This window comes from Pongo abelii, chromosome 14, assembly GCF_028885655.2.
Source record: "Pongo abelii isolate AG06213 chromosome 14, NHGRI_mPonAbe1-v2.0_pri, whole genome shotgun sequence".
Taxonomy (NCBI): domain Eukaryota; kingdom Metazoa; phylum Chordata; class Mammalia; order Primates; family Hominidae; genus Pongo; species Pongo abelii.
Genome location: NC_071999.2, coordinates 69657848 through 69946205, shown reverse-complemented (window position 1 = coordinate 69946205; position 288358 = coordinate 69657848). Strand labels below are relative to the sequence as shown.

The window sequence follows — 288358 nt, the reverse complement described above, 5'->3', positions numbered from 1 at the left end:
GTGAACCAAAGTTTAACACCTCTCACAAGATCTGATAGAATATTTTCTAGGACTAGGAAGTATAATAGCCACATTATTTTGTTTTGTTTTTGTTTTTGAGACAGGGTCGCTCTGTCACCCAGACTGGAGTGCAGTAGCATGATCATGGTTCTGTGCAGCCTCAACCTCCTGGGCTCAGGCAATCCTCCCACCTCAGCCTCCCAAGTAGCTGGGACTATAGGAGCATGCTACCACACCCAGCTAATTTTTGTGTTGTGTTGTGTGTGTGTGTGTGTGTGTGTGTGTGTGTGTGTGTGGAGAAAGGGTTTCATCATGTTGCCCAGGCTGGCCTTAAACTCCTGAGCTCAAGCAATCCACCCACCTTGGCCTCCCAAAGTGCTGAGATTACAGGTGTGAGCTACCTTGCCCAGCTAGTGGCTACATGTTTTTAGTAGCAAATAAAATATTATCCCCTTTGTTCTCTGATCACACATGCTATACACATATTCCTTAAGATGCTCAAATACTCTCAACTGAGTCATACAGTCTGTATGATTTCGTGGCTAATGAATCACATAGTACAGAGATTAACCAACTACAGCCTGTGGGCCAAACCTCACTGGTGACTGTTCTTATCAATGACTTTTTTTTTGTTTTTGAAACACAGTCACACCCATTTGCTTACATATTGTCTATGGCTGCTTTAGCTCTACAAGCAGCAGATTTGAATAGTTGTGACAAAAAACATCTGGCCTGAAAAATTTACCATGTGGCCCTTTATATAAAAAAATTCTCAATCCCTAAAATAGAATATTTTCTGCCAGTAAAATAGTATTTCTGAACGTTACATCATATCAGTAAGGTATAGTTCTCTAAATCATATACATATGTGTGGACAAGTTTGAGATCACTGGGCCAGAAATCAGAAGAATTTAGTTTTCTCACATTCTTTCTTCTATTAGGAAAACACGTATACACGGGAGATTAACAACTTGTCATGTTATTTTATCCAAACTTTCTTAAAGCCCTAGCAATAGCTGTACATATAAAAAACTTCATGGAAATTTAACATATAAAAATAGAGGTGCTCCTATTGAAGTGGAGGTAGGACCCTCAACCTGGACCAATTGGCTACTCCATTCCTCCTGTGTAAGGCTTGAGTGGTCATATAGAATATCCATACAGCTACCTATTTATTCTACTCTACTTACATGTTCCACAGGCATCTCACATTCTACAAGTGACTTATATCCCCAAGGATGTCTTCTGTTTATCTACACCTTGGTTCTGTGGGTAGCGTGGCAATCCACCACAACATTGCTTAAATCATAATATTGGTTGTCATTTTTGACTTTTGCCCACCTTATATTCTATAGAAAATTTGTTATAGAAATGCCCCATCAATTACAAATTCTTACAATTTTTCCAATATGGTCATGTTATCTACCTCTTGTGACATGGCTCTGAGTAGGGTTTCATCATCTCAAATCTGGGTACCAGCAAAGCCTATTAAATTATCTTGCTGCCTCCAGTTTTGCCTCAATGTATCTTTTCACTGATGCAAAATTTCATTTTTTTTTTAATGAAAATGATTACTCCATAAGTCTGTGTAATTTAGTTTGGTATTTTGCCTTTAAGGTAAAATTCAAACTCCTTAGCATGATATACAGGGCCTTTCAGTATCTTGCCTTTGCATTTTTCTCTAGCTGCATTTCTTGTCACTTCCTTTTTCCCAGACTTTGTCTTATTTTATACACACTGAACTATAGAATCATATGTGGAAAAATACCTAGAAAACGTAACCACAAAATCTGCGATAACTGAATCCAATATGCTAATTTTATAATTTCAGTTCTTTTTACAACTTTCACCTGGGAGTTCTCGTATATAGAGAGAACTATATATATGTTACATATATATAACTTAATAAATATACTTTTTTTATAACCTGAATGACCTCTTGAATTATATAAAAAATTATAAGGGTGATAGGGTTTCTTACTTTTGCCATCAGGCAACTAATTATATTAGGAAAGAAGGACAAGAAAGAGATTATCTATCTATCTATCTATTTATCTATCTATCTATCTACTTGTTGATAATCACTGTAACCTTAGCTGACAAATTGCTGAGGGGAAACGGATTTAGAGTGAAAAGGAGATGATGCTTTTGGGATCTCCTGGTAGAACTGATCCAGAGTATTCTAGAATGTTAGAATTCTAAAGCATCTCAATAATTAGCCCAATTTCATTTTTAGAAGACTGGAAAAGAAATGCTAAAATGTTAAGGGATTTGACTAAAGTCTCAACAAGTACCTATCACATCACTCATATCTTAAGCTCTGAGTATTTTTGTTAAAAGTCAAGATCTGGATACATGGGAACTTTGGTAGAGGTCGAAATGAAAAAGAAGTGTCTGAGAGTCTTCTAAGAATTTGAAGCTGTGAAAAATTGATGAGAGTCTCCAATGAAGAAATAGAAAACTAAGGGTTTTAAAAATTGTATTATGTTTGTTTGAATTCCTTGTGGTCAAAGTTTATTTCTGATTATTTCATTTTATTGACTGCCTGACATACTGACTGAAGGAAAGAACAGGAACACTCAAAAAGAAAAAAATCAAATAAAGGCAAGTGCAGGGTTACAGATGTGAAGTAAAGAGAGTGTGACGAGGGAAGGTTGGTCAGCAATGTCAATGTTGCAGAGGATGAAGTAGAAAGAAAGAAATGTTCTGAAATGTTTTGATTTGCAAATTAATCATGAACTTGCCAGTCAGAAAAAAACCCTACCAATGAAGGGGAAAACTAATTGCAATATCATCTGGTCACATCCAAGATCTCTTAGAAAGTCCTTCTGTTTGAAGACAATGAAAAAATGTTAGCCTCTAGGAGAAAGAACAGGCCACTCATAAATTGACTGAATTGAACATGAGGACATTAGTCTTGCCTAAACTTTTATTTTTATGATGATAATCTCTTGTATTGTTCATTAAATATATTTATGTATTTTACTCATAACATAATATGAATTTAAGGATAGGGAGCATCTATTCTAAAAATAATTGCATTCCAAGAAGTTTCAGCTCTGGGTGAATATATTTAGAAATAATTAGCCCCTCAAGAAGATTGAATATGTTCTAAAACCATACCTAGAACAAATTAACTCAAATTAATAAATGTTATTGACCTAAAGATTAAATAATATAATATAAGCCCCCCACCCCCTAAAACTGCTACTGTATTTCCAGGTAAAAACCTTTTCAGAAATTACCCAAATCAATGAGTTACAAGCATCCATTTTAATTTTTTCGTAAATGTAGAGAAAAATTTTTTAAATATACTTTTAAAAGCTTTAATAAATTGCAAACTATACTGCATCCAAATCTGGATTATGAGAATTATAAAGGTAAGTATTTAAACATAACTCAGTGTAAAAATCCTGAGTAGTTAAAAGCTAAATGAAGTTAACATCATAAAATAAAGAATAATTAAATGACTATAGTGATCTTAAGAATAAGAAACTTATAAAACAATGGTTGCTAACAATAATCAGGCAATTGTCATTATCTGGGTTTCACCAGGCAACTGTAGCATTGTGCTGATGGCTCACAGGGCTCCTTCTCAGAAAAGGAACAGTATATTCCTTTTGTAATCAAATGTCACTTAAATCGAAGTTAAACATTAAACCTGAGGCACATAGAAGACACATATTATTACTGTATAATTATAAGATGTTCATCTAACAGTGGAATTAAGAGTTATAAAACATTTTCTGAAAAGGGAAACACTATGCAATATTTATTATTGTAAATTATCATAATATACTAACAAATATTATTTTTGAATGGTAAGTAACAATAAAATAAATCTCCCTACATGGTGTTTTCTCAATAAAGCTGTAATTCCACTACTAAATACAAAATATGCACTGTAGAATATGTTGGAAATAAATTAATGATATTTGTATTGCTGTGTACATGATTACATCCATTTCAAATCCCTGTGTATCACTTTTTACTATGCCGCGGAGATGAACACCAAATTATTTGGCTGAACAAAAAGGGGCAAGCATGAAGCAACAGCTTAACTGTAAAGCAGTTTGACAGCAAAATGCAGTTAGACAATTTGTTATAGTCAGATCATTAGGTTAATATGAAGTTGTGTGAGGAGGATGGATGAGGGGAGGTTTATATGTCTAGAAATATTAAAAAGCAATTTGCACCAGGAACACATCCTCACCCTGGACTGCCTTTGAACATGTTTACAATCCAGTAAGAAAATCTGATGTACATTTTATTTCAGAATTGAGTAAAACAGGTGTTAGTGCAAACAGGAGTGGAAAGACTGAAGGGATGTGAAGCTGCTTGCTAAACTTCAATAGCATATATCAGTCTGTTAAATATTCATGTGAACTCACGTAATATTTTCCTATTTTTTTCAAGCAAAATATCTCACTAGCTTTTGAATTCCTCCAAAAGAATATGTTCAATTTTCCTCCAGCATATTTCTATGGCTCTTCTATTTTCTTCCCACATTTTAAGGAAATGCTTAGAAATCAATAAAAAGTAAATATGACTCTTCTATTTCTTTATATTTCTGACAAAGATTAGATTTATCGATACCAAAATTATAACCCAGAATGAATACACAATAGATGGATTTGCCTCTAGAAAGTACTATGTAGATATGCAGTATCCTAAACAAATAAACAAAACAAAACAAAAATGTTAATATAGCTAAATAAAGCATGTCTTCGAGCTTACTTTCAGAAATCCCATTAACTGATTCTATGTTCACACCTCCCTGTGGTTCTTGCATCTTTCTTATATGTCCATTTTTCTTTTTCTCTCTAGGCTACTCATATTTGTTCGTTCCATTATTGGTTTGTTTTCTGCCTTGACCTTGTATGGAGTGGTAGGTCCAGTCTAACTCTGTCTTTTTTAATCCACATTTCTTGAAAGGAAATACACACATGCTCTCTCTCCCTTACTTCCCAGTAACTTACAGGACAACTCAAATTGGTTTTCATTAATATGTTTGCCAATAGCATCATTAAGTTACAAACAATGTGCTAGTTGTTAGTTGTTTTTTTTTTTTTTTCTTGTGTCTTCTGCTGCATTGGTGGATGTTCACTTCGTTTAATCTCTGCTCCCATATCTAATGTGATACTATGCTATCCTCCCTTTCCTTAGACTGCTTTGATTAATGTACCATTTAATCTTCAGGGGATTTTTTTTTTCCCTCCGATCCACTAAATAGTATTTTGGCTCAGAGTTTTATTCTTAGCCCATTCTTCTTCTTATATGTTTCCCTCAGACAATCACCAGCTATAATCTACTGATGCCTCAATTAAAGGAGTTAAGGTCATGACATCTCAAAATATGCCTACTCATTATATTCATTTGAGAAACACCAGATGCAGATAGGACAATCTATCTTGTCCTCTTCTATTCATAGTAAGCCACAACAATTTCTTTGATTGGCGGAGTGTGGTGGCTCACAACTATAATCCCAGTGAGGCAGGAGAATCACTTGAGGTCAGGAGTTCCGAACCAGCCTGGGCAATACAGTGAGACCCTGTCTCAAAAATAAAAATAAGTACCCCCTCCAAAAATTTCTTTGAGATAGACACTCTTTCTGTACCAGGATGAGAAAATAACACTTATCACCAAAGGCTGGGAATTGATGCCACAAAGAATCTCTACAAATAAACTTACTAAACAAATTGTTATCTTTCACTAGCTTTACATGCCCCCCTCCCATATATCCTCCAGTGACTTTCTCGCAATTTACTGCCCCTAGCCCCAAACCCCTTTGTCTTACCCTTTCTTTGCAAATTTATCATTTCTTTGCTTAAAGGTACAAAAGCTTTGTGCTTTGGCTATTTATTCAAGTCTTTACTCTCTTATGAAGATCACTGTGTACATGTAAAAACTGATAAAACTTGTATGTTTTCCTCCTGTTAATCTGACTTCTGTCCATTTGATTCTAAGAATTAACCAAAGATCCCAGCTAAGAATTACAAAGAATAGGTATGATTTTTAGCCTTCACAATACAATTCAGTGTTCCAGCTTATAACGGTTTTCTGACCAAGAAACACATTATTTTATTAGTTTCTGAATATCTCTACCTGGATTTTTCATGGGCCCCATACTAACAACATTAAAACATTGAATTTTTATTTTGCCTTTTAAAGTTCTTGCTCTGCAATTTGATTATAGACATCTATAAATTTAGTTATCCAAGATAAAAAACTGACACTCATCTTAGACTCCTCCTATTACTATATTCATGGCATTCAATAATCTGAAAAACCTCCCACATTCATAAAACCTTTATATCTTTGTCTCTGTCCTAGGCCAAGACATTTGCTTTTCTTAATTATATGACTACAAAAATGTCTTAATTTTTTCATCTGCGGTATTATTTTCATCACATAGGTTTTCTTCATAGCTAGAGTTAACCACCTTAAAAACAAATTGGATTCTGTCATATCCCAGATAAAATTCTGCAATTATTCTTTATCTTAGCTAGTGTAAATTCTCAGTTCCTTAAACTGACAGAAATGTTTCTTCAAGTTTTGCATTCTGACACCTGCTCACATTGTCATTCTTATCTCAACATTCATGATCTTGAAGCCTAATCAACTCCCAAGAAACTCTCTATCCTATTTATTCTAATCTATGTGTCTTTAAGATGGTTCCCTATCCAACATCTCGCAACTATATATGACTAACACCTGCTCTTCATTAAGTCTCAAAAGGCACATTTTCTCAGAAGTCTTTCTTGAGTTTTTCACAATACCCTGTGTATAATAGTTCATTGTCATATTATCTTAGGACAGCAGAGGCATTAAGAGTGAATGGCTTTTTGGTCAATCTCTGGCTCTTGATGGAGAGTTGAAATGACTGGAACTCTAGGTACAGGGAATATCAGCAGCTTCTGACATACTATATAGTTTTGAAAGCGGCAGAGATAATACTAGGTAGCTAAGTCAGTGTCACTGGAGATGACCACTGTATTGATGGTCCTCAGTCCAGATTAGCTTCCGTCCTTCTGCTTTATAGCATGACTGTTAGGTGCTAGCTTGGGCTAACACTAACCAAACTAAAGAAAAATATTAGCAATATTTTAATGTATGAAATATTAATGAATGAAAACATTCACTTTTGACTACTAATATATGTAGTAAAAATTAACCTAGTATCTAATGCAGATGCTGACTCAGACTGTTGCTGAGGAAATTTTCAATGTCTTATTGCAACCAATAGATTTTTTCCTAAAACAGATTCTAATTAACAGACTTTTGTATGCAAAAAGTTTGAGACAAATAAAATGGTTTTAAATGTCTTGAGAGAACTATTGTTAATTTATGTGATAGAAAGTCCACCATAATAAAAAATATTAGCTAATAAAACTTACTTTTAAAAATCTAACTTTAATAGAAATGCCAAAAAATGTGTAAAAAGAATATGCATCCTACAGAAAGTGTTGTGTTTTTTTCATGTAAAATATTTGAGTAATTAGTGGATGACCATAATAGAGTAAGAGAATCCTTTGTGACTATAGCAGCTAATATGGAAAAGCTGGAACTAGAGTCATTGTATTTGGCATCAAATTTTTTTCTAGTCCAAACTGATGAAAATTCCTTTATCACACAGTGTGTTTCTTACTGAAAGATGCATCCAGTCTTTCAATCCACAATATTTGCTGATTTCCACTAGACAGAATATCACAGGAGTATATGTAGTGGCTATGTATTCAAATATCAAACAAATGTTCTCCCCTTTAATATCTGAATTTTAAGATTTTAAATTATTTGTAAATATTACAGTGTTTTATTGTTTTCTGTTTCTTTTACTTTTATTTTGCAATGTGCAAAGTTTAATCTCAAGAGAAGATGGCTTCTTATATCCTTATACAACCAAAATGTAACAAAAAGAACAAAGGAGAACCAAAGACACTGATATCTTTTTACTGTGTTTTCTTTGTGTGTTTTCATAAACTCTATTTTTTGACATCTATTACCATTTATGCTTAGTCTATTAAACATAGATTCAATTACACATCAAGTTCAAGTTTCTTTGAATTTTACTGCTAAAAAGCGCCAACAAGAAACTTTTTAAATCTTACTACCATGTATTTGAAAAGATTAATTTAATGCTAAGACAAAATTATATGAAGTACAATGTAAAGATGATATCTTACACTCTTGGAACAAATTAATTTCAGTTTCATAGTCAAAGACTAATGAAAATTTAGGCAGTACATTTTATTGACACTATGTTTTCAAGATTCAAACACTCAGACAGCATTATTTGTATAAATCACTTCTTATTTGAGGAGTGGAATACTATTTAAGTATAAAAACCTCTTCTAACTTATGTTGCTTTAGATGCAAGAGGTTGATTAAGATTATTAGCATATTTTTAAAATTTCATAACAAGTTTCCACTGTTATAGTTTTCTAGTCAATAGAACATGATATGTCAGTTACAATCACACATCCCTTAATGAGGGGATTACATCCGGAGAAATGCATCCTTAGGTGATTTCATTGTTGTACAAACATTGTAGAGCATACTTACACAAACTTAGATGACATAGCCTACACACCTAGATTGTATAGTATAGCTTATTGCTCCTAAGCTATAACCCTATATACAATGTTACTATATTGAATACTGTAGACAATTTTACCACAGTGTTATTTGTCTGTCTAAACATATATAAACTTAGAAAAGGGATAGTTGAAAATATGATATAAAAGATGAAAATGGTACAGCATAAGGTATCATAGATACTGTTTGGTGCTTATAGGGCAATTACCATGAATGGAACTTCCAGGGCTGGAAGTTGCTCTGTGTGACTCAGTGAGCAGTGAGTGAACATGTTACCAAAACGCCAGCGGTTCCATCTAGGCCCTACTGCTTGCTGCACAGAAAATCAATCACTAAAACGGTGGGTGTTGCCAGGGAATAAGGCTTTATTTGGGTGCTGCAGCCAATGAGATGGGAGAGCACTGTCAAATTCATCTCCTCAGTTGACTAAAATTATAAGTTTATATTACACGGAAGAAATGTAACCATGTGTAGGAAAATAGGAGTTAGGGTCACTGAAGAGGAGTTGGTCAAAATGAACTAGGTGGTCAGTTAGGCAATCATGATGGGTGAGGGGTCTCATTGTCCAGATGCAATGATTTGGTAAGTTTCAGTTCCTTGATACTATCTGGGAAGACTTATTGTTGGTTTCCTATAAGACAAATATAGCTTTTTTCAAGTTTTAGACTGAGGGGGTCAATTTCTATGTTTTTTCAAAAGAAACCATAAACATCAGTTCCATGGGAGAGTTGGGTAGTTTCAAACGTGAAGACCTAGGACATTACTGTACATTACTCCATGCTTTATAAACACTGTACACAGACTACAGTAAATTTATTTTTTTTTAAATTTCTTTCTTCAATAATAAAACAACTTATGGTAACTTTATATAATTTGTAATTAAAAAATTTGATTCTTGTAATAACATCTTAAAATACACATACAATGTAGCTGTACAAAAATATTTTTCTTTATATTCTTATTCCATAAGCAGTTTTATTTTTCAAATTATTATTATTTTTTCACTTTTTACCCTTTGTTATACACTAAGACACAAACACAAACATTAGCCTAGGCCTACACAGGTCAGGATCATCAATATTACTGTCTTCCATCTTTATCTTATTCCACTGGATGGTCTTCAGGGGCATTAAAATATACAGAGCTGGCATCTCCTGTGATAACAATGCTTTCCTCGGAATACCTCCTAGATGTCCTGCCTGAAGCTGTTCGACAGTTAACTTTTCTTTTAATAGGTAGACTTCTCTATTTTTAATAGGGAGTACACACAATGATGATAAAAAAAGTAAAGGATAATAAATACAAACTAGTAGCAGTTGTTTATCTTCATGATCAAGTATTATGCAGTATATATAATTGTATGTGCTATACTTTTATGTGACTGGCTGTATAGTCACACAGGTTTGTTTACACCAGCATTACTACAAACTCAAGTAAGTGCATTGCTCTATGGTTTTATTATGGCTACAGTGTAACTCAGCAACAGGAATTTTTCAGCTCCATTATAATCTTATTGGACCACCATCGTATGTTTAGTCCATCGCTGACAGAGCATCATTATGCAGTGCATGACTGCACTTCTACCTAGGATCCTAAAGGGAGTCTATCCATCTGAAAAACACTAAATGATATTGATAAATTCAATCTTTTTGGAAGAATTATTTAAACTTGAATTTGACCAATGCGTCTGTTCTCATACTATAATTTCAGTTTGTATAAAAAGCTTCTGCTTCCCGATCAGTGACCTACTTTCTTCCGCCCTCCCCTCAACAGATGAAAATATCTTTTAGAAAGTTTTTTTCAGATTCTACTTCTATTTTTCCAAAAGAGTCGTGTCATTAATTTTGTACTCAAAACTCCAAGTCACGAACTCTCAAGATGAAATGCAGCAGTTGTCAGTATTAGTTCAGGTTGGTAATTTTAACTTAATACTTTCTACCCCTTTGCTTCACTTTAATTTATTGTTTAATTTATTGAAACATCTATAAGCTTCTCTTTTTTCAGTCAGCTTTGCTTCGGTATAAGTGGTTCGAAGTTACAGTTTATAAATTGCAAGGTAATCTGTAATTTTTTAGAAAAGTAAATTCTCTCTGTATCTGTTCCATTCCTTCTCTCTGCGCTTCTATTACTTATCACTTTTGCTACCCTGGTTATTTATTCAAGTGCACACAAGCCTCCACCATTATCCTCTTTCTACTTTTCATTTGTAGCATCAACTAAAATTGTATAGATAAATCGGAATTGCAGGCATCTAATGATGTATTATATTTTATTTATATGATGTCTACTGTAGTATACAGCAGGTAAGGATACAGCACCATCTGAATATATGAAGTTTTTTTTGTATCGTGCCTTTTTTCTATTGCATTCTTACACCTAGTATTTTTCTATTTGCTGATAAACTCTTTATGTACTTCTAAGACTATATAATCTTTGAAATGGTTGGATCTATGCTTCAAACTTAACAAATATTAGAATATTTCTGGTCTGGCTTGTAGAAGAATAAGTAAAATATATTTGTTGATGTTTAGTCAGACAAATGCAGGTTTTCAAAAAGCAGTCAGACTCAGGATCTTGGGAGTAATTCAGCCCAATAACTGAAGATCTACATTTCCCTGTTTTCACCTATTTCTGCTCATTTTCTATTAGCCTACTGAGTATATGAGTTTATTAGTATGACTGAGCCAGCACACTTATGATTTGACCTCTACTTCTAACCTTATATTCAGCTTCCAACATAGAGTTTACTCCTTGAGGGGTAGCATTGACATTAAACATTTTGAGAATTATATCACTGACACTAACACCTACATCATTATAACTCCAAAGCTGCAATTGAAAGGTCACTGTATCACAGTAATAAGGTGGAAAGGGAAAAGATGATATCAATTTATATTGTTTAAAATTGGTTTGTTGTTGGTATAACTAAACTTTTATGATGATAGTGAATGTTAAACTACATAAATGCTTAAACAATTAAAATGTAAAACATTTAACATTTAAGAAGACAGCAGGAACCAAGTGGAAATATACACAGATAGATGGATACATATATAAACCAAGAACAAATTTATACATATTAATAAGAAGAAACTAACAATACATAACCCCATTAAGTTAGCCAAGATTAATAGCTAATGCAGAGGCTCATTCATATCTGGCTATCAACACTGCTGGAATGATATTTCGATCTAGTTCATCTTGCAACTCCTGTATAATCCACCTGATCATTTTCCATCATACTGAAAAATCTCTCCTTGTCAAAACATCCATGTAAACACAGTAGCTGTACAAAAATAAAATATTTTAGATATTTTGTCACAACATTTGTAACAATCTTTATCCTAGAACCACATGTATGTTTCTTCTCTAAACAGGTTCCTTTTCTTCAGTGGTTACTGGTTAATTCAATTTACTGATGTAGAACAGTGTTTCTCAAATTTCTCTTGCATGAGTTTGTATTGGGGTTATTGTGTTTAAATTTCTAATGACTTCCCAGGTGAGGAAGAGGTTGCTTGTCTGGGGCCATAGTGATGAATATATTGGTAATGTAATTGTTGAGACAAGATTTAGCACTCATAAAAAGCTATAATATATAAAGTATAAATAAACTTATAAATATGATATCTAATTTAATCCTTATAATGTAAAAAAGTGGTGGTATCCATTACTACCCACATTTGAAGAAAAGAAAACGTTCCCGTGACTTTACTTAACAATACCAGTTTATGCAAATCACAATCTGTGATGTTTCAAACCTATTAAATTTTATGTAAGCTTCAAGGGCCTAATTTGGAGATGCAAAACTGGACATGGTTTCTTATTCTTTGCATTCCTTTCATAAGAAACCTATTTTATCTTAGAGTCATACATATACCTCTGAATAAGTGGGGAAATTCTCTTATATAAGGGCTTTTGGAGAAGATTGATATTTTAAGATATCTTGCTATATTCATTCATAAGAAAAAGTGTGAAAGTATTTCAAATGTGAAATCAATTACTAAAACTGGCTCAGTTGATGTGGAGAACATTTAGAACAATAAACTACTACTGAGAGTTTTAAAAAATCACCATATTCTAACCTTCCTAACTATATATAAGAAAACCTGTTCCAGATTGCATTATATTTTGATCATCCTCCTTTTGGAATTTGAGGCTCACTTAATACCAGCATATTTTTGTATTCATTCTATAAACACTATTATTATCATATTACTATCAATGGAAGGCCATTGTCACTCCTGTCTCCTTTTTATTTCCTTCATCCCCAAATTGTTCTGTGGATTTTGTTGTTAACATTATAATTGCAGTGTTTCCTTCTACACCAAATGGTAACACAGCATATTCTAGAGAACCCATGATGTCTTAAACAATTCTGCCTACCACTTAAGGCTTTGTAATATCCTGACAGGATATTTTAATATCTGATCCTTGCCTCCACTGAAAGAAATCTTCAATTCCTAGGTGATATAGTTTGTATAATTTCCGCACGTAAATCTCATGTTGAATTGTAATCCCCAGTACTAGACGTAGGGCCTGATGGGAGTGATTGGATAATGGGGGTGTATCCCTCATGACTTGGTGCTGTCTTCTTGACAGTGAGTGAGGTCTGAGAGATCTGGTCGTTTAAAATGTGTGGCACCTTCTCCATTTCTCTCTCTTGCTCCGGCTCTGGCCATGAAATGTGACTGCCCCTGGTTCACCTTCTGCCATAATTAAAAGCTACATCAGGCCTCTGGAGAAGCAGATGCCGGCGCTATGATTCCTGTACAGCCTGCAGAACTGTGAGCCACCTAAGACCGTTTTATTATAAGTGACCCAGTTTCAGGTATTTCTTTATAGTAATGCAAGAATGGCCTAATACACTGGATATCTCTTCCACTCAAATTCTGTCAAATATGTTTACTCCTTCTTCCTTGTTCTGCATCTAGGTGGTTTGACATTCGCCTGATTCCCCTCTTAAATGTTTAAATTATTGATCCTCCACACCGGTATAGAAAAATTCCGGCCTCTTGTAATTGCTCCAATCTACTAACCTTTCAGCAACACTCCCCAGAACTAATTGAAGTCCTCGGCACCCAGCCTATTCTTTTTGTTGATGTTAGTGTTTATGTGAATGACCAGTGCTACACTAGAACCTCAGAATTTTAAATTTTCTCCAACTCCCTATGTCTTTCTCTGTGCTTCTTTCTATAGCCAAGACGTCATCTTGGATATTGTCACTATTTGCAACTGCTCTGTTTTAAATAAAACTTAAATGTACCTCTAACATTCCTTTTTGTAATCATAGACTTCTATTTTCCTAGATGACTTCACCTCATTTCCACTGCATCTGTTTGACACTGTTATTTTATCTTTCCACTTATTGAGTTTATAAACTCCATATAATAATAATTATTATTATTCAGCAGGGACCCAGTGACGGGTCCTTTCAAAAGCTCTGTTCTCCTTTGGGAGGTCGAGGCAGTGGATCACGAGGTCAGGAGATCGAGACCATCCTGGCTAACACGGTAAAATCTCGTATCTACTAAAAAATACAAAAAATTAGCCGGGCATGGTGGCAGGCACCTGTAGTCCCAGCTACTCGGGAGGCTGAGGCAGGAGAATGGCGTGAAGCCGGGAGGCGGAGCTTGCAGTGAGCCGAGATGGTGCCACTGCACTCCAGCCTGGGCGACAGAGCAAGACTCCGTCTCAAAAAAAAAAAAAAAAAAAAAAAAGCTCTGTTCTCATCACTCTGAACCCAACCCTACATGCGTTCACCTGATGACTTTTTGGAAAGGCTCCAATAAAAGTTTAGGTCCCAAAGTCACAATATTCCTAAAACCCTGGGATATGTTAGATTATTATTATTATTAAGAAAGGTCAAATGTATTTCCAAAATTAAAGTAAGATGTTTATTTTTTCTTTTGCTTCTAACCAAGAAACCGTGAAGAATACAAATATCTGTAATGGTTGTTCACAATTGACTGTTTTTATTTTAACATTTTAAAGTGAAATCTATGTCTTGATTTGTCATGTATGTGTTTATATGCAACTGAAAAAAATATTAACAGGTTAAATAAAACTAAAGAAAATGATATTATGATTCTTCAAGCAAACATCTCTATGAGCTGCTGTGGTAACATGGTAGAAGGAGGTTGTTCTCTGATTGGAACTCTTGGGAAAGTCTTCACAGGATAGCTGCAATTTTTATTGGAACTTGAATATTGAATAAAAGAAAATCATTAAAATTCATGCAAAAGAAAACTGTAAACTAAATCAGAGGATGAGAGAAAACAAGAGAATTTGTGGAACGGTGAATACTGCCAAGTAGGTCCTCTGCAAAATAATAGCCACAGGTGCATATTATATTTAGCAGGTGGCCTCTGCCTTTCCCAATGAAAGTGGCTACCTATAGATAGGGCCCTTACTTTTCTGTTTATCAAAATCCTCTCCTCTTTTACCTTAGCCTCTTTTTAAAAAAATAATCCACAAATAAAAATTACATACATTCAATGTGTACAACATGATTTTATTTATTTATTTATTTATTTATTTATTTTTATGAAGTATTTATTGATGATTCTTGGGTGTTTCTCGGAGAGGGGGATATGGCAGGGTCATAGGATGATAGTGGAGAGAAGGTCAGGAGATAAACACATGAACAAAGGTCTCTGGTTTTCCTAGGCAGATTCACTGCGGCCTTCTGCAGTGTTTGTGTCCCTGGGTACTCGAGATTAGGGAGTGGTGATGACTCTTAAATGCTGCCTTCAAGCATCTCCCAGACAGGGCGGCCGGGCAGAGGCGCTCCTCACATCCCAGACGGGGCGGCCGGGCAGAGGCGCTCCTCACTTCCCAGACGGGGCAGCCGGGCAGAGGCGCTCCTCACTTCCTCCCAGACGGGGTGGCAGCCAGGCAGAGGCGCTCCTCACCTCCCAGACAGGGCGGCCGGGCAGAGGCGCTCCTCACTTCCCAGAGGGGGTGGCCGGGCAGAGGCACTCCTCACTTCCCAGATGGGGCGGCCGGGTAGAGGCGCTCTTCACTTCCCAGACAGGACGGCCGGGCAGAGGCGCTCCTCACCTCCCAGACGGGGCGGCCGGGCAGAGGCGCCTCTCACTTCCTCCCAGACGGGGTGGCGGCCAGGCAGAGGCGCTCCTCACCTCCCAGACGGGGCAGCCAGGCAGAGGCGCTCCTCACCTCCCAGATGGGGCGGCCGGGCAGAGGTGCTCCTCACTTCCTCCCAGACGTTGGGCGGCCGGGCAGAGGCGCTCCTCACCTCCCAGACTGGGCGGCCGGGCAGAGGCGCTCCTCACTTCCCAGACGGGGCGGCCAGGTAGAGGCGCTCCTCACTTCCCAGACGGGGTGGCCGGGCAGAGGTGCTCCTCACTTCCTCCCAGACGGGGTGGCGGCCGGGCAGAGGTGCTCCTCACCCCCCAGACGGGGCGACCAGGCAGAGGCGCTCCTCACTTCCCAGACGATGGGCAGCCGGGCAGAGACGCTCCTCACTTCCTATGTGGGATGGAGGCCGGGCAGAGGGGCTCCTCACATCCCAGACGATGGGCGGCCAGGCAGAGACACTCCTCGCTTCCTAGACAGGGTGGCAGCGGGGCAGAGGCTGTAATCTTAGCACTTTAGGAGGCCAAGGCAGGCGGCTGGTAGGTGGAGGTTGTAGCGAGCGGAGATCACGCCACTGCACTCCAGCCCGAGCAACATTGAGCATTGAGTGAGCGAGACTCCGTCTGCAATCCCAGCACCTCGGGAGGTGGAGGCGAGCAGGTCACTGGAGGCCAGGAGCTGGAGACCAGCCCGGTCAACACGCGAAACACCGTCTCCACCAAAAATACAAAAACCAGTCAGGCGTGGCTGCGCGTGCCTGCAATCCCAGGCACTCGGCAGGCCGAGGCAGGAGAATCACAGGAGCCCCAGGCAGGGAGGTTGCAGCGAGCTGAGATCACGGCGGTACAGTCCAGCTTCGGCAACAGAGGGAGACCGAAAAAAGGAGGAGAGGGAGACCGAAGAGAGGGAGGGGGAGGGGGAGGGTGAGGGTGAGAGGGAGAGGGAGAGGGAGAGGGAGAGCAAAATGATGATTTTATATACGTATACATTGTCTAGTGATTACCACGGTCATGTTAACATATAATTACTACAGTCATATTAATTAACATCACCACCCAGAATTACCATTTGTGTGTGTTTAGTGGGTGAAGGCACCTAAAATCTGCTCTTTTATCAAATTTCAAGTAAACAATATAGCATTATCTATAGATGCTGGGCCCTTGTAAGGCTTGAGTACGAAAGCTCTGAAGTTGTTTGCAGGTAAACAAGTGAGAGGAGGTTGTAGCTGGGAGAAGGCCCCAAACAAATGTTGGAGTTTAATTGGACAAGCCTTAAACATGCCTTTAAATTTTATCCTGCAAAATACGAAAGTGGCTTTTAGGAGGAAACACTATACCTAGTATAACAGATACTTTCTGACCAATACCCAGAAAGACTGTAACCTTTTTGATCTGTGTGTTACATTTATAATAATGAAGTCTAAAATAGCATTGGCCATTCAGGCTGCCATGTCACAGACTTAGCTGAAACAGAACATACAGAAAATAAAGATTCCTCTGTATTTCTTACTTTAAAATCTGATTGATTTTCTAGTTATATACTTGTACGGTTTTATTTGTTTTTGTGTTACATAGAAATTGAATTTTATCCTTATATTTCATCTTTTAATTTTCAGTTTAACCAAGACTAATAAACTAATTCAGTTTTTTTAATTCAATATTTTTCATAGAAATCTACTAAGACAATTGTAGACATTGGTCTTTTGGTATTACAATTTTCTCACCCTCCCAAATTTGTGACATTTGTCTCCTCCTCTGATTGAGGTGGTAGTAGACATTTCCCTTCTTACTAATCTTAGTACTTACAACTTCCAAACTCTACATACCTTAGTCCTAGAAATATTAATTCATGGTATAAAAAGCTAACTCAAAACCTTCTAATTACTTTTTCAGTCTGTAATGTCTTACAGTTCTTTTAAAATATTTTCACAACGTGGCCTTAAAATACCTTCTAGCTTAGACATAACATTTCAGCTTGAAACCACACTGCTTTCCAACCCCTGAATACATATTTCCCCCATCTCTGGGTTTTTGATCCTTCTCTTACCTCTATTTTGAATCATGGTTATGCTCTCCCTATTTGAGTCTTAGTCTGTAACCCATCACTCCATAAAGTTTCTATTTAACTACCAGAAGTAATAGAGATTGCGCCCTACCTTGAAAAAATATATATTGTATATTTGGGAAATTATATACATAATACATATTATATATAATTTTATACAAAGATTGTACTAATTATCTTGAAATATTCAGTTAGGGAGATATGATTATCTATATATAAAATAAAATTTTAAAATGGCTTTAATTTAGAAAAATAAATTTCTTGAAAAAACAAACTTTTTAATGACCAAAATGTGATGATCATGACACTTATGAAGCAGCAAGGAATTTTCTAATAATGCATTTCAGGAGTCTGACCTGGTCTTTGTTCTACTGAGTAATTTAATAATATGAATCAAATCAGAGAGAACACAAAATTTACAAATGACTCAATTCTGAGGAGGATATAAAATATATTGTATAATATTTGCAGGGAAGGAAAAATTGAGAAATATGAGAAAAGAGTATTAAAAACTGTAAAATAAAATCTCATTGGTGAACCATATTATACTTACTGGACACCCTACCATCTTTCCAACATGTTAAATTTGCTTCCTTTTCATAGCCTTGACCCTTGTTTCCTTGTTCGAAATACTACATCCCAATCACGATATGGTTAATTATCATCCTCTTGAGGTCAGTGCCTAAATACCTCATTAAGAGAGTGCAGGCCTTCTAGGAGAACCTGCTCCACACTAGCATTCACATTTACCACCTCCACACTTTTCTAGGTCCCCTTCTCTTTCTCTATTTTTTTTTCTGTAGCACTTTTTAATTTTCTACAGTACACAGTTTATTCATTTGTTTACTGTATTGTCTCCGCAACATCTCTCCCCTCAACCCATAGAGACACATACACACTAAATGTATGCTTGGTAAAAACATAACTTCTGATATTTTCCCTTACTTGAAATAGTCTGTCAGTTCCTCAAGATATTAAACATGGTGTTACCTCAAGACCAATAAATTCCAAACCTAGGTGTATGTAGAGAGAGGTTAACATGGAAGACACGGAGACATTAAAACTGAATACCTGCAACTAGTGTGAAAACTAATTTTTAAATGTTGAAGGATGGAATCCATAAAACTAATATTTTTAGACCTAGAGACAGGAAAAAAGAGATTATTTCTTTTTTTGTGATTTGAACTTATAAAGAATACCAAATAATTTATTATTATTATTTATTGATAAAAACTAAAATGTAATATTAAACAAAATGATTTAGACATTTTGCTATCATTTTTTAACCTTGTAAAATAATTTATGTAGTGCCAAGTTTATTCCTTATTTGTTAATGTGTTCTCTGGACTCATTTTAATATATTGCTTTGTATTTACATTTTTACAATTTATCACCTGATTTTGCTTTATAAGTTAGTACAAATATTTTAAATTTAATTTTCCATGAGATATTACAGTTGCTCTTAGGGCATTATTCTCAAAGACTTAGATGATTCTTTTATGAAAGAATAAACATTAATATAGTTTGTGTTATTAAACTATTGCCAAGATTTTGCAATAACACATTAAAAAATAGTCTGTTCTTCATGGTGTTTTCTGTTGTGTTATTGACTGCATGACTTGTTGAATCAATGTTGCAGAAATTGGTCATTTATATTGCAAACATCAGAATCAATTGAAAACCAGCTGGCTCTATGACTGCTGGTATTGTGAGAGAACACATATTAAAGTGACTTGCTTGTATAACCCCGAAAGAAATTCTAAACTGATTTACATACTTCATACCTTCTTTGTATTTATTATATTGTATGTATTTATTTTGTTTTTGGTGTAAGTTTATTTTAAAGTTTGGGCTTGTATTTTGGGTGCTGTGTGGCAGGGCTACCCTTGAGGTGTTATTCAGTTTGAAAAATAATTGAGTGGTTAGCAGTATCATTGCTTCCTTAAAATAAACTGACATTTTCAGTGTAAACTTTATAAAGCTGATCAAATTACTTCTGGGATATGTTGCTAAAAACACACTTTACTAGAACTCAATATATTTCAGTGACCTTATAGGGAATAAATAAGGTTAATTTAACAATGTAATCCATTTTATCTATCTGCATTAAAAAACACCTGAAAATTTTGTGGCTTAAACCAATAAACTCTGGTCAGGAATTGAGGCAGGACTTGAGTGGGCAATATTATCCATGTGGTGGTGCCCATGGTCACTAAAGCTACTCAGTTGCTTCCTGGGCTGAGCTGGAGATATGAGAACATCTTAACTCACATGCCAACGCCTCAGCAGGAATATCTTGATAGCTAGCTCGGGTAGAATCTTCTTTTTGAATTTTCCTCGTGGTTCATTTAGTAAGTATGTTACTTGCATGATGACTCAGGACCCCACAAACAAATGTTCCAAAATATAGGACACAAGACCAGCCAATTTTGAAAATTATAGACCTAGAGAACTGGTATAACATTATCGCCAAACAGGCTCTAGACTGGCGGGTAACTAGTTAGCCCATTTTTAATGTGAAGAGTAATAGAACTCAGCTTTTGATTGGACAAGTATCAAAGAATATGTATCCATTTTTACCATGAAAGTGAACTAAATTTTAAGACCCTGGACAAATGTTCCTCATGTTCCCTTTAATATATAATCAGGCTATTAAGAAATACCTGTTTTTCTCTTTGTATGACTTTTAAAAATCCATCCTTTTTTTTGTCTCAGCAAAAGTTGAAGTAAAATTTTATTTCAAATCCAATAGCATGCAAACTCAGCTATTTAGGACTTCAATTTTAGAAAAAGTCAAGTTTGTCTAGACCCTGGTCAGGTTTCTAAATGAACTGTTTCATTGTTTCTGGATTAGCAGAGACCTAGGTTCACTGTTTCAATTTAGTTGAGCTGCCCAGCTTTTATAACAAATTCTTGATAATTCATGGGGCTTTGTGATTCTATTTGAGTTCATCTCCATGTTTCTTTGTAAAATATGACAATACTTGTCAAAACCTTGTGAACCCAATAGAGTTGGCTGAAGCTCACCAGTTTTACATTTATTTGGAAGCTTGCTTGGGCTTGACTGGACATGAAATGTCAAGCTAAATGTTCTTAGTTTAAAATGGTAAAAGTGAAAGCAAATATATTAATGCAAATTCATGTAAATCAGACACTGTAAGTTAGTATTAACTTCAATAGCAGTTAAAATCCAGACCATCAGGAAGTGAGGAACGAGATCTAGAATAATTTGTAAAGTTGATGAAATTTGTCCTCAAAGTCCTGCTAACTGTTTCTAAATTATTTACTTTTATTTTAGCCTGTATCTCATTTATAAAATAGTCATGCTTTCCCTTCCTGTGGCCCTACATGGTCTCTTACATTGACAACCTTCTCCACAAATACCCTGTGCACTGGGTATCTTCTACACCTTTTTTCTATGTTAAAGCTTAAGTGATATTTTTATTTATATATATGTATAAGTATATATAGGTATAAGTGTATATATGTGTGTATTTTACATATACATGCTATATATTATATAATATATATTATACTTACTTATATACATATATGTATTTTACATATATATATTTGTGTGTGTGTGTGTGTGTGTGTGTGTGTGTGTGTGTCTGTATATCCCACCTTGAAATGAACTGATCATGAAGACCATGAAGGGCCATATCACTAATATGGTCTCAAACCTTAGTATAGAATTGACATTATGATTGTCAGCAAATAGGTTTATTTTCTTTTTATAAACTAATATAATATGTTAGTATATTAGGCACTACGTTTTGAGTATTACATCTCACATAATGCACACTCAGTTCTATCATTGTAATAATACATTACAAAAAGACAACTGTATGGTCAATGCATAACATATTTTAAAGTAATTCTTTAAAATCATATTAAATCTAATTGTTGAATCATTTAAATTTCATCAGAGAAACAATTAAAGCTATTGGCAAAGAAAGTAAACATGCATGTTAAAATATTAAAAGCAGCAAAAAAAGTTAAAATGATGAGAAGTTAAAATGCAAACCCCATTTTATTATTATTTTTTATTTATTTTATTTTAAGTTCTGGGATACATGTGTAGAACGTGCAGGTTTGTTACATAGCTATACATGTGCCATGGTGGTTTGCTGCACCTATCAACCCTTCATCTATGTTTTAAGCCCTGCATGCATTAAGTATTTGTCCTAATGCTCTCTGTCCCTTTGCCTCCCACCCTCCAACAGGCCCTGGTGTGTGATGTTCCCCTCCCCGTGTCCATGTGTTCTCATTGGTCAACTCCCACTTATGAGTGAGAACATGCAGTGTTTGGCTTTCTGTTCCTGTGTTAGTTTGCTGAGAATGATGGCTTCCAGCTTCATCCATGTCCCTGCAAATGACGTGAACTCATTCTTTTTTATGGCTGCATAGTATTCCATGGTATATATGTGCAAACCTCATTTAACTGTACCCAGGAATAAGACCTCCCTATTCTTTTAAAGTCCCACAAATATAAAGATTAAATATCGACGAGAAGCAGAAGTTTAGAAATATTTAACTCTCTGCTTCTCAAAACCAGCGATAATTAAAAACAAAACAACAAGCAAAAAACCCTGAGTCAATTATACATGTCTGCCTATTTATTATTGGTTATTAGCATATTTTCTGTGTTACAAATCATTCTAAAATATAGGTACTTATATACAGCAACAATATGTAAGTCAGAGATTAGGAAAGATTTAACTCCAGTATTGCTTCCAAGTATCTCAGTATTGCAGTTAGACCGTGGGTAGTGTTGGAATAATAGGGGTCTGGAGCAGCTTGGGTGAGTAACTAGGCATCTCTTTCTCTTTCAGTAGTCTCAGGAGCTCTCCACGTGTTGTGTCTGCATGGGCCAGTGTAAACTGTTTCACAGAATGCAGGCTTCAGAACAGCTGGCAACTTTTCTCAGTGCTCCAAGAGCAGGTGCTGTAGTAACCATTGAGAAAGTGCATCACTTTAATGGCCTCACCTCACAAGTCATGCAGCATCACTTCTGCTACATTCAGTTAGATGCCAGTGAATCATAGATGCGTCCAGATTCAAGAGGAGGGAGCAAAAATCCCTCTCCCACTACACAAACACACACGCACAATGGGACCAATGCCAAAGCCAATTTTAAAAGGAGTAGGTGGAATGAAAGACTTGTTTTACAAAGTCTTGAAATAGGTATGATGAAGAAGGAAGTGAAATATTGATCTTCAAAAATATCGATGAGAAGCAGGAGTCTAGAAATATTTAACTCTCTGCTGCACAGAACCAGTGATAATTAAAAACAAAACAAGCAAAAAACCCTGAGTCTATTATATACTTCTGCCTATTTATTATAAACTATTCCCCTTATTGTTAATAATGACTGCACTCTAAATCATGCCATAAGTGTTTTTTTCCCAGTGGACTCTTTGTTATTCTTCTAGGCACATTCTATAAAGTGTCTCACTGTGTATTCAGCAGGTTGTCATTCTTTGTGAAACTGTGAACCTGACCTTAGAGATAGATAAATTCAGGGAAAAATCAGTAAGATCTTTGGTCTTCCTCTAGACTCCATGTCAAAGTAATGTCTCAGTAGCTCTTTCATCTTTATTAGAGTATTGCACTCTAGTATTATTATTATCATTCTTAGTGTCGTTCTTGTTATTATTATTTTACCTATATTCCACCCTGGGCTGTCAAACTTTAAAGTACAAGAATTCTACATTTGTATTCATTGTATTTGGTCAACTATTACATAAGTGAAACATACGACATTTTTCTTGTTAAGAAAGACTGTTAGCATTTTTTTCAATACCTTTCACAAAGCCACTTAAGCATGCAATATAGGGAATTTCATTTGGTCAGTAATTTCCATTTGAGCAGGTACAAGATAGAGCTGTCATGAGTTTACACCTTTTATATTATACGGCTACTATAAAGGAATAGCTGAAGTAACTGTAGATAATAGCCTAGCCAGCAAGTTTTCCAGAATTGGAGTTTAAAAAAAAAAAGGACTTTTGCCACTCTTTTATGTTCTGTATACTACCTTAATTTAATTGCTCTTTGTGAGTTCTGACTTCAATCTCTGGAATTTTGCTTTTAATTTTGTCTTGTCTTTCTCAATTTAGTCATGACTTTTTGAAAACCATAACCCCGAGATAATTCTTTTCTTTCATTTTATAGCTATGCTAAAGGATATGGCATGCCTAGATATCATCAAAGAGTGATATTTATCTTTGACTAAATAACTCAAAAAATAACAAAAGGAGGAAATATTTTATCTATGAACAAAAAATATTTAACCAAGCGGTCATTCTAAATAAATGCCGACAAATCACCAGTCTTATTAAACTATTCTCAATTGTGTGACGTATGAGTAAAGTAGAGCACAGAATTTATAATCATCTACAATATATTTGAAAGATACAATCTTTTACTTCTTCAAAGAGGTTGCAAGGAAGTCGTGTGAGTACTGAAAATAAATTGTAAACCAGGAACTGTTTAGCAAATCACATAGCTTCCAATTATTTAAACTAAAGTAGAGAAGACCAGAGTGAGAATCAATAAACTATCACTCAGCATTTTAAAAATGTTTATCAATCAGTTCTCTGAATATATGAATATATATTCAGACTGAATGTCTGAATGACTGAATATATGTTAATATTACATTGGGGGAAGAAAGTAAAATATGACATTCTAAAACCACAATGAAATCTTTAGGCAGGTCACACTGATATTCCTGTCATATTGCTGATTCTCTTAGTGTGATTGATTAGTCTAATTTTCTGAATACATCAAAACGAGACAGATAAAATTAAACAAAATAGCATTGATGACACAAAATTGTCAAAAACTGGTATTCAGACTCACCCCACTGTGACACTGAGAACCACACCTTATGTAATCAAGAGAAAAAGACAATCAGGCACTTACGTTGTTCATTCAAAAAGCCTGCTTCTCTTGCTTCCAATTATCCCATTCTAAGTTTCCATACATAATGATTCCAAGCCAAACTCAACTTATCATGCTGATACAACATCTTTATTAAACACAGAACATAAGGATATAACATTAATACATCTTGGCACAATAAATCACTTCGCATTCCTGCTTGCCCAGGCACTGATATCTTGAGCCATCTTTCTTTACACCATGAAGTCTAGCAGAATTCCCCATTTATACCCTAGTACAAGTTACACTATTATTTTATTTTGGCACCTTCACTGATTCCAGAAGTATGCTTAAAGACATAAAAATTGAATTGTGGACTTGCTTATCATCTGCATCAAATGTATAGTTAAAAGTGACTGATAATTAAAACATTAATTGCTCATATGAAAGCCACCAATCTAAAGGTTCAATAAGGAATGTAACAAAGTCAATTTAAGAGCCTAACTCTTAAACTAGATGAATACACTACCGCATTTTAAAATCTCATCAAACTTTTTTATCCTATAAGATCACATTAAACTGTGTGCATGCATATGTGTGTGTGTATTGATGAAGAAAGGAGCATCTAGTAATTTTCTTCCCATGAGATAAGTAATTATTGGGCAAAATGCATATGACTCGGCTGGTGATGTGTATACAATATTTACTAACCTCATTCCACTAGATTACACATAATTCCTTGTCTACTTCTTAGTAAAAAAAAAAAAAATAGTAAGAATCAGATGACGTTTACCTACAATCATTATCAACATATAGTAGGTTATCATTTCTGCATTAGCTACATAATAATTGAAAAAAATATTTTTACAGATGGTCTCTGAGAAGTAGAAGGATTTAGATGTAAATACAGTTTACTAGGGATAAGGGAGGAGAATGGGAGGGAGTGCTCAGAGAGAGACAGAGAAAAGAACAGTCTGAAAAAGAATAATCCTATCTGCTATACTGCCTCTCAAATTCAAACTTTCTCAAAAACTTTGCCTCAAAAGGGACATTTTGTTTCTGATTACTGCCTGCCAGCAAAGGCTGTGTGCTCCTGAGCAAGGCTGAGGAATTTCTTTCACTATTAATCTTTCATCCTAGAACAGACAACCATCTGTTTTAGAAAGTTTAGCAGGAAGCGCTTACTCCAGTTATGAAAAACAAAAGAAAATAAAACTTGCCTTTAAAAAATTTTTGTCTGCGTTTGGTCTATAATTCCATTACCTTTTTATACCTAACAGCACAGGAGAGAACAAAGTTATAGAGGCACCGTCAGGGCTGGGTTCAGGGCTCTGGCACTTTGAATTTATTCACAATATCAAAGTATCTAGAATAACTCCTGTTCAGTTATCGCATGTGTGTGTGTTTGTGTGTATGTCTCTGTTTCAACCACCCTCTGTTGCTCAGGCTTTTTGTACTAAAAAAATCATCATCTATCAGTCTTTCCTCTAGTCTGAGTTATATGATGCAGAAGAATATTCACTCTGCTCCTATCATCCTCAGGAAAAACATTCAGATGGGATTGCCTTCCCCAATGACCCATAAAACATTGCTTCCATTATTATCTCTGTGTGGGCATTTGAATGTGAGGTATGCCATTTTCTTTCTGTTTTATTCATAGGCACATTTCAAAATGCCAATCAAAATCACTGGAGAAACTGCTCCTGTTTGGGGTGAAAATGATGGTCCTTGACAGTATTTCAAATTTTTGGTCATGTTCCTCAGTGATACATTTTTATTTCTCCTTAGTCAGAATAACAATTTGTAAAACCAGTGTTTTTAGCAAATTAATTCAGGCTTTGTTCTGAAATATGTTAGAATTTACATTTTAAGAACGACATTAAGTAATGTTTCATGTGTGATACAGCCCTATCACCATATTTAAAACAGCTTTGTAACATTTTAAATGGTTAAAATTTTTTTGCTGTTTTTTCTATATTATAAATTGTTTTAAATAAGATCTTAGTATATCAGTCATTAACAAAGAATATATTTTTCCATTTTCTTTCAAAACAGTTTTCAATTATTTGAGCTGCAGGAATGGAATTAGAATTACATGTGTTTCTGAAATCCAGTCTTTCAAAGGAAAAAACAAAGAATATGGGGTTTGAATGCCTAACTTTAGTGGAACTAAACCCTTTCAATTATTTGATTTGTGCCCATGGACCAGTCTTTTCATTCTCACCACTGTTGTTTTCTCCTGGATAAAAGAGAGCTAATACCACACCTATTACTAAAATGCCCAACCTTGCCTGCATGTAGTTCCCAGTCAACTCGCTCTTTCTTCCCTTCTGCTTCCCTGCGCACACCTCAGTGTAATGGTGCCAATCTAGTGGAATTATATTCACACGAGTGTTTTATACACATTTTAATTTGTGTTAGGCACTACACAAATTACAGAAACTTAATTCAATCAAAACTTTTGCATTAAGTAACTTACTGAACTCACTAGAGATGCAGAATTAATTTTCAGTTTACAGGGGTAGGATTTAAAATTATTCCATTAATATTATTAAATAAAAAAATAAACAACTTTTCCTTTCTACTACAGAAGAGGTTTTGGCTTTTAACCTTCAACTTTTGTTATAATAGTTGAATAGTTTTAATGCTTGTACTTATTCTGTTTAAATTTTGATGTTTAATCTTATGTGACCAAATTGAAAATGTCATTTGGGAAATACTAAAATATATAATCACTTTAAAGTCATATTATACTTTGAGAATGGTCTAATTCATCTAACTCATTTTGCAGGTAGGGAAACTAAGATGTAGAATTATCAAGGAAGTACATGGAGTCCTTCAGAATAAAACCATCAGAGGAAATTTTTAAAAAATTACTTTTTAGCTAATGAGTTGACCTAGGTCCAGAGCCCAGCCTATTGATTATGAGTGTTTTTTTTTCAGCCAATACTTCACAGCTCACACACACAAGGTCATAACATAGTTTGAGGGTAAAAATCAAATCAAAACAAAACAAGATGCTCATGTATTTAATCAACCTAAATTAATAACTTCACAAATCATATGTTATGTATGTTTCTACTCTGGTTGTGTAATATGACCACTAAAATAAAGGATTACAGTGACATTTAAAAGTCAAGCGGGACTGAATTTTATATCTACCTTATATCTACCTTATAATTCTACATCTAGCATCTTGTTAAGTAGAGATTAAGTATTGTTAGACACATAGCAAGACAAACACACATTTTATGTACATACTAATAAATAGGAATTTTGTGGGTAGGACAGTAATGCAATATTTTATGAAAGTTTACCTATGAGAGCTAAAGGATGAAGACTGCAGCTAGAGTTAATATCTCTGAAACAGAAGAAATTTATAACAGAAGAGATTTCCCGAGAAATCTCTTGGAAACAGCACATTTTCAGGTAATTTTATCAGGAGCGGTACTTATGTGGTTTTTGCCATTACTTTTAATGGCACAACTGTAATTATGTTTGCACCAATCTAATATTGAAATGGTATTATTGACAACAGTTATAGTGACTTATTTTTCATACAAGTGAATAATCGCCAAAGGAGCTTTTCTGGAAATGCTTCCCGTTGCCCATTTGAACTATAATCCAAGACTAAAACAGGCTCCTCTATGAGAAACACAAGACCACTACACCAAAACATCTGTTGACTGGCCCACGTATCATTACTTCTTCCTCTCCTGCTCAGAATTCACTGTCTTTGAAAATGGCATAATAAAATCATTACACCTGTGAATTATCACAGAGGACACATGAAAAAAAATATGGGGAAACTGGAAGGATAAGATTAAACTTTTAAAACAGCGTTGGAAATAAGAGTCTTTCAAGCAAAAAGCACTGTGAGAAATTTGGGGGAAGCATGGAACTGTAAGATTAACTGGGAAATGAGAAGTAAAGCAGTATTCTTTAATTATGGGACATGAGAAAGCTAGAAATTAAATAATTGGTCCAGTGTTTCCCATATAGTATATCAGATAAGACTGAAACCCGTTTTCCTAATATCTTGTCTATACTGTTTGAGCTATTTCATACTCCAAGATGCTCTATTGAAAAATTGCATCAATCATTCGTGTACACTTTTAGGAAAATGTCTTAGGCATGGTTGCATTGCCTATTTAATTAGAATTATTTTTAAAAATGTTCAAAGTAAAATATCTTCTTTGGTCTCTATAACAAAGATTGTGTTACTGTTCTTTGTTTATTTTTTATTGTGGCTAAAAAAACATAAGATCTGTTTTTTGTTTGGCTAACTATATGTGTGTTGTTGTGTAGCAGATTTCTAGAAACTTTTTATCTTATATAACCAAAACTCTATACTCATTGAACAGAAACTATTTCCCCTTCCTCTAACTCCTGACAACCAAAATTCTACTTTCTGCTCCTATGAATTTGACTATTTTAGATAACTCATCTAAATGGAATCATGCAATACTTGTCCTTCTATTACTGCCTTATTTTACTTGGCATAGTATCCTCAAGATTCACCCATGTCATAATATATGTTAGAATTTCCTTCTCTTTTAAAGCTCAATAATATCCCATTGTATGTCTATACCACATTTTCTACATCCATTTATCCATATATGAACATTTACGTTTTTTTCTGCTTTGTGGCTATTGTGACTAGTTCTGCAATGAATATGGGAGTGCAAATATTCCTGTGAGATAATTTTTTTCAATTCTTTTGGTTAAAAATCTAGAAGCAGGATTGCTAGATTATATAATACTTCTATTTTTAATTTTTGAGAAAGTGAATACTGTTTTCCATAGCAGCTAGCTGTGCTATTTTATGCTGTCACCAACAGGGCACAAGGTTTCTAATTTCTCCACATCCTAGCCAATATTTTTTCTCTGCCTTCTTGATAATGGTCATCCTAACAGTTATGAGCATGAGCTGATATTGTGGTTTTGATTTGCATTTACCTAATGATTTAATGATGTTTAGTATATTTTCATATACATGGTGGCCATTTGTGTGTCTACCATGGAGAAATGTCCATTCAAGTCATTTGCCCATTATTAAATTGTTTTTTAATTGCAATTGAGTTGTGGAAGTTCTTAATAAGTTTGGGATATTAAACATTTATCAGATTTACAGTTAGCAAATATTTTTACTATTCCATAAGCTGTTTTTTACTCCATTGATTGTTTCCTTTGTTTTGCAGAAGCTATGTAGTTTGATGTAGAACCACTTGTGTATTTTGCTTTTGTTACCCATGTTTTGGATGCCATATCTATTGGGGGAATTCGCCCCCAATATTTCAACGTAGGTTCTTTCTATTTTCCATAAGTGTCCGCCAGCTGAGAAATAGAGACAGTATAAAGAGAAGAATTTTACAGCTGGGCCACCAGGGCTGATATCACATATCAGTAGGATTGTGATGCCCGCTTGAGTCTCAGACCAGCAAGTTTTTATTAAGGGTTTCAAAAGGGGAGGGGGTGTAAGAACAGAGACTAGGTACAAAGATCACATGCTTCAAAGAGCAAAAAGCAGAACCACTGTTAAGGCTCTAACAACGATCACATGCTTCTGAAGGAACAGGGCGAAGGGCAAAAGCAGAACCACTGATAAGGGTCCAACAAAGATCACAGGGCAAAGGGCAAAAGCAGAACCACAGATAAGGGTCTATGTTCAGCCATGCACATATTGTCTTGATAAATGTCTTAAACAACAGAAAACAGGGTTCAAGAGCTGAGAACCTGTCTGACCACAAATTTACCAGGGTTGAGTTTTCCCAACCCTAGTAAGCCTGAGGGTTCTGCAGGAGACCAGGGCTTATCTCAGTCATTATCTCAACTGCACAAGACAGACATTCCCAGAGTGGCTGTTTATAGAACTCTCCCTAGGAATGCATTCTTTTCCCAGGGTATTAATATTAATATTCCTTGCTAGGAAAATAATTTAGTGATTTTTTCCTACTTGCATGTCCATTTATAGGCTCTTTGCAAGAAGAAAAATATGGCTCTTTTTGCCTGACCCTGCAGGCAGTCAGACCTTATGGTTGTCTTCCCTTGTCCCATAAAAATCGCTGTTATTCTGTTCTTTTTCAAGGTGCACTGATTTCATATTGTTCAGACACACATGTTTTACAATCAATTTGTACAGTTAACACAATTATCACAGTGGCCCTGAGGTGACGTACATCCTCAGCTTATGAAGATAACAGGATTAAGAGATTAAAGTAAAGGCCCGGTGGAGTGGCTCACGCCTGTAATCACAGCACTTTGGGAGGCTGAGGCAGGCAGATCATGAGGTCAGGAGATCGAGACCATCCTGGCTAACATGGTGAAACCCTGTCTCTACTAAAAATACAAAAAATTAGCCAGGTGGGGTGGCGGGCGCCTGTAGTCCCAGGTACTTGGGAGGCTGAGGCAGGAGAATGATGTGAACCTGGGAGGCGGAGCTTGCAGTGAGCCGAGATAGCGCCACTGCAGTCTGGCCTGGGCGAAAAAGCTAGACTCCATCTCAACAACAACAACAACAAAAAACCAAACAAAAAAGAGATTAAAGACAGGCATAAGAAATTATAAAAATGTTATTTGAGAACTGATAAATGTCCATATTAAGATGAAATCACAATTTATGTTCCTCAGCTGTGGCTCCAGCCAGTTCCTCCATTCGGGGTGCCTGACTTCCCATAACACACATCCAGGAAAACTTTGCCAAAACTAAGACCAAGAGACTTTCCTCTTTTGTTTCCCTCTAGGAGTTTTAGGGCTTCAGGTTGTATGTTTAAGACTGCAATTCATTTTGAGTTTTGGGGTATGGTGTAAGATCAGTGCCCAATTTCATTCTCTTGCATGTAAATCTCTAACAATGTTTTGCATAGTAAGTGAGCACAGTAGTTGCAACATGGTTTGAAGCCATTATATTTAAGTAAAGTACACATTATTTTTATAAGGGCTTTCTCCCAGTGCATTGCCCAAACAAAATATATAGAACCATATTCAAAGAGAACTTAAAATGGCTGTACCACACTCTATGAGAGGTCACATTCTTTTCCTAATATAGGTGCTTTTATAACGAAAAACTATGTAGAAATGAGAATGGGGAATTCAAAATGTAACTGAAGCAAGTGTGAAACAAAGTTTGAACACTGTTTGGCAGTACATTAGTTGTAGAGAAAGTGTAGCATAGCTGCCAGAAGTATAGTATTAATAGAATTATAGTATTTAGAGTGGGATATTGATAGCTCATTTGGACTTTAATTTTCAGGCACTATATGTTAAAAGAGACGTAGACAAATTAAAATCTGGTCAGTAGACAATGAGAATAAGAAAAAAATCATATCATAATAGAAAATGCTCTAGAAATTGACTTCTTTTAACTCTGGGGAAGAGAAAAATCAGGAAAATGTAGTGAGACACAACTACTTGAAATGCTATTATAAGGAAAAAGAATAAGACTTCCTCTTTTAGAGGCTGAATCAGAAGAAGTTAGTAAAAAGTGCATTAAAAACTGTGAATTGATGCATTACAGGATACATTTTTATGAGTATAGATTATTAGAATGTTTACAAAAGGATAATCATATATTTCTACTTGATAGTGTGTTGTTCAGATGATCACTTCTATGCTTAGTCATCAGATTTGTTCCTTGTTATTTGTGTTAGGTTATACATTAATTGCCAATTAATTACTACCCAGTCAATCATATTGACAATGTAGCAACCTGAATTGAACATTTAGCAAAAGGAAATATCTTGACAGATACTTTGTGTTCTAGTTATTTATATTATTTAGTAATGGGTTGTGTCAATCATTTCTGTATATTATAATACATTTCTATACACTACTTGAATATAAAATGTCCCAATAATACCAGTATTATTTCTACTCCTAGTAGAATTCCAGTACAAATCAAATAGCACTAGAAGTAGATCCTAAAATCTGTCTCAAAGATGCTGTATGCTGAAAAAATGCACAAATCAATGGAGCCTCAATAGTTTAATGTGCAATGTCATGGTTTCTAGTTTGTGTTGATGCAGTTACTTTTTGTTTTATCACAACTCTTACAATGAACGGTGCTTCTATAATTTAGGTAATTCCAACCCCAGCATAATTTGTCTTAATAAAATGGAGTAGAGAATTGAGACAACAGCAAATATAAGGTCTCAGTTTTTTGTGTAATTTCTTCACCATTTTCTGTGCTAGGGACCTCATTTTATGAGAGACAGTTTGATGGTGGAGTGTCTTTTCTTTCAAAATTACTTTTATTTTATTCTTAGTGTTTCCTACATTTTAATCACTCCTAAATTTGTTCATGACCATAAAAAGAGAGCACGAAGATGCTAAGTATACAAAATGACATTGGGGGAATAATGTTGATAATTCCACTCTTATTTCCATTTCTATTACATGAAATGCCTGAGTGTCCTTCCAACAAATCCTTTTTTTTTCCCTCTTAAGTAGGTTTGAATTTGTGTTTCTCTCACTTGCAACTCGGAGTACAGATAACACAATTATAAGAATAAAGGTCACAGGGATTATAAAAGAGGGGAGTGATAAGGCTCTGGAGTGTAGCAGCAGAAATAACATTCTCTTCAAAAGAAATACTTTGTTGGAACAATTGATAAAAACTAACATACTTAGGAGAACCAAATTCTCATTAATATGTGAGTGTCACATTGGGGAGAATTATAGGATAAAACACAGTCCAGATAGCAGATTCACATAACACATTTAACTTCATTAAAATTCTATGGAGTTTGCATTGTTGTTGTCTTGCCTACATGATGCCAAATGATGACTTTGGCTGAATTTTAAATCTTTGAATATATTATTTTGTTCCTGGGTAGACATAAACTTCAGAAGATGCTTTAGTAAAGACATTCTTTAAAGTGCTAAATTTAAAATTTACTAAAAATTTCCTATTGGCATGACAGTGTTATATTAACTCAGGGTACTAGTTTAGAGCTCAGCTTGTTTTGGATCTCTTCCCAATAACAATGTTACCAGCGAACAAGATCATTCAACAGTCAACAACTTTCGTTCAACCCAGAAGTCTGCAAAATTTTTCTGTAAAGGACACATAAATATTTTAGGCTTTGCAAGACATAGGGTCCCTGTCACAATACTAGATTCTGTTGTCATAGTGGGAAAGAAATCATAGACAACACTTAAACAAATGAGCTTGGCAGTGCTCCAATAAAACTTTATTTATAGAGACTGAAATTTCAGTTTTCTATAATTTTTATGTTTTCAAACATTATACTTTTTTGGTTTAAAAATAAAAGTAAACATATACAAAAGCGTTCTTAGTTTAGAATGTGACAAAATAATAAAATGGACTGGGTGTGGCTTGCAGATCATAGTTAGCCAGTCAGTAATAGACAGTTCTAAAAAACCAAAAACTGATTAGCTATTTGTAATCCATTTTTTAGATACGGTTTTAGTCCCAAGATATCTTAACTTGAATAAAATTGCTTCATAGTTATATAATGTATTTAGGTATATTTGTTTCTTCTTTTACCAAGTATTTAGCATACAACACATAGATGTAAAAAAGGGAACATAAGTTAGTTTGAAAAATATCTATTCTGAATTTGCTAACTCTATTTAAATATTTTTCTGCAGTAGTTGTTTTCCTAACTCTAATAAGGACAGCATTCAAACATCTCTGTTATGGGCTTAATCACCTGACAACATATGCTTTTCTGGCCTAAAGCAAAAGTTCCAAGAATTTTTCTAAGTTAATTTATTTGGTTCTAGTACACTTTTATTTTTAAGCTTTTGTTTCTTTTGCCTTTTATCCCAGTGTTGTTAACATGTCTAGCTGCAATGCAGGTACTTAGAGCACCATCTAGAGATGGAAAGTTAAAATTAACATTAAAAAAAAGAAGACCTAGAAGCAGTGTAACTGGAAGATGACTTTGCAATTTACAATTAGTGTGCAAATTATATTTTCAAATGATTGGTTCTAAGAAAGTCATACATTCCTAATTGAAAGCAAATACTTGTTTAATGTTGATGCTCTGCATGCCTTTTCCAAAAATACGTTGATTGAATAGCTTCAAACTATAATTTGCATTCCATGCAAATAATTAAGATAATGAATAGATTACTGTGTATTTAATCATATTCATATAAACCTGTTATGTTGAGTAGATATATTTTAAAAAATCTCCTAAATGCCACACATATAAACATAAAAATACAGAGCAATGAAAACTGACTTGAAGCATCCCTTCCCTTAAGCTCAAATTAATTTATTTATTATCATATATATAAACATAAATACATATATATATTTTGCTGACTATATGGAATTATACTCTAGGTTTATGAATATAAGCAGTACTTATATTTTTAGATTGCAGAATATAATAAAAGATTTGCAAATACATAAGGAGTTTAGTTGAATTTCCCTATTATATAAACATCTTGATCCACAATGAATCAATAATATATCTACTGTTCTATTAATTTACTTGATAGCAAACAGATTGGGCTTATTTTCTCAATTAAAGAGCTAAATGAAAAAAGGAATACTATTATTTTAAAATAATATCTATATTGTAACAGATTATATTGGTCCAAGCAAAATAATACCTCTCTAATTTTGACATTTCAATTCCCTTGTTTCCTGGAAAATCAGTTTTGTTCCAAGAAATTGCCAAGATATTGGTAGTACTTGTTGGGAACATAAATGACAGTCTAAACTGACTCCCTTTTGCCACCAGTTTATAGCGTGTCTATTTTGTCTCAGTTGTACATAAAATTTTATGTATCATCAATTCCCCTATCGGTTTACCCAAAAATTTACAAAGTAAAAAATAAATTTACAATTAATAAATATGGGAAGTAAATTATTGAAATTATATGATAACAGACATGCATCCCAGGTGCATCTGGCTTCAAAGTAAGTTTTCTTTCCATTTTTCAGTTCTGCAAGGTCCTGGAACAAGGTCAGAGTCCTATTGAATGTGTAAAATAAACTGACGCTAAGAAATTCATCATACAAATTGGAAGTCAGATTACCAGAGATCTAAGCCCAGGATACTCTTGCCATTGGCAAGAAAAATTTACAGAAGTAGCTAAAGCTTTCTAAAGCATTATATACTCATTTATAACATGGGGATAGTAATCCAATTTTTAACAGTTATAAGAGAAGTAAATGTAAACTATTTGATAAACACGTGGTGGAAATAGATTGATATTAATTTAATCAATTGATGTGGGAAAATAAGCAGAGCAGGGGTCTCTTAATTATCCGAGTGCTGTAAACCAGAACTTGGATTGGTAAACATACTTTGGTTGCATGGTAGTTGATTAAAAGGAGGGAAAAAGCAATTCAAAGAAGGAAGAGACTGTCGAGATCATCCCACATTACCTATTCTTGTTGTTGATCAGAAATCTGAGATCCAGAGTGGAGGCACGACTTTTCTAAATCTCAGTAAGTGCCGGGGGGAAGATGCATCTCTCTTATTTAATACCCTACCAAGTTTTCTTCAACTCCATCACGTTCTTTTTAACTTAGACATTTAGTGTAAATAGACCAAAATTTATGCCTTTTTAAGTCTGAGTACATTCTTTTTCCTCAGATAAAAATGCACTGGAAGTAAGTGTGCTATCACTTTAAGACTTTTCAAAGGTAGCCCGGAATTTTAGACAAGTTCCTGTTCTGCCTTCCTATCATAATCACTAAATACTTAGTATTCAGATAACAACTGCCTGAGGGTCTTCAGTTTCCAGCAGTAGATTTTACCTTCCTGGTGTGCAGATGCTTTTCCAAACATATAGATCACATGAATAGTAGAGTGTGCCCCTTCTCTACCCAAAAGCAAATGCAAATTCTATATAATTTCATTTTTGCATTTGGATATTTTTATCTTTAAAGATTTATATTTTATAGCATCATATATAAAATTAATTTATGAAAGTTTATTACAATCACACAATAAATGACACGTGAGAAAACGGAATAAAGAATCTAGATATCAGAATTGAAAATGTTAGCTTTGTTTTCTGACAAGTCTATTGCTGTCTAAATGATTGAACAGAAGTGTGATCTTAGGGTAGAGGAAGGGGAGAATCAGAAAGATGCTGATTTAAATGCCTGATTCCTCATTTGGGGAATTTACGTTTTTGAGTCAGTTGCTTAATATATCTGAACCTCAGATTCTACACTTATACATTTAATACAATATCTGACCTACTTAAATCTCATGTTAAATTAGAGACTCAAATTAAATATTGGGTAAAAAGATACCTAATATTTTTGAGACCTAAAACTGTATATTTATTACTTAAATCATTCCACTTCTGTATACTTTAGTTTTTCAGCAACTAATTTAAGAATAGCACATTCTGTTTATAGAAAAGAGAAAGAATAATGAGGTACTCTGTGTGAGAGAGACAGTCAACGGAGATCCAGGATTTCACCTTGAATCACTCTCAGAGTACAACAGAACTGAGGCTGCAGTAGCAGTAAAAGATCATCTGGGTGGGGGGTGGTGGGGAGGTCTGGTGTGCAAATCTTTAGAGACTGTTTTAAATGAGAACTTTGGGCAATTAAACAGTTTCAGACAAGGTCAAATTTTTCTTTGTTAATTGCGAAATTAAAAGACCTCAAGCAGAATTTCCCTTAGAGGTTGTAATAATGAATAAGGTTAACACTCTAGTTGTTTATCATTTTGGTTTAACTATCATTATAGAATATAGAAAAGAGGAAAACTGACAAGAAAGAAAGATTCTCCTCTACTCTTTCTATGTCCCCAATGTGAATAAGGAGAAAGAGACAATTTACCCATCTGCCCTTGCAAAATAGAAGCAGTTAAAGACATCTTAACTTAGCAGTTACCAGAATAGTTTTACAAAATTTTCTCTCTTAATAATTTGCAATTAATAGAACACTCTGAGAGTTAAATTATAAAACCAGTGTGAAATGAATCAAAGAAAAGATATTAAGGCCACCAAAAATTGCCTCTTAAGCCTTTAAAATTAGAATTGGACCGTAACTTGATGGTGATATTTAAATATCTAAAAAGAATACTATGTTGGAAATGTATAAAATAGAGAATAATCACAAATTCTTATATTACCTACTGAAAAATTGTCTAGGAAAAAATGGGTTCTGATCCACAGGTTAGACTCTTCTGGTTCCAAATGTATCTCTACTATGGAGAAATTAATATCAAGATATCTTAGGCAGCTGAAAATAAAATTGTCATATCATACTTCCTTTTAAGAAAGGCAATGTAACATGTTGCATATTAGTAGCGATTCCCAAACCAGATTACTGGAATTCAAATTCTGGCTCCTCCAATTATCTAGCTATTTTACTTGAAATTAACCTCTCTGACTTTTAGTTTCTTCATCTGTGAAATGAGGTTACCAAGAATATCTTCCTCATGAGATTACTGGGAGAGTTAAATTAGATAATGCAGGTGAAGCACTTAAAGCAATCCTTTACATGTAAATGTATGTACATAGTAGGTGTAATTTGACTTGCCTGTAGAATTTCTGTAGGGAAAGATGAGCTTAGTCATAGAAAATCCCTCTCGTCCTGATGTCAGCCATATTTCTCACACTAAAGGAAATATTTCCACCTTCTGTGTGCTTACCTAACCTGAATCCATCTCTCACAGACAGATTCACACTCCAGGGCCAATTGCTGGCAAAGCAGATTTCTTAGCCTTTAAACTAAGGGCTAGTTTTAGACTGTGTTGAATTGAACAAGGTAACAGTATTCTGGGAGATCAGCCAGGATTCTCTGTGAAATTCCTCTTCATTTCAAATGTAAGCTTTCTTTGAACTACATTAGGCCACCTGAGTCTCCTTTTACAAATACCTAGTCAGGGAGAAATAGGAAATAGATTCTTAAGCCAGTTTACTTTCTGTTGACATGGATAATGTCCAGTAAAACCTGCTTCACAATCAGAAGTAAACATGATAAGTACTCAATTCCAAAAGACATCTGACAACATCAGAATTTTTCCCTTGTAGTGCTTGGTTTCTACCTTTGTTTTATTTCTGTTGCCAGATTACATATTACTTTTAATTTCTTTTTACAGTGACTTTGATTCACATTGAAATAAGTGAATCAGCAAAAAGGAATTCCTTTTATTTTTAAGTATTAGAAATCTCATTATTGGAAATCAAAATATGTAGATAGATAGATTTAAACATTCTCAACAGGCATCATTTTATTAATTTTTTTCACCCACTGTCAAATTGGATTTCTTTTGCTATATTTGATAATCATAATAATCATAATACTTGTCACTAATTTGTTTATCTGTGTATTTATCTACCATCTATTTATCATCTCTCTTCCTCCCTGCATCTCATTATCTAACTGGTATCAAAATAGCTGATATAATTACAACAAAAGCAAGAAAAAAAAGTATATACAGATTCATTATAGCTTAATAAAAGTACCACTAGGCTTTTTGAAACACTAAAAGTAGCTACCTTCCTGGTTTTCATGAGGACAGGAATTTTGGAATCTGGGAAAACACTGTGTTAAATTTATGATATGCATTTTTTCTCCACTGTTCAGCATTATTCTTTGCTTCTGTTTGCCTTAAGATAGAGGAGATATTTTTATGTTTGTTAATATTGATATTATTATTTCACTAATAGTTACCAAAAACAGCAAAATACTCTGTAAAAAATAATTTTGTATGAGAGTTTCTTCAAAGAATGGCAGAAAGTATTATATCAGCCATCCACAATATTTACAGACTGAAGCCATATTACTTTTATTCAAATGTTAGAAAATACATGAATGAATCAGTATATAAATAATCCAAAACAAACTATATTTTCAAGACATCTTATTTTGGTGAGTGAATATATCAAGTTTTTATTTATTCATTTTTTTATCCAACAGATTCCCCTGGATATAGTGAATGAATATCAATTATGTTCCACAATGTGCATGCACACTGAAGAATAAGCCATGGCCACCACCCTAAAGAGGCTCATATTCTAATAGGAGAAAGAATGAGGTAATGAATAGCTCAATGGCAAGTGCATTACACAGGTTTATAAAAGTAATACAGTGTTGTCTCAGTGTAGTAAAGCATCAGATACTCTGAAGTTAGGGTCAAAACTAATAATAGAGAATTGAAAGTGGATTGAGCTGAGACATAATTTTTTTTTTTCTGTTTTAAAAACTCTTCAACCAAAATATGTCCATATGTCCTCTCTTAATATTCTGTCCAAATACTGATTTTTTTCCCTCTCCTTATGGCTTGCTTTTGGTCTATTTACTCCCTACATTTACCTTTTTTTTGTACTGTTTTTTCCCAAGAATGTCTGTCTTCATGGCTGTAGCAATTCCAGGATTTTTATCTGCGCAAGACCACATCCAAAAGAAAAGTGTTCTCTGACTCTCTTTGAAGAGTGAGGTGACTTCTTTTCCAAAAATATCCATCAAAGTTCTCCTCACTTCTGTTTTTAAGATTTGGATCATTTTTATGAACCAATCTGTTTTACAAGCACAATGCCACGCAACAATCTGCCAGACCTGTGTACAGGGTGAGTGAAATTAACTTTATTGGGTTCAGATAACCACGGCTCCTTTCAGCAGCTGAGAATGGGAACATATTTCAAAGAGACTTGGAGTATTGGAAGCAATGTCAGAAAGACAGTCATAAAAATCTATCACACAGGACAGGTAGGTAGATTTGGTATAATCTGTTGCTTAATGGTAATTGGTAAGGCCCATGGTGACTTCAGGGAGCACAATTTCTGTAAAATAGTATGTTTTTAGACGTGCAGAAAGAAAGGAATGTGAGAAATTAGAAATAATTATTTCACAAAGCTAGGCTGTAAAAAGGGAAGAAAAAGCAGTAAACATACATAAACATCAAAAAATGCTAAATAAAAAAGATGACAAAGAAAATGTCTTTATTAAGTGAAAAAAGAAATAAATAATTTTCTATGTCTGACATTATATATGATCAACAGGACAAAAGTATAATATTGAAATAAAATTGCAACAAATGAATTAGCGTATTTTATTCTGCTATAAGTTTAAAATGTAATTTGATAAACATTATTTTAATTATATATTAGAAATATCTACAATCTGTCATTCTGACTTAAGCTATCTTGATTCAATAACTGAAAAACTTCAAGTTAGTTTTGCACTCTTCTCACGACCTTTACATTGTACAAAATTATTCCTTTGACCAGCATTTAAAAAGGATGAAAATGTATCAAGATAAAGTGAATATTAAGGAGATTATTTCATTATGTAATGAACAAGCTACACTATGCCAACCATTGTAAAGAATAGTGATGGACAAGCTAGATAAGGCCCCTCCTCACATGAAACTCATTTCATTTAATGATGATTTGCCTCTGAGAATGTTCACTGATATGGAGATAAATTTTAGGCTATCTCAAGATTCAAATGAGTGCTAAATGGATTGGTCTTTAAAATGTAAAAGCTTGCATAGGCCTCAGAAAAGATCTTAGGCACTTACAAGTTATTAATAGAATACATTTTAAATGAACAATTATCAAAAAAAAGTATGAATTTTAAATGTATGAATATTATATGTAGATATGTATATGTGTGTGTGTGCGTTTATATTTTTAAAAATGGCAAAAGTATATTTTATGTTTTAGGAAGGAGACTTACTTAATATTCTGAGAAAGAATTGAGGTTAACCCAACACAGCATTTAAAATTTCTAATTGTGAAAACACCTTTCAGACACCGAAAATTTTTTTAATTGTATCAGTCAAACGTATGAAACAAACATGATTGAGTGTAATTATGAGGTGTAAAATGTATATTCTCTAATAATCAGCCTCATGATTTTTTAGAACCAAATGTAACAAAGAAGATAAATAAAACTTGCTCTTTGACCTCCCTAAGGATCAGAGAAGTGGTATGTAGGAATGATATCAGTATGCAAGCAGAACAGGCTTCATTAGTTTGCCATCTGTCATTGTAGATAGATGCTAAAATGTTGCCATTGTGAGGTTCATTGAGTGGTAAAATTATAATTAAAAATCATACATAGATTTAAAGTCAAAACCCCCAGAAACAAACCAGCTGCCAAGTGTTGACAGAGATACTATGTCCCTTTGAAAAGATGAGATGAAGGAAATATTTACATGAGGGTGTATATGTGTACATACATACATATATATGTGTGATGAAGAAATTATATACACACACAATCACAACTCTATGTTTCCTTATAAATCAAGATCAGCACGGCTGGTCTTTGGGATTAATTAAAAACAGATAAGAGAACAATATCTAATATTTTTCACAAGACCTAGGAAATTAAACATATATTAAAGAAAGCAAATGATTGTAGACAATTTTCTTATGATAGCTGTATTTAGTGCTCAACAGACATTTTAAAAAATAAAAGACATGGGGCAATATAACACATCAAATCATACCAATAGAAGCTAATTTTTCAAAAGTGTAATTAACCAAGAATTTATTTAGAAGAATTTAGAATATTTTAGAATAATTTAGAACTGTTATTTCACTAACAATATGTGCATATGAGTGTGGATTTTATAGGGTTTAAAAGGAATTATTAAAAATATAATAGAAACTGTGAAGAGCTTGGATATTGGGATCTTGGATAAATCAAAAATTTGCTTTTTTAATATGCATCTCTTCAAACAGGATTTGGCTTCCAGTGGGCTGTATATATAAAGCCCATTTAATTATTATACTTATTCTTCATAAGTATAAAAAGGCTTGGTATAGCCAGTAGGAAAAAGTTATATGTCTATACACTAACAATGAATAATGCATAAATGTATTTAAGAAAGTATTTTTATTTACAATAACGTGAAAAATAATAAAACATACATAGATTTAACAAAATGAGCACAGTAATTATACATTGAAAACTACAAAACATTACTGAGAACAATTTAAAGACCTAAATTGAAAGACACTTCATATTCCTAGATCAGAAGATTGTTAAGAAATCAATACTTCCCACATTGATATAAAGATTCAATAAAATATCTGTAAAAATCCCAGCTAGAGTGTTCTCAGAAAATGAAAAGCTGATCCCAAAATTTATATGGAAATGCAAAGGGCTTAAGATTATCAAATCAGGCCAGGCGCCGTGGCTCACGCCTGTAATCCCAGCACTTTGGGAGGTCGAGGCGGGCAGATCACGAGGTCAGGAGATCGAGACCATCCTGGCTAACACGGTGAAACCCCGTCTCTATTAAAAATACAAAAAATTATCCAGGCGTGGTGGTGGCAGGTGCCTGTAGTCCCAGCCACTCGGGAAGCTGAGACAGGAGAATGGCGTGAACCCGGGAGGCAGAGCTTGCAGTGAGTCGATATCGCGCCACTGCTCTCCAGCCTGGGCGACAGAACAAGACTCCGTCTCACAAAAAAAAAAAAAAAAAAAAAAAAAGGTTATCAAATCAATCCTAAAAAGGAAGGACGAAGTTGGAAAGGTCACAGTTCCTGATATCAAAACCAACTACAAATCTATAGAAATACAGACTATAATAAGGATGAACATGTACACAAATGGAACAGAAATGGGAATCCAGTAATTATCCTTCTCATTTATGGTCAATTGAGTTTGATGAGAGTGCCAAGACCATTCAATAGAATAATCACCTTTACAACAATTGATACCGGGAAAATGGGACATCTACATGTAAAAGAATTGAAAGGAGAGTTCCCTGACCTCCCTTGCAGGACATGTGACAGGAGTGGAGCTCATTTGCTCAGCCTCCGCCACCGCTCAAACCCCTCACAGGAAGGGGAGCAGACAGATGGACAGGTGCAGGAGTGGGGACGAGTACTTCTGGGCTCTGGCCCCACGTTGACGTCTAGGGAGGGGTGTGTGCCTGCGACTCTTGAAGCCCCAGCAGGCTTGCTACAGTGCTCTTTAAGCTCTGCCATCCACAAGCAGCTTAAGTGTTAACCAGCTCAGTGCTCTCTTGGTACCCGGGTTCCTGTCTGGTGTCCAGGAAGAATCAGGTCACATACGGACTTGAAGGATGGTGAATGTGGGATTTTATTGGGTGATGGAGGTGGCTCTCAATGGGATGGAGAGGATGCAGTGGGAAGATGATCTTCACCTGGAGTTCAGTTGTCCCGTGGCTGATCTCCTCTCTGACCCTCCCTAGCCGAACTCCTCTCAATATTCAGAGGTTCCTTTTCTTCTGGCCTTCTCTGCCACACCACTCTTCTGCTCCTCTGCCCTTCTGTCAGTCTGCTCCTCCACTTGTCTCTGCTCATGGCGCCTGGGGTTTGGGGTTTATATGTGTATAGGATGGAGGGTGGGGGGCGCAAAATGCTACTTTTGGGGGCAAAAATAGGAATGCCTATTTTCATTTAGGGCCGCAGGTTTCCAGGCTTGGTGGTGGGGCCTTTTCCAGGTAACTGCCCTCTTCCACCCGGTATTTCCCTGTCTTTTGTCCATATCAGAATGCAACTGGAAACTTTGTAACATACATATTTGTATAAATTTATACATGAAATTCATAGCAGTATTATTCACAATGGCCAAAAAGTGAAAACAACCCAAAAGTACATAAAGTAATGAATGAATAAACAAAATGTTGTATTTCTATATAATGAAATATTATTCACCAGTAAAAATAAATTAGGTATTGATACATGCTACAACATGTAAGAACCTGGAAAACACCTCAAAGAGGGAAAGCAATCAGTAACAAAAGAGCAAGTATTGAATGATTTCATTTATATGAAATGTCTAGAAATCTACAGAAACAGTAGGTACATTAGTGGTTGTCAAGATTTGAAAGAGAGGAGTTAGGATGGGAAGTGACAGCTGATGGGTATAAGGTTTCTTTTTCAGATAATAAAAATATTTTAAAATTTATCGTGGGGAAGATTTTGCAGCTTTATGAATATATGAAAAACCACTGACTTTATAATTAATGTAACGTTTAAAAACATTGTATTGTATAGTTTAAGTAATATGCTATGGGAATTGCAAGTAATTGTATGATATGCAAATTTTATCTCAACAAACCTATTTTAAAAACCTATTTGAGAATTTTTACCTTAAAAACTTATTTAAATTAAGTGTTTTGTGAAGACTTTGTTTTCTGAATTAAAGTTCAATGCAATTATAAAGTTAAAAATATTTTACAGCTCAAATTTGTTTAAAAATCAAAGATTTGATTTAAAAATTTTAACCTTGTAATTAAATTATTTGAATATATATTTTGTCATTAAGTGTTGAATATATAGTCATTGGTTTGTTACAATACATTGAAAATGACAACTGTTTATTTTTTATTTACATACATTTAGTTGAATAGATGTCATATGTAATTGTGATTCTAAAATAATGATTGTATACTAAAACATTTGTGTTTTAATGAGTATATGAAAGAGATAAACAAGCAATTTATTATCCCAAATTTGTTAATCATGAGAAAATTTTGTAAATACACTAAGTTTATGTAATACTAAAAAATGCCAATTAAACTCTGCTTGTCATTGATCAGATCAAGCTAATTTTAGAATATAAAAATACGAAAGTGTTATAAAATTTAATTAATATTTTAAAATTTGTCTCCAATTTAATATTATTTAGCCATTAATTTATGAATTTGCACCTTTCTTACACATATCTATTCTTTAAAGATTTGAAGTCAGCAAGATATTTTTGAAATAATTTTTTAAGAAAGCTGAGGTAACAAATGCCTTGCAAAAGAAAAGAAAATAGATTATGGGATGATAAATCTTTAGTATAGTATAGGATGGGCCACCAGGTCCATCCATGTTGCTGCAAAAGACGTGATCTCATTCTTTATAGGGCTGCATAGTATTCCATGATGTATATATACTACATTTTCTTTATTCAGTCTACTATTGATTGACATTCAGGCTGTTTTCATTATCCTAAGCAAACTAAAGGAGGAACAGAAAACTACATACCACATGCTCTCACTTGAAAGTGGAAACTAAACATTGAGTACACATGGACACAAAGAAGTGAATAACAGACACTGGTGCCTACTTGAGGGTGGAGGGTGGGAGGAGGGTGAGGGCCAAAAAACTACCTATTGGGTACCATGCTTATTACCCGGGTGGTGAAATAATTTGTACATCAGACCTCCACAGCACTCAATTTGCCTATATAGCCAATCTGCATGTGTACCCCTGAACCTAAAATAAAGTTAAAAAATAAAAAGAATAGGATGGGAACGTAGAATAAAATAGAATAGAATGTGAGGCATCTCATTTGAATTGCTTTTAAACCTCTTTAAAAGTTTAAAAATTTTTAAGGCTATAACTGGTTTTTCAATCAGAACATCTGAATTCAGACCCTATATTCTTAATCCCCTTACCTTGGCAAGCTCTTCTTTTGATATGTGAGAAAGAATACCAACTCAACTCTTCTTACATAGAAAGAAGGCATTCTTACATTTTCTAAGTTTATAGATGGAAATATCCTAAAATTATACCCTCTTTAAATTCTCTTTTATCAGCAGTCGTCAAAGTCTCACCAGCCTCCTTCATCATGTACCTCCATCATGAAAAAAGCCCACTGGGAACACTGTATATAGATTTATAGAGGTTCATAAATATTCTAAAGGAAGTAATTCAATGCTTCCTTGCATTATTGTTCAGGTCAGATTCCTTTTGTCAATAGAACTTTCTATGGTCTGGGTGATCACGGAAGAATAATTTCTCATAATGAAAGATCGATGAGAGATAGAGAGTTCACCAAAGAAGGAAATGTGTCTCAAATATTCCTCAGGCTCAGAAAGTTAATTAAAATCAATGACAAAAAGCCCCGAGACTTATCCAAATTCTCCCAATGCAGACAATCCTCTTCCTCCAATCATCTTCACAGTGCCCAATCATTCTAATTTTCTTTCCAAGTCAGAAACTTTATTGAGACAATGTACCTAATCTTACATTGCTTTAATAGTATTTTAGAGGAGACTGTGCAAACACTTTACAGAACCATGAAGGCCAGAACAGTTCTTTAACCTAATATTTATTAGTTGATAATTCTGTAAATATTTACTAAGGATTCATTTGTAGATAAGGCTAAGCATAGTGAATCTGGAACATGCTAGGTACAGGTACACTGCCTAAGTGAATGAAACATAGATTCCTTTTCTTTTCTTTTCCTTCCTTTGAGATGGAGTTTGGCTCTTGTTGCCCAGGCTGGAGCACAATGGCATGATCTCAGCTCACCGCAATGTCCATCTCCTGGGTTCAAGTGATTCTACTGCCTCAGCATTCTGAGTAGCTGGGATTACAGGCATGCATCACCACACCTGGTTAATTTTATATTTTTAGTAGAGACGGGGTTTCTCCATGTTGATCTGGCTGGTCTTGAACTCCCCATCTCAGGTGATCTGCCCGCCTCGGCCTCCCAAAATGCTGGGATTACCGGCGTGAGCCAATGTGCCCAGCCAAAACATAGAGTCTTATAAAAAGGGCCAAAGAACCAAATAAACACAAAAACAAATATGGTCCTACACATATGCAATGATCAGGAGTTATAATAACCTATAATTGTGGGGTCACTCATTCAAAAAGTTGAAGTAAAACTAATTTCCTTGAGGAAATGATACTTGAATTAACTTCAGAACTGCGAGTAAGAGTTAAGTGAATAGAGGAAGAAAGAACATTCCCAGGAGGGAGAACAGCATGTAGAAACACCTTTTGACTGGAGGTAATGGACATCAAAAATATAGTGATGGCCAGTATGGAATGAGAGAAGGGAGAGGAAATGTTGTAAAGCTGAACAGGGGTATAGTGACCCATTATTAAAGGGCTTAAGGAAAAATTGGAGGTTAAATTGTCTATTTTTCCATGGCGTAAATCTGGAAAACACACATACCATTTTTGAGAAATCTTTGTAGAGTTGATAATGAGAGTTTGTATGAAATAGCTTATGGAAAGACTAAGGTGTGAGCACGAGAACATCCTCCAAGAACTCCAATATTTGAGAGACTTATAAAGTAGTATGATATTTTATAGAAAATGAAGAAGAATCAATTAGTCATGCAGAAGTAAAATAAATCAATACTGTGTCATACACGTCAAGAAAAGACCATGCTTCAAAAAGGAGAGAGAGGTAAACAGTATTTAATGCTGCTACAAACCTTAAAAGTAGGGCTGAATTCCATCCCCTGGATGTAGGACCATGGAGGTCATCTGTCACTAGAGCAGGATCAAGCCTGTATTTGGACTGAACAGGGCTGAAGAGTGAGTAGGAGAAAGAAATATAAACACTTTGAATATTTAAGAAAAAACTCTATTGATAGTACACGTCTAGGTTTGGAAATAAAGTATATTCTTCTACAATGTATGTTTCTTTAATGTACGTTAACTCACTGTTGACAAAAAATGAAATATTAGATGTTTCATTTATAATTTATATTCATTCATATGTAATTTTTATAGCTCTTTAGTATTTTGCAGTGTTCAGGGGTAGCTTTTTCCCGCAATTAAAACAAAAACCTTACACATACATATAGGCCTTTAAAAAAAGATGAAAATCCTGCAAAACTGTGTTTTTTTAATGTAATTTGGTGACTTACAAGATCAGTTTCAGTTTCTGCTATATTAAATTATCTGTTGTATCTAAGAGTGATTTGTTTTCCTGTACATATATCTAGAGTTACGTTTAAAAATAGATTTTTAATTTTATTGAAACTGTTTTTTATAGGAAACAAATGCATGCTTAAAGAAGCAAGAGATCTAGGATTCAAGATTGCAACAATCCACTGATTAGAATGTTAGGTACAAATACCAGTGGAGATTTTAACTGTGCTGTTATTGGAATTGGTGTTATTTTGGTTACTAAGTCTAAATGTGTTGAATTGTTCAACACTAATCCCATTTTTCCTATCTGCTGTATTATTTTTGGCATGTGATTTCACATAATATATTCCAGGAATGCATATATGATCATGTAACAATAACTGTATAAAGATGATCTGACAGCATAATAGCTAAAAATTATTTAGTATTTATTATATACCCATCATTGTTCTAAGCAGTTTACATGTAATAGCTTATTTACCCTTCGTGGCAATCATCTTAGGTACTGTCATTACTGCCCTTTTATAGGTGAGAAAAGTGAGGCACAAAGATGTTATGTGTTTCCTTTTTTAACATTTACATAAACTTGCAGATCTTTAAAGCCCAAGACTCATTGTAAGTTCCATGTGTGTGTTTTTGTTCAACCGGCTTCTCTGCATGTAGTATCCACTGCCCTCCACGGCCTAATATCCACTTATCTTTTGAAGTTCAGCATGAATAACTGGAAGCCTTCTAAGGCAATTCCATTCCTGCACCCCAAGACTGGTTAAGATGTCACTAAATATCAATTTAAACACAACTAAACAGCATTCTCTATGTTTAGCAGAACATAGGAAGGTACATATAAGTAAAAATATAATTTTGGATAATAAAAACCATCATGAGACTATCACATTGCTTTTTTATTTTTAAAAATATTGTCTAAAAATGTGTTATTTATCTGAAATTTTTAGCCCTTTGATAACCCTAAGATAGCATTGACAGAAACTGCATTTCCTTTTTCAAGGGTGAAACCAGCTAAATGAGATCTGAGAAAACAATGTTACAACACTGAAAAAACTAATAGAAGGCTGGAACAGTAAGCAATGTGGTGTATTTCTAAACTAAATACAATTTGGGAAATTGAAATAGTGAAATTAAAACCTACTGAGGCATAAAAAAGGAATTTCCACAGTCTATCGGTCACAAAAACATTCTAATATTATACATTTCCATTATGCCATGATCAAAGTAAAGACAAACCAACCAAAGTTTTCAAGAAAGGATAAAATTTTTCTTTGTCCTAAAGAAATAATGTAAACCTCCAATTAAAAGGTAAATTAAAGGGTAACTAATATGTCTAAAATAAATTTGAACTACAAAGCTATTTCTTTTATTCTTAGAAATTATTTATACCCCTAAAACTCCTGAAATAAATTTAGAAAGAAGTTACTTCTATCACATTTTTAAAGAGAGATGCGGGGTTGAAAATGTTTTGTGCAATGAAAATAATATCAGTCTTGCCATTTTAGAAACTTGGTTTTTGTTTTTATTCCATGCCTTAATCACTCCCTGACTTTAGGTAGAACACTTGAAAGCTTTTGATCTAAATTGTCCCCTATTGTTAACAGAGAAGGATACATGCCCTGAAATTTTCCTACAGTGAGGATTAAGCGAGTGTCACTTTGCAGGTGAAAAAGCACTCCACTGAGGTCAGGCATTGCTGTTAGAAACCTTCAATTTCTCCCAGGTCTCTTTTGCCCATCATGCACACATCATTTTACAACTTCACACTCAGGGATTTGCGTTCTGATTATATTTTTATTGTGAAAGCAATCTCTTATCTCAAATCAAGCAATCTCATCTCAAATCAACCTTTTTTCCTGTGGTAATTTACTAGGTTAAAAAAAAAATTAAATTTAAATTTAAAAATTGGTGAGTTTTTCTTGTATAATGCAAGAAAGACAGATTCAAATGAATTGTAGCAATTCACCAACATTATTATTCACAATTAGGAAACAAAGACTGTTAAAAAGCACTATAAATAAATGTTTAAAACTGTCTAATTTGACAAGCATTTCTATGGATTTAAATTTAAAAAAATTATTCCTTGGATTAAAAGCCTCCTGGTGGATTTTAACTTGTAGAAACGCAGATTCGACTTGTAAAAACAATTTTTTCTTTGTTGATCAACTCTAGTTAGCTTTTGTTATTTTAATATACTTTTGCCTGTTTGTGATGAAACAGTTTGTGTATTTTTATAAAAGAATAATCATATTTATAGCATCAACATTTTTCCCTGAAAACATTTGTTTACATTCAAACTAAAAGGGAGTTTCTTTCTGAATTTATGTTTGAGAAGTTCTTGAAGGTATTTGCATCATAGAGCTTTGGACTGAAATTTAAACCTGAGGTCAGAAGCGATGTTGACATAATTAAAAATTAAAATACTCAAAGCACACAGCATGGCACAACTACAGTAATGAAGAACACCATGTAACCAAAATGTTATATTAATGACAGTTAACCTTAGTGAAATTAACCTTTTATTCTGTGCATTTTAATGTTTGCTTCCATTTTCCCTGTACTTTGACACTGACTAAAATCCACATATTAATGCATTATAATTTATGTCTTGGACCTCCTAGAGAAGGAGAGAATGTTATCTTCAGAATACATTTTTTTCCAGTGGCAATTAAACATTAACTAATTAATTCAATGTCAATTAAACATTAACTAATTACAATTGCCCTATTGAGATATCATAACTCTTTTAATAAAAAATCTTTACTTTGAAATACATAACTTTTGTAAAACTTAGAAGTGGATGTACTTTTTGAGAGTTCTAAATCATGTTTCCTGATTTACCAGAATTATTGAAGTTTTAATTACATGAAACCCCAAACTTTAGGCATCCAGACTAATCAAGTATAAGAAAAATTATGGAAATGAGATAAATATATGACACCTTGTACTCTACATACTGTTCTCAGTGACAGAATGGCACAACATATGGAAATCTAAGTATAAAGCAGTATGAGTATAAATTTGAAATTAAATAAACAAGTAGTTCTGGGCAAGCAACTGATCTTGAGAAATCTGACTACAGATGTCATTATAGAAACAAATGCAGCCCAGAGCTGTAGAAATTCAAAGCAGGCAGCTCCAATCCGATGACTATGTGAATATATGTATAAACGTATGTAATATACGTTTGTTTTCAAACAAGCATAGCAAAACCTGTCCATAAGAATTTTTGTTGCAGGTCACATTGGTTGACCTGAATCTCTGCATTATTAATGAAATTTCAGCAATTTTTGTTAAGTAGTAGTTGTATAGATTGAATTTGTTCTGTTTTTCTCTTCTTCCCCCACCCTCATTACCCGCTAACTGCTCTGCCTATGTTAGCAGCCCATACTGTTTTTAGGCAAATGTGAGAAAAATCTGTAAGTAGTTCACAACCTCACCCCCATACCAACCCTGCTCAAAAAGTAAATTTCTACTGGAAGCAGGAGATAATGAAAGGACACATGGAGAACTTGGCTTAGCAGGTGACCATTTATGGAGAGATTAAACTTTTATTGGAAGAAAGCAGTTTTAAAGTTTATGATTGTATTTTTAGCAGAAAGAAGAAAATCAAAATAAATTTAGAAAACCTATATTTAAAAACTCAGTAAATACTAATTCTTCAGAATAAGTGAAGCAAATTTACATGTAAAAGCTGAGTAAGACATGATACTAGAATAATAAAATATGAGGCTTGAGCAGTAAATTGAGTTTCTATTTTAAAGAACTCTGAACGTTATAAAGAAACATTCACATCTAATTTCGTACACAAGTCTGAGCCACTGAAGTTACTGAATTTACTTTGTCCAGCACATTAATCAGGCAACATTACCTAGTTTGGATTAAAGAAGAAAGGGGTACAAGTAGAATAGTCACTGAAGATATTATTAATATAGGAGAAGAATACATTGAGAATTTTTATTTTTGTTAAGACACATTCAACAATAGCGGAACTGACAGTTCTCAACAGAAGACATGGAAGAACAGTGTAAAAAGACCCTGAATATCTTTTCAAAAAAACAGGGCATGATTCAGGTCTCATCTATAGAGAAAAGCTAAGTTCTCTAAAATGGACACCTGAGCAATTCTGCATTAAGTCAAGTAGCTCAGAGCAACAACATCAGACCTGAGTATCTGAGCATCATGGGTACTGCGATTAATGTCATTAGTTCTATTAGGCTCTGGGCTCTTGCTTTTGTTTCACTGCTGAAATGGGGCTTGACTCCTGCTGCCTGTCTCTTGATGCCTATTGTCTCTAAGACCTTGTCCTGGTTTGGATCTTTGAGTTCTCCCTGCCCTGAGGCTGCCTGCTGGAATGCACTGCTTGCTGGAAACCATCTGGACTGCCAGATACATCCTGCCACTGCACTGTCTGAGCACTGCATGCTGTACAACTGGCTGGGCTTTCTTATATTTCTTGTAACTAATTTGTCTCAGTGTACAGAGGTGTTAAATATTCACTTCCTGCATATTTCCAGGCTGCCTTTTCATCCAACCTACCATGTTCTACATTGCTGTTTTCAAAGCTCCTTGGAAATCCCTGAGATGTAAGAAGTAAAGGGAAATAGGATAATAGAAGCAAAAGGGTAAAAATGACTCCAAGACTCCATTTTATTCACTGGATGAAATAAACAGAAAAAGAAAGTCAGAAGGAAGAGCTGGTTTTAGAAAGTTTTGTGAGAAGGGGATTTATTATTTTAAAAAAAATTTAGTAAATGTTAAAATACTATGACTTAGTTGTGTAGAAATTTTCACACTGTTTTCACTAAATTGATTATTATTAAAAGGATATCTTTTCATTCCCACTTCTTTCCAATGCTATGATTTTAATAAAATGGCTATTTTCTGAACCAGATGCCCACATAGCATTTTGTATTTGAGTATATTCTCACAATTTTTCTACCCACTACTATAATAATTATGTGAAACAAGTAAGACTCTGTCCCAATTTTATCAGCATTATATAATAAATTTTAAAATATTAAATAATTAAAAATAATTGATGATTTTTTAAAACCCAAATCTTTCTGATGTACTATTAATTTATAAATCAATCAACATTTCCTCTGTGTATATATAAGTGATTATTTCAATGAATTACTTTTAAAATATCACAGTTAAAGGTAGTTCAATTTACTGGGCTTTACTGAAATTCTATCCTTATAATGCAGCTATCTTAATCGATCCATTTTAAAACCTTTTCATACAACAGTAATTCAACTTTTAATGAATTAGATTTAAATGACTGGAGAAATACGCAAATTCTAGATAGATAGCATATATAACATTTTCTAAGAAGATGTTAAAATATCTTTCTATTATAATCATAGGTCTTCAAAGAATATAGGCTGTAATCATGTCAATGAGTATTCACAGCTGACCACAATAAAATATCTTAAGTTCTGATACTTACCTCGGACAAATATTTATTAAACTTACCCAAAGCTTTAATAAATATAAAACAATGACTGGATTAATTTTATTGTATATATTTTCACTTCAATTCCAACTTTGTGTACTTACATTCCATGTTTAAGCAGCCTCAAATCTAGATAACTTTATTTTCTCCTAAAATGTAATGCCTGATGAAAGAGCAATTTTGGACATAATTTCCTTAGGCAGCATAAACTACACAAAAAATGATCATAATGGTTATATATGCTCTCTATGAATTGTTATTTTTGCAAATTTCAGACAAGCCTTTTGAAAATATTCTTTTAAACATGTTACACCCACAATGATTGAAATTTGACTTTGTTTAAGTCCTCTATCTGAGCATAAGGTGCACCCAAACAGAAGAATCCTTCATGTCTCCTCTTAATGCAGATAATCGCTAATCAATGTTAATGGTAATTTCAAGAACAATCGAAAACGGTACTATGAAATGTAAGTTATGTGTTCACATACACAGAGACATATTCTAGTACACATTTGCAATTGCTTCTTCAAAGTATGGAGCAATAATTAAAATGACAGAAGACTTGTGTCCTGTAATGATAATCTTATAATATTTTTAACTAGTACTCAACCTCTCTGAAATTGCTTTTGTTCTAATTAATAGAATTACTTTCATCTATTCAATATTTAGCATCTTCTGTGCAATAGATACAGTTTACTTGCTTAGGTTTCAAAGATTGTTCTATGATAAATACTCTAATAATTGAAAGAGCATTATGGTGTATTGTGAAAATGAACACTAACAACTATGATTTTTCACAGGGAGAGGTATACTCTATATGAAGTTCTGAGATAATTTTCGCAGACGAGGGAAACACTTGAATATAAAATATTTATTGGATAGACTATTACATGGAAAGAGCAATTTATTTTTTTTAAATAATAATTACATTGGAGTCTTGAAGGACAAGAGAAATTTTGCCTGTCAGAGAGAAGGGAAAGTACTTATTGGTAGGAAAGTCCTTTGAGAACTAAAGCCTAGAGATATAAAGCTAATACTTCTTTTGAATTTCAGTCACAATTAATACATTTTCACCTCTGCATGAAAATCAGTAGATGTTTCTTTCAAGATAGTTTCTCTAATAAAAATGTACCCAACTAAAAAAAGCTACCACAAGGTATTAAAATACCTTATCTAAGATAGTCTTCTATTCTTGAGAAAGAACTCTTGTGGAATTCTGTTACCCAAACACCTGTCAACTGATCAAATGAAGATGAGATATCACCTAGACTGGGTTACTTGGTTCATGGTGGTTTTTAAGCAGAACTTCTCACTTTACTGATTAATCAACATCAAAAATTTAGAAACTCCATAAGAATTTCCATGGGGGTAAGTTAAACTAGAACAATACCAGAAATCAGAAAATAATTATTGCTTGACATAGAGATACGTAACTCTACTTGGAAAGTTTTGGTGTGTGTAAGTGTATGTGTCTGTTTGGGGCAGGGGGTTGGTTCTGTACTGGCTATATCAGAAACAAAAGCTAAAAATACCTTACATACTGTAATAAAAATAATATGATGATTTATTAAAGTGATGAACTTTTATGAAGTAAAATGTAAAATATCATGTGTCCTGACTTCAGGAATCAGTTTAGGCAAACCTCCATTTTGTTTTGATCTTTATAATTTATTGCTAAGATCCCAATGTCTTTCAACTGATTTTGACAAAAAGCAATACAATGCCGTCACCTGTGTGATCCAGTAATTAGGATACTGACAAAATTTGGTAATTCCACAGATCTACTCATTGTTTAGGTTATACAGTGCTTCTATAGAATTTAATTTTATACTCGATCTTGAATACAGTCTTTTTGGAAAAACAAAGTCAATAAATAAAATTCACAAATTGCTGAGCTAGAGTAACAAGACAAATGTGCATGCGAATGTATGTGTGCCTCTGTATGTGTATGTAAAAAAAAACTGCTCTCATAAATTTAATGTCTTTACATTAACAAACTTTCTTCTTTGTATTTTTATTCCCATTTTGTAAGTTTATTTATTCATTTGTTTACTTATGTTTTGAGCATCATCTCTTCTAAACATCATCAGGTTTTCATGCGATGTCTAGAAATACTAACATTCTGAGGCTGAATTCAAGGCCAATAATAGACAACAAGACAGATGAAAAAAATACCTGGATTAAATCAGTGTGGTAATGAAACAATCAACTCTGTATCTTGTGACACTTCAGAACTTCCTGTTATAAAGTTAATGGGTTTTGTTATTGTTTAAGCCATGTTAAATTCAGATTTCTGTTATTTGTACTCAAAGTATCTTCATTAATACATTGGATTTGGCTCTAAACATACTTGCATTGTGATCTTGGGTCCTCCACTTACTAACTGTATGACTTGACTTGCAAATAACGCAATTTCTTTAAGGCTTACTTTGTACAAAGAATTATTTTGGCAACTAAATGACATAATATGTATGAGCATGCATTGACATTGCAAAGTCGTACACTTGAGGACTAATGATAATAAACTGCAATGAATAACATGAGTCACTATATTTTATCTTACAGTCATTTGCATTTGTCAACAATCTGCCTCTATTCAGTATTTTCAATTTTATCTTTTAATATTTATTGAAAAATAATAGTGATTCATGAATAAATCCAAGCTAGTCAATGCCTGTAAGTAAACCATGATTAGATTTATTTGAAGTATGTTCTTTTCTTTGCATGGAATAATCTCAAATCATGCTATATCTATTTAAGTCATAACTGACTCAATTACAATACTATTAAGATACCCTCAGCCTTCATGTTACACCCACAGTGATTTCTCTCTCAACTGAACAAATCTTAGGAAAAACACATTTGGTCCTAATTACTTATTTTCCTGTAACATTGTATGGATATTTGTTAAATTATTGTATACAATAGCTTAAGTCATTTTAATAAATTGTCATCTGTTAATCTGTTGCTTTTTGTATCGATACTCTACAATTTTAAACTATTGAATGTCTTAATGTCATTTGAATATTTACATTACGTGTGCACTTTACATTTATGTCCACTTATTCGAATCTAAATCATTTTTGGAAACTTTTTCAATATTGTTACCTTAAGAATATCTATCAATAATTCAAATTTTTACACTCTTCTACATAATAATCTACTTTACGGATTTTTGGTTTAGTTTCTATCCTCACCTAATTGTTGCATTTTGAAATGCTAGTATTTCCAACCATATTTTGAGTTCTATGAATAGAATTATTATGTGTTATATATTTTGCATTTTCTACACTATACTCTGCAATTGGTACAAAGATTATTTTCCTTAAAAATGCCCATGAAATGATAAAATTGAGAAATTCAAAACTTTCTAAAATATTTAGATTGCTACACTGAGATTGGAAGTGAATACACACGTCCTGTAAATATATAAATTGATAAAAATGGCATGTTAGACTATGAATGTTTTTATTAGTAAAACAAATACTATAATATATGCCTTTTTAAAGTTTAAAACAATAAAATGTATTATTACAAATTTACATTTATTTATTTTTATTTATTTTTAATTTTATTGAAATTTTAAATTCAGGGGTACATGTACAGGTTTGTTATGTAGTTAAACTTGTGTTAATTTTAGCCTCCCCTTCATTGTTGCAATGTAAATTTTATTTATTATCCATATTATACCAGCTAAGAAACATATTTTTCTTTGATTATGATTCTTCAGTCAAGTTCAAGAAATGTCTTTTGAATTTTATGATTCTGAGTTGATGACTTTTACAATCTGCATACCCCCAAGGTTCCAAACAGAATAATTTAGATGCTATGTGCAACTCAGTGAAAAAGGTATTTCTCAGATCCTCTCGCAAAGTATAGGTATTTAAATATTTCATGTCAAACAAAAGAAGACATGTATTTTATTTGAGTTCGATTTTCCATCTTACCTCTTCTCAGATATGAGTGTACTGCTGTCGAAAGGCTCAGGAGCACTTTAATTCAGGTTTTCTTATTCACGAAGGATGAGAATAAAGTATCTACTTTAGTCCATTATTGCTGTAACTTAGTTTTAAAAATCCTGTTTATCTCTTAAACATGGAAGTGACATGAAACTTGTTTTAACTGTTTCTGAAATGAAAAGCAGAACAAAACAAAACAAAAAAACAAAAATCTGTATACACAGACATGCCTGCTATATACAAATAGGGCAAATTAAGAAGAGCAAGGCAATGTATGTTTTCAAGTGATGTCAATTCTGAAAACAAAATGTAGAAAAAATAAAATGTTACAGGGAATCAAATAACTATTACTCAATTGCATTTAAGGAAGGGAGTTGAAAGATTGCCAAAGTAGATGAGTTAAGTGGGCTTTCTGGATGGTATGGCTGTGTCAGAGTGCCCATATTTCTATAATATTTCACTGATATATCACATGATTAATGTGTGCTATTGGTTTTTAGTAATTCACTTCCCCAAGTAATCTGTTTGTTAAAATTATTTGACTTAGGAGAGAAAAATATAACATGCTGTCATTAATATAATGTCATTTTCTAGATCAAAAGTAATAAAGTCATTGTTGACAATCAAATATGAGGCACACAATATTTTAATGGAATGAAATACACTAATAATATTAGTTCATTATTATTAATGTTACTGTTTGTTTTAAATAGACAAAAACACAAACAACATAACAAGAACAAAATGTTGTGAGATAAATGAGGAGAAATCCAATAATTACCCATTAAACTAGTTGAGACACCTCTGAGTAGGAGATATTTGAGCTGCATATTGAGGGACAAACATAAGAAAACAATTGGGAGGGAAAATATCTTTAAGTTGTCTAAGAGTACATGACATTTAAGAAATCAGGTGCAAATCAGTGTGACTGGAGCATAGACTTTCAAGAGAAATAGGTTCAATGTAATTTATGAGGAAGTCCTGTATGACACATTTATTTGAGGGTTTAAAAGGATTTTACATTTTGTTTTTATTGATAAAGTAGACCACCCTCACGGTAACAACTCTCAACAAACTAGAAAAATATAAAGACTCATTTTTCAGAGCATTATTTCTGGCAGCCTTAAGAAAAATAGAAATTGGAGGAAGTAGGATTCTTAGTTATGGGGAAATGTCAAATGCTCCATAAGTACTCAGGGAAAGCTGTAAGTACACTAACATGATACTTTTTTAAAAATTTAGGCCAGCCATGGTTGCTCATGCCTATAATCCTAGCACTTGGGTAGGCTGAGGCGGGAGGATCACTTGAGCCCAGGAGTTGAAGACCAGCCTTGGCAACATGGTGAGACCCTGTCTCTAAAACAAATACAAACATTAGCCAGGCATGGTGGTGCACACCTGTGGTCCCAGCTACTCAGGAAGCTGAGGTGGGAGGGTCACTTGATCCCAAGAAGTTGAGGCTGCAGTGAGCTAAGATCGCACCACTGCACTCAGCCTGGTTGCAGGAGTGAGACCCTGTCTCAAAAACAAACAAACAAAAGCCAATAAAATAAAAAAATAAAAAATGTAAAGTAACTTAGAGTATAAAAATATTAACATACACACAGGTATAACTAAAAATCTCATGACAAAATTTTTAACCTTACTATATTTGATAAGCTCTGATGAATTTTTCTATTTTGTTTTATTTTTATTAATAGACAAGGTTATTATGACACAACTAATTGATTTCACAGCCAGCTCATGGGCTATAACCCACACTTAAAAAATAGGGATGCTATAGTTTGAATACGTCCCTCAAAGTTCATGTGTTGGCAATGTAATCCCCAAATACATATGTTGATGATATTTGAAGGTGGGGCCTTTGGGAGGTAAGTAGGATTAGATGTGGTCATCAGGGTGGGGTCCTTAGCTTGGAACTGGTGACTTTATTATAAGAACTCCAGCCCGGGCAACAGAGTGAGACCCTGTCTCAATTGAGGTAGCAGGCTTGTTCTGTCTGGCCATGTGATGGGACTCCCACTATGTCACCATGTTGTGATATAGCAAGAAGGCCTTCACCAGATGCTGGTGCTGTGATCTTGGACTTTCCAGCCTCCAGAACTAGTTGGAAAATAAGTTTTTATTTATATACATTTTAAAGCATCATACATTATATATGTATATTAAGATGTTTACATCTTTTTTATGAAGAATTGAATGACAGATGCATAGTTCTGTCAACCCACTGCTACAGCATAAAAGTTAAATTATAGAAGGCTAAAGTTACTCAAAAGGAATTCATTTTTGTTTTGGAATGGATAATCTATAAAGTTAGAAAAAACGTCTTAAAAGTTTTTATAGTCAGATGTCTGTCACAGGACAGAATAGGACACTACAGGCCCCTACTGGCCTAGATCTGGCATTGCTTGTGTCACTTTGCAGGCAGTCTCTAGTCTTAAATAATTATCTACTCTTTATAAATTACCCAGTCTGTGGTATTCGGTTATAGCAACAGAAAATGGACTAATACAACAGGGAAACTAATAATGAAGTTCTGTATTGAAATATGGAGGTAAGAAAAACTTTGAAAGTACAGTTGGTTTAAGAATAATAGCTAACATTCATTAAGTACTCAGTTGTCAAGCTCATTTTATAAAGTATCTTACTCAATCATATAAAATTCCCAGGAGGCAGTTGCTATTTTTATGCAATTTTACCTATGAGAAACACGCACACAGAAAGAGAAATAAGTAACTTAACAGAAATCACAGGTTGAAATGTTGGAGCAGAAATTCAAACTTAGATTGCCTAATTATGTGTTTTACAATTAAATTATACTACTGCAATAAGGTGATTAAACAGTCATGGGAGACAGGAGAAGAGTAGAAGTATTCAGAGATACATAAATTTTCTGAACATAAGATTACAAAATTGTTATCTTGAAAACATATAAATATAATATTGCATATAGTCAAAGCCAATATTAAATGGGCAGTTGTAAAAATAAAAAATTTGTATAACTTTAGACAATGTGTAAACCTAAATTTTTAATAAGGCTGTTAAATATATTTATTTAACAAAATTATGAGTTTTGACATGGCATAAAATAGGACTTTGACAATGTCTCTATCTACATAGCTATCTTTCTATCATCTGTCCATGTATCTTTCTATGTATCTACGTGTCTGTCTATCTATCTATCTATCTATCTATCTATCTATCTATCTATCTGTCTATCCTGTTTTTTAAAGAAGCATAAACACACTGAAAACATGAAGGGATAAAATATCTAGGTAAATGAAACATTTAAAATCAGTACTGCTTGGTAAGTTTTCAAAGAAGAGAATGAATTAAATGAATTTGTCGTAAGTTCTTTCAACTTTCAGTAAGCAATTCTAGGAAGAAACAAAAAATGCTGCTACGTAAAATGTATATGCATTATTAGGCAAAAGAGTCAACATAGATTTCCTGGGAAGAAGGCCTTTAAAATATTTTTATTTCTTTTTATAATGAAATAAGTTTATTTCAAGACTCCCCCTAACAAAAACAAAAACAAAAACAAATGATTTTTTTTTAGTAGAATACTTTTAAGAAGGCATTGACTTTAGCATAACAAAGTGCAATAATATTTCTTGGGTGACATGTTAGTTTATTAAATTACAACTTGAGTAATTTAGACCCAACATTCATTATGGATCCTAATTAATTACATAACCAACCATAATAAAAACATGAAAGAATGTCATTTATAATGGTGAATGATAATATCAGTACCTTGCCCATGTTTAGGTTGCATTTAACCCATACCAGGCATTTTTAATATTTCTTACACTGATAATGTAAAAATTGTAACATCCTTCAAGGTCCAATGTGAATTGTATGTCCATGAAATTTCTTAGTATTATTCATGTATTACATTTTCACTTTGTGAAGGAATTTAGAGGAAAGGGCAAAAAGCCACAATAATAAGAAATTTTGTAAAACTAAAGTGAACCATGTTATTTTTGTGTACTCCATGATACATAAAACAAAGATTATCATAGAGTAAGTACTGATTGCATTTTAAAAACTACTTATTTTCATAGTAAATCGTACAATTCCTTGTAATCCTTGCTCACTAGACAAAATTCTTCAGTGTGGCCAGGCATTACCATCCAGGCTACGTTGCCTTTACCATTCGAATGAAAATGGCCAGAATCATGAAGACTGTTTTCGAGGCTACGGATAAAATTTACTTTGTTTTAACAGTGATGCTTCAGATTACTAATGACTATTTCAGCAGTTAAATTCATGCACGCATTGGCCCTCTTTGGTGAGCAGAACCATTTGTCACCTCTTCTTTTTAACTACTGACTCTACCTAGACTTCCCTGCCAGCACCTCTTTGAACTTGTGATAAAGAAAGTTTGACATTAAATACTATTGTTCAACTACAGAGCATCTTTTCAGTTAAATATAACAACAACAATGCATTTATGTATGTGTCATATCGACTATAAATTGACGGCTTGTTAATTATCTTTTTTTTCCTAGACACTATAAAAAAGTTACCGGGATAATATAATTTTGTCCTTGCCACAACCCAAGGCAGGATTGTATTATGATTACTTTACCTAATTAAATGATGAGCAAACCAAAATTTAGAAAGGTTGAGTAACTTGTTCATGGTATTCTTACCACTAAGTGACAGAACAGAGATTCAAACCAGGGATTGTGTTTCCAGGACTCAAGCTGCTACAGACAGAATTGAAAAGTAGAATATTAAACGAACAACCCATATGCATATATAGCTAATTTAAAGTTATAAAAATAAAAATAAATATTTTGAAAAGGAAAATTATGCTTTTCATCTTATTTCTTTATTACTTGGCTCATTGCTCTCTTCTAATATACTGTTCTCTAAATCCATTGACTAGGGGTCAACATCTAAGTCTCTTCTGGAGTCAGAAAAGAACAGGCAATAAAGTTCTATAAAGTCAATCACTGTTAGAATGATATCTACAGCTAATAGATTCAATATTTGGTTGAAAATATCTTGGTGGTTAAAACATCGTAAGATATAAATAGTAATAAAAATGTTTTGGAGATAAAATACTTCTTTGGTGTGTGAAATTAAATACAAATACTGCATAAATTCAAGCCAAATAGCTTAATTCAATTTCCCATGTAAAGCACATTTATGGTATTAAGTATGGAGCAAAGAAAGGGAGGTCAGTGTCCATAAATGGTATTTTTTCCGAAATAATGTAGTCTCTGCTCCCATAACAAAGAATATCTCTTCAGTGACAGGGCCAACTATTATTTTTATTTATTTATTTATTTATTTAGAGACAGAGTCTTGCTCTACCGCAAGGCTGGAGTGCAGTGGTGTGATCTCAACTCATTGCAACTTTTGCCTCCCAGTTCAAGTAATTCCCCTACCTCAGCCTCCTGTATAGCGGGGACTACAGGCACGCGCCACCATGCCTGGCTACTTTTTTAGTAGAGACGGGGTCTCACCACGTTGGCCAGGATGGTCTCGACCTCCTGACCTCGTGATCTGCCCGCCTCAGCCTCGCAAAGTGCTGGGATTACAGGCATGAGCCACCTTGCCTGGCCCAGGGTCAACTATTACTAACTACAATGAGCAATGTTTCTTCTTGTACCAGGTACAGATCAACAGCTCTGATTCTCTATCTTACAGCTAATGCCTGTAATCCCAGCACTTTGGGAGGCCAAGGGTGGCAGATAGCTTGAGCTCAGTTGTTCCAGAGAAGCCTGGGCAACATGGTGAAACCCTGCCTCTACTAAAAATAAAGAAAATTAGCCGGACATGGTGGCCTGTGCCTGTAGTCCCAGATACTCGGGAGGCAGAGGTGGGAGGGTGACTTGAGCCAAGGAGGCAGAGGTTGCAGTAAGCTGAGATGGTGCCACTGCACTTCAGCCTGGGCAACAGAGCCAGACCCGATCTCAAAAAGAGAAAAACAATAGGAAAGAAAAGAAAAGAAAAGAAGGAAGGAAAGGAGGTAATTTGTGTAAATGCTCAGGTAAAATTTTGCTAGACAGCTTATTTCAACTATAGCTGACTTGAATTCCAGTGAGCCCCAGGTCCTTAAATGCACCAAATTGCTTCGGAAAATTAAGGTCTCCATGACTGTCAACATCTTCCATGACAGGCAGGTTTAGTTTCAAGGAGACTGTCTTTACTCAAATTGTCCTTAATAGTATTGCTTTTACTAATTCCTATAGGTTTTAAAGAAAAGAATTACTTCTGATATCAGTTAAACACTTTGAGTTTTCCAAAGAGTAAATCTCAAGATAATCAATTCAAATACTCAGAGCCCTTGTTATGCTTACCGGGGGAACCCTTAGGAAGAGTCAGAAAATTGTGTAATTGCTTATGTATAGCCCAAAGCTTTCCTCCTGAATGATTCTATATTGTCGTAATGTTTTCATTTATTATACTTGCTTAAAATAAACATATATATGGAATTATATAAACATGTTATATTTGGTATTGTATGAAAAAGCTTATTCTTTCAATTTTAACTTAATAATAACATTAAAATAGAGGATTTGTGACATCTATTATCAAACATATTTTATTAAAATTTATTCCAGTACAGCATTGTATGGTGGATATCAAGAGGAGAATCCAATTAAAATGCATAGGTGTTTTTATTAATAGAATGTATTAGGCTTTCAAAAAAATAGCACCTAGTAAGGCCCTCCAGGATTAGTTTCAGGCCCATAGCTATTTAACATATTTATTAACAATCTGGATAGAGCGCTGAAGAGCAGATGATTCAAAATTGAGAGGAAGAGCAAATACTACACTAGAAGATTTAAGATTCAATGAAATATAAAGAGATTAAAAGAATGGGCAAAGGGGTGCTTAAGTCAGCTTTAGTACATGCATTAGTAAAGAAAGAAGTAAACATTTTAAATCAGAACTTTAAGCAGATTCCTCTTTTGCAATGGAGAGATTTGCAGCAATGGGTTCTAGCCAAGCAGCATTCAGTATGTATATAATTAAATTATCCAATTATGCACATTATTATTTAAGATGTATGCCTATGTTGTGCCAAAAGGAGACTCTACCTATTCAGATGCAAAACAATGAATGAATCACCACCACAGAAGAACTATGGACAAAAGGTTAATTTTATCATAAAATGATAAAAAATTCAACAGTTGGATATAGAACAGGAGACATGAACTTAAATCATAATGCAGGATTAAACCAGAGCAGAGGCATGGTTCTCCTGTTTTCAATAAAGAACATACTGACAATGTGGAAAACATACAGAGAACACCCAGAGAGAAGAAGAGTCATAAAGTAAATCATAGTGTGAAAAATTTAAAGAGTAAAATGTGAGCGATGTGAACAGAGATTATGATGAATTGAAAAAATGAGTAGTTATTAAGAAATCCTTTGATTATTATACAGAATTTCCTGAAATAATTTAATTAAAACAAAGAAAATACAGATAGAATTGTTGAGGCATTTTAAATTCAACAAAATCCTTCGTTGTTCATAACGATAGAGACTCACTACTCTGGGTTTCAAGACATGTTTTTGTGCAGTTTAGACAGTTTATTTTCCTATTATTTTTCAGACATTTTTCTTGTGTTTTGTTAACTAATACTTTAGTTGTCCAGTAAACTCATTGTAGGATTTTAGTTTTGAAATATCCTTTTAAGGATCTTCTCCAATGTATTTTATTTGTTTTTTTTTAATAACTGCACATTTGATTTCATTTAAAGGATCTGAGAAAAAGAGCAGGAAAAATAGGACTAGAAAAACTAGGACAATTCATTATAAGGTTATAGCAGCACTAGCCTATATTATATTCACACATAAGATATTATAAACAATGAAAATGTAGATGTAACTTTCAGAAGAAAAGCATGTTGATATCTAATAGATGTCTAATGGAAGTATTTAAAATTAGCTAGATGTTAGAAATTGCATAAGCATGCATTGAGAATATTCAGGACTAATTAGGCATAGAGAATATTAGGGAGTGATTAGGAAGTTAATGTGATGTATCAATTATTTTAAAATGAAGAGGGATATAACTGCATTGAATATAAATTGTGATTTCTAGACAATATAAAAAATTGGTACCTGTAGACCTAGTAAGGTGCTGTTTCATTTTAAAAATCAGATTACTTTTCCAACCATAAATTCCATGTTCTATATTAGTTATCTAAAGAAAGTTTAAGGGAATATAATACTAAATGTTTGCTGATTTTAAAGTAACACCTATTTTTAAAGGGACTGGTTAGCCCAGAATATGCATAACATTTAATAATAGTGTTTAAATAAATTTAAAGAAACTAATTTGTACACTAATGGGACACACTGACAGGCAGGAAATGATAGACGTAAAGATGAAATGTTGTTAAAAACTGGGAAAAAATGGAGAAAGTCTCAGGAATTACTGAGGAGATTCTGTTTTACGTTGGTAATTTGTTAAAGCCTCCAGTTTAACTGTTTTAGTGGTTTGGAATGATGCTTCCTTGGAAAGGCTTTGATAAACCTCAGAGGAAGACCAGTGATGCTTGGTGAGGTATCTGTGATTTGTAAAGGAGAAGTGAAGGCAAGTAATTTCAATTAAATATTAATTGAATGAGGTTAAAAACATCAGAAGTATGTTTAAGAAGTTACTCTGGACTTACCAGTGTATTAATACTGGTATTCATCCAGAATATCAGTAAAGACAGTATGATTTCTGTCACATCACATCCATTCTCCATGAAATTATCTCATGTAACAATTACAGTTCTTATTACTTACCATGAACGCTGTAATTTTTACCTATCTTGTCCAGAGTTTTCTAAAGGTTTTTTGTCCCCTTTCAGAATGACAATTCCCTTTCGTTGAAGCCTAATCCTTTATAACTTTCTGTTAGAATGTAGTCTTTTCTTATAATTATTTTTTTCCTTCTTTTCTGGTTGCTAGTTAGCATTAATACATCAATGCATAATTAGGTTAAAAATACTCTTTAAATGTATTCTGCTAAAGATATTACCACCTATTAAATTTGTGACAAATCTCATTATTAAGCATGCAAGCCCAGCCTCCTCCTTGGTATCTAATAGAAATATGAGATTATGATTCTTAAAATATCATTTAAATGAAACAAACATTTTCTATTCTCATTAAAATCTAAATTTTTCCCCTAGGAGTTTAATTTAGTGACATTTTCTGATCTCATATTACCTTTGGTTGCTATTCAAAAAATATAACTTGGCTTTAATGTTGTTTTTATTACTTAAATTAAGGACAAACATTACTAAGCACAGTGTTTTGCATTCTAAGTGAAAGTTGCTTTTAAAATAGATACGTGTATTTTATACATGCCTTTAATTTTTATGGAGACTTTTTGAAAATTCAGACTTTATACAATTATGTTGGATGACAGTAGTAGTGGATTTCTCAAAATTATAACTGATGTAAGTCCAACTATATCAGTTAGTGTCAATAATAAACTACTATTAAATAGTTTTTGTGTATTTAAGTTTATGTCATTATGCATTTAAAAAAATTAGAATGGTAAGACCTATACATGCAAAATGCAATGGGATTTTTAAAAATATAAGCAGAAACTCTAATAATAAAAAATGTCTTGAACAAAATAAAAGGCAACATGAACTGTGCTTTAGACACACATTTTCTGTGTCTGTGTACATGTGTGTAAAAAACTGAACTTATGCTCATATGAAGTGCATAAAATTATGTGTGATTTTTTTCCTCTTGGGCAATGTGGTGATTGGTAAATGTCTGAATTGCTTTATATGCTTGTTACAACTTTTAAAATACAGTACTTGAGAGTTCTGATCCAAAGATAAAAAAGGGCTTTATTTAGCTTCGTTTTACTAACTTATAGAAAAATATAAAGGAAAAAGTACAATCGGACTTCTATTGTTACCTCTTTTTTTTCCACGAACACGTAAGCTGAGCTGACTAGCACATAGGTGCTGGACATGGAATAATAAAAATATGAACTCATCAACCATTTTAATGGCTTTTGTTTATGCATCACTTGTTAAAAGTTTAACACCTATACTACATGAATTTTCTATAACAATTTTTTCAGATATTAAATTTTTAGAATTGATTTTACTTAGTTATGATTAATAAAAATTAAACATAGAATGAACTATGAAATTATATTAGAATTTATAAAATAACCCTAGGTTTTCTTGACCATAACTACCAAATTGTCATCAGCACACTACATCTAGTATTATAGAAGGTGCACATGATGTGTTTCTCAAAAAAAAAAATTACTAAATAATACTCAACAAATATGTGTAAAGAACGAAAAAGGGGTTTTTTTCTAATAGTGAAAAAAATGCTTCAATGAGTATCTATTCATCCTCTTCTATTTTTGATTCTTGCAAAACTTTAATATGGTAGGACGATATTTGAAGATGTTTGAAATGCAAAATTTACTCAATGAGACTTACTCTCCAAGGTCATATGCCTTGCAGCTTTGCAAGATGCTGTTTTTGGCACATAGGAACCAGGGCTCTGGTACCAGTGCCTCATTAGTTTCCTCTACAAAGGGATGAATTCCCTTTCAGAAGAATTAAATGAAAAGTCAGATAAAACTAGGGCAGAAATTGCTGCCATGGATACAAAGCTGGACCCAGTACTATAGTTGCGTGTCTGAACAAGTTGTTGCACAAAACTGCAGGAAGAGCAAAGGAAACAAATAGAAGTGCTGCTGCCAAAAGAAAAGCATTCCAAGGACACAGTGGCAAGCATGACCCTGGTTTAATTTAGCTCTCTCCCAGTCAAAGTCACCCTCACAACATTAGCATGAAGAGACTGGTAATGAAGGAGACTGTTGGGGGTGGGGAGTACATCAAAATCATTCTTGAGACAATCGATAGTAATTTTTACAATATTTAAATGAGGACTAAAATCAATACACCCTAGAAAGATGTTCAGGTTGCCATATAGCTAAAAGAATGGGAATGACAAAACTGATAAAAATTAAATACAAACTGTCAGATTTAAAAGATGAAGATAAAATAGCAGAAGTTTGGCCAGCAAAAGAAGAGATAAATTTCAGTACTATATTGTCTTCCTTTAATGTAACACCTTCCACAAAACAGAAAAAAAAACTTATGCTTACACAAAACAAAATAAAACAAACTAAACTTATTGGATTAAGTAAAAAGTAAAATTATTTTATAATAAAGGGTATAAAACACATTTTATACCCTTTATAGCTATTTAAAATATTCTGAATAAGTTTTTAAAATTATGAGACTGTCATGTGATGAAGTAAAATAAATTGAATAAAAATACTAAAATAAAACTTTTTCTGAAGGGAGAGAAGAAATGGAAGTTGCATATTGTTTAAGTTTCAATTGTGTTATTCACTGAAGTACGTAATGCATGCATTTGGTATGACTATGGTGAGATCATCATTTGTAACTTCTAGAATGTCATATATATTCTCTATCTATCTATCTGCACTATATGTATATACTAAGTGATTCAGAAAATATGGCTGAGAGAACATTAGGAAATCACAGATAGAAATAGTAAAGGTGGTTTTAGTGGGATACAATGCTTTCAGCCATAGGGCAGTAGGGAATTCTAGAGAAAATCTCACAAATTTTAAATAATTATAAGGTGTTCTTGAGAGACCTGTGTACAAGATAAGACAATTGAGCTGTGTCGATGAATAAATGTGTGTTTACCAGATGGCCAGGGGTGGAGTAGCATTCTAGTTGATGTGTCCTAGCAAAGTCTTTGAGGTATGAAACAGCGATAGTGAGTTCAGGGAACTGCAAGTGGTCTTTTACATCCAGGGCATAAATTGAGGCAGCTTTAGTAACACCATGGAGGAGGGTTTTAATTCACCTGTAACTGCAATCACCTCTACCTTCTGAGACATACCAAATAAACCTACATTTTAAAGAAAAGTATTTACTATGCCAAAGCCTAAGTCCTTTAGCACCGCTTTTCAGTCAATGTGCCATTTTCAATGTTCTACCGAATAAAAATTCTAGATCTGTGCAGTTTAATAGGGTAGCTACTAGCTACATGTGGCTCTTTAAATGTAAATTAAATTAAATTAAGGATTAATTTTCTCAGTTTCCCTAGCCACATTCCAAGTGCTTAATGGTTAAATAGCAACATACAAGTGGAAAGTGCAGACATAGAACATTTTCATCACCTCAGAACTTTCTATTGGACAGTGCTGAGTTGGAGTGCCACCCTTGAAGAGAACAGAGAGAGAAAGGAATGGAGTGAGAAGAAAAACTGGAAATCCATTAATGACTGAGAAAATGAAGGACTTTTCTTGACAGATTACAAGACAGTAATACAAGACAGTAAAATAAATTAAACTTGGTAAGCATAGTGAAAGGATTCGTATATCGGAAAACTTAAAAAGTGCTGTAATTTATTGAACTTCTATATGTATCAGCTTTATGCTAGGATTTTAATCCATTTTCCCACCTCCATACTCTGTGATGCCATTTTCCCACCTTCATACTCTGTGATGCAGGCATTCAAAACTACTGTCAGATCTATGATAGGGACATATGGTCTCACACCTCTGACACAAACTTTCTTCATCTGTCTTCAATCCCAGTATCCAGTTACTCTTCTGTCATCACCAAAGACTTTAGTTCTGTTGGAAAGTTTCTTTCTCTTTTTTTTTTTTCTTTTTTTTGAGACGGAGTCTCGCTGTGTCACCCAGGCTGGAGTGCAGTGGCGCGATCTCAGCTCACTGCAAGCTCCGTCCCCCGGGTTCATGCCATTCTCCTGCCTCAGCCTCCCGAGTAGCTGGGACTACAGGCGCCCACCACCACGCCCGGCTAATTTTTTTTTTGTATTTTTAGTAGAGATGGGGTTTCACTGTGTTAGCTAGGGTGGTCTCGATCTCCTGACCTCATGATCCTCCAGCCTTGGCCTCCCAAAGTGCTGAGATTACAGGCATGAGCCACTGCACCCGGCCGGAAAATTTCTCTTACCTGCCACCAAACTTACCTTAGGTGTCTATCTTTGTTCTTTTCTTAGATATTTTTCTTAAGTGTCCCTCACATATGATAATATTTATTATTTCCCTTCTTTTATTTCCTCTCAGGCTATATGATACATAACAGTATGAGCCATGTTTAGACTATTCACCATTTTATTCATACCACATTCTGCAATGATCTATACAAAATAAATACATGTTTTTCAACCTTAATTACATGTAGTCTTAGTAATGGTTTTAAGGTAGCTGTTACTGTGTCTCATACTAGCAATCCAAATCTTAAATAGGCTAAGTAATTTACTCAGGTTCAGTCAACTAATAGACCAAACAGGGAAATTTGAAACTAGATAGATCTTTTTAAATTCTATTTGTCTGTGAAGACTGGATAGTAGGGGTGATCGTAGGCTTTTGGAAGCTATTTAGAAACTATGGTAATGGAATGTGTAATGATTAGAGTTTAACTAAGGCAGAGATATGATAAATAGAGAAAATAAAGGGTCGTATGAGATATTACAAAGAACATTTGCACAGAATTTTTTCACCATTGAGATGAGTAGATGGCAGTGCAAAATCTCAACTCAATGGTTACTCCTAGATTGCTGGTTTGGGTAACTCAGGAAGTAAAGCTGTAATTCATAAATACAATGATTATAGGACAAACAAAAGGTGTGGAGAACAAATTATTGGTGTGTTGTCTTTGAGCTGTGTTCAGTACATTCAGATGGACAAACTTAGTAATGAGAGAGCAGGAGAGACAAAGAAAGAGACAGAGAGAACGAGGGAGAAAGAGACAAAGAGAGCAGAGTTCAGCATTTTTTGAGTCAGAAAATAATTTTAAAATCATTGGCTTATAAATGCAAGTGACCAAAATCAGTTAATGATAGCTCCTAGAGTGAACATTTACAGTAGGAAGAAAAGTCACTGAGAACAAAGCAAGACAGCATTGAATATGAGGCATACCATTTAAGTCTAAAACAAAACAAAATCTGAGAATCACATGCTTTGAATGTTAGAGAGGAAACAGATGAAAATAAAGAATTCAAGGAAGAGAGACTGTTAACTCTTAAAAATGATGGAAAAGTTTCCAGTAAGATAATATCTTAAAAATCAATTGAATTTAATTATGGAATAATTACCAAGGACATTTCCAGAACATCATCAGGGATGTGATAGTGCTACTGTAATGAATTGGCAATTATGATTATGTAGTGTTAAGTTTTGTACATTTTGTAGCCTCAAAATTGGGTTTTACTGCCCAGTAAGGAGATACACACAGATATACACACACGAGTGATAAAAAAGGTGAGAAAAGTGTTTGAATAGGCTTAATCATAATTTTTCTGTCTTTGTAACTTTCTTTTTTTTGTATTTTCAGATTTATTTGAAAATGTTTAAACTGTAATTCTTTTACATTTTATATTTCATGTATGCCATTTTAGCAAATTTTCTTTGTGTTAAATGTTCTGAGTAACAATATTTACGTATTCAAGAACTGAAGAAATCTGAAATATAAAATAAAAGAGAAACTAGTTTTTTAAAAAATGTAATTTCAGCAAAATAAATACTTTATTGTTGATGTTGTTATTAATTTTCTCAAGAGAATAAAGAGCAATGAGTATAATGATAATATGTGAAAATATGCACACAGATTTTGCCTATTTCCCTTCTGCTTGACTTTGTATACCTCTTTTGGACTTACTGTCATTCATGACTAGAGAACAGTCCTTCTTTGCTCATTGTCTTCAGTTGCCATTATCTGCATTTCTCAAAACAAAACAAAACAAAACAAACAAACAGAAAAACCCACACACACACTTTTTCTTGGAAGCCCTCTAACAGCACAGTACATAAAACTTCTTCATAGCTGCAATTTCCTCAAGCTTCCTCTATTTGTCTGGTTTTGAAGATTCTCCAAAGAAGAGAAAATATATTGATATAGACAGATATAAGGAGATATATGTATGTATAGACATAGACAGATGTAAAAGTAGACACAGACATGGACATAGGAGAGGACATATCCTGCTTGGGAGAGCTTGCTCCGCAGAGTTCAAGAAAGCCTCCCCCCTCTCTCTCTTAAGCCTCTTATTATTCCAAAATTAATTCAAGAATCCATGTATTAGGCAAGACTATGAGACTCTTTTATGTGAAACAGATCACTTTAGAATTTAGATCTGTCTGAGAAAAAAAGCTTTAAAAATTCTATCATGAAAACTTATTTAATTATTATATATTACTATATTTGATCTGATAAAAATAAATCAAGATGATTTAACAGAAGTACTTTGTTTTTATGAAGAGAATCTGTATAAAATATACTAAATTAATATCACAATGATCTTATTATTAATTTGATAATGCAAGTTCTCTATGATGTGATGCCGGAAAGCTTTGGCCCTTGGAAACCTGACAAAGACCAAAAGTCTTAAGAACAGCAACCTGTCACTTACAATTTGATATTATATGGGGAAATATCTCAAGCTCTTGCTGATAAAAAGTAAACTGCCCAGCAATATTGATTTTTCAAATAACTAAACTAGAGAGATAGGATGACATTGTCATCAGCTTTACATAGAGGTGGTTGAAGGTGAGAGATGTGTGGAAAAAAATATTCCCTATTCTATCGTTTTTGTGCACAAAGAAATACTACAGTGAAATTGATGATATAGTTTTTTTATTTTTTACTTCTGAACAAAGAAAGAATACATTAATTAACTTTTTAAATTATTTATATTTTAGAGTCTAAAAACTGTTTACTGTTCATAGGACTTAGCTTTTAACTTGTTGTTCTGAAAAAAAAATTCCCTTTGTGTTCTCTTCACTTATAATTCTACATTTTTAGTCTTACCCATCTCTTTTATTCTTATGACTTTAACTATGATCCACATGCTTTACGGCTTTATACTCAAAAGCCCAGACACCTCCTTTGAGCTCAAGGTCTAAACTGAGTATTCTCACTTGATATTTTTCTAGCATTACTTACTATTCAATATTAAACCAGATAAAGACATCTAGCATGAGATATTAGAGAAATATGAAGAATGGAAGCTGGAGTTATAGATAGAAGAGAAGAATTGCTTTCCTCATGATGGTGGGTCAATTACGTGAGATGTTTTTGAGAGATTTAGAATAGCAGTTTTGGGTGTCTTCCTTTACATTTGGAAATACAGAAATCTTGGCTACAGCCAACAAGTTTGTGTAGGTAGAAAGTTTAGGGCTTTAAATGATATTACAATGGATACTTTCAACAACATGTAAGCGATGTACTATTATTTCTGTTTTGCAGTCGAGAATACTGAAACAAAGGGTAACTTGCCTATCCTCAGCAACTAATGTTTAGATAAAGGACTTTCAGTGAAAGTCTATTAAACATAAAAGTCCAGTTTCATAACCATGAGACAATATATACTTCTATACAACAATAATTTGTTCTATTATTCATGCATTTTATTTGGACTCTCAGTTTTAATTGCTGTCTAAATGACTTAGAAAATATTCCAGATACCTTTGAGACTGTGCACATTCTGCTTCTTCTGAAGGAGGCATCTGCCTATGCTATCACTGAAAATTCAACTCAAGAATCATCTCTCTTGAAATGACTTAGTGTAACTGTTACTTTCATCCTCCTCTGTAATTAAACTGTTCTTTTTCCGTCCTTGCATAGGCTGATACATATCTCTCTCTAGAATTATAGCCATCAACATGCAATGTGTTATTCATTTGCCTACCTTCCCTTCCAGTCTATATCTTCCTGTAGTCAGAAACTATGTTTTATTTGCATTATATTTTCACTATATTTTGAGATACACAAAGTCCTCATCAATAAATTAATGTGTCAATGAAGCCCTGAAATTTTTCAGTATTTTTGAGTGTTAATTCAATGCATTGTATTCCTTCTGTATATTTATTCACTTATCTTGATTTCAAGAAGAAACTATTACAAAAAGTTACTATAATTAATTTTTCTCCCATATTTAACAGTATTGGGAGAGGAGAATGCTTAGAACACAAAATCGAACATAAATTTATGTGGCATTATATTGGCTTTATTCTTGTGTCACATTTCAGGTAAAACTCTGAGACCGTAATGACATTTGAGGTCTTACTTCCTTATTTTATGTTTACAAATAGGAGAGAAAGAATATAAGGTTGTTTTTACCTATTTACTAGAAGGTAAGTTTCTGTCTTTTTCTTTTTTTTTTTTTGTTTTCTTTTTCTGCTCTCTTTTTTATTATTTGGTATTATTTAAATAGACCAATATTGCAAGTAGAGAAGAAAATGTTGAATAAAAGTACAATTATGTTTATACTTTTAGGTTGTCTAGTAAACACATAAGTTATCCATTAAAATTATATTGCTTATATAGTTTATACAGATTCATTAGAATAATATTTTAATAATTGTTATTTTATCCCCCTCACTGTGCTCCCCTCCCTGGAGTTTTATTTGTTTTTAGGATTATTTAAAAAATTAATATGAAACAAACAAAAAAGAAAACACACTTAATAACTGGTGGAATTAGTTTAAGTTTGTTTCTTTTTTTTTTTTTTTACAGAATTTACTTTATTACAGAATTTATTGTGACATTGGAGAGGTAATGCTGTGATATAGCTTCATATCTGCCCAGAGTTCCTCTCATTGTCAAAAGTAGCTGTAAAATTTGGCAAAATATAATGTATTTAGTTTTTAAATGTATCAACATTTTTAATCTTGAATTCTCTATTAAGGATGACAACTAATTCTGAAAATTTATCATGTGGAATTTATGTGTCACATAAAAGATTTATTTAACGGTTTTGAGTCAGGAGGTCTAGTTTTGGTCACAATTCTAATGCCAACACACTTGTGATTTTAGGCTATATCAACTAATTTTTACAATTCCATTTCCTTTCTTATTCATTTTTAAATGACAAAATTTTTGCTAGACTATCTTGTAATCTTTTGCAGTAATCAAATGGCACGGCTCTACATATTAGAGGGAAAATTGCCTTAGATGTGGCCAGTATAGTTTTTCACAGGTATTATGATATTAAGCAATTCCATTTGGTTTATACTTATTATGTTGTATTATTTTCTTGCCTATATGCATATTTAAGGTTAATTAATTTGGGCTTGGGCAAGTAAAATCAGGTTTAGTTAATGACTTCTATTTTTATTTTTCCTTCTTTGTCAAGTGTTATGCACATGATGAATGACCTCTTTTTCACTGAAGTTGCATCCACAGTGAACTGCATCCACAGTGAACTGCATCCACCATGCAGCTGGAATATTTTGATTCGTATACCTTTTATACTAAAATTTGAATGACTTAACTGCATAGTTCTGTAGACCTACTGCTAAGGCGTAAAGGTTAAATTATAAAATGTAAGGCCAGAGTTACTCAGAAAGAACGCATCTTTGTTTCGGAATGGATAATCAATAAAGTTAACAAAAATATCTTAAGTCTTAATTATAGTCTGACCTCTGTCATTTGACAGAATAGAACACTATTATGCCCCTACTGGCCTAGACTGTGTCACTTTTCAGGTAGTCTCTAGTCCTATTCATTAGACCTCATAAGGCAAAATGAGAAAGTAATGAAAGAAGATGCAAATAACAACTATAAAATTCAAAGGCAGACATGGGAAAAGAGATGAAATCAAAATCCTACTAGAGTAAGGGTACCTGCCTACAATAGAAGCTGTGTGCATCTGTGTGCACTAATGTGCGTGCATAGTTTTGAGGCTCTAGCTGAAGGCATGTCTATATCCCAAGAGCATATTGTTCTTACATGCAACGTATGGTACCTGACACAAACTCTCTCTAAAATATGATTATGCAAGAGAAAGAAAAATGTGTACCTTTAATGCATAATTAGACTTCCTCAAAATGATGTATAACAGAATTTACGAACGAATAAAATTGACGACTCATGAAATAAATATATATACACATATATTATTTATTGTTTTCAGTAATAGGTACTGCGGTACTTCCAATACTTAGAAATTTTAATTGAAATGTTTTTGGTCATGTGCGCTGCCAAGTGTTACATGTGCTGCTAATTATGACACAATAATTTTCCTTTAAAACAAATATAGCTACAAGAGGCTAAAAATTTAGTGAGTGACTAATAAAAGCTCAATTTGATGAACATACATGTGTTGAATATCCATAATATATGACATTCTGATCCCTTCTGTGTGCAAGATTTCCTTTACTCTTGCTTCACCTAGAGTTATCTTTCTTCTTTCAAGTGTAAAAGGAATAACGATGTAACATTTCAGTTTAGTTATTATTTCTGTGTAGAAAAAGATAAAAACATAACAGCAACATTAACCATAATTATACCTAAAATGTACATTTATTGCAAAAAGAATATGAGAAATTTTTTCAAAAATTATCCTAATACCATAGACAACTAGTATTACGAATTGTTATAGCTCTTTACCACTTAAATTTAGGTATATCATCATCAAATACACATGTATACACTTTGTATAAAGGTGTGATTATGCAATAGCATTTAGAGCTTGGCTTTTTTTTACCCAGTAGCAGTTTGTAAACTTTTCGCAATGTCAAATATCTGCTTTCATACAATAATGTTATGTTTACCATAATTTTATTCTATAAATTTAATCTGTCTCACTCCATGTGTGCTACTATGACAAAATATCTGAGACTGGGTAATTTATAAAGAACAAAAGTTTATTTCCTACATTTCTGTAGGTGAGAAAATCCAAAATTAAGGCACTGGTATTGGTGCTTGGTGAAGGCTGCTCTCTGCTTCCAAGATGGTGCCTTATTGCTCTGTCTTCAAGTGGTGAAAAGGAAGGCAAGAGAGAGTACTTTCTTCAACCTCGAGCTATTTTATAGGGATGCTAAGCCCAGTAATGAGGGTAGACTTAACCACTTCCCAAAAAGCCACACATTTTAACACACACTGCTGCATTGAGGATTAAGTTTGAACATGAATTTTGGAGGTCACAGCACCATCTTTTTGGATCTATGTAAGTATCTACCATCTTTGCAGTTAAGTTTTGGCAAATATTGTTAATAACTTACTTCAAATCAATTCTTAACAGTGAATCTTTTGGTAGATAGTGCTAAACTATTCTCTGTTATGACTTCAATAGCATTCTAAAAGAAAATTTGTTGAATTTTACACAAAACCAGTTTCTATGTTGTAGTTCTTAGAATCAGAATCACTACACTGTGATATGATTCCCTTTCATTGTGATTTCTGTTGACTTTCTGCTAAAACCAGAACTCTTTTTGAGCTCATCATGAAACTTGGTAAAAATAATTTCTGAATTTGACTTTGCCTCAAACTCTGAATACCCAAAATGTTGACATCTTATGCTCTCCTCTGACTATATTTTAGATGCTTTCTTGTAACACTGAGGCCATAACTCACTGCTAATTTATCCTTATGGGCCCCAACCTATTCTCTGGAAGTGACCAGATGATGAGGATTGAGTTGTACCGAGCTGCTTGTGTTTCTTACTCTGGGAGGCTTAGATCACTACCTGTGGAAGCACCCAGCAAATTGAGTGCCTCCAGATGAGGCTCCACATGAGGCTGCATTCATTTATAACTATGGGAATGATGGCCTCTGTTTACAGAAAGAACTCCCAGATTGCAAGAAAAAGTGGGATGAGCTGAGTCATTTATTTTTATTACGAAACTTAAGCAAACTGCAAGTGGAATACCAACAGAATATATGCTGTAATAGTAAAGAGAAACAATGCAAGTCTGTGTATTATAAAATAAAGACAGTTAAATTCACACACACACACACATGCACATACCCAAACACACATGAAGTGTTGGTGAAATATGATTTACACAACTGACCAAAAACAAAAATAAAAAATGCTAAATACTTATAAGGGAGATACACTCACTCTCCCGTGAGATTTGTTTGCTGCTCACCCAACACAACTTGAAGAGAAGAACTTTACATAGGCTTGTTTGGAGAATAAGAGATTGGACTGGAGAGAAGCCAATAATTTGCATGATCAAAGTGAGCATTGTTGTGTAGTCTGTGTTCAGAAAAAAAATAGATTGTCAATATGAATAATCTGTACAATAAATCTTAATTTTTCCTTAAATATCAGTAATAGGAATATGAGACAAGTGTCTGCAGGACTAATTGAGAAAAAAAAACTTAATGACAAAAAGCCTTATTACTTATTTTAAAGGTATGTTGTAAAAGTTTACAAATTAAAAGAAAAAAATGTATTTTTTTAGTATGTCTGTGTATTTGATTTCTAAGTAAACTTTTAAGTTCATTAAACTTTTTTATGGTTAATAATCTCAGAAAGGTATGTTGCTTATTCAAGCCAACTTCTATTTCTGACAATAAAAGATTATAATGAATAATGAATAATTTGAAGATATTTGTTTAGTAGGTAATGATTTTTCTAAAATTACTAACATATATTAAAAGGATAAATATATTTACTTTTATAAAGAAAATAGTTATAAATAATTTCAAATGCAAAATATTACCAAATTTAATATAGTAGATATGTATATCTATATCTAGATATGCATACATATTCATAACCACAATTTAAATGCTTGATAAATAAATAAGAATCACACACACACACAGACACACACATAAAAAAACAGTTTATACTGTTCTTCCCAGGAAAGGTTTTATGGAACTGTCTTTAAATAGTCCAGAATTACATAAACCTTAGCACTTTCTCAGTATTTAAATTAGATTACACATTTATTGTACACTAAATACATGATATTGTAATAAACTTAAATGAATGAGTGAGTTAATTTAGTTGCCATATAATTATCTCAACAAGAAAAAAGCAAATATGTTTTATTACCCTAATTAATACATTAAACTTGTAAAGAATTTGAACATTTAACTGGTATTTAGCAAAATAACTATAGTGAGTTGATTGTATATCAATTAATTGCCCAAAATTAGCATGTTAATTAGCATGTATTCTACTATAATGGTAATTATCTAGGAGATTGTTAATTGAAAGACTTTAAGCTTTTGTTCTCAAAGAATGGAATTATATTGATATTCTTACTTTTTTGGAAAATCTGTATAGTAATAAATTGTATATACGTTATATAATAAAACTCAGGAACTTGTAAATAAATTAGTATTTAATTCACTGAATGCATTAAATCTACTTGAATGTATGTCATACGGTAAAAAATAAATTAGATCTCCATTTATTTTTTCTAAGGCAGGACACTTAGCTCAGCTTTTTCTAATGTTTCTAATGTTTACAACACTTTGAAAACTGTAGTGATGCACTAGAGTTGAAGAAGGACATCCAGCATCCAGCTTGGATAACTTGTCATATATGCTTATCAGTTATTTCAATTTAATCTTAGAATTTAAATTATCACACAAATTATTATCATATGTAATTACATTATTAACTAATCGCTGCGGATATAAATACTTTAACAAATATATGAGAGATGGATGGAGTCCTTTTCTTGGGCAAAATGGTTCTAAAATCTATGTAGAATAAGAAGCAAAACAAAGCAGAACAAAACAATCATGCTCACATATCATCTAGTTATCACAATAACAATAAAAGTCAGGCCGACAGTTTTGAACCATTCAAGGAGACCCATGTAGTACCTTGACTATGCGTTGTTTTTTTTTTTTTTTTTTTTTTGAGACGGAGCCTTCCTCTGTCGCCCAGGCTGGAGTGCAGTGACTCGATTCCGGCTCACTGCCAGCTCCGCCTCCCGGCTTCACGCCATTCTCCTGCCTCAGCCTCCGGAGTAGCTGGGACTACAGGCGCCCGCCACCAAGCCCGGCTAATTTTTTGTATTTTTAGTAGAGACGGGGTTTCACCGTGTTAGCCAGGATGGTCTGGGTCTCCTGACCTTGTGATCCGCCCGCCTCGGCCTCCCAAAGTGCTGGGATTACAGGCGTGAGCCACTGCCCCCGGCGACTATGTGGTTTTATAACAACCATATGTTACAGTCTTTTTGTTGTTCTGGAAGAGAATAGAAAATAAGTTGGAATTTATAATCATTATAATTATATCGTCAACATACTTAGAGAGGAAAGGAAGACAGTATTTATATATATTGAGGTATATTTACACATTTTACTTTAGCTTCATATTAGTTCTAGGAGCCATTGAGCTCCTAGATCCATATCTAGGATCTGGTGAATTTACTCCCTTTTCTGAGGGCAGAAATACTGTATCTCAGACGGGTTAAATGACTTTCCCAAGGCCACATATCTATTATACTTATTCACTGCATGGCTACATTTCTGTCAACAGTGGACCCTATATACAGGAGAGTGCTATCATGAAATTGTAATGAAAATTTTCTATTGCATAGTGATGTTGTAGCCATCGTAATGCCGGGCAATGCTTGACTCACGGGTTCGTGGTACTGCTGTTGTAAACGACCCTACTGCATTGCTAGCTTTATAAAAGTATAGCACATACACTCATTTATAGTGCAGAATACTTGATAATGATAATAAATGACTGTGTTGCTGGTTTATGTGTTTACTATAGCTTTTATCATTATCTTAGATTGTATTCTTTCTACTTATTTTTTAAAAAGTTAACTGTAAAACAGTCTTAGGTAGGTCCTCCAGAAGATATTCCAGAAAATGGCATTGTTATCATAGGAGATGACAGATCTATGCGTGTTATTGCCCATGAAGACCTTCCAGTTGGACAAGATATGGAGGTGGAAGACTCATGTTGATAATCTTGACCCTGCAGGCCTAGGCTAATGAGTGTTTGTGTCTTCATGTGTAAAAAAAAAAAAAGAAAAAGAAAAAATTCAAAAATTTGAAAAATTGAAGAAACTTGTAGAATAAGGATTTAAAGAAATATTTTTGTGCAGCTGTACAATGTGTTTGTGTTGTAAGCCAAGCGTTATTACAAAAAAGTCAAAAGGTTTAAAAAATAAAATGTTTAAATTTAAAAAGTTAGCATAAGCAGGATTAACTTATCATTGAAAGAAAATATTTTTTATAAAGTCAGCATAGCCTAAGTGTACAGTGCTTATAAAAGTCTACAGTGGTGTACAGTAATTTCTGGTGCCCTCACATTCACTAACCACTCACTTACTGACTCACCCAGAGCAGCTTCCAATCCTACAAGCTCCACTCATGTTAAGTGTTCCATACAGTTTGCATCTTTTATACCATATTTTTACTGTACCTTTTTTATGTTTAGATATGTTTAGACACACTTGTCATTGTGTTACAATTGCCTATGGTATTCAGTAACATATTGTACAGGTTTGTAGCCTAGGAGCATTAGGCTATGCAATATAGGCCAGGTGTGTAGTAGGCTATGCCATCTAGGTTTGTGTAAGTGTACTCTATGATATTTACATAATAATAAAATCACTAGACAATGCATTTCTCAGAATGTATCCCTGTCTTTAAGCAACTCATTACCCTAATTGGAAGAGCCAGTGTTTGAAGTTAGGTCTGCCTTGTCCCAAAGCTTATTGCTTTTCCCACTGAAAGTTATTGTCTCCTTTTATTTACCAAAATTCTTTGAATAATATTTCAGTAGAAATATTACCTCTCACAATCAGTACCTCTTACAGTTTCTGATGTAGTTTTTCTCTCAGAGCAAAATAATAACAGCAGTAGCAAAAAAAAAAAGGCATATATAGAGGATTATTAATAGTCAAGTGATGCAGAGTTTTTGTTGTTGTTGTTTTTGAGATAGAGTTTCACTCTGTCACCCAAGCTGGAGTGCAGTGGGACGATCACGGCTCACTGCAGCTTTGACCTCTCAAGCTCAAGCAACCCACTCACCTCAGCCTCTCTAGTAGCTGAGACCACAGGTGCGTGCCACCATGCCAGACTAAGTTTTCGTATTTGAGACAGGGTTTTACCATGTTGCCCAGGCTGGTCTCAAACTCCTGGTTTCCAGGGATCATCCCACCTCAGCCTCCCAGAGTGCTGGGATTACCCTGGTGCAGAGTTTTACTCTTTGTGTAGTGCCTTAGTACAAGAAACTCCTATCAGACAAAAGAGTCTAATGACTGATTTCTAAATAGACATATACATTCTAACGACTGTAGATAAAATTAAATGTAATAATAATAAAAATAACAGAATGGTGTTTAGAATTTCTACTAAGTAGTTTGAGATAGAAAAAGGACACATTATACTTTTACCTACCTTTCTGAGCTACTCCCTTTCATGACCTATTTCTAGCCAATCGAGGAACCTGGGATTTACAAAGCATTTGCCCAAAAAACTAGCTGAACTAGTGCCAACTTATCTAATTTCCTTTAAACTTTATCCAATATGTGCTGAATTGGCACATTACAAGAGTTTGAGTAAGGAAAAAGCCCCATTCTTAAATGCTAACCAATTAACATATTCTTAACTTGCTACTAGCAGTTTCTTATCTCTGAAAGGTTAGCAATAGTTAAGGAAAATAAATTATTTTTTATAATAACACCATTGATGTATTTTGCACCTATCAGAGCCATAACTATACTAATAAAAATAATTATTGTTTTGGAAACTTAAATCACATTGCTCACCACATATCTTCACACCTAAGTGAAATTTCTCATCATGGTCTTAACCCAAGGTAAAGATTTGAGCAGTTCTTTTATTGTCTACAGGGTTTAGCCATATGCCAGTTTAGGCTGATTCGATGAGGCTTAAACACCTAATCCGAGTATAGACACATTGGCTGTCAGAGAATGATACTGCCTAACTAGGAAAGAGGAGATGGGCTGAACAAAGTTGCTTTTGGAAGATTATAAGTATCTAGCAAAAGAAATTATAACTCATACAGTGGTATCTTCCAAAAACCAGAATAAAAATAGGATTTTTAACATTGTTTGTTTTTGTACAACTCTTTAAAATATTTCTCAGGATCTCTTTAAAATTTTGTAGCTATTGAAAATCACTTTAATGAATTGTTGGTAATGGCTACTACAGAATTCCTTCAGCAGAGCTTCTAACATTTTTCTAGTGTATTACTCAGGCTAGAAAGCTAAAACTACATATCCCAGGCACTCTGACAGATAAAGACTTTGGAGGAAACTAAATTTGGTCAACTATAAATGGAAGACAAAGTCAAAGAAATACCATCTTTCCAAAATTTTGTTTCTTATTTCTGGCAAGCATATTCCTAAAGACGTGGAGTTTTCATGCAGAGGAATTAAGTGTTGAACTACTTCCTTTGTGAGTGCTTATGGTCAGTTGCTATGACAGCAGCTGCCAGACTAAAAATCTGGATCTCAAGAAGCAGCTTCAGAATAGTGACAATAATATATATTTTTTTAGCTTGGAACACGGCAACGAGAATATTTTTTAAATTAATATTTAAATTTACCTACAGTGTGATTCACTCTTTTTGATATCCAGTGCCATCATGAGTTTTTACAAAAAGCAAAGAGTTATATAACATCGCTATAATCAATATAGATAATGGTTCCATGTATTTGTTTTCTATTGCTGCTGTAACAAATTACCACAAAGTTAGTGACTTAAAACAACACCCCTCATGTTTTTTTAAAAAAATTTCACAGTTCTACAGGTCATAAATCTAGTGGTCCAGCTGTGTGTTCTGCATAGAGTCTCATAAGGCCAAAATAATGGTTGAGAGAGTGATCCAGACTCTGACCTGGAAGCGCCAGAGGAAGAATTGACCTCCCAACTTCTTTAGGTATTGACAGAATTCAATACCTGTGGTTGTAGGTCTGAGATTTCCATGGTGGCTTTCAACCAGGGATTGTTCTTAGCTTTTAAAGGCTACTTACATTCCATGGCTTGTGGGATCCTTCATGCTAAAGCCAGTGTTAGCATGTTGAACCCTAATCATTTTTTAACCTTTCTGACTCTTCATCTGCTTTTAAAAGTTTATGTGATTATTTGGGCCCACTAAAATAATCTATTATAAACTCCCTATATAAGCAACCTTAACTACATCAATAAAGTCCCTCATGTCATGTAATATAACATATTCACAAGGTCATTAATAAGTGGCAAATGTAATTGAGGCTAAACTTCTACTTAACACATGCCATCACCCACAGATTTATCTCCTCATTTTTCTATTATTTTCTCTGTAATTTCATCGGCTGGGTTTTCTAGCAAAATGTTGAATATTAGTAAGGATAGCAGATATTTCATCTTGTTCTGATAATCACTAATATCCTTTTGAATTTGGTCAAATGTATAAACTTTCACTGAAGAAAATAATATTAATAAATAAATATTTTTATTCACTTCACAGAGATCAGGATTCATAATGGTATGAATAATTAAAATCATAGGAGACATTTATTATTGTTGTTCTTATTGCTATTATTTGGCCACATGGCATCCTACCTGTGACAGGAATAATAATAGTGATAATGATGATGATATGACAATAATAATAATACACATTTATTGGGCCTGTAAAAGAGATATTTAAAGATCCCAGCACAGTGTCTTGCATATAGTAAGTACTTATATAATCATGAAGATAATTGAAAGATACTCATGCCTCATAGACATTTAGTTTCATAATATTAATTATGTGTATTCCTTGAAAAATTAAGCAATTATTTTTGGGATGATCAGTTAACTTAGACACTCTGCCTATTACATTACCATCCAGTTTTTTCAAGTAATAAGCTTTTAATTTTTCTGTGAGAGTCTTCTATATAATTTGAGGTTTTAAATACACCCTAATCACATTACATTCAATGTCAAAAATATTTACGAGTTGGTAAAAATACATTTAGAAATATTCTCATTAAATACCTCATCTAGATCAGAAATGACCTTTATTGATTAGCAGGTAATTGACTTTTGCCTTTCTATCCAATCAACAATACTGATGACCTTTGGAGAATAAGGAATAAACTGTCAAGCATATTCTTGATGTCCCTTAAACAATGTTTTTTTCAAATAATCTGTTTTAGTGAAAAGGCAATGCCTCAGTAAAACTCTATAATTAACAGAAGAATTGATTTACTATTTATTTTCTTAGTCCTTGAATAATGTCCTTTTTATGTACTTGTAGGCAGGCATGTCACATTTTTATCCCTTTCTAAAGCCTAGGAAATTAACAGTTTGGTGTGCCACATGACCTGAAATTAATTTGTGTATCATCAAACAATTATTACCTAGTGACTTCCAGTACAGTGAGTAATTGTTTATTTTACTGCCTATCCAGTAATTACAGTGTTAGCGAGCCTTTAAAAAGATGTTTCATTTTTTTTTTCCATTCTTTATCCTTTAAGAAAAAATGATTTTAAAAGAAATTATTTACTGGATCTATGTTGTCAAAATACTTAGATAGTTTTTCCGGTCACAGATCATTGACCCAATATTCTGGAATCATTATGCTCATTGGACTCTATTAGATGCCAGACATATGTGGTAATAGCTCAATTCAGTCCTCAAAGTGAAGACACAAATTTTCAGTCTGTCTGTAAAGATAAAGTACATAATGGGTTGAATCAAACACATCAAGTGATCATAGCCAAAATCATGTGCAGTCCTTCAAACTTGAGATAAAATTTTGAGTCACCTTCTACTTCATTTACACCTTCCCCTTCTTAGGTCTAATACCACATAGTTTCAAACGTACCAACTGAAATAGACATTCAGCATTTATTTTATATATAAAGGAGAGTATTTAGCTCCTAAACAGAGTATTTAGCTCCTTTTACTCATGACTGTTGCCTGAGTTAGGGCTACATCCACAGTATCTTGCAAACACACAATGAATATGGAAAACATATGGTGAGTTAGGTGTATGTATCGATTCTAAGTGTGCCAAGAGAACTTTATAAAGATCTTATAGTAGATATAAACCCAAGTTTCTCCAAGCTCGGATAGCCTGAAGATATTTGGATGGATAAAAGAGGTTCACATTAAGTCACAATAGTATCTTTTCTTGTTCTGCTTTTGCTTCCGAATTATGAGACCTCTTTTTCCATTGAAACACGGTTTGAATATTACAGATACTACCCAAGGACATATTGGTGATTATTCTTCCTAATTAATGCTCTCTATCCTATACTAACCAACTTTCATGGAAATCTTTTCTCTTGGAAATTTATCGCCAGGAATTTCAGATTGTTGATATAATAGCTCTAGTTCCTGCTGCTGTATCATGTTTCACCATAATGTCCTTGGACTTCCCACACTGCAATATATTTGTTAATCTTCCGAGGGCAAGAATCATATCTCCATATATATTAAACTATTATATCCCCAATGCTAAGTACAATACTTAAATAGTATTTTTAATGAAATTGTATTGAATTGAGATTGTATGCTTTATTTTTGATCAAGAAATACAAATCGTAATTATGTTATAACGCATAATGGTTAAATATATGTAGACATTGTGGAATGGCTAAATGAAGCCCTTTGATATATGCATTATCTCACATATGTATCCTTTTTTGTGGTAAGAATATTTACAATCTATTCTCTTAGTAGTTTTCAAGTGAACTGTATACTCTTATTAACTATGGTCAGCATGATGTAAAATAGTTCTCTTGTAAATCAACATTGTCTATCTTCTGTTCTTGTCAATACTAGGGTGGATTATAGATCTTATTCCTCTGCTTGTGCTGTATTCAGGCACCTGGATTTCAACCATCCTCTTAGATTCTATGTTAATAACAAATATCCTGTGTTAATAACAAATATCCAGGAGCAATACTTCTTTATTTATTTAATTTTTTTCAGTCTCTCTTTTTAAGGCCTCTGGCATAAATATCACTGTTCCTTGTTTTATCTGAAACATTTATTCCATGAGGACAAGAGGGAGGGACTATTTATAAATACAATAATGAAAGTTAGGTTACAAACGTTGCTTCCAGAGAGGGAACACTATTTCCTTCACAGGGGTAAAGATAGACTTTGAAGCAACCCAAATATATAAAGGGAAACCTGTCTCTGCTTAAAATTTCATGAAGATTCTTGGGCTCTAGAACATCAAAGGTAATTGAAGTGAAGAGGACCATTGCATTTCACTTTTGGATTCCTTAAATATATTAAAAGTATTTCTCTATGATCTAATTATTAAACATTGTTTCTATTCTATAAAATATCAAAAAAATACTTTCGTAGTGACTTGGAAAATGGTGAGTTATACTGCTTGACAGATTAGAATTAGCTTTAGGATGTTACTTAGCATCTATGCCTAATTTTCTTACACGTCAGTGGAGATACTTGTGAATGTAGCAGACAAACTGAAAAGCATAAGATCTTTATATTGCTCTTAAGAAGTTATAAAAGGTATACATACCATGTGATGTTTATATAAGCATTGGGAAACTAAGAACAGAAGATTTTTTCCAATTTTCTTATCTGACTTCTAATGAAAAATCATTTTGTTTCTGTTTTTAAAAATTCTAGCAAATGCTGTTTCTTTGTTACATGTTTAGTTTTTATTATTTGCTTTTGTAACCATTATTTGACAATTTTCAGAATGATTCATTGGTGTTCCAACTACCAGTTGGAGCAATCATCATTATAACCCATGAGGTTTTTTGTTGTTGTTGTAGCTGAATATGATAGACAGATCAATCTTTTTATATTTTAAAGTACTTTAAACAATTACAGTCTTAACAATTTTTAATGTCCAGAATATCTTATCTTTTATCTAATAGAAGCCACTGAAATTTGGCTCCTAGGTACCATGGATGCAATCCCATTAGTCTTGTTCAGCTTTCATTTTGCAAATGTTCTGATCCAAACCTAGAATCAGGTATTGTTTCTAGTGGAAAATGGTACTCAGAAATACCTGAGGCCCTCAGCTTTCTTGTTTCTTTTGGGTTGAAATAGCTTGTAAGATTTTTCAGTAGGCAGATTTAGGAAATCTCTGTAATGGTGACGTCCCTTTCTTCACTATGTTGATCCAGTTTATGGACATGTCCTTGCTTGAAGCTGAAGATGGAGGCTGTGGAGTAGAGTCATGAGTCAGCAAAGAAGTTGATAATGAAAGCAAGCCTTACATGCTTTGATAGATTCAAGAGTTCTGTCATGCTCCATCTCATCAAAATCGCAGAGGGAGCAACATAGTTGACACTGAAGCAGCTGGATATAACTGTATTATTTATAAGACCATATTGATGAATGAGACAATACTAATAAACACACTTTATGTAGATGAGATAGGATTGTTTTAGCAGCACTGTCCATATGGTGCATTTATATTAAAGGAGAAGAAATGCTGGGTCTCAAATACTCAAAGGACAGGCTGACATTAATGTTCAAGGTTAATTTTAAGACATTACGTTAAAATTACTAATGCAATATTATAAAAGTGTCTAGGCTGTCAAAGAAATGACTAAACGAAAATTGCCAATTATTTTGAGGTTAAGTTCCAAAACCTGGGTGAGGAAAGAGGTTTTTCTTGTCTACGTAAAATAATGTTTATTTCCTTCATAGTTTGGTGTTATACAACAAAAAAGATAAAAGAAAAAGGCCTTACTCAACATTGATAATTCTCTTAAACACATGGCCAGTTTCATTCAGTATAGCTGTATTAAAAAATATTTTCTTACTCTGAATATGGTATTATAATCCGTGGACCAGAGAGGTAAGGTACATTTGCTTATTACTAATATGCTATCTTCCATTATGTGTGTGCCAACAAAAATGCCATTGAAGGTCTTTGGAAAAGATCTGACTTGTAAGCAAATCTCTAGGGTTTATTAGGAAGGCTCAGCAAAAGTTTTCTCCATAGATAATAAATGCTCTGTAGAGGAAATGATTCCTGTGCCCTATCTCCATTTCCAAGACCCTAAAAAGATGGCAAACACAGGGATAAAATGTTGTTTTAGGTTTAAAGAAGTTGATTAAAAAAAAAGATGTAAACAGGTTCAGAAAAGCTCATCTCTAAGAAAGCAACAACTACTGAATTTGTCTCATCAGAATGCGAGATGACAAAGAAGCCAGAAAGGAGCAGACGGTCAAACTACCTAAAATTTATAAGAGTGCCTGAATTGTATTATGCATTATTACATTTTACTTGAGAGGTAACAGATATCTTTCATTAACAGAGTAATATTTACTACAGGAAATTTTCTTTTTTTAAGTTGTAATTCTTTCTGCCCTTAAAAAAATAAATTTATTGATGACCATTATAGACATGCTGTATTACAAATGTAATATTATGAGACTGAGTACAAACAGTACATGTAATTGCATATACCACAACTGTTTGATAACACTCATTTATTTATTGGCTAGAGATATCTCATTTTATATGCAAAATTGATTAATTACATTTATATGTGTGTATGCATGTGCGTGTAAAGATAGATGATAGATAGATAGATAGATAGATAGATAGATAGATAGATAGATAGATAGATGCTGTTGTATTTTAGTCATGTTCTAGGGATTTTCTTCGTGGGAAAAGAATTAGATATATTTTTTCTTCATTTTACAATAGTTGAAAAAGGTTTCTGGTCATTATGTGAATACAAATTCCTGTGTTTTTGTTGTTGTTGTTTTCAGGAATTAATTGCTGTTTAAGTGAAAGGTCTCTAGTATAATTTGAAGTTATGTGAAATATTTTCCTGTGTAGTTATGTCACGAAGTAGCTATATAATTAAATTTATTTCACTTAGTGTTTCTTTAATGTTTAGGATTTTAGAAACTCTCAGGCCAGGCTCAGTGGCTTATGCCTTTAATCTCAGCATTTTGGGAGGCCAAGGTGGGAGGACTGCTTGAGGATTGTTGGACTTCAAGACCAGTCTGGGCAAAAAAGCAAGATCCTGTCTCTACAAAAAATGAAAAGAATTAGCTGGGTGTGTTCACATGTGCCTGTAGTCCTAGCTACACAGGAGGCTGAGATGGAAGAAATACTCCAGCTTATGAATTCCTGGCTTCAGTGAGCTATGATTACCACAGCACTTCAGCATGGGTAACAACATGAGACTCTGTTCTCCCAGCAAAAAAACAAAAACAAAAACAAAAAAACATATATATATATGTGTGTGTTTGTGTGTGTGTATATAACTTTTGCTTTTTACTCAAATTAAAACCGTTAAAGCATATTCACAGAAATTGAATATATTAACACTTTGCCTACGTGATAAAAATTCCTCTAATTCTCCCTCCACCTTATTTTCTCTTTTATGCTATAGATTATAATTTTAAATTAATTTTTGCTTTACCTTTCCACAGTTTCCTTTTGAGACCATATCTAAACAAATATGTTTGATTATACCTCTCTTTAGAACATATGATGTAGTATGCTATAAACACCCCTTGGCAATATTATTTTTTTTGCTAACTTATTTTTTTGCTAACTTATGTTGTGAAAATCCTACCTAACAGAATAGAAGGTTATCCTCATTCTTTTTTTCTTAAATATTTGCTTTGTAAATGTATCATAATATATTTATTAAGTTCTCTACTTTTGCATATTTGCAATATTGCTATGTGAGCAATTAGGCCATTAATTACAATCTCATTTTATATTTTTGGTAGTGTATCTTTGGGGTAGATTCCTGGAAGTGAGATTTCAGTTCAAGCACAGATAAAATTTCTCTAGTTACTGCAGAATTTCCTTCATCTGAGTGTGCACTGCTAACTTTCAACCATTGATGATAACATCTATCACCTATTAGAAATTCTATGATGAGCACAATTTGGCTTCTGTGATTTTATTCATGGCAACATTAATGTAAAGATCACCTTTTGAGCAAGAAATTAGGACTCTTTTCTTGTTTCCTCAAGTTCCATTGTCTGCCATATCCGTGATCAACCAGCTCTAACACATCTTAGATTAAACTTACCTTCAAAAGATTGACCTTTAAGTTTCTTAACTTCCTTTAACTTCTTTGACTTTCTTCTTCCAATTCTCTCACATTCCCCATCCAAATGATTTTGTTTCATTTTCTTAAATATTAATTTTTTCTGTTACTTCGAACTCCAAAATCCTTTAACCTCCATCAAAATATTCCTCAAATCACCTGACTGAATTCTCTGTATTTTACACAATTCCTAGGTTATCCTGATATAAGTCACTATAGATTTGCGTTATACTATCCCAACTGGATCTTATAAAAGTACTCAGCATTACTTCATTTTTATAAATTTGCAACATTGTGTAAAAAGTGCATGCCTTGGAGTTGGACAGCTGCCTGGGCTTGAATTCTGGTCCCATCTACTGACTGATTGTCTTCTAGTACTATACTTAGATGTTCTAAGCCTGATTTCTTCTTCTGCTTGTTGCTCAACGTCTGTCATTTTAATTTTTAACTCTCTCTAATATTATTTTCTTCTGCTGCCTTGATTGTTTACATGACAATTAATTTAAAAAGCAAAGAGGATAAAAACAGTTATTCGAGTGATGATTCAGTTAGTACTACTTTCTAATCCCATAATTATTAGTCAGAATGTTCTCATATCATTCAAAAAAGAGAATTTTTTCTCTTTATATCCTCTATGTTACACTTTAACTTTGTAATGATATTTGCTTCTAGAATTGTCTATTTATCCAGGCTTCCATACTCTCCGTTCTAGTTCTGCATTCCTAAGTTTTGATGAGTATTTACACTTAACCATACAATTTCAATTTAAGTGTCCTATTCTTAAACTTGAATAACTATATTTTCCTATAAATTATTTTTTCCCTCACATCCCTGTTTTTATATGGTATCACTATTCTGCCTGCCATCTTAGATTTACTTTTTTTCTTTATATCCCATACATTTATTGTGTTCTTCAGCTCCTTTATTCCACACAAATTTTACATCCATTTATTAATCAATTCATTATTAAATAAATATGCATTGTGAAAATATTATATTCCTATCATTTATATTAAAAATGCTTTAGGTATTAGAGGACCAGTGACGCAGATCCTCCATCATAGAGCTTAAAACACAATGCAGAAAACAAATAAGCATTGAAATGAATACAGTAAGTTCTACAGTAAAGGACACACAGGATTTAGAGAGAACAAGCAAATACTGCCAGCATAGGCTGTGAGGGAAAGGCCTTGTGAGAAAAAAGAAACTAACTTATAAATTGAGAAGTGAAAGTTTAGTGGGACTTAACCAAGTGAAAAGGAGAGGAAAAAAGTGTCTTAAGGAGAGAAAACTTCGCTTATAAATGTGCAGAATCTAAAAGGAACATGGTAATGTTGAGAGAAAATAGAACAATTTTTAATGATTGGGACATGATAGGAAAAGGGAAATGGTAAAATTTAAAGCTAGATAGGGGTTGGAGAGGGATAGAAGGGATAGAAAAACCAGATAAAGGGGGACATTATGACTAGGGTAAGATTTTTTTTTAAGTTTATATTATGGTAGATGCTGGGAGATGATTTGATCAGCTCTTTATATTTAAATGTATCTTAGTCTCAGTAAAATGCAGACTATAAATTAGGCAGATCAGTTAGGATACTCTTGGAACCATATCTTAAAGAGTTAGAGAAGCCAATGACTAAATTTTGGGGTTTGTAGGATAGGAGATAAGAAAGAAACAACTTGCTGAAAAGCTGACACTGAAATTGCGCCCCAAAGAGTAAGAAACCAGTAACTAGCAGAAACTCTTGAGTGTGCAAGACAGCAGACAATAAACAAGTTGCAGAAATGTTAAAACTTCCTCTACTTGGCCGGGTGTGGTGGCTCACGCCTGTAATTCCAGCACTTTGGGAGGCCGAGGTGGGCAGATCACGAGGTCATGAGATCGAGACCATCTTGGCCAACATGGTGAAACCCCATCTCTACTAAAAAAAATACAAAAATTAGCTGGGCATGGTGGCGTGTGCCTGTAGTCCCAGCTATTCAGGAGGCTGAAGCAGGAGAATCGCTTGAACCTGGGAGGTGGAGGTTGCAGTGAGCAGAGATGGCGCCACTGCACTCCAGCCTAGGCGACAGAGCGACACTCTGTCTCAAAAAAAAAAAAAAAACTTCCTCTATTTGTGAGATCAAAAGAAAATTGGTTGGAACAAAGATGGCCAACAAGAGTTTGCACAGAATGAGCTTGCTGATGTCACAGCCTGATTTCCACTGCATGTTTCATATTAATTCTCCTCAAATTTGGACAAGCAACCCATGAGGTGGTATGAAGAAACAACTGCACATGTCCAAGGACTGTCCAGGCCTCTCCTTTCCTTCTCCTAATCACCCAATCATCTCAGAGCCCACCAGCTGAAAGTTTTATAAGAAAAATACTGCCATGAAGCCAGCCCAAGGAGACAGATTTGAGTTTGACTCCTTCTCCTTGTGAATCGACTTTCAACATAAAGTGTTTCTTTTCTCAAAAAAACCTGGTGGCATAGTGTTTGTTTTTGGGCACTGAGTTTTGCATTGGGCACTGAGTCCCTTTTGTTTAATAACACTCTTAACAGTCACAAAGTGATAAATGCTACATGAAATTTATCTGAAGTAAGGTAGTAACACTTGAGATGTAAACATAAACAAACAAAAAATATAACAATAAAAAGATTCCCTTGAATTAAACTGTGAGCATAGGTTGTCAAGTGATGTGATGGGGGCCAAATTCAAAGTTTTGTAGGAACACAGGGCCACTCGTTAGTATGTGTATTGTCTATTGTTGCTTTCACACTATAATGGCAGAGTAAAATTGTTGGAACACAGATTATAAATCTTAAAATATTTAGTATATATCACTAAGGAAAATGTTTACCAACTTTCTTAATCCATTTTCTGTTACTTGTAACAGAAAACCTAAAATTGTATAATTTGTAAAGAAAAAGAATTTACTTTTTACAGTTCTGGAGGTTGAATAGTCCAAGGTTGAAGGGCCACATCTGCTGACAGATTTCTTGTGGGTGGGGTCTCTCTTCAGAGTCTAAAGATGGCATAGAATAGCACATGGAAAGGGGCTGAGTGTGATAGCTCAGGTTTCCTTTTCTATTTTTTTTTCTTTTTCTTAATTTTTTTTTTTTTTTTTTTTTGAGACAGGGCCTTGTTCTGTCTCCCAGCCTGGAGTGCAGTGGGATGATCACAGCTCACTGCAGGCTCTTCCCATTTTGAATAAAGCCACCAGTCAAAGAGCCATGATATCCCATTAGTGCATTAACCCATTATTCCATCAATCCATGATTGGATTAATGTATTCATGAGGCCAGAGCCTTCATGACACAATCACCTCTTAAAGGTCTCAACTCTCAATACTGCTACATTGGGGACTAAGTTCCAACAGGAGTTTTGGGGGGTGCCAATCATTCAAACCATAACATTCAGCCCGTGGTCCTTGAAAACTTATGTCCTTCTCATATACAAATGTATTTATTTATTTTTATTTATATTCCCATAGCCCCAAAGTTTTAATTCATTCCAGCTTCAACTCAAAGGTCTAAACTCCACAGTCTTATATGTGAAATCAAAACAAATTATCTACTTTCAAGACACAGTGGCAGGATAAACATAGAGTAGATATTCCCATTCAAAAAGGGAGAAATGGGCCTAAAGAAAGAGGTTCAAGGCCCCAAGAAAGTCCAAAACCTGAAGGCAGACACTAAATCTTAAAGCTGGAGGGTGATCTTTCTTGATTCCATATCCAGCACCCTCCACACACTGGTGAAGCATTTGGGCCCCAAAGGCCTGAGGCTGCCCCACCCCCACAGTTTTCCTGAACTTCGCTCATGTCTCAGCTTTCCCAAATTAGCATCGTACCTTTGTAACGCTACAGTTCTGAGTTCTTCGTGGTGGTCCAGGTTCTGCAGCTCCACTCAGCATTGCCCTGGCAGGGGCTCTCTGCGGTGGTGGCTCCACCCCTACAACGAGTCTGCCTGGGCCCACAACCTGTTCAATACATCCTTTGAAAGGCAGAAGCTGCCATCCCTCCATAGCTCTGGCGTTCTGTGGGGCTGCAGAATTAACACCACGTAGACACCTTCAAGATTTGTGGCTGGTACCTCTTGGAGAGGCAGGTCGAGTGGCACCTCGGGCCTGCCTCTTGAACCACAGCTGAGCTGGCAGAGGGGTGCTGCACTGGAGTGCAGGGGGCAGAGGCCCAAGGGGGCCCTGGGTAGCAAGATCATTTTGTGTTCAACTTTAGGTACTAATAATATAAAGTTGTAAAAATCTAAATAATGTACATTATTTTAGACTCACAAATTCAAGTAAATGGATAAATAACAGTAAAATGAATTTTATGTGAACAAACAAAGGAGTTTTACAAAGTTTGAGTCACTATTTCTGGAGCTTTGATGAGAGTTTTCTGTTTTCGTTTTACTCAGTAATTATTCCTTACAACATTCTACAACGTGGCAAACTAAGATTGTTATTCTATAAACAATGCAGTAGATTATTACTCAGGCCATTTGATTTCTACTTTGTAAAATAGGGAGAGAAATGTGTATATGTTTGGAATATGTTATCAGTAGTTCCATTTTAACTTTAAATAATAGTTCTGCATTTCTTTATTCTTGCCAATATAACATCCTTCATGTGATGTATAATGACAAAATACATTTATCATCTATTTTTATTTGTAAATATTTCAGAACACACTTGTTAGGTAATCTGCTTGCAATTTCCATGTACAAAATGCTGCTCATATACCTGGTGGGTAAAACATTGACTATGATACTTCATTTATTTCTAGGGGATCTTAAATTAGCAAGAAAAAAATTTAATATAGATCAATAGTTGAAGTGATTAAATAGATATTGAAGTGTCATGAAAAAAGAGTAAAAATTAAAGTAACTATGGATGGAGATTAATGTTTAGATAAGTGAACTCTGATCATTTTCCAAGATTAAAAATTTCATCAAAAGAGAATTCAAACATTTTCCTTTCCTTCTCCCTCAATGGAACTGAATGTTTTTGCTCTCAGTCTAAGTCACAAATACTATTATTCTACCTTAAACTCTAATCTGTTTTGAAGTGGTGCTTTCTCATTCGCCTCTTGTAGTGCACAGCTTACAAATTCACCAACTGACTTGAAGGTAAGAAAGGCAACGTCATCCTCATTTCCCTCCATCTGTTGTTTCTCAGGAAACTTGTCTCAAATCCTGAATGCCTTTATAACCTGCAACTTCAATTTTTTTTTTTTACCTCTTTATCTCTGTAATATTGCTGCAAGCTTTATTGACTTCTCCTCTCTTTTCTGCCACCCTCTATCTTCTCAGTCACCCCTGAGATTCACCACGTGCCAAAGTAGGCAAAGGCACAGAGAAGAAAAACATGACACAAAATGCTGGGCTCACCAGGATGGAGTTGTCTGCTCCCTGGAATCTTGGCTCCTCAGGCTCTGGCTGCCTTAGCAGCACTTGGAAGCCTCCAAATGATTTCTATTTTTTGGATTTGTATCCAGGTTTTCTGGGGAAACTTTATCTGCAATAAGCTCGTAGATACATAAAAAGGTATAATTCTTGCTTGAAATTTAAAATCAACTCTTTATAGTGTACAGATTTTGGTCACAAGCCAGAGCATTCATCCAACACATGCATGCATGTTGCTGCTCACTCCAGCATTTTTGGATATATTTTGAAGGTAGAGTCAATGGGATTTGCCCAAGGAAAGGTTGCAGAGGGTGCAAGAGAAGAGCCAAGGATGATAAAGCTTTTTCACTCAGCACCTACAAAGTTGGCATTGCATTTCCTTAAAGGGGCAAGTCTAAAGGAAGAGCTCTTGATAGGAGGAAATTATGCAGGTGAATGTGTGAGTCTGAGATTAAGAAGACAGATCTGGGTATAGGTAGAATCTAGGAATAAACTAATTTAATTTCAATTGATGAGATATATAAATGAATCTCCTTATTGATTTTAATATCATTATACCCCAGGTACATGTAATCAAAATAGCCAGAATTGTGAGACTCCTTTCTCTGAAGCCCTCATAAATAATGGCTGTTTTTTTTTAATTTTGCAAACTGTATAACTTTAAGACTAAAGATAGAGTAGGGTATTCCTTAATTCTCATTGTTGCTTTTAATCAGTTTTTCTTCCTTTAAAATATGTAACACAGCCTTAGGAAGAGAGTTGTCATACAATAAACTTTAGATGAGATCACTAGAAAATGAGAAGAACAAAATATCTTTACAGAAAATTTGTATTGCTATTGCATTTTTGATTTTTTGCCCGAGGGGTTCTTTTTTGTATCACTGTACTCTGCTGATTTTCAGTAAGAATCCAAGTCATCAGATTAACACTGGACATACAACACAAGCAGCCATCTATCCAGTGACCCCTAGTGTTACTTTCCTTCACTTCGCAATGATTTTTAAAAATCCTGACTCAATGTTATTCTCTGAAATCCTATTCTATCTTAATATTTGGTGATAGAATATTTGGTATGTTAAATACATGTAGACTATCCTTCCCACACGCTCGTCTCTTGAGGTTCATGAAATATTGTCTTCCATGACTCTTATCCTTCACCATATCATAGTTATTAATCCTAGGTCTTGTAATTTCTGGTGGCTTCAATGCTTCCGTAGTTTCCTTTTTTTTTTTTTTTTTTGTGATATGGAGTCTCGCTGTGTCGCCCAGGCTGGAGTGCAGTGGCATGATCTCGGCTCATTGCAAGCTCCGCCCCCCGGGTTCACGCCATTCTCCTGCCTCAGCCTCCCGAGTAGCTGGGACTACAGGCGCCCGCCACCATGCCTGGCTAATTTTTTTGTATTTTTAGTAGAGACAGGGTTTCACCGTGTTAGCCAGGATGCATAATTTCATTTTTAAGCTTCCCACTATCTGACCAAAATCGGTTACCTCTTATCTTTTCAACTCATCACCTCTGTTACCTCTAATCCAAAAGTCTTTCATTCTATAATCCAATGTTTCCAACAACTTTTCAGTTTCTTTCACCCCAAAGTGTCATTTATTTTTTCCATATGTGCAGAAAAGTGTTAACAATAGCAAGTCTGAGACTACTTATCCTCAAAATGATCTGCTCTTAAGGTTGGCCTCTGACTGGTATCTGGGAACTGATTTTGAGTCAGTTTCTACTACCATAATTGATAAAAGTGGGTTATGGTGCCTAAATTGTTTGTAGAAACAATGTAGTTTGTGCTGAATGCCTGCATACCTTCTGAGAGTCTGTCATTTTTCTATACACCAAACAGAGAGTACTCACATGTCCAATCTACAAGAGAAACCCTGGGCACTGGGTCTGTAATGAGCTTCCCTGGTAGAGAACATTTCATAGATGTTGTCACAACTTCTTTCTGATAGGATTATTTATGTCCTGTTTGACTCTATTGGAAGAGGGCCTTTAAAAACTGGTGCCTGGTTTAACCAGGACATTGCCCCATGCAAATCTCCCTGTAGATTTTGCTTTGCATACTTTCACTGTAATAAATCATAGCCATGAGTATGACTATATGCTGGTACTGGGAGTCCTCCTAGTGAATCATGGAAACTGATGGCAGTCTTGGAGATCAACATAGCATTCTCAACTTAAACTTTATTATCAATCATCACAATCATTCTCTTGCATTTTCTCTCACTTTCCTTTGCCCAGCTCTCTCTTCTTTTTAACTTATTGTCAGCATCTAATTCTGGCTAAGTCAACTCTCCATTTGTTTTGTGGTAGCTCCCACGTGAATAAATGGTGGGCGGGGGCGAGGGGAAGCACAAACCATAATAACTGACTTTGCTTTTATTTCATGATCATACCACAAAAATAGGCTGCTATTTATATCTAGCAAGATGTCACTACATTTCTCAAGCACAGTGGTTACCTATTTTCCTAGCTAAGCATTTCACAGTGTATACTCCCTCAATATTTTACTACTTCCTTACCCTAATTCTCAGATTTTTAATTTGTCTGAGAAACTGAAACATACAGCAGTGAATCACCTATACACTGTACACCTGCCTAAGAACATACGCTTTCCTGCTTGTTACTATATATGAGCTTCTATCCAAGGCACTCCTATGTTTTTGCTTGTGAACTAGGTTACATCTCCTCTTACCTTCAAATGTATGGATCCCGTGATTTCATAGTTTCTATTCCGTATCATCAACAATCCAACCCCCCAATATTCCCCCTCTGCATAAAAAATGCTCTTCTTTGTTAATTGTTGTTATTTAAAATCTTTCTTAACTGAAGTTCCTAATTTCAAAAAAAATGCCCTAATATTTGCTGTTATTTTGATGTTTCTTCCTGCTCAATCTGCATGAAGTCTCTTATCACTTTATTTTCCTTTCTATCTAAATCTGCACTAATCAGGAATTTCTCCTCAAACTCCAGTTAAATTCTTCTTGTCAAGGTCATGAATGACCACCATATTGCTTAATCCAATAGCTAATTCTTAATTTTCGTCTTAAATGAGCTTTCAGCAGGTTTTCAGATTGTTGTCCACTTCCTCCTTCACACATGTTCTTTACTTAGCTTCCAGGATACCATGTCCACCTGGTTTTTCTCCAACTTCAGTGGCCACTTCTAAGTTCTGCTATATATTTCTCACTCTTTATCTTGATCACTTTATATTATAGTGATCCATGGATCAATGTTGAGGGTCCATGTTTTTCTCTATTGAGCTAGATATTTCCTGTGCACTTATCCACATCCAATATTCATCCCCCAGCACTCTGCTCTGTATCCCATAAAGCCAATATCTATGAGTGGATTTGGTTCCTTTGCCATTTAGTTTCCAGCTGGATTTGGCTAATGGCAGGTGAGCTTGAATCTAATGAGGTTGGCGTATTTACTCACCTAGTGTTCTCCCTCCAGATTTTCTGAGTTAGCGGCCTCCATCCATCAAAGGCCAACACTCCTCTAGGGAAGCTAATATCAAACACCTACTCTTCAGACTCTTGTAATTACTCTATTCCCTTGTTATTTGTGGTCTATCTGCCAATAAACCTCCCCAATCTTTCTAGCTTCAATATACTGTGACATCTTTGCTATTTCTTTATACTTTGCCCACATTTTTTAAGATATCATTTTATTTCATTTTCCAATTTTCTCCTTGAAGTGTGCCAAATTTTGCTTGTTGAGATCCTAGCTGGCTCATAGTAGCTGCACACACAAAAGAAATTATAGAATGAAAGGATGAATCAACAATTGAATGAGTAAACAAAATATCTCCAATGCACCAAGGAGAGAAATACAAAGTGGCCTCAAGAATAACAGATCCAGAAATCGGAATACGATTAGAATGTCACCCAAAGTTATCAGTCCTAATGTGTTACAAGCTTCTCCATTGCTTCAGACCAACTTCATGGCAGAATGTATCTGCTGAAATATATATATTTTGTGAACTTTCAGCAACTAAATTGTGACATTTTCAGTCCGGAATCAAAATTTCTGTAACTTTTTATTCCTGGGAAATTAAGGGAGGTAAGAGACATGCACATGTTTTCAGCGTCTACACAGGGTAGCTGCAGTCTGAAAGTTAAAGTAATGCCTAAAATATTGAGTTATTAAGCTGCAGAATAGTATAGGGCAAAAAATTGATTTGGCAGTCAAATATATGAATTTTTCCAACAATACAAAAGGGTATTGCATGTTATGTTAAGGGAAAATACAAACATTTTCTCAAGTTTTTGATATTTGTACGTTTATCAAAAGGAAAAGAAACTAACCTTAATTTAATGCCTATTAACAGGTCAACAACAGTATTTTTCAAATAATCCCTTCAAGTTTTAGTATTTCTGTCTGCCAAAGTTAAGTTTATTCATGCACTGAGAAACTGAGAATACATGGCATACTGAATATTTGTGGAAAATAAATCTACCTGTATGATTTATCATAATAGAACACTATATTTGTAGGAATATATTTTAAAATTAGAAAATTTAGCCAAATTATTTATTATAGAATAAAATGGACTTTTAATGTATTAAATACACAGGTCTTTTAAAAAATTATCTTCATAGTTTTATATCTAGTAAACACAATTTGCCACACAGCAATAAATAGAATAATTAGTATTAAATTTAAGTTATACGTGAATTGAAATAAAATCAGTGAAATTTGAGTATTCTAAAAAAGAAAATTAAATTTTAAAAGTGTAATTAAATACTTAAAATCATTCTCAAAGATTATATCTCTATTGCGTTTATTTTTTAAATAAATATAGAATAATAATTCATAAATAAAGAAAAATTTTTTATGTGATAAAATTAGTGTATATGTTTCCATGTAGATGAGTAAGATAATACTAAAATATACAACTCTGATGTCATAATTACAGAAAAAATTAATATCTGTATTGGAATTATGATTTGATAGTGTAATTCTACAAAGTAACAGGTAACATACATATCAAATCATAACTTTCACATTTAACAAATAATTTAAACATTATTTGAATAGGGGTGCATGCTTTAAGATATCAGAGGAAGTAAAATTCAGTGAAATAAATTCCAACCCATTGTACAATTATAATACACTTGCTATTCTGTAACTGTATAATTAAAGAAACACAAAAAGAACAACTTTACCAGTTTCCAGAATCAATAACTCCAATGTTTGTATAGCCTTACCAAAATGACACTATATACTCAGCAAATGACTGAGCAACAATCTAGTTGATAGAACAGATAGCTAATTCACAAAATGCAGACTCTAAAGTAGAAAGCTGATATTTATTGAGTACTGACAGTGCTACACTTTATTAATTACGTTTAAGGATAGGAAGTGCAGGTGAGTAGGAACTGAATATGAAAGAGAGAGAGAAAAAGAGATATTTGTGACTTTAGGAGTTTTTCAATGATTGTATATAATCAAATAATATTTGTAGAAAGACAGCATGAGATGTTTCTAAAGTGTATTCAAATAGTGCTGGGATAACTGGTAAGCCACTTGCAGAAGAATGAAACTAGATCCTCATCTCTCACCTTATACAAAAATCAACTCAAGATAGATCGAAGACTTAAATCTAAGACCTGAAACCATAAAAATTCCAGAAGATAACATTGGAAAAACTATCCTAGACATTGGCTTAAGCAAAGACTTCAAGACTAAGAACCCAAAAGCAAGTGCAAGAAAAACAAAAATAAATAACTGGGACCTAATTGAACTAAAAAGCTTCTGCACAGCAAAAGAAATTATCAGCAGAGTAAACAGACAACACACAGAGTGGGAGAAAATATTTGCAAACTATGTATCTGGCAAAAGACTAATATCTAGAAGATACAAGGAACTCAAATATATCAGCAAGAAAAAAACAAATAATCCCATCAAAACGTGTGCTAAGGACATGAATAGACAATTATCTAAAGAAGATATACAAATGGCCAACAAACATGAAAAAATGCTCAGCATCACTAATTAGTGAAATACAAATCAAAACCACTAATCAGGGGAATTCAAAAATCCCACTAATCAGGGAAATGCAAATCAAAACCACAATGCAATACGACACGCAAAAATGGCCATGATTTAAAAATCAAAACTAATAGACGTTGGCATGCATGTGGTGAAAAGGAAACACTTTAATACTGCTGGTGGAAATGTAAACTAGTGCAACCACTATGAAAAGCAGTATGGAGATTCCTAAAAATCTAAAACTAGATCTACTGTTTGATTCAGCAATCCCACTACTGGGTATCTACCAAGAGAAAAATAAGCCATTCTATGACTAAGACATTTGCACAAGCGTGATTATAGCAGCACAATACACAATTGCAAAAAAGTGGATCCAGCCCAAATGCCCATCAATCAATGAGTAAACAAATAAAATGTTTATATATATATATAATATATATATATATACACACATACACTTAGAATAAGGTAATATTGTTGGTATTAGAATACCATTATTCTAAGTATATATATATATACTACACTAAGTACTATATATACTACAGTAAGTATATATACTGTATACATAGATAGATAGATAGATAGATAGATAGGTAGATAGATGGATAGATAGATAGATATGTGATGGAATACTACTCAGTCATGGAAAGAAATGAAATAATGGCATTTGCAACCTGGATGGAGTTGGAGACCATTATTACCATTATTCTAAGTGAAGTAAATAGGGAATGAAAAACCCAATATCGTATGTTCTCACTTATAAGTGACAGCTACTCTATGAGGATACAAAGGCATAACAATTACACAATAGACTTTAGGAAATTGGCAGGCAGGGTGGGAGAAGGGTGATGGATAAAAGACTATACATTGGGTACCGTGTACACTACTGGGGTGAGGGGTGCACCAAAATCTCAGAAATCACCATTAAAAATATTATCCATGTGACTAAACACCACCTGTTCCCCAAAAACTATTGAAATAAAAAAAATAAAAGAAGGAAAGATCATTTACTAATATATGACTTAAAAAAGAAAAACTTGAAGAAAACTATACCAAAACACAGTAAAATATAATTGTTAAAATCATGGTAAAAATAAAATAGTAACAGTAGCAAGAAAGATAAAAAAACACATTAGAGGAATAATATAAGAATGACAACGGACACCCTATTGAAACATACACATACACACACACACACATACACACACACGCACACACACCAAAAGACAATGGAGAAAAATCTTTAGTACATTAAAAGAAAAAATAAAGCCCATAGACTTAAAATGCTATACTCAGAGAAAATATCTTTCAGAAACAAATATGAAAGTAATATATTAGGAGAAATACGAATGCTGAATTAATTTAGCAGCAGCAGACTTGCACTATAAGAATAAGAATGTTAAACAAATTCTTAGAAGTAATAGACAAATTAAACCAAATAGAAACCTGGATCTACAGAAAGAAATAAAGAAAAATAAAAGTGGAATTCTGTGAATTAATACAAAGTTCTATTTGAGGGCTCCTTAAAAGATAATTGACTGCAGACAGTAAAAAAAAAAAGACCTATTGTTAGGCTAATAACATACATAGAGATAAAATATCTGACAACAGTGGCACAAAATTCAAGAGAGGATGAAAAAATTATGTTGTAAGTTTTTAATAATACATGTGGAGTAGTATAATGTTTATGAAAGTTGGAATGTATCAATTTAAAAGTGTAGTCTATGAAATTTAAGGATCCACTGAAAAGGTTAAACAGTGATTTTGCTAAATGGTGAATAAAGGAGATAAAAATAGCATCATGAAAAAATATACAACTAATTCAAAAGAGGTTGTTAAATAGGAAAAAGAAAAAAATGAGATAAATAAACAAAAAAATAACAAGATGTTAGGTTGAAACCCAACCATATCAATACTTACATCAAATATATATGCTATTAACTTCCAAATTAAAAGGCAAAGACTGTCATATTCAACAAAAATATGATTCAACTGTATATTATTTACAAAAAATATCATTTGAAATGCAAAGATACTTACAAGTTAAAATGTTAAAGATGGAAAGAGATGCGTCATGCTCTTACCAAAATTAAATTCCAGTAGTGGTATTTTTTTCAAAAGAAATTTGAATTGACTCAAACAATGAAGAGTTGAAACTTTAAGTAAAAATGCTAGTGAGATATGCAAATGTGAAATTCTTAGAAATATATTTAACAAATATATTGGGATATATTTGACAAAAGGCATGCAAGACCTGTGCACTAATTACTATACAACATTGCTGAGATAAACAAGACCTAAATAAATAGATATACCATATTTGTGGGTCAGAAAGCTCGATATAATGACTTTTTCAATTCCTTCCATATTGACCCACAGATTCAACTCAGTCCCAGTGAATATGTGAGCAAGCTTATCTTTAAATATTGAAAAGTTGATTTGAAAATGTATATGATAAATGCCACATAGCTAGAATAATTCAAATAATGTTGAAAAGATTAGTTAAAACCTATAACACCTTACCTCAAAACTTCTTATAAATAAAGTCTATGTGCCATTATATTAAAAGTGCACATGTATATCAGTGGAACACAATGGTTCCGCACATATATGACCAACCAACTTTTGGAAAGCATGCTGGGTAATTCAATTTGGAAATCTTTTTTTTTTTTCAACAAATGGTGCTGGAACAATTGGAGAGACATATACATTAAAAAAACTCTTGGCTCTTGCCTTATGTAAAAAAACTCTTGGCTCTTGCCTTATACCATATTCAAAAACCAATTATTACAAATGTATCATAGATATAAAGACAAGAATTAAAATCTTAAATATCTAGGGAAAAATTTAGGGGAAACTTATAATGACCTTAAATTTGGTCAAAATTTTAAAAATATGATTTCAAAAATATGAACAACTTAAAAAATCAATAAACTTGATTTCCTACGAAAATGAGAAGGCAAGGGACAGACTGTTCTGTTTGCAAAACATAATTTTAACAAAAACGTTATATTTAGAACATATAAGGAATTCTTATACTCAGTAAACAGGAAAAAAGCAGCTAAATATTGTAAATGGGTAAAAGATTTGAGTCATGAAAAATACATCAATTATACATAATTACATATAAAGATACTCAACATCATTAATCAAAAAAAGAATTATAAATGAAAATCACAATGAGTTACCACCGGACACATATTGGAATGAAGTGTAGGCAAGGCTGAGGAATACTAGAATTTTCCTATACTGTTGCTGGGATACAAATTGATACAACCACCTTGGAAAACATTCTCTGACTTTCCGTGTCTACGTATTTATCCAAGATAATGAAAGCATATGCCAGCACAAAGATGTGCACAAAAATGTTCATAACAGATTTGCATGTATTACACAAAACCTAAATATAACCCAAATGTCCATAAGTAGGCAAATGGATAAACAAAGTTTGGAATACTAATATACGAAGATGTTATTCAGCAACTAAATAAATTAAATATTCAATCTATGCAACAATATGAATGTATCTCAAAATAATTAAGCTGAGTTAAAAGGAGATAGAAAGAAGTAGTATATATTTTATTATTCCATTCATATAGATTTCTAGAAAATACAAATTTATTTTTAACAAAAGAAAATATATCAGTTGTTGCCTAGGTACGGGGGAGTACTTGAGAAGAAATGGTTTGGAAAAATCATAAAGAGGCATGATAAAAGTTTTGGATTTTGTGTATATGTTCATTGTCTGTATTTTGATGATGTTTCCATATGTGACTATGTCAAAATTTATCATTTTGTTTACTTTAAATATGTACAATTGAGTAGCGTGTTAAATATTCTGTAATAAATTTTTTTCAAAATGTCAGTGGCTTATATTTTACATATTCTCACCAGAAACAATAAGTATGTGAGGAAACACATATGTTACATAGCTTGATTTAGCTTAATTTAGCTGTTCCACAAGGTACTCATATGTCAAAACATCGCATGGTATATCATAAATATACATAAATTTTACATGTCTATTAAAAAATAAACTTGGTATAGCCTAAAAATTTCAGTGATTTAATTGAGGCTAGATTGTTAAATCTGGAGAAATGTTCTCAAAGAATATTGTCACTAGTATTATTTTCATTTATAAATGTGAGATTATATATTTATACACACACATATCACTAATTTTAGATATGCAAATGTGATCGTTAAAAATTATAATTAAAATTATTTATTTAGAATACAACTAATTTTAATTTCTCTGACAACTCTTCTGCAACCTGAGAAATGCCCTATGACAACAATGACCCTTTTATCCGTGGCCATAACTGAGGGAAGAAGGCACCTGATCCAAACCAGACCAATGAGCACCTGTCTTAAGAATTTGTATTAGAGTCTGAGACATATCTATGGTTCTTTCTTAATGACTTCTTTGTGGGGCTCCCATGTTGAGCTGTGCATGTGGAGAACTGAAGAAAGCTAACCTGCAGAGAAAGAGACAAATTGAGCTATGTTAAGATAAGAGCTCTGACAGAATGCTATTCAACCCTAGAAAAAGAATCTGAGGTCACATCTACCTTGAGACACAAAAGCTTTCCAGGTCCTAGTCTAGTCTCAGGAATTTGGACCATATGTGAATGAATTATAATTCATATTTTTACTTAAATAATATATTTCACTTTCCCCCCACCTTCCCTCTTCCCTTCCTTCCTCTGATTCTCCCTGTATTTTTCCGCTAAATAAGGTTGAATAAAATTCCTGTTATTCAGAAAAAAAAGATTCCAAGGAAAGAATATTATTTTCATAAAGCTCATTTAAAAGTCAATTTCCTTAATATATATGATAACTTATAATCAATTACATTTGTGTGTATATATACATGAAATACATATATTTCAGAAAATATATCTATATATTTTATGAAATGAATAATTTCAAGTTCTAGCCATTCTCTTTCTCAGATGCCAAATACTGACATAAGAAATCCCACTTGGATTCAGACTAGCTTATAAGACAATTGCTAAAATGACCAGTAAAATTGACTTGGTTAATAGAGTTTTAAAAAATATATATCATACAAATTACTGTATCTTTCCTTTTCTCACTAGTCTGTGATGGAAGATAAGCAATGATTTGCTTTGAGAAAATGGAAGAGATCACTATGCAACCTATACCTGTAACAAAATTGCACATGTACCTCATAAATTTATACAAATAATAATTTTAAAAAACTGAAGAGATGATTTACATTCATTGAAGGCCAATGTGGTTGTGGTCCTCAACATGCAAAGACCAGGTTTCAGTCAATAGCACCACGTGCCAAACTTTAAGGAAGCTAAAAAAGCCAATGTCCAACACTTTTCTGTGTAGAGAACTTATCTAGTCTTTCCTTTTCTTAGAAGGTGCTGATACTATCATTTTTAATAGGCATTTGATTAAAACATATTGGATGCCACTTTATACATATCAATATATGGCTTTTTCTAAGTCTTTTTTGTTTCTTCTCAAACAGGATGTGCAAAACTATAACCTACTGCCCAATTTCAGCTTTCTGTTTTATGGATCTGTCCTTGAGGCTGCATGACAGTTTTGCTGAAATTGAGCCAATGCATCTCAGATGATCACACACAGGGTGGTCTGTCTGCTGCTTTCACTTTCAAAACATCCGTGACTATGTGAAATTGTTTTGTGTTGTGCTAGGACCATCTTCTGCCCAAATGCCTGTGGCTTCCCTATTTCATCTCCTCCTTCAACAGCTGTTTGGGATTCTCTCCTACAGTTATTGCCACCTTTACTTATGAAAAAAGTTCCCACCGTTTGCAGATTCTTTCTCTAATCCTACTGGCTAAGTGACTCAGCTGGAGAGTACAAGCCTTATCTTTTTTCATCTTGGCACTCTGGGAGTCTTGTAGAAGTGCAGCATTTTGTACAAAAAGAGGTACACAACAGTGTTTGGTGCATATAAATGAATTTTACATTTTGGATATGAAGAAGAGAGAGCAAAGTCTTTTCTTCCAAATGTGTTTTCTATGCCTAGAATATCCTGGTGAGGAACAAAGGTGATTCAGGATTCTTTGAGAGTTAAGAAGTGAAATCATTATACATACATTTTATGGTCACTGGATTAATCTCTAAACAAGTTGGTAGACTGTAAACACAAACTGGAGTATATTAGAAAAAACATTTTTGGAGACACTGTAGTAAATTTAACAAAGATTTGAGTTAGAAGACCCATATATTAAACTAGACCCTGACAATAAGCTGTGCTGGAGCTTGTCTTGATGTATGCTGTGGTCATAATATAAAAACTTAGAATCCTGGCACACAAACTCCCCCTCAAATTTCCTGGTCCCACTCCTTCTTTAATAATAGTTCCTCTTATTTTTTTTTCCCATAAAAGCCACTTCTACAGCCTCTCTTAAGCTTCATAGAAAAATCACGCTTCCTGGTTTCAACTTCCTTATAATCCACTTAGACAGGTTTGGATATATTTACCTCTCAAGAAAAAAAAAAACGAGTGTTCATTTCAGGTGCACTCTGAAATTTTTTTGGCTTCTGTTACTTTAGATTTTAACCGTAAAGATTTGTTCTTCATAAACCCTCTCTCACTTCTGTTCCCAGTGCCACTCCCGACTCTGTTCCAAAAAAAGAAAAACTCTTTTACTCTGGGAACTGCTGTTTGTATATGAGCAATAAAAAACTTCAACATGATGTTTTTGGTGCTTACAAATGAAACTTTGCCTCTCAAGCTTTTGGTTTTCTTAGGAGCAGGGCTCAAACAGGCAAGCTTCCTTACCATAGATTACTCTGTTACCGTATACTATGTTGAAGAATGGGAAGATTTTTACAAAGGGATTTCTTCCAGTCCTCAAATGATAGATATTTCCCTAATGATCCCACTTGTCTCTAGGCCTGAAGACTGAATCATGTGTTTATATGGTAAAAGGTAGGAAGTCCGTTTTGATAGTATCCAACAAAGAAAGCATTTAAAGACAGATGTACTCTAGAGTGCAGGTTTCCCCACAGAGTAACTCTGTGATCTTGAAGAGCTTACTCAACCTCCCTAATTTTCTCAAAAAATAATAGTGCTTATTTTATTACAAAAATTAAATGGGACCATGAGTAAATATACTTTGAAGCTCCTGGCATTTAATAAATACTCAAAAATTACCTACGTATATCCTTAGTTTATTAGGTACTATAGTTAATATCTAAAGTAAGGTAATAAGCTATGTGGCCCTCTAGACAATATTTGAGAAATTTTCTTGATCCAGAACAATCACATCTCTTGGTAGGTCTTCATGAGCTCACTCATTTTGAAATGTGCTCACATATTATTCACAAGGATGATTTACTTACTATTTTTAGTGAGAAAAGACAGTACATACATCTGGGACAGAAAGATAAAGAGAAGTATGGAGTAGAAAAGTAAATAGCAATTTACTTGATTTCTGGAGGCAGATTTCTGCATCAGTAGAATGAGCTAGGCACTTTGCTGGCACTAGAAAGACAGAAAAAAAGTCCAGAACAGATATTTTTCTATTTATCCTGGAATAGTCAAATATGCATACAAATCTGCACTAAATTATTAGAATGAATTACGATAATGTTATGACATAGAGAAGAATATCAAATGTACAGGAGGAATAAGAGAAAAGCAGTTTTCAAAATGTTGAATGTGCTTCAAACAGGCAGGTCATAGATTCCTTGAGGAAACAAAGTTATTGCTGGATCTGAAAAATAAGTTAGTATTAGCCAAGAAGGAAAGTGAGACAGTATGCAAGAAAGATAAAGCAACATGTAGGAAGATTTGTGGTTAGATGGAGCAAGATATGTTTTACAAATTCAAAACCAGTCATATCTCTGGGGCAGAGAAAAGGGAGAATATTAGGCTGAAGGTCAAAACCTTATACAACAAAAAGATGCTTCCCCACCCATTATCTTGCTTGCCCCCCCACTGCTCTGGGCTGTCATTTTCCACATTTTCGAGATCCATGCAGATTCTTTTCTCTAATGATTTTTAAAAAATAATTTACGTGAGTATCTCAACTCTGTTAGTCTCCCTCCTACGGCGTCTCTAGGGTTACAATTGAGAGAGAGAGTCAGCAGCCCACATTAGTTTGTCATCTTATTAAGAACCAGAAGTCAATTTTGATATACTGTAGAAATCTAATTCTTCAAACTGACAAAATTGATATTTAAATCAGGCTATTGTAACAATCCCCAAGCAGATTGCATTGCAGGTGTCTAAAAATCTTATAAATAACCTTTTCTAACAAGCAGTATGCTGTATATCATCCAAAATGGGAAAGTACGAGTACGTGCTTTAAAAAGTGCACAATTTAAACTTTTACTCTCGTAAATTATGCACAAATATCAGCCTTAGATTCAGATATTGGCAGGGTCTTGAGTTAGTATTAGGCCTCAAGATACCAGAACTGTACTGATACTTTGATTCATGCAATATTATTACTGAAACGAATAATCAAGCAAATAAAATTGGAACAAAAATTAGCAAAGAACCAAAAGCAACAAATGTGGCAGCAAAGCTTATTCTCTAAGGCCAGCTTTTAAGGAGATGTATATAAGATAGCACTTACGATGCATAGCCAAGGACAAATTAAAAAACAGCATGAACTTTAATATAAGAAAAACAATAACTAGAAAATTTAGCACCGTTGCTGGATCAGGTGATATCTCATATAAAGATAATACAGAAAGAGCAAAAGTAGTCATTTTCAAACTTGCTTTTATTAATATACTTTCCGTTACAGATACTGTTTTCAAACTGGAAAGACTAGAATAAACATGGCAAAGGAATTAAAATACCCAAGTGTGTGAGAGACAGTTACCTTAAATTAAGTCATTTCTCTGGACCTAGATGAATCCCAATTCAAACATAAAGAAGCAACAACAAACAACTACACCCCTTGTATGATTGACTAAACCCCATCTGTAGCCCTGGCCGATCAGAAAGAGTTTTCACGATGGAATTGACTGATCACATGGAGAACACATGGTTGCTCGTAAGTGAGGAGACCAGAACCATAAGCAGTGAGGTGGTGGTGGGGAAATAATAATCCTGCCAGTAGTAGAAACAGTCCTGCCAAATAGTAGTAAAGGGTTTTAGTTTTAAGGCAGTGGTTAACTCGGTAAACATTTGTTGAATGTCAGTCACAACCTCACTTATTTTCAGGGCTGCAAATAAATGGATTGCTGTAAATAAAGCCAATGAAGTTGCCCCTGTGTACCAGACTGAGGATTAATACTATATCCCTGTAGTCAAATATTTCACAATTTCTGAAAGCAGGCAAAAAAAAAAAAGCAAATAATACTTATAATACAAGGATACAAATAATATTTGAATGACATCTATACAGAATGTATCAGGCACATGGTTTAAACTGTGCCCATAGTGCAAAGATATGAAAATATTTTCAGCTAAGAAGTATTTAGAAAGATAACCATTGTGGAAGTTTTGCCTAAATGTCACTTTCACATCATCTTGTAAGAGAAGATCTTATTCAAGCTAGCTTCAACGCAGGCTTTACAGGAATTTAGCAGAACTGCCAGTTCAATTGTTTTTTTTTAAATATATGTAGTCAATTCTTAATTATTCCTGATCGATTTACTAGATTGCAGATTAACAGTGATTAAGGAGCAGTCTCACTCTGTACACAACTATTCTCTATTCTCCTCATTCTGTAGGTTTCCCTTGTATGTTGATAACTCACAAATCAATATCTCTAAGCACAGATTTTCCTAAATTCTGGGTTCATGTAGACAACTGTAGCCCACCATTTCCGCTTGGATGACACAAAGGTCCCCCAAACCCGAGATTTTTCAAACTAAAGATATCCTCTTTAAAAGATGGTATATTCCTTTTAAGTGCTTGTGTCTTTATCCACCACAGCTGAAAACTTAAATATTAGTTTGAGATCACTCTTTTATTAACTACAGATGATCAATCGTGAATGCTCTACAAATTTTATGAAATATATACTATTGTTATAGGCACAGAAGATATTTTAAAATTCATTTATTTGTAAATATTACAATATACCCTTACCAGACATCACTTTTGCATAACGTAAACATTTTCTGTAAATATTTTACTAGAGAAGAAATTACTCTTTTTTATACAAGTAAATACATCATTATAATACATGGGGCCTGCAATCAAGTAAAAGTTTGAAAGCATCTGCTATATCTGTGCATACAACAGGAGCTAATACTCACATGAAAAAACGAATTTGTAGAATGTTACATCACGACACCAGTAAAACAAGTGAAGCGACTCATTGCACTCAATTGTGCAAAAATATTATAAAATAAAAATTTATATAATAAAGTTATACTTAAATGATCATTATTATCAGCTTTATATAATGGGGGCTCTCTATAAGTATCTTTTACAAACAGGTTTCTTTCTTTTAAAAGGTAAAAAATTTCTTCTGGATTGCTTAAATAAGTTTTAAACAAACATACCAATGTAAATATGGCATTCTAAATTTTATTGAGGAAATACTGTCTTATCCTGTGCATGAATGAAACTTGAGGACCTTATGCAGAGTGAAATAAGCCTGTTATGGAAAGATAAATACTGTATGATTCCACTTATATGAGAAAATATTAGAAACAGAAAGTAGAATGGTGATTTCCCGAGGTGAGAAGTTGATGGGGGCAGGAAGTGAACTGTTCAATGAATATAGAGTTTCAGTATTGCTAAATGAAAAAGATGTAGAGATATGTTACACAATGATGTGCATATAATTAACACTACTGTACCACATATTTAAAAAAGATTAAGATGGTAAATTTTATGTGATATATTTTTACCACAATAAAAAAGAAATACCTAGGAAAAAATAAAAAAAGAAATGGTATTTCGGAAAATTTTGATATGCCATTTATATGCTCATTAAAGTTATTGAAGGTAAATAGCAAGGTTAAGAAGTATATATTTATAGTTTGGATTTAAATGTGCCCTAGGATTCTAAAAAGTACAAAAATATCTTTGCCATCAGAAGATACAAGTTAGTTTAGAATCCACAGTTACAATTATTAGTTATTTTGCCACATATTCAAAGAAATTATGAAGCCTTCTGCCTGCTGTTTTCTATCCTCTAACCCACTTATCTAAAAACTGCCTTAAATTCAGTGTTGTCTTTTTTTTTCTGGTTAACAACTTCGTGGGTTTTATTAAAATTTTTAACTGCAGATTTTAAAACCTGAATTTATTTACCTATTATACAGTTAGACCATGATTTATTATTTCTGTAACAGTCTCTCTTATCTTATAATTTGTAATCAAACTTTAACGTGTTGTTTTTTCTATGTTTTATGAAGGATTTAATTTCCTATTTTGCAGATTTTGGAGAAACACATTATTTCTTTTAAAAATAAGCAAAATGTTGCCAAAATAAAGGGCTTTCTTTCAGTTTGTGGAAAACCTCTTAATTGCTTTGAAATCATGTGATTACTATAAGGTTATGTTTAATACCAATATTGTTTTACAATATTAGCTTACTTTATTGTTTCAAATAGTCTTACTTTTTTTGTTGTTTTTCTTTGTCCATATGTAATAGACTTAGAAATTTATTTCAGAAGATAGCCTAATTTAATTCGTGGCTCCTCAAGTCTAAAAACCCTTTTATGAAAGATTACCATCTGCATATCATTGAATAACATACGTATGATTCCTGAGATATATTCTTTTTAATGTAATAATCTTGCCAAAATTATGTTTTCAGTAATATATACTTTCTTAATGTTTCTGCACTCCCAACATGATTGTTCTATTTTTTTCAAATTAGTCTCAAATGATGCAAATGCTGGATCAAAATCAATCTTAGTGCGATCAAAATGCCAAAGTTCAGTATTCCTCCACCCATAATGAAATCTCTCCTTACTTGATACGTGAGTCCAAAGATGTACTTACTATACTGATTATTTAATTGGTGAAGGGAACTATAAAAACCTTCCAAAATACACTGGTCCATAACATTATCCACCATATTTTCTAAAAAGATTCTTTTTTTTTTAGTTTTGTGAAAACTACTCTATAAAATTTATGTAGTGATGATAAAGTGACTATCCTATACCAGTAAGATAGACACATCAGGATCAAATTCAGATGACAGAAAATAAGAGAGAGAGAGACAAAGAGAGAGAAAGGTAAAGAGATTCAGAATTATATTGAAAAACAGGTGAAAAAAAGAAGAAATATGCATGAAATTAAATATTACTGAAATATATTAATATGTCTGGTTATTGGTAAACTTGTTACAGGTATACTGGTCTTTTATTTGGGGTAACTTTAAAGAAAATTAGTGTGTCAGTTAAATGCATTAAATTTGTTTATAAGTAAAGTAATGATATTGCTTTAAATTTGATGATTTATGTTCATTTAACTAACGATTGAATTAAAATTATAAAGAAATATATATAGTACAAAATATTAAAATGCATTGTATAACCAAGAATATAGGAGTTGATCAGAGACTTTCCAGAAAATTTAACGTCTAAATAAAGTTATCTCAATCCTTTTCTTCCCATGTCTTTTCTAATAGTTCTGTGGAAATTTACCCGCCCACTTCCCACTAAGCTTCATCTCACTACACCAGTTAATTATGCAGAGAAAACAAAAGCAAGCAATACTATTGCTTATCAAGTAAGAGCTCTGTATCCCATCAAATCAGAAGAGGAGAACAAAAAGGAATCCTTTAACTCCATTTCTTGGGACATACAGCGCCTATTGACGAATATTGCCCACGCATGTGATTTTTTTCAGAACAGTTTGCCTACTTCAAGACACTTGCTATTGATATATCTGCACTTGGTATTGATATATTGTAAATGATTATGGCTGACAATTTATACATAACTATACTTACTCATGTTTAACAAAAGAGAAAGAAACATTCAAGCTAATAAAAATGATAATTCTCAAATGTTTCCCGTGCAATAGTATGTCACTGCAACATGGACTGAAACAATGAAGTATGTGCTGAATGGCAGTTCAGAATAACATGCAAACCTCCTTAACTCCAACTCAGTATCTTTTCTCCTTGATACTCTAGAAGATAGTTACCTGGGCAAGAAGATTAATATAAGAAGTGTGTTTTACTAACCAAAATCTTTGAATAAATCTTGGGTGCAGGCACTGTATTAGGCACTGGGAATGTGAGAGCTATTAAAACATCAGTACCACTGTTCTTATAGGCTCTAGTAGTGCAACATCAAACAGCAAATATTACATTAAATATTGTTACATCTGGGATAAATATCTGTTATAAATAAGCAATGCAATAAGATCTCATAACAAAAAGATCTAATATGTTAGGGCTTAAATAAAAGTTTTTTGAGAAAGTTACTTTATATCTAAAATTTGAAGTGCCAGGATCAATAAATAGTTATCAATTACTATATTTGTGAAATTTACTCAAGTAAAATTGAGGCATCAAATTCTTCTTCTGTGGATCTTTTGCTGGTTAAAAATAGCACAGTCCAATTAACTTCCTGGTTCTTTCTTTATCATCTGTGAAAATGTAAATCACACCTGTCACTATCACTCCTTATTTTCCAGCAATAGTATAAACATTTCTCAGAAAAGATGTGAAAAAGGAATTTAAAAATCTTAAAACTGGACAAAATTAATGTGGTTATATTTCATGTCACTACTTTATGCCCAATTATAAAAGTCTATGACCTCTACATGTAATTGATGTAGATGACATAAAGAAGAATTTAATAGGCTTTATGACCTTACTACAGCTTTTCAGTCCTGTCAGTTTATAAATCTATTATTTTATCTAACCATTTTTGAGCTGGACTGCAGTAGACTCAGTTAGTTTAATTCAACCCTCTCAACAATCAATAATGATTTTGAAGCTCAGGACTATGGCTTACTCATTATCAACTGAAGCCAAACAGTCACTTAAAATAACTTAAAATTAAATAAAATGAGATTTGATCAGGTTTATAAAAAAATGAAAAAAATTTGATTGCATATTTTCTTTTTTTAATTCAGCTGCTATAGCTGAGGATTTACAAAATTCTTAGATCTTGAATTTGATTGCTGTTTTTACTTATTGTTGTTTTGTGTAGAATATGAGAAAAGTAACATGGAGTGTGAAAATTATATGAAAAGTAAGCTTTAAATGGCATCCCCTCCCTATAAACCCAATGAAACTAATTTCATGGCAATATCAAAAAAATAGCAGGTATTTTTTTTTTCTTATTACAATTGATATTCAGAATGTAAATTTTGTATTTTTGAAAGTGGTGATTTTTTTGCACAGGGTTGATTTGGATTTCCTGGAGTTCTCCTTGAAGAAAACAAATGTGTTCAGACTGACTGAACTACAAATAAGCAGTAGCATGAAAGAATAAACAAAAAGAATTTATTTGAAAGAATAAACAAAAAGAATTTATTTGAAAGAATAAACAAAAAGAAATGAGGAAATTTAGGAAGGCTCAAAATTATTACATCGGTTTTAGGGATAAAACTGATAACAAAGTTCAGGTTAAAAAAGATGATGAATTTAATTTTCCACTGAAATATATATATTCTTATTGGCAGACTCATTATTACATTATTTTAAAATATTCACAAATATGTGTTCAGACCATTTCTCCTAATCTTTACAAACACACACTGAGCATGTTAAACTATGTTTTAAAGTAATAGCTATCACAAATCTTTTCCTCTTATATTGCAATATTTTGAAGCACTTGTGTGACCTATTATTTAGTTGTGCAAAGTTTAATTATATAGAAAAATATAATTTTGATTGCAGTTAGTGGAATTAATGTGCAAAGTTACAATTGTGGTCTGTTCTCAAAATTTCCTGTTCATTGAAAATGTGATTTTCTCCTCAATTCTCTCCCTATGATTCATCCATAACCTTTATACAGGTTTTTCTCATTCTTTGAAAGAAAGGAGAGAGATGGATTTACCTTGTGAGCTGTGCCACACTAAAGCCCAGTCTGACCATAAGACCAGGGAAAATGTAATATACTTTATCCTCTTCCTCTTCCCAAGGAGCATAAACTGAGAGTAAAACTGAAGAAATAGGTTAACTAAATTATAGTTACCTAAGGGAGTGAACCTGAGGCCACAGTTATTCCTCCAAAATTCGTGTATCCCATTTGCTTATATAAAGAATTCAAGGAACTAGGTTAATCATGAACTAATAATGAGTATTCTGGGAAGTTTGGTAGCCATTAGTTAATCATCTATTTGCTTATTTCTGTTACCCAGTGACATTTCTATATGAATAGACTGAGACCACTTCTGCTACCTTCTCAATTTGCCTTTAAAAATCTACTTAATTTGAAAGTGTGTTTCTCGGGTTGCAATCCTCAAATTTGGACCACGTAAATTCTCCATTTACATTATTTTGCCTCAGTTTCTTCTTTTAGGTTAAAAAAATTACACTACTATTTATACTTTTTTTCTATTGCAAACTACCTTTTTTAAATTTTAAGGTAATACAAATAATTCAGAACTCTAATGATTTAATGAGATACGTATTATCAATGAGACCCAAGGGAATATTAAAGGAAAATCACTGAATAAAATATAAACCAAGTAACAAATTATGATGGAAAATTTCTACCAGAAGTTGGAAAGGAAAATCTGGAAATAAACAGAATCAATCATGAGTAATTACCTAGTAACCTAATTGGTTAATAGACGAACTCAGTCTGGGAATCTAGAAAAGAAATAAATTCAAAACTTTCTAGACACAGACCAAAAAGCCACCAGCTTAAAACTGACAAGTTTCTATGGGAGAAATTCTTGTGACTAAAAATGAAGTGGAATATGTAGAAAGCTTCCAGAAAGAAAGGGGTCTACGGCAAAGTTTCTTTGGCTCTAGGTTATAGACAAGCCGCTAGAGAACAAATTAAGTGGTGAAACTGCTATGCGTATCAGTCACTTTCTGGCTGGTTCCCTGAGATTTCTTCCATGGCATAAATTAGATCTTATAAAATCGCTGGAATGTCTAGCTGAGTGTATGATGTTTGGGAAGTGTCACTCTAGAAAGCAATAAATAAATAGAAGTCAGTTCCCAAAGTACTAATCTCAATAAAGTCCTCTTTAATCTTTGCAGTGCTATCAGTAAAAGTGACTAGTGCAAAATATCTGAGATTTTAGTTAAGTGTTGCTACGGGCATTTTAGCAAAGAAGTTTATAAAAGTTTAAGAGGAAGGTAAGACCAAATAAAATATTTGTATTCTTGTATGCTACTCTTTTTACTTAATTTACTTCCATATGTTCTCTGTGTGTGTACCTTTCAGAGGCCTCTGTGTTATAAGGCCAAATACAAACTTTAAAAGAGAGGCTCAATCTCCCTGTTGAAAATAAGACAAGAGACTTCCTAAGCCTCTTTTCTTAGCACATTTATATTAGAGTTTTTAAGATTATAAAGCCTAGTCTGTATCTTTTAAATTAATATAAATCAATGTAAATCAGAGTTGTCCAACCTGAGGCCCACGGGCCACATGAGGCCCAGCACAGTTTTGAATGCAGACCAACACAAATTCATAAACTTTCTTAAAACAGTATGAGATTTTTTTACATTTTGGTTTTTAGTTCACCAGCTATAGTTTGTGCATTTTATGTGTGGCCCAAGACAATTTTTCTTCCAATGTGGCCCAGGGAAGCCAAAAGATTGGACATCCTTGGATGCTAAAACTTTTTCTGGGAAATCTCTTGCCAGCTTTAGAATTCAGGTATATCTTTCTCAAGAACCTGAGAACTATCTCTTTGAAATGTAATCATTATGAAAGATTAAAAGTCACTGTCTCCCAGTTTCTGTGGGAAAGTAAGAACCTAACTTGGAGGGGAACGGTCCCTCCAAGTTGAAAAGCTACCTACTGTCATAAAGATATGAGAAAATGATCCTTCAGGTAAAGCCAGTTAGCAAACATATATGGCCACTCCAATTACCAGGTGAATCTAGAATGGACTATGTGTGACAAATGGTATTTTGAAGACTTATTTGAGGACTGGTTATTCTTTACCTTGAAAATATGTTATGTAATTGCTTATATCTACTTGGATATATACAAATGATATAGTTTGGATGCCCGTTCCACATCTCATGTTAAAATATCATCCCCAGTGTTGGAGGTGGGTGCTGGTGAAAACTGTTTGGTTTATGAGGGCAGATCCCTCATGGCTTGGTGCTGTCCTCGTGATCCTGAATAAGTTCTTATGAGATCTGGTTGTTTAAAAGTGTGTGGCCCCTCTCCCCCACTGTCTTTCTTGCTGTGGCTCTTTCCATGTAACACATTTGCTCCCTCTTTGCCTTCTGCAATGATTGAAAGCTTCCTTAGGTCTCACCAGAAGTCGAGGAGATTCCTGACTCCATGCTTCCTGTACAGCCTGCAGAACCATGAACCAATTAATTATCTTTTAAAAATACATTTTTAAGTCTCAGGTATTCATTAAGAGCAATGGAAGAATGGCCTAACACAAAAAAGGTGAAATTTATTTTGATATTTGCAATCTCTTAGTAGAGTGTCTATGATGTGCACACATCTTGGTTCAATACTTATCCAATAAGAAAACTGTTTTATTTCTCTTTTTTCTTTCTGAAGAGATTTTCTGGGTTGGCAGGAGATTTTGTTTTTAATTATATTTCCCTAACAGTGTAAGTATCTGGTTGTGGTCATTTTAAAAACCATAATAAGACCTTTCTTTTTCATTTTTCAAACACTTTTTACTTTCTTCAGTTATTTAAAAATTAATTTCCTCATGACTTCATTATAAATCATAAAGATGAAAATATTACTTAAGTCAGTTTCTGGCTGCTTTTCTATCTGCAAGCAATGTTAGAGAAAAATTCTCTATAACGAACATGGCATGAGCATAGGAAGGCAAATCTTTTCCACTCTTAATTTTTTTTTTACAAATTACATTTCCTCAATTTATGATATATCATATCAATTTATGGTGTCAATCTACTTGGAAATGTAGAATTAGGTAAGTGCCCTGATATGTACTTGTATGGTGGGCACACTAGATTTCAGTTTCTGTGCATCTGGAGTAATTAAATGGAATGCTAAAAAAGATAAATATAAGAGAGTTAAGCCACTGATATCCTTGAAGACACTCTGTAGCTGGTTCTATGTGCAATATAAGAATTATCTGGGGAGATGGTTTTTGAGTATTCACACCTCAAAAGGGAGATAAAGTCAGGGAGAGTTCTCCCCTCCCTAGACACAGAAAGAGAGACAAGACAAACCATATTAGCTTCTCTAATGTTAGTGTCATAAATTAACACAAGTCAATACAGTACATTATCTTCAAAACGTTGAATGTGTGCCATATTTAAAGGTTGAATATTCGGGAAACAACTGCTGTTACTGAGAAGAGTGTAAAAAGTACACAACCATGGTAGGAAGAAAAAAAAAGAAGGAAGGATCCATGTGATTGGCAAAGCAAACAAATTTAAAAAACACACTTAAATGTGATGTGGAATCAAGAGCAAGATAACTGAAAATTGATCAACACTAAATAAGGTGTTTCCCTAGTAAACCTTTTTTCTGTTGTTGTTGTTTGCATCTCTGCTGACTGCCATGCCATTGTGCATGGCTTGATTGAATTTACAGTCTAGTACAACAGGAACGGTTGTTATACGGTAGCATAAAATTTTAAAAGGATGAAACTATGCAATAATACTTTGTAAACAGTATTTGTTAGAAAATGATTATTGATATCTAAGCTCTTTTGAAATACATATTAGTTAATTAAAAATAAAAACAATTTTGAGTAATATATGAATATATCTAAGCATTAGTTAACTTACCTTAGTTATGTATTTCTTTTATTTTCTGGAATGGGTTATATTTTATTTGAATACAAAATTAATTTTTATAGTTTCTCTGTTAAAATTAATACACATTCAACTTAGAAATATTGAAAAATAGAGAAATATATACATGAGAAAACAAAAATTGTCATCCTCCTATCAAGAAATAATGTCTCTGAAGGTTTCTACATATGTCCATAAAATATTTTCATGCTACAAATATTCTTAAAATACAAGTTGTCTTGTATTGTTTCTTCCTTTGATAATATTTTGGGAATCAACAAATACTCTCCAACAATTTACCTGTATGAATAACATTCATACATGTAGATTAAATACTCTATACATTTTTATGAATGATTGCCCAATTTATACTTTGGTGGATGGGGAAATAGGTAGATTGGTAGGTAAGTAGGTAGATAGAAAGATAGATGAATGAATAGATAGATGGATAGATAGAGATAGAATATGTCTGTAATAAGGTAAATAGGATAATATGAAAACTTACTCGCCCCACCATTATCATTTACTAACTTTTCTACTCCTGAGAATAATATTTTGAGGGAGAAAACAACCATAAGAACAGTACAATTTTATCTAATGCTCTGTGCGAAGCTGGGAATGTGATCATGAATTATAAGGATAACATCATGCATGATTGAACATGATGGGAAAGAGAAGAAAAAAGATAAACTACTGGACCACAACTGTAATGGAGTGTGACAAAGTCCTGTGGAAGTTAAAGGTGAGAAAATCTTGAAAGAATTGGAGCACTTGAGAATAACAGAGGAGGTTATAAATTTTTAAGTGACTTTGTGTTACATCATTAAATATGTCAATATTCAACAGATGCCCAGATGTCAGCACAATCAGACAAGAAACAGGAAAATAAACAAAATATAAACACCTCCAAAACAACACAGTAATTATCTACCAATAGATTTCCATCAAAAAGAAATGTTTGAACTCCCAGAAAAAATTCAGAATAATGATATTGAAGAGCGTTAGTGAAATATAAGAAAACTCAGGTAAGCAGCAGAAAAATCAGAAAAACAATTTTAGATGTAAATGAGAAATTTACCAAAGATATAGATATCATGAAAAACACGTAAACAGCAATTCTGAAATTGTAGAACTTATTAAATACAATTTAAAAATACATTAGAAAGCTTCATTAGTAGATTAGATCAAACAAAAGTAAGGATTTTAAAACCTGAATACAGGTCCTGTGAAATAATCCAGTCAGACAAAAATAAGGAAAAAGAAATTAAAAAGAATGAACAGAGCCTATGGGACATACGGGACACCATAAAGCAAGCAAATAAAAGTTAGTGTCCCAGAAGGCAAAAAGAAAGCAAAAGGAATAGAAAATCTGTTAAAAAATGCCTTAATCAGGGAATTCCAAACAGATAAAATTCAAAAAGGCTTCTTTATGGCACATTATATTTAAACTATCAAATCAAAGACAAAAAGATAATATGTTTATTGCAGCACAGTTCACAATGGCAAAGACTTGGAACCAAACGAATGCCCATCAATGATAGACTGGATAAAGAAAATGTGGCACATATACACCATGGAATGCTATGCAGTCATAAAAAATGATGAGTTCATGTCCTTTGCAGGGACATGGATGAAGCTGGAAACCATCATTCTCAGCAAACTATCACAAAGACAAAAAACCAAACACCGTATGTTCTCATTCATAAGTGGGAATTGAACAATGAGAACACATGGACACAGGAAGAAAAACATCACACACCAAGGCCTGTCAGGGGGTAGGGGGCTAGGGGAGGAATAATATCAGGAGAAATACCTAATGTAGATGACGGGTTGATGGGTGCAGCAAACCACTGTGGCACACGTATACTTATATAACAAATCTGCACGTCCTGCACATGTACCCCAGAACTTAAAGTATAATAATAATAATAGTAATAATAAAAAGACAGAAAGATAATTCTAAAAACAGCAAGAGAGAAACATCTAGACATTTATAAGGGAATACCCATTAGAACATCAGTGCATTTCTCAGCAGACCACTTACCAGAGGAGAATGAAATGATATATTCAGAGTGCTAATAAATAAATAAATAAATAAATAAATAAGTACTACCAATCAAGGCATGCTATATCCAGCAAAGTCACTTTTCATAAATAAAGGAGAAATAAAGACTTTCCCAGACAAGCAAAGCCTGAGGGAATTAATCACAACTAGGCTGGTCCTATAAGAAGCAATAAAGGAAGTCCTACACCTAAAAGTGAAAAAACAATATCTAACATAATGAAAACCCAAAAAAGTATAAAACGCACTGTTAGAGCAAACACACAAATGAGAAAGAGAAATAATTCAAATTTTACCACTATAGAAAATCACCAAAATACAATGATAAATAAAGAAGAATGAAAGAAACAAAAAAGATGTAAAACAACCAGAAGTCAATTAAAATCAACAGAATAAGCCCTCACATATCAATGAAGACTTTTAATGTAAACTGATTAAACTGCCTCTTATAAGGTATAGATTAGCTGAATGGTTTTAAAAACAAACAAACATGATACAACTATATGCTACTTTCAGGAAACTCATCTCACTGCTAGGGATACATATCAACTCAAAGTAAAAAGATATTCCATGCAAACAGAAACACAAAACAGGCAGTAGTAGCTACACTAATATCAAATAAAACAAACTTCAAGTAAAAAACAGACAAAAGAGGCAAAGAAAGTAATTATATAATAATAAAAAGATCAATTCAGCAACAGGATATAACAGTTGTAAACATATCTGTACCAAATACTGGAAAACCCAGGTATAGAAAGCAAATATTTTTGGATATGAAAGGAGAGATTGGCTCCAACACAATAATAGTTGGAGACTTCAGTATTCTACTGTCAGCAGTAGACAGCTTAATGAAACAGAAAGTTAACAAAGAAATATTGAATACAAACTGGACTTAGAATGGATGTAACAGACTTTATCAGAACATTTTATCCACAAATACAGAACAGATATTCTTTTCATAAGCACATAAAGGATTCTCCAGGATAGACCACATTAGGTCACAAAAGGAGTCTCAACAAATTCTAAAAACCAAAATTATATCAAGTATCTTTAGTCTAAAACAGAATAATACTGGAAATCAATAACAAGAGGAATTTTGCAAACTCTAAAAATACATGAAAATTAAAAAAATTATATATTCTCCTGTATGACCACTGGGTCCAAGAAGGAATTAAGTAAGAAATTAAAAAATTACCTGAAACAAATGAAAATGGAAACACAACATACCAAAACTTATGGAGAACTGCAAAAACAGTGCTATGAGTGAAAGTTATAGCAACAAACACCTACAAAAATTACAATAATTTTAAATAAACAATCTAAAGATGCACCTCAAGGAACTAGAAAAGCAAGAACAAACTAAATCACAAATTTGCAGAAAATATATTTATAAAGATACAAAGAATATATAATATATAAAAGAATATATATTTTCTATATATAATATGTTGTGCTATTAATGTATATTTTCTAGATATATATAATATGTTGTGCTATATATATATGATATATATATATATAAGCTGGGCAGGACACGGTGGCTCACACCTGTAATCCCAGCACTTTGGGAGGCCGAGGCGGGCAGGTCACGAGGTCAGGGGATTGAGACCATCCTGGCTAACACAATGAAACGAAACCCCATCTCTACTAAAAAAAAAAAAAAATACAGAAAATTAGCCAGGCGTGGTGGTGGGTGCCTGCAGTCCCAGCTACTCGGGAGGCTGAGGCAGGAGAATGGCGTGAACCTGGGAGGCAGAGCTTGCAGTGAGCCAATATTGCACCACTGCACTCCAGTCTGGGCGACAGAGCAAGACTCTGTCTCAAGAAAAATAAAAATAAAATAAAATAAAAAAGCCATTACATTAAAGTTTGCTAATACATATATGTATATACAATAACAGATGTTATTATATATTATATAATAAAATAACAGATGTTATTATATATTATATATATAAAATAACAGATGTTGGTGAGTATGAAGACAAAATAGAACTTTTATACACTGTTGGTGTGGAATGTAAAATAATATAGTTACTATGAAAAACAGTATGAAACGTTTTCAAAAAACTAAAAATAGAACTGCCTTAGAGTCCAGCAATCTCCCTACTGGGTATTTATCCAAAGGAAAAGAAATCAGTATATCAAAAACATAACTGAGATAACTGCACACCCATGTTTATTGCAGCAGTATTCACAATAGCAAAGATATGGAAATAATTAAAATGTCTATAGAGAAAGGAATGGACAAAGAAAATGTGATATAGATATACAATGGAATATATTAAACCATAGAAAAGAAGGAAATCATATTACCATTGAAAAGAATGAAATCATGCAACAACAGGGATAGAACTGGAGGTCATTATGTTAAGTGAAATAAGCAACGCAGAGAAAGACAAATATTACATGTTGTCACTTATATATAGGAACTAAAAACGTTGATCTCATGGAGGTAGAGAGTAGAATGAAAGATACCAAACGCTAGTAGTGTGGTTGTGGCAGGGGGGTAGGGATGGGGCAGGCAAGGAAGGGGAGAATAAAGAGAAGTTGTTTAATGGTTAAAACATACAGTTAGATAGAGGGAATGAGTTCTAATGTTTGGTAGCAGAGTAGGGTAGCTATAGTTAACAACAATGTATTATATATTTCAAAATAGTTAGAAGAGAGGCCTTGAAATGGTCTCAATGCATAGAAATAATAAATAGTTGAAGTGATGGATACCTTAAGTATTTTGACTTGATCAATACACATTCTATGCATGTAACAAAATATCACCAACACATAAATGTGTACAAATATTATGTCTCTATAGAAATGGGAGAAGAAATAAATAAATATAAAAGAAACCAATAAGTTAATTACTTACTAAAATAGTCAAATGGTTGCTTATTTAACTAGAATATTTGCAGACATTTTTGTTATGATTAGCTAGAGAAAACAAGATGATCAAAGTCGTAAGTCACCCATCTTTTGATGAGTTCACCTCAGATGGACTTACCCAGTGAATTATTTTATTGATTTTCCTCAATATGCAAGTTTTCACCTGCTGCTCTAGATTTAGCCTTGGAAGCATCAGAGACTTCAAAAGCAGTTGCTGGGTGAATCACAACAATGAAGTCACAAAGAATGGAAAGATAAATATTCTTTTTTTGGTGATACCCTATCTCTACAAAAAATTTAAGAAGTACTTGGTTGTGGTGGCATGTGCCTGTAGTCCTAGCTACTCGGCAAGCTGAGTTGGGAGGATCTCCCAAGCCCAGGGAGGTTGAGGCTGCAGTGAGCCATCATCATCGTACCACTACACTCCAGTCTGGGTGACAGAGTGAGATCTTCTCTATATATAAATATATAAATATAAATATATATATATAATTTAACTATAGATTACACTGAACCATCCTGGGTTTCCAGAACTAAGTACAAACTATTTAGCTGGGAATAACGAGCCTACAATCTCTCTGGCCAATTTCAGAATCATTAATTCCAAGAGTTTATTTGAGTCTTTTACATAAGTGAACATCACAACAGTGGATAGAAAAATTTCTATTTTTTATTTTTATTGATTGGCTGCTTCTAAAGTTAAAATGGACACATCTGTCAATTTTTATGAAGGGCAGTTTCTCTACAGCTCCTGTAAACTTCGTCAGAATACAATGAGGGAAAATGTAGAGAAATTGATAGAAAAAAAATGGAAGAAATGGTAGCTTGTTAGTCAGCCTAACAATTATAGGCTATCCTATTTGTGTTTGCTGATTTGAATTAAAATCGATACAGAATACGATAAAGTAAAAGCCTACCAATAATGCAATAAAAAACTCTGCATCAATGACAATGAATTTTTAGAGTAGTTTAAAATGAAACTTTTCATTGAATCATGTCAGCAGTTTAAATTATCATCTGTACAGTAAATACTATGATTCTCCACCCAGGTGTCTTTAGGGCCAATGTACTTACATGTGGTTTTTCAATAAGAATTGCTCCATCATCAGGCACCGCAGTGCCTGGCTGATGTAGGGATACAAAGCCCTGGCACTGCTGTTCCTATTGGAACAACTCTGAACGATTAATGCAAATCCCAGAGGACAGGCTGAAGCCTCCATTGCAACCACATTGTAGAGCATTCCAATCCAATTCTGCCTTCCTGTGACGTTCAGATTTGTATGTCAACTCAGCTAAACTATGATTCTCAGCAATTCAATCAAACACTAATGTTGGCTTTTCTGGGAAGGTATTTCGTGGATATGATTAAAGCCCATTATCAGTTGGATTTAAGTAGGAGATAATTTTAGATAATCTGCTTGGGTCTGATTCAATGAGTTGAAAGGTGTTCAGAACAAACTGAAGCTTCCTGCTGAAGAAATTCTGCCTGTCGACAACAGTTTCAGCCCCTCCCCAGAGTTCCAGGCTGCCTTTCCTTACAGCTGCGTTAGGCACTTCAAATTTGACTAGCCAGTCCCAATTGTTTAAGTTGATTCCTTGAAATAAATCTCTTAATGTATGCCTCTTACATGTTATTTTCTCTGGTTAAACCATGATGGTTACATTCCCTCATTTTCTTATGGGCATATCTCTCTAGAGCACCCTGGACACATTGTTTGCATACAACTCCAGGGAACACGATCTGAAATGGTGCTTTAATCATTCAATTTTCTTCATCAAATCTGTCCAACTCAATTAAATTATTACTTGAATCAGCAAATTATATCCATAAGTTCTACTGAGTAGCTGATTTTAGAACAACCTCTGAGTAAAATTGTAGTTCTTTTAGGCACACCTATTATTATTATTTTTTAATGTGACTTTTCACTCTTTCTGAGTTTCCTAACCAGGTACTTACTTGATTTTATTGCTTTCACAACTCATAGTCAAATTCTTTCTTCATTCTAATTATATTGCCTTTTATGACACACACTTTCCCCAGAAGTTACAATACTTTTGAGTGATCAGCTCCAGTGAAATCCTCAAAGCTCCTTAAAACTATTTCTACAATCCAAGTTAGCACTCTTTCAAAATTCTTCACAGTGACTATTTAAAAATGTTTCAATTATCCTCCAACATTCCATTTCCTTAACTCTGAGAAGGACTTTTTCTTTGCCATCTTTTAAACAGAAATAGAAACCTTCAAACTGGAACTCACTCATATTTATATCAGCACACCTCTAGAAATCCTGCAATAATTTCTTCTTTCCATCATAATAAGAAAACAAAGAATGTTTCTCTCCAAGTGTCTAGAAAATTCTTATCCTTTGTACTGTGGGTCTTGTTGCTTTTTTTGCTTGGGGACCTTGTTTCATTCATTATTCCTTTGCTCTGTAGTATAAATCCCTATAGCTTAAAAACAAACAATCCTCTCTGCATTTCACAGTCATTTCTATTATACTGCCCACACGTTTCTTAAAAGAGTTCTCTACATTAGCTGCTCCTCTCTTGCTTAATACATTTTGGATTGCACCCCAGTCCTAGACTGAATGGCTTAATTTTTAAAGAAGACTAATAACCGTATCAGTGTCAAATAAAATAAACTCTTTTTAGATTCAATGCATAATATGCTTAAGCACACTTGTCATAAAATAATGTATTCTGTAGATTTCTTTTCTTCTTATTTATGAGTTACTTTTGCCTTCTTAAGTGCCTCCTATCCAGAATTCTTCTCTCCCATATTCATTCAAAAACATTTTGTTAATTTTTTTATTTTCAGTTGCTTTATTTTCTTTATCTACACACTTACCCTAGGTGATCTTAATAATATTCTTCCAAGTGCTATATGGTTATTGTTTGAAAGGTCCAGTCAAAATATCTCCCTACATTTGAGGTAAATATAGACCATTACTTACTGGATGTATTAACAAAGTAAATGTCTACCTTTTCCCTAGAAAATATGTTTTCTGGTTGTGTCTTCTTTTTCTCAATATATGCAAAATTCTATCCAGTTCAGTTGTCCTGGGTGAATGCCTGGGTTTCCCTCCTAACATGTTCCATGGTCTTACCACCCCTTATACATACAATAAATCAAAATGTCACCAATAAGAAAAATCATTTATGGAGTCTGACATGTTGCAAGTAGAAATTTTTTAAATTTTCTCTAACTGGCCTCATCTTGTTCTGTGGCAATCACTGGAAAAACTTGGCAATTGGGATATCTCCATATTTTCTGGCTTTAAAATTTTTAATTTCGGTTTTAGTGTTAGTTCTTCTCTCTCCGCTGGTCTTTCCTAACCCTTTTTTAGGATGGTATTTGGAAGCAAAATTAAGGTCCTTGGGGAAGAACCTTATACCTAAATGCTGTCCTCTGAACATTTGAGGGTCCATGGGGTGGCATATTGAGCCAGTCTTGTCTATGGATATCCTGCCTTGGTGTATACTAAGGATGTGTGGTTGATTGATCTGGTCACTGCTGGTATCTGCTGTTGAAACCAAGACATCTGAGAGGGCATCTTTTTATGAGATTTGTTCCCTTTGTAGCCTCCTTCTTCTGAACAAAGTTCTATTCTAATTTATTAGTTATTTCAGAACCTATGAATTTATTCTTCCAGCCTCTTCACACAATTAAAGAGCCAAAAAATTGCTGTGTTTTATGTGACTCCATTAGACTATCTTGGTTTCTCCCATAGCCATCCTTAAATTAGTGCAATGGTTGTCAAACTTAGGTGGTTTGCTTACCAGGGAATATGAAACATGTCAGGAGGCATTCATAATTCTCATGGTTAGAGTGGGATGCTACTGGTGTCTAGTTAGTAGAAGCTAATGATACTGTTAAAACATAAAACACTACAATATAAATAACAGCACCCCAGAAAAAACAACTATGTGGACAAAAATGTTAATACCGAGGTAACAAGATTCTACTTCAGTGTCTTTGTGTCATGCAGGACTTGGCATTATATCAAATGCAGAGCTTCTTTGAGAGACTTCTAGACTACTCAAGCTGCCCTAGAGTAAGTGGGGAGCAAGCCCCCATATTTTCTGATTCATCTAAACTTATTTAAGTTTTTTTTTTTTATTTTCAGTTTCTAGTTTCTCTACCTCTCCACTCCAGTGGAAATTAAGAAGTTCCCTCCATCATTCTGCATTCTTTTTGTAAAAAAAGACAATCCTTCAAGACAATTGTTTAGCTATTAATTTTAATAATTGAGCTTGAGCCTCTAAATTAAGCAACTGTTTGTTTGATCTAGGTGTTCCTCCTTACTCCTCAATCTGACTACCCACAAAGCAGTGATTTTCCCTATTCCTAATGTAATTCTCCAAATGCTAGCAAGACTTCAAGGACTTTTACTTCAGTAACATTGTACTATTCACCTTTGTAGCTCTGACCTTTACCTGGCTTTTGTGAGACTCACTGGTTTCAGGTGAGATTCAGCACATTCCCAGCTGTGGTGGCTATGGTGAGAGAGTTGTTTTGCTTGAGAAAAGTAGAGGGAAAAGTAAAGAGGTCTTTGGCTGGCAGCTTAGGTACTAGTTAGGCCACAGGGGGGCTGGAGCACCAAGAGGGATCTTAGAGTCCCTTATACTAGGCCTTGACTCCTGGATGGAATTTCTGGACCTACTGTGGGTCAGAAGGGAGCCCATTACCCAGAAGAGTGAGTCCCAGGCCTAGCAGCATTCACCACGAGCTTACTAAAGAGACCTTGGGCCTTAACGGAATGTTGACTGTAGTCCTACAGTACTCCCTATGGACCTGTGGTAGTTATGGCCACAAAGTGAGGCTCCTCTGCCTTTGGAAAGCAGGGGAAGAGTAGGAACTACTCTGTCTCTTGGTTTGAGTGACTGTGCAACTACAGTGCAATAGAACAACAGGTAGATTTCTAAGGTTTTTGACTGCAGTCTCTGGCTCCCAGACAGTATTTCTGAATCTGTCCAGGACCTGGGAGAACTCATCACCCTGAAGGGAAGGACACCAGCCTGTCTGGCTTTGCCACTTGCTGATTTTAGAGCCCTAGGGCCTTGAGCAAACATAGGAGGTAGCCAGATAGTAGTTACAGCAGGCCTTGTTTGAGACCCAGTGCTGTGCTGCCTTCAAGTCTGACACAAGCAGTCCCAGTAGTGGTGGTCAAAGAGGTGTTTGTGTTCCCCAACACCAGCTCCAGCAACTGAGAGAGAGAGAGAGACAGAGACAGAGACAGAGGGACTGATTGTTTGAGAAAAGGCAAGGGAAGAGAAGAAAAGTCTCTTGCCTAGTAATTCAGATAATTCTTCTTGATCTTACTCAATACCACCAAGGTGGTACCTCTATGAGTCTGCAAGAACCACAGTGTTACTGGGCTTAGGGTGCCCCCTAATGCAGACACAGATTAGATCACTACACCCAAGTCCTTCTGAATACCTGGAAAGTCTTCCCAAGAAGGACAGGTACAAATAAGCCCAGACCACAAAAACTAAAACGAATACTTAACTCTTCAATGGCTAGTCACTGACAAACATCCAAAAACATCAAGACTATCCAGGAAAACCTCACCAAAGGAACTAAATAAGTCACCAGAGACCAATCTTAGAGAAAAAGACATATGTGACTGTTCAGATAGTGAATTCAAAATAGCAATTTTGAGGAAACTGAAAGAAATGCAAGACAACACAAAGAAGGAATTCAGAATACTATACGACAAATTTAACAAAGGATTGAAATTATTAAAAAGAGTCAGGCAAAAATTCTGAAGCTGAGAAATGCAATGGACATACTGAGGAATGCATCATAGTCCTAATAGCAGAAATGATCAAGCAGAAGAAATAATTAGTTAGCTTGAAGACAGGCTACTTGGAAATACTGTCAGGAGACAGAAGAAAACAGAACAAAAAAGAATAAAGTACATTTAGAAAATGGCTTCAAAAGAACAAATCTAAGAGTTATTGACCTCAAAGTGGAGGTAGAGAGAGAGTTGTGTGTAGAAACTGCTGGGTGAAGTCATTGCAAAATGGTCGACTTGCAGGTCGGTAAGAAGAATTGACCAATGACACTATAGATCTCAAAAAGGAATGTTTTTTATTAGAAAGAAAGAACATTGCAAAAGAGTGCAGCGGGGTGTCTCAGCAAGAGAAGACTGAGTGAACCATGGTGGCTTTTCCTTACGAGCATTTATGGACCTTAAAGCAGGAGCTCAAGTGTAGTTTGTATGATAAATGTTGACATTTCTAGACATTTTGTTGCCTTAATGTCAGCAAGGGTTGCACAATGAGTGTATTAGTCAAAGTTGTCTAGGGAGACAGAGCTAATAGGATACACACACACACACACACACACACTGGAGTTTATTAAGTAGTATTAACTCACGCAGTCACAAGGTCCCACAATACGCTGCCTGCTAGCTGAGGAGCAAGGAAGCCAGTCTGAGACAAAGGCTGAAAAACTTGAGTTTGATGTTCAAGGGCAGGAAGCATTCAGCATGGGAAAAGATATAGGCTAGGAGCCTAAGCCAGTCTAGCCTTTTCACGTTTTTCTGCCTGCCTTATATCCTGACTGCACTGGCAGCTATTTATATGGTGCCCACCCAGATTAAGGGTGGGTTTGCCTTTCCCAGCCCACTGATTCAAATGTTAATCTTCTTTGGCAACACTTTCACAGACACACCCAGGATCAATACTTTGCATCCTTCAATCCAATCAACTTGACACTCAGTATTAACCATCACAAGTTTACTCCTTGTCAGCTTGAACACATACATATTTCCTAAGATCATACATAAACTTCAGATAAAGACAATAATAAAATCGTAATTATTCCTAACATAATATAACTATCCTTCATACAACAAGAAACACACCAATCTCCAACCCAAATGCTATTACATAAAGTTAAAAATACTAAAATGCTGATATGAAGTCAACAAATCTTCTGTCATATGATAAAGGAAAAAGGACATAAAACGAAGTTTTTTTAGTTCAAGTGTATGCATACACAACATGTTTTTCACAAAAGAAGAAAATTCTCATGACAACTACAGTCCTTGTTTCTGCAACTGGTCACATGGTTATAGCTGGTACTGATGACTACCTTCTTCTACTACCCATTCTGTATTCCCTTTGTCTTCAGCAAGCACCTCAGCAGGTCACTTTTTTTTATGTTTTTTGTTTGTTTGTTTATTTGTTTTTTCTGGTGGAGTGACCCAAACCTTCATTCCTGAAGGAGCATTTGTAGTTCTGCCTGGATTGGGCTATTGTAGTTTTCCATTGACTTTAATTACAGGGCATGGTAATACCAAGAGGTGCCCTAATGGATCTCCTGTATGCCATGCATACTCTCATACTGTTCCTTATCTCCATTGTAGACTAGTAGCTTGATTTCATATTGATAATCTAAGTCAATCACCCCAGCCAACACTGTAACTCCATTCTTAGCCTGTTGACTTAAGTGTAGGAGGATCCCAAAGTGTCCAGGTGGCAATCTCAACTTCCAGTTTAATGCAATCATTGTTGTGTCTCCTGGTGACAGCATTCCTCCCTCTGGAATGAAGATGACTAGGCCAGCAAAGCGTAATGACATGGGAACAGCAAGCAAACATTTTGCTAGTGGATCACTAGCAGTGATGGTGAGTGGTGCCACTTCCACTTCCACACCTTAATTCATGGACTACTGAATCCTGGCTATGGGAGAAACAGTACCATATATTATATGCAGATTTAGAGCATACAGGACCTTCTGGAGAACTTTGCTCCAGCCCTGCAAAGTATTGTCATCTAGTTGGCATTGTAACTGTGACTTCAAAAGGCCATTCCAGGTTGGGCATTGTAGCTCATGCCTGTGATTCCAGCACTTTGGGAGGCCAAGGTGGGAAGACTACTTGAAGCCAGGAGTTTGAGACTAGCCTGGCCAACATGGTGAAACTCCCTCTCAAAAAAGCAAAAATTAGCCAGGTGTGGTGGCATGTGCCTGTAAGTCCAGCTACTCAGGGGGCTGAGGCAGGAGAATTGACTGAATCCAGGAGGCAGAGGTTGCAGGGAGGTGAGATCATGCCACTGCACTCCAGCCTGGGTGACAGAGTGAGCAGAGTGAGATCACGTCTCCAAATCCCTCCCCCAACCAAAAAAATGCCATTCTACTGTTCTATCAATCCAGCTGCTTCAGGACGAAGGGAAGCATGGTGAAACCACTGAATTCCATGAGCATGAGCCCACAGCCACACTTCTTTAGCCATTAAGTGAGTGCCTTCATCAGAGGAAATACTGTGTGGAATATCACAACAGAGGATAAGGCATTCCATGAGTCCATGAATGGTAGTCTTGGCAGAAGCATTTCATGCAGGATAGGCAAGCCCATATCTGGAATAAGTGTATATTCCAGTGAGGACAAACCTCTGTCCTTTCCATGATGGAAGAGGTCCAATATAATCAACCTGCCACCAGGTAGCTGGCTGACCACCCTGAGGAATGGTGCCATATCAAGGGCTCTGTGTTGGTCTCTGCTGATAGCAAATTGGGCTTTCATCAGTGGCTGTAGCCAGGTAATATTTGAGGAGTGAAAGTCCATGTTGCTGATCCCATTCATAACCTCCATCCCTGCCACCATAGCCACTTTGTTTATGGGCTTATTGGGCAATGGCAGGGGTGGCTGGGGAAAAAGGCTGAGTGGTACCCACAGAACGGGTCATCCTATCCGCTTCAATATTAAAATCTTCCTCTGCTGAGGTCACCCATTGGTGAGCACTCACATGGGATACAAATATCTTCACAGTTTTTGAACACTCAGAGAGGTGCCTCCACATATCTCTTCCCTAAATTTCTTTGCCACAAATTTTCCAATCGTGCTTCTTCTAAATCCCTGATCATCCAGCCAAATCATTGGCTTCGGCTCATGAATCAGTGTATAATCACACATCTGACCATTTCTCCTTCCATGCAAAGTGCACAGCCAGGTGCACTGCTCAAAGTTCTGCCTACTGGGAAGATTTCCCTTCACGACTGTCCTTCAGGGATGTCCTAGAAAGGGGCTGCAGTGCTGCAGCTGTCCACTTTCAGGTAGTGCCTGCATATCATGTAGAACCTTCTGTGAACCAGGCTCTAGTCTTCTCTTCCTCTTTCAACTAATTGTAGGGAACTCTCTATGTGGCCATCAGTGCAGGCTGGGGAAGAGAAAGCAAGGTGGCAGGACCTGTTCTTCAGGACCTGTTCGAGCCTGATCAGGTATATACCACTTCCATTTGATGATGGAATGCTGCTGTGCACAACCCACTTTATGGCTAGATTGTCAGAAAGCACGCAGTTCATTATAGGCCGTTCAGGTCATATGGTGACTTGACGACCCATAGTCAAATGTTCAGTTTCCACTGAAGCCCAGTAACAGACCAAGAGCTGTCTCTCAAAAGGAGAGTAGTTATCTGCAGAAGATGGCAGAAGATGGACAGCAATTATCTGCAAAAGAGGCCTTGCTCCAAAATCCTTGAGGCCTTCGCTGTGATTCACCTCTGGGAGCCTGCCAGAGGCTCCAAACAGCATCCTTATCTACCATTGACACCTCAAGCACCATCGGATCTGTTGGTCATATGGCTCAAGTGGTGGAGCAGCTCGCACAGCAGCCTGGACCTGTTGCAAAGCCTTCTCCTGTTCCGGACCTCACTCAAAACTGGCAGCCTTATGGGTCACTCAATAAATAGGCTGGAGTAACACACCCAGATGAGGAAGGGTTTGCCTCTAAAATCCAAATAGTCCCACTAGGCATTATGCCTCTTTTTTGGTTGTAGGAGAGGCCAAATATAGCAACTTATCTTTCACCTTAGAAGGAATATCTCCACAGGCCCCACACCACTGGACCCCTAAAAATTTCACTGAGGTAGAAGGTCCCTGAGTTTTAGTCAGATTTATTTCCCATCCTTTGGCATCCAATTGTCTCACCAATAAATCCAGTTTGTTTGCTACTTCTTGCTCACTGGATCCAATCAGCATAATGTCATAAATAAAATGGACCAGTGTGATATCTTTTGGAAGTGAAAAGTGATCAAGGTCTCTCCAAATAAGATTTATGACACAAAGCTGGAGAGTTGATATACCCCTTAAGTAGCACAGTAAAGACATATTGCTAGCCTTGCCAGCTGAAGGCAAATTGCTTCTGGTGGGCCTTATGGACAGGAATGGAGAAAAAAACATTTTCCAAGTCAATGGCTGCATACAAGTGCCAGGATATGTGTTAATTTGCTCAAGCAATGAAACCATATCTGGCACAGCAGCCACAACTGGAGTCATCACTTGGTTATGGTTACGATAATCCACTGTCATTCTCCAAGATGCATCTGTCTTCTGCAAAGGGCAAATGGAAGAGTTGAATGGGGGATGTGGTGGGAATTGCCACCCCTGCATCTTTTAAGTCATTAATGGTGGCACTAATCTGTGCAATGCCTCCAGTGATGCAATATTGTTTTTTCTAGGTAGAGTCAGCTCTAATGGCTTCCATTTGTCCTTTCCCACCAAAACGGCCCTTATCTTACCAGTCAGGGAGCCAGTGTGAGTGTTCTGCCAGCTGTTAAGTATGTCTATGCCAATTATGCATTCTGACAATGGGAAAATGACAACAGAATGAGTCCGGGGACCCATTGGACCCACTCTAAGTCAGACCTGAGCTACAACTCCATTAATTACCTGACCTCCATAAGCCCCTACTTTAACTGGAGAACCACAATGATGTTTTGGGCCCCCTGGAATCAATGTCAGCTCAGAGCAAGTGTGCATGAGTCTACAAAATGTCCAATAATTTTCCTTTCTGCAATGCACAATTATCCTGGTAAAAGGCCGGAGGTCTCCTTCGGGGAAAGATGGGAGAAAGATTAACAGCATAAATTGTCAGTAGTGTAGTGGGGTCCTTCCTCAAGGGGACCCAGCCTTCCCTTCATTCAAGGGTTCTGGGTCTGTAAACTGGCTCAAGTCTGGAAATTGATTGAGAGGCTGTGATTCTTTGTTTTTATAATTCAAATTAGTCTTTTGTCCATCCGACCTGCAAGTTTTCTGCTTATATAAATTAAGTAGAAATGCAGTGGGCTTCCTATCAGTTTCACTGCTAGAACACTGTGATTAGTTAGCCAGTGCCAGATCTCTACATGAGTCAGACTATTCTGATTGCTGCTTTTCCTCTGCTGTCCATTATGGTAGCTACTATGCCCACCTTACCTTTGATGGTTGAGTGCTGCCACTTGTCCCCTGCCACTTTGGTATCCAATTATTCCCATTGTATTTAAATTTTGTACTTGAGTGACTGCAGTTCTCACTGTTAGATCTGACATACAGAGAAGATAAATTCCAGGGCTCTTTAAAAATGCAGGTGCTGCCCTCACAAATCTACTTTGCAAGGCGTTGTTCAAGGGTATATCTTCTGGACCCTCCCAGCTGGGATGAGTAGGTCTAAAGTGACTAATCCACTACACCATCCCAATCTCCCTAAGCCTTTGGATCACTTCCCCTACATTAAACCAAGAGAGATCAGGCATTTCAAGCTCACTCACAGTGGGCCACCTTTTAATCTATATTTCAGCCAAGCAAGCAAATAAACTATTAGAACCTTTTATAACTCCACAAGCTGCAACATTAAATACAGAGTCCCTACTTAGTGGGCCCAAATCAATAAATTCAACCTGATCCAACTCTATGTTCCTTCCACCATTATCCCACACTCATAATATCCATTCTCATGTCTGTTCTCCAGATTTCTGCTCATATAAATTATAAAACTCAAGCAGTTCTTTGCAAGTGCAGTGCACCTCCTCATGGGTCACCCTCTGAACCTCACCTCTAGGGGCCCACTGGGACTTTAGTTATGGGTCTAGAAGCAGACAAGGATGTTGGGCGTGGCTCCCGAGGAGAATCGACACTGTCTTGCCTGGCAACTGCCTCAGGGAATCAACAGGCCATCACTGTTGCCTCAGGCAGCACAGAGTTTATCTCCTCAGACAAAGGTGGAAAGGCTGATGGCAGAGTGGGTTGGGGAAGGGATGTTGCCCTTGCTGGGAATGGGGAAGCTGTTTTTTTCTGGCAAGAAACGTTCATCAGAGTTCACAAGCTCAGTGTCCCCAGCTTCATCAGGGTCCTCCCACACATCCCCATTCCTAGTTGCAGGATCCCATTCTTTTCCAGTAAATGACCTCACTTTAACTGTAGACACCTGGCAAGGGTATACATGCACCTTTCATTTTGGGTCAGCCACTTTCATGAAAAAGAGCTTGTGTGTGAATTTCCACAATTTCAGCTATTTCTCTAAAGGAGATAAGACTCTCACTCAGGGCAATCTTAGCAGATTTGAGGATCAATATCTGCTTCTGAAGCTGGGAGTTAGAATCCCTGAGTTCATCATTTACTTTCATCACTTTGTCCAGTGAACTTAGTAGCAACCAACCAGCTTCCTTATGTTCCTTGTTTCTCCACATATGGTCAAAGGTATGTATAGAGTCACTAAACTTCTTGCCTCTCATGAGTGGTGAATCAGCAGTGTCAAATGCATTTATTTTGCCTAACTCTCTAAACAGTTTATGCCAAGGACTCTCAATGCTCTCCATACTATTAGAAATAGATTCCTTAGCATTTTGGGGGTCTAATCATATTAAGCAGCCAACTCCAGAAACCCTGAAAGCAATGAAAGAACTCCATCCTTAATATTCTGTTCCTCTTGAACCACTTCTGATACCAAAATCTGTATTAGCCAGGGTTCTCTAGAGAGAAAGAACTAATAGGATATATAAAAAGGGGATTTTATTAAGTAGTATTAACTCACATAATCGCATGATCACAAGGTCCACAATAGGCTGTCTGCAAGCTGAGGAGCAAGGGAGTCAGTCCAAGTGCCAAGGCTGAAGAACTTGGAGTCTGATGTTCCAAAGGCAGGAAGCATCCAGCACAGGAGAAAGATGTAGGCTGGGAGGCTAGGGCAGTCTAGCCCTTTCATGTTTTTCTGCCTGCTTTATGTCCTGACTGTGTTGGCAGATGATTATATGGTGCCCATCCAGATTAAGGGTGGGTCTGCTTTTCCCAGCCCACTGACTCAAATGTTAATCTCCTTCAGCAACACCCTCACAGATACACCCAGGATCAGTACTTTGCTTCCTTCAATGGAATCGAGTTGCACTCAGTATTAACCATCACAATGATTTTCAGCATGCATGCATTCCGGAGATACATAGAAATTCTAGTTACTTAAAAATTTTGTTGAAAAGAGGCCTGGAACCAGGTGACAACTTTAGATAATGGAAAATCTAATTTCTTCTCAATTCCTCAAATAAAGATTTTTTTGTCTCCAGACAGCCTGCTTGAAGGTCACCAGGTGGTCTTTGCTCTCTTCATTATACTTCTGAATTTCTCAGATAAGGAGTTTTTTCCTTTCTGGGGCCTGACAGTCACCAGGTGATCTTTGCTGTCTTCAGAAAGCTTATTCAAAGGGATGCTAACAGAATTTCCCAAATTCAGAAAAAAATAAATCAATATCCAGATAAAAGAAGTTGATAGATCACCAAGTAGAGTGAACCCAAAGAAGACCACCTTAAGACATTTAATAATCAAACTCTGAAAGGTCAAGGATAAAGGGTCCTAAAAGCAGCAAGAGTAAAGAAACAAATAATGTACAAAGGAGCTCCAATCCTTCTGGCAGCAGACTTCTCAGTGGAAACGTTACAAGCCAGGAGACAGTGGTATGACATATTTAAAGTGCTAAAGGAAAAAAAAACAAAACAAAAGAAAACAAAACCAAATCCTTTTATCCTAGAATAGTATATGCAATGAAAATACCCTTCAAATATGAAGGAGAAATAAAGACTTTCACAGACAAACAAAAACTGAGGGATTTCATCAACACCAGATATGTCCTACAAAAAATGCTAATGGGGGTTCTTTAATCTGAAAGAAAAGGACGTTAGTGAGTAATAAGTCATCTGAAGGTACAAAGCTCACTGGTAATAGGAAGTACACAGAAAAACTGAATAATGTAAGATTGTAATTGTGGTGTGTAAACTACTCTTATCTTAACTAGAAAGACTAAAAGATGAACCAATAAAAAAATAACTACAACAACTTTTCAGAGGCAGTACAATAAGATATAAATAAAACAGCTAAACTTTAAAAATCAAGAGGATGAAGTTAAGGGGTAGAGTTTCTTTTTTTATTTTTTTTTTTGCTTGTTTGTTTGTTTATGCAAACAGTGTTAAGTTGTTATCAGCTTAAATGAATTGATTATAAGATTGTATTTGCAAACCTTATGGTAACGTCAAATCCAAAAATATACGATGACTACACAAAAAATACAAGCAAGAAATTAAATTATACCACCAGAGATAATCACCTTTACTAAAAGGAAGAGAAGAAGGATGGAAAGAAGGAAGAGAAGATCGCAAAACAACCAGAAAACCAATAATAAATGGCAGGAGTAAGTCTTTACTTATCAATGATAACATTGAATGTAAATAGACTAATCTCTCTAATAAGAAATGATTTTACGCAGTAAGTGATTAATTGCATGTAAAATACTTACAAGTTTGACTCACAGTAATTAGGACACAAATCATAGTCCAAGTATAAATTTTAGCTCTGTTTACTAGTATATCTTTGTCTCACTCATTTCATCATACTCTCTCTTTTTTGTCTTTTTTCTGTGTCTTTCCTTCTTCCTTTCTCTCTTTCTCATGCTTTTACTCCTATTTCTTATGTCCTCCCCTTTATTCTCTCTCCTGGTTGTCCCTCAAATGATTTTACTTCTCACACTTGTAATTTAAGAGCCTAGAAAGTTGTATTGTTAACAAGCATTTTCAGTTGGACCCATAGCCAGACAGAGGAGAAACTATCGGATTTTAACAGGTTATCTCATTTTGTTCTTTATTTATAGGATGACATAATCTGTCTTACATTATCTCTATTTCTCTTCTTTTATTATACATCAAACTTGCTATCCTGCCATGTGGATTTTGTTCTGCTATTTCCTCTCTAGAGTTTCTCTTTATTAACAAATTCTGATACAATACAAATATCTTAATGCTGTAACAGAGGCTTCCTTCTTTGTTATCCTATTCCGGTCATTATCTTATCTCATCCAGGTGCCAAAGAAGAATAATTATAAGGCAGGCAGTGGGCTTCAAAACCTGCATTATTAACAAACTTGAGCCTGATAATGTCTTAAATATACATGGATAATAAAACTAAAATGTGAGTGTTGATACTCTCCTTAGTTTCATCACAAGAAAACACTCTGGAGCTACTCTTGTTCAAAGGAGATACACGTTTCCCCAAAGAGTCTCTCTCATCAACATGGGTCTTCTTCCAGGTATTAGGGTATTGTTATAATGTTATCTTACAGACTATCACTTTGGGCAATATTTACTGTCTATTGCTTGAGCCTCTCCCAGTATTTTGTGGCTGAGAAATGGTTATTCCCAAGCATGTTTTTCCCACTAGGACCCAAAATGTATCTATTATTACAAATATTGTTACAAACTTCAGATCCCCTTTAGGTAGACAGACACAGAATACACAATCTAAATTAATTGTTCAGGAATATAATTAATGAATAGCTTCAAAGTTTCAGGGATAATCTAGTTCTCTTATAGTCAAAAGAGATAAATTTATCAGTAAATTGATTTCTGGAATTAGAGAATGTTAATGATTACTTAAAATTATTGGAATAAAGACTACTTGATTTTTATTTCAGTAAAATAATTTTTATTTTTTAGGCAAAATATTTTGAGAAACTAGGCTGTGGGGTACTGGGACATCTCAAGTGACCATGGATGTTGAGTGATTTGGACCTCCAGCAGACAATGCAGTCTCTATGGGTAGCTGTCTTAAGCACTCTTTCCTGTTCCACAGCTGAGCAGAATTCAAATGATCATCAGCCATCTCCAAATACTAAGTTTTTATGGTAATTAGAGCCAAATGTTTTGTGAATAACAACAGAAGCTTCTAGAAGCAGATTGAAAAGTATTGATTTAGTCTAAATTCTGTATTTTAAATAACAAGCCATTGGGACATATACATGATTAAGTGACTCATTTAAGATTAAAAAATAACAGCAGGACTCTTTCAACCATATTATTCAGCTCATCCTTTGACAGTCTCTGCATGATTACCCTGCCATGAGAATTATGAGATATAAGATATTTAGCATGTACAGATAAAAAAAGTCAGGTCTGCATGATATGCTTCTTATGTTGGAAATATTTTTATGATTTTAGGTGGCTAATAAATACCACTGAGCTATGATGCTGAGATAAATATTATTTTCTGCCATTGTGGTGATTTCATAAAAGTGCATGAAGAACCTGCTCTCTGTGGTACATTCTCCTTTAGCTTTTTCAGAAATGCTTGAACCCCCAGTGAAAAAGTGATTAACCTAGAATAATCCTATTTTCTAGTTAGATATTAATTAAGTGGAAACTTTATATTGTAAGAGAGGAAGATAAATCTTTTTTAACTAGTAAGACTGAATTGAAAACAAGTTGTTTTCACTAAAATAAGTTATTTTTCTTTGAAGAGTTAAATTATTTCTAACAATATTTTGCTATATGTTGTTATGATTGTTACATACATAGAAAATGCTTTACTTTTTGTGTAAATTGAAGAAATAATAAACAAGATATAAATTAAAAGAATGGCAACAATAGCAGAAGCTTAGCATTAGCTGCAAGCTATTTCCCACTGTAAGATATAATAGTTACAGCATTTTCAAAACAAACTCTTATGTTTACTGTGCTGTGCTTGGCTTCTCACCCTTTGTAATTTACTTTTAGATATTCAGCCTTGATATATTTATCTGTAGTCACTAAGTATCTCACGATTCTCACTTCATATCATAAATTTCTCAAGTACATTTGAGGGTTCAAAAGAAAATGACAAGTCAGGAAAAAGGATCTAGCCAAGTATATATATATATATATATATATATATATATATATATATATATATATATATATATCTCTCAAAACCCCACATAATACAATTTTTCTCATTCTATCTTGTTTTCTTTTAACAACCTTGCCAGTAACCTTTAAAAAACTGTTACAAAGTGATAAATATGTGGCATTTTACTATAGCATCAGTGAGTATGTCATGCATAACCTATCCATAGAATGTTCCATGAGTGCTTTTTAATGACTCCAAAGAAGAAGTTGGTGGGTATACAACAAACTGAAAGAAAAGCCTCTGGCAAAATGTTGATGTTTTGATCACAGCTCATGTGAAAAATAAGCACTACTAGTGGTTTATGACAGTCCCACAAGAAAACCTTACATAGAATATGAAATATAAATGTAAAAATGACAGAAACCTAACTTAAAGGACATTCAACATGAGTACCATATTTTCAAAGTTTGTTTGCCCATACCTTTCCTGTCATATTTAACTGAAATAATATTTGATCAGCAGATAAGGAAAATACATAAATATAGATTTTGGTAGCTGACTTTAACACAATTAATGAGCACACTAACATTAAAGCAAGACAATCTACATTGGCTATCCAATCAGAATCAGAACATTAATCATTTTCCATTAAATTTTACTGCCTTTGCTTCACATTGCTTTCTTTTTCTTCTTCTTTTTTTTTGGTAAATTTATTTGTTTCCCTCCTCACTCTTCATTCTTCTCTATGAAAGCCACAAGTAGTAGCATTGTTATGAATTCATATTCAATAAATTGCTTATCAATATCTCTTTCAAATAATAATATTCAGTATTTTTGGTACCATGAATGTGTAACTGATATACCCTTAATTTAATTCCATTCTAATAACTGATTAAAACTATAATTGCTTTCCTTAAAATGTAAAAAGTAGCTTTTAATTAGGCTATTTGTTTAATGTTCTGTTTCTTCACATTAGTTTTTACACATAGTTCTGCAATGTACTCCTTAAATTTGCTTAAAACTTGTTATATTTAGTATTATCAAACAAATTTCTTGTTTTGCATTTATTTCCATTGCACTTTTTTGTGTGCATTTGTGTGTATAACTCACCATAAATGGGAATGTATATTTTTTGTAGTGATAAATCATAGGGATGTGTATGTGCAACTAATTTAATGGATAATGTATGCCAACCATTTTAACAAAATATATTAATCTTCTCCAAAACTCTGAACACTTTTATAAGGATGGCATACTTTTCCCTAGATGATTTCATGTAAGGTTTAGTTTCATGTATTCATGAAAATTGCTTTGGTGCTTTCTCTTTGTGACATACAATATAATAGCACCATAAAGATACAGACATGCCAGTCCGAGGTGACAGAGCTAAAATTATATATAAGAAATTGCCCAAATACAGATCACTTGTTTGTTCTATAGTTTAGTAGTTTCATTTTTTATTGACAAAGGGGAACATAAAACTAGGAAGGTTGTTTTATGTTGGTGTCTTTTGTAGGTTATCCTTACAAATTCCAGATCCTTCTTCTCTTTACTTTAAACTGTCAGACATCCCACTGAGCCTTCCTGTGGATGCCTCATTGAAAGTTTCTCCATGTGTTTCTGAGTGATGTGAAATCCATGAGGTGAAAAAACATAAATTACTTCTTTTTACTGGAGGACTTTCATAACTCCAAGGTTCAGAGGTAAATGTGTTTTCCAATATATACATTTTTTTAAATAAAATGAGAGATGATAGCAGAATGCATTACTTCAATTAAATTTAATTTGACTCAGTTAGAATTAACTCATCACCTTATATGTACAAAGTACCATTTTGAAGGAGTTTTCCTAGTCAAAAAAAAACTATTATCTTTTTATATCTACCAAAAATGAGGCAGTCGCAGTTCATAACAGATGTTGAACAAAACTGAAATAAGAACAATGGAATTAAAGCTTATGAAAGTAATGAAAGGTTTCCCAATCCATAATTGTGGATTGGGAAAGTGAAGTAATAAAATAGAAGTAAAAGGAGCATAGAAATAGGATATTTGATAAGTTTTATAACAGTATCAAGCAAAAATTGAAAATCACAAATAACAGGATAATCAATATTTAAATGCATGTCATTACTAAAATATATCATAAATGACTATTGATTATATTTATATCCAATCACATCAGCAAATACACATTGAGAAAATTAACACCAATCTGAAAGCAGAAATTTGAACTTTTGTCTTAACATTGAATCCTTTAACTGAAAGCCTCATCAATTCAACTTTACAAGATTGCTTTGTAAGACATATTAAAAAGTGTATTAGTGTTAATTTTATGTCTATTAAACTGTTTCTCATTAAAATTTTTAAGTCTTAAATGGAAAAAAATTACAGCTTGTGATGCTTCACATGTATTTTTCTCTTTAAGCGTGAAAAAGAAATTTATTTTTGGTTTTGTTGTTGATGTTACTCTTTGGATTAATAACAGAAAAAAATAACAATTTAGAGCCTAACTTTTTAAATTTTATTTCTGAGAGGCACTGAGAAATAGGAAAGGGTGCTAGCTTTGACATGATGCAGATAGACGTTATATTCCAGGTTTAGCCAACTGAACAAGTTTGAGACCTGGGTCAAGTTATGTACCTTCTCTTTACTTTGTAGGATTACTTTGCTATAAAGCATTTAATGATCTTTTTGGGTGTTCAAGGGAACAATAACAATACTGCTCTCTTACAATCCATAATGGGACCAGTAGTGGCAGAAGATTTAGAGAGATGAAGAACAAAACATATTAATCAATATAACAAAATGATAGTATTGATAATGGCTAACACTTAGATATCATATGTATTTTGTTTGTCACTCTTCTAATTGCTTTGCCTATAGAAACTAATTTAATAAGCACCCAAATCTATTAATGTTAATCATGCCAAATTTGCTTGTAAAACAAAGATGTGATCTACTGCTGAATATTACTCAGCAATACCGTATGCTTTTAAAACTGCCCACCTCCCCACTCCACCCACACTCTCTTCATATTGAAATTATTTATTTCATCACAAGCCATACTGGACAATGGTAGAACTCTCATATTGATAAAGCACTCATTCATAGTTGGTGAGAAAAGTAGGCCAATCCTTAAGAAATGTTTCTCCATAAAAAAATGGACTCTCTATTCTCTCTCTTATCTCTCAGGTAAATGGTACTTTCTCACATGGAAATTTGTAATGTATGGAGGGAAACCGGGAGGCTGAATTATTCCTCACATATAATTCTTTCTTCCTTGGGAATATGAGTAATGGAGCATAAATATTCCCTCCAAAGAATTGGTATTCAATAAATTGAATTTAATAATTTGGACAAGTCCACAAATATTTTGGGCACTTTAATTTGTAGATATATAATATTTCTGGCTTACTTTTTGTTTTATTTTATTTTATTGTTTCCAACTTTTTATTTTAGGTTCAAGTGGTACATGTGCAGATTTGTTATATGAGTAAATTCTGTGTCATCAGAGTTTGGCATACAGAATTTTGTTACCCAGGCAATCAGCATAATACCCACCTGACAGGTAGTTTTCAATCCCCATCCACCTTCTACCCTTCAACCTCAATAGACCTCAGTGTTTGTTGTTTCCTTCTTTGTGGCCATGTGTACTCAATGCTTAGCTCCCACTTACAAGTGAGGACATGCGGTATTTGATTTTCTGTTTCTGTGTTAATTCTCTTAGGATACTTTCCCTTGAATATCATTATAAGATAGTTCTTTAAATATCTGAAAATATCAAACATGCGTATTTTTTAACATGTGTTATGGAATGATTCTGATAACTACGATTAAGAGTTTACTGGGGATATTATAGAAACTTCGTTTGTCTTACAGATATTTAAAATGATCAGTGGAGACAAAATGTACATTAAAAATGAAAGGAATGCAAATAAACTACAATTTTCCTTTCGTGAGTTTTGTTTTGTTTTTTTTTTTTTGTTTGACGGAGTCTCGCTGTGTCACCCAGGCTGGAGTGCAGTGGTGCGATCTCGGCTCACTGCAAGCTCCGCCTCCCGGGTTCACGCCATTCTCCTCCCTCAGGCTCCTGAGTAGCTGGGACCACAGCTGCTTGCTACCACACCCAGCTAATTTTTTTTGTATTTTTAGTAGAGACGAGGTTTCACCGTGTTAGCCAGGATGGTCTCGATCTCCTGACCTCGTGATCTGCCCGCCTTGGCCTCCCAAAGTGCTGGGATTACAGGCATGAGCCACCGCGTCCGGCCTTCTTGAGGTATTTTTTACAAGTCAAATATAGTTAAGAATGACTATCAGCTTGGTGTTTATATACCTAATTTATACTATTCTTATAAAAGTCAAACTTTACCTAAATTTTATGGTAAGTACTCAATAACTCTAACATACTTACTCTACTTAGAGGCTAAAACTACTCTCATCACTGTGGTGGTCAGAAAATATTTAAATATGGAATCAAATGTCACTTTATCTTTCTGTGCTAGGACTTCATGAAGAAAAGACACAAATATTTAGCTAATTTCAAACTATAGGATTTTAAAATATAGGAATTAATTTTTGATTATTATAATTGTTTATAATAATGCTAGTAATAGCCATGGTGAACTGTTAGATCAGAAATGTGATTGTACAGTTTTGAAACCAGAAACAATTATTTATTTGCATATAAATTTGCACAACTTAAATGTTTGTTTGTTTTTTATCATACACATTTACATTTTCACTGAGTTAACTAACGTCATTTGAATTTCATATTATCCAATGTCTCCTTTGAATGACTTCATTGGCCAGTATGATTTTTAAGACTTTTATTATATTTTAGTTTTAACATTGTTTTTAGTCTATTAAAATGATGCGTTTAAAAAGAATAGCGTTATCAACTGATCCTCAGATAATCAGAAAAAGTAGCAAAAGATGGGATTTCCAGAATTGTTCTATTATTCTCCTTTTATTATGATCTAAACAGATGCTTATTTCCTCAGAAAATAAAGCACTTTCTGGAAGATAGTCATACTAAAGTGTACCTAACTCATATCACATTCCATTGCTGCAAAATATTGTTTCCAAGAAGAAATCATCTGGATATAGTCTCCCCTTAGTTGTACTGCATGATAAATATTTACGCTATGGATAATATCTGAACTTTCATTTTATACAAATATCTATCTTGTTAAGTATAGCAGAATGTTTTATCTGTGTGGCTTAATTTTACAGAGGAAGAATAATCAACATACAGGTAAGTTTAAATGAAGTTAACACCATTATAATTAATATACTGCTCTTCATACAACACTTAGACTTTAAAATATCCTAATATGAATTCTGAAAGCTTGCAATAAAAATAAAAATACCACTTGCTAGATTTGGATAAAAAGTTAGGTTGCATTTTAATTCCCCAAATTTTATTTAATTTATTGCTTAAATTATTTTAATCATATAGCTGTAATACTGATTGTCTTTAAATCTTTGCCAGTGAAACTGTGGTCAAGAAAGCAATGCTTGCTTCTTTTTGGAGCTTGCCAGAATTGAAAAATTTCAGGCTCTACTTCAGAACTATTAAACAAGAAATTGAATTTTAACAACATCTGTCCTTGTTTCATATGTACATTAAAGATTTGGAAGCACTGCAATAAAGAATGTTGGAAAAATTTTACTTCATTTTCTTATCTGAGAACTCAGCATATAAAACTAAATAAGCTCTACTGCTGGCAGAGTAAAATAAACATATACAGAGAGAGGCATGTTGGGGAATGTAAAAGATGTACTACTATAAAATTTACTCAAATTATATTTTCATTTATGCATATGTCTATGAGGTTTGGTAGGTGGTTCTGGTGTAATAACTGTAAAAGAGATAGAAGCTGTCTTTGCTATCAAAGAGTTTGTCCATGAGCAGGAAAAATACAGTGTGCTCTAAGGTTACTCAAAAGATCACAGACCTTAGACCCTGAGGTTCATGGAAGAATTTCTAAATGCAGAGCTCAAAGAGTTGCTAATGTATTGTATATGTCAGTTTTAGGAAAAATAGAATCAAATATTATTTCTAGGATTTTGTCTTCAGCAAATTATGAGTGGTACCATTTATGAAGATGGATAAGTTTGGTAAAAATGAGTAAGGGAGACAAATCTACATATGAAACTGAATACTTCAAGTAAGCAGTTAGGTACATGAGTATGGAGAATAGAAATTCAGCGTTACAACTTTTGAGTCATCAACCCATAGATGGCATTTAAAACCCTGAGACAATGAGTCCATCTGGTGTTACTGTGCAGAGGGTAAAATAGGGACTTTGAACTAATCTCTGGCCTACCACCACTTAAAAAGAGACCAAAAAAAAAAAAGTACATCTAATAAGAAAAATTAGGAAATTACCCAGTAAAATCATAGGCAAATAAGGAAATTGTTGTTACAAAAGCCAAGAAAAAAGTTATTTTTTTCAAGAAAGGGAGATCAGGCATACCTCTTGAATATGAGTGAAAAACAAATAAGAATATAATAGTGATTATTAGCTTCATCTGCCTAAACTTCTTAACAAGAACAGTTTTAGGTGTGTCGGAGTTGAATATGGAAGTGTAATGCATTGAGAAGGCTACAGCAGGTGAGAAAACGAGTACAGAGTGTGTGAAAACTCCTTCACATTATGTTGCAAAGGGAATGGAAGAATTGGGTAGAAGTCAAAGAGATTGTTTTGATTGAAACAATGATCCATAAAGGAAAAAAAAAAGATATGACATAATCAGAAAACTGATCATCATCAGTACTTTCTAGAATTTGAATAAAGAAAGAAGTGTCAGATTGAGGTAATTAAAGAATTAAGCAAGGGCCAAGAATTATGAAGGGAAGTTTAGGTATGACATGTAGTATGGAGTTTATCAATGAAGAGTCATTGATAGACCTTAAGCATTGGTATTTCACAATCAGAATTTAATTTAGGAATGTTATTAACACTGCAATTGAAGAATAGATTAGAGAAGCACAAGAGAGAAAAAAGATAGACTGGGTAAGAGGACAATGTGGTTATCTAGGTGAGAGAAACAGTCTTTGACTAGGGTTGTGGTAGTAGAGTTTGAAAAAGATGGAGGGATTAGAGAACAATTTAGGAAGCGGAATGAAAGTAACATGTGGGTAGACTGCAGTAGGTGAAGGAAGAGAAGAATAAGGTGATGCTTAAATTTGTGACTTGACCAGTTAGGCTAAGCATTGTAACATTTGTTGGGATGGGGGACGTTTTAGCAACAATAGGGAATTTCCTATGTTTTAGGCACTATATTTCTTACTGGACTATTAGAATCCAATTAGTAGTATCCATTAGGCACTTAGGTACATAGTTTGGTGCTCCCATCAGTGATCTGGCATGGAGAAATAAATATAGAAAAAAATAGTATTGGTCAGGAGTGGATAAGATATCCAGGAAGGGAATATAAAATTAGAAATGAGCATAGAAGAGAATCCTGAGAACTTATCAATATTTAAAGAGAAGAGAATACAAAAAAAACAGAGTTTACACAGGTAGATATGTATAGAAATTATCATATCACCAATAGTTTTATAGAAGCAGAAAAGATAATACCTTTTGAATTAATAGACTAATTATAAAAATGATTATTTTTCTACTCTCATGCCACTAGGAAAAACAAAGTTTACTAATAAGATTTTAATATTTTTTACTTACAAAATTTGAAAAGATAACTTCAAGTTTTCTACTTAATAGATATTAGTCAAATATAAATGACTCTTGCTCACACCTTCCTTTTGGTCATGGATATATATTTTTTTCAAAGTTGCACACTTCAAAAGTTTTTCTTCTAAATGTGTAGATAGTTATTATTTGGCAGTCTCACAGCACTCAATTTGCTTCTAATGTGTTAATTCTGTAATTGGCTCAAATTACATATTAAAACTTTATTTTTAATTAACAAATAATTTTGTATAACTATAGGGTACAATGTGAAGTTTTGATGTGTGTTTACAATGTGAAATGATTAAATCAAGCTAATTAACAAATTCATCACTCCACATGAGTACCTATTTTTTTGTACTGAAATTATTTAAAATCTTATTTTTAGCAATTTTTACATGTACAATGCATTACTGTTTATTTTAGTTACTATTCTACTACAATAGATTTCATTGCTAAAGCTTAATCCTCCTAGTTAACAGAAACTTTGTACTCTTTGATCAATATCCACCTTTTTTCCATCTCCCACCTCTTCCAGACTCTTGTAAACCCTATTGTCTTCTCTTCTTTTATGAGTTCAAGTCTTTTAGAATCTACACATTAGTGAAATCATGTCATATTTGGTTTTTAATTCCTGACATTATAATTGGCATACTGTCCTCTAGGTCCATTCATGTTGTTGCAAAAGCTTCTCCTCTTTTTAAGAATGAATAGTATTTTTTGAATATGTAAGTTAAGCAGATCTGTCTTGACGATTCTGCTATGGGAATGGATTTTTGCATATGTGTCACTATGAAATGAGCCATAAAGTTCACAGAGCGCATTGGGAATATATAGGAATTAAATAGAAGGGAAGTATTTTTCAAAGCCCTTGATTACTAAATTTTTATATAAATATCACACACACATTTATATATCTACAAATGTGCATATGCAATTTCACATACTTTCTAGAACCAATATGAAAAACAAAACAAAAAAAGAACAAATTGCTGTGTATTTGTTCAAAGGTAACATCAGGTGATTACGCTGGTTGATTTTCAGGTGTTTTTAAACAGTTTTACTAAGTTAGCTAAATCAACCTATTGTAACATTTTTGTAAAGGGTATTTCAAGGCACATTCTTCTATTTCAATTATAAGAACTATCCTGACGGTGTTCTTATAAACCATATGGTCCTTCTAGACCATAAAGAAAATGGTCAAGTCTAGCTATAAAGCACTCATCAGAGCGATTATTGTGTTAATCTGTCATTTACCCTTAAATAAGCTATCACTGTGAATTTTAGTTATAGCAAATGGTCAGAGGTCATATGATGTGGTCTGATAGCCCATCAAAGACATTTAAAGATATTCCAAAATATTTTAATGCCCAAAGACTATGAGTGCATGTTAAAATAATGAAAAAGAGAATTTTAAAGCAGAACTTTGAGCAGCAGTTAGAATTTGCCTGCATTTACAACATGTGATGGAAATACAGTCTACACAAATTTGGTAATATAGTAATATAGATTGGAGCTTATCCTATGCTATGAGTATATTTTAATTATAAATTTTACAACTATAATTAAGATGTTTAAATGCAATCTTAACATGATTTAAGCTTGGCATTATTTCTCTCACTAATCTTGCAGAGTTTTATAAAAATGTGATCAACCATCACAACACCTTATATTAATATAGTATTATTTCATTTTTTAAAATGAGGACACTGCACCACACACTAGTTAATTAACTTGAGAAAATGAAGAATTAATGAGAGCAGTGACTCCTGCTTTAGTGAAGGTTAGCAAGGCAAACTGACAACATATCCACTTGTGTAATTTACACAGTCCATTTATTTAGCCTAGTTGGTGTTCTACAAGGGTTATGATTAGTACACTTTAGAGAAGTAACCTAGTTCCTCCTAGTTCTAAGGTCGAAAGGTGACCTATCATTAAAAATGGCTCTCCACAGCGTTCAACAATTTATTGCCCAAAATCATTTTCTCCTGCTTCCTGGTAGCATTTATTGAGAAACAAGAAAAATGAGTTGGCAGAGAAAGGCAAACTCCAGTATGCTCTATGGATAATTACTTTTATTAATTTCAATTAGTCATGTGAAGTATAGGGCCATCAGTCTTGGGCTCAAAATAAATATACTTTGTGGCATGTGTAAATCAGTTATCAAATGTATTTTTGGCAACTAATGCCAGATTCATCTCTGCATTACCTCATCTCCACAGGTAGAGACTTTTGTCACTCCTGGAGGATTAGTTTCCTCTCAGCTATAGGGCAGGGCTTCTTTCTAAATTTGGTCCAATAACTTGCATCATAATTATATGGGTTGTTAATCGACATGCACATACAGATACACACCAGACATGTTTAACAATAATATTTTATGATAATCCCAGAAATCTACATTTTGGATCAACACCTTAGGTGACGTTTTATTTCTTTTTGAGACGGAGTCTTGCTTTGTCACCCAGGCTAGAGTTCAGTGGCGCAATCTCGGCTCACTGCAACTTCTACCTCCTGGGTTCAAGCAATTTTCCCGTCTCAGCCTCCGGAGTACCTGGGATTACAGGTGCGTGCCACTGCACTCAGCTAAATTTTTTATTTTTAGTAGAGACAGTGTTTCACCATGTTTGCCAGGCTGATCTCGAACTCCTGACCTCAGGTGATCCACCTGCCTTGGCCTCCCAAAGTGATGGGATTACAGGCGTGAGCCACTGCTCCCAACCAGATTTTTAAGAGCATTATAAACATTCACTTAAGAGTGGTCATAACCTGAGACCAGATATACATGAAATTCCTATAATTCACATTTATGGAATATTCAAGGAAAAAAATGAAATGATTTAATAATTAATTTCATCCTGCTTGATCTTAAATATCTGTTTTACAGTTTTCAATTTTGACTTCCAAATTTGGCTTCTTCCTGGAATTTCTAACGTGGAATCGTATGTATTCCTAAAATCTCTTTTAAATGCAAAGTTCTTGCATTCTATATATAGTGGTCTCTGTTCATAATCTAATTTTAATTCCAGAACTCCTACCCAGTGGCTGTTAGCTTCTGCTTGCTGACAAATAATTTATCTTATGGAAATAATGTCTCTGGATTCTCTCACTCTGTCTCACCCATGTTTTCAGAAATCCTAGCATTTGGCTACTTGCCCTTAATGACAAGCACACACTCCTGCCCCTTGGATACTGTGATAGACTGTAGCATGTTTGTTCATGGGAGCAGAAGTTCAGCTCTCTCAAGACTTGTGCTAATGGGACAATTTATAGGATAGAATCTTATTCACCGTACTAGTAAGTTCAATGCACAGACCTTTGATGTGCTTTGAAGGTTTATAAAGTGAAACTTATTAAACATCACCTCTATGCTGAGACTATAGACATGAAGTGATAAAAATCCCCATTTCAGCTCATGAAACTTAGTAGTCTAATTTAGCCGAAAGAAAGAAAATTCAAAACAAAATATCTATAAAACACATAAAAAAGTATCCAAAAACTTAACATCTATTGACTATTGTACTATAGGCAAGTGTGAGATACTTTACTTAAAATAGATACATTTAAGAAAGCCTGCAGGTTTAAATTCTTCACAAAATAGTGGGGTGGATACATGCATAAGATATAATAGTTATAGTATAGAATTGTGTTGCCCAATATGGCAGCTACTACCCATGGGGCTATTTTTTTTAATGAAATTTTTTATTCGGAGATAGATTCACATTTATTTGGAGATAGAGTCACATGCTGTCATAAGAAATAATACAGATGGATCTCTCATGTACTTTTTTTTTTTTTTTTTTTTTGACAGAGTTGCGTTCTGTCGCTCAGGCTGGAGTGCGGTGGCAGGATCTAGGCTCACTGCAAGCTCCGCCTCCTGGGTTCATGCCATTCTCCTGCCTCAGCCTCCCGAGTAGCTGGGACTACAGGCGTATGCCACCATGCCGGTCTTACTTTTTGTGTTTTTAGTAGAGACGGGGTTTCACGATGTTGGTCAGGCTGGTCTCAATCTCCTGACCTCAAGTAATCCACCCACCTCGGCCTCCTGAAGTGTTGGGATTGCAGGCGTGAGCCACCGTGCCCGACTCATGTACTCTGCACTGTTCCTCCCAATGGTGGCACCTTACAAAGCAATATTACAATATATATCTGAGATACATATACAGATATGATACAAAATATTTCTGTCACTAAAAGGATCTCATATGTTGCGCTCTTAAAGCCATAACCATTTCCTTCCTTCTCTGCCAGCTCTTTAACCACTCATCAGTTTTCTGTTTCTATAGTTGTGTCATTTCAAAAGTAATATAGCATGCAATCATTTGTGATTAGATTTTTTACTAAGCATAATTCTCTGTAGATTCATCCAGTATGCTGCACCTATCAACAGTTTATTCCTTTATATTGCTCAGTAGTATTTCATGGTATAAATATAACAGAGTATGTTTAACATTTTCTAGTTGAAGGTTACCTGGATTCCAGTTTTTGGTGTAACAAATTAAGCAGCTACAAACATTTTTGTATTTGTTTTTGTATGAACCAGACAAAGATCTTCATTTCTTTAGAAAATCCACCAAACCATTTTTCAGAAGTGTATTAGAGATCCAGTTTCTCACCAATATTTGATACTGTCAATATATATTTTTAAAATTTAATTCAATGTAACTACGTTGATAAATGGGGATCTCATTGTGGTTTAATTTGCATTCCCCTGCTGGCTGATGATGTTGAAGTTTTCATGTCTTTATTTGCTATCTGTATATTCTCTTCAGTGCAATGTCTGTTTATATCTTTTGCTCATTTTTTCAAATGGAGTGACTTTTTTAAACATGAGTTTTGAGAGTTCTTTATATATTCTATCCTTTTATCAGACATGTCCTTTGCAAATTCCTTCCAATCTGTATCTAGTCTTTTCATCTTCTTAACAGAGTTGTTCACAGATAAATTATTTTTTGTCAAATTTGATGGCAACCAAATTATTATTTTAATTTTATAGATAGTGTTTTTGGTATCAAGTCTAAGAACTCTTTATCCAGCCATAGACCCCTCCGATATTATTTTCTATATGATTTTACTAAAATTTTTGTTAGTTTTCTTGTTTGTTTAAGGTATGAGGCTTAGGCCAAGGTTCAATTTTTCTTTTTGCAGGAGGATGTCCAATATCTCCAGCACCATATATAGAAAAGTTTACACTTCTCTCATTGAATTGCTTGTTCAACCTCATCAAAAATAATTTGTGTGTGTTTGTGTGTATTTCATCCCTCTGGTAGTACCAGAATTCGTGATTGTTACAGTTAGATATTAAAACTTAAAACTGGGTTGATTTATATTTTCTACTTTATTCTTATTTAAAATTGTTTTACCTATTCCAGCTTTCTTGTCTTTTGATATAAATATTAGAATGATCTAATTTAAATTTACAAAAACATGTGCTAGATATTTTTATAGAAATTGTAAAAATACTGTATTTAAATTTGGGGAAAATTAACAACTTCAATTTTCTGAACATATGTCTTTCCATTTATTAAGGTCTTTTTGAAAAGTGCTTTGACAGCATTTTTTACTTTTAAGCATATAACAGCTGTCCATGTTTTGTTAGATTTACACCTAGTATATTTTTTATTTTTCTGGCCATTGTCAATAGTATTGCATATTTGTTTAAAAATTTAGTGTCTAGATATTCATAGTGGTATATAAAAATACGATTGATTTTTTAAATGTTTATCTTGTTTTGTATCACATTTCTGAATTCAATTAGTTCTAGGAGTTTTGTTGAAAAGTCTTTGTGGTTTTTTAATGTAGGCAATAATGTCTTTTAATCTTTTAATCTTGATCTTTTAAATTTATTGAGGTTTGTTTCATAACCCAGTGTATGATCTATTTAGGCACAAGTTACGTGACATTTGAAAATAATCTGTATTTTGCAGTTGTTGGGTGGAATGCTCTAAAAATATAAATTGCATTCTATTGGTTGATGTTGTTGAGTTCTTCTGTATCTTTGCTGATGTTCTCTCCAGTTGTTTTATCAAATCTCAAGGCAGGTATGTTGAAATTTTTAATGGTAGTTGTGAATTTGTCTATTTCTCTTTTTTGTTTTTATTTTTCAGTTGATTTTTCCTACTTTCAAGTTTGTTACTTGATTTTTATAGAGTTCTTTTTTTTATTTATTATGATTTTGAACGTATCACATTCTTTAGTGGTTGCTCTAGTTATTATGTGATATATATATAACTTGTCACAGTTTTCTGGTGTTTTTATTCTATCAGTTTGATTGTATCATAGAAACATCACCTACTTTTATGACTCTTTGCCTTCTCCCCACTTTATAATATAATTTCTTTAAATACTGGGAAAGATATGGACGTCTAAGTATGTGAATGTCAAAGATTTCCAGTTACAACCGAAAAAGGACTTCACTAAGACAGGATAAGCAAATTGTCAGTAACCAAAGACAAAGATAGAATTTTGAAAGTAGAAAAAGAGATGTGTCAGATACAAGGGAATCTGGAAGATTTCTCAGCAGAAACTTTTCAGGTCAGGAGATTAGGATGATATATTCAATGTATTGTTAAAAAAAAAAAAAAGAAAGAAAGAACAGAAAGGAAAAGAAGAGAAAAGAAAAGAAACTTCTAACTAATAATATTTTACCCAGAAAATCTGCCTTTCAGAACTGAAGGATAAATAAAGATCTTCCCAGACTACTGAAAACTGAGGGCACTCATCACCACTAGAGCTTCCTTACAAGAAATGCTAAAAGTTCTTCTACCTGAAAAAAAAGTAAAGAATACTTATTAGTAACATGAAGACATATGAAAATAAATAACTCATTGGTAAAAGGAAGTAGACAGTCAAATTTAAAATAGTCTAATATAATAATGATGTTTAAATTATTTTAAATATAGTATGAAGATCGAAAGAAAACTATTTAACTATAGCTACAATAATTTATTAATTAATACACAATTTCAAAAGTAAACTGTGATATCAAAAACCTTAAATGTTTGTGACAGTGTTAGTGAAAGTGTATGTTTTGCTTTCAATTGAAATTAAGTTGTTGTTAGCTTAAAGTAGACTGTTATAACTATGACATATTTTAAGTAAGCCCCATGGTAACCACAAGACAAAAAATATACACTAAATACACAAAGAAAGAGAGAAAATAATTAATATTATTATATAAAATCATCAAATTACAAAGTAAGGCGGAAATAGAGAAAGAAAAGAATAAAGTAACCACAGAGCAGCCTGGAAATTATTAACATAATGGCAATATTATGTCCTTATGAATAAATACTTTAAATGTAAATGGAGTAAACTTCCTAATAAAAAACATAGAGTGACTGAATGGATTTGAAAAAGACCCAACTCCATGTTACCTACAAGAGATTCTCTTTAACTTTGAGGACACATGTAGATTGAAAGTGAAAGGATGGAAAAAGGTATTTCATGCAAATGGAAATGAAAAGAGAGCAGAAGCAAATATATTTATATCAGATAAAATAGACTAAGTAAAAAACTGTAACAAGATACAAGGAGAGTCATTATAGAATAATGAAGGATTTAATTTGTCAAAACAATGTAACAATTGTAAATATGTATGTAATGCAAATATTAACATATCTAAAAGTAGAAATAGATAGAAATACAATAATAGTAGGATACTTCAATATAGCACTTTAAATAATAGGGAGATCATCAAGTCAGAAAATTAATAAAGAAACATTGAATTGAACTACACTTTTGATCAAGTGGACCTAATAGAGATATACAGAATATTACTTCCAACATCAGTAGAAGTCATTCCTCTCTAGCTCACAGACACCATTCTGGAGAATAGACCATTTTCTGGATCACAAAACAAGTCTTAAATGACGAGATAATGGGTGCAGCACACCAACATGGCACATGTATACATATGTAACAAACCTGCACGTTGTGCACATGTACCCTAAAACTTAAAGTATAATAAAAAATAAAAAATTAAAAATTAAGACTGAATCATATCAAGTATCTTTTATGATTAAAATGGCATGAAACTAGAAATAGATAAACTAAATTAAGGAAAACTTACAAACAGATGAAAATTAACACACACCTAAGCAACTAATAGTTCAAAGAGGAAGTAAGATAAAAAAATTAAAACAAAAATAAAACACAATATACCTAAACTTAAGGGATGCATCTAAAAAAATTCTAAGAAAGAAATTTATAGTGAAAACACCTGCATGAAGAAAAATGCAATATCTCAAATAAATAACATAAGAAAATAGAAAAAGAAAGATAAACTAAGCTCAAAATTTGTGGAAGAAAAGAAATAACAAAGATCACAGCAAAAATAAATGAAATAAAGGCCTGAAAAATAATAGAAAAGACAAATAAAACTATGTTGTTTTTTTCAAATAAATAAACAAAATTGACAAGCCTTTACCTAGGTAGGAAGAAAAAGAGATAAATAAATAAAATCAGAAAGAGGAGGAAGTACAATTGATACCACAGAAATGCAAAAGATAAGAGACTACTATGAACGATTAAATACCAGATAATTGGATAAACTAGAATAGATGAGAGTAAATTCCTAGACACATACATCCTAATAAGACTGAATACAAAATTAAAAAGTTGAATACACCAATAATGTGTAAGGAGATTGAATCCCTAATAAAAAGTGTCTTATCAAAGCCCAGAACCTGAAGACTTCATGAGTGCTTTTTAGCCAATATTTAACAAATAATTAATATTAATGCTAGTAAAAATCTTCCAAAATATTGAGGAGGAAGGAATACTCAAGTATTCATTTTACAAAGTCAGCATTACTCAGATACAAAATCCAGACAAGAACACTACAAAAAAAATTATAGGCAAATATCTCTGATAAATACAGATGCAAAATTCTCAACAAAATGCTAGTGCAGTAAACTAAATAGCAATTTAATATACCATACACTATGCTCAAGTGGGGTTTATGCATGGGATGCAAAAATGTTTCAATATTGAAAATTAAAAATGTGATGTCACATTAATAAAATGAATAAAAAGATGAACATCTCAATAGATGTAGAGAACATATTGGCAACATGTAACATCATTTTATGATAATAACTCTAAACAATTTAAGTATAAAGGAATGTTTGTCTACAAAATAAAGTTCACTTATAACAAGCCCACAGCTAACATACTCCATAGCGAAGAGGTAAAAGCTTTTCTAGGATCTGTATCAGCAACATGATTTCTAATTTCACCACTTGTATTCAACATAGTACTAGATAGAAGTCATAGCCAGAGCAATTGGGTAAGAAAAAAATATATTTTAAAAAAAGCATCTAAATGGGAAAGAAAGAAGTTAAATCATTTCTGTTTGCAGATGACATGATTTCATACATAAGAAAGTTTATAGGCTTCACTAAAAATCTTTTAGATTTCAGTAAAGTGCAGGCTACACTTTACACAAAATCATTGTGTTTCTGTACACCAACATAGAACTAGTCAGAAATAGAATTAAGAAAATAGTATGATTAACAATAGCATCACAAAGCAAAAAATACTTGCTTGTGGTTGAGGAGTAACAAGGAGGGACATGGGGATTACAATGGGGCCTAAAGGAATTTTTGGGAATAATGAATATGTTCATTATCTTCATTGTGCTGATGGTATCATGGAGGTAAACTTATGCTAATACTTACATTATACTATTTAAATATTTGTGTTTTGCTGTTCAGTTACATCCATAAATCTATGAGGAAAAATCTTAGCACAGTGCTGGTATGTGATAACTATATATTACCATCATTATAACAATTATGTATACGTATTTACTAGCTAGAATACATATTTTTATTATAGACATTTGTAACATATATGTCTGTATACATCTTTCAATTTTTTAAAAACCAGTAATTCTGTTTTCTGTTTCCACATTTTAAACACATTTTTGGTACTTTGACTCTAGTCCTGTAAGTTGAAATGAACTGCTTTTCTGACAGCTAGGCTAGTTGGAAGGTTGATAATTTCTTCTCTCTGCAAACAATAGTGCAACATCAACATTAGCTAGCAGAACCAGAACGTTTTTAAGTAATACCATCACCTGCAAAGAAAATAATTCTGCATTATGCAATTTATTCTGTTTCATAGCTTTGGAATTGATCAGGTGACTAATATAGAATATGAATATGAATTAATTCAAATTTCAACACCAATAAGATGTTCTCTGCTTTCTAGTCACCATGATGACCTTTCTTCATTCTCCTCTATTACCTGTCATTCTCATTATATAACACTCATTGAAATGTGTTCAGTTATGAACTTAATCCATAGGTGTCCAGTATAATTTTCTTATTTTCTCTTTACCTGACTATACTTTTATTCTCACACTTACTAAAGAAGATGGAAGTGAAAACATATAAAATTATAAATAATAGTCATCACATGTTTTATTGATTATATAACATTAAAATGTAAATATATCAGGCAAAAAACATTATGTATAAGGTTAAAAGTGAATAGTGTATTAATTGCCTGGTATTTTTTTACTGAAGTGATTGATGGTTGCAGGGCATATGATTTCTCCATAAAAAGTTTTTAATAGGACTCATTGATTTTTGTCCTGTGATTTCAGCTTTCCTAGACTTCGACATGGACATATTATATAATTAAATTACTAACTTCAATGTGCATAGAGGCTTACTTTCCTCTTTTAACTCAAATGTATTGAATAAAACACACAGGGTAAAATTAGCACAACTTTCATATGATCATACAGAAAAAAAAGCTTTTAATAATTCCAGAACAGAGGAATATTATTTTCATGTATGAAATTGATGTTTGACACCAGCAACACAAAGTAATAATACAGAAAACATTGACTACTTTTTATAATAAACTATTATGTTTGTTTAGTTTTAATCTGCATATTTCCAAGGTATCAAAATATTTTACTAATGGAAAATAAATATGGGCACTCAGATATTCATTAAAAATCTACAAAACTGGCAAGACTCATTCAGGAATTGAATTTGTGTCAATGAACAATATGTCTTTGGTTGTGTTTGTAAATTAAAAATAAAATTGTAAGCCCCCAACCATCTGAACAAACACCTCCTCTTGGCCAAAGGCATTCCAAAGTTAACCTGAATAACTAGTGGAGGCCATGATGGCAAGAAGGGGTCAGATATGCCTCATTTTACCCTCCTCCTTTTTGGAATTCAGGAAAAGTCGACCAGCATTAACATCAGCACACACCTTAAGTCTCAAAAGAAACATTTACAAACGATTCTCTCTGAAGCCTGCTACCTAAGGGCTTCATCTGCATGATAAAACTTGGTCCCCACAATCCCTTATCATCACCCAGACATTCCTTTCTATTAATTACAGTTCTTTAGAAAATAACTTACCTATGTCAACCAATTGCCAGTCAGAAAATCTTTAAATCTACTACGAGCTGAAAGCCCTGCTTTGAGTTGTCTCACCATTCCAGATCAAATCTTACATGTATTCATTGATGTATTATGTCTCCCTAAAATCTATGCAAGCGAGCTGTACTCTAACCTCCTTGGAAACATGTCATCAATACCTCTTGAGGCTGTGTCACGGGCTCATCCCTAACCTTGACAAAATTAACTTTTTAAACTGTTTGAGACCTGTCTCAGGTGCTTTTGAGTTCACAGGTTTAAGCTCTCAAAATGAATTAGATTTTATGTGAACTTAAAAATTGCTTTTCCAGTTTTAACGTAGTGATATTCCCTTTTGTGTTATCAAGATGGCATGAATTGAATGGTATTTAAGTCTATGTAGGACTGTTGTTTCTCACCTATAGATATGTAATCCATTCATCTATATCAGCATATGAGTGCTATTGACTTCAGCAATAATTATTATATACAGTAACTTTGAATTAATCATTTAAATATACATAAGATTTCTAACTGAGCAATGCTGGTAATAGTAGATTATGGTAATGCAACCAACAAGAAAAATAAAAGACTTAAAAAATAACGGTAACTGTTTAAAAATACCTTTGTTACGCTTATCACTATTGACCAATGCATTTATCTAGGAAGCACATTTATTTAGCAATTAAAGACTACATTCCTGAGTGCCTCTATTAATCTGCAAAAACAAAATAATATGAATGTGCATAGAAGAAATTGTTAGGGTTCATCCTGTATGTTAAGTCACCAGTATTTTTCTTGGCCACAGGAAATTAATCATTAATTATGCAGTACATTAAGGAAAGAGATGGGTCTTTGTTGTACTCAAACTTTATTAAAGTGATGTTGAACATACATTAAATAGTGGAAATACTGGCATTTTTCTAAGTTGGCCCACAGCATACACGTTTACTTGTTTCAAAAAAAGTAATATTTATGGTTTCTTATACCAAAATATACAGCCTGCACCACAATATTGAGTTTCTAAGGGCACATGAAACTTTAGATTTTTATCCACAGAAGTTGGGTATAAGACATCATACTCTTTATTAAGGCATTACAAATCACATATTGATGACAGAAACCCCATTACTTTTTACAGTAAATTAAAGTGTTTTGAAACCAAAAGACATAAACTTATAAAAGATTTACTGAGTGTGCAATAGACAATTTAATTCAGTCGAAAATGTTTTAATGGGTACTGCTTGTTTGCTTTCCTCCCTTTTCCTTCCAGAGGCAATCATTTCACAAAGATAATCTCAAGGTTTAAAGGCATTTTGCTTTCTAGCTGTATTGAATACATTTTAAAATTTGGTTTATATGCATATATATGTAAAAAGATTATGATAGATAGCAACACTTGCTTGCTTATTATTCACATATCATCATTACACAACTGGGAAGATAGTCTTATTCAAAAAATTTAGAATGCATCTGCCAGCAAAGGAATAAGCTTGTTATCTGATTTTTGCTTTGCGTGTCATCACTTTTGCTTAAAGACCATAATTGTGCCAGGATACTAATTTTATTAATTTGTTTCAACACTGTCAATTTCAGGTGTGAATAACCAGTTTTATCAAAGCCGTTTACTTTATTTCAATCAGAGACAATGAGTAAAAATTATACTCACGTATAATACAAAATTGCTTCACCTAATGAATAGAAAAAGAAAACATAAAATTATTATTTTGCAAAATGTCTTTCTTTTTAGTCAACTTTAGGACATTATCCACTGAGAAGTTATTTTAAAAATCTGTGAAAATTTAGTGACATTTCATTGAAAGTAGATTTTGAATCATTAAGCTTACTTTAGAAATAGTCATCAAAACTTGTCATATAAATAATTATAAGGTATAAAACATATATTTAGAGAGTACAGAATCTAAATGAATCATTTTAAGGGAAGAACATCTTTTAGTTGATTTTATAAACTCATTACGACTAGGGAATCTCCAGGGTATCAGAACACTGAGTGATAGAAATGTAATATTCACTACATTGCCGAAGACTTTTCCTAATTTTTGGTCAAGTAAATTAAAAGTCATAATTCAGTACAAACTAAAATTACTTACTTAAACCAAATTATAAAGGTATGGATGTAAAGTTTCCTCATTAACTATATATATATATTTATGTATTTGCTATATTGATCAAATATTAGAGAGGGCTTTACTCTTCTGTATTAAATTACTACATATTTGAATAATGACCATAATTTTCAAAATATATTTATAAAAATGTTTGAATTATGTAAGTTTAGGTTTGTAAATTATGTTGGTTTAATAAACACACACACGCAATCAAAAAATATTTCAAAAAATGTAAAAATCCCACTCAAAACTTTTTCAATCAGGTCATCAAAAAGATATGTTTAAAAACTGAAACCAGGTCTGACCTCTGGGGAATATCACTTGTTCAAGCTAATTCCAGATCTGTCATCACCATCTGTTTAACATTATCCTCCAATCAGTTGGGGGTTACTAGAATATCAGTTTTCCTAATATTCATATTTTTTAAGTTCTTGAGGATTTTCTTTTTTTTTTCTTTTTATTATTATTATTATTATTATTATTATTATTATTATTATTATACGTTAGGCTCTATGGTACATGTGCACAACGTGCAGGTAACTTACATATGTATACATGTGCCATGCTGGTGCGCTGCACCCACCAACTCGTCATCTAGCATTAGGTATATCTCCCAATGCTATCCCTCCCCCCTCCCCCCACCCCACAACAGTCCCCGAAGTGTGATGTTCCCCTTCCTGTGACCATGTGTTCTCATTGTTCAATTCCCACCTATGAGTGAGAATATGCGGTGTTTGGTTTTTTGTTCTTGCGATAGTTCACTGAGAATGATGATTTCCAATTTCATCCATGTCCCTACAAAGGACATGAACTCATCATTTTTTATGGCTGCATAGTATTCCATGGTGTATATGTGCCACATTTTCTTAATCCAGTCTATCATTGTTGGACATTTGGGTTGGTTCCAAGTCTTTGCTATTGTGAGTAGTGCCGCAATAAACATACGTGTGCATGTGTCTTTATAGCAGCATGATTTATAGTCCTTTGGGTATATACCCAGTAATGGGATGGCTGGGTCGAATGGAATTTCTAGTTCTAGATCCCTGAGGAATCGCCACACTGACTTCCACAAGGGTTGAACTAGTTTACAGTCCCACCAACAGTGTAAAAGTGTTGCTATTTCTCCACATCCTCTCCAGCACCTATTGTTTCCTGACTTTTTAATGATTGCCATTCTAACTGGTGTGAGATGGTATCTCATTGTGGTTTTGATTTGCATTTCTCTGATGGCCAGTGATGGTGAGCATTTTTTCATGTGTTTTTTGGCTGCATAAATGTCTTCTTTTGAGAAGTGTCTGTTCATGTCCTTTGCCCACTTTTTGATGGGGTTGTTTGTTTTTTTCTTGTAAATTTGTTGGAGTTCATTGTAGATTCTGGATATTAGCCCTTTGTCAGATGAGTAGGTTGCAAAAATTTTCTCCCATTTTGTAGGTTGCCTGTTCACTCTGATGGTAGTTTCCTTTGCTGTGCAGAAGCTCTTTAGTTTAATTAGATCCCATTTGTCAATTTTGGCTTTTGTTGCCATTGCTTTTGGTGTTTTAGACATGAAGTCCTTGCCCATGCCTATGTCCTGAATGGTAATGCCTAGGTTTTCTTCTAGGGTTTTTATGGTTTTAGGTCTAACATTTAAGTCTTTAATCCATCTTGAATTGATTTTTGTATAAGGTGTAAGGAAGGGATCCAGTTTCAGCTTTCTACATATGGCTAGCCAGTTTTCCCAGCACCATTTATTAAGTAGGGAATCCTTTCCCCATTTCTTGTTTTTGTCAGGTTTGTCAAAGATCAGATACTTGTAGATATGTGGCATTATTTCTGACGGCTCTGTTCTGTTCCATTGATCTATATCTCTGTTTTGGTACCAGTAACATGCTGTTTTGGTTACTGTAGCCTTGTAGTATAGTTTGAAGTCAGGTAGTGTGATGCCTCCAGCTTTGTTCTTTTGGCTTAGGATTGACTTGGCGATGCGGGCTCTTTTTTGGTTCCATATGAACTTTAAAGTAGTTTTTTCCAATTCTGTGAAGAAAGTCATTGGTAACTTGATGGGGATGGCATTGAATCTGTAAATTACCTTGGGAAGGATGGCCATTTTCATGATATTGATTCTTCCTACCCATGAGCATGGAATGTTCTTCCATTTGTTTGTATCCTCTTTTATTTCCTTGAGCAGTGGTTTGTAGTTCTCCTTGAAGAGGTCCTTCACATCCCTTGTAAGTTGGATTCCTAGGTATTTTATTCTCTTTGAAGCAATTGTGAATGGGAGTTCACTCATGATTTGGCTCTCTGTCTGTTATTGATGTATAAGAATGCTTGTGATTTTTGTACATTGATTTTATATCCTGAGACTTTGCTGAAGTTGCTTATCAGCTTAAGGAGATTTTGGGCTGAGACAATGGGGTTTTCTAGATATACTATCATGTCATCTGCAAACAGGGACAATTTGACTTCCTCTTTTCCTACTTGAATACCCTTGATTTCCTTCTCCTGCCTAATTGCCCTGGCCAGAACTTCCAACACTATGTTGAATAGAAGTGGTGAGAGAGGGCATCCCTGTCTTGTGCCAGTTTTCAAAGGGAGTGCTTCCAGTTTTTGCCCATTCAGTATGATATTGGCTGTGGGTTTGTCATAAATAGCTCTTATTATTTTGAGATACGTCCCATCAATACCTAATTTATTGAGGGTTTTTAGCATGAAGGGTTGTTGAATTTTGTCAAAGGCCTTTTCTGCATCTATTGAGATAATCATGTGGTTTTTGTCTTTGGTTCTGTTTATATGCTGGATTACATTTATTGATTTGCGTATATTGAACCAACCTTGCATCCCAGGGATGAAGCCCACTTGATCATGGTGGATAAGCTTTTTAATGTGCTGCTGGATTCTGTTTGCCAGTATTTTATTGAGGATTTTTGCAGCAATGTTCATCAAGGATATTGGTCTAAAATTCTCTTTTTTTGTTGTGTCTCTGCCAGGCTTTGGTATCAGGATGATGCTGGCCTCATAAAATGAGTTAGGGAGGATTCCCTCTTTTTCTATTGATTGGAATAGTTTCAGAAGGAATGGTACCAGCTCCTCCTTGTACCTCTGGTAGAATTCAGCTGTGAACCCATCTGGTCCTGGACTTTTTTTGGTTGGTAAGCTATTGATTATTGCCACAATTTCAGCTCCTGTTATTGGTCCATTCAGAGATTCAACTTCTTCCTGGTTTAGTCTTGGGAGGGTGTATGTGTTGAGGAATTTATCCATTTCTTCTAGATTTTCTAGTTTATTTGCGTAGAGATGTTTGTAGTATTCTCTGATGGTAGTTTGTATTTCTGTGGGATCGGTGGTGATATCCCCTTTATCATTTTTTATTGCATCTATTTGATTCTTCTCTCTTTTTTTCTTTATTAATCTTGCTAGCAGTCTATCAATTTTGTTGATCCTTTCAAAAAACCAGCTCCTGGATTCATTTATTTTTTGAAGGGTTTTTTGTGTCTCTATTTCCTTCAATTCTACTCTGATTTTAGTTATTTCTTGCCTTCTGCTAGCTTTTGAATGTGTTTGCTCTTGCTTTTCTAGTTCTTTTAATTGTGATGTTAGGGTGTCAATTTTGGATCTTTCCTGCTTTCTCTTGTGGGCATTTAGTGCTATAAATTTCCCTCTACACACTGCTTTGAATGCATCCCAGAGATTCTAGTATGTTGTGTCTTTGTTGTCACTGGTTTCAAAGAACATCTTTATTTCTGCCTTCATTTTGTTATGTACCCAGTAGTCATTCAGGAGCAGGTTGTTCAGTTTCCATGTAGATGAGCGGTTTTGAGTGAGATTCTTAATCCTGAGTTCTAGCTTGATTGCACTGTGATCTGAGAGATAGTTTGTTATAATTTCTGTTCTTTTACATTTATTGAGGAGAGCTTTACTTCCAAGTATATGGTCAATTTTGGAATAGGTGTGGTGTGGTGCTGAAAAAAATGTATATTCTGTTGATTTGGGGTGGAGAGTTCTGTAGATGTCTATTAGGTCCGCTTGGTGCAGAGCTGAGTTCAATTCCTGGGTATCCTTTTTGACTTTCTGTCTCGTTGATCTGTCTAATGTTGACAGTGGGGTGTTAAAGTCTCCCATTATTAATGTGTGGGAGTCTAAGTCTCTTTGTAGGTCACTCAGGACTTGCTTTATGAATCTGGGTGCTCCTGTATTGGGTGCATATATATTTAGGATAGTTAGCTCTTCTTGTTGAATTAATCCCTTTACCATTATGTAATGGCCTTCTTTGTCTCTTTTGATCTTTGTTGGTTTAAAGTCTGTTTTATCAGAGACTAGGATTGCAACCCCTGCCTTTTTTTGTTTTCCATTTGCTTGGTAGATCTTCCTCCATCCTTTTATTTTGAGCCTATGTGTGTCTCTGCACGTGAGATGGGTTTCCTAAATACAGCACACTGATGGGTCTTGAGTCTTTGTCCAATTTGCCAGTCTGTGTCTTTTAATTGGAGCATTTAGTCCATTTACATTTAAAGTTAATATTGTTGTGTGTGAATTAGAGCCTGTCATTATGATGTTAGCTGGTTATTTTGCTCGTTAGTTGATGCAGTCTCTTCCTAGTCTCGATGGTCTTTACATTTCGGTATGATTTTGCAGTGGCTGGTACCGGTTGTGCCTTTCCATGTTTAGCGCTTCCTTCAGGAGCTCTTTTAGGGCAGGCCCGGTGGTGACAAAATCTCTGAGCATTTGCTTCTCTGTAAAGTATTTTATTTCTCCTTCACTTATGAAGCTTAGTTTGGCAGGATATGAAATTCTGGGTTGAAAATTCTTTTCTTTAAGAATGTTGAATATTGGCCCCCACTCTCTTCTGGCTTGTAGGGTTTCTGCCGAGAGATCCGCTGTTAGTCTGATGGGCTTCCCTTTGATGGTAACCCGACCTTTCTCTCTGGCTGCCCTTAACATTTTTTCCTTCATTTCAACTTTGGTGAATCTGACAATTATGTGTCTTGGAGTTGCTCTTCTCGAGGAGTATCTTTGTGGCGTTCTCTGTATTTCCTGAATCTGAATGTTGGCCTGCCTTGCTAGATTGGGGAAGTTCTCCTGGATAATATCCTGCAGAGTGTTTTCCAACTTGTTTCCATTCTCCCCGTCACTTTCAGGTACACCAATCAGATGTAGATTTGGTCTTTTCACATAGTCCCACATTTCTTGGAGGCTTTGCTCGTTTCTTTTTATTCTTTTTTCTCTAAACTTCCCTTCTCGCTTCATTTCATTCATTTCGTCTTCCAGGGCTGATACCCTTTCTTCCATTTGATCGCATCGGCTCCTGAGGCTTCTGCATTCTTCACGTAGTTCTCGAGCCTTGGTTTTCAGCTCCATCAGCTCCTTTAAGCACTTCTCTGTATTGGTTATTCTAGTTATACATTCTTCTAAATTTTTTTCAAAGTTTTCAACTTCTTTGCCTTTGGTTTGAATATCCTCCCGTAGCTCGGAGTAATTTGATCGTCTGAGTTCTTGAGGATTTTCTAGTGATGTATTCAAAGCCCTTCTTGAAGTACATATAAGTTTAAATGATTGCTACTTATAATTTCATCTGTGAATTAAAATTTTAGACTGATTCTTTTTCATAAAGCATCTTGATTATAACACAGAATCTCTTGCTATTTAATTTAATTACAAATGAATACAATGAAATAATATATATATATTGCTTCTTAAAATCTGTTAGTTGCACATTTAATTTTCTAGTTTATTGTAGTGTTCCTATTGTTATTAAAAGTATAGAATAGACAACATGGCATTTATAAATATCTTCAATATTTTAAGTTGTACATTATAAAGCTCTGGTAATATAAAAATGCATTTAAAACATTTTATGTTTTGGGGGCTTTAGTTTTCCAAATTTTTGTAATAAATACTGCTTGTTCTTAAAGTTCTAACTTAGATTTACTTCCCCTGTTCAGCGAACTATATATCTTTTAGGTTTCCTGACACAACCTGTGCACAATTTGGTATATTTTATTAGTTCGTGTTAAATATTTTGTGATCTTCATACAAATGAAATACTTCTTATGTGTTATTTTGTGATCTTTATTTAAATGAAATACTTCTAATAAAGAAATGAATACAGAAAAATATTTTTAATATTTCATTGTCAGTATTTTATAACATAGAATGATGAAATGTTTTATTTTGATGAAATTTATACTTTTTAAAAATAGAAAGTTAAGATTTTTAATTGTAGCATTTTTAAACACTTGAGTTTGCTCAATGAAAAATTATTGTTTCCTAATTGAGCATGCAAAAGTTATAACTCATAAGCTTAAAAAAGGTAAAAAATATAAGAGGTGTAAGTACTCATTACATCTTTTTTTGTTTCTTACTTAAATACTTTTGTACTAAAAAGTCTTCAGTTAATCATTCTATAAATATTATGTAGGATATTAGTGAGAAAGTACTAATTTAGTGAGAGAGTGAATATTGTTGTGGATAATTTTGGATAATTATTTATCTCTAATGACTGGTCATTAATCATATATTTATGACTTATTCTGCTTCATACATAAATTATCAATATATTTCTGACTATATCTGATTTTCTATAGTTTTGATGACATAAACTTGACTCATAAAAATTACCATGAAAGCATAGATTGTGAATGATCATTGGGGAGGTCCACGGTCCTTGGAGGAAAGGAAATATCAGAAAAATATTGTCCACTCACTCTGTGCTGTGCTTCTGAAATTAATGTCAATGTGTCTGGCATAGATACTCCAACCCTAGTACTTTTGAGACTCTAGATCATATAAAAATATTAAAAGCTTTTTTTCCTGTTAATTGAATTTAAATGTCAAAGATTAGATGTGTTGATGATGCAAATTAGAAGCAATAAATTTTCTGTTATTCTTTCTCTGAGAAAATATATTTGAGAAATAACCAAAAAGGTCTACAAATAATAAGAATGTAAAAATATAGACACTGTAAAAACAAGCCAGCAAAACAGGTTACCTTTACTCTTTTTCTGAGAAATTATTATATAGTAAAACACTATTCTAAGTGATAATTGATAGAATCCTGGCCATCCTAGAAAGTATGTATTATTATACCAAGTATTCTGATGAAATACTTAGACACAAAGAAATTAATTAAACTCAGAAATGAATAACCTCTGAGTTACATCTTCTAAGTCAGAGAACAGTAATTAACATCCAAACAATCAGCATATGAAAGCTGTTCTTTTAATTTAACTGCTATTTTAGATTTTATTTATGAGGCAACATAGCAAATGCAAGCAACTCTGTAACATTGTCAGTAAAACTTGTAACTGAATCTCATATAATATTACATTGTTTTCAATTACGTATTTCTTTTCAGTATATTATGTCATTGGGCAACTTTATTAAGTAGGTGCTAATGTTTTCTTCTTTTCCTATTTAAGCAAACTGAGGCACATCAGATTAAATCATTTTGCAAATGTCATGCCATTAGGAGCACAGTATGTGGAAACATTTCTTTCCTTCGTTAGGAATGTTGTCCAAGAATCAATATGTCAGTTAAGCAAGGGCTGGTTATCTTTAAATAAGACTTGTAGTAGACATCCTTCATTTAAATTATGTGTAATGTCCTCCTCTCTTCTCAGAAAAAGCTGTTCATTCTAAAAAAGTCCCTTGCCTGATTGCATTATGTAGTGACAAATGGGAAATTCAGATTCTTATTTTCCCTTGTTTTGTAGTCAGACAGATTAGTCTAGTGGTTGACATTTGTTCCTAAATAAGTTAATGGTTATAGTCCTTTCTCCTAGATACAGTTGACTGGTCCAACAATGGGCATTTGACCCAAACTAAGATAGTCAAATTTCCTCCACATTTTTCCCCAAAAATTAAAACTAGGAAAGAAAACACCAGAAATTTTTAGATGTAAAATTTAGAAATACTGACAACCAAACCACTTTTCACTTATAGAAAAGATGACCTTCACTAGGAGAGGCTGGAACACATATCCCGAGTGAAGCAGAAACAAGAAACACAAAGTCATGATGTTAGTTTTATATTTGGTCCCAATCATTTCTGAGGCTCAGATACATTATAGATATTCCTGTTACAGGATTCTTCCAGTGCTGCTTCAGCAGCTGAAAACCTCTGCAGCCACCACCACCTCCACCTGGGCTCATACCCACTAGGATCTCAAAGATCGTGACACTACATTCAGCCCACAGCTGGACCCAGTGTGCTGTGAGTGGCTTCTGCATTGTGCACCAGCATCTGGATGAAGGGAACAAGATGACACCCCAAAACTCAGAGATTCTAGTAATTGCAGAGCCCCATGGTGTGTTACACCTCCTGCTTAGGAAGTCCTGAGGTCTGAGCCCCCAAGAGATGTCACAGCTCTTCATTCCAATAGCTTGTACCTTGTTGAGCAGAAGCACGTTACAACTCTCTTTCTCCCATAGTCCAGTGAATCGGAGCTGGACTATGTTACAGCCCTTTTCACCCCTGCCGTTTGGCGGGTTCCTGGTTCTTGTCCCACAACCAAGAGGAATAAGGTGTGTGGACACCAGAGAGTGAGTAAGACAGAGGAGAATTTTATTGAACAACAGAAGGAAAGCTCTCATCTGTGAGAGGGGATGTGAGAGTGGATAGTTGACTGCGTGGCTGAGTCCAGTGTTTTTATGGGCTTACAATGGGGGAATGTAAGCTGATTAGTCCATAGGTGGTCTTTGGAAAAAGCACCATTCGATTGTTTAAAAGAAATCATCCAGAAGGAGCCAATTGAGAGAGAGTGGATAAGACGTGGGTACAATTTGACAATATCTAGTATGTTTACAGCATAATGATTCTACTCTAGAGAAACTCTTACAATCACATTTGGCCACTGTGTTAGTTAGAGTTCTCCAGGGCAACAGATCTAACAGACGCAGAAAGAGAGAGAGAGAGAGAGGAAAGAGAGAGATTAAGGAATTGGCATATGTGATTGTGGGGGGTGGCAAGTATAAAATGCATACAGCAAGCCAGCAGGCTAGAAATTCTGTAAGAATTGATGCTGCAATCTTGACTCCAAAGTCTGCAGGGCAGGCCAGTCTGATGCTGGAAACTCAGGTAGGTTTTTAACGGACAGTTTTCAGGCCTAATTGCTTCTTCAGGAAACTTTTCGTTGCTCTTAGGACTTTCAGTTGATTGGATAAAACTCATAAACATTATGGAAGGTAATCTGCAATACTTAACGTTAACTATATATATTAGTCGTATTTGTGAGTGCCCTCACAACAACGTCTAGACTAGTGTTTGATCAAACAACTAGGTAGCATAGCCTAGGGAAGTTGACACATCAAAATTAATTATCACACTCATATTTTAAAAACGGTACATATTTCATCAAAAATTACCTCATTGAGTTGTTTTTTGGGTTTTTATGGCTTGCCAAGGCATCACATATAGTAAGCCTGCGAGAGTATCTTTATTAGTAAAACTTAAATTATGTTACAATTTCATACACTGAATAAAATTCAAAACTGTATATATTTTATTTCCTATGAGAAATTTAGAGGTAGTTTAACATATATTTATATTGCTTGAGAGGTTAATATCTATGATTATCAATTTATTAATGTGCCATTTTTAAAATCTACAATCTACCTCTCATTATTGTCAATTGGTTTCCCATTACATGGCCTGAAAACACCCAAGATAGTCCTAAGAAGTAGAAGATACTCTTGATGAGAACTGACAAATGCTGATTGCAGTGCGATAATATTAATGTTCTGGCCAAATTCGCAAAGGCTAATTCTTTGAACCAGCAGACCAATGCACACTAAATGCCAATTAAGTTTTTCTTCTAAATTTATCTTGCATGTCTCATCCCTAGCGTAGCAGACTATTTCAAATACAAGGTCAAAATAGCCCTAGTACTTACATTGATCTAAAATGTGTTGTTACTTAATTACTAAAAGGAATCTGGGGGGAATATAGCAGAGCCACTCTTGAAAATAGGAAGAAACATGCATATATGGACAGAATTATTATAGACTAAATAATAATTGATAAATATCTACTCTCTTGAGTTACAGATAAGTCCTTGTTTCATTTGAACACAAGATCACTAGTTACAATTCCACTTTGACACTTTGAAAAACAAAACTAATAACATTGTGATATTGTTAACGATAACCCTTCTATTATGTATTCATCTATAAATAGTTGACACAAAAACTGAGAAAAATAATTTTTAAAAAGTAATTTAAACATTCTAAATAATTTGCAACCTTTATCAGTATTCATCCCCTGTGAAAGTTAGCCCTGGTATAAAAGAATTTGATTGCATAGCGGTGGAGATAGTTTTTACAATTGTTATGACTCACTGTTTTCTAGTAAATGCAGAAATAGCTCTGAGGTTAATCTTCCACATCAAAATAAAATGAGCAGCCACCTGCTCTAATGGCTTCTCACTGCCACGAATGGGCTGACAGGCCAGAAGAGCAGCTGGAGGAGGAAAGGCCTTGTGATGCCAGTGGTTTGTTTACCTAACACTACTTCAACTCATTTTTCAAGTGGCATTTATGGGTATCTTCTGGATATGTATTTCCATTCAGAATATGCACAAAAAGTGTTACATCCATTTCTGACATTCAGAAATTTAGCAAGTTATTGATTTTCTTATATTTCAGTGAATATATATTTTTATTTAAAAATTAGAATAACATCAGGCATATAATTTTCTACCTGCCTCATTTCATTAAAAATATTATGACTTTTATGATATTAAAATATTTTAAAAACCCACATTACTGAACTTATAATATTTCTGCCTTTGCCAATATGATTATTTAAGCAATGTGTATTTAGATTGCCTCAGTTTCTAGATGTTGTTGTGTTTTAATGAACCCATTTAGATATACATATTAGTACATATTTCTGACTATTATATAGGAAGTTAACCTATAAGCAAGTTTCTTTGGATGAAAATTTTTGAAAAATTCATAGGCTTGAAATGTACTTGCCAATTTGTCTTTCAGAAATTTTTAATCAATTTATACTCCCACCAGCACTGAATGAAACCATCCTCTAAATGTGTCATTCTGGATGCTATATTAGCTACTGATTTCTATCTTTTCCAAGTTAATAAGTAGAAAATTATACTACTTTCTTGTTATCATTTTTCTGTTTTTATTTTTTGTGTGGTTACAATTTTATTACCATTTAAAATGTATTTTATCATTTTATCATTTATCTTTTTTATCATTTGATCATTTATCATTTTATCATTTATTTTTATCATTTTATCATTTTATCATTTATCATTTATCTTATTCCTCTGCCAATTTTTGTAGGATGCCTTATAGTACCAATACATTATTATATAGATTATACATATACAAATAGAAAACATCAATATCATTTATCATAAATGTTCTAAATATAAGGATTTAATATATTGTAAACACTACATATGCTATATTTTACGTCAAGCTATTTTTATATATGATTATTTAAACCACTGATTCCCTTTATGTTGGTCTTTGCCTTTATTTTATTTACAGATAACTCCAGAAAAGCTATTTATATGCATGTAATTCTTTATGTTTTAATATTTCAATGCATACATATTTTAATTTTTACCATTAGGCTCATAGCATACAATTTTATATCCAACTAATTGCATTTAATAAAAGATTGTTACTCATTTATGACATTAAATACTTGGGAATTGCATGTTGTCTCTCTATTTCTGTCTGCCTCTCACTCTCTCTTTCTCTTTTTTCTAACACACTTCACCCTCCCTTTAATTTTTTTTTTTTGTTTTTGAGTTTGGTGTTGTGTATGTGTGTGTGTGTGTGTGTGTGTATGTATGCATGTATGTGTTTGTAAACCAAATATCTTTTAAGGATGCATCATTATTTATTTTATCTGGAACATATTTGCATTCTCAAACACTCAATGTGTGTTTCACATTATAACTATGTGCTACCAGAATGTGATCTCAAACATTGTGTTTATTTTAATGATGTTTTCTCAAATTAATTTTAAAATAGTGATTTAATTATTTCCAATTTTTATTCTCAGGACACTTAGGATTCTTGAGGTGGAAGTTAATTAATCCATATACTTTTAATATCATGTCTTCCTTTTCATAGATTTGATTCTTTATTCTTCATTTGAAGGAACTTACTCAAGTTTATCAATCACATTGTCATCAGTGATTCTCCCCCCATAGTATGCCTTATTTAATGTTTGTTAAAAGTTTTCCATTGCTTTTTAGTTTCATTGTATTTACGTATTTTGCACATTTTACATTCACCTTGTCTTCTTCCTTTCATCTGTATATGCAGCTTTATTTTTCTTTTCAATTTCTATTTTATAGAAGCTGTACATTCCTGTATATTATTGCATATCAGTAGAGATAGTTTTTACAATTGTCATGTCAATCAATATGACATAACTATTTATTTATATAGTTTTTCAGTTTGCTTTTCTTCTGAGTATCAATATGTTTTCTTTGTTCTTCATTTTTATATGCAGATGCATTTAAGTCAATCTCAAATAAAAATTTTCAGATTCTATATTTGTCAATAGCCTCAGTAAATCTCTAAATACTGCTTGAAATTCCTTTGAAAACATATTATTTAGGGAAGATGCAATGTCTGAGGCTAGATTGCTTGTGTCCATATCTGGATTTCATCACTTATTGCTAGTGCTTTGGAAAAAAGGACCTTAAAAAATTCAAATTCTTGGCCTAAAGTCTTAATATGAATCATCCTGTCCTCACTTACTGGGCTGATTTTCCTACCAAAATTTATAATTTTAGTTTTTGAGGTTTTATTGACTTTTGTCTTCTTTGGAATTTTCTAGAAATTTTGGCCAGTTATGCCTAGACACATTTAAAAAATAGATACACTGAGTTTCACTTTAGATCAAATTATTATAGAAAATCAAAATGTCAAACACAAAACCAAAACCACAGAATGCTCTGCTTATGTGTGTGTGTGGTGAGGTGGGGGCAAAGGGGGAGAGACATAGGCACTAATATCGAAAATCTAAATTATACTAGAAAGCTATTGTAACCAAAATAGCATGGTACTGGCATAAAATAGGATAAGTATCACTCACCCACAGCAAACAAAGGTATTACAAGGTGTAGAGAAAAAGCATCTCCGGTTTTGGTGGACTTTTTGTTTTTCAATGACAGTTTAGCCATTTTCCAGCTTTTTAGTATTCAACGAACTCTAAAACTTGTCAGTAGTCTGGAAAATCAAAATATGAATATTTTATAAGAATTAGATAATATATAGTATACATATGTTATATATATGTTATGGGTGTGTGTGTATATATACATATATAACATCTGACATGTCATCTGACCCATAGAAGGTGATTAAATGATAGGTGCCATTGCTGCTACTTCTTGGTATTCAGGATATTCTAGGACATAGTCTAAAACTTTTCTCTGATGTTGTTTCCAGTTATTTTATGATCTCTTGACGAGTGTGGCTTACCTGGCTACATTGTCAGTTATATTTCATGAATTTAATCATTAAAATCTCTGTTTCATGACACAATAAGCAGTACACCTAATTAAAAAGTTTGTTTATAATGTAGTGGAAATTTATTTATTTCAATAATGACTATAGTAATTCAAGTGAAAAGCAATCTAAAGGGAACTTTATGAAAAGTGGAAAGTATATTATTAATAACAAAATTTTTGAAATTAATGTATGTGAATAAAGTTTGTACTACGTAATTCTCAGTTTCTAAATGTGTATTTTAAATGTTATTAAAAAATCAGAAGTTATGAGAATGTACTTTCCATTTAGACACTTTTTATTATTTTATTGTTTAATATATGATGATATAATAATATTACTCTATTAAAATGTTATTTATAATACAATATAATAGTAATGTCAATTTAAAAACTTTATTATTGACTTTTAAAAGCTTTTCTGCTATGGGAATCAGATTAATTGGTTGTTTTTATAAATTGTTTCTTTTATTACATGTATTAACACACTGAGCAAATGTTCTTAGTCCAACATTGACCAGCCATCAAAACAAATATAATTCAGATAACTGTGCTACATTTACATATTTGTAATTATTTATTTCTGCTTTGAGTAACTATCTATGACGTTGGAGCATATAGACATTTGCCGTAGAACAGACAGAATTTCATGCTGTATGTACAGGCCAAACTTGTTTATGCCTTAAATGTCTTATAATATTTCAATAATGTCAGTTTTTTAGTAAAAGTGCTTTCATGTGTTTAAAGCCACACTTAATGTATTATGAAAATCGTGACATGAAAAACTGAATGATTGATATTTAAAATACAACCATGGAAGTCTTTTCAACAATAACATGTTGAATCAGTCTACATTCTGTTTTTAATAATAATAACAACTCCTATGAAGCCCAGCAAGTATGTGCATGTGTACATATCTATTTGTATACTGACACACACTTGTAAGATGTACATGTGTACATTAATTAGGGTCTAGGCACATTTATTGAGATTTACATTATAGGGAGGTCAGTTGTCATCTAGAAAGTCAGTATCTAAAATATAAAGCCTGTATAATAAATCTTATGGCATAAAACTGCTATATTCAAAGTATGAAAAAAGTGTTGCAGAAAATGGAGGTAGCAATTAATTCTGTCCCAAGGGAGGCCATAACTTCAAACACGTTGGTCTTGACAGAAAAATGGCAATCTGCCAGAGTTAGAAGTCGTAATGTGTGAAGGGCATTTTAGGGAGCGTGCATCTGCATGGCCAAAGGTAGGGCAGCAATGAAAGGAAATGTGTTTTGGAAATGGTGTATAATTTGCTGTGCCTGGGGAATAGTCTTAATTGTGGGTCAGAGGAAGGGCAGTAGTACTCTAGAAATGTAGATTGAGATACATTATGAAGGCTTTTAAATACCAAGCTGAGAACTGCAAATGTTATTCTCCACACCAAGGGGAGTTCTCAGTCATGGTGATCCCATGATTGTGTTGGACAAAGTAAATTTTAGCTGGCATAAAAAGGATGCATTTAAAGGCAAGTAGCCAGTGAGAAAATTTAGAAAGTTATTGCATGATTTTGAACTCAAAAATAAGCAAGGGCCTTTAAAAGAAATCTAGGTAATTACCATAGGAATAGAGGGGATGATGTGAAAGCTATTTTATAAACTATATTAGGAAGCTTGTGGAAAAAAAACATACTCTGAAGGTCTAGATGATTATTATTTTCTCTCCTAGATACATATTTTCACTAAGGCCAAAGGTGTTTAAATTGTACTGTTTGGGACACTAGTGGTCCTGAGGAACTTCTGACATCAAACACATATGTATATATATACATGCATACATATTTACATATATGCACACACAAATATTTGCTTTAGATACTTACATATTTACATAGTATGCTTCAAAGTATAAACTTTGTTTAAAAATCCTGATATAGCCAAGTAGGCAATGTTTTTTACAGCTGTAGCTTATTGAGTTGCAAGATTCTTCATAAGGAGTAATTATTCTATTCTTCATAATAATTTAAATTTTGTGTTTTCTCTTTCTATAGGCACATATCACTATTCTATACATCATTCTGTGGCAAATTGCTATATTGTTAGTGAGAGAATAAAATACTTTCGATGGTCGAATACAAAATTAGGTCCCAGAGTGCTTTTTTAAAACGGTAGAATTTGATCCGACTTTTAAAGAGTGATATATAATCAAGGAGCTGAGAGGGCTCAAGGGTCTATCAGGCTAGGACAATAATAGCTATACTATTGTTAACTGTATAAATCATTGTTAATATATGTAAATTTGACTCAAATATGGCAGAATTATATACTTAATATTGTACTTTTTGTCTGCATTTATTATATCTTCAAGTAGTACTATTAATAGAAATTTTAATGACAAAACTAAAAAGCAAAGAAGTAATAATACATTAATCCAAAATGAACCAAGCTATATTCAGCTGTTTAACAAAGCATCATTAAATAAACTAAAACAACACAACCTATTTCCAGATTCCTTTTCCAATATTTGTCTTCGGTATTTATATTCGCATACCAATAACTTGGATTTTTTGCCATTCTATAATGTTCTTCATCATGACTCTGATATACTTCTGTTATTGACTTAAATTAATATACATGCTTGTTAAAATCCCACTTGTCCTGCAAGACCTGGCTCAGATTCTGTATTCTAAACATAGCCTTCTGAAATACCAACCAATAGGAAGCAATCTTTCCCTGTTCTGAACAACAGGAACATGTTGCAATTTTTATTATGCTTTCCAAATCTAATTTTTAACCCACACAGGCAAAGGATCTTGGTCTGTTTAACATATTGTATATTCTCAATACATCCACAGAGTGCAAGATACACATGGCCATCAGATTGGTAAACCCTGCATATATAAATTTGTGTACACATACACATAATATCTACATCACACTTGAATATAAAATCAATGCCTTCAATATACTACTTAAGAACAAATTATATAAGATTATAAACTATATGATAAAACTAAAATCATCATCTAAAATATTTTCATTGGAAAGAAAAAATAAGCTTTTAGAGGAATTGGTTTTCTTATTTTTATTTTGTGAATAACCACTTGCTACTGTTAGTGACATTGCAAATTGGCACATCGATATTAATATTATTAATGCAATTAATTGTTAGTCTTACCCATATAATTTACTAGAGAACATAATCTTAGAATCAGAGTTGAAATTATATTTGAGTATTATATTATTGATTGTTATTTTGTTTCTATATGCTGTGAGAATGAGGCTTCATAATTTGGAGATTTGTGGAACTTCAAATTACATACATTCTTTTATTCACCCTACAGGAATTTTGACAACCCTTTACTTACAGAAAATATTTTACCCACTCCACTCCATTCCAAAATATTTTGTTCTAGTTTAAACTCATATCTTACTTTGAAATGATACATAATAGGTCCTCAAACAATGCATAATAATAATATTGCATTATACCAAAAATCTGTCTGCATCATTGTGAATTTCCTAAATATATCATCTTTTCTAATTTGTAATAAACAGGACATGTTTTATGACGGCCTCTTTGTTCTGAATTACCTGTATGGAAAGGTGCTATAAGTAGAAAGTAAGAAATAAGTGATTGTGTTGGAGTAAATGCACCTTTTAATATAATTCACATGAAAAGAATCTTAATAGCAAATGAAGTTACAATGATTACATAACGTCTTCTCAAAATGCCTTCCCTCTTGTATTTCTGGTAATGGTCTAAGACCTTTACAGTAACAAGAAAGAAAAGGTGAATAAACAAAGATAAAAATACCTTCTAGCAATAAAGAATATTGCTATCCTCCATAAGAACCGGATGAGTAGAAATCACCTTATAACTTTTTTCACATTACAAGGAATAATTCTGGATTGAGGCTAAAAATGATAATATAAAAACTATCCAGAAAAAATAGATGTTGTAAGGATTTTATAGCTAAAGGTACAACATAAATCTTGGAGGATCCATTGTGATCCAAAGCGTTACCGCCAGATAGTATTATTAGTGCAGGTCTTAAAATAAAATTGAACTCATGCAAAATACTTTGAAATGACTTTGGAAAAGGCAAGTATCCTAACATGCAGTGGAATAAGCATTCAAATATAGTAGGACTCTATTATTTGCTTTGAATTATTTGTAACACACTTGAAAATAATTAGCAGACTAAATATATTTTAAATGATTGACTATATTATCCAAGTGATGCATTAGCAGTCACTAATCAAAGTTTAAGGTCACAGGAAAAAAACAGTAAGTAAACTACAAGCTCTTTCACTACATGTTACTTACATCTACTGCATAGTAGATGGTCAATAATTATTTAGTGAATTCCATCAGATTGGCAAACCATGCACATAGAAATTTATGTACAGATATATACAATATCATATCACACTTACATATCACATTAATGTCTTCAATATGCTATTTAAGTACATATGTACAAGATTGTACATTATTTGATACAACTAAAGCCCTCATCCAAAATCTTTTCGTTGAAAATAAAAAAATAATATTTAAGAAGAATTGGTTTCATTATTTTTATTTTGTGAATAACCACTCAATACTGCTAATAACATTGCAAATTGAAGTTAAGCTTGTTAGATTTTTATAAGTAGGTTTATGCTTTATTTCTCCTTGAATAGCTAGTATTTATCTTATAATTAATATCCCCGAAGGGAAACTCTTGATTCTCACATTCCCATTCCCTTTTCCTATTTCAGTAAATGGCATAATTATCTCATCTATAATCTCAAGCCAATAAACAAAACAACAAAAAAAACACGCAAAACAAAGTCACTTTTCATTACTTCCTTTATCTAGCTCAATCAATTCTATCAGTTCTATCTTAAAAACCCGACAATAATAATCAATATTGTTAAAATGGCCACACTGACCACAGAAATCTACAGACTTAATACTATTCCTATCAAACTACCAATGTCATTTTTCACGGAATTTGAAAAAAACTCTTCTGAAATTCATGTGTAACCAAAAAAGAGCCTGAATAGCTAAAGCAATCTTAAGCAAAAACAACAAAAACAATAACAAAACCCCACAATCCTGAGCAGAAGCATTACATTACTTGATATCAAATTGTAGTATGAGATATAGTAACAAAACCAGAATGGTACTTGTACAAAACTGAAACATATGTAAACCTAGGGATTATTAGAAAACAAAACACACACAAATACATAGATGGTGGAAAACAATAAAGCACCCAGAAGTAAAGCCAAACAACTACACCCGTCTGATCTTTGACAAAGTTGACCAAAGTAAGCAATGGGGGAAAGACTCCACAGCCAAACCAAAGCCTTCCACTCTGTGTATCTTAACCACCACCCTTGAAAAATCCATCACACATTTTGTCCTGAACCAATTTAATAGTCTTCAAGACTGATCTTTTACTTGTCCTTCTTATTTGAGTCTTGTTCTCTGTACTCTCTAAATTGCAAACAATATGATCTAATAATGATTACATAATAAATTAAGTAGATCATTGATTCTGTTGCTTAAAAATATCTGTGGCTTCCCTTTAGTCTTAGAATAAAATTCTCTCTGATCTCACTTTACAAGCTCCTACATAAAGTGCCTTCTGACTTTCTTCATCCTCTCCTATTCATCTTCTGGTATGTTTCTCCTTCAGCCGCATTGACTTTCTTCGTACATTAGTCTCCCCTTATTCAATGGTATTCATTCAAGAATTCCAGTGGTTGTCTGAAACCAGAGATAGTACTGAACCTCATATATACTATGTTTTTTCTATACATAAATGTCTATGATAAAGTTTAATTTATAAATTAGGCACAGTAAGAGATTAACAAACAAGGTAGGATTTTTCATCTTCTCTTTGTCTTTTCTGAATTGCCAGAATCCCTACTGTTGCACTTTGAAGCCATTACTACTTGAACACAACAACTTAATATAGTTATTCTGATTTCCAAGCTGGCTACTAAGTGGGTAGCATGTACAGTGTGGACACTCTGTGGAGACACTGTGGAACCAGTGTGGAGACACTGGATGAAGGGAAGGTTCACATTCTGGGTGACATGATTTTATTATGTTACTCAGAATGGTGTGCAATTTTGAATTTACAAATTATTTATTTCTGGGATCTTCCATTTAACACTTTCAGACTGCAGTTGATCACAAGTAACTAAAATTACAGTAAGTGAAACCACAGATGAGAGGGGACAACTGTATTTAAATTTGCAGTGCTTTTTCTGCTTCAGAATTGTGGCACTAGTTTCTGCTTCCTAGTAGAATGCTCTTTCCTCAGACATTTGCATGGTTGACTTGTTATCTAGGTCTTACTGAAGAAGTCACTCTTGAAAAGTCTTTTCTGACCATACCCTCCTAGTCAGGCTATGAATACTCTCTATTATAGGTCCCAAATTTATTTTGTGTTTAAGATATAACAATCATCTACTTTCATAGCCATTTACTTATTTACTTCTCTATATTTTTGTCCAACATTCCACTACATAGGAGCCCCACACAGATAATATGTCTGGTTTCACAATTTTTAAGAATGCTAGAAACCTGTAAGAGAGTTAGAAAATGAATTTTAATGGGAAAGAGACTTAATAATTCCATTGGTAGTATAGAGGATGGACAGGTAATTATTAAAAATATATCGAATAGAGATTTTCCCTTTGAAAGCTGGTGTAATAGTCTAACTTTTTCTTTATGTGTGAGTGTTGACAGCTTTCAAGCACCACTCCCCTGTCTTCTGCCCTGATCTCCCTTCTAGGCAAGAAAATAAGAAAGCATGACACCCTCTCCCTTTTTGCTGTGTGACGTTCAAGCTAAGCATGCACCTGTCTTCTTGAAAGCTCTCACCCTGTCCCCAATCATAGTAAGACTACAGTCACTTGCTCCTTCATTCCATGAAGTCACTCAAGCAAATTCTGTACCACCTTATGAATTGCCCTGTTCTTCACAGAAAGTCCTACTGTGGGGTAATACATTTTTTCATATCCTCTTGTTGTGTGTCTGGATCATTGCACTGACATCTGACCTATCGATTGAAAGGGAATCTATACCATTTTTCCATGGTGACCACAAGAACTGGTCCTCTCTTATTGAGAATTCTAACATCAAAACTTATCAATAGCATATCACTATAAAATATTTTGCTTATATTTTATGCAAAAATACAAGTTAACATAAATATTTAAAAATTATTTATTCCCTATTATATTCATAACTTCAGAGAATGTTGTTGATGTTTTCACTAAAAAATGTTTAGAGTTTTTTTTCACTTAAAGTAAATTTAGAGGCTCTTAGATTAATATCAAATCTGTGTGAGTTAATATTGTCTTAGTGATATTAATCCGAAGTTACCAAGATGTATATCCCATTTATGTGATTAGAATCATGGATTTCTAATTATAGTGTATTTACTTGGTTGTTAAAATTAACATTTTGTGATGAAATGAATTAGTACTCATTATTAAACTGTGTAATCTAAATATTTGCCAAGAAATTACCAGATGATTAGTTCCTACAAACTGTATGTGGTTACGAAGATGTCATGTAAAAACAATATTCAAGAATTTATTATGGAAAGAAGAAAAAGTTGTCAAGATGTGATTTGAAAGTTCTATGTAATCACTTTGCTACAATTAGATCTGAATATTATATACTTTATTACAATAATTTCAACTCAATAATATAAACATAAAATCGGAAAATAGTCACTTATGCTTATATTTAGTTATTGAAAGACTTCAGGAATATTTTTAAGGACTAGCATAGACTAGACTTTTAAAAAGACTGGTGTTAATCCCAATTGTGTTGATGAGCATTCATTACTACAGTTGACAAAACAACAGCATATACTTTACTCCGTATGTTGAGGTAACATAAAGAAAGTGTTGTTATTGTGTCTTAATTTCCATTTCTCTAGGAGGGAATGAGCTTCCTACAGGGAAGAGGAATGTACGCAAACATTTGCATGTGCATTATAGAGAAAGTTGTGGGAAGAATGACTTTCTTTCAATGTGGAAAATGCTTAGCTTCTATTAATTGCCTAATAACTTAACAAGGGTCAAGGCCAATATTGTTTGGTCTGGGTCCTGCAAACTCAGCCTTGATTCCTTTTACTATATATTATATGTTTTAAGTGTACAAAATATTTAAAATTATTTTTTATTCTGATTTACCTTTGTCTCATTGAAAGGCATATTATTCATTTTTAAAATTGTATTGAATTTATGAAGCCATTCATTTAGCAGATATTTATTGGGAGCCAAGTATATGTCAGTCACTATGCTGTGATCTGAAGATACAAAGTCATGAAAATCAACTTAGGTGAAAGATCTTTTCAAGAATTACAAAACACTGTTGAAGGAAATTATAAGTTACACAAACAAATGGACAAACATTTCATTCTCATGGATTGGAAGAATCAACATTGTTAAAATGGCCACACTGACCACAGAAATCTACAGACTTAATGCTATTCCTATCAAACTACCAATGTCATTTTTCACAGAATTAGAAAATAACTCTTCTAAAATTTATGTGGAACCAAAAAACAGCCTGGATAGCTAAAGCAATCTTAATCAAAAACGACAACAACAATAACAAAACCCCACAATCCAGAACACAAGCATTATATTACTTCATATCAAACTGTACTATAAGGTATAGTAACAAAACCAGAATGGTACTGGTAGAAAACTGAAACATATGTAAACGTAGGGATTATTTAAGAAACACACACACAGATACATAGATGTTGTAAAACAATAGAGCACCCAGAAGGAAAGCCAAACACCTACACCTGTCTGATCTTTAACAAAGTTGACCAAAATAAGCAATGAGGGAAAGACTCCATAGTCACTAAATAGTGCTGGGCTAGCTGGCTAGCCATATGTAGAGGAAGGAAATTTGGACTCTTACCTTTAACCACATATAAAAATTAACACAAGATAGATTAAACATTGAAATGTAAGACCTCAAACTAAGAATCCTAGAAGAAATCCTAAGAAACACCATCAGGACATCATCCTTGCAAAAAATTTGTTGTCATTGCAATAAAAACAAAAATAAACAAGTGGAACCTGATTAAACTAAAGAGCTTCGGCACGGCAAAAGAAACTGTCAACTGAGTAAACAGGCAACCTACAGAATGGGAGAAAATATTCACAAACTATGATTCTTACAAACATCTAACTTCCAGAATCTATAAGAAACTTTTAAACAATTGAACAAGCAAAAAAACAAACGAAAAACATTTAAAAATGGGCAAAATACATGAACAGACACTTCTCCAAAGAAGACATATAATTGGCCAACATACATATAAAAATACTCATCATCACTAATTATCAGAGAAATGCAAATCTAAACCACAAGGAGTTACCATTACACACAAGTCAGAATGGCTATTATAAATAAGTCAAATAACAACCGATGCTGGCAAGGCTTTGGAGAAAAGTGAACGCTTATGCACTTTTAATGGGGATGCGAATTAGATCAGCCACTGTGGAAAGCAGTCTGGAGATTTATCAAAGAACTGAAAACAGAACTACCATGCAACCCAGCTATCCCGTACTGGGTATATATCTGAAGGAAAATAAATTATGCTACCAAAAGGACACATGCAGTTGTTTGTTCATCTAAGCAGTATTCACAATAGCAAAGAAATGGTGTCAACCTAGGTGCCCATCAATGCTGCACTGGATAAGGAAAATGTGCTATATATACACCATGGAATATACACAGCCATGAAAAAGAATGAGATCATGACCTGTGAAGTAAGATGAATGCTGCTGGAGATGAATATCCTAAGCAAATTAATTCAGAAAAGCAAATAATGCATGTTCTCACTCGTAAGTGGGAGCTAAACCCTGAGTACTCATAGATATAAAGATGGCAACGATTGGCGAGGCATGGTGGCTCATGCCTGTATTCTTAACACTTTGGAAGACTGAAGCAGGTGGATCATCTGAGGTTAGGAGTTTGAGATCAGCCTGGCCAACATAGCAAAACCTCATCTCTACTGAAAATACAAAAATTAGCCAGGTGTGGTGGCAGGCATCTGTAATTCCAGCTACTCGGGAGGCTGAGGCAGGAGAATCACTTGAAATGGGACTTGGAGTTTGCAGTGAGCCAAGATCACACCACTGCACTCCAGCCTGGGTGACAGAGTAAAACTCCATCTCAATAAATAAATAAATTAAATAAATAAATAAATAAAGCAACAATGGACACTGGAGACTATTAGAGGAGAGAGAGAGGGAGGGAGACAAGGATTGAAAAACTACCTATTGGATACTATGCTCAGTACCTGGATGATGGGAACAATTATACCTCAAATCTCAGCATCATGAAATATACCAAAGTAATAAACTTGCACATATACACCCCAAATCTAAAATAAAAGTTGAAATAATAATAAATTGGCCAGGTGCAGTATCTCATGCCTATAATCTCAGCACTTTGGAAGGCCAAGGTAGGAGGATCACTTGAAGCCAGGAGTTGAAAACATGTCTGGTGAATAAAGCAAGACACCTGTCTCTACAAAAATTATATAAAAAAATAGCTAGGTATGGTATTGTGCACCTGTAGTCCCAGCTACCTGGGAGGCTAAGACGAGAGGACTGCTTGAGCTCAGGAGTTCGAGGCTGCAGTGACTTATGATTACACCACTGCACTCCAGCCTGTGCAACAGAACATGATCCCATGTCTTAAAAAGTAATAATAAATAAATAAATAAATGCACCTTCAGAGTGACAGTGTTTAACACATCTGACTCAATAAGCCAATACAAAAAGAGAAAAAAAGAATTAGATTGCTAACATAGAAATTATTTTTTGACCCTAATACAACCAATTTACAAATCAATTTTTAAAAGATACAAAAGCGCACTAGGAAAGTCAAAATGAAACATATATGATGCATAAGTCAATTAAAAATAATACTGAATTTCAGAAATACTTAGAACTACACAATGTTGAATATATATTATCATTGGTTGCTTAAATTCTAGGGATGTAAAAACATGGGAGCCTTACATTCTAAAGGGAAAAAACAATGTTTGGTATAAACAAGCTAAGTATCCAATAAGATAAAAGAATAAGAATGCAAAGCCAAGTTGAAGGAAATAAACTATAAAATAAGTTTAATCTCATGGGTGAGGATAACTTTGCTAACTCATTAAGGATTTTTAAAGATTAATTGAATGAATTGTAATATTTAGATCAGTTCCTGGTTGTATGAAGTTCTCAGCAAATGTTTCCCAATATTAAATTAAATTAAAAGGAAATAAGCAAGCATTTTTAAAGTAAGCATTCCACACAGACCTTAATTTAACTGATATTACTATCTAGTGTAATGGAAGGCTTGGTGGAACAAACTTAAAAATGGGTGCTGGCATCTAAGACTGGTTAAATAATAAATGTAGTAAAAAAATGAAATAACTAGGGGATACATCGTATGAGGAGAGGAAGAAAAATGTGAATAATGTGGGAAGACTGATTGAGAAAACTTTAAACCAAGATTTGCTTTTGAAATTACACTTTTTTTTGCTGGCTTTTAAAAATAATCCTACAATGTAAGCAACACTATCCCATTTTACAGCAGTGGAAAATAATACTGAAGAGTGTGGTTTACTCAAGGTAAGGAACTTCAAAAGTAATAGAAGTATTGGAATTGAAACCACATGTTTTAACTCATGCTATCAGTCCTTCCAAAACCTCACAGTTTAAGAAAAACAAAAAATCTATGACTTAAAATTTGAACGATTTTGGAACCATCAGTAGAGATTAAGATATTTTCTCTAAAAACATGTCTTAGAAAGCTCACTCCATTGAAAACAAATGAGTAACTAAAATCAATGGCATTTTATGAACAATGACCATCCACAGATATTTGAAATAACATTTCCTACTAAAAGACACCAAAGGCATTTGGAAACACGGCTTATTCCATGTCTTGCTGGTAATATAAAATTTATTGATATGGTATGGTAGACAACAAGCAACTATTGAAAAATAATTGCTTCTTGACAAAAGGACACTAGAAGTCCCACTGGCTAAAGATAGGATAACACAAACAACAAAAAGATTAATGCCCATAATTGACCATATTTAATATGTATGTTGATGTGGTTTAGCTGTTTCCCCACCCAAATCTCATCTTCAATTGTAATAATCTCCATGTGTCAAGGGTGGGGTGGGGTGGAGATTATTGAATCATGGGAGCAGATTCCCTTGTACTGTTCTTGTGATGTTGAATAATCCTCATAAGATCTGATGGTTTTATAAATGGGAATTCCCCTGCACAAGCTCTCTTGCCTGTAGCCATGTAAGAGGTGACATCACTTTGCTTCTTCTTTTCCTTCCGCCGTGATTGTGAGGCCTCCCCAGCCATGTGGAACGGTGAGTCCATTAAACCTCTTTCCTCTATAAATTACCCAGTCTTGGGGGTGTCTTCATTAGCTGCATGAGAACAGACTAATACATATGTGTAAATGTATATGAATGTACGTGCATTATTTGCATGTGTTAATATGGCATAAAATCATAATTACTAGAGCAACTTATAGTTAGGCAGACTAAGTAAAATAAACAATTCAGGAAGTATTCTTGTTGTTCTTTATGGTTAAACACCTCTATATTTTTCATTTTCCACAGATAAATGTTTTCTTTTAGTCACTACCTGAGTGAAATTTGTACATGTACAATACATATGTACATATACTTCAAAATGACCTACTTGCTATTACTTTACTTTAGATTAATAATTCCTGAACTGTGACAATATTTTTGCTGGGTCTTTGGCTTAAAAATCAATTAAGATTTTTTTTGAAAATCTAATTCCAAATCCTTTGTGGGATGAAACTTTCCTAGGAATCAACATTTTCTGTCAACTTTGAAAATGATTGTTTTTTAATGAATGTTTGACAATTGAAAGGTTGTCATTAATTGTACAATGATGAAGAAACGGGTTATTTTTCCTAAAATGAATTTTTAAAAATAGAATATTTCTTCATAATTTTTAATTCTCCATGTAAGCCTGCTAACTAAATTCAATTTTATTGTTTATTAATCTAGAAACCACATCTTCTGTTTTAACTGGTAACTGTGAAATTTTAAAAATTACTTTTCAAATGGAATGTTTTTCATATGCAATCATTTCGAAAGGTCTTTTTTAAAGAAAAATGAACATATAGAAACTTAATGAATCATATTTAATGTATACTAGTAAAAATGTTATATTGACTTATCAAGACAGTAGATTATGAAACTATATAGGTAAACAGTTTATAAATTCATTATTTTATAAATGAATACAGGAATAACATAAACTAAATTGGCAGTTTTTTATTCCATAGATAAGTTGGCTTAAGTCAGATACAGATAGATTTAATGCTCATTTTTTGAAACTTTTAAGAAGGAAGAGATGTTTTAGATGGAAATTATTAGTAGATTAGAATTAAGATAAAATATTTTATTTGCTGAAGTACTTGCCTCCATTCCGTGTTTTTTAAAAACTGAAATATGTGTGTATGCATATTTATCTATCTAGCTAGCTAGAAAAGAGTATTCCTATATAGCATGCTATTGAATGATGCTGGACTAATTCTTAAATGGAATCCACTACAGGAAAAGACAGCTAGCCAGACAGCTTGGAAAATATCTGCACGTATATCACTCAGCTAGCCATTCAAATGAAAAATCCTCCTCATGGCAAGTGAACAGCCTGGAGGCTGTATAGTTTGTCATAGTAGATAAAGGCTTTTTTTCATATTGAATTAATTTTTACACAGCAATAGCAAAAGATAGCTTGACTATATCACATGAGCCCAGAGTATCATATATGTTTTAATGACTTAAAAAATTCTCTTGAGTATACTCACAATGTTGTTTTTGTTCTTCCCTCTGATGACATTTTATGTAGTGCATTTAATGGGAATATAATATTTACCAAAATTTCTAGTAAACATTACGAAAAAGGAACACCCCATAGAAAAAGAAATCAAGCCTTAGATGGCAAACAGGATGACATATTAGTTCCTTGTGACACATTGAGTGCAAATATTCCTAAAAAGACCCAGTTACAAAGCTGCACAGTCTATTCCCCCATCCTTATTCTATTCCATAAAGGGAATTATTCTCCAGGGACATCTACTGAAAGCATGTAAAAAAAGAAATGAGGTTAGTTTTATTAATTTACTTTCTTCACAACTGAATAGCCATAGCTTTATTCTCTCATTCCCCTTGGCACTACTTTGTTCTTTTCTTTAATAACAGTAAATGTGAAATATCAGGATTTGTTTTATTTGGCTTCATTTCACTGGGAGTTCTGCAGGGAGATGAGATGTGAAACTATTCACCACAGTGTATAGAATATCTGGATTCACTTTACTGATGATGCCGTATCATTGTAAATGACTCACTTTGGAATGTACGGCTTTATTAGAGCATTAAGTCTTGAACTCCTGACTCCCTTTGAGTGGTGCTGGCAATTGCTTAGGAAGAATTGCTGAGATCTGTAAGTGTATTCCTTTTTACAATGTTCTGTTGTCAGTGAAAATAGAGCTTGTTGGCAAATATAGTTAGGGCCATGAAAAGTAGAGCAATTGGGATAAGCATTCCATTATACACTCTATCATACACAAATATAAGTGCTTTTTTTTTCTACAAAGAAGCAAATTCACATGATAACCAGAATATCTAGATGGAAGTCTTCAGCCTGGAGCATCATTCCTCCAATATAAGTGCTAAGAATGTAATAATAATTAAATTGGTCAAAATATATATTCAGATGTCATTTATGGTACAATATGAGAGACTTTTATATAATGAACAAGAAAGCACAAGTAAGATATATACATATATGTGCATACATGTGCCTATACACATACATGTGTATACATGTGTCTATACACATACAGTGTATACATGTGTCTATACACATACAGTGTATACATGTGTCTATATACATACATGTGTATACATGTGTCTATATATACATGTGCATATATGTGTCTATACACATACATGTGTATACATGTGTCTATACACATACATATGAATACATGGGTCTATATACATACATGTGTATACATGGGTCTATATACATACGTGTATATATTTGTCTACATACATATATATATAGTGGTGAAAGAAAGAAGAGTCACAATAAGTGTTGAGACAAACTTTATACTGAGAATTGGTGAGTTTTTTACGAAACAACTTTTAAGTGGAGAATTAAAGTTTAGAATAAGTCATCCTTGCAGAATGAAGTAAAGTCTTTTTATGCAAAAGTGGCAACATACATAAAATCCCTGAATTTTAAAACCTACTACCACAGAATTTCAGAAATGTTCAGCAGAGTATGAGAGTAATATCACACATCTACGTTTTTATTCACCCATATCTATCAATTACTTTCTAAAGGCTAGGCACTTTGGTAGGCATGAAAAATGTATTAACTCAAGGCTAAAAACTTGTACTTATGGGGCTCCTACCATAGCAGAAAACAGAATAGAAGAATAAACAAAGGAGTAATTAGTGAGTTATTAAAGTAAAACAAAGTCCTTAAATTTGTTGCTTCTCAGTTTGTTCAATAATAAATGAAGCATTAATATTATTTTGTGAAGTTAAGAAACCTAGAATCAGGATAAAGGTATGGTCATTTAAAAAATTATATGATACATAACTTCATGTTTTTAATTTTAATATTCCTGCAGAAACTCTTATAGTTTCTTATAAACTCCTATATAAAATGCAAATAGACACTAAAAATTGGTTTGCTATCTTTTTGTAAAAGCAGAATTTAAATTCAGCATTTTGAATTTTGAATAAGAAAATTGTTCCTTTTGATAGTTTTCTACTATAAAAGCACAGATTACTGCTCACAGTGTTTGTAGACATTGAAAATAAATGTATTCTTAAGAGAAACAAACATAATATCTTTTAAAAATAATGATTTATTACAGATAAGGCTAAAGTTCTCTTTTTCTCCAAACTAGTTACCTACTACTTCCCCAGTTATTATCCATTTGAACATTCTGCCAGATGTTTTTTATGCATATATATTTGTAAACATATGCTTATAAAATATAGAGAATGTGTAGTGATATTTTAGATTCGTAATGTATATTCATTTTACTTTGAATACATTTACAGCAATATGTTATGGTTGTCATATGACGTCCTTACAATTTTCTATACATAATGCTGTTATTCAATTAAAATACATTAGTCATGCAAAGAAAAGAGCAACACAAAATGTAAAATAAGGAAAGAAAAAGATAGTAGAAAAAGATCCGTAATAATACAGATAGTAGAATGAGCTGATAAGGTTTTTAAAATAACTGTTGCTAATGTTAAGTGTTACAGAAAGTAGACGAAAAGGTGAACAATTTCACTAGAGAATTAGGCTTCAGAAATTGTGATTCTAGATTACAAAATATAAAATCTAAAATTAAAAATTTGCTAGATGCCTTTATCATTACATAGTGACCATCTTTGTATTTCATAGTTTTTGTCTTGACATTTATTTTGTCTAAGTATAGCGACTCCCACTCTTTTTCCTTTCCCTATGCCTATATCAAAATATTTCATGTTCCCCATAAATATATACACCTACTATGTACCCAAAAAATTAAAAGAAAAAAACTTTAAAAAATATAAAAACAAGAATTTGTTAGATGAAATTAAAAGTAGATAAAATATAATCGAAGGCAAGCGCATAAAACTACAAAATGGTCACGATAAACTTCCAAAACAATATACTGAGAAGAAAAAATATGATTAAAAACATTGGAAACAGCAATCGGGACACAAGAGTAATTGTAAGTTCAATATTCACGTAATCGTGTTCCACAAGGAGAGAGGGAAAATAATGGAAAAAAATCATATTTTAAAAATGGCATTTGTTTTCTAAACAGATGAAATACATGAATTCAGATTCAAAAAGCTCACCAAACTTCAAACAGAATATGCTGAGTCATAAAAAGTAGAATTAAAGGAGAAATCTTAAAAATAGAGAGGAAAATAAATAACCGAGCAATGGTAAGAATAAAAGCCACCTTATCAACAAAAGTATGTAATTTTGGATGCCAATTGATTGAATTACTTAAAGTTCCAAATGTTAGCCTACTGGAATTTCATACCTAGCAAAAATGTCCCCCATAAGAGATAAATAAGTTTTCTACTGAATACAACAGAATTTGTCACCAGAAGAACTTTACCTGAAAGAAAACTAGCGAAAATATACTCAGAATGAAACATGGTTATAGAAAGGAATAAAGAACAACGAAAAAGGTAAACCAGTGCATAAAGTTAATGGGCACTGTTTGAATATTGACTTTTAAAACAGTGATAGTAATATACCGTGAGGTCTAAAATATATGTGGAAATTGAAATACATTGTAAAAATTACAACCAGGAAAATTATGTTATCATGTTTGAATATTCCAGCATTATTGAAAGGTAGTAAAGGTATAATTTGGGTTAAATTGTGTTACTTTAAAAATAAACTCTACAATCTATTGGAGAACTAATAAAATAATAGAAAATGAATGTGTAAGTACATTTCAACCACAATGCAATATACTACACACTCAAAAGAATGACTAAATGAAAAAGACAGAAAATGTCAAGACAATAAGGATGTTAAGGACTTTCTTCACTCTTATAATCCACCAGTTTGGAAAAATTGTTTGGCAAGAGATCTACTAAAGCTGAACATAGGCAGGCATACCCTATGAACCAAAATTTATATTCCTAGGAATATAGCCAGGAAATACACATACATTTATGGATCATAAACTAGTCACAATAGTCAAACATTGGGCTTGGACATTGAGATATACTTATAAAATGGACTACTAAACAATGGACATAATAAGGTGCAATTGTTCACAACAACAAGAATGACTCTTACATTTATTTCATCAAAGAAAGCCAGAAACATTTTCATATATTTTATAATTCTGTCACATAAAGTTTTAAGATTAGCATGACCAGTTTATTATTTTGAAAGTCAGTATACTGCTAGCATTTATTTAGAGTGAAGGCCTGCTGGCAGTAGCTTGCTAGGTATCTGATGGATGTTCAGACATCTAATGGGGATCTGGTGACATTCTTGTATGTTCATTTGTTGAAAAGTTATTGAGCTTTTCTGTATGTATAATGTAGTTTAATGATATTGACAATTCTAAAGAAAGATTTTTTACACTCTTTACATTTTCTGTTTATCAAGGAAAAACTGTTTCCACCTGTTTCAGGTTACTTAGAATTATTTGTAGTCATTTTGATTATTGTAAGTCATGAATATCTGTTAAAATGTAATAAATGTCTTCTCACCTAACACGGAGGTTATATGGATTTTCTTTTTTGTTTCATAATATAGTAAAAAAACATAGTTTTTAACATGTAAAACCTTTTATGAATGCTTGAAAACACTCAAATTTATTTTGATAGGCTACTTGGTTTGATTTGCTCATATTTGATAATTTTTTATGTTCCTATCATTTCCTCATCATTTTGGTAATTGAATTTACACTGAAAACACAGTACAAATAGTGCTTCTTCCTGTTACTATTTTTTTCTCCAGAATATATTGTATAAAAATGAATTATCACTTTGTTGAAGCATTGGTAGAATTCACATTGTAAACCTTTTGGCTCTGTTTCTTTTTTGTGAGTGTAGTTTTCATTACTATTTCAATGTATTGTACTATAAATGGTCATTGAACCTTATGTTCTCCTCACCCAGGCCAATACTTTGTTCTAAATATTCTGTAAATTTAAATTTAATTTTTTTGATATAAATCATTTTAAAAGTGTGTTTGTGACTATCTAAATGTTTCAATAATTTTTAGTGCTAGCTTTATATTACTAAGATCGAATTTTATTAAATTTCTGTTATCAACGATGCTGTTAACTTTCTAAAATGTGTCCAGATTGTTTTTGTTGAGCAATGTCACTTTTCCTGGTCCATATTTGAAAAAAGATGTGTATTTTCTTTGCTGAGTGGCATGTATACATTTTACCAATGGTCTGTTGTGACTAGACTGAAATTGTCTTTATTTCACCATTTTCTTGAATTATGAATTAGCAGGGTACAAAATGTTGGTTTCAGGATTATTTTTGTCAGAATTTTTCATTACCTGACTTCTATATCTTTAACTAAGGTGTCTTAGAGTCAAATTGTGTCTATGACGCCAAGGTGTCTATAAGGTCAAATTATTTTCTTATGCCAGTAATCTATCTTTAAATTCTAATATTTTTAAAAGATATTTTCTGTGTATTTGGTGCTCTGACATTTTATTACAATATGTACGGGTGATATCTTTTTATATCTTTCTGATATTCACTGTAGTTTCCAAATAGGTCATTTGAGTGTTTAAAGAATTCCCAAAGTGCTAAGCCACTATATTTTCGAACATTGTCTTTCTTCTACTGTTTTTATTTTCTCCTCTTATGAAATTCATTCCTGTTATATATATATTATATCTTCTCATTCTGCCATCTACATCTGTTAAACTTCTTTTTCTATTTTCTTTAAGTTGTCTTTCAGTTACATTTGAAAATAATTTCTTTAGATATATCGTCTAGTTTACTAGTTATCTTGTCATCTATTTTATTTATCTGGCCAGTTTTATTTCAGTAATCACAATTTTTGTTTCGGAAAATCCTTTTTCTCCCCTCCAACCATTCCTGGTTCTTGTCCTTTTTGATATGCATTTGATCCTTATTTTTATATGTAATGCCTTACATTTTTATTCATTTTTATTCTTGCTCATTTTATATTCCGGCTTTAACCTAACAATTCCAGTATCCCAGTATCTAACGTTATCAAGCCTATGATAGTACTGCTTTTTGTTTCTTTGAATTCAATTTATGTTGACTCTATCCCTTATCTATTTAGTTTTCTTTAAAAAATTATTCATTTGTATTTGGGTTAACTTCTCAAGTGGAACATTTTAGAGATTCCTTGTTTTACCTCTAGTTTATTGGCTTGAGTTTCCTAGGTCACAGGTGAGGATTTTTTCACTCACACTTTTCATGAGAATGAGATTGGCAATTTCATTTGTTTTTAAAGATTTTGTTTTATAATATTTGTGGTTGCCATAATATTTTCATGAGTGAGGTCTCTTTTTTAGTTTGAGTCCTTATTATTTACACATTTCTCACTTGTTCATTAAACAGTCATATAAATATTCAAAAGTCTATGATGCTCAACAGATGCTGAGGAACACATTAATTTATTAGATATTTGTTGAGTTCATAATATTAGTGAACTTGTCATTGTTTTTGGTGATGAGATTGTCGTAATTGACAATACAGTCATGGTCTCAGTTTTAATAATCTCAGAAACTGAAATACACAATAAACAAATAAAGATTATCTAACATAATTGTAATAGCACAAAAGAGAAATACAAGGGTACAACAATAGAGCAACTTGACCGAGGATGGCAAGGTATCTGATTAGATCATATTTTCTTAGTGAAAAGAAAATTGAGATCGAATTCAGGAAGTAAAAGAAGCAGTCAAGGCAGAGAACAAAGCATTTCTACGTTTAGAAAACAGAAAGAGGGTTATTGTGGATGTAATGCTAGAAATGAACAACTATAGACAGAGTGAGGTAGAGAAGGGCAAGATGAAACATAGGTGGCAACCAGAGGCCTTGTGGACTGCATTAAAAATTTGCACTTTATTTTGAGTTGAATAAGTAAAAATTGATGTGTTTACCTAGGGAATTTAATATAGTTATATTTCTAATATATATCTTATAATATAAAAATACATATATGTACATATCATTTTATGTATAATTTATAACATACATATATCTGTATTTATATGTCTGTATACATATAAACATACATATATAAATGTAGATAAATGTTAATGGAATAAGTTCAACATTATCTCTAACTTCAAGTGACTCCCTAATATGGTTTGGCTGTGTCCCTACTCAAAAATCTCACCTTAAGTTGTAATCCCCATAATGCCCACATATCATGGGAGAAACCAGGTGGAGGTAACTGAATCACGACAGCAGTTTCCCCCCATGCTGTTGTCATGGTAATGAGTGAGTTCTCAGGATATCTGATGGTTTTTTAAGTGTTTGGTAGTTCCTCCTGAGTTCATTTTCCTTCCTGCCGCATTGTGAAGAAGGTGCCTCGCTTCCCCTTCACCTTCTGCCATGATTCTAAGTTCCCTGAGGCCTCCCCAGCCATGCTGAACTGTGAGTCAATTAAACTTCTCTCCTTTATAAATTACCCAGTTTCAAGCAGTTCTTTAGAGCAATGTAACAATGGACTAATACACTCCTTTTGTGAAGTAAATGAAATAAACAGTGGGTGTTTCTGGAGATGCAAGTACCAGAATAAAATATTAAAAGTGTATTATGAGATTTTGTGTGTGCATGAGTGTGTATGTATGAATGCATTTTCAGTGGAACAAGAAAAAGTGAAGAAAGGGCAGAGAGTATACATGTCAGCTGCTAATCTTCTTGCTAAAAAAGAACAATATTGAGTAAAACTTTGTCTTCAATAATGCAAGGCTTAAATGATTCAACATCAAAACTCATTATTGCACTCATTAACAGAAATTCAATCAATTTTCTGACTATTTTGGAATATCCAGATATTTTGTTATAGTGCATGAGACAGTTGGATGCTTTGATACCTTTTTCTATTTTTGCTTTATTTTTATTCCTTTTGGTTATGATATGAAGCTTGTTTAGGGGTAATACTTTTCTCTGGTATTTTGACATACAGATATGGACTCACTTTTTTTTCCATGAAAATGAAATTCAAAATACTATTCCAACTTTTGATATTTACAAATATTTTCCAACCTTACCTTTCCCTTCTATGTTCCTCTTTCATATCTTGAAAATTAAATCAGACCTTAATTTTATAAAACTTCTGAAAATTAATGTATATATGATACAGACCAAATTATGTAACCAATTAACAACTTGGTTATCTATAAAATAATAATATCAACTACTTCACAGTGTTGTGTTAAGTAATAATATCACTATCTTTTTTTCCATTTCTTTTATTTTGACATTTATCAAAACTGCCATATTCTTTTCTGAAAGGTGGCAAATACTCATCAGAACAGCACTTTCATCCATTTGCAGTGACAAATTCTTGTAAATAACTTTCTTCATTTGTGTATCTTAAGTAGTTTTGTAAGAGTTTAAATAATATTAATAAAAACATTAGTATAAAGTATACTTTGTAAATTTTGAAAACTAGTTGAATTCTAGCCTTTTTAAGCAATGAGTAAATGAAAGGGATAATAGAAATCAGCTGAGTCCAAGCTGAATTGATATGATAGAGCTACTTGCTATCCCCAGCTATGGGTATTTCAATTATATAAAATCATTTTCAAAAATTATCCTATAAATGATTGTTTTTGAATTTAGCATAAAATGATTGTCCTCTTAAATTTTCACAATAATGAAATCAAATTATATTAACCATATTCTACAGTCTTGCCTTTCAATATTGTAAGTTTTAATATTATATTCACAAAAAAAGCTTTATTTGGAGAGTAATTATGAACATTTATCAAAATCAATTTTTGATGAGTCAGAATTGGCCTACTATTAATGCATAATAATAATGAATAATCTAAGGAGATTTCATTTCAAATGTCCTTATTAAGAATCTAGATCATACTCCCTTAGTGAATTTTAACATTTCTAGATGCATACAAAATAAAGCACTATATATTTTCATCTCTGTCCAGGATGCTAGTTAAGACACTGTTGGCTTTGTTAGACGTGCAAATAAAAAGGGGTCACAAAACTAGTTACTTTTCTTTTTTACTAAATAACTTTTGGTGAAATGAAAAGTCTTGACCAAACAATTTCCTTAATAAAGGATTTTTGAAATACATTTTACTTTGATTTGAGTACCTTATTGGCAATGTTATTTATTTAAGATAATTTTCATATAGGCATCATCTTTCCAGCGATCTCTGTGGTTACAGAATTGGTTCTCTCTTTTCTTATAGAATCCTCCATGGATGAACCTCAGACTCAATTAACCAACTATGAAACTCAAAAATACTACTAAGTATAAGTTGAATGATAATTACTTTTGCTTCTTATACTTTATTGTAAGAAGCTCACTGTAGGTCAAAATTCACAAGAAGTACTTTCTGATTATTTCTAAGAATACGGTTTTCTTTATGACATGTATTCCTTGTATAATAAAAATGTACGTAAGTTTGCCAGCCATGAGTGCAAATGAAGTCATAATAGTATATAGATGCAAAATTTTGATTCTGACCTCCTAATTGTTACAAAGGGACCCAGACAAAGGCCATTTTCCATATGCCATGAGTGGGAAATGGATCTGACCACCTGGCCACTATATTGTAGCTGCTGGATATCCATAATTCCCTGCCAGGTGTGAGACTCGCTGCTGGTGCTATAGTGCGATTCCTCAATGAGATTGATGCACAATACATGGCTATCAAAGCTAAACATCATTTGCTGTATCATTGTAATACTATTAGGTAATGCTTTTTCAGCAAGGAAATTTTAGACTAAACTTATCATTTAGAACATTCAGAAAAACTTGAAATAATTAAAAAAAAACATGCCTTCCAGAACTAGCAAGGCAAGAAAGATATGTGGGACTAACCTCTAATCTGGTTGAGAAACAATGTTCAGAGAGGTGAGTCAACATTTATCAATATGTTCCTCTAGATGAATTTGCCATTTTTACAAGCAGTAGCTAAAAGACTGTGGACCTGAGCAGAGATGTAGGCAGGTTCATGGTGCAAAAAGGATAAAAATTAGAGATCAGAGACTTCCCAAAACTTTTGTCTATACTTGGAAATGCTACACCCTAGCACTAATAATGAATGTGATACAAACTAACTCTCACAGAAACTAAAACCCAGTTTCAAATGTTATCAATTTTCTATTGACTAAATGTAATCTAAGATTTCAAGGGTCATTACATTCATCACTAGAAGCAAATCTAAATTTCTTCTGGAGTAAGATAACATTATTCACCACCAAATTACCTGTATTTTCTTTTCTAATGTGATGTCTTGTACTCTATCAAAAACAACAAGGCAAAATAAGAAAGTATGATGAATGAAAAACAAAAGAAAAGAGCAGAAAATTAGGAATATACAGGCAGAATTTCGATATAATGGAATTATCTTGTAACAGCTTTAAAATACTTGTGATTAAATAAATTCAAAAAATTTAAAACAGAACATTTCAGCAGAGAAGAAAACCTATAAAAGGAATCAAATAAAAATTTCAGCATATAAAAATTCAAAAACATGAATTAATTATTAAATGTCTAGACAAATAGCAGACTATAAACACATGCAAAAAGGATTTTTAAATATAAAACCAGGTGAGAAGAAAATATTATTCTGAAAACAAAAGAATTGAAAGTAAAGAAAATAATGAGATACCACATATATTTTGAGAATGAAGAACATTATCAGGAACCAAATTATAAATAATACAAAAACTATCAAGATTACTCCAAAGGGAAAGGCAATTACTGTTGGAAGAGGCTGGGAGAGATGCCAGAGTACAATGCAACTCTGAGCCCAAATGAAGGAAAGAATAAAGGAAAGATAGCTAAGAGGGAGCATCTTAGCCTACACTGCTTAGGCTGCATCTAAGGACAATTTAGCAAGACGGCAATCCTCAAGTCAAAGTCCACTACCGAAGAAATTCTTTATCCCTCAGGCATCAGCCTGTGCCAGTAACTTCTGTCATGATCAATTATTGACTAGAAGCAGCTCATGGGAAGTGTGACCTTGTGGGAAAACACGAATCAATTTCAGAGTTAAACCATATGATTCGCCAATCCCAATACTGGCTATATACCCCCCAAAAAACGATGTCAAGGTCTTGAAGAGATAGCTGTCTGCCCATGTTCATTGCAGCAACAATTCATAGCAGACAAGACATGAAATCAAACTAGGTGTTCATGAATGGATAAAGATAATGTGGTATGATATATATATCTGATATATATTATATAATATGTATAATATGTTACAATAATATATAATATATATCCTATGCAACATGTTACTGGAAGTCCTAGCCAGAGCAATCAGGTAAGAGGACAAAAATAAAAGGAATCCAAATTGGAGAAAAGAAAGTTGTCCCTCTTTACAGATGTCATAATTTTACGTTTAGAAAACCTAAGTACTTTACCAAAAACTTTTCGATTTGATAAACACATTTAGTAAAGTTGCAGGATACAAAGAACATATGGTAACTATACTTAAGAACAATGTATTGTATACTTGAACACTGCTAAGAGCAGATTTTAAGTTTCCTCATCACAAAAAAAACAATAATGAGTTTGTCAGGTTTCAATGTATATATACATCAAATATGTCCAAAAAGACCCGGAAATATGTACTTGCAAGTGTGTCATACATGTGTATGACAAGAGTGTCAAAGCACTATCTAAAAAACTTCACAATGTATACACATATCAAAACATGTTGTACATCATAAATACAATTTTTATTTGTCATATAAAAATTAAATACAGAGGCCTGGCACGGTGGCTTACACCTGTAATCCCAGCACTTTGGTAGGCCCAGGCAGGTGGATCATGAGGTCAGGAGTTCGAGACCAGCCTGCCCAACATAGTGAAACCCCATCTCTACTAAAAATACAAAAATTAGCCGGCCGTGGTGATGCACACCTGTAATCCCAGCTACTCAGGAGGCTGAGGCAGGAGAATCACTTGAATCCGGGAGACGGAGTTTGCAGTGACCTGAGATCATGCCACTGCCCTTCAGCCTGGGACTGAGCAAGACTCCGTCTCAAAAACAACAACAACAACAACAAAAATAAATAACATGCAATAAAATAAGAATTTTGGTTACTATTTAATAATAGTTTACTAAGAATAGTTTACTATAGGTCAAGTACTATACAATGTTTTTGAAATTATTTTAATAATTTTAAAAACCTGAGTTAAGCAGCTGGGGTGGTCAATTAATTAGGTTCCCTTTAACTGGAGATCTGATTATTACATTCTGTTGGTACATGCTTAAGAGTGAAAATGCTGGGCTCTGGGCTCTAAAGTAGCCATGTGTTAATTTTTTAGGAAAATGCTAAACTGTGTTTCAAAGTGATGGTTATATTTCACATTATTACCCACAGGATATGAGAGTTCTAATTCATTCATATCTCTGCCAATATATTTTTTTGACATTTCTCTTTTTTTTCTTTTTTAAAAATTTTATTATTATTATACTTTAAGTTTTAGGGTACATGTGCACAATGTGCAGGTTTGTTACATATGTATACATGTGCCATGTTGGTATGCTGCACCCATTATCTCATCATTTAGCATTAGGTATATCTCCTAATGCTATCCCTCCCCCCTCCCCAACCCCACAACAGTCCCCAGAGTGTGATGTTCCCCTTCCTGTGTCCATGTGTTCTCATTGTTCAATTCCCACCTATGAGTGAGAACATGCAGTGTTTGGTTTTTTGTCCTTGTGATAGTTTGCTGACAATGATGGTTTCCAGTTTCATCCATGTCCCTACAAAGGACATGAACTCATCATTTTTTATGGCTGCATAGTATTTCATGGTGTATCTGTGCCACATTTTCTTAATCCAGTCTATCGTTGTTGGACATTTGGGTTGGTTCCAAGTTTTTGCTATTGTGAATAGTGCTGCAATAAACATACGTGTGCATGTGTCTTTATAGCAGCATGATTTATAATCCTTTGGGTATATACCCAGTAATGGGATGGCTGGGTCAAATGGTATTTCTAGTTCTAGATCCCTGAGGAATCGTCACACCGACTTCCACAATGGTTGAACTAGTTTACAGTCCCACCAACAGTGTAAAAGTGTTCCTATTTCTCCACATCCTCTCCAGCACCAGTTGTTTTCTTACTTTTTAATGATTGCCATTCTAACTGGTGTGAGATGGTATCTCATTGTGGTTTTGATTTGCATTTCTCTGATGCTCTGCCAATATTTTGTATGGTCATTCTTTTTCGTTGTAGTCAATTCAATAGATGTATAATGGTATCTCATTGAATATTAAGTTACCACTGATGCCAAGCATATTTTCATATGCTTATTTGCCATTCATAAATGTTTTTGATGAAGTGTCTTTCCAAATATTTTTGGGTTATTTTTCTTATTATTATTAAGTTGTAAGTATTCTTTTCTTAAATTTATTTTTATTTTTTATTATTATTATTATTTTTTGAGACGGAGTCTCACTCTGTCGCCCAGACTGGATTGCAGTGGCGGGACCTCGGCTCACTGCAAGCTCCGCCTCCCGGGTTCACGCCATTCTCCCGCCTCAGCCTCCCGAGTAGCTGGGACTACAGGCACGTGCCACCACGCCCGGCTAATTTTTTGTATTTTTAGTAGAGATGGGGTTTAACCGTGTTAGCCAGGATGGTCTGGATCCCCTGATCTCATGATCCGCCCGCCTCAGCCTCCCAAAGTCCTCGGATTACAGACGTGAGCCACCGCGCCTGGCCCTTAAGTATTCTTTTATATGTATACTGGATGCAAGTTCTTCATCAAATATGAAACTTTAAGAATTTTTCCCAGTCTGGGCTTTTCTGTTAGTTTTCTTATTAACGTCTTTGGAAGAACAATTTATTTTTTATTTTTTTAATCTTGAAGAAGTTCAATTAATGTTTTTTTCCCTTGTATAGATTATGATTTTGTTGTTATATCTTAAAAAGTATCTGTCTAAACAAAGGTCATGAAGATTTTGCACTTTGTTTTCTTCTAGAAATTTTATGGACATAGCTTTTCAATGAAGTCTGTGATCCATTTTGAGCTAAACTTTTGTATATGTGTAGTAAGGGTTTAAATTCATTTATTTGGAGGTAGATATCCTGTCCCATATGGGTACTGGGACTAAGGTCACCAAGACTAACATTTTTGTACGAAATTTCCCTTGCAACTTTGTTGAAAATCAACTCAGCAGACATGTATCGATGTTTCTAGATCCCATGCTTTTGCTTTAATTTACTTGTCTTTCATGACATCAATACCACACTATTTAAATTGATGTTGCTTTATAAGTATTGATATCACGAAGGGCAAGCCCACAAACTTTGTTCTTTGTTAAAGTTTGTATGGCTATCCTAAGTTCTTTTAATTATTATGTGAATTTTAGAATCAGATTATCAATTTCTCTGAAAATTCCTGTTGGAGTTTTGAGAGAGCTGGTATTAAATTGATAGGTCAATTTGTGGAGAATTAACATGTGTGCAATATTGAGTCTTTCCATTCATGGATATGGAATTATCTCAACTTATTCACATCTTATTAAATCTCTCTCAGGACTATTTTGTACTTTTCAGCTTATGGGCTGGTTTGGTTAAATATATTCCCTTGTATTTTGTTTTTCTTGATGCTATTATAAATCAAATTGGTTCCCTAATTTAATGCTCAATTGATTTTTGCTTATATTTGTGTGTGTGTGTGTGTGTGTGTGTGTGTGTAATATAAATTGGTTAAAGACAGTCCCTGTATATTGATCTCTATGCTGTTAACTTCTTTACAGCTGGCTGTGCCTGTTAGCTCAAAACTCCACAGACACTAAACAAAATTTTCCATATACAATTGCTTTAAATATAGCCCAAATAAGCATACTTTCAGTCATTTAGAGCTAGTCTGCTTTGCATACCATGCAAAACTGTACCCAACATATGCTAGCCATTCATCAAACACACCCTCAGTCTAAATAAGGCGCCAACTCACTGCTCCCTTTCTGGTTTCTCTAACCCAAGGATTTTTCATTGTGCTGCTGAGCAACATCACCCAGACACACAAGCTCCCTCTCCAATTCCCCTTTCCCCTGGGAGTTCCCTTACCCTCCTACCTTTCTGGGTGACAGCTTCATACGACTGTCTTTGGACAGTGCTTTGACAAGTTGTATAAGAGGGTATTTTTCCATAGAAGGAGACGATCCAAACAAAGTTCATTGTGAGCAATTGTCACCTTGTCATCTGGACAGAAATGTTATATATAAATTGATGTTTATACACTAATCTTCCATCCCATCATCTTATTAAATTTAAATAGTTCAAGTAGTGTGTGTGTGTGTGTGTGCAAATGTGTTGTGCTTATTCCTTATGATTTTTTACATGAAGAACCATGTTATCTGCTATTAAAGACAGGTTTACTTCTTCCTTTCTAATCTGTGTGCCTTTCATTTCTTTTTCTTGCCTCATTCAACTAGCTACAGCCTTCAGTAAAATTTTCATAGTTAAGCTTGCTTTCTCTTTTTCAGTTTATTCTGTGAGACCTCACCCTCCATGGTCATAGGTGCAAACCGGGGATAAACCACTACTGCAAGAGTGGTGCGCAGTGATGTATGGACTCTGGGCTACCTGCTCACAGAGATTACTTATAGCCTCTTATTTCAAGTGTCTTGGGCTATATTATACCACATACTAGTGCATAAAGCAGAATCCATCATAAAATTAAACAGAACTATGATAACAAAATATATTTAGAAAACTCTATTTGTTAAATTACAAAACACACTTTTAAATAAGCCATGGATCCAATAAGAAATGGCTGTGGCAATTGCAAACCAATAATCAGGAGCCAAATAACCCATTAGCAATAATTTGTAGAAGATTTTAGCAGGATCTGTAAAAAAGATACCCTGATGACCACTGGAATTCCTGATCCTTCTAACTTAAGGAGATAACAAAAATATTGTAAATGAAATCTAAGAGGTTGTTTTGGGTATATATCATTGTCTACTGTCATGCATAAGTTGTAATCATATCTTGTGGTGTTATTACAGACTTTATCACTGTATTTCAGCATTGTACAAATTTTCAGGTCTTCTCTGTGTAAATTTTGTAATAATCTCATGTGACTGAATTATTCTTTTTGTTATTCTCATACCAATAAGAAGTTGAATTTAAAGAACTTAAGAACTATGACCATATTGACCTTTTACTAGGTCCATACCAAATGTAAGAATATTTACATAAAGTGAAATAGAAGGCTGAGTTTACATTTTAAGACACATGAAGATTTTACTTTTTTTTTTTTTTTTTTTTTGAGATGCAGTCTTGCTTGTCGCTCAGGCCGGAGTGCAGTGGCACTTTCATAGATCAGTGCAGCTTCTCATTCCTGGGCTCCAGCATCACCCTCCCAAGTAGCTGGAACTACAGGCCTGTGCCACCCTGCCTGGCTAATCTTTTAATTTCTTTGGAGAGATCGGGTCTCACTGTGTTCTCCAGGCTGGTCTTAGACTCCTGTCCTCAAGTGACCCTCCCGCCTGGGCCTTCCAAAGTGCTAGGTTTACAGGTGTGAGCCATCATGCCTGAAAGATTTTATTTATTTTAAAAAGGGCAAGCTACTGTCAAGTTGGAAGAAGAAAACTAATCAAAATCAAATCAATCATGATGATGGAGATTGTCTATGAACTTAAGAACAGCTTGCTCGAAAAGTTTCATATTTATAAAAATGTTTATTTTTAACATTTCAATTATAATTATTTTCTATTTCACTTACAATTCTAACTTGTATAATTTAACTCTTTTGATTGTGTTTTCACTGAAGAAATGATTAAATTTTTTCAAAGGTAGCATCTTTAAGACCTTATTAACATCTTTATTTTCTTAAGCAAGTCACATAGATTTTCAAGTTGGTACATTTGATGCTAGGAGAGTTTCTAATTATGGTCTTTAACATCAAATTTCATCAGTCTAGAATATAAACATATAAAATTTTCCATAAAACATAAAGTGTATGTAATTGTCATGTATAACAATATTAGGTAAAAGGATTGCTGTTCAAATGATAATTATTTTTAATATAACAAAAGTCTATGCATCACTTTCAATTCAATTTTGAATTGAATCATTGATAAATTTTTTTTATTTTTTATAGTTTTCTAATAATGCCATATTATACCAAATAGTAAAAATATTAATCTCATATCTCAAGGAAATTGCAATTTCCCTAAGTTTAATGTAAGTATTTGTCACAGTAAAAGAAAAACAATTTAAAAAACTAAATCCAGTGTTTACTCATTTATAAAACTGGAACAAGGTAGAAATAAGATGAGAAAATAGAATAGAGATATTTTTTCAAAATATGCTGAAAATCTCTTACAGGGCAAAGCTTCCTGTTAGGTGCATCTTTCTAGCATCTAATAATCACATATAGTCACTTCTATGAGTTATAGTTCAAGTATCTGCTCCCAAAACTTTCTAACACTAGTCCAGCTAAGTGAATGCACTCAGCATGAATGAGATTATTAAAAATGTGAAAATATAGCAATACTTCTCAGTAAAAAATGCAACCCCAAATCATTACATTGTCAGAAAGGAAAAATTGAAGAATTATTGAGAAACTATTCAACCTACAGATCCTTTAAAAATGTTCTCTCATTTTAATTTGTATTGTATACCCATAGTATGGCACTCAAAGAAAAAAGTGATAGCTACCAGTTTAATAGCACAGTGGATTAAAATACAACCTGTTTATGAAATTGCCATGAAATTGAATTGAATCATACACAGAACTAAACAGATTGCTTGGAAACTATTCAAGTACAAATCTGTTCTTTTTTCAGACCTGCTGAAATCTAAGCTGATTTTAAGAAACTGGTTTCAGATATTTGCTCTGCCATTTAAAGCAAATCACCTTGAACGTTGCAAGAGTGTTTAGGGAATATTTATGAAAGACCCTTGGCCCATTGACAAAGGACAGCATATTAAATTTTCATGCTAAATAGTAGCCTTAAAAATGCTATTAAAGATAAGCATCTTTTGAAAGAAAATAAATGCCACTTTTTCAGTTGATAAATTTTTATGCTATTTTTTATTGCGTGGAAACAGATTCAGTACATATTTAAAAGTATATAACCTTCATCTTCATTCTGATTTACTGGCATATACTTCTATTTATACTTTTGTTTCGCTTAATTCCTTCCCTTTTGCTCCACTCATTGTAGCTGAAATCACGTCCTATTGTTTCAAATCCAGTTACTTACTTAAAGGATGCAATAAGGTTAAAATCTGTAAATATTGTGCCCATATTTGCAAAGAAAATACAGTATTTCTTATTTTAATTAATGCAATCATCCCAAAACATTGCTCTATCATGTTAATATTATTATCTTCTTTTAATTTAACAGTTTACAGTATTATCATGTCTTTTATTTCAGGTTGCTTTTTGGATGATTCAGTGTGGTTTGGGTAAACGCTTCACCTTGATCGTCTCCAAGATAGTTTCTGAGTGTAGAGGTATAGAAACTCATGACTATGAGCGAAAGAAGATTCATGACTTTATAGTGACATCTGTATCCTTATACTTGCAAAGATTCTGGCCTGAACTGTTGTCACTTCCTGAGGAATGGTTGTTTCCATAAAAAGATGCTTACAAATGTTGACACCTACTGAAAGGTCATTACATTCCCCAAGGTACTTCCTTCTTGAAGCATTCTGCAAGACCTCTGATGGCCCACCAAGAGGTTTGCTTTCTCTCAACAAAAACACAAAAATTTCTGATTTCTACATATCCCTCCACTGCCTTCTGACAAAGCACTATTTTAACTCCCTGCCATGTTGGGCATCATTTATGTCCTGAGCTTTTCTATGGGCTGCAACATACCTAATTTATGCCAAAAGATAAATGATAACAGTCCAAATAATATTCTTTGGTTCTCACATTCCTATCTTGGTATTTCTGATATGTTCTTTCCCATCGACTCTTGTTCTTTCCCCTTGCCCTTGTAAGGTCAAGTGGATATGACTCCTGGCTCCCCACTCCAACACACAACCCAATCTTCATTTTAGCTCTCTTTTCAATAATTTTCTTGGGATAAAGGAGGGCAAACTTCCAATTTCCTCTTTCTTTTACAAGGTGACTAAATCTTTATATTTTCTTTCTTCAAGAGGGCAAAAAACTCCACAACTCTGGCTTAATAATATATACAGATAAAATGTTATTTTTACCTTATGCAAAACCTCTTCTAATCCATGTCCCTCAGGCATGGCTCTGGATATGAAAGTTGCAGAAATGCTGGTAAATAGGAATTACCAAAGATAAAATGTATTAATACCCCCCAAAAACTGCTGCTTCACTAAAAGAGAATTATTGTGATTCTATGTAATTCTCAAGATATTTAGAATCGAGACAAATTTTCTTTTCACCTCACTTTGATTTTCTTCTTCAGATCTAATTCATGAGTATCTGTCTTGCCCTATGACTAATCTATAATATTGAATGCCCCACTTGGCAATGGAGTTTCTGATCTTGATTTCTTACAATCTAGGAGTTCTGAAAACAGTTTTATTAGAGCAAAATTGGCATGCACTAAACTATATACTTTTTAAATCATAAAATTTAGCAAGGTTCGACATATGTATACAACATAAAATGATCAAATCAAGATAATTTTATTCATAGCTCCAGAAGTTTTTTTTGTGTTCCTTTACAATTCCTCTCCTGTATCTCATATCACCCACTCCCTAGGCAACCACTGATTTAATTTCTGGTAGTATAGATTTGTTTGTATTATCTATAGTTTTATATAAAGAAACTTATATACTCTGCAGTCATTCGTGTTTGGCTTCTTTCTTTTTGAATTTTTATTTTAAGTTCAGTTGTACCTGTCCAAGTTTGTTATATAAGCAAACTTATGTCACGAGTGTTTGTTGTACAGATTATTTTGTCATCTAGGTATTAAGCCTAGTACCCATGAGTTATTTTTCCTGATCCTCTCCCTCCCCCAACCTTCCACCCTCAGCTAGGTCCCAGTGTCTGTTTTTCACCACCATGTGTCCTTATCATTTAGCTTCCACTTATAAGTGAGAACGTGAAGTGTTTCGTTTTCTGTTCCTGCATTAGTTTGCTAAGGATAATGGTCTCCAGCTCTATCCAGGTCATTGCAAGTATCAGTAGCTGATCCCTTCTTATTACAGGGCAGTCTTCCATTGTATAGATATACTATAATTCCCGGATACATTTGCCTGTTGATGGAAATTTCATGTTTCCTCATTGTTCAATTTTATTTTGCAATTACAAATAATGATATTATAAATACGTATGTTTTGTGTCAAGATATGCTTTTATTCTTTTTGGAAAATTATGGAGGAGCAGAATGGATAAATTTTATGGTAGATATATGTTTTACATTTTAAGAAACTAACTGTTTGCCAAAGTGGCTAAGCCATTCTACCTTCCCAACAGCACTGGATGAGGTTTCTATTTGATCTTCATTCTCACTGACATGTGTTGTGATAGTCTGTTTAATTGTAGTCATTCTAATAGGTCTGTAGTGATATGTCTTTGCGGTCTCCATTTATGTTTTTCTAATAAATTCTTAAGTTGAACATTTATTTGTGTGGTTACTTGCAATCTGCACATGTTTTTTGGTGAATTTTCTGTTCAAACATTTTGTTCATTTTCTGAACAAACATTTTCTGTTCAAATATTTTGTTCAGGACAATTTATCCATTTTGTTTAAGTTTTTTACATTGTCTATGTCAGTTTTCAACCTGTAGTAATTGTGTAATCTCATAGGACATATTGTCAGGATTGTGGAGGTTTGGAAGGTAATATTACTAGTATCTAGAATATAGAGGCCAAAGATGCTGCTTAGGATCCCATAAAGAAATAGGCCAAAATGTCAACAAGGCTGCTATTAAGAAACTTGTTCAGGAATGAGTCATTTATTACATATTTAGTCTGCAAATATACCCTCCTCGTCTGTGGTTTATCTTTTAATTATCTTAACAGTAAAATTTGAAGCATTGAAGTCTTTCATTTTGATGACATTTAAGTTATCAGGATTTTTATGCATCATGATTTTGACATTGTCTCTAAGAAATATTTGCGTAGCCCCAGATCACAAAGATTTATTTCTACATCTTCTCCTAGAAGTTTTACAGCTTTAGGTTTAACATTTATTTATGTGACTTACCTTTTGTCTATGATGCAGGGTATGGAGCAAAGTTTAATTTTTTTGCATATAAATATCCATTGATTGAGATACTGTACTCTCTGAATTGAGTCACTTTTGCAGTTTTGTTAAGAATTAGTTGTCTAAATATGTGTGCAATTATTTCTGGATTCTCTATTCTTTTCCATGTTCTATTATCAAGCTTTATGCAATGCCATACTGGCTGATACCTACAGATTTCTAATAAATCTTGAAATCAAGTAGTGATTATTCTATATTTATGTTTTCAAAATTAATTTTGTCTACAAATGTCTTATATGAAATTTAGAATCATCTTTTTATTTCTTGTCAATTTGTCAGTGGTAATAAAGAATACCTGACTCCATTTTTTGATGTGTCACTGCTAACAGCTCTTAAGCCTCTCCTCTCACTCTTGCATTTGTGTCCAACATCAGAACAAGCTGATGTGAATGCCTGGTGCTCCCTCCTTTGGCACTGTGGGAGACTCAAACTGAGTAGACCCCTGAACCTCTGCAGAAACTCTCACCCTTGTCCCACCACCTAACCACAATAAAAACTCGAAGCCAATCTCCTTTTCTTACTCTCTCAAGCCTTTTCAGACCTTCTTCATTGTTTGTTTTTTATTTATTTAAACTTTTTATTTTTAATTATTATGGATCCATAATAGCTGTATATATTTATGGGAGTAGCATCCCCTGCTCTCCCCAGACACCTCAATTATATAAGTAGTAAACATTTTCATGCCATTTTGGTGTGTGTGTTTGGCATCTTCAGTCTTGATAACCAAACCAAATTTTAAGTAGCAATCTCTCCTGTCATTATAGAGGGACCACAGGAATTGACACAATGATCAGGATGTCTAGGCAATGATTACCACCTGGTAATAGGGCCTGCTGCTAGAGATCAGCATGGACTTTGAACTTCTGTCTTCTGGTTATCTTGTGCTTTCAGCTGTGCTGCTTTGTGTTGTAATGTTGAGTCCTTCCCAACCTCTGTTATAGATTTAGCTGACCTAAGTTGAAAGTTTCAATATTTGGCATTTAGGGACAGGGCCGTGTGATTGGAACCCTCTTAAAGGGTTCTGGGTCATGTTTCTTGATCCAGACCTATCTTTATGTCTTAGAGTAAGGTTGTGACTGATACTAGCTAAGAGGAAAGAATATGTATTTCCTGTGGCTGATTGGTTGTGTGTCTCAACAAGAAAAGATAGTATGTGAAACGACCCCATCAGCTGGTTGTTTATGAAAGAGTAGCTATTAGAGAATATGAGAAGGCGAAAGAGAAAAAGAGAGAGGGGGAGCACATGGTGGCAGGGAGAGAGAAACTAGAAAAACAAAGTCTGAAACAGACATTCTCAATTTGATCCAATTGGAAATCTGAAATTTACTAAAAGAATGTAAATTCTTTTACATTGTATTGTACATTGTAGTTTTGTTGTATCTCTTTTATACTCTTATTAGCTAAAGCTCTTTTTTTTAATTTTTAATCTTTGCTAAATAGTTGGTTGGTTAACAATATACATATACATATGTAATGTATCATGACATAGCTACAGTGATATTTTATCTTGTAGGAAAGTTTAAACTTTCTCTCTAAAGGTTGAATAATTAAGTCTCCTGAAAAAAATAACTGACAACAGGCAGAAAAACAGAAGAAAGACTTACAAATTGATTAATGTACAAGCACACAGCAATCACACAAGTATGAATCTTCCAAGAAGGGCCAGATTGTTGCAGCTGCAGTTTAAATACCCTCTTCATAGGAGAGAGGAAAGTGGAGAAGGTAGGGAATTTTAGAGAAAGAGTAAATGAATTTTAGGGGAGATGAATATGCCCAAAGAGTAGACAATAAATACTTTGGAACAAAGTTCCTCTGGGTTCTGGGAGAGGTAGCAATAAGTTTTGAGAAGGCGAAGGACAAAACTACAGTGTAAACAATGTTTTCTTATTATACAGATAAAGTTTCTCGTGTAACAGCCCTCAGAAGACTAGATGAAAAGTCTGTTCATGTGGGCATGGTGATGACTTTTAGTGTCCTCTTTGGTGATTAACCTTCCCTGGGTAATGAGATTTCAGACAGAAGATTGAATGCAATTGTGTTTCTTTTGGAATAACTTCCCTCAGTCCGATAAGGGAATTTCAGAGAGAGCCCCTCTCTATAGTTGGGGAGAGAAACAAGTGAAGGTCAGAGAGACCTTGATTTTGAGGCTACTTTAAAGACCTTCAATTTTCTTTAATTCAAAATGCTTATCATGCTGAAGAGCCCTAATAGTTCCTCCTTACAGAGTATAGGAATCTTGAAAGAGTATACTGCTATTTCTCCCCTTTCACAATGGATGCTGTTTTTGTTCAGCTTTTTAATAATATATATGTTAAAAACAACATGTTTCATTGGTGTCTTTTTTTGGTTAAAAGTCAATTATCTTTTAAAAAGATTTAAATATAAGAAAAGTTCCAATGCTTTTTCTTTTTTTTTTTTTTTTTTTTTGTTGTTGTTGGTGGTGGTAGTGGTGGTGGTGGTGGTGTGGTGGTGAAAGTCATGATTTCTCAACAGCTGCCACATGGACAGTTCAGGCCAGGTAATTCTTGTTGGGTGGGTTACCTTGTGCCTTGTAAGCTGTTATTTAGCAGCATCCTTGCCCTCTACTCATGAGATACCAGGAGCACCTCCAATCCTTATGAGAACCAAAAATGTCTCTAGATTTTTCTACAAATCTCTTGAGGATGGAGAAACAAAATCAGGCCTGGTTGATAATCATATTGTTGCATCTGGAGTAATTTTCCTTCAGTCCAAAGAACACACTTTAACAATTAGTAAAGTCTGGTCCTGCTGCAGATTAATACTACCGACTATTGTTTGATTGGAGGAAAAAAGTCTACTTTGTCTTCATTTTTGAAAGGTATTTTTGCTTTTTATGAAATTTCAAGTTGACAGAATTTTTATTCAATATTTAAAGATGTTCCACTGCCTCTTTGCATGTATTGTTCCTGATAAGAACTGTGCTAGTGTGCTTCTTATTATTTCTCTAATCATGCATGCCTTTTTTCTTTCTGGAGGCTTTTCGGATTTTCCCATGATCACTGGGTTTATGGAGTTTTGATTATGTACATACTGGTATTATGTTCTTTTTTGTTCCTGTGCTTGAGGTTTGTTGAACTTCATTGATCTCTGGCCTTGTATTTTGCATCAGTGCAAATTTTTCAGCAATTAGTATTTTAAATACTTATTCTGTTCCTTTATAGGGATTTTTATTATATTTATATTTAGTCACTTGAAATTCTCTCATAGCTCACTGTTTCTCTTCATTTATTAACTTTCTGTTGGTTATCGAGTTTCATTTTGGATAGTTTCTATTGCTGTATCTTCAAGTTATCTGAATTTTTCATAATATTGAAGCTGCTTTTAATTCCTTTCACTGTATTTTTCACCCTAAAAATGGTAGTTTTAGAATTAGAATTATATTGGGGTTATTTTTATATGTCTTCCATGTCTTTGTTAACTTTTAGAATGCAATTATAACTATCTTAATATCCTTGTCTATTATTTCTAATATCTGTGTCAGCTGTAGGTCAATTTAAATTTAATTTGTGATCAGATGACAGTTATCATTAATTTTATCTTATTGGGTGCTGGATATTTTTAATTTTTAAAAATATTATTGATCTTTGCAATGGTATGCAGTAAAAGTTACTTGGAAACAGTTTGATAGCTTCACACATTACTTTTAAAATTTGTTATGTGAGACCAGAGCAGTGTTGAATTTCGGGCTAATTATTCCTCATTACTGAATCAAGACCTCACTTGTTTTCACTTCTACATGCCCCATGAACTATGTGGTGCTCCAATCTTACTCGACAGAACAACCTCAATTCCAGGTTTTGCATGGACATCAGACACTTCCTTCTACCTCTTTCAGGTGGTTTACTCCTCATTTGGGCTGTTTTCTCACACACTTACTCTGCTGAATGCTCGAGGGGATTCCTCTGAAGAGCTCTGCAGTTCTTTCATGCATACCTGTCTGCTCTAAGGTACTCTAATCACTAGCCACATTGGTTTCCCTAATCATTCTAGCGTATTTCCTCAAGTCAGAGAGATCCTGCCAGGCTCAACTTGCATTCCTTTCTTTGACCTGCAGCCTTGAAACTCCCAGAAGGTAGTGAGATGTAGTAATATTGGGATTTACTTCATGCCTGTTTTGTCTTTCAGTAATCACTGTCCTTCCCCGCTTCACCCCCCTGCCAGGGATCAATGCCCAGTCTCTTGGAAGCCATTGTTTCATATATTTTGCACTGTTTCTGTTTTTGTTTCAGAGGAAGATTAAGTCCCATATGCTCCACCTTTGTTGTAACTGGAAGTCTAGAGTTTAAGATTTTAATTTTTTTTCTCAGTATTTAATAGGTGTCATGGTTATTTTTGTGTGTCAACTTGCTTGGGCTACTGGGTGCCAAAATGTTTGGTTAAACATTATTCTTGGTGTGTCTGTGGGAATGTTTCTGGATGAGATTAACCTTTGAATTTGTATACTGAGTAAAGCATATTGCTCTTGCCAGTGTGAGTTGGCCTCATCCAATCTGTTGGAGGCCCGAATAGAACAAAAATCTGAGCAAGGGAAAATTTGTTCTCTCTTACTGTCTTTGAGCTGGGACATTAATATTCATTGCCTTCAGACTTAAACTTGGACTACAACTTGCACCATTGTCTCTCCTGGGTTTCTGTTTTGCTGCCTAAAGGTCTTGAGACTTGTCAGTCTCCATGACTGTGTAAGCAAATTTCTTATTATCTACCTGTCTGTCTGTCTGTGTCTCTCTCTCTCTCTGTCTCTCTCTTTTATCTACCTACGTATCTCCTATTTGTTACCTATCATAGATAGGAGATACATAGATAGGAGATTTCCTTTGTATCTCCTATGTATCTCCTTTCTGTTCCCTTTCTCAGAGAGAACCCTGAGTAACATAATAGACCAATATTTTATGCACAAACCATAATATTGTGTATGAATCCAGTCTAAATCTTGGAAAATGATCTAGCATAAAGTACTCTGTTTTACTGGATATCTACATGTTACCAACACTGTGCTATTTCGTGGAAGTTGGAGGAGGTTTTTACACAAATACTTTGCGATTTTATTAATTTATCACCTATCCTTTCCAAACTCACCCTTTTTGCCTGCTGTATGAAAAAGGAAATGGAGCCGTTAAATATTGTTTTCCTCTTCTAGCTTGGATAGGGCTAAGCTTTGTCAGCAGAGAGCACCGAAAAAACATTGCAGTAGACATATGGCTATTACTGCCTGGCTGTTCTATTCTTGTTTAGCAGACTTCTTCAGTGTCTGGCTCTTGATATGCAAGGGGGCCAGCAGCATTCAGTGGCCAATAGTTTTTTTTGCTAGTGTGTTCCTATTAGAAAGATTTGTGGCTTCCAGCATGTTTGGAGTGTTGTCATTGTGGAAAGCAATAGTGAGATACTTCTACATGGATTACTTTTTTTTTTTAATAGCTCTTGACTACATCACCAAATTTGCTTTTCTTTTTTTTCTTTTTTTTAATTTTAGATTCAGTGGTACATTTGTAGGTTTGTTTCATGGATATATTTTATAATGGTGAAGATTAGATTGGGCTCCTAGTGCACGCATCATCCACGTAGTGAACATAGTACCCAATAGGTAATTTTTTTAAACCTTGGCCTCGCTTCTGCTCTCCTCCTCCTTTGGAATCCCCACTGTCTATTATTTCCATATTTATGTCCATGGGTACCCATTATTTAGCCACCACTTTTAAATAAGAACATGCGGCGTTTGATTTTCTGTTTCTCAGTTATTTCATATAGGATAATGGCCTCCAGCTTCATCCATGTTGCTGCAAAGGATGTGATTTAATTCCTTTTCATGGCTGCATGAAACTGTTGATGGACACGTAGGTTGATTTCATGATTTTGCTATTGTGAATAGTGCTGTTATAAACATGTAAGTGCAGGTGTATTTTTTTTATATAATGATCTATTTTCCTTTGGGTAGATACCCAGTAGTGCGATTGGTAGGTCAAATGGTAGTTCTATTTTTAGTTACATGAAAAACTCTCATTGACATCCTTGAAAATATTTCTGACAAAGTCCAAAGAATAGATTTCCAGAGCATTTTACAGGTACAGAACTACAGCAAATTCTTTGTATTCAGTGATTCACGGCTGTGCCCCTCTCCAATCAGATCTGGAAGTCAGCCAGCCCTGGAGGTAGGGAGTTAAGACTTAATGCTCTATCTTAGTCCTGAAGGTAGTGCTGATTCCTTATATATATTATTCACTTCTAAAATTCTCTATACTTCTAATTCTCTATACCTCTTTCATATTTGTGAAATTTTGTTATTCTAATTCCCTGTTAGAATTAATAATTCTTTATATTAAACTTGCCCTGTTTAAATTATCATGCAGTAGTTCACTCTTGTTTGGACCCAGATTGGTTGGTGCACACTTACATAGTTGAATATTCCTAAAACCAGCCTCTTGCTCTTCCCTTTATATGACTCTGGTTCCAGTTCCTCTAAGATTTTGCCACTGCCCAAATGTCTAGTTCCTTTTGTTCCCCCATTGAAATTAGAAAAAATTGCAAAAGTCTTAAAATGGCTTTTAAATTTTTATATGCTGCTATCCCTACTACCTCCGTACTAGTATCTCTTACCACAGTTATCCTCATTTACAAAGCTTCAGATACATTTGCCTTAGCCATTGAATGTGATTTTTTTTTCTTATGCCCACTGTTCATTATGTTTAGAGTGCTCTTCCTGAAGATGTGTACATGAGTGGCTCATGATCCTCAATAGATCTCAACTCAAATACCATCTCTTTAGAAGGTCTTTCCAAATCACTCTATTTAAAATAATCAAACTTTCACTCTCTCAGTCATTCTTTATTACATTACTTATGTGATTGTGTTAATGATAATTATTAGTCTCTGAAATTATCTCCTTAATTTTTGTTTACATATATTAAAGATAATTCTTTCCACCTCCCTTTCACACACTAAAATATAATCTACACATGGAGAAATGAAATTAACTTCATTTTATTGCTCTATTTCTATTGTGTAGAACACGAACTACTACACAGGTTCATAATAAGGAATTTTTAAATTGATCGATGGATAAATCTGATAATAATGTCTTCATTCCAAATCTCTGAAAACTCCAATCTAGGCAGCCACAATTTTGACAAAGCTTTGAGCTTTTATGCTCTCATAGATGGAAAAATATCACAGCTTAATATATTTATTAAACAAGTTATTCATGGTTGAAATGTGATGTTTGATTTATAACACCTCTTATAATAAACATATGATGCCTAATTTATTTGGAAACTAAAGATAGCTTGGTGGGTGAAGTAATATACAAAAATGAAAATCCTTATGGGCTTTTTTGCTTCATGAAAAAAGTATCAAAGATGTGCAGAATAAGTACTTGCTGAAAGTATTTAACTATTTAATTAACAATGTTAGGTTACCACCAACTTTAATATTACATTAGCATTGTAGTTTACAAGTTATTGTTTTCATATCTGTTATTTTGTATACTACTAATTAAAATCCATGATTAAGTACAGGGGATCTACCCTTCAACCTCCTCTTTTAGTCACTCTATGTCATATATATAATATATTTTCCTATCTCTGAGGTTATGATTTTGAGTTCCTATTCATCTTTTACCCTAGAGATGTTTTGTAATTATGGTGCTAACATGCTTCTTTAAAAGTGAGACATGAAAGTGTTGATTGGAACATCTGTGTGCATTGTGGACCTCACTGTATTACAATTAGGCGGCTAGTGAGCATTTTAATTTGAGCGTTCAAAATATCAGCATGTGCAGGTAATTCAGTAACTTCAGAGAAGCATTCTCTAATTTCTTGTTCAGAATATGTTAATTGGTTATCAGAAATTTGGATTTGTGATAGAAGGTAGAAAGAGTTGGGAGTTGTGCTATCAGCAATAAAGGCGGCAGATCTGGAATTGGTCTGAGCTGCCTTACCGTAATAATACATATACATGGAAGGCCCTGACTGCTGGTAAAGGTATAAAACATACTGATTATCAGGGTTGCTTTCAAATCATGGCTCAGAGGCAAGTTTCTGGACAAGTTGTTACCAGTTTGTCAAAACTGTTTATTGATAATGGTAATATTCGTGATTTGCAGCTGGTCTTGCCAAAATTGGAAAGGGGCTATGCCTTTAGGGTGGGTTATACTTTAAAAGTATGCCTACCTTAGCAGCTGGGTATAAGAAACCACAGACAGCCAGGCGCAGTGGCTCATGCCTGAATCCCAACACTTTGGGAGGCTGAGGCAGGTGGATCACGAGGTCAAGAGATCGAGACCATCCTGGCCAACATGGTGAAACCCCGTCTCTACTGAAAACACAAAAATTACCTGGATGTAGTGGCACGGGCCTGGAGTCCCAGCTACTCAGGAGGCTGAGGCAGGGGAATTACTTGAACCCGGAAGGTGGAGGTTGCAGTGAACCGAGATTGTGCCAGTGAACTCCAGCCTGGCAACAGAGTGAGACTCCGTCTCAAAAAGAAAAAAAAAAAAAAGAAAGAAAGAAAAGAAAAGAGAAAGAAAGAAACCACAGACAAGACTCCATCTTTGCATTTTTGTTGGGAATTGTTCTGTGCATGTGCTGGTGATCCTTGATATGAAATAGAAACCATATCCTGAATGACCCCTACAGAGAGAGAAAACCTGTCTGTCTCTGTAGACAACACCTGTCTATGACACACACTCTTATTCTCATGCTGTCATTACATTGCATCATTTATTAGCAGCAACTTTGTTTGTGAGCAGTGTCATTTTGAGTCCTATAAACTTTTGAAAAAAATTGCACCCTATATGCCACTGTTTGTTAGTTCAAAAGTGTCTTAAGTTATTTACATCCCCTAGTTTAGTTTTGATTCCTCATGGAGGCTTTTTGCTATGCTTTGGGTCCCTGTGTCCTCAATCTTTGGCTCTGCATCTCTATAGAACACCCCTTCCAGTTTCTGAGAATGGTTTAGTTTTGGTATTTAGTGATCAGTCAGGCTCATCATACTGATGTTCAATCAGGTCCTCGTTTTTAGACTTTGTTTTTTTTTTAATCCAGCATTCTTCCACATGTGCCTCTACTTCCTGACTCTTTCAGGGATTTGACGAGGAAATCAGCTTATTTTTCTGATTTATCTGATAAATAATTTTTCATTTTTATTCTGCTTTCCAATTTTACTTTATCTTAGATTAGGATTGCAGGTGTCTTCATTTTAAAACTGAGTTTCTGCTGCTTCTTTCTTCTGAGTATGTTTGGGGAGTAGTAATTTTTCAAAGGAATATATAGCTATCTCAAAATAAGAATACCTCAGAGTAGAGTTTTGATCCTATGCTAGATCTCTCTCTCCCAAAAGTCAAAGAAGTTTATATACCCTCCTAGGAAAAATGTGAAAGGAAAGCTGAATAATTTTCTCTTAACTAGGCTTTTGTTTAAAATTAAAAGGCAAAATTCCCTACTGAATGGGTGTGAAACATATAGCCAAGACTGGAATTGTGTGTGTGTGTGTATTTGTGTGTGGTGGTGGTGGTAAGGTATAGTGGGGATTTATGTGGGGGTTTCTGTTTTTCCCCGGTAATCCACATTCAAACACTAGTATACTGTGGGAGAACAGAAGATAAAAACATGAGAATGTTTAAGTATGCCAGTAAAAAAGAAGGGTGGTGATGGCCATGCTTTCTTCCATGTGGCAAAATGCTTGTACTCAATTTAACAATTGCAGGAATGTGTTAAAGGGAAACAGAAGGAAAACATTTCCTTGTACATACTCTTTTGACACTAATGATTCTCACCTACAAATCAATGTCACTCAGTAACCTGAAATCTAACAATATCTGTGAGTATATGTGCCAGTTCAGTAGGAGTAAGGGGTGCGATTGCAGATTGGCAGAGAGCTTTCTTTCCTTCATTTATTCCAAGGCGACCTACTTGATTGTCATGAACTTGGCAACTGTGCCAAAATACACCTTCTTGGAAATCCTATTCCTACAGTTTAAACCTGACTTTAGCACTCTTCCACATAAATTAACATTTCCTTCTATAATAAAACAGAGATATTATTTAGTCAGATCTCCACACATTCTTATTCTGATAGTTATTCATTCTTTTATTTTCTTCATAATGCTTTTGGCTTTGCTCAAAATGCTTGATGAACTTTTAAAATCTGCAGTCTAGCATATCATACAGGCTTTTATGTATCAAATGTAGTGAAGATGGAAGAGAAGTTCTATAACTAATCCTTATCTTCCTGGAGATGCTGGAGGTAACGTTGACTGCACAGTTTTGTAAACACGTTTTAGTGTAGAATTTACTAGCAAGAAGATGACTAAGGAACTTATTTTAGTTTTTTTAATTTTTCCTTCCTTCCTTCTTCCTTCCTTCCTTCCCTCCTTCTTCCTTCCTTCCTTTCTTTCTTCTTTTTCCTATTTTTCTTTTTCTTTTTTTTTTTGAGACACAGTTTCACTCTTGGCACCCAGGCTGGAGGGTAATTGTGTGATCTCAGCTCACTGCAACCTCTGCCTCCCGGGTTCCAACGATTCGCTTGCCTCAGCCTCCTGAGTGGCTGGGATTACAGCCATGTGCCACCATGTCTGGCTAATTTTGTATTTTTAGTAGTAGCGGGGTTTCTCCATGTTGGTCAGGCTGGTTTTGAACTCCCGACCTTAGGTGATCCGCCCTCCTCAGCCTCCCAAAGTGCTGGGATTACAGGAGTGAGCCACCGCGCCCGGCTTTATTTTAGTTTTTCTTAAGTGCAATACCTGATATGCTGAAATGGCTTATTGAAAATAAACTCGTAATATATGGAGTAGTGGGACACAGGTGTCTGGAGAATGGAAATTAGTTGCTTAGTTTTCTTAACTTCATGACGAAAAAGAGAAAGTATAAAAACTATGCTTCAAACTTAGAGATTTCTTAAAGCTGAATGGTACCATATCCAGAGTTAGTACAATTTTCATGGTTCTCAACATAGGTCAAAGGAATTTTTTAAGAGTTGCATCTTATGGGTGTGGATTATTCCAGAAATGCTGCAGTGTTAAAGTCTGCCTTTTTTACTTGTGTACTTAGTCACTTAGTATTATCCAATGGTGCTGGATGGGATTAATGATGAGTATGAGGCTGCTTTGCAGATTTATGCCCTTGTGGTATCATAGTATAAGAATTCAAGTTTTAGCTTCATTGAAAATCAGAAGGCATTATAATTTATTTTAAACCTGTAGCCATTCAAAATCCCTTTAGAGTTATCTTTCATTCAGTAGTTAGGTCATATCTTAGTAAACCTATATTTTTGTTTGTGGTAGTTTTGAGTGTGTGTGTGTGTGTGTGTGTGTGTGTGTGTGTGTGTGTGTGTGATGATGGGCTCCAAATATAAATAGTTACATTTTCCTGTAACTATGATCCTTATCTCAAAATAATAAGAGACGTATATTATTTTTGTTGTCTGTTTCAACATTTTAGTCATATTATATTTGATTTATTGCGTATCTAGTAAACAAATTTAATCATTATTATATCCAAACTCATCATAGAATCATTAATTTAAAAAATTTTTAATTTGGTTTCATGGTTACATGTGCAGGTTTGTTATATAGGTAAATTGCATGTCCTGAGGGTTTGGTGTACGGATTATTTTGTCACCCAAATAATAACCATAGTACTCAACAGGTAGTTTTTCAATCTTCACCCTCCTCCCATCCTCCACCCTCAAGTATGCTCTAGTGTATATTTTAAGTGGGACTTATAAGTGAGAACATACAGTATTTAATTTTCTGCCCTTGCATTACTTCAGTCAGGATAATGGCTTCCAGTTCCATCTATGTTGTTGAAAAGAACATGACATCTCATTCTTCCTTATGGCTGAATAGCATTCCATGGTGTATACCTACCACTTTTCTTTATCCAGTCTACTTTTGATGGGCACTTAGATTGATTCCATGTCTTTGCTATTGTGAATAAAATTATGACAAACATACATGTGTTCATATTTTTATGTTAGAATGAGTTATATGTGTTTGGCCATATACTCAATGACGGGGTTACTGGTGGAATGGTAGTTCTGTTTTATGGTCTTTGAGAAATTGCCAAATTGCTTTCTACATTGACTGAACTAATTTACATTCCCACCAGCAGTGTATACACATTCCTTTTTCTTTGCAACCTCACCAGCATCTGTTATTTTTTGACTTTTTAATAACAGCCATGCTGTCTGGTGTGAGACGGTACCTCATTGTGGTTTAGATTTGCAGTTCTCTAATTATTGGTGATGTTAAGCACTTTTTCATATGCTTGTTGGCCACATGTATGTTTTCTTTTGAAAAGAGTCTGTTCATGTTATTTTCCCAGTTTTAATGGAGCTGCTTATTTTTTTGCTTGTTAATTTGTTTAAGTTCCTTGTACATTCTCGATATTAGACCTTGGTCAGATGTATAGCTTGCAAATATTTTCTCTCATTCTGTGGGTTGTCTGTTTATTCTCCTGAGAATAAGTGATTTAGTTCAATTAGGTCAAATTTGTCAATTTTTATTTTTGTTGCGTTTACTTTTGGAATCTCATCATGAAACATTTGCCAGCACCTGTGTCCATAATGGTGCTTTCTAGGTTTTCTTCAAGGGTTTTTAAATCTTTAATCCATCTTGAGTTTATTTTTGTATATGGTGTAAGAAAGGGGTCCAGTTTCAATCTTCTGTGTATGTCTACCGAGTTATCCCAGCACCACTTATTGAATAAGGGGTCCTTTCCCCATTGCTTGTTTTTGTCAACTTTGTCAAAGAAGATTAGATGGTTGTAGGTGTGCCACTTTATTTCTGGGCTTTCTATTCTGTTCCATTAGTTTACATATCTGTTTTGTTGTTGTTTTTTGCCAGTACCATGCTGTTTTGGTTACTGTAACCTTGTACTATAGGTTGAAGTTGGATAATACGATGCCTCCAAGTTGTTCTCTTTGCTTAGGATTATGTTCGCTCTTCAGGTACTTTTTTGGGTCCATATGAATTTTAGAGTAGCTTTTTCTATTTCTGTGAAGAATGTCATGGGTAATTTGATAGGAAGAACATTGACCTGTAAATCAACGTGAGTAGCATGCCATTTTAAAAATACTGATTCTTCCTACCCATGAGTATGGAATGTTTTTTCATTTGTTTGTGTCATCTTTGATTTATTTGAGCAGTGTTTTTTAATTCTAGTTATAGAGATCTTTCAAACCTCTGGTTAGCTGTATTCTTATGTATTTTATTTTATTTTATTTTATTGGGACTATCATGAATTTGATTGCATTCTTCATTCAACACTCAGCTTGGACATTGTTGGTGTATAGAAATGCTGATGATTGTCATACATTGACTTTGTATCCTGAAACTTTGCTCAAATTGTTTATCAGATCTAGGAGCTTCTGGACAGAAACCATGGGGTTTTCTAAATATAAAGTCATTAGCCTGTAAACAGTTTGATTTCCTCTCTTTCTATTTGGATGCCTTTTATTTCTTTCTCTTGACTAATGACTCTGGCTAGGACTTTCAGTACTATGTTGAATAGGAGTGGGGAGAGTGGGCTTCCTTGCCTTGTTAGGTTCTCAAGGGGCATGCTTCTAGCTTTTGCCCATTCAGTATGATGTTGACTGTTGGTTTGCCATAGATCGCTCATATTATTTTTAGGTAAGGATCATTAATTTTTAAAGGTTGAAAGGACAGAGATGAGGACTACAATTCTGCTTGGGAACTATTCTGCTTGATTGATTTCTCTTTATATTCAGTGATCTCTGAATATAGTCACTGATCTCTGAATATTATTTTTAAAGAGGTGTATTATTTTTAACTTACCAGGATCTATTGTTATGCCTTGTGTTAAACATTTTATGGATTTTTTTTTCCAAATAAACATTATGAATACTAAAATTTTTGCAAACCGCTTTTGTTAAAAACGGGATATATTAAGTCTGTGGCATTGCTCTGATATGTTCCAATAAACCTTCAAAAGCATGTTTAGTTTCCAGAATTTATTCTTAGAAAACCCCTGTTGATTCCTAATTGGGCATTTCTTTCTATTTTATTTATAAATCACAATGTTTAAGAAATTACTCATCACTATAGAGATATGTAGATAGTTTAACCTGTAAATAATCTATAAAAAGGCTAATAAAAAACTATATTTCTTTTCTTCAAAGAATATGTAATCTATTTGATTAAGAACATACAATGGAGAGAAGCGTGTCATCTTTCTAGTAATTATTTCTCTATATCTAGTAGTATTTGCTGAATATAATGATATATTCCTATATCTAACAATAGACATAGCCATAATATCATCAGCTTATCTTCACATTATCATGCCACTACAAAAAAGTAATAAAACATGTAACAATTCTTTAATGTTTTCAAAATACATTTTATACATTCCCTAATTTCCATATTTTGAACATTATTCATCTTGTTTCCAGACTGCTTATGTTTTCCTTAATTTCCAAATTTCCTATACATTTTCAGAACCCGTTTGCTTAGAGTATAACTAAAAAACATTCATCACACACACAGATTATTTTTACTTTTTTTCTTTATGAATGCGTCAATTGATTCTGTGTTGTCTATCAAAATGTATGATATTAACTGATTCACAAGTAATAGAAACCCCTATTTCTACACACAGTACATTTGTAAAAATGTGTAAAAATATAAAATGTTCAAAATCATATTAAAAATAGGAGTTAGCTCCCAAGGAACTCAAGGCATTTTATAAAAATTCCTTAATTAAGTTACATTATGTTTAGTATTTAACCTATGTGTATTGTATAATGTAGAGGGAATCATTATACCATTATTAAACAATAAATATAGATAAGAATATTAATGCTTACTTGCAAGTATTTAACTTTAATTCTATTAACCTAGATTATTTGAAATGAACTTCCAATAGACAAAGGAAATGTATTTATATTTGTAAATAAATCCATGTACTAATATAGGTTTTTAAAACTATGCAAATAATCTTGGAGGTGCTATAACTAGTGTTTGCACAGGTAAACCAAATTGGTTTAAATAAAAAAATATATTTAAACAAATTTTAAGGCTTGAATTGTATTGTTTCTTTAGTATAAATATCCCAGCCATGACTGAATAAAAGTATTTTAGCTACTGACTCACAAAATTTTTGATTATTTAATGAATCATTTTCAGAGACCATGGGAGCCAGACCAGTGCTAACTCAAGGCTGAGCAGAATATTTTAAGATAAGCATCGATGGTGTCTTAAAACTGGTTGAAATTTTTTTTCTAAAAATGTATGAAGACCTACATTTGTCTTTAAATTACATTATTCTGATTTTGAATGGTGCAGGTATGTGGGTAGATTTATTATTTCTCACTGCATAAAAGAGTTTTCCACTTACTTAAAATAAAATTGAATCTTTGGAAAAATAGTCAATACTTTAAGAATTTTTTAAAAAATTGTTTTTGCTCTTTACATGTGACAGTGCAGAGTTGAAGGGTTTGAGTACAATGTTCATCCAATAAAGGTTAATTTTTTACCACATTCCATGCCTAATAATTTTCAGTTTTACTTTAATTGTATTTTTACAGTTATCAGAATTTTCTCCCACTCCCCACATATTTTAATGTAAAGACATTTAATTAACTAAAAATAAGTATAATAAATCTAAGTACATCAAAAAATAAATTGAGTAAATAGTAACTATAAATAAATGGGAAGTAATAAATTATATATAAATATTCATACATAATTTAAATATATAATTACAAATGACAAATGTGTTATAACAAGTACCTATGACATGTTAGGAATTTATCCATTATGAATAATAATTATGTTTTGCTTTTTAAATTATTTATGCAATAGCATATCATGCGTATCATTCTCTAATTTCCTTTTTAAAATTTAATAATTGTAATTTTGAGTATTAATTTATATAGCTGCATGCAATTCTACTTTATTCATTTTTATGTATGTGTGTGCATGTTTTTGTGTTTACCATCATTTTTATTTACTAATTCTCTGATGAACTTTTAGAGACATGTAGATTGTTTTTGATATTTCACTGTTACATGCAAGTTTCAATAACTATTTATGTGTTTGAACAATCTTTTTTATTTTTAAAAAAGTAGAATTTGTTGCAGAATTAGGATTTAGGGCTTCTACATCTTTAACTTTCTTAGGTTTTTCTAAAATTTTTCCCTAATGATATGCATCAGTTTATACTCTACCACTGGTATATAAGAATGCCCTTTGCTCCACATTCTTGTTAATATTTGGAAATGTCAAACTTAAGTATTGTTAATCTCATGTTGTGAAATGGATCCTCTTACTGCTCATTTTACTCCATTTTTCAAGATTTATTTTCTGTGATAATGGATATTGCTTCTGACAATTGTTTTCCATTTTCCCACTACCTGGTATATGATAAATCTGCTTTTTCTGGCTTATGTTGGCTTATAGGTTTCCTAATGCTAGCCAATAAATGCTTAACAGCAAAAGGTAACACATATAAGTGTTGGTCTAGATAATTTACTTGTCAATACAATACATTTTTTTTGATACAGGACAGAGAAACATTTTATATGATGACGACTCCATCAGTTTGCAGCTCTGTGCGATATGATCAACAGACCCCTCTTGGAAGAAAAGGATTGAAAATAATGTTTGCTGTTTTATGTCACTGAGATATTACAATTGTTTGTTACTATATGAAAATCCAGCCTTTCTTGGCTATTACAGTCTCTTTAAAAATACAAGAATTTTAATTAAATTTCTACAATAATTGATAGATGAAAAAAATATTTGACATACGTTAATGCTCCCCAATAATACATCAGTGCGTAAGATAGTCTTCTGATTTTACAGGTATCGACATTCACACACAGACCCATTTTCTTTTGTATGATGCTTCTCTATTCCTCAATTGCCACTTATTCTAACACCACTACCACCACCACCACCAACAACAACAACAAAAACCAAACTGGTAAAAATCTTTTAAAATAGCTACAACTTTTATATTTTTAAAAAGCGTTATATAAAATAAAAATGTCCCCTTTAATAATAGGTAAAAATTTGATTCTGTAGTTTAAATATATTTCTTTGGGAATATTTTGAAGACATTTTTTTTTCTTCTGCCTTACATTATTGTCAGATATAAGACTAAACATACTAATAAAATAAAGTTCTATTTAGGACTGAGGTATCAATGAAGTTTGGCCAATGTAATCAGCATAGTATCTCCCTAAGTACTCAATCAATTTGTCAATTAGATTCAAGTGCTGAGTTTCTATTATGGACAATGATGTAAAACTCAGAAAGTAACTAGTACATTTTTCTCTCAGGTTGTGCCTGAAGCATCAAGTAATAAAAATAATCATAAACTGAGTAAACTTGATGTGTTGCTCAAGTCTTTGAGAGGATAAATATAGCAGCCCACAATGTCATTTTCACAGTTACATTTCACACTATAACCACATATTGAGGAAAAAACTTTTAGCTACATAGCAGCCTCTAAAGACTTGTGGTTTTGCTAATATTTTTTAAGATGCATAATATCTGAAACACTTAGTAATTAAGGATGAAAATTAGATTGTCACATTTGTGAGAGAATGAAAAATGGAACAAAAATTGTCACTTGATATTTGTGTATTGATATTCTGTTTGTTGAGGAAATTATTTTGTATCAACCAATATTTATTAATGCATCGATAACCAATGAATTATCTCATTGAATACGAAAAATATATTAACACTTTTAGTTTATTATTTTCATAAAAATTTGAAGGATTAATTTTTGATGACATTCAAATTTCTACCATTGAAACTGTTGTGATAGATTTTGATTTCCTCACTCTAACTTATGATTTATCCCCATCTTTGTCAATCATGTTTGGTAAATGATACCTCATTGAGTCTGGAAAACTAGATTGACTTCCATTTTCTTTTAATAAGAAGAAAGAAAATTTATTCTATTTAGTACTAAAGATACTATGGTATTGTTGTTTTGGTAACAAGTGCTATTCATTTTGAGCACTTACTTCATTTCATGTACTAACACCTGTAATGTATAATCTAATTTAAGTATAACAGTGAATCTGTAGGTTAGGTATTATTTGTATTTACATATGAATACATTGAAGGGGTTTATGCCTCTCAATATCTTAATTACCTCTTTCATATATTTTACTTGTTTATAATTTAAATCAATATGTCTTGATATATAAATAAATAACAAGTTACATAAATTAAATAGCACAAAAGGTAGACAGTAAACAATCTTCCTCCTCTCTTTCTGCTAAATAATTATCCTCCACAGAGAAAATGATGGTGAATGCACACATACACACACACACACACAAATAAATTTAGTAATGTATGTGAAATTTGTCTTGGTGAATTAAAATTTCCCTAGATTGCTACTTATTTATCCTAATACCATTTATGATCTAATTTACTTTTTGCTATTGATTTGATATGGCACATATATAATACAGTCCTAAATTTCATTATAATAGAAAAATTACAAAAAAGGACAAAAATATGTGCTTACCATTTCCACCATTATTCTATTATACAGATATGATAACCAATCATTGAACACATGTTAAATGACATCAATGGCAGTAGGTTTAGTGTTAATAATATGCAACCACAAATGTTTAACACCCTTAGTTTTCTCTCTTTGTGCTAGTATTTTTAAGTGACTGTATAGATTTAAAATACTGAGCGTATTGTTTATGTTGAGAGTCATTATAACCTGTAAAAATAGAAAATATTATGTTTACTTGGAAGCAGTCTAGGGTCACTGTAGCAGCAGTATCATTGTCTGAGGTATTACCTGGAGTCCTTTGTCTCACAACCAAGAAAATTAAGGAGCATGGCCACCAAGGGTGAGGTTGGAGTGAAAGTTTAATAAGTGAAAGACGAAAGGTCTCCACAATGGAGAGGGGGCCTGAGAGGGTTGCCATCATACAGTTGAATACAAAAGCTTTTATAAACAAGCTAATGGGTGGGGTTTTTCATTTGCATAAGTCACGAAAAACTGGTTAGGGCTGGGTATTTTATTTTCATAAGGTGCAAATTACTGTTAACTCCACCCCATCCCTCTAGTGTGTATGCAGGCTTTTAGCCTGAGTTACTCCATATTGTTTTACCTCCTTTACTGCGCATGCATCAGATGCTGGAATTTTCCACTCCAGACATGCCTGGTTCTGTGTAACTTATCTATACAGTTGCAGACCTGTCTTAGGCAAGAACCCTGTGCAAGTTCCCTTATCTGAGTATGCCCAAAAAGGAAAGGAATGTGCTCACTGAAGCCCACTGTGTATAGGTGGAGCTTGCTGGTTGGACAAGAAACAAAGTCATTGGACCTTACTTCCTTATCAGTGCTTGCAGCTTGGTTTCTTCCAGGCTGCTCTTTTGTTGGAAAGACTTCTACTGGGGACCTTGTCCTAACTATCTTCCTAACTTGTTCCTTTTTCTCTCCTTTCTCAATTTCTAGAAATAGATTTTTTTAAATTTTCTTAAAAAGTCAGTTTAGTGTCAGATAATCTGTATACTAAATTTCTATATAAATAAGTTCACATCATCTCTACTTTCTATTTAGTCTGTTGATCTTTTCGTCTATTCATGTCTCCGAAATATATTTATAGAATTCTAAATTTCTTATATGTTTTTAAATCCAGTAGATTGAGTCTCTCCTCAATCATTTTAGGGTTTGTTTTTGTTTTTGTGTTTACTTTTGAAACTTATTTTTCTATATGAAATTTAGGGTCATCTTGCTCTTTCATTTGAAATAATGTTTAAATTATATACTAACATAGGAAGAATGTATATCTTATGATGATGGTGTCTTCCTATGCAAATTTGTATTATATTTCACCATTGGTTCAAATGGTGATGATGTCAACACTTCTTTCCAATTTTTTAAATCTCCAATTAGTTGATTATCACAATTCAATTGCTTACTTAAAACAAAAGCTAATGAATATTTTTAAGTCTCCTTCACATTGCCAAATATACTATTAATATAAGGACAAAAAACCAAACACCGCATGTTCTCACTCATAGGTGGGAATTGAACAGTGAGAACACATGGACACAGGAAGGGGAACATCACACACGGGGGCCTGTTGTGGGGTGGGGGGAGGGGGAGGGATAACATTAGGAGATATACCTAATGTTCAATGACGAGTTAATGGGTGCAGCACACCAACATGGCACACGTATACATATGTAACAAACCTGCACGTTGTGCACATGTACCCTAAAACTTAAAGTATAATAAAAATAAATAAATACATTGTATTCTAAGTGATTAATAATACAATATTAATGAGTTACTTTCACAACATTTTTCTCATCTCCTTTTTCACAACATTTTTCTCATCTCATGTTCTATTATTAGCTAGTGGCTAGTAGTAGAACATAAAACACAATATCATTTTCAAAAATTAAAGATACATGCAGGAGATTTCTGTTTCCTAGCTCAGCATGTAAGAAGTTTGGAAGTTGCTACTCCATCCTAACAATAAATAAACAACTGGAGAAACTGAAAAATCGACAACTCTTTATAGATCCATAAGAGGAACGAGGATACAGGACAACCTACTGCCCCCAGAACCGGAGAGACCAAAAAGACAGATCTAGAGAGAATCACAACTTGCAGGAATTGAAACTCATAAGTGTAAACCTCTTTAGGAACCAATGCTTTGCAGGAAAACCTAAACTGTAATTGACCAATTGCTGGAAGCTCACTGTTGACTACTGTGAGGGTGAAAATCTCCAGGAGGACCCAGTCACAGGAGGGCATCTATATTTTTGTCAGTTTTATCTCCAGGAGTTTTACCTGGTTCTCACATTGACTATCTGAGAAAAATCTTTTTATGCTTCTGGCAAGATGAGGAGAAAAGGAACCATTTTGAAATGCATGAGAGCATTCTGTTCTTCTTAACAAAGTCTTCCCTCAGGAGTGACTATTTAACCAGAACCTCGTCTACTGGCATTTCAACAGAGCCTAACTAATTGGTGATACGGGAAAATATTCAACTCTATCTGGCTCTCGTCTTCCTTGTGAAGGAACGGAAATACCCAACTTCAGCCAATTCTAGCCATTCTGTCTCTCTTAAGGGGTGGGAGCAGAAGGTGAGAAGCATTTGTAAAGTTGACAGCCCAGCAGGCACACTAGAATATTGAGATCTTATTGTAGGGCTATAGACTGCTTCTCCACACCCATCCCCTCCCCCTGCACCTTAATATCTCACTGCTAAAGGCCTGCTACCAGAGTTCCTTTTACCCCATTTATCATATCTGACTATCAAGAAAATATTGTAAGGCAAACCAAAAGGCAAATAAAAACCCAAACCCAAATAAACAACAAAACTGTTCCATAGTCTGAAAAAAGAGACATAATTGAAAGCTTATGGTCACCCTAAAGTCTACACACCAATGCTTATAGCAGCTTTATTCATAATGCCCAAGCATAGAATACACCAAAATATTTCTTCGGGTGAATTGATAAATAAATTTGGTATACCCAGAAAATGGAATATTATTCAGTGTTGAAAAAAATGTGCTATCAGTCCATAAAAAGGCATGGAAGGGGCCAGGCACGGTGGCTCACGCTTGTAATCCTAGCACTTTGGGAGGCCGCAGCAGGTGGATCACTTGAGGCCAGGAGTTTGAGACCAGCTGGCAAACATAGTGAGACCCCATCTCTACTAAAAATATAAAAAATTATCTGGGCGTGGTTGCAGGTGCCTGTAAACCCAGATACTCGGGAGGCTGAGGCAGGAGAATAGCTTGAACTCCAGAGCAGGCGGAGGTTGCAGTGGGCCTAGATCGTGCCATTGCACTCCAGCTTGGGCAACAAGAGTGAAACTCCATCTACAAAAAAAAAAAGAAAAGAAAAAGACATGGAGGTATCTTAAATTAATACTACTAAGTGAAATATTCCAATCTAAAGAGGCCACATGCTGTATGACCCCAACTATATGAAATTCTGGAAAAGGCAAACTATGGAAACAGCAGAAATAGTCGTTCCCAATAGTTGTTGAGTAGGGTTGAATATGTGGAGAACAGAGGATTTTTACAGCAGAGAAAATACTCTGTAAGATATTAAACTGATGGTTACATGTCATAATACACTTTTTCCAAACTCATGGAATGCACCACACCAAGAGTGAACCCCAGTGTAAACAATGGATGTTGAGTGATAAAAATGTTTCAATGTAAGTTCATCAATTGCAACAAAGAAGTCGCTTTAGTGTATATAATTCTAATTTAGTGTAAAATTCTAATTTTATTTAGGATAAAAATTCAAATTCTTACTTTTAGTGTATACACTGACAATGAGGAACGCTATGCATGTGTGGGGACATAATGTATATGGGGAATCTGTGTTTTTCTGTCAATTTTCCATGTACCCAAAACTGCTATAAAATAGTTTATTTTAAAAAATACATGCACACAAAGCAACAACAAGCATGTTGTTAGTACTAATTAAAACAAAATATATAAATTAAACACAATGGAGATGTTGACAATGAGTGGATGAGAGTAAGTATGGGTTAGAAGTGTAAAAGACAGTGAATAAATGAGAGGAAGGAATGAAAGAGGGAAAAGAGGGAGGGAGGGCAGGAATAAGAGAGGGAAGGAGGAAAGCAAGAAGGTAAAAAAGGACAGGAAGGAAGAATGGATGAAGACAAGATGCAAGAATGAGTGATGATGTACAAAAGTGTATGCTGTGACTACATTTCACTCAACACTTTAGTGTCTAAAGTCTGCATTTCAATGCAAATACTTCTAATATTTTCCCCAAAGCATGAGAATTGCTCTTTGGTTTGATCAGATAAATTTTTCAATAATAAGAATTTATCCATTATATTTATTTTATTGATTTTTTAAAAAATCAAGAATACATATTAGATTTATTAAATTTCTGTTCATGTTTAATAATAGCCTTATTAATATTGAAGGAAACCTGAAACCTTAGAATATACGTGATATAATACATTATTTTTGTAATGAGTTTCTAAATTCTATTTCCTAACATTTTCTTTATGGTCTCATGTCAATTGCCATATTTGATATTGGCTTATAGTCTTCTCAGTGTTTCTTTAGATTTCAATGCCATACTTCTTTCAAAAAATGAAATTGAGAGCTTTCTACCCACTCCTCTCCCATGTTCTGGAAGTATTAACATACCATAGAAATTACCTGCCCTGAATGTTTCTTAAAGTTTCTTTATGAAAATATATATATAACTAATTATTTTTGGAGAAAATCATTAATCTTTTATTATATTTTAGTTTAGGATGCAGCTGGTTTTTGGTTACATGGTGATATCTGAGATTTTGGTGCACCCATCACCCAAGCAGTGTACAGTGTACCCAATATGTAGTCTTCTATTCCTTACTGCCCTAACCCCTTCTGGAGCCCCAAAGCCCATTATATCGTTCTTTTTTCTTTGCATCCCTATAGCTTACCTCCTACTTCCAAATGAGAATATGCAATGTTTGGTTTTCCATTCCTGAGTTACTTCACTTAGAATAATGGCCTCCAGCTTCATCCAAGTTGCTACAAAGACCATTATTTTGTTCCATTTTATGGCAGAGAAGTATTCCATGGTGAATAGATACCACATTTTCTTATCCACTTGTTGGTTGATGAGGATTTAGGTTGGTTCTATATTTTTGCAATTGCAAATTGTGCTTCTGTAAGCATGCGTGTGTATGTTGTTTTTTTTTCATATATTAGCTTTCATATATCTATCCTTTGGGTAGATACTGAATACGGGGATTGCTGGATTGAATGATGGTTCTACTTTAGTTCTTTAAAGAATCTCCATACTGTTTTCCATAGTGGTGATACTAATTTATATTTCAACAGCAGTGTAAAAAAGTGTTCCCTTTTAACTATGTCCACACCAACAACCATTCTTTTTTGATTTTTTAATTATGGCCATTCTTAAAGTAATAAACTGACATCTCATTGTGGTTTTGATTTGCATTTCCGTGATAATTAGTGACGTTGAGCAGTTTTTCATATGTCTGTTGGCTGTTTGTGTATCTTCTCTTGAGAATTGTCTATTCATTTCCTTTGCCCACTTTTTGGTGTGATTGTTTATTTTTTTCTTGCTGATTTGTTTGATTTCCTTGTAGATTCTGAGTATTAGTCATTTGTCAGATGCATCATTTGCAAATACTTTCTCCCACTCTGTGGGTTGTCCTTTTACTCTGCTGATTATTTCTCTTACTGTGCAAATGCTTTTAGTTTAATTAGGTCCTATTAATGTATTTTTGTTTTTGTTGCATTTGCTTTTGAGTTCTTAGTCAGGAATTATTTTCCTAAGCCAATGTCTGGAAGAGTTTTTTTGATATTATCTTCTAGAATTTTTATGGTTTCATGTCTTAGATTTAAGTCTTTCATCTATCTTGAGTTGATTTTTATATAAGGTGGCAGATGAAGATCCAGTTTCATTCCACATGTGGCTTGTCAGTTTTCTCAGCACCATTTATTAAATTTTTACATGTTGTATTATGCATTTGTATGCTTCTATGAAGAAATACCTGAGACTGGGTCATTTATAAAGAAAAGAGGTTTAATTGACTCACAGTTCTGCATGGCTTGGAGGCCTCAGGAAACTTACAATCATGGCAGAAGGCACCTCTTCACAGGGTGGCAGGAGAGAGAATGAGTGCCCAGCGAAGGGGGAAGCCCCTTATAAAACCATCAAATCTCATAAGAACTCACTCAGTATCAGGAGAACAGCCTGAGGGTAACCACCGCCATGATCCAATTACCTCCCTCCCACGACACATGGGGATTATGGGAGCTATAAATCAAGATGAGAGTTTCTTGGGGACACAGCCAAACCATATCACATGTTATCTCTTTTCTGGATTCAGATTTAGCAAATTGCATTTTTCTGGAGACAGTCCCCTTTAAAGTTTCGATAATTTTTGTAAGCATTTAGCAAATGAGCTATGACTTATTTTCTCTTTTTCATTACTATACATTTATTTAATAGATGTGGATAAATTATTCTGCCATATTAGCTAATATTTTTATGTCATAGTTTGTTTAAAAATTTTTTGGCTATTAGAGTTATAAATTTATTTTAATACTTCTAATACAATAGTTGATATTTTATTAATGCCTTCCTTTTGCCTTTTTTGTTAATTTCGTTGTTTTTGTAACTGAGTTGGCTGCATAATCATTACAATTTCATTGATTTCTATTAACTTATAAATCCTAGGAGTTAAAAAATGAATATTTCATAGCTCATTTCTTTGCTGACATTTCATAGTTTCTGATACAAAGTATTTCACTTTGGTATAATATATTCTAGGCCTTCAGAAATTTTAAATATGTTGTATTCTTTACCCATGATTTAGGAGAGAGTTTTTTGTTTTGTTTTGTTTTCTGTTATGTTAATCAATTTACTAGCAGATGTTGCATTTTCATTACTTTCTGTGTGTTATTGTTAATTTATAGATATATTTTCTATTGAAATAAAATGTTTTTTTATGCTTTCATTAATCATTATTTAAAAAATATTCTATATTCCAATATATTTTATTTTGTCTATTTAACTGTCATGACTTGAAATGTTAATTAAAATCTATTTTCTAGTATTAATATGTTTCTATTACTATTTTATGTCATGTAGTTTTTAAGTGTCTATGTTGATAAGTTGTTTTTTTTTCATGATTACTATATGTAAACATTGTATGTTCTACCTGGGCCATGGTCAATGTTCTGAGAGAGAGTAAACAGTACCCCACACTTCTGCAGACATCTATAGAATTAAAGATTAGCATAAAATGTGTTAGTGAACACCTAGTTTGTCAAATTAACAAGAATTTCTGGGCCCAGGAAGTATGCTACAGAGCGTGCATGCTGAGGGACAAGTACATACAAGGGCTCTAAGAAGAACTTTGGTACCAGGAATGATGATGTGACAGTCTTATCTTTCCACAGGCATACACAGTTCAATTGAAACAACTCTCTGTTACTAAAAAGGAGAAGGAAATGAATCTCCAGAACTATTTGGTCATGTCTCTTAAAAAGTGATAACCCAAGATCAGATAGAGATGATGGTAGAGGATATCATGAGAAAACATTTGCTGTCCCATAGTTGCAAAGATTAGTGGAGGCTTTTGCCAGTGATATAAATTATGTTAACCTTTATATAGAATAAGATACTACATGCAACATACGCACAAGTTAAGATGAGCTCATTAGTGTGGGTTCTAATCCAGTATGACTGGTGTCCTTATAAAAAGGGAAAATTTGGACAGAGACACACAGAGAGGAAAGGAGATGTAAAGAGACACAAGAAGAACACCATATGAAGACGGATGATTGGAGTGATGCATCTACAAGCCAAGAAACGTCCAAAAGGCCAGGCGTGGTGGCTCATGCCTGTAATCACAGCACTTCGGGAGGCCAAGGTGAGCGGATCATTTGAGGTCAGGAGTTTGAGATCAGCCCGACCAACATGGTGAAACCCCATCTCTACTAAAATACAAAAATTAGCCAGGCGTGGTGATGGGCGCCTGTAACCTCAGCTACTCGGGAGGCTGAGGCAGGAGAATCGCTTGAACCCAGGAGGCAGAGGTTGCAGTAAGCCAAGATCACGCAATTGCACTCCAGCCTGAGCGACAGAGTGAGACTCTGTCTCAAAACACAAACAAACAAGCAAACAAACAAACAAAAGAAACATTAAAGATTGCCAGAAAATCATCAGAAGCTAGAAAGAGGAAAGGAACGATTTCCCTATGGGTTTTGGAGGTAGCACGGTCCTGTCAACCCTTTGATTTTGGACTTCTAGCCTTCGGAATTGTGAGACAATGTATTTCTGCTTTTTATGCCACCCAGTTTGTGGTCACTTACTAGGACAGCCCTAGAATACTAATATGCTCGATGTCTCCATTTAGATCTGGCACAAAGAGAAGTAATACAAACGTGTCAGTTTTTATAAATCTTATGAGAGGTATTAAAATAACAAGGTTTTACTATTAGCTTTGTAATGATGGGGGGAGCAATGCTCTTACTCACGCTTTGTTCTTAGCAAACACCCAGGAATGCAACAAATAGATGTTAAATTATATATTATTTGATTATAGTGATTAAATGTACTTTAAATTAGAAATACAAAACATTTTTATTAAACTTATCCGGCCAGAGACTCTTCTAAACATTTTATATAAGGCATTTACTCTTCATCAGCATCTTATGATCTTAGCACTATTGTTATGCAGAGTTTACAAATGAGAAAACTGTCTCACAGAGAGAGAGTTTGAATAATTTCATTGATTTGGTTAATGAAATTATTCAAACCAAACCAATAATTTTCTTAATTTGGTTCATGAAATTTCTTAAGGTTGTAGAGTTTAAACATAGGAAATCTGAGATTTGATTGTTAGTTCTTTGGTTCTAATTTCTGTGCCTTTCTAGTTATAGATGTAGATGCTTCACCAAAATCTCATGAAAATGATACTGTTGACTAGGCTGGAGTGGAAAAATAATCAGGAGTATAAGAAAGTGCACTGTCAGCAAAGTTAAAATATGACACTAAAATGGAAACCCAAATTGAAAAAATCAATTATGAATGCATGTAACAAACTGTGTATCTGAGTAAAGTTTTGCAGTTCAACTGTATCTTCAAAATGACTCTTACTTACATTTTAGGGGAACTTGAAGGGATGATACCAATCAATTTGTGAATATATTTTTAGCAATACCTCCAATAAAAGATGGTTATAAAGGATATATTAAATTCATAGAAAATCTAAAATTGATTTTAAAATGATTTTACATTCAAGATATTTTAAGCTAAATATTATCTTGAAATGTTGTCTGTAAGTCAACATTTTAATAATCTAAATCATATTATAAAGTGTAACAAAAGCCACCTTTTCCCCTCATTTAAAGAGATTCTAAAGACAATGTATTCTGTGCTGTGTCAACTCAGGGTTAAATGGATTAAGGGCAGTGCAAGACATGCTTTGTTAAACAGATGCTTGAAGGCAGCATGCTCCCTAAGAGTCATCACCACTCCCTAATCTCAAGTACCCAGGGACACAAACACTGCGGAAGGCCACAGAGACCTCTGCCTAGGAAGACCAGAGACCTTTGTTCATGTGTTTATCTGCTGACCTTCACTCCACTATTATCCTATGACCCTGCCACATCCCCCTCTCCGAGAAACACCCAAGAATGATCAATAAATACTTAAAAATAAATAAATAAATAAATAAATAAATAAATAAAATTTTCGTGAAGTCCAAAAAAAAAAAGACAATGTATTCACAAAATAAAAATTTAATCAATCCAAACTGTACAAGATGACTTTTAAAAGCTTGTTAGAAAAAAAATGGAATTAAAAGATAAAATGAAAAATGTAAATTTCATTTTTCAACATGAGCTCCATCAGGTTCAAGGAACCTCTGTAAGCAATGATACCAGTCACTTAGTCCATCCCTAAAAATATCTGCATCTTGGGAATTCAATCATATCAATTCAGTTTTTTTTTACATTAATTGAAGAAAAATTGGTGCACCTTAAAGATATTTCAGATTGGGAAACAAAAAGAAGGTAGAAATAGCCAAATCAGGACCATAAGTTGAATGCCTAGTGTTTTCCCACTGAAACTCTCTCAAAATTGCCCTTGAATAATAAGAGAAATGAGCAAGAGCATTTTCTTGGTGAAGAACTCTTCGGTGAAGTATTCTGATATGTTTTTCTGCTAAAGATTTAGCTAAGTTTCTCAAAACACTCTCAAGGATAAGCAAATGCTGTTCTTTGGCCCCCCAGAAAGTCAACATGTAAAATACCTTGAGCATCCCAAAAAACTGACATAACTTTTGTTCCTCACCAAACTGCTTTTGTCTTGACTAGGCCACTTCCACCTTTTGGCAGCCAATGCTTTAATCATGGTTTGTCTTCAGGATCATACTGGTAGAGCCATGTTTCATCTCCTGTTACAATTCTTGGAAGAAATACTTCAGTATCCTGATCCTGCTTGTTTAAAATGTCCATTGAAAGCTCTGCTCTTGTTTGCAGTTGATCTGGCTGCAACAGTTTTGACATCCATCAAGCAGAAAATTTGCTCAACTTTAATTTTTCAGTCAGAATTGTGTGAGCTAAACCAATGAAAATGTGGATAGTGTTGGCTAATGTTTCCACTGTTCATCTTTGGTCCTCTTCAATTAGAGTACAAACAAAATGAATTTTTTCTTGAAAATTGATGTGCATATTCTGCCCCTGAAAGCTTAATCTTCAACATTGTCTTGTCCCTTCTTAAAATGAGTTATCTTTTCGTAAACTGCTAAATTTCTGCAGGCATTGTCTTGATAAACTTTATGTAAAGCATCAATGAGTTATTGTTTTATTAGTTTGTTTTCACACTCTATAAAGAAATACCCAAGACTGGGTCATTTATAAAGGACAGAGGTTTAATTGACTCACAGATCCACATGGCTGGGAGACCTCAGGAAACTTACAATCATGGTGGAAGGGGAAGCAAATACCTTCTTCACAAGGTGGCAGGAGAGAGAAGAAAACAAGAGAAGAACTACAAAACACTTATAAAACCATCAGATCTTGTGAGAACTCACTCACTATCATAAGAACAGTATGGGGAGAACCACCCCCATGATCCAATCACCTCCCACCAGGTCCTCCTCAACACTTGGGGATTACAGTTCAAAAGAGATTTAGCTGGGGACACAAACCCTAATCATATCATTCTGACCCTAGCCCACTCCAAATCTCACACCTTTTCACATTTCGAAACCAATTATGTCTTACCAAAGTCCTCTAAATTCTTAACTCATTTCAACATTAACTCAAAAGTCTACCATCCAAAGTTTCATCTGAGACAAGGCAAGTCCCTTCCACCTAAGAGCTTGGAAAGTAAAAAGCAAGATAGTTACTTCCTAGATACAATGTGGGTACAGGGATTGGGTAGACGTTTCCATTCCAAATGGGAGTAACTGTCCAAAATCAATGGGGTTACAGGCCCCATGTGAGTTCAAAATCCAGTGGGGTAGTCATTAAATCTTAAAGCTCCTAAATAATCTCCTTTGCCCTATGTCTTATAATCAAGGCACACTGATGCCAGAGGTGGGCTCCCATGGTCTTGGTCAACTCCACCCCTGTGGCTTTGCAGCGTGCAGCCTCCCTCCTGGCTGCTTTCATGGGGTGGCATTTGGTGTCTGCAGCTTTCCCAACTGCATGGTACAAGCTGTTGTTGGATCTTCCATTCTGTAGTCTGGAGGATGATGGCCCTCTTCTCACAGCTCCACCAGGCAGTGCCCCAGTAGGAACTCTATGTGTGGGCTCCAACCCCACATTCCTTTCTGCCCTGCCCTAGCAGAGGATCTCCATAGGGCTTCAACCCTGCAGCAAACTTCTCCTAGACATCAGGTATTTCCATACGTCTTCAGAAATCTAGGTAGATGTTCCCAAGCCTCGTTTCTTGACTTTTGTGCACCTACAGGCCCAACACCTATTGGAAGCCAACAAGGCTTGAGACTTGCACCCTTTGAAGCAATGGCCTGAGCTGTAAGTTGGCCCCATTTCGTCATGGCTGGGACCTAAGGCATCAAGTCTTAAGACCACACAAAGCAGCAAGGCCCTGGGTGTGGCCCACAGAACCATTTTTTCCTTCTATGCCTCTGGGCCTGTTATGGGAGGGGCTGCCATGAAGATCTCTGACATGCCCTGGAGACATTTCCCCCATTGTCTTGGTGATTAACATTTGGCTCCCTGTCACTTATGCAGATTTCTGCAGCTGGCTTGAATTTCTCCCCAGAAAATAGGTTTTTCTTTTCTATTGCATCATCAGGTTACAAATTTTCCAAACTTTTATGTTCTGTTTCCCGTTTAAACGTAAGTTCCAATTTCAGGGAATCTCACTCAGGCCCAAAGTTCCACAGATCTCTAGAGCAAGGGCAAAAGGCTGCCAGTCTCTTTGATAAAGCATAGCAAAAGTGACCTATAGTCCAGTTCCCAACAAGTTTCTCATCTCCATCTCAAACCATGCCAACCTGGACTTCGTTGTCCACATAATTATCAGCATTTGGGTCAAAACCATTCACCAAGTCTCTAGGAAGTTCCAAACGTTTCTATCTTCTTCTTCCTATCTTCTTCTGAGCCCTCCAAACTGTTTCAACCTCTGCCTTTTACCCAGTTCCAAAGTCATTTCCACATTTTTGGCTTTTGTTATAGTAGAACCCAACTCTCTGCAGTACTATTTTAGTATGTTCTCACACGGCTATAAAGAAATACCCAAGACTGGGTAATTTATAAAGGAAAGAGGTTTAATTGACTCTGTATTAAACCTCTTTCTGTATGGCTGGGGAGGCCTCAGGAAACTTACAATCATGGCTGAAGTGGAAGCAGGCACCTTCGTTACAAGGCAGCAGGAGAGAGAAGAAACGAACAACAGAAGAACTACCAAACACTTATAAAACCATCAGATCTTTCAAGAACTCACTCACTATCTCAAGAACAGCATGGTAGCAACTGACCCTGTAATCCAATCACTTCCCACCAGGTCTCTCCTTAACACCTGGAGATTACAATTCAAGATGAGATTTGGGTGGGGACACAAAGCCTAACTATATTACTCTTTCTTCCATGCAAGCTTCATGAATTTGATGTTTGTTTGGGCTTCAATTTTAGCAGAATTCACATTGCTCTGATAGGGACTCTTAAAACTGATATTTTATCCTTTTTAGTGCCTCAAACTATATTCTGTTCGGCCATGTTACAGCAAGTTAGTACAAGTTTATTTTAGTATAAAAAATTTAAAGTCTATGCACAGTTTTTTCACAATATAAATTTTTCATGAACTTCTTAGAGACCCCTTTTATATATTTTCCAGTTATATTTGCTGTCCCAATTTTAATAGCTGAAATAAATAAGGCTTCTATTTATGTAGTCTTAGAATTATATTATAAATATTTAAGAGGCTAAAAATACAGTTTAAAATTTAATTTGATACAGATAGCCTAGGTAAATATGAGTGATACATAAGTAAAAAGTTAAATGTGGAAACTTTTTGATAATTAGGATTATATTTTAAAATAAATGTTTCTGAAAAAAAATTGTCCCAACATTATGACTTCAACAGCCAAATAATTAATTTTTAACATTTTTTTTGCATCATCATATTTTGAAACATTATTGAGAGATCTCAGGTACCCAGTTTGAAGTTCCTTCATGCATATAGTCTTATCAAAACTAAAATGAGATTTCAAGGGGCCTTGACAGTTAGAACTGACTTTGGAGCCATTCTTCTAATGATCATAGCTGTCTTGGTGACGCTTGACTAGTAGTTAGGTGTCCTCAAATCAGAGGGATAACTGGGCTCTGTTTGGCTTCCTCCACTTGTTCTGCCTCCTGGCTCTACACATAAGCTGGGAGCAAATATAGACCCAATAGCCTTTCTTTCTCCTCTATCATGAATTAGTCTCTGAGACTGCCTAATGTTCAGTATTTCAAAACTGCTGTTTTATACATTTTGTCATTTTTCAGTTGTTTTAGGAAGGAGGGTAAATTCAGTTTCTGTTCTTCTAAATTGGTGGAAAGCACATGTGTAAGAGAAGACAGAATTTTAAGGACACCAAAGATAAGCTCAATAACAGCACATTCTAACATTAGATCCAGTAAGGTGTGAATGAAAATATTATTTTATTATATTCTGCCTAGGCATTCAGTGTTGAGTAATGTGTTGAGCTTGATAAGAAATTTCCATTCCAAAATACTGGGTCTGACAATAAATTTTTGTGTGAAAGTAATATACATTTGCACCAGTTTTTTTTTTTCTTTTTTCCTGTATTCTTCTCTACTTTGGTTAGTAATTACAAAGCTAGATGACCTTTACCTTAAATGTCCCTGACATTCCCCTTCCCAAATAATAGAGTCACAAAAGAAAACTAGTTATAATACATTTTAAATACAAAGGTGTGGTTGAAATAAAAATGTTCAATAATATTTATTATGTTTATTGCATAATTCCTGGTACTGTGAAATGGATTGGAGATAGATAAGCATTATATACAATAATTTGCCCATAACAATCTCATGTTTTAGCCTGTATAAATATTATAAATAGAAATATTATTATTGTACAATATGGTATTTGCTACAATGTGAGAATAAAATATTTCTTGAATGCAGATATCCTGGATACATAGTACCTGGATTATTTTATTTAAATTTTTTTTTTCAAACTGACTCAGCTAAAACATATAGGCATATATTCTCACTTCGAAACTAATTCTCACTTCGAAACTAATTCTCACTTCGAAACTAAATAAGATTTAAATTTCAAGTTTCCTTTTCAAGTAAGAGATTGCCTTTATAAAACATTTGTAGTAAATGATAAAGAATGATTTTTTAACACAACACCTTACTTCCTGAGAAGACTATGAAAAACATCGTATTTTCAAGGCAATTTCCCACCCCCTCAGATAAAGAGTGCTATGGCTTTGTCTGGTTTTATACAATGGCAACAATGGCACCAACACTAAGGCAATTCTTCCTGTCCTCAGCAAAATTTTCCTTATGTTTTTTTCTCTGCATGTCTAAACCTAAGACTATAGTTTAAAACACCAGCAGTAAATGTAATGGGTAAAATTAAAATGGAAAACATATTTTTAATATGTCTCTCAAATTCTAAATGATTATTTTATCTGTCTTAAGACAAAATGAAGCTACTTATAAGATAGTAATACTTATATGTTATGAAGGATGCTATCTATAAAGACTGGAGAATATATGAAATTATTTCTTTTAGATTATAAAGATGGTAATGAATCATAACATTTTGAAAATTTTTTTCTCTCATAAATTGGTTTTTCCTATGAAAAATAAATTTGTTATTTGAGATGAGATTAGGCATTTATTTGTAAATAAAATTTCACAAAATAGCAACCATGAAATAAAATTAAAATGTATATAAAAACAAATATCTGACAAATCTGTAAAAAATGCATTCTCATTCTTAAATTAGTAATAATAATGACAATAACAATAATAATTCTAAAATTATCATAACATGTCAAGTAAAAGAATATATTACATAATGGGCTTATGTCAACAGTTATTTTTCCAGTATTTTTAATAAAAATATTTCATTATCAAAATACCCATTTACATTAGTTCTAAAGTTACTAATTAATTCTATGTAAATACATTCAACTGTATTAAAGACGTATGCTATTTAAATATACTGTATTATGTTTTAATGGTGCATTTATTTCTAAAAAAGCAAATAATAAATGTCATATAAATTGATGCAAAAGTAATTTTGGTTTTTGCCATTACTTTCAATGGCAAAGACTGCAATTACTTTTGCACCAACCTAATATTTCCTTTTTACAAATTAATGATATGATAACCAATGTAACAGTATACCTTGATTCCAATGGTTAATCGGGGTTTATTTTCTATACACAGGACAGAAGAAGCAGTGGCAGGTTTATTTCAGTGGTTCAGAAAGGAACAAGTTGAGATGCTACGCCTGAGGTTCATTCATTCCCCAGGTAATTCTAGGTGTCTAGTACAGGCTTGTAATATAATTGTGAATTTGAATTCAAATACTTTTTGATGTCATAGATTTGCAGTGTAATGGGAAAGACAGATATTAATTGAATTATTATATGAAATTGTGACCATGGAAAGATATTTTGAAGAAGTTCATAGTGATGTGAGGCCTATATTAGAGAGAATGATTAGTCAGAATATCATAGTAGTATTTACTAGATAAATGAATTTGAGCTGAATTGAATGAAAATAATCTATACAAAAGAGGACAGAAGATGATTCCAGACAGAGGAGACATGATGCACACAGGCCCTATAGTCAGAACAAACATGAAGAACATACAGATTTGAAAGGGGTTTAGGATATTCAAGAGAATGGGCAGCAGAATGGCCTGACCTGAAGCTGAATGATGGCTTAGAGTATCAGACAGCATTAACTATGAAGGAACTTGTTTTTTGGGTTAGGAATTTTTACCTTTATTTTTTGAATAAGGAGCACACTATTTTCCTTTCATGATGAATAAAATGATTGATTTTCCAGTTAAACATGAACATCTTGCACTAAATGTAGAGAATGGATAGTAGAAGTTATTGAAGAAATAAATAATTCCAGTGTTACTTCAAGAACATACCTGAGAGATGATGATAGTTCAATTATATAGTAGCAGTAGTGACACAGATAAGTGAAGATATTTGAAAAAGAATTAGGAAGTAAAATTTATACAGCGTAGATATCTATGAGAGAAATGAGAGAATTCACCAGAGTTTAAAGCAATAGCAGGCACTGAACCATAGATAAAGTATTTGAACTAGATGAATTTGGCAAAAGAAAACCACATCGTATTCAAAGTTGGTGGGGGCTAGGCATGGTGGCTCATGCCTGTAATCACAGCATTTTGGGAGGCTAAGGTGGGAGGATGACTTGAGCCCAGGAGTTCAAAACCAGCCTAAGCAACATAAAGAGACCCCCCACCCCCCCGCCGTGTAAATTATAGCTTTAATCATGATCCCTGAGCTTTTGACTCAAATCTTTTCCTTATGTTTCTAGTATATATCTTCCTAGAACTCCATATTTATTTCTAATAAAATTTACCAGTGGCTTCAAACTTCATAAATTAGCTGTTAATTTAAAAGGCAACATTACTGTCAGAGAAAGTTTTAGGAATACGCCGAAGTTCATTCCACCAATTTTATTATTTTATTATGTTATTATTATTTTTTAAGACAGGGGCTCACATTGTTACCCAGGCTGGAGTTCAGTGGCACAATCATGGCTCACTGTAGCCTCAAACCCTTAGGCTCAAACAATCCTCTTGCCTCAGCCTCCAGTATAGCTGGGACTACAGGTGTGTGCCACTATGCCTAGCTAATTTTTTAAAATTTGAAATCATTGGTTCATTTTATTAGAAATGAATATGCAGTTCCAGGAAGATATATACTAGAAATATAAGATAAAGATTTGTGTCAAAAGGCCAGGGGTACATGATTAAAGCCATAATTCACATTAAAAGATCAATATTTTTATAGTGTAAATGAATAAACAAATGAGGCAAAGAATAGGGATCAGTGTTATTGTATGTAGTCAAGTGGTTTAGGGTGAGAAAATATTTTTCTGAGAAAATATTGACGCAGCTATAAGAAAGTTACTTATAGTCACTGAAGGAGTAATTTTAGGGAAATTATACTGCAGGAACAAGAGACGAAATAGTAATAAAATAAAATGTAGCATGACTATTATCATGTGAAATAAAGTAAAACAAAAGGCAAAAATAGCCATTGTCTGATAAAAGTCATTAAATTTAGTAAAAATTACTTTTTTCTCTACCTAGTATCAGCAATCTAAATGCTTGCATTAATATAAATACTTCTGTGTTATGGTTCTGAAATATTATTTTGTCAAATAGTTTCAGTGCTCATTTAGCTTTTTGTGTTTTATATTGTCAAATAATTATATGGCAGAATTGAATATGATGATGACCTTTACATTTATTACTCTACTGGGAGCAATATTATTTCAGAAGAATGTGATTGGTTTTTCTAAGAATATGCAATATTTCTGTGGCTGAACTATTATAAAATTTGAGCTTTTGTCTTAATCTCTTTTGCTTACATTTTCATTTTTCAAAGTCACCTATGCTATTTTGCTTATACTTCACTCTTCAGTATATTAGGTTAAAACCTCTGCTATTAGAAAAGAAAGAAAATGTTGGATAAATTATATAACTAAATTTCCTACTTGGTTTTATACTATTGTAGCACTATTAGATAATTTTTTCAGATAAAGAGCAAGTACAATCCATCTCATTTCATTTTCTGCTAGGTTTATGTATTCATGTGTATGTCTGTGTGTGTGTGTGTGTCTGTGTTTGTGTGTGTCTGTGTGTGTGTGTGTGTGTGTGTGACAATAGCCTTGAGAATTGTTCACAATCTCCATTGTGTCTTTGTTAGGAAGTGGGTCAGAAAACAACATAGAGAGCATTAGCTATTAAGGGGAACGTTTCACTTCGGGTAGGTTGTCTTATTTGTCGATTCCTTTTATACCACCAAGACACATCACTTTGAATGCATTATTTGTCTGATAAGTGTACTTTAAAAGGATCTCAGTATAGCTTTGATGTAACTGATGTAAACATTGGCTTTGATGGGGAAACACTTTGTTCCTATTAAACTTAAAAAGCACATATCTGAAGGTTGAAGTGTTTGAGGAACATGGAAGCTGCCTGGTGCTTTTTAGCTTCCACCTGCCATGCTTGCTGCTTTGAAATATTTATGTCCCTCATTGTTCTGTCTAGTATAAGACATCCTTGTTAACATTTAGACATAATTTAGGACACATTTCATAAACAAACTGTTAAATATTTATGCCTGGTGCTCATTACTTACCAAGCACTTCACGTATGCACCCATGTTTCAATTATTAATGAAGAGTTTGGACAGACTTGTTTTTCTGAAGATTAACTTTTTCATATTTTTCCATAATAATATCCTGAGTTGTTTATTGCTTGGTTTAGAAATATTGTCTTTTCCTTTGATACTAAATTTGTTTTGTGTTTAGTTTTCTAGAAAAGTAGATTTAAGAGCAGGAAAATGATAATATGAAATTAAATCCTTGAGATAGATGCATACAAGCCTGTGTGCATACGTGTGAAATGTCTAAGTTTAACAAAAATATTAGTTTAGTTTTGAAAAGGAAATATAATTCAACATTTAACAAGGACATTTATGAGATTGCATAGCCTTTTAAGCCACATATGGCTAACTATAATACCATCTGTAAATATAATGGATAATAATATTCTTTATTTGTTTGGTTAATACAGTTAGAAGGCTCTTACCCACAGTTACATAAATGGAACCATCTGAGCAAAGAAAGGAAGATGCATTCTTAATATAATTTCCACCTTCAAGCAAAATTTTGGCTGATGATTATCTCTTTCAGCTATGTACTTTTATGAAATTAAAACTTTTTAATATAATTTTAGCTGAATAAGCACAATTTACTGTGCAGTCTGATTCAGATGTTTGACTTTGTTAGGTATCCTTGTTAAAACCAACATAATAGTTGATTTTATTTACTTCCCTAGAAGGACATTATATTAGGGTTATTTGTCACAAGTGGTTGTAAATCCTTTTCAAACTCACCACTAAAATATTTTATAAAAAGGATCATAGTATCCTTCAATTTACAATCAGGTAAATTGAAGACAAAATAGAAAACTTTCTTTCTCCAAATCATAAAAATTACATTTAAATTCTGATCCATATGCAGTTAATATGTCCATGATGGCAGAGATGGGATCTGAATCCAGGTAGACTTCTTTCATATTAGGAATTCAATGACTACCTCTATGCTTAAAATATTTAAGCATAGAGGTTTTTTTAATTAATTAACATACTTTATTTCAAGAAGTTTCACACACTAAAAGTTAATTTTCATATCAAAAAAGCATTTATTTACCTGTCTTTCTACTAATCTTATAAGAAGATTTTCCCCCAAAATCTCTATTTAAGCTCTGAGCTAAAAAAAAAAAAAAAAAAAAAAAAAAAAAAAAAAAAAAAAAAAACCAAGATATAACCACTAAATATTTAAAATTTTAAAAACATTTTTATTTGAAAGTAACTATATACCATTCAGTTTGTGTCAAGTCAGTGAAATATTAGTAGGCAGGTAGAATGCTAATAATTTATTCATAATAACAATAGAAATGTGTTCACAATTACTCATTTTGTATCTTCTTTATTTTTACTTAAGAAAATGATTTCATTTAACTTTTTAAGTTGTAAATATAATGAAAATTGAAACACAATATATCTGTAATGTGGCTGCAGGGTTGAATGGATGGCAAACACTACTTATTTCTACAGAGGATTATATTTCTAAGAAAAATCACAGAAATAATACATTGCGGTGTGTTTAAAGTAACCACATGACAAGAAGTGTCATTGCCTTGTGCATTCTCTTGGTTCTTAATGCAACACTATGTTGAAACTCTTTGTTAAATGTAAATAAATAAATAAACACAAACAAACTGCTTGGATTATAAGGAAGATGCACTGATAAAGACTCCAAACTAGTCAAGGAAAGAGAAACGAAGAAATTATCTTGATGCTATCACCTTTGGAACAATTTCTGTTTTTATTATTGGACTCAGAAATTATTTAAGTATTAAAATTTCTCACATCAACAGAAATTACTGCATATAATTTTACTTAAAATCTCACTTGCAGTATTGATCTTTTAAAATGCATGAAGACCACAAAATTAATCCACCATTTTTAGTCTCTAACTTAAGCTTGAGGAAACCTGACATTACTGTTAATTTTATTTCTGGCACATCCATGAATTTATGTACAGTTTTGTCTCTGATTGCTTAAATAAATACAGCTCAAATTGAAGAAAGATTAGGAGGATTTGATTCGACTTGTCTCCCCATGTATTTCCTAGTTCTTAATTTTGGAATATCTTCATCATAAAGAAAACATTTCTTAAACAGCTATCACTGAGGCAAATTCATTTTGGCTTCCGTTTTTAATGGAATTCAACCCTTTCTAATAATCAACAACTGGTTAGAAGAAACAATTGTGTCATATTAAAAAAATGATGTGGCATGTGATATTAACATTATAAAATATTAGAGAAGGAAATATTAGCAGAGATACTGTGAATACTTGAACAATGAAAAAGTGATTTGGTTTCTCCAGTTTTTTTGAAATGTATTATTGGAGCTTAAATTGTATAGAAAAATAGACAAAGATATTTCAGAAAGTAATAATTGCTATGGATAATGAGACAAAAAAGAATGAGAAGTAACACATTGTTTACAAATCATGTTCAAAAAAGAGTTATCTAAAAGGAGAACATTGAGCACTTATGTGAAGAAAGTGAGGGATCAACTAATATAAATATTTCAGGGATGTGCTTCCTAGTCAGAGGCAGCAGCACTTCTAAAGGTCTGAGGCACAGTTTGACTGATTGCATTCTAGGGATGCAAAAAAGGCTGCTGTGACTTTACACAAGTGAGCAAGGGAAGTTTGTTAGACTATGATATGAAAAGAACAAAAATTAGTGTAGACAGGAAATGTTAAAGAATTCTGCAAAGGTCAGTAAGTCACCAGTAAGAGTGCTTGGTCTAGGATGAAAGGATTGGGAAGATGGTAAAGAGAGATCTGATAATTGGATGATCTATGAAGCCATGGGATAGGATGAAATCACATGGATTTAATGTAAATACAGAAATAGGAAAAACATCAATGGAATATTCTTTGAAATTTGCTGGAAAATTCAGTCTTCTAGGACAGGAGAGTAAAGGGAAGTGACTAAGAAGAGAGAAGGAAAAGTAAAAGAACATGATAGTTGGAGGCCAGTAGTTCAAGAAAGACGGAGTGGTTGTGGAAAAGTCAGGTTTAGTGACTGACAAAGTGGAAGTCAAATGATAGCTGTAGTGGATTGGAAAGGTTACGTGAGAGAAAGCAAATACACAGAGAATATAGAACTTTTTCAGCCTTTGCCCTCCTTCTAAAGAACAAAGAAATGGGGCAGTATTAGATGTGGAGTACTGCATAACAAGAAAAATTTCTTTTAATAGCAGGTGTGTTAACAACATATTTTTCTGCACTTACAGATGCATCAGGTGGAAGGGTAGAGGCAGAAACATCTGATTATGAACAAGGTAAAGGAAAAAAATTGTGAGAAAAAATTCTGGATTACACTTTAGAGAAAGGTATTTGAAGCATATGTATAAGATATTGAACAGATCTGTATTAAAAGGATTGAAGACAGATTATGTGAACACACATAGAAATAAAAAGGCCTGGGGGGTAGGCATGTGAAGTTTCTCTTGTGATTGCTTCTAGAAACAAAATGTTATCATTAGACAATGTGAATAATCACCTCAGAGAGAGGAGAGTGGAAAAGTAGAGACATGTATTAGGATAACTGGACAGAATTAAGGACACGTCTGAGCCAGTGATTAAATTAGAATCAGATTTGGGTCGTGAGAGATTTTAATAGTGGCTCTAAAAGTATAGCCATTAAAAACAAGGAAAGTGAGAATATATGGAGAAAAGAATAAAGTTACAAAGGGAAGAATCAACAGATTAAAGTTCCTGGTGAGATAAAATAGTTGGAATCAAGATTTTAGTGGATCCTATCTGGAAACATAAAAACAGATGTGCAGAGAATATGGTTTTTGAAAATTTTTATTATAAGGTAGGTACAGTTATTGGTGATGACAGTTTCTGGGTGTGACCATAAAACTTTGAAACTCAATAGAAGATAGAACAATATTATGGGAGGAGAAATATAATTGACTTTTAAATGCTAAAGTCATCAACAATTTGGTCAGAGAAAATGATAGAAAGAGTGAGTCACTTGATAAAGCTTCAAGGAATTAGAAGTGACCAAAATCCACCAAATATTGCTGCTGGTGCATAAACATCATGAACCTGACTGGACCTACAGGACATTTTTCCTCTGGCTTCTTTCAAGGTTCTTCTCTTGTCTTTGATATTTATCAGGTTAAATTTGATATGCCTAGGTGCAGATTTTTGGGGTATTTATATTACTTGTGGTCTCTGAGCTTGATGAATCTCTGTTTTGCTGTTTATCATTAATTTTGGAAAATTTTGAGTCATAATTGCTGAAATATTTCTTTCTGCTCATTTCTATCTTTTCTTTGTTGTATTTATATTCTGTGTGTTTTATACCTTTTATAATTGCTCTACAGTTTTTGGATATTCTGTTCTGTTGTTTTCATATTTTTTTCTCTTCTAATTTCAGCTATGAAAGTATCTGGTAACATTTTCTCAAGCTCACTGATTCTTTCCTAGGCTTTGAAGAGTCTATTGATGAGCCAATCAAAAACATTCTTTATTTTTAGTCAGGAAAGCAATTAGCTACATAAAATAAAATCAAATACCTGGGAATACATTTAATCAAAGAGGTGAAAGATCTCTATAATGAAAATTATAAAACATTTATTGATAAAAGACATTGAAGAGGGTAGAAAAAAGTATATCATATTCATTAATTAGAAACATTAATATTTTTACAATGTCCACACAACCCAAAGATATCTACAGATTCCATGTCATCCCTATCAAAACACTAATTACATTCTTCATAGAAATAGAAAAAAAAATCTTAAAATTTATATAGAACCCTAAAAGAACTACAATAGTCAAAGTAATCTTAAGCAAAAAGAACAAAGTTGAAGGTATCAAACTGCTTAACTTCAAAATAGATCACAAAGCTATAGTAACTAAAACAGCATGGTATTGGCATAAAAGCCGACACAAAGACCAACTAGAGAACACAGAAATAAATTAATGCATTTAAAGCCAACTGATTTTCAACAAAGGGATGAAGAATATACTCTGAACAAAGAACACACTCTTTAATAAAGAGTGCTGGGATAACTGGTTGTTCATAAGCAGAAGAATGGAACTAGACCCTTGTCTCCCACCATATACAAAAAACAATTCTAAATAAATTAAACACTTAAATACAAAACCTGGAACTATGAAACTACTAGAAGAAAACATTGAGTAATTGCTTCAGGATATTTGTTTGGACAATAGTTTTTTGAGGAAGACCTCAAAAGCACAGGGAGAAAAACAAAAATAGGCCAGTTGTATTATATCAAGCTAAAAGCTTCTGCACACATGCCATGCACACAAACACACACACAGAGAGAGAGACACACATGCGTGAAATGAAAAGACCAGAATGTATAGCATGAAACAATATATTTTTAAACAGTTCATCTGACAATTTACTAATACCCAGGCTGTATAAGGTACTCAAATATTCAACAGCAAAAAAATTAGAAATTAAAAAGCAAATCACTCAATTAAAAAATGGACACATCATCTGAATAGGCATTTTTTGTACAAAGGCAAGCAAATGGCCAACAGGTATATGAAAAAGTGCTCAGCATAACAAACCATCAGGGAAATGCAAGCCAAAACTATCATGAGATATCATCACACCCCATAAAATAGCTATTATTAAAAAGACAAAAAGTAACAAATCCTGGTGAGGATGTGGAGAAAGGGGAACACTAGTACAGTGCTGGTAGAAATGTAAATTGGTACAGCCACTATAAAAAATGTATGGAAATTTCTCAAACAACTAAAAATAGAATTACCTTAGAATACAGCAATCCCACTGCTGGGTATATATCCAATGGAAAAGAAATTGGTATAACAAAATGATACCTGCATCTCCAATGTTTGTTGAGGAGATATCTGTAGGCCCATGATTATTGTGGCACTAATAATAATAGCCAAGTATAGAACCAACCTAAATGTCCATCAATGGATGAATGGATTTAAAAATGTGGTATACATACACAATGGAATAGTACTCAGCCATTAAAATGAAATTCTTGTTATTTGCAGCAACATGAATGGATTTGAAGGACATTTTGTTAAGCAAAATAAGCAAGGTACAGAAAGACAAATATAGCATGTTCTCACTTATATGTGGAGGCTAAAATTTGATATCATGGGGGTAGAGAGTAGAATGGTGGTTACTAGAGGTTGGGAAGAACAAGGGATGTTATGAAGAGAGATCAGTTAATGTGTACAAATACATAGATAGAAGAAATAAGTTCTTGTGGCTGATAGCACAGTAAGGTGACTATAGTTAACAATAATTTATTGTATATCTCAAAGTAGCTATAAGAGAAGCTCTGGATTGTTCCCAACACACAGAAATGATAAATTGTTAAGGTGATGGATTTCCCAGTTACCCTGATTTGATCATTATCAAAATATCACGTATCAAAATATCCCATGTACCTAATAAATACGCACAATAATTATGTCTCCATTAAAAACTATTTGTTTCTGTTATGGTGGGTTTTTTCTTAGAGTATCCATCTCTTTGTCCATTAGTCATCTGTTCTTTCATTTTGTCCACTTCTTCCGTTAAAAATCTTAGCATATTAATAATTACTGTTTTAAATTCAACAGCAATAATCCAACAGAGATAATTCAATATCTCTGCCCTAGATATGGTGGTCTGGTTCTGAAGATTGATCTGTCTCTTCATGCCGTTTTGTCTTTTAGTATGCTTTGTAATTTTTTGCTGAAAATTGGACATGATGTACTGGGTAAAGTAACAGAGGTAAAGAGCCTGTAACATGAAGTTTTATATCTATTTTGCTAGGGGGTTAGGCTGTGCTTGCTGTTGGTTATAACTGTAGATGTCAAAGGCTACAATTTCCTCTGGGGTCTTTGTTTTTTGTCTCCCCTGTCATCTTTGGGTTTCTCTGGATATTTCTTTTTAACATCTGAAATGTGCAGTTCTTTCTGTTGTAATCCCCTGTTATTCCACAGGAGCCTTAGGGAAGGGGTGGCAAGGGGTGGCAAGGGGTGGTGGAGTGGAGGAGCATTGTAGAGTCCTAGGATTAGGCCCTGTCTTTTAGTTGACCTGTGTCCTTGGTCTGTGGCCTCCAAAGGTGCTTCTTTCCTTTGCTTTGTTTTGTTCTCTTCCCCTGTAAGCGAGGTAGGGAGGATAGTGGGGGCTGGAGTTGGGTATTTCCCTTTCCCTAGATCAGTTAGGCTCTCATAACACTCTAGTCAGTTAGTTAGGCTCAGGAAAACAGTTTCTTTTGAGGTAGGCCTTGTTAAGAAGAATAGAGGGCTCTGGCCATATTTCATAATCTATACTTTCCTCATTTCCCTGCTTGTAGCACTGGGGTCTTTTTCTCTGATCTTCACCGTAAAAACTTTGTAGAACTCTTGAATGTAACACTCATGAACGTGTGTGCCCCCATCCACCTAATTATGTCCCCACCCCCAGAATTTTTCTGGAGTGTGGACAACTTTCAAACTTGTCCACAATAAGCCTTCAGCAATTTTTCAATTACCATTTGCGTTTTCCTACCCTGTACTAGTACACGTGGAGTTTTACTCTTCTGCACATAAGTAAGCTGCAATTCTCTGTTTCCATTGTTCTGTCTTTTCAATGTAGGGGATAGTGGTTTGCCCTGTGACCTCAGTTATCTGATAGATCTAAGAAGAGTTGTTGATTTTCAGTTTGTTCAATTTCTGTGTGTGTTGTTTGTGGACAGGAATGACAACTTCCAAACTCTCTACTTGCCAGACTGGAAATCACATGTTCTCTAAGGATTTTTTAGAAAGGGGCAAAGAATGAGGTATGGGACTTTAAATTAAAAGTTTCAATTAAATCCAATTAAAATTAAAGATCACACCAATGCAACGTTGTATGTAGTATGAGAAAGAACCTTATATCTCAATTGGCCAACATGATGCCTCTTTCTGATGTATATAATAATGGAAAAAAAAAGAAAAAAACAATTAAATACCGTAGCATGTATTGTACTTTTGTTAATAAAAGGAGTCTTAAGTAGAATTTACATAAATAAGTAGTTTTAATTATATATTTCTAACTTGGACATTTAATTTGCTGTTAACCACGTAACTGAATTCTAAAACAGAATGTCTCAGCAAGCTTAGCAGGTTTCCTTCACAGGTCACTAATCCTGTCCAGTGGTTCCCAAGCTGTACTATAAATATCAGAGGAGGTCACCATCCATCATGGGTGCATTTATATCAAGAGGCCTCCTGGGTCAGGATATGGAGTCCACATCAACATCTGTGGAGAAGAATGCCAAGTACACATTTTTGGAATATCCATGAACAGCACTGGAGAAAATATAGATAGGCCGTAAAGGTGATAAAATCTTGAAAAGTACTATAATAGGAAAAAACTGCAAAGCTAGCAAAAACATATTATCTTTTAGCAAAGCACAAATATACTGTTTAGCTCAGCTGGAATCTTCAGCCACTGCCTTAGGCAACTACAGCACTAAAATGAACAAATACTTCTATGGGGTCTGTTTAGATGTGGGAATGGGCAGAATAAAAAAAGGAATGAAGGTGCTGAGAGAAGGAATCATAAAAGATAACCACAGTAATTCTGCAGTTTTAGTAACGCAGAAAAGATGGAGGTTTTGCAGCTGTTACATACAGGGTCTTTAGGATGTTAAAATATTATTATTATGATACAATAAAGAGAGATTTTTATCCTCCACACCATTTATAATTTACAAGGCTTACCTTTGGAAGAAAAATCATTTGTAAACATGTTTCTGAGGGTGAGAGGTCAATAGTTTCTTTGATCTGTCTTCTTATCTATTGTACATAATATGCATTTTTCCTTAAGCTATGTGAGTATCTTTAATTTATAAGAAGATACACATGATGGTATAACACTATACTTTCTGGTCATTTTTCATTTTGTTTTTCTCATTACTAACCAGTATTTTAGTTCTAATAGCGAGTAATTTGCTTTAAAAACTGTCATTTTTGAGTTTCAGAAGTAAGATAAGCCACCCATTTAACTTAAAAACACAAGCCTGCAATTAGAAAGAAACACATCTCCTACACTACTAGTTCCTAAATTCTATGTCCTGACCAGAACCACTGAAAGCAATGAAGGAAGAAGTTGAAGTTGTTATAAAATAGGGACATTGTTTAGAGATACAGATTATACAAATCAAAAAGAATAATAAGTGGTAGCACTTTAGAAGATATAACTTTGTCCCAGTGAGAGAACAATTATTCAAGGGAATTTCATAAAATGAGTATAAAACATGTATATGCAGAATTTACAGCTATAATTAAAAGAGTATTCAATTCAAACTCCTTACAAACTAAATGTGTGAGGAGTTAAAACTTCACACATTTAAGCAGCCTTAAGAAAAACTAAAAGTAGAAGCTGAACTTAGAAAAATAGGAACTATGTCAACTTTAAGAGAGGTAAGCACTAAATTATTTTCATTGAATATACCCTCAAAATTCAAGGCTGAGTAAATATAGGTAAAAGGAAATTAGGTGCTTTAAAATCTCTTCAGGATTATTGTGGGAATAAAATAAAACAGAAACTTTAGTTTTGGTAATATGGATCTAGTTTATTTAAGCTAAGGTATGATAGAGTTCTCTTTAAAACTGAACAACATTTAACAAAAGTTGACTGTCACTTTTTCAGGCAATATTGTAAATACAGTTTAAATGATGACATAAGAGTAAAAGGAAATCTCATTAAGATATAGGATAATTGCATTATAATAATATATTTTCTAATTATGAAATCACATTCCAAGAGTGAAACCACTGATGGTATCATGACTATAATTTTTACATTATAACCAGATAACATGTCTAAGTCAGATGTAGACATATGATTTTTATTATCTGGTTTAGAAGTAAAGCATACCATTCACTCATTCATTTATTAATTGACCCATTCTATGATTTGCATCACCTGTGTTTTTTCCAAGCTAAACCATATAAAAAATTAAAATAATACTTCCAGCAATTACAAAATAGCATTAATTTCATTTTAGTACTGTGATCACCGTAAAGACAGTGAAAACAACTAAGTGTCTGCCTGAGTAGGTGTGGCTTAAGAAATGTTAATAAACTAAATAGAATGAAAATAAAGTCTGTGATTGTGTCCCAAGGTTCCATCAATTATTTAACATGTTTATATAGTTTAGGTTTATATGAAACCACAAAGATGGGTAGACCGATTGGTTGAGAGCCAGTCCTTTTCATAATTACTTTAAAAAGGTAATTTTTTTATAATTTGTTTTTTGGGGGTTAAGAATTTCAATCCAAACCTGGAAGTAAAGACTTAAGTATTTCATCACACAACAAATTTGCAAATAAGGTAATGCATCATTATGGTGTTGAGAAAAATATGCTCAAAAAGATTAAAGTATTTATCATTTTATACTGTATTTAGATCCATGTTTATCTGATATCAAAATACAAGTATTTTTATTCAGCTCCCTAAAAGCAGCTCATATACTAATACATCTTAGTAATTGTATATCTCTCTGTTTATATGTCTGTCTGTCTCTTTCTTAGATAGATAGATAGATAGATGATAGATTTAGATATGCTGCAATATGTATTATATAGAAGTGTTCTGTAATGTTGAAGTAATTGTTAAAAAATCAGTAATTTCTATTATCATGCATTTTATAATTACTTTTGCAGTTGTAATGGCAAGTCCTCGTGACAAAATAGTAACTTGTTTTCTGACTCTTCATGCTTATCTGCTCCTATTCCTTTATTGGTTCCTTTCCCACTTCTGATGCAACCTGACAGGTATTCAGTATGGATTGTAACTCTGCTACCGGATATTTAAGCCCTAGCATTTCAGTTTCTAGGTGTCTGCCTTTAGTGCTCAGTACATGTCCTAGTCAATTTCTCCCAATCTCCTGGTGCCCTCAAAATGTAATTTCCCCTCCTTTTTAATTTCTTGGATGACAGCCTAGATGGAATTCAAATATACGCTTAAGTATTAAGCATGTTTAGGTTATAACAAAAACCCTCAATCATCCCTTAGGTAGATCTCTATTATCCAAACTATAACTTCTGTCTTATTTTCTTTCTTCCCAATCCTGATTAATGGCATATGTTACTTATGTCAAGCTATAGAGGACTTCTGGAGTCTTATGAATGACTTCCGGGGTATGGTCATTAGGGGGATAAAAATACCTGGTATATGGTGCAGTTTAAATATTAGACCATTTCTCATCACATTTTCTGGGTTCTCCTGCTTCCCCAGCCTCAAATCATTTTAAACAGTTGTGTACCTTCTACTTATACAAGTTTGTCTAGTGCTGACCTTTATAATCATCGCTGATTGTTTTTGCCTAGTCCCCTGTTATGTTTCAAGATAACTCTTTCCTCAAAACTGAATTCAACTTAAAATACTCAGCAAAAAAGTTTTAGTATAACAGTAATCTAAAAACTATATGTATCTTTATTAGCTAGCATAGATATCATTGAATTTATTTGTTTTTATTTTAAATCATAAATTAAGATAAAATGTAACATACGAAACAATTTTTTTATTATGAAACATTAATGATACAAGTAGTATTGTGTCTATAGGAGATACAAAACTGCATTTACCTTAGCAACCACTACCTTGTCAGGTGACAAGCATCAGCAGTTGAAGGAACACCATGTAAAGGATATTATAGGTGTCCTGCACAATAAATTTAAAGCCATGTTCATGACCAAGAGATTTTACTGTAGGGTGGATTAAAACAGCATCATTTTTAAACAAGGAAATGATCAGTTTGAATGGGGAATACCAGTTTTATGATTTTTTTTTGACAGGAATAGAAACATAAAACAATGTCTGCTTTTGTTTTTTCTTATCAGAATGCAGAGGCTGAATATTAAAATGATCATATTGCTGTGCCTATAGTTGATTGACAGAAACATAATAAATAATAAACAACCTTCTTTAGTAAAGCACAGCTTTTTACTTTCAAACTTTATACATTTACAATCATGCAAAGACCCAGGCAAACCACACCTAAATGCAGAATAAAAAACTGAAACAAATGCTAGGAACATATTGAACACATGCACACACAAAATTCCATTGATTTTCTTTTGTGTGAAAAGTTCCAGAGGCAAAGTTTGATCAATTATGATTATCTGTAACTTCATTGTATAAAACCTTTTGAAAGCTTAGTAGTAATATCTACAGAGGAGTTTTTTGCAAGTCATTTTTATTGACTCTTCTTTGTTTTCAGTGGTTGTTATTGAATTGAATGTGATTTAGCTGAAAATGGGCTAAACCTGATTTCACAAAATCTGTGTATTATTCCCAGCCTGCCATCCCAAAATAGCCCAGCTCCAGATCTAATTTAGGAAGCACAAAATTGACTTCTGAAAGGATAGTTAATGATCTTGTGCCTCTGTGAATGTCCAATTTATAGACTATTCGCTGAGTAAATGAGATATATTTTTTTCTCAAATATTTGCAATCTGGAAGCTCGACAAATTCTGTTTGGACCACTTCATATTAGTTTTGGTACTGGTAAAACAGGGATTCTAGAAATAATGAAAATAAGTCTCATTCATATTTATAGTTTTTTTTTTTAGAAAATTAGTATTTATTTCATTTAACTTTAATGGTTCAGATGCTTCTATTTGAAATAAAGAGTGGTAAAATTTGCCTTCACAAAGCGAGAGAAAAGTGGGTCATTATCTGCTAGGACAAAAATAATATATTGATTACAGACAGTTCTTTTAAAATAATATTAACCAAAGTTAACACATACTTGTTTTGGTTTCATGGAACAATTAATTTGTGTTTGGGATTATTGGGAAAATAATCAATAAGTTCAATCAAAAATATTTTGTACAGAATACATAGTATTGAACTTTGTAGCAAGAGGAGCTATTGTGACTAAAATATTCTATCCATTATTTTATAAATTTTAACCAATTGCCTAATAAGTTAAATTAAGGTAATTATAAGAATTAAAATAATTGTGAGCACCATTTCGTCAGAAAAACACATAAATACAAGTCTTATTAAGATCATATGCATGCCAATTTACCATCGTGTCTTAATGTCTGTCATAAGCTTTTGTTCCTTTTTATTTACTGCTCAGTGTGTTTACTGGTCATGCCTACCAATACAACTTTCTTATTCCCTGATAGTTCCTCATATGAAAAATGGCACAATAATAGTGCCCACCTTAGAGGGTTGTTGCAGGGTTTATGCATTCCTGTACATAAAGCACATAGAAAAATACCTGGCATATAGTAAGCACTACGTAGTTTTACTATTGGCTCTTCAGTTTAACTTATTTTATTTTTCTCTTTTTAACCAAATCACAGATGAATTTATGATTTATGTTGTTGTTCTCTCTTATAACATAAAGAAAGAGAGCCCCTTTCATTTTATAATGGCTGGCTCTGGGATATCAGTGAGTTCATTGAATTGAAGAATTGAATTTACCTCCCATAGTTATAGCAAATGAAATATTAACAGGTTGAATATAGCATGCAGCCCAAATGTTATCTATTTCAAATATTACAGTGTAATAAGATGATTAAAATAAGTACCTAAACTTCATTGATTCTGTTCTTCCTCGTAAAAAGCTACAGTGCTATTATCCATTATTATCATCAATGTATTTCTGGGTTTTCACTGTCATCTGTGTGTCCTGCGCTTCCTCCCAATATTCCCCTCATAGTTGGTCTAGCTCAGGGATTTTAGCCTGGGGGGCATGATTTTGTCCCCTCAGGGACATGTGGCAATGTTTAGATACATTTTGATTTTCACAACCAGAGGAAGGAAGGGTTCAACTAGCACCAGTGGACATGTTTCAGAGATCTGCTAAACATTCTGTCACACACAGGGAAACCTCCCACTACGAAGTGTTTCCAGCGCAAAATGTCAATAGTGCTAAGAGTGAGAAGCTCTGCTGTACATCATTCCTTAATTCTGCCTGCTGGCTCCAAATTCAATCCTACTGGGGCCCTCGGTGGGAATGTTACTCTCAGGATGCTCTGCTACACTGCTTTCCAGATTGTATAATCTTTAGGGTACAACAAAGGGCACTAGTGTCCCTGCAGTCTCTCCTTCACCAGAGGGAAGATTTAGCTTTGAAATGGGACAACAGTCCCTCGATCTGAAGGACCTTAGAACTAGTCTGTAAGAACAGACGCCATAATCATCTTTTCATCTTCCTGGAAACTTCCAAGATTTAAAACCCTAGAAATTTCACTCAAAATGCCCTGAATTGGCTATCTAATAATTAATGTGCACAAATCAACTCATGTAAGAAGACTCAAGGGGTTTGCCAGATCGCTAATACTTCAGACTCAGTAAAGTTTAAATCATAGTTAGGACTACAATTAAAGTACTATTAAATTATTTTTCTTTTCAGTAGTTCACATGACTTTTGTGGGTGGTAGAGTTATGCTGTAGATGTCAAAGAGATTCTTGTTAAAATCCTTGAGCTACACCTATATATTTAATAACTAAGAGGAAAACTTAGTTATTTGACATCACCAATCTTCACTCAGTGCTCATCTGCAAGGCATAAATAATAACGGTTAACTTACCCTATCTTGATGGTTAAATTAAACAACACACTAAAGTGGCTAACACTGTATTTGCACATAGAAAAGATTGAATGGTACTTATGTTTATTATTGTAATTACTTCTACTATTATAATTAGGACCAAAAGGTCTGTGATTGGTGGATATTTTTTGTTCCCCATCATTGCCTACAGGGTGTTAGCATGCTCCTTCCCTCCCCAAAATTATTGCTCCTTTACTTTTATGTTTCAATATACCAATGAACTACTCAAGTCTACTATTCACTACTCTCATTTCTGCCCTCTTGGATACTGCCCTAGTTTACTGAAAATTCAGTTTCTGACTCATATTTATGCTCCAACCCTGACTATCATCATTATCCGCTGACATGTAATTTTCCTGCCTTCCTCATTTTCCACGATCTTTCCCTTTACTCTCTCAAAACCATCCATTTCCATGACCATTTCTTTGAAATTTATTTTCACTGAAACTCTGTTGTATCTAGAATCTCTACCATTTCCCTCTTACCAAAGCTTACCTCCCTATGTGTGCACCAGATGAAGAAATTGTTTGCCAAAATTACTTTGCTTTTTTATAAATATTAATTAATTCTAACACTCCCTAAACACTTTAAGGCTTCTTAGGCTTTCTAGTTTTGCTTGTCCAGCTAATGATCCATTATTCATCATTCATAATTACTATTACTTTATTAAAATATGTAAATGATGTGACACTCTTTATCTAACATATTCACCTGGCAACACTATAACCCTGATTTAATTTGAACTGTACATTCCCAGCATGTAAAAATTGGCACTGCTAAAAAATATCATTCCATGGGACAGGCTGACTAGACTTTAAATTAAAAATTTCGAATGTAAAATGTTTCCTCAACACTGCTCAGCATTCATAAACTAGATTTCTAGAATGCTTACTTTAGTATTACTCCCAAAAATGACAGTTTCAGTCTTTTCCTCTATTTCCAAAATTACCATTTCCTCATTGGTAATGTTCAGCAGATTAACCTTTGCTCATTTTGCATTCTTAAAAAAATATAAATTATCATGTAAGTAGTCTCTTAAATTGTGACTGCCAAATCTCCAAACATACCTGCAACCATCTTATTCTGTACTCTCCTGTTACAACCTAGGCACTCCTCGTCCTCCTATCAAGGGCCAGACTCTCAGATTAAACCTGAATTTTCTCTCTTCTCCTCTCATATCTTCTAAGATTTTACTCTTTCTTCAGTCATTTTCTCTCTTTGACACTCTACCTAGCTCACTGATAGATCCTTTAACATCTTTAAAAATAACCACAATGACCTCTCATTCTTTTTCAAGTAGTATCAACCTGGAAACATTTACAGTTAAAGAAACATTTACAGCCGAAGTTCTTAAAGAGTTGTCTACAGAACTTATCCAGTTCCTCACTTCTCATTAATTCTTCAAGTTCGGACAGTCTGCAGTCTACTCCATACTGCCACAGTAATTCTTATTTACATGGATGCCAATCATTTTCATGTTGTCAGGTGTGGTGGAGCCTTACTGCACTTACCTTATTTAACCTCTGATGTGACTGCTACAGAAGGGCCATCCATATTTCTGAAGGTACCCTCTTCTCTTGACTTCAGGAGCAACAGCCTGCTCAAAGCCTTTCACTCATCCTCCTTCTCTATCTATGGTTTATTATTGTCCCTTTTCTTCTGTCTCACTATTCTCTCAGTTACCTCATCTTCATTTTCTTAACATGCCTTTAAATTACATGCTTCCACTTGCTCAGTTTTGAGCTCTTGCTATTATTTGTGATCTCTTCCTCATCTTTTATTTCTAAATCCATTATTTCATAAAATTTTATGTGTATTTCTTCATTTTCTTTCTCCTTTGTCATCACATGGGTTATTTTATTATCTTCCAAATACTAGGCCCTTGCTTTACCTCATGTCTTCAGCTTCCTGTATTAACTTCTCTGAGCTAGTTCTCACAAAGGAAAAGGAGCCATTTTTTTTAAATAAATGAAACAATATTATATCCAGGTATGTGATGCTTCAAAAATTCCCAGTGTGTAACAAATAAAATGCAAACTATCTTACTGCAGACAGAAATTCTTACATGGTTAAGCTGGCCTATTTCACTTCCCTTCTTTCTTTGTCTTCTATAATACTCCTTACTGAGATTTTATCACACTAAATGCCACTCAATTTTTCTATATAGCATTCTCCCTTCTGCCTGTAGTATTTTATATTCCATGCCATCTTCTTTAAATATATTTTTCTTTTTCTGTCCCATCATTGGTTTCTCCTGTCTTCTAATGCTTATCTTCGATTTCCTCTCCAAAGAAATCCTTTTCTGACCATCCTACCTAAATAATCTCCTACTCCCCACATTTTTAAATCTCTGCACTGTTTCTTTCACAGCATCAGAGTGTGGTGCCATCTGTTACATTTACATATTTATTTCTGTGCTTAATTATTTACTTCTGTGTATATTTCTCACATTAGACTATAAGTTCTATGAATCATAAATTAAGTCTATTTCATTAACCTCTGTTTATCCAGCTCTTAGTAATCTATCAGGCATACTACATGCATTAAAACTACATATATATATTTAGTACAGAAATCACCCCTTAAATTCTTCAGAGTTTAAAATCATCTCCTTTTCTTAAATATATTTTTAGAAAATATTTGATAATAATATAGTAAGAGCTGATGGAAACACAGCAAAAAAAACAATGAAAAGATTACAGATTATTACAGTATAAAACTAATTCTTATTATCTGACTCCTTCAAAAGATCACATTTTGAAAACATGTTACACAGGCACTTTTGTTATTATTCTATTAAGTCAGGCAAATAGGGATACATTCCTATCATTCTTTCGCTTTTAGTCTTCATGACTTATTTTTTTCATCATGTCCTGCAGATTTCTGCATGTTAGTAACACATTCCTGGTTCTTCAGAAGTAGAGAAAGCTAATTAAATTTAATATGAGAATTTTTCAACATTGTCAGTATATAACTGGAATATCACATTTTAGAGATTAGAAACCATGACAAGAGGTTAAGTGATTTAATCTGTATAACCATGTAATAAAGTAATGGTAATTGTTAAATTAGCTTCTGAATGGTGTTAGCTATTTTTTAAAAGTACTTGATAGTTTTATTTTAGGTTTTCAGAAGTTGTGCTTTACTTCAGATCATGAAATGCATTAATCTGAACACATGTCATATTAGAATTTCAATAAGCCAGAGATTTTCCTGTAAAACCACGTTACCACATTACAGAAATCATAGTTTAAGCTGTATACTTTTATGCCTGGTGCAAACTCTCTAACCACGGAATATTATAGAGAATACTTGGAATGCCAGGAAATATTTTTACTAGTTTAGAGATTGTGTTGAGTTTATCAGGAAGGTATTGGCTAGTGAAAAATTCAGATTCAAAGAAACAATTACCATAGATTAAGAGCTAATTCATTCAGTAGCTTTTCACTAAATCAAATCTCTCGCTTCAGTTGAAATCTATACACGTTATGAAAGAATAAAACTCAGACATACAAATACTGCTTAAGACTTATTGTTTCATTTTATTATATTAATTATGGTTCTACACTTCCGTCCTTCACTAGCACTACTAGCGCAGTATGGGACACCATCCTGAGAATGCTCAAGAATAGCAAGTGGAAGTAAGTAGGGGCTCTGCCTGCCAGATTGCAGGCATCTTCATCCCCATAGTTACTGTGTAACTTTGAGTGTCATTGTTTGGTCATCTGCAAAGTAGGAATAATACTGAAAATCAATTATTTGGGATTTTTTCAGCATTAACTGCAAACTACCTAGAAAAATGTCTGGATCAAAGTAGATGCTTTATTATTGTTGTTATTAATAACTGTCAAACTGGTCTATTGGTTTCCAGCCTTGATCTCTTTCATTCTATGCTTTCTTTCCTTTGAAGTCCAGTCAAGATATAGCTTTGTCTTCAGGATGCATTCTTTCCTCTCACATCTAGCCTGCATAATTCTGATGAAGGCCAATTAAGAGGTTACAGATGCAGAAATATCTTTTTCTCTTTGATCATAGGTTAGCATTATAGCTCTGTAAAATGAGTACTGAGACTATGCTGTGATGGCACGACTGATGCCAAGAACTGTGTTCTTTAGCTTTCAAAGCTGCTCAAGATGATAGGTGGCTCAGAGGTGCCTAAGGATATTTGCCCTAATCTCAGACTCCTATAGGTTTTCTTTCCTCAGGATGTGATATGAAAAGACAATGTATATAACAGGAAAAGAAGGAGAAATATTCCATTCCTATGTTCTTTTCTTTAATCTCATTTCCTGGGATATATATGAACTTTTAATCCAGATAGGTAGATGATAGAATTTTCACCCAAATTCTCATCACTTGGATACCCAGTGAAATTCATTAAAAACACAATTGATTATTGTGCTACAAATGTGTTGCTAATTTAAATAAAAAATCTGGCATCTGAGTCAAAGAACATCTTAACCAGTATTTCGTAGTTTGGATTTACCATCATGTAGTGTGAAAATCCATTTATTCTCTACTGATTATAAACTGTTTTATTATTTTCCTTGAGGGAGTCTTATCATGTATGTAATGTGTACTTTGCTTCAAGTTATTATTCATGTTTTAGTAAAAATTATATATATAATATTTTATTGTTTTTGCTTTTTGATTATCCCTTTGCTTTTTATATTACTATGTATGTACAATTAGCAATTATAATATGTTTTAAAATAAATATTTCAGTAATGAGTCAAAATTTTTAAAAATAGGGAATTATAGTGTATGTAAACTTGGATGTATAAAAAATCATGAAATGTTACTGGAATGTCTGATGTTTAGGAAAATATACCTATGTATCAGGCGCTGGGCTTGATTGACTATGCAGTTAGAGACATAATTATACAAACACTTTGCATGCTGAAATGTCATAGTAATGAGGTAGAAATTTAGGTGAGCACATAAGTGGGTGGTTCTAGACTTAAGTACAGAACTAGGGTGGGTAGGATGTCAGACAATATTTTCTAGAAAAAGTGACATTGAAATTGCTCAAAAAATTGTTAATAGATAGTACTTTGTTCCATTGATCTTTATGTCTATTTTATGCTATTTCCATACTGTTTTAATTACTGTAGCTTTATAATACATTTAGAAGGCAGAGAGTGTGATATTTCCAGCATTGTTCTTCTTGATTAAAATTGCTTTTGTTATTCAGGGCCTTTTGGTTTTCCATATACCTTTTATAAATGTTTTTCTATTTTTTTCTATTTCTGTACAAAATGTCTCTGAAATTTGAGTAGGAACTGCACTGAATTTTTAGATCACTTGGGGAAATACGGACATTTTAAATACTGCTTTTTCTAATCCATAAATGCAGGATGACTTTTCATTTATTTGTATCTGTTTTAATTGCTTTAATGAGTGTTTTGTGGTTTCCATACAAGTCTTTTACCTCTTGCTTAGATTTATTCCTAAGTATTTTATTTCTTTTGGTGCTATTGTGAATGAGATTATTTTCTTTCAGATTCTTAATGGTTGGTGTATAGAAACAACTGATTTTTGTGTGTTTATTTTTTTGTATCCTGCAAATTTACTGAATTCATTTACTAGTTCTAACAGTTTTTGTAAAGAGTCTTTAGGGCTTTCTATATGTAAGGTCATGGTATCTGCAAATAGAGATCATTTTATTTCTTCCTTTCTGATTTGAATATATTTTATTTAATTTTCTTGATTAATTGCTCTGGCTTAGAATTTCAGTACTTCCAGTATATTAAGTAGACATGGCAAGAGTGGGCATACTTGACTTGTTTCATAGCTCAGAGAAAAAGCTTTCAGTTTTTACCATTAAGTATGATGTTAGTTATGGACATTTTATATATGCTTTTTATTGTTTTTAGATGAGTTCCTTCTATGCTTTTTTGTTAATGATTTTTATCATTAAAGGGTGTTGAATTTTGTCAAATTATTTTTCTGCATCTATTGAGATAATCATGTTTGTTATTTGTCTTTTGTTCTGTTAAAGGAGTTTATCATACTGAATGATTTACAAGTGTTAAATCATCCTTGCATCTCAGAGAAAATTTGTAGTTGGTGATGGTATATGATCTTTTTTTTTTTTTAAGCGAAAGCAAGTTTATTAGAGAAGTAAAGAAACAAAAGGAGAGCTACTCTGGCCGGGCGCGGTGGCTCATGCCTGTAATCCCAGCATTTTGGGAGGCTAAGGCGAGTGGATCATGAGGTCAAGAGATTAACACCATCCTGTCCAACATGGTGAAACCCCGTCTCTACTAAAAATACAAAAATTAGCTGGGCGTGGTCACCTGCGGCTGTTGTCCCAGCTACAAAGGAGGCTGAGGCAGGAGAATCGCTTGAACCCGGGAGGCAGAGGTTGCAGTGAGCGGAGATCGTGCCACTACACTCCAGCCTGGCAACAGAGTGAGACTCCATCTCAAAAAATAAAAAAAAGAGCTACTCCATAGAGAGAGCAGTAGTATATGATCTTCCTAATGTGCTATTGAATTTGATTTGCTAATACGCTGTTGAAAATTTTTGCATCTATGTTCATCAGAGATATTGGCTTGTATTTTTCTTTTCTTGTGATGTCTTTGTCTGGCTTTGGGATCAAAGTGATGCTGGTTTTATACCTATACATATGTGGTCAACTGAACTTCAACAAGGGTACTAAGACTACACAATGAAGAAGTGATGTCTCTTCAATAAATGGTTCTAGAAAAACTGGACATCCAAATTCCAAAGCATGAAGTTGAACCCTTATGTTACACCATGCACAAACATTAACACTAACTAAAGACTTAAATTTAAGATCTGAAACTCTAAAACTGCTAGAGGTATATGTAAGGGGAAAGATTATTGACATTGGTTCAGGAAAATCAAATGTTTTTTTATTCAAAAAATATATTTATTTGATATGCCCTTCATATTTACCATTGTAGTTTTATGGTTGACATTAGTTGGAGAAAGTCAAGAACTTTTCACTTTTTGTTTTGCACACAAAGGCTTCTTACTTACTTAATATTAAATATTTTTCTCCAGATGTATTGAGTTATAATTAATATGACTGTATATCTGAAGTGTACAATATGATAAATTGTCATACGTATACAGTGTAAAATAATTACCATAATCAAGTTAGTTAACACATCTATCATTTCACATACTTCTTTTGGTGTGAATGCTTAAAATCTCCTTTGTTAGCAAATTTCAAGTATATAAGACAATGTTATTAGCTACAATCACCATGTTGTACATTAGATCATAAGAACTTATTAGTCTTATACTTAAAGTTTGTAGCTTTTGACAAACATCTTTCCATTTTTCCAACTCCCCTGACCCTGGAAACCACCATTCTACAGTTTGTTTTTGTTAATTGATCTTTAAAAAAAAATCCACATATAAGAGATATCACATAATAGTTGCCAGTCTCTGCCTGACTTATTTCACTTAGCATAACACCCATCCAGGTTCATCCACGTTGTCACAAATTGAGCACTTTCTTTTTAAAGCTGAATAGTATTTTATTGTGCATATATACCAATTTTCTTTTTCCATTCATCTGTAAATAGACAGGTTGTTTCTGTTTTCCATTTTTCCCTATTGTGAATAATGCTGCAATGCACATGGGAGTGCAGATATCACCCCGGGGTACTTATTTCATTTTCCTCAGTTGTATAATCAGAAGTGAGCTTGCTGAATCTAATGGTAATTCTACTTTTAATTATTTGAAGAACTTTATACTGTTTTCTATAATAGGTGTGCCAATTTACCTTTCCACCAATAGTGCTCAAGAATTCTTTTTTCTCCACATCCTTAATCGACTTTTGTTATGTCTTGTCTTTTTTATAATAGCCATCCTAACAGATGTGAGTTGATGTATCATTGTGGTTTTGATTTGTTTCACTGATGATCTCAGTGGTTAGTAATGTGGAGCACCTTTTCACATATGTGTCAGCCACTCAAATATCTTATTTGGGAAAATGCCTAATCAGGTCCTTTGCCCATTTTGTAATCAGATTACCTGTTTTTTGCTACTAAGTTGTATGAGTCACTTATATATTTCAGATACTAACCTCTTATCAGACATATGGTTTACAAACATTTTCTCCCATTCCATAGTTTACTTTTTTATTTTGTTGATTGTTTCCTTTGCAGGACAGAAGCTTCTTGGTTTGATGTAGTCCCACTTACATATTTTTGTTTTTGTCTCTTTTGCTGTTAGTGTCATATCAAAAAAATATTGTAATATCAATGTCAAGGAGATTTTTTTTTCTCTCTGCTTTCTTGTAGGAGATTTATAATTTCAAGTTTTACATTTGTGTTTAAAATACTTTGAGTTGATTTTTGTACATGATGAGAGTTAAAGATCTAATTTTATGCTTCTGTGTGTTTATATCCAGTTGTCCAAATATCATTTATTAAAGAGACTCTCTCTTCCCCATTGTATGTTTTTGACACCCTTGTCAAAGATTAGTTAACCATATATGCATGAGCTTATTTCTGAGCTCTTCTTTATGTTCTATTGTTGTATGTTTTTGCATTTATGGCAGCACATACTGTTTTGATTAATATAGCTTTATGATGTATTGAAATCAGGAAGTATGATGTCTCCAGTTTTGTTTTCTGCTCGTTTATTCTTTTGGGTTTTTTTACAAAATTGCTTTGACCATTGGTGTCTTTTTGGTTCCATATGAATTTTAGAATCTTTTTCATCTCTGTGAAAAATTAGCAATGATATATTGATATGAGACCTTTTGGTTATAGGCAACCTATGAAATGGGAGAAAATCTCTTCAAAATGTATATTTGGTAAGGGGCTAATTTCCAAAATATGTAATGAACTATTGCAATTCAATAGCAAAATTACAAATAACCTGCTTAAAAGTTAGCATAGGACCCCAAATAGAAAAAAAAAATTACGGGCAAAGGACTTCAAAGAAGATTTACAAATGACCAACGGGTATGTAAAAAATGTTTAATATCACGAGTCATCAGAGAAATGCAAATGTAAAATACACAAAATATTGCATCACAACTATTAGCATGGTTATTAGTTTTTAAAAAGATAAGTATTGGGGAGGTTATGAAGAAATTCGAACCCTTGTTCACTGTTGGTAGGACTATAAAATGGTGCAGCTACTTTGGCAAACAGCATGTAAGTTCCTCAAAAAAATTAAAAATAGAACTGATCCAGCAATCCATCGCTTGCTATATATCCAAAATAATTGAAATACAAATCTTAAATACATATCTCCACTCCCCTCTTCATGGAGACGTTATTTATGATATCCAAGGTAGGAAAATAATTCAATGTGCACCAGCTGATGAATGGAAAAAGAAAAATGGGATATATGCAGATAATAAAATATTATTCAACCAAAAAAAGCAGAAAATTGTACCATCTATGACGACATAGATGAATATGGAAGACAAAATGCTAGGTGAAATGTCAGTCATAGAAAGATGAATGTTGCATGGTTCCTCTTACATGAGTCATCTAAAATAGTCAGACTTATAGAAAATAGACAGTAGAATGGTGCTTACCAGGGGATAAGATGAGACAGATATGGGGAGGCTGTTTTGTTTTGTTTTGTTTTGTTTTGTGATGAAGTTTTGCTCTTGTTGTACAAGCTGGAGTGAATGGCATGATCTCGGCTCACTGCAACCTTTGCCTCCCGGGTTCCAGAGATTCTTCTGCCTCAGCTTCCCAAGTAGCTGGGATTACAGGCGCCCATCACCACACCCAGCTAATTTTTAAAAATTATTTTTAATAGAGATGGGGTTCCACCATGTTGGCCAGGCTGGTCTTGAACTCCTGACCTCAGGTGATCTGCTTGCCTCGGCCTCCCAAAGCACTGGAATTACAGGCGTGAGCCACCACGCCCAGCCTGAGTTTTCTTTTTAATAGATATAAAGTAACAGTTATTCAAATTAACTACCAGAAAACTGTGGTTCAGCACAGTGCCTATATATAACAATTATTTATTGTGCACTTAATTTTTTAATAAAAGAATAGATCTCATGTTATGTGTTCTTACCATACCAAGACAAAGTAAAGTCAAAAACAATTAGAACAGAAAAGACCCAAAGAGACACAAAAAATTCTTTGGTGCTGAGGGATGTATTTATTATCTTGATTATGGGAATAGTAACATGAGTGTGTACATGTATTCAGACTCACTAAATAGTATACACTTATTATGTTCAGCTTTTTGTGTGCCAATTGAACCTTAATAAAACTGAGGGTAAAAATAAATAAACAGGTAATAATTAAGTGAGAGCAAGAAAAGAGGAAAGTGTAGAGATAGGGTATTTATACCTTGCTTTCACTTCCTACACTTAGTTGTGTCTGTTTTTAACTCAGGGCTTTTGTACAAGCTGCTCCCCTAAGGTTGGGATATTTTTTAAACATATTTTCTCATAATTAACTTCCTTTAAAGCTTGTAATTTCAGTTCACTTGCCATTTCATAAAGAATTTCATCCTGTTCTGACCCTCCAGAATATATGAAACTCATCTGTAGCATATTTCCCTAGCTCCCTATGTTTTTTGTTCAGAGCATTAGTAGATTTGGAGTTTGTAATTATAGATTGCTGTCATTGTTTATTTAATATCAGTCATCTGCTATAGATAATGAGCTACATGACAGCAGAAATATATTTTTTCTTTCATTTTTTTTTCTGGCTAAAAATTTATCCCCAGAAATCCTGCAAATAAATACTGAGTGCTGAATAAATATTAGTTGAATGAATGAATGAATGAATGTCCTAGGTAGAGAAAACAGTACAACAGTGAGAGGAATGCAAGTATTTCAATATGGTTTTATATTACTTCTGAGGCTTTTTAAAAACAAAGCTTCTTTACAACATGCTGTATTATAGTGCCCTGTTTACTTGTCCCTTCCCTTCCTTATAGTGATCCTATAGGTAGAAACTTTGCCTCATCATTTTACTTGTAATACTTAGTATAATGTCTATATTAGTTGGGGTCCAGACAACAAGCAGAAATCATATGAATTATTTTATTTTATGTTATGTTATTTTATTTTTGAGATGGAGTCCTGTTCTGTTGCACAGGCTGGAGTGCAGTAGCACCATCTTGACTCACTACAACTCCGCCTCCCAGGTTCAAGGTATCCTTCTGCCTCAACCTCTCAAGTAGCTGAGATTATGAGCATGCACCACAATGCCTGCTAATTTTTGTATTTTTTAGTAGAAACGGGGTTTTATCATGTTTGCCAGGGTGGTCTCGAACTCTTGACCTCAAGTGATCTGCCTGCCTCAGCCTCCCAAAGTACTGGGATTACAGGCGTGAGCCACCACACCCAGCCATATGAATTATTTTAACAGGAGATAACTTGATATAAAAATCATTAATCAGGCATGGACAATTTAAAAAATACCTGGGATAAAAGTGAGGTTTTATAGAATTAATAATTGCAGTGAATAGCCACAAGCCCTATGAGTAAACAACGGGAAATCTATGAAATTCTTATAATTGAGAAGTGGCCTCATGGAGCAGAGAGTTAGACCTCAGCAATGAAGGGTCAGCCAGCTACTCTGGTGTCTCTGAGGAGATGCAGTGAGGCTGTTTCTGCCTGAAAGCTGAAATTGACTGCTTTTACTTGCAACAACTGTCATTGCCAAGGTGAGAACCATTGCAAGGGTGAGTCTAACAGGAATAGAAAATAAAAAGTATGAATCAAGTCCCCTCTTCCACTTCTATCCTTCCTTTCTTTCTCTAAAATCCTGTATTGGCAGAGTCTAAACAAGATCCAGCTGATAAAGTGTAAATGTGGTTCGCAAAATCCCATCACTAGCACAGCAGACTACAACAGGGTAAATTTAAAGGTAAAAGCCAATAGGTAATTGTCTAGTACAGAATCCACACATACTGTAATAACAAAAGCAACCTATGATTTTTCCTAACAAGAGGCAATTTTTCTTTGTACAAACAAAATTACTCTTCCACTTTCCACAAAATTATACAAACTTTCCATATTCACTCAGTAGATCCATGTCTGGAAGACAGTTACAGTATCCATCTCTGGACTAGGTTAACTGTTTGTCCCATTAATTCACAGTCTCTTCTGAGTATTTTTTACCTGCAGACTAAGTTATAAAATAGCCACTAACAATCATTTTATAAAATAATTAGGGAAAGACAAAAAGAAAAAATATATAATAAACACAGATGTACATAAACACACATATAACAAGCTAGGGAAGATATACATAAGTGGTATAATTCTCCTTCTTCAATGTGTTCATGAATCCATGCTTTATCTGCCATTACAGAGTCAATTTTTTATGTCCTTTGTTCTTAGATTAGAGCTCAGCAGGGCTAGGTCTTTACCTGCTAGAATGACAAAAATCTTCATTCCCGAAGACACTGAACCCGTAATGGCTCTTTTTTTGTTTGTTTGCTGTAATTTTATATTAACTTTTACTATTCAACAGTAAAGTACTAAGAGGCATCCTGCGGAGATTCCAGACATAATCTTCCTAGACCCCCTATTGAATAATAGCAATGCTATTCTCCTTGTAATCTTAATCAGTCACCCAGACAATCAAGTAACCCTCATTTTTGTTTGCTGGTTTAATATCATAGAGAGAAAGAATGAGAGAAAGAGAGAAAAGGAAAGAAAAAGAAAGAAGGAAAGAAAGAAAGAAAGAAAGAAAGAAAGAAAGAAAGAAAGAAAAAGAAAGAAAGGAAAGAAAAAAGAAAAAAGAAAAGAAAAAGAAAGAAAGAAGAAAGGAGAAAGAAAGAAAGAGAAAGCAAGCAACAACAACAAAAGCAAACAACTGAATGGCAAGCTCTGTTTCCAATTCAGTGGAATTTCTTTCTGAAAACAGTCCTCTTAGGAACCAAAATCTCCACCCCAGCAGAGCTGAAACTTGTGGAATGAAGGGGAAAAAATTGAGTGAGACATTATGTGTAGTCACGACAGAAACTACTACGACCACTTTTACTACTTCATTGCCAGAGGGTTACAGTCAGCACCATATATCAGTTGCTAATTCAAAGGATATACTTCAGTTTGTATTGTTGGGGCTTAGAAAATAATAGCCTAAAATGAAGACCTCAGAAGCAAAAGTTTTTCTTCGACTTCCTCCCGCCCTCCAGTCTCTGTTTCATTCTCTTCTAAAGGCTAGCCAGAGAAACTAGAACGCCTTTTCCTTAAGGTGGGTCATAGAAACAAGAACTCCCAAACTAGCCATAAAACCTAAAAACATTACTCTCGCTTTCCCACCACCTTTTTTTTGTGTAAAAGCTGACCATAAAGAAATCATCTGACCTATCTTGTTTGACTATAAGTTATAAGACTCGTATTCCAGAGACAGTCCTGCCCATACTCAGACCCCCATTCCAGAGAGGATTCTGCTCCACACCTCAGAGACGCCAAGAAGAATCTAGACAGATAGGACCTTCTGGGTTTCCCGCACTCTATCTATTAGCATTAGACAATACACTTTCTGTCCAGTCATATTTCTTTTCTTTTCTTTTTCTTTTTTTTTTTTTTTGAGACAGAGTCTCGCTCTGTTGCCCAGGCTGGAGTGCAGTGGCACGATCTCGGCTCACTGCAAGCTCCACCTCCTGGGTTCATGCCATCCTCCTGCCTCAGCCTCCCGAGTAGCTGGGACTACAGGCACCTGCCAGCAAGCCTGGCTAATTTTCTGTATTTTTAGTAGAGACCGGGTTTCACCATATTAGCCAGGATGGTCTCAATCTCCTGACCTCGTGATCAGCCGGCCTTGGCCTCCCAAATTGCTGGGATTACAGGCATGAGCCACTGTGCCCTGCCCTGTCCAGTCATATTTCTACATGGTTGGCCATACTTTATTGAACCTCGTTATAAAAATAGACAGTTTTCCCTGTCTCTTTGGGTCTTTATTCTGAAAATTCCCATATATATAGGTTAAGTAAATTTTCATGCCTTTTCTCCAACTAATCAGCCTTTCGCACATTTATTTTTCAGCAGACCTTCAGAGGGCCAAGCCATTGACCCCCAGAATATGATAAAACACTATGCTTCAAGGATCTTTTCTCTCAACTGACATGCATTGTTTGAGTCTTCAAAAGACATGTGCTTATTCCAACAAACCAGTTCCTTATGGCTAATGGGACATTCGGTAAGGCCTACGAATTCTATGGACCAGAGCCCATTGCTTTACTATATATGCTGTAAAATCTGTTTCTTTATCAAAATCAATTGTGTGTACAATACCATGATGGTGAACTAGGCAGTTAATAAGTTCATGGATAATAGGCTTCAAAGTGTATGGGCAGGAAAGGTAAGTACATATCCACAATATATTTCTGTTTCTGTGAGAATAAATAACTGTATCTTACATGATATAGCTGTTCTAATGCATCCAGTCTACCATCAAAAAATGGTTCCACATAGAAAAAGTTGTTTTTCTCTACCATTGACAGATTAGATACTTGATATGGCAAAAATCAGGTAAGCTTGGTGAGGGTAAATTCTGTACTTAAATCACTATTGTCATGAATATTTTTTACATAGATTTGTTGCAGAGGCACAGGGTGGCGTTTAAAAGAAACTGAGGCCAGTGCGGTGGCTCATGCCTGTAATCTCATAATCCCAACGTTTTGAAGGCCAAGGTGAGTGGATCATTTGAACTTAGGAGTTCAAGACTAGCCTGGGCAACATAGCGACAGCCTGTTTCTACAAATAATAATAATTAAAAAAAAAAAAAACAGCCAGGCATGGTGATGTGTGCCTATGGTCCCAGATACTTGAGAGGCTTAGGTAGGAGGATCACTTAAGCCTGGGAGGTCAACTCTACAGTGAGCAATGATTGCACCACTGCACTCCAGCACAGATGACAGAGCAAGACCCTATATCAAAAAAAAAAAAAAAAAAAAAGGAAAAGAGAGGGACTGAATTATATGCACAATATATGTAATTTGGTCCGCTTGATTAGTGAAAGACCCTTCTGTAGAAGATGATCTTTGGTTAGTATACAAATGAAACTGCCCATGAATCAATTTCATTCTTTATTCACAGCAATTTCTCAGTTCAAACTAAGTGGAAACCAGATGTACTACTTGAATTTCTACTAGAAAGATGTATTTGTCTTTCCTGCGGTCCTTCAGAGCCACTTCTGGATTAGGATGTATGTCTGCTGCATTCACTTTTATTCATAACTGGCATTGACGTATATTATCTATAAACCAGAAACATTCGTTTTCATCCCCAGTCAATGGGACATAAGCAACTATCCATGAGACCACAGGGCTGGATTAGGGAAGACAGACAATGTGGCAGGGATTAGTATTGATGTAATTTGAGCCACCAGCTCTTGAAGCATTCATGCACCTTCCAAACTGATCTTTTATCTCCCATTTTCACTAGATGACTGATTGCTTCTCCATAAGTACAAGCTTATAGTTTGTGGAAAAGATACAGGCAATTTATGATAAACATCTTAGTGTACATGATTATCTAATTTCCTATTGTTAGAGTGGCTACCAAGGTTGAATAGAAGCCCAGGGATATTTCTCAAAAAAGCAATGTTTATCAGCAAAAGAAAGGAATTTAGCCTCAAAGCATAGAAGGCTGTGTTGTTACACTTTACAGGGGATCTTCAGGGGCTTCATACAGTAGTTATATTTTTCACAGAAATTTTGAATATCATTGAATATACTCTCAGCCTCGATGAGTGAGTGTTGACTAAAAGTTGAAAGCTGTGTCCCAAAACAACAGTTATCTTCTAAAGAAGATATGAACTTGCTCCCAAACCCTAGATGCCTATGCTATTATTCTCCTACTGATTTCCATAGGCTTAATACATAATCTATATTTGCCACAGTAACTTTGCGTATCACTGGATATGTTGGATATTAATTCCCAAGTGGAAGACAACTTTCACTGAAGTCTGGACTTGGTGCTGAACCTTCTTTTATTCTCATCCTTACTTAAAACTGATGACATACTTCATAAGTGGGTTTGAGGAGCACACTCAAAGCATCTCTTGGCAGAGAGTAAAAGTTTATGTAACCCTGAGACAACAATGTTAAGTTGTACTTTTAGCACTGCAAGGTAACACTCAAACTTTTAGCAGTCCTTACAACTGGTGTAGAGACAGAATAAAGGCAAATTCTGGCGAACAGGCTCATGCCACATATTAGGACTGAATTAATATTTTTCCCATTTTGAACAACAACCAGAGTTGCCTTCTGATTTAGATAATTATAAGACAGTTATTCATCAAGATCCATTTATTTTCTGCACAGGGCAAAGAATTGCTCCATGTTCATTTATGAAGCAATTGAATGTTGCAATTTATAGAAGCCAAATCTGGATTTTTTCTTCTTTTTTCTCTCTATCCAGGACTCCAACCAATATCTGTTTAATTCTTATTTTACAGTTATTGTGAGGTCATTCGTCTTATTTTACCATTATTGTGAGGTCAAAGCCTTCTAGGCTTTGAGGCTAAATTCCTTTCTTTTGTGCTTGGGTTAACCAATACATAGTTAGCTCAGGATAAGTTTAAGAGATCATTATAGTCAGCCTTTCTGAAAACAGAAACTTCTCTAGATATTTTCCAGGAAAAAAACTTAGCAAAGAAAATATATGTTTACAAAACAGTTGAAAAGTCTTGGGAAGAGAAGTCAGGGAGAACTATTTCTGTCTCTACAAACATTGAAGGAAGCCAATTATGTTTCCCTCAGTTGCCAGTAACATTGAGGCATATATTTGTAAGCTTGTCCAGAAACTTCTGTTAACCTTATATTTGCCCTCAGCCAGCATCTGCTACCACAGCATGAGTATCCAAGGTTTGTTTTCTGTTATGACCTCCTGATCTTGAGCAAGTGCCTCTCCTTGGAGAAATGAGAACTAAAATTCTGTTGACAAGCCAGTTGACAAACTGTCTATAGCAAGTTTGGTCACCAATTGCTTGGGACTGTCGTTGCTTAGCTGCTAGAGCCCATTAATCTTCATTGCTGTTCAGGGGCCACCTCACCAAGACAGTGGCACAGTGCTTAGTCATTCAGGTGCCATGGGACTTTTGGGGTTGGTACTCAGTCCTGGCTCTGTTCACTAGCTGTGTGGTCATCAGTGGAATAGTTATCTTCTATAGCTTCAGTTTACTCATCTGTAAATGTGATTTTTAGCTTTCTATCATTTGTGTATCAAGAAAGAGCTTAAGAAGGTTGATGTATTGCTAAGTACTGAACAATATTTAACACAGAAATCTTCAAGTTTGTTAGAAGCCATAAATCAGATTAAAACAAGGATATAATTGGAGTCTTCAAAGCAAGTAAATATTTGCATCTTACCTTGGCATTAAAACATCCATTGCTAAGGCAGGAGTATAGTTACCTTCCAGGTGGCATTCAACAGATGACTCAGTGGCTATAAAGCAAATGGCAAACAAACAAAAAAATGTATTAAGAAAGCACTCACTGATCATCTAAAATAAAGACGAACAAGAAACTATCTTTGTTGAGCCTATAAGAATCTTTTAGTTGGTTGGGCGCGGTGGTTCACACCTGTAATCCAAGTACTTTGGGAGGCCGAGGCAGGTGTATCACCTGAGGTCAGGAGTTTGAGACCAGCCTGGCCAACATAGTCAAACCTCATCTCTACTAACAATACAAAAATTAGCCGGGAGTGGTGGCAGGCACCTGTAATCTCAGCTACTTGGGAGGCTGAGGCAGGAGAATTGCTGGAACCCGGGAGGCAGAGGGTACAGTCAGCTGAAATTGCACCATTACACTCCAGCGTGGGTGACAACAGTGAGACTCTATCTCAAAAAAAAAAAAAAAAAAAAAAAAATCCTTTAGTTAAGAGTAGTAAATCTCTCTAGAGTTTTATTTATTTATTTGTTTGTTTGTTTTTAGTTATATGTGATTATAATTATTTCCTCTTGGCCAATCTCAGAAATTTCTAAGAGAAAAACAAAATCAATGATCTATAAAATAAATAATTAATAACATATTTTAAAAGAAAAATTCTAAAACAACATTAGCATAGACAATTCACCATCAGTAGACTAGAAATTTTGAAGAGTTCCTCGAAAATAGGCAACTAATTGGATACGATTAAAGAGAGCTGGAAGAAAAAAAGTCGGAAAATATGGAGGATAGAAAAAAAGAATTAAGAAAACGTCATTTACTTTAGGGGAAAAAAAGCTGAAAATTAGTATTAATTTAGGAGACAAGTTTATTATTGGAACAAAACATATCAAAGTTGTAACTTATATTAGATTTCTATATGTATAATCGTTTATTAAATCACAGCCAATATCATGCCAAATGGGCAAAAAGTGGAAGCATTTCCCTTGAAAACCAGCAAAGACAAGGTTGCCTCTCTCACTACACCTATTCACCATGGTATTGGAAGTTCTGGCCAGGGCAACCAGACGAGAGAAAGAAATAAAGGTATTCAAATGGGAAGAAAAGAAGTCAAACTATCTTTGTTTGCAGATAACATGATCCTATATCTAGAAAACCCCCTCATCTCAGTCCGAAAGCTTTTTATGCTGATAAGCTATTTCAGTAAAGTCTCATGATACAAAAATCAATGTGCAAAAATTGCTAACATCTCTATACGTCAACAACAGGCAAACTAAGAGCCAAACCACAAATGAACTCCCATTCACAATTGCCACAAAAAGAATAAAATACCTAGGAATACAGCTAACAAGAGAAGTGAAGGACCTCTTCAAGGAGAACTACAAACCACTGCTCAAAGAAATCAGAGATGACACAAACAAATGAAAAAAACATTCCATGCTCATGGACAGGAAGAATCAATATTGCAAAAATGGCCATACTTCCCAAGGCAATTTACAGGTTCAGTGCTATTCCCCTTAAACTACCACTGACATTCTTCACAGAATTTACAAAAAGAAAACTATTTTAAAATTCATACAGAACCAAAAAAGAAAAAAGAAGCTGAACTGTCAAGGCAATATTAAACAAAAAGAACAAATCTGGAGGCATCATACTACCTAATTTCAAACTATACTACAGGGCTCCAGTAACCAAAACAGCATAGTACCGATACAAGAACAGACACATAGACTGATGCAACAGAATAGAGAGCCTAGAAATAAGACTGCACACCTCAAAGCATCTAATCTTCAATAAACCTGACAAAAACAAACAATGCGGAAAGGATTCCCTATTTAATAAATGGTGCCAGGAGAACTGGTTAGCCGTATGCCAAAAATTGAAAATAGACCCTTTTCCTTACACCACATACAAAAATCAACTCAAGATGGATTAAAGAGATGTAAAACCCAAAACTATAAAAACTCTAGAAGAAAATCTAGGCAGTATCATTTAGCACATAGGCATGGGCAAAGATTTTATGACGAGGACACTAAAAGCAATTATGCCAAAAGCAGTTGCAACAAAAGCAAAAATTGATAAATGGGATCTAATTAAACTAAAGAGCTTCTGAGCAGCAAAAGAAGCTTTTTAGCCTAGCAATCCTATTACTGGATATATACCCAAAGGAATACAAATTATTCTATTATAAAGAATCATACACACATATGTTCATTACAGCACTACTCAAAATAGCAAAAACATGGAATCAACCCAAACACCCATCAATGATAGAGTGGATAAAGAAAATGTGGTACATATACACTATGGAATACCATGCAGCCATTAAAAGGAATGAGATCATGTCCTTTGTGGGAACATGGATGGAGATGCAGGCCATTATCCTTAGCAAAACTAATGCAGAAACAAAAACCCAAAAACTGCAGGTTCTCACTTATAAGTGAGAGCTGCATGATGAGAACACATACACATTGGGGAAAAAACACACACTGGGGTCTGCCAGAGGGTAGGGGGTGGGAGGAGAGAGAGAATCAGGAAGAATAGTTAATGTATTCTGGGCTTAATACTTGGGTGATGGGATTATCTGTGCAGCAAACCGCCATGGCAAATGTCTACCTATGTAACAAATATGCACATCCTGCACATGTACTCCTGAACTTAAAATAAAAGTTGGAAATTAAAAAAAATTTTAAAAAATCATTTATTTGTGGAAGACAGACAAGCTCACCACTGTATCACCAATGTAAAAAAGTCATTTATTCATTTATGTGATCAGAGAGTCAATAATGCTTGCCAGACATTTGAGAATAAGTAATAATTTTAAAAAGAACCAAAATAAAGCAATTGATTACATATAAATACCATAATTCGGATAACAGAAAAAACTTTGAAATAATTCAACACTGCTCTTTATTAATAAATTTGATAGAATATTGTATATATGAATTCAAAACCTGTTAGTTATAAGAATATTCCTTGAAAAAATTAAATTCTTTGAAGTGGTTAGTAAAAAATTAAGTACAGGTTATAAAGTTGTTTATCTGGAATATACATTCTTAGAGTGAAGAACAAAAAAAATAAAATTTAAAATACAGAACATAAAAAAAGAAGAAATACAAATTAAAGTAAAAGCTCTATGAAATCAATGAGAGATTGGAGTGAGACCTTGTAGAGACCTTGTTTTAACACAGTTTACTAGGAAAAACAAGGTAACAATTTCAAAGTTCTGAGCAAAATTTATTTTGAGCATTGATCCATCAATGCAGAAAAACTAGCATTAAATCAGAACATTTTTGACATAGATTGGCAAAAGTTTAATTACATAACAACAATTATGGAAAGTATATTACAAAAAATCATATTTCAGTAAAAAAGTATGATTTCAAATAAGAAAAAGGTATGAAAAATAAAATTAGTTGACAAATTATGATTTATGTATTTTTATTTATAAATAATGATTACGGATTGTCTAAGTGATTGCTAACATATGCTTAAAATTGTGTGAATGTGAAATCCAGATGATCTCACTGTTGAAGGTGATGATATTGATAAGTTATGAATGTATTTATGATTAAAATATCAATAATAAAAATTTTACAATAACATGTAGAAAATATTTTGTGTGGTTGATGTCATGTTGTGTTCTTCCCCTATTTAGCCAAAGATTAATTCTTCACAAAGACAGAAAAGTATGCATTTTAATATTAACAACTTATGAGTAATCACTAGATTTCCCATAAAAAGTATGGATGTATTCTATATCACCACAGGAAAGTAGAAGAAAAATGATAATAACAACAATTGATCAAACAAAAAGCAGAAAAGAGTAAATACATTAAAGAAAATGAAAAAAGGAGAATAAATTGAAAACATGAATTTTGTTTACATTGTAAATCTATTTCTTTAATTATGCTTCTAATTAGAAATAACACCAAATATATCACTTACTCCAGATGTTCAAATGGACGAAAATCCCCATTTAAAAAGCAGAGCCTCATATAAGAATGAAATTCACCAACAATGTCCTATAAACCAAAGACATAGAAAAAATAAATATAACAGAAAAACTTGTTTTAACAGAAAGATGTAAAATGTTTACTATTTTTTTTTAACAAATAAAAGATCACCGGGCACAGTGGCTCACACCTGTAATCCCAGCACTTTGGGAGGCCGAAATAGGTGGATCATGAGGTCGGGAGATTGAGACCATCCTGGCCAACATGGTGAAACCCTGTCTCTTCTAAAAATACAAAAAATAACTGGGTGTGGTGGTGCACGCCTGTAATCCCAGCTACTTGGGAGGCTGAGGCATGAGAATCAATTGAACCCAGGAGGCGGAGGTTGCAGTGAGCTAAGATTGCACCACTGCACTCCAGCTTGGCAACAGAGCTAGACTCCGTCTCAAAAACCAAAATAAAAAGATCTAGTCATATTGATAATAAAATAAACAGAATGCCAAACCAAAAGCAGAAAAGTTAACAGATGGAAATATTTTGTTTTGATAAAAATTAAAACCATGGAGATGAAAAAAATGAATCATTGTGTGCACAATGACATATATTTGAAAAGTACAAAAGATAGCATAAATATACAGAAAATGTCCAATACACAATCATAACTGATGAATTTAAAGCATGGTTTTTTGAAAGCAATAGATAAAATATTTAAGTAACATGATCTAAAAGCCTTTTCTAGCACTATGTAGCCTTATTTTTTTGCAAATAATTACATCAGATTATAAACTTGACCAGGCAGAAACCATTCTCTTTCTCTCTCTCTCTTTTTCTCTCTTGCTCTTTCTCTCTCTCTCTCTCTCACACACACACACACACACACACACATTCTCTTTTTTCAAGCAAACGATACAACACAAAAAAAGGAAACTCATACAGGTTATCTTTTACCACAGTTTAATGGAATTGCATGCCAAAACCTTCTATTTGTGTATGTATGTTTATCTATACAAGATAAACGAGGGAAGTTCATAGGATAGGGCAAGGTCCTAGTAACTTTTCAAAGGGGAAAGATTTAGGGAACTTCTAGAGGTAGCTGTAAATGTGTGCATTGTTTACAGACTATGTATGCACTGATGAAAGAAATTATCATCAGTATTGTTCAACTGTAGCTCACAGAGTTTGAGAGAGACAAGCAAATTGTTGAATTTTAAAACTTTTTAAAAGATGCACAGATTATGCTGTCTTGGCTTAAATCATATTCCATACTGAGTCATGCAGGTTGAGACTTACAACAATTATACCTATCAATCAAAAAATTGGAATAAAAATGTTTCAGGAATGATTAAATGTATTCACTTATTAAATAAACGAATAAATGTTTATTAAATATATACTGTATCCTAACTATGTTTTAGGTGAATAGATAAGGAATTTATTTAGGAAATTAAATCTTGTAGACGTATGATGGATTGGATGTGGGAGAAGCAAGAAAAAAATACAGCAAGGGACACATCATCAAAATATCATCACAAGAAAAACTGTAGCAAATTAAGTCTTTATGTAAAGGTTACAAGAGAATTATAGCAGAGATCCCACAAATGGCTAAGAATATATTGAAGTTTTCATTTTTCAAATGTCCTGCTTTTAGGTAAAGGCATTCTACCATATTGTGCATTTTTTCAGAAATAATGCTCAGATGTGTCAGTATGCATGCATAGAAACAGGATGCTCCAAAATTGGTGTTTTCTCAGCAAAGTGCAAAGTAAAATGCTTAATAATAACTGCAAAATAGTGACTATAATGCTGAACCATACTTTCCAAGCTGGAGAAGTGGGAAAGAAGAGAAGTAAATTCCAAGCTAGCTGAAATAGGTCAATTGGGAGAGCTTTAGGCTGAAGAGAAGTGAATTAAGGGCTACAGATAAAGTATATGAAAATTAGAGGATAAATAAGACTCACAGTCTTGGTGAAGTTGAAGAATTG

At 33.8% G+C, this 288358-nt stretch overlaps 1 long non-coding RNA gene across 3 annotated transcripts; it reads left to right on the top strand.

Annotated features, from left to right (window-relative positions):
- The first annotated feature begins 147747 nt into the window (after positions 1-147747).
- On the top strand, positions 147748-279991 carry LOC134759896 (uncharacterized). Of its 3 annotated transcripts, XR_010136793.1 has the most exons (5): positions 147748-147787; positions 247573-247658; positions 277705-278279; positions 279077-279227; positions 279623-279991. It is a non-coding gene; the product is annotated as an uncharacterized LOC134759896 (long non-coding RNA). The 3 variants fall into 3 exon arrangements; XR_010136791.1 differs by having other exon boundaries at positions 279077-279991; XR_010136792.1 differs by having other exon boundaries at positions 279074-279991.
- The last annotated feature ends 8367 nt before the right edge of the window (positions 279992-288358 follow it).